At 63.6% G+C, this 277,748-nt stretch overlaps 3 protein-coding genes, 3 long non-coding RNA genes, 1 other non-coding gene and 1 pseudogene across 23 annotated transcripts; 2 read left to right on the forward strand and 6 right to left on the reverse strand.

The window, feature by feature from the left end:
* Positions 1–2,527: 2,527 nt before the first annotated feature.
* SEPTIN9 (septin 9) lies at positions 2,528–133,755 on the reverse strand. Of its 12 annotated transcripts, XM_070059972.2 has the most exons (12): positions 133,623–133,755; positions 118,211–118,267; positions 59,642–60,277; positions 11,532–11,723; positions 9,616–9,744; positions 9,374–9,455; positions 9,011–9,148; positions 7,742–7,859; positions 7,137–7,232; positions 6,933–7,029; positions 4,743–4,794; positions 2,528–4,128 (listed from the first exon to the last, which is right to left on the reverse strand). In XM_070059972.2, the coding sequence occupies exons 1-12, from the start codon at positions 133,639–133,641 to the stop codon at positions 3,993–3,995; spliced, it is 1,752 nt and encodes a 583-aa protein (XP_069916073.2). In that variant the 5' UTR covers positions 133,642–133,755; the 3' UTR covers positions 2,528–3,992. The 12 variants fall into 12 exon arrangements, with proteins under 12 accessions (XP_069916073.2, XP_069916074.2, XP_069916072.2 ...); XM_070059973.2 differs by lacking the exons at positions 118,211–118,267; positions 133,623–133,755 and adding an exon at positions 108,742–109,202; XM_070059971.2 differs by lacking the exons at positions 118,211–118,267; positions 133,623–133,755 and adding an exon at positions 78,750–79,355.
* On the forward strand, positions 32,549–34,657 carry LOC149121072 (uncharacterized). The gene is made up of 2 exons (XM_089317859.1): positions 32,549–34,043; positions 34,132–34,657. The coding sequence occupies exons 1-2, from the start codon at positions 33,035–33,037 to the stop codon at positions 34,176–34,178; spliced, it is 1,056 nt and encodes a 351-aa protein (XP_089173985.1). The 5' UTR covers positions 32,549–33,034; the 3' UTR covers positions 34,179–34,657.
* Positions 99,309–99,474, reverse strand: LOC127486203 (U2 spliceosomal RNA; annotated as a pseudogene).
* A 28,676-nt stretch (positions 133,756–162,431) lies between the features above and the next one.
* Positions 162,432–224,020, reverse strand: SEC14L1 (SEC14 like lipid binding 1). Of its 6 annotated transcripts, none has more exons than XM_051827997.3 (17): positions 223,808–224,020; positions 222,243–222,335; positions 188,637–188,786; positions 188,385–188,516; positions 185,613–185,741; positions 183,708–183,936; positions 182,224–182,333; positions 179,285–179,474; positions 176,503–176,591; positions 175,276–175,346; positions 174,102–174,273; positions 172,835–172,969; positions 170,135–170,269; positions 166,655–166,906; positions 165,244–165,422; positions 164,408–164,509; positions 162,432–162,855 (listed from the first exon to the last, which is right to left on the reverse strand). In XM_051827997.3, exons 2-17 carry the CDS (start codon positions 222,303–222,305, stop codon positions 162,840–162,842), a joined length of 2,154 nt encoding a protein of 717 aa, XP_051683957.3. In that variant the 5' UTR covers positions 222,306–222,335; positions 223,808–224,020; the 3' UTR covers positions 162,432–162,839. The 6 variants fall into 6 exon arrangements, with proteins under 6 accessions (XP_051683957.3, XP_069916346.2, XP_089173851.1 ...); XM_070060245.2 differs by having other exon boundaries at positions 188,385–188,483; positions 223,808–223,988; XM_089317725.1 differs by lacking the exon at positions 223,808–224,020 and adding an exon at positions 223,412–223,487.
* An 11,927-nt stretch (positions 224,021–235,947) lies between these two features.
* LOC149121073 (uncharacterized) lies at positions 235,948–248,470 on the reverse strand. Its single transcript, XR_016223998.1, has 2 exons — positions 245,633–248,470; positions 235,948–236,178 (listed from the first exon to the last, which is right to left on the reverse strand). It is a non-coding gene; the product is annotated as an uncharacterized LOC149121073 (long non-coding RNA).
* LOC149121074 (uncharacterized) lies at positions 236,189–242,164 on the forward strand. Its single transcript, XR_016223999.1, has 2 exons — positions 236,189–240,363; positions 240,884–242,164. It is a non-coding gene; the product is annotated as an uncharacterized LOC149121074 (long non-coding RNA).
* A 2,549-nt stretch (positions 248,471–251,019) lies between the features above and the next one.
* Positions 251,020–253,043, reverse strand: LOC138845927 (uncharacterized). Its single transcript, XR_011383262.2, has 3 exons — positions 252,817–253,043; positions 252,644–252,696; positions 251,020–251,483 (listed from the first exon to the last, which is right to left on the reverse strand). It is a non-coding gene; the product is annotated as an uncharacterized LOC138845927 (long non-coding RNA).
* Positions 252,452–252,614, reverse strand: LOC138846357 (small Cajal body-specific RNA 16). Its single transcript, XR_011383839.1, has one exon.
* Positions 253,044–277,748: the final 24,705 nt, after the last annotated feature.

A 277,748-nucleotide genomic window follows, 5' to 3' on the forward strand; every position in this document is an offset into this window, starting at 1 on the left:
TCGGCTCCGGACCGCTCCTCCTGCCCCACCCAGCAGTGGCCCCCGGCCGGGCCCAGCTGGTGCCCTGACCCACGGCCTGTGAGGATGACTCCGGGGCCTTCCTCGTGGACCCACCCGGAGCTGCAGCGCCGACCCCTCGGGAAAACGCTCAGAGAGGAGCATTTCTGGAATGGGGAGGACTCCTGGGGCCCTACCCTGGCGTGGAAGACTGGGGGGGGCGTGTGCAAGGGCCCCACGCCCAGCCAGGAAGCCGCGACGAGGGCCTTGTGGGCGAGGAGGCGGGGGCAGCAGCTCTTGGGCCTCCCCTTCCCAACCAGCCTAGCGGAGTCCCTCTCTGTGAGCCTCGGCCAACCCCGCCTTCTGAGACAGTGGGCGGAGCGGCCAGCGCCTCGCCCCAAACGAGGGCACAAGTTCGCGTCCCAGCTGCTCCATCTGTGATCCGGCTCCCTGACAGTGCACCTGGGAAGGCAGAAGATGGTCCAGGTGCTCGGGCCCCTGCACCTGCGTGCGAGACCTGGAGTTCAGGGCTCCTGGCTGCGGCCTGGCCCAGCCCCAGCCCTTGCAGCTATTTGGGGAGAGAAACAGCAGATGAAAAATCTCTGTCTCTGACTTTCTGTCACTCTGCCTTTCAAACAAAAAATAATAATAAATATTAAAAAAAAAAAAGGGGGTGGGGAGTGGTACTGTGGCACAGCAGGCTAAAGCCGCCGCCTGCAGTGCCGGCTTCCCATATAGGCGCCGGTTCATGTCCTCGCTGCTCCATTTCCCATCCAGCTCCCTGCTAATGCGCCTGGGAAAGCAGTGGAAGATGGCCCAAGTGCTTGGGCCCCTGCACCCATGTGGGAGACCCAGAAGAAGCTCCTGGCTTCAGATCAGCGCAGCTCCGGCTGTTGTGGCCATTTGGGGACTGAATGAGTGGCGGGAAGGCCTTTCTCTTTGTGTGTGTCTCTACCTCTAACTCTTTCAAATAAATACATTAAAAAAATTCTAAAACAAATGCCCAAAAGGAAAGGGTCTCAGTAAGGACCAGCAGGAGCCCGAGCCCACCTCGTCCCGGCTGCATCCCATGCAGACACCTGCCGAGTCCACCCTGGGCCCCACCGCTGGGTCTGGAGAAGCCCTCGGCGCCTGTTGGTTTTGTTTCTGGCTTTGCCTCCTGCAGCTTGAACAGGGGAAGGAGGCAGGAAGACGCCTGCTGTGCACAGCCCCCCACCCCGGGACCCCACATTTCCCACCAGAGCCCAGAGCCAGCCCCAGCCCGGGGAACAGCCCGCCTGGACCACGTGGCCCCTGCAGAAACTCGGGTGGGCGAGGCAGCCCCTGGAGGCAGCTGTGGGGCCCTACCTGGGGTGGCCACCTCACTCACCCCACCCAGGGCCCTCTGAAAGTCCCATGTCCTTGGAACCCCTCACCCGGGGGCAAACTGAACTGAGGGTGGCCCTGATCCTGCGGCACAGGGGAGGCCGTGGCCCCTGTGACAAGGTTGGGAGGAGGGGCAGGTGGGCCATCCGGGAGCTGGCGGACGTGGCTGGGGGCAGCAGGACCCTGGGGGAGCCACGTGGGTCCACACACGGAGGAGCTAGACAGAGGCCAGGGCTGCCTGTGCACGTGGTGGGGCAAGAACAGGCTTCAGCCCGCGGGAGGAACTGGAGATGCAGACAGGGACGCCGCACAGCCACGAGGCCAGAAGGGCCGCGGTGGGCAGGCCCAGGCCCCTCACAGCGGGGACACACGGGTCCCCATCGATTCGTTTGGGGAGGAAATCACTTTTCCTCTTTCAGAACTTGGAGCAGCCGGGTGGCCCAGAGAGGTTGGGACGACGCAGAGGTCACCGGGCCCGTCGGGGACAGAGTGCAGGTGGACATGGGAGCGCCCAGCCCACGCCAAGGCTTTCCTGCACCCCCTGCTGCTGTGCCGGAGACCCCGAGACGGCCGGGAGGGGGTGTGGCGGCCTGAACGATGGCAGCCCCTGCCCAGGTTCACATCCACTCGGAACCTCCAGGGGAAGTCGGGTGGGGAAAGGGGGTCTTCGCGGGTGACCTGTGGAAGCAGGGATCTCAGTAGGACCCCTCAAGGCGGGCACCGAATCCGGGAGGAGACAGGGAGACAGGGAGAAGGGAGCCGGCCACCAGAGCCAGCTTCCTCTGCAGGGTGTGTGGCCCCGACTGCACCTCCAGCAGGTGTTGGTCACTTTAAGGCCCTATGCTGTGGTCACACAGGCCGGTCCCCCCAGTGGCTCTGCAGAGAACTCGCTCAGCCGCGCCTCCCAGAACCAGCTCAACAGCCGCTAAATTACCGACAAGTGCCGGGCATCCTGGCAGATTCGAGTCCCAAGAGGCAGAGAGCGAAGTCTGAGCACCCAGTGACCAGGAGCTCACAGCGCCCTCCTGTGGCGCCCAGCAGCCATCTCGCGTCACCAGGCTTGCAGCTGCTGCTTCTGCATTAACTGGCCTTTGAGTCCAAGATCCCAGCAGCTGCCGGGCTGTGCCCCTGGAGGCAGGCAGGAGAGAGACTCCCCCTCGGAGCCTTTGCATTTGAAACATTTATTTCAGGAAATACAATTTCAACACTTTGTTATTTATACAAAAAGAGACGGATTTCTCAGGAGGCACAGAGCGGAAGGCCACCGTGGGACAGAGCCTGACGGACGCAATTTCTCAAAATCTGGTTACAGGGCAGGAAAGCGAAGCCATCCCGGGCCCCGGGTGCCGCGGACCCCGGGGCCACACCGACGCCGGGGCTGCACGTGGCCTGCAGGATCTTGGTTTTGGCAAAGTCTTGGCAAGTCGGCAAGTAAACTGCTCCGCTGGGGGGCTTGGCGAGGGGGTCCTTCCCCAAGCTGCTCAGGGCAATGAGCTCCCCACACAGGCGCACCTGCCCCTGCCGCGTCTGGCCGCCGCCCGGCCCTCTCGCCGGCGCTAAGATGCCGGTGCGGCGGCCGGGGACAGATGCACCTGGGTCAGACCCCATCGGACCCTCCCTCCATGCCAGGCGCGAGACAGGAACAGGTGGCGGGGACGGGGCAGCTTTGGTCGGCTGTGCAAGGGAAGGACGGGCCCTGCTGGCCTCCTGGCAGGGACAGAGGTGGAGGGGGCCCTTGCCCCCAGCCCAGGTCTGCACCCGGGCCCTCCTGCCTCTCTCTGGGGTGTGGGGGGTCTCTGATGGGCTCTGGGGTGCAGGGGCCCAGGCAGAACAAACAGGGCCGTGGGGGATGAGAAGTGGGGTGGCCAACCGGGCATTAATGTGACCCGAACACCTTGGGCCAAACCAAGAACAGACAAGATGGACACAGGCAGGTCCCCGGGTGCCCGGGGCCCCTCTAACCACCCCGAGCCACACCTGCCCCCCCTTTCCCCAGGCACCTGCTGGGCTCCGCCCCTCTGCTACCCCACCATATTCACTTGCTAAAAATCAGGCATGGGCAGCATCTCCCCCTCTCTTTTGTCCTCCATTAGGTCCAGGTGCACCGGCTACCCCCGCAGCCCATGGGAGGCAGGACACAGGGTGGGGAGCGGGGAGAGGAAGCCGCCACCTCCCTCTCGCCGGCTGCTGGGGTTCCTGGGAGGTGGGGACGGCTGTGGTCAAGGCACTTTCTGCTTCAGGACGGACTCGCGTGTCTGCGCCGCCGGCAGCTACGCTGTGCGGGCAGGGAGGGGCGGGAGGGGCTCCATCCTCCCCTGGGCACAGCCCCGACCTGCCCCTGAGGCTGGGGCACGAGGCCCCGCGGGCACCTGTGCAGGAAAGGGCCCGAAGCCCACACACGGAGGCTGCCCCTGGACGGGTAGGCTCGGCGAGGGCAGGTGCTGCCCCCCGGGGGCTGGGCCTGAGGGGATCTGGGCCCGCCCACACCCGAAGTCTGCGAGCACACACAGGAGGGCGCCCTCTTGTGGCGCGGGCGGGCAGCACATAGGGAAGAGTGGAGAAAATGATATAAAATAAAGTGGGCCGGGTGGGGGGCGACGCGGGGCGAGGGTCCGGGGCAGGGCAGGCGTCTACATCTCCTGGGCTTCCGGCTCCTTCTCCTCCACGCCGTTGGCCACGGCGCCATGGCTTTCGCTGAGCCGCCTCACGCGGTAGGCCTCGAAGTGGATGCTGCTTGTGATGTCTTTGATGTTCTGCATGTGTGTCCTGGGGGTGGGGGCAGCGGTCAGCCGGGCCCTCCCCGCCCCCACCCTGCCTGCCTGGGGTCCACCCCCGGGAACCCCGGCTAGCGGACACACTGCTCCAACGCACGCCTCTCCCCTTGTGGCCATCGGGGCCAGCCAGGGTCAGGCAGGGCTGCAGTGTCCCGCGTCCCAGAAGGAGCTGGGTGGGGGCAGGGCGGAGGCAGCAGGTGACCGACCCCTGGCTCAGGGGCTGTGGCCAGAGACAGATGATGGACAGGCGTGGAGACTGAGCCCACACTGCTCAAACCAGGCTCAGGAGGGGGAATCTGGAGGTGGGGGGGTCACCCCAACCTGGATGCCCCGCCCCCTTCTGACACCACTCCCAGGGCCCACCCTCCCACTCACCTGGCCCCGCCCCCAGCTTCACCTGCTTGTGCCGTTCCGTGGCTGGGGAAGCCTCAGCCAGGTCCCAGGGGCTGGGGTCAGAACTCAGCCCACCCCTCCCAGGGGCCCCGCACCCATCCGCAAGTTCACACCTGGCAGCTCCCATTCCCCAGAGGAGGGACGGGCCAGATGTGCGGCAGCCACCAGGGCCCGGCGCCCACCCCCGCCCACAGCGGCGCCACCGCCCCTCACCTGATGAGGAGGTCCCGCAGGTAGGCAAACTCGCAGTGTGTGGTGTTTTCCACTGCGGGAGACAGAAGGGCTTTAACGTCAGGGAGGGAGCCCCCCGCCCTGCACGCCTCCCCCAGCCCCAGGGGCTGATGTGCAGGTGAGTCGCCTGCCTGACAGGTGCACCCGACACCGGGAAGGCGCCCGGCGCTGCTCAGGCGGAGCGACAGGAGACTCGGCTCCTGCCCCGTTAGCTTCCGGTCCAGCGGGAAGACGGGACCCTGCCCCGCTGCGTGACCAGCCTCGTGGGCGGCTGAGGAGGAGCGGGGGCTGCCGTGCTGGGAACAGGACCTGGGGGCGTCCGAGGGGGATCCCACAGCAAACCTGGGGCCCACTGGGAGCCTCCCCACACGTGCGTGCTTGGGGCACGCACACAGGGACACACGCACACACACGTGATCGCGCCCCACGGGCCACCACTGACACCTAACTCAGGAGCCAGCGAGACGACACACTGCCCTCCACGGTGCACAGGAGCCTGAGGGCAGGCCACGGGCACCCCAGGGGCCACAGTCACAGCACGCTCGGCTTACACACTGCCGGGGCGTCCGACTTCCGCGTGAGAGGGCTGGGGGGGGGGGTCCCTGCGAAGCAGCGCCAGGGTACCACCTGCCCTGGCCAGGGTCCTGCAGGCCGCGCTCTTGCAGTCTCAGCAAAGCAGGGCGTTAGGAGGCAGGAGAAGGGTCCCCCGGGCTGCAGCAGGTTTGGGACCCGGCCACGCCGCCCAGGCCACCCCGTCACTCCCAGCCAGGCTCCTAGGGCCGGCCTGGCAGGCCACTCTGGACCTCCGTGTCCTCGTTTGTAAAATGGGCACAGCAGGGCCCACCTGCCCTCCTTGGACACGGCGTGAGGGGTGTCACACCCTGGCCGCTGGCCCACCGTGCCCCCAGCAGTGCCCGGGGAGACGCCTCCTGAGGGTGCACAGCAGATACGACCAGCGTAAGGCCAACTCACTTTGCTTCCTGCTAGCCAGGCCTCTGGCCTGATGTAAAAACCTGCCTGTGTCCTGGGCCAGCCTCGGCTCCCCTGGCAGCCACCACAGGGTTTCTCTGCAGGGCGCCCAATGGCCTCCTCTCTTTCCCCTTTCCCGGCCACCTGCAGTGCCCACAGCTGGCCACCAGGGGGCAGCAGCGGCGAGCCATGAACAGGTCGGCCCCACTCCCCCAGGGACCCTCCCCAACAAGCGTCTCACAGAGAGAACATGGAAGAGGAGGCGTCCGCCAGCTCCTGGCCAGGAGAGGGGGGAAGACACTGGAAAACCCAGCATGGGGGGAGGGGGGTTTGAAGGGGGGCGGGTGACAGACCAGGGAAGGGCCCACGCCCACCCATGTCCCCCCCAGGCTGTGCCCCCAGCTGCAGGCAGCCCAGCGGGGTTGGGGGGAGATGGAGCCGCCTCCTCCCATTTCGGGACCCCTCCCCCATTGGCTCTCAGCCCCCGCATCTCCTCCAGCACAGGAGGGGACAGCACCAGGGCCCCCCCGCCCCCGGACTCACAGGGTGGGGTCTGGGATGCTTGCTTGAGGCAGCTCCAACTCCTAACACTGTGCCCATTTCACAGACAGTGGGCCGAGGCCTCGTCCAAACAGCCTGACCCCCGACCCCCGACCCCAAGTAGGTGGGCCCAGCCCCAGCTCTCCGTCCTGGTCACAGGACGTCTGCAGTGGAATTCAGCCCCGGCTCTCCCGATGGCCTGGGACACAGGACAGTGTCCTGAGGCAGCCATGACACCCACCCAGGGAAAGCGGCCACGTGACAGCAGAGCAGGCGTCGGGGGGTGTGTCCACAGGCCAAGGACTGCGGGGAGCCACCAGGAGGCCCAGCCTGGCTCTGGGCCTCTGACCGCCAGCTGGGCGAGCGGGTCCCTGTGTCCCAGGCCGTGCTGACTGGCTGCAGCCACAGGACACTGAGGGTGACATGGCCAGGGGCACACGGGGGTGAGCACCGGCGCCCCCCCCCGGCTCTTGCCTCCCCGGGGTACTTCCCTGGCCCGATGCACATCAGCTGCTGGCCACGGGCCAGTGGGAACCAGGAGACGGAGCCGTGGAAGAGCATGGTCCCGGAGGTCCACTCGGGCCAGGCCCCCGCTGGGCCCACAGCAGGGACTGAGCGCCCCGCCCCCGGCCGGCGGGCCTGCCTGGCAGCACCCGCGCGTACCTTCGATGGTGCCCCACTTGGTCTTCCTCCCGAGGATCCTCTTGCCGTTGACCTGGTACTCGTGGTCACTGCCCACCACGGCAAACGGGATCATCTCCTGGGGGGGCGGGGGGAGGCAGCGCTGGTCACACCACTGCCCCAGCACCCCCTCCAGGGGGCAGGAAGCCGGGTCCCCGGGGAGGGCGCCAGGGCCGACCCTCTCACCCGGAACTTCTCGTTCACCAGCCGGTCCTCCGCGTCCTCATCGAACTCCTTTTGGGGGTACACGTCAATGCCGTTGGACAGCAGGTCCGCGGTGATCTGGGGGTGCGGGACAGAGGTGTGGGCGCCACCTGGGATCTGCCCGACGCGGGGCCCCCAGGCTGTGAGCTGCCCAGGCGCGGGGCGGGGGCAAGTGCACAACAGCCTGCCCTGGGGGTGCTCCTCGCCCCAGAGACCCATCCTTCCCTAAGCATGCTGGGAAAATCCTTCACACCCGGCCCCGCGATGCAGGCCAAGGGGGACACATGGAGCTTGCAGAACTGGATTTGGGGCCCCTGCTCACGGCCGCCCGTGCGACCTGCTTGAGCCCTACTTGGGGACTTTGCTCAAGAACACGCCCCCAAGGAGGAGCTGCTTCTGGGAGATGGGGGAGGGGAGGGGGAGGGCGGTCCCAGGGAGGGACCGCCCCCCAAGGCCAGCCCCTGGCTGTGAATGGTGACCACGGTCCTCCTGGACACAGAGCCCTGTGCTTATCCAGGCCAACTCCCAAGGACGGTGAGCTGGGCAGGGACAGGGGGCCGGGGGCCAGGCGGGGGCAGGGGCCCTACCCGCTGCTTGAAGTAGACCCTCTCCTCCAGGGTCAGCGTGTCGGCCTTGGCGATGACGGGGACGATGTTGACCACCTTGCTCAGGCGCTTCATGAACTCGATGTCCAGCGGCCTGAGACTGAAGCAAAGCTGCGTTCACGAGACCCGGCTGGGGGCACGGAGGGGCGGGGGTGGGGGCCCCGCCGGGAGCTGGGACACGGATCCCGGGGTACTGATGAGGACAAGGCCCCGAGCGGGACGCCAGCCAGGCAGTGAGGGCAGCACAGGGACAAGGGACAGGGCCTGACCCAGGCGCGAGGGCACCGTGGCAGGAGCAGGAGGAGGGGCCGAGCCAGCTCCCCCGCGTCCACGCACTTCCTGGTCCCAACCGTCCCAGACACGTCCATGCAGACAGGGGCTGAGTCGGAGCCATCGTGTGGGGCTCCTGTCCATGCTGGCCGCCCCCAGGGAAAGCCTGGCCCCTTGCCCGTCCCCCAGGGGACACCTGCTCCCAGCGGGTGGGGGTGCACGGCCCTGGACGCCGTCCGGGGACAGCTGGGCTGCAGGCAGAGGTGTCAGCAGACACGGCCGAGTCCCACCCCGGGGACTGGGCATCGGCGAGGGACCCGCCCAGAGGGTCACTGCTCAGGGGGCAGGGGCGGGGGCGGGGGCGGGACCTGGGCTCGCCCTGGCGGTGTCACATATGGACCTGGGTCTCCCGCCATTGCTCTCAGCCCAGACGAAGCTTGGCACAACCGGACCAGAAGCTGCAGGACCCCAGATAGGCCGCGCTAGCCCAGGGGGGCAGGCATCGGGTCGCACTTGGCCTTACCAAGCCTCTGCTGGGAACGGACTCTTGTCGGCCCACAGGGGGCAACTGGAGAGGTGGCTCAGGGCTGGGGCCAGAGCTGTCCACCAGGACCCGAGCAGAGCGAACCTGCTGCCCTCCGGCTTCCTACACTGGGGATAGCCAGAGACTCCTCACCGGCCTCCGGGTGTAACCTCGGGGTGCCTAAGACTGGCCAGAAAGGGCCCTGGCGAGGCAGCCTTGGGCGCAGCAGCCCTGTCCAGCCGCTTCCCATCTGAGACGGCAGCGAACCCTCCCAGGGACGCGGGAGGCAGGGACCCCTAAGGAGCAGAACTGGGTCATCTCCGCCCAGGCGGGTGTGTGGGGTACACGGGGTGCCCGGGCCTCAGCTCAAAACCGAGAGGACAGGAACTGCCAGGTGCAGAAGTCACAGGGCCAACAGACACACGTGCCCGCGCTGGCCACGGCCCACCGGGACGTACGAGTGGCCGGTGGCGGGGATGAAGTAGAGGCAGCAGTGCACACGCGTGTCCGGGATGCGCTTCTTCCGGTTGATGTTCACCTCCTCCTGCAGGTACTTCTCGTACTGGTCGTTAATGAACTTCATGATGGGCTGCCAGCTGCGTGGGGAACAGACAGCCTGTACACGGGCCGAGCCGCTCACCCCCAGGGCGCCCTCCCGACACCCGGCTCCCACCCCTGGCCCATCCCGCAAGCAGAGAGGCTACGGTTCTACCTCTGAGCCCCCAGACCCGCAGCCCCTGGCCCCAGGGGCCGGAGCGTGGAGGGCAACACCCCCCGCGCGACCCTGCTCTGGCTCAGAATTCCCGGGGGTGGCCCCTCACCAGTTCTCATTGTTGATGTGGTCCCCAAAGCCTGGCGTGTCAATCACCGTCAGCTTCATCCGGACGCCCTTCTCCTCGATATCTGCGCAGAGCGGTGCGGCAGCTCAAGGGCAGACCCCTGCCCCGCCCCCGGCACCCCCCCGCCCCTGGCCCAGGACGAGGCCCGTCCACTGAGCCAGCAGAGGCGGCCCACACAAACTCCAGGAAGCCCCTGGCCTGCCCCCGGCCACCGCGGCACCGACCGTGAGTGATGGACTTGATCTCCACCGTCTTGGGGATGCGCTCCTCCACGGCCGGCTGCACCGACTTCCGGCTGATCTTGGACTTGAAGAGCGTGTTGATTAAGGTGGACTTGCCCAAGCCACTCTGCCCTGGAGGGGTTGGGGTACAAGTTTAGGGGCGTCAGCGCAGTCAGGGGAGTGGGTGCTGGGCTGTGGGCATGAGTATGGGGTCGGGGACATGGGTGTTGGATGGGTGCATGGGTATTGGGTTGGGTACCTGGGTGTGGGGTCAGGGGTGTGGGTGCCAGGTGGGGGGTGTGGGTTGCTGGGTGGGTGCATGGGTGGTGGGTGGGTATATGGGTACAGGGTTGAGGGCATGGGTGCAAGGTGGGGGGCATGGGTGTGTGTGGGGGGTGTGGGTTCTGGGCTGGGGGTGCCATGCAGCCAGGCCTGGGCCACAGCAGCCTACTGCAGCCCCCGCCAGACTCGGCCAGGTCCTGTCCTGAGGGGTGACTGCCGGGCACTGCGGGCCAGGTGGTAGTCAGAGCGCCCTGCGCCCCGGGTGCTGTCCCGGAAGGGGTCTCCTGACGTGGGACACTGGGTGCTGGGCCCCTCACGGCCCAGCTGTGGCTCTGGGCGAGTCCTCCAGCCTCCCCGTGCCTCGGTCTCCCCCGGCGAGGCGGGACCCGCCCTGTCTGTGCCGGGCAGCGGGTGGAGCACCAGGCCGCTCAGGCACAGACTCTGCAGCCCCACGCGGTGCTCAGTGCCGGGCCAGGGCCACGCCGCCGCCCTGGGGGGCAGAGGTCACACACACACACACACACACACCCCACCCGCCCACTCCTCACACAATACACACACACACACCTCACAACGCACACACCTCATACACACACCTCACATACACACCAACTCACACACACAACTCACAACTCCCATATGCACACGCCCCATACACATGCCTTCTACGCAACACACACCTCACACCTCCCATATCACAACCCACCCGCACACGCCTCACATACACACGCCTCACACACAACACACACAACACACACACACCTCACACATGCACTGCACAGATCTCACAACTCATACGTTTCCCACCTCACACACACCCAACTCCGTCTCGCGCACACACATGCACACCCTGGATCGGGAGCCCCAGGTTTCCCCCTGCACAGGACTGCCCGGGCTGTGCTCACATGCATGTCCACATAGCATGTGTGAGTACACAACACACGTGTGTACACACAACGCACATGGCTGCATAACATACGTGTCCACACACATGTGCACCATAACGTGTGTGGGCAGTGCGTGTCTGCATAACATGTGTGCGTATACAACACACAACCCCACGGTCCCCACTCTGCGAATCCCTCTCAAGGCCAGAGTGGGCTCTCGGAGGACCGGGCACTCGGCCCCGCCCCCGCCCACCTGGTGTGTGTCCTGGCCATGCTCAGGCCAGCGGCCGAGTCCAGGGTCCTGGCTGGGACGCCCTGGATGGGCAGTGCCAGCTGGGTCACTGTGAAGTTCACCCCGCGTTGCTATTCCGTCATCGTCATCACTGTCACCTTCACATCATCGTCCCGCCCCTGCTGCTGGGACTCTGCCGGGCCCAGCCCCGCCCTCTGAGGTCAGGGTCAGGAAACCAATAAGCAAGCACGCCACACCGCACTGGGACAAGGCTGGGGTCCTGCAGGTCTGCAGACCCCCAGACGGGTGCCTCCCCCCACAGCACAGTCTGTGGGTGGAGGAAGGCGCGGAGCCGGCACCGCACCCCAAGGCCACCGCTCCCGGCTTCCCCGTGACGCCCGGCCCCACAAGGCCCTCCACAGCGTCGCCGCGACCCCCCCTCCTGCTGGCTGCTGCCCCATCTTACAGAAGGGAAGACTGAGCCCCACGGCAGGGGCGGGGCTGGGCCCGGGACTCACCGACAACCATGATGTTGAACTCGAAGCCCTGCCTCATGGCCTTTCTGCGCATCTGCTCCAGGATGGAGTCGATGCCCACGTAGCCGAAGTCCACGGGGGCCTTCTCGCTCCGCGGTGCGGGCGCCTGCTTGAACCCGGCATCTCTGGGGGTGTCGGCCATGTCGCCAGTGCAGCCGGGAGCCGCCTCGGTGGCTGGAGGGGGAGAGAGAGAGCGGAGGTTGGGGTGGCGAGGTCTGCCGAGCAGGACCACGACCACGCAGCTCTGACCAAGGTGACAGGTGACCGCTAACAGGCCACTCCCCCAAGCTCTCCACCACCGGGGCTGCCCTGGGCCCTTCCCTGGGCCGGGGGGTGGGGGTGGGGGGGCAGAACCTGGACGCCTGGCTGTGCATTCTGCTGGCCTTTGCCTGTCTGTGCTCAGAGGAGCCCCTCGTGGTTCCGCGGCCCAGGACACAGGGCGGGCACAGCCTCTGCCTCCCGCACAGAGCACGGGGAGCCCGGCACCTGTGCCCGCCCACTGGTCCCAGGGGAGGCGAGCCGAGTTCCTGTGACCCGGGCATCCACCAGGCGCTGCCCCTGTGGCTCTCACCCACAGGCAGGCCCCAGGTCTGCCTCTGGGTGGACAGGGCGGAACTTCCCAAAATAACTGAAGCTTCTTCCGCCTGCGGGTCACAGGGCAAGCGTCTTCCCCTCTACTCCCAGCCCCCCCGCGCTGGCTGCCCCGGAAGTCCCCACACCGCCGTTAGAGCCTGGGGGACCACTGGTGTCAGCACCCCAGGGGAGCACTGGTTCCTGCCAGGGCCCGGCTGCAGCCCAGACACACGGCTGTCACGGGGCCAAGGCGCCAACCCCCAGCCCAGAGGCAGACACTGGGGTCCCCTCTGCTCCAGGCCTCGCCCACCCCTGCTGGGGGCCTCTGGGAATGCAGCCTCCAGGGTCTTTCATCCTGGCCCGCGCTGAGACTCCAGGGACCCCCCCCATGATGCTCTCAACGCCTCCTCCCTGCACGGACCCCTGGAGCAGCAGAGGTGGGGCCTGGAGTGGCTCCTCCACCTCTGGGCTTAACCCCAGGTCAAGTCCCTGGAGCCCCAGGTGGCCGGAGCCCCAGCAGCCCTGTGTGGCCAAGGCGGCAGGGCTGTGGGAGAGGAGCAGCCCCACAGGGCAGGCGTTTCTCTCCCCACTTTCCTCTGACCGGTACGAGCGGTAAGGAAGGGACACGAGGACACGAGGACGCGGCAGCACCAGACAGGCAGACCTGGGGCCCTGCCGCTGAGCCACAGAGCCGCCGGGAACGCAGCGCCTCTACCCACGGAACCTGCGGCATGGTGGGAGGCGGGGGGGGGCGGGGACGGGCTCCCCGCGTGACAGAAAATCTCCCCCAGCCGCCCACCCCACCCCCACAGCTCCCTCCCACGCAGCCCGGGGTTGGGGGGGGCACGGCTGTCCCCCGACCGTCCCGCACCGTGGCGGGAATCCGCCGCCTCCTCTGAGACTAAGAACGCGTCCTGCACCTGCGTGATCCCGTACCGCGGCTCTAGGTTTTATTGTATTTTTTCTTCTTTTTTTTTTTTTAAATAAAATTCACCAATGAAGCCTCCGGTTCAGAGCGACCCACCCCTAGGGCAGCTGAGCTCCGGGCCCCTCCCCCACCCCAGCAAGCCCCGCCCCGTCCTCGCTCGGCACCGGGCACCAGGACCCACCCATGGATGCACCTGGCTCTCAGAGTGCCAGCTCGGCCCCTTGGCAGAACGCCCCAGGGTGCGCCCACTGGGCCCACAGAATTCCTCTCCCCGTCCAGGCTGCTGGGCGTCGCTCCACTCGTGGGCAATCAAGCGCCCCTAGTGGGAAGGGCCCCTCGGTGGTGAGCGCTGAGACCGGCTGCGGATTCCCCGACAACTCATCTCACCCAGAGCCAGGGAAGGAATTCTCCCAGGAGAATCCCGCAGGGCCTCAGGGCCGCGCGCACGTCCGTGTTCAGCTGTGCAACTGCTGCGCCGTCTGCCGGCTCCCACTTTCAAAGACGAATTTATTTACTGAGAGTGACAGAGACAGAGAGAACCTTCCACTCCCCACACGGCCACGAAGGCTGGGGCTGGGCCAGGACGGAGCCGGGAGCCCGGAGCTGCATCCGGGTCCCGCGCAGGTGGCAGGCGGCCAAGCCCCTGGGCCGTCTCTGCCTTCGCAGCTGCTTCGGCAGGAAGCGGCGTCGGAAGCAGAGCAGCGGGGACTCCAATCAGCACTCCCGGGTGAGGGCAGGTGTCCACGCGACCGGGAGCCCTGGACACCGAGCCAGGCCCGCCGAGACGGGGAGGCCTTGGTTTCACTTTTCATCAATTTCCATTTAACCAGCCGCACGTGGCTCATTGAACTGCCCCAGGGGACAGCGCAAAATCCCAGCCACAGAGGGGAGACTCAGGCCACCTGCATCGCAGCTGGGGGCAGCCAGGCCAACGCGGGACCTTCGCTGAACTGAGTCTGTGACGTCCATGGCCTGGCCACCCACCCGGGAAGGACGCCCCCACGGCAATGTGAGCTCCTGGGCCTGGCTGTGTCTCCCTCAGGGCCTCCCAGCCCCAAATACACCTGCAACACCCAGCCACAGGAAGGAGCATGGCCTCGCCCCTACAGCGCGCAGGGCAGCGAGGGAGGGTTGGGCGCCGATGGCCCAGTCCCTTGACGTGAAATTCCCAGAGACAGAGCGAGGCTCGCCGAGTGCCAGGGCCTGGGGGATCGGGGGCGGGGCGGTGACGGCTTAATGAGCATGGGTTCTCCCTCTGGGGTGAAGAGAATGTTCTAGAACCAGAGAGGGGTCAGACCCTGGTAAGAAAAAGCACCATGGACCCATCAAGTCTGAGTGGTATGGGAGGGGGAGTGGACAGAAACCAGGGGTGCCCTTGGTGCCCCAGCTGGCTGAATGGCCGTCATCTCCCAGCAAGGCTGTTTCTGGGGGGTCCCTGCAGGGGTCACGTTTCCCTCTCTCCTGCCACCTGCTGCTCCCTGCAGGGACAGCCCTGGCCCCCACGGGTTGGGGGCAGCTGCTCCCCTCCCCCGCCAGGCCCGCGGGGCTGCTGTCTGAAGTGGGGAGGAGAGGGACTGTAACCCATGCAGCCCTGGCCAGCGCCAGCACTTGAGAGGATTTCCGCAGCCGGGGCCTGCCAAGGATGACCGCATGGGATTGCCACTTGCTGCGTCGGGGGCTGTGGGATCACCCTGGCTGGGAGCCGGCCCTGGAGGCGGCAGGAGGCTCGGTGGGGCTTAGGGGCGGGATGGCGTCTGCTCTGCCTCAGAGCTGCGGGCCGCCCCTGGCTGGCTGGGCTCACGGAGGGCCGGCTTGCAAAGCAGTACCCGGGGCTCCGTGCGCCTGCCCCACACCCACATCCCAGCGATGCCACACAATCCTGCTCGTGCCGAGCACCTGCCTCGCCAGCCACAGGCAGAGACCGCGCATGGGGGCAGCACCCCTGCACCCCTATGGGACTGGACTCCCAGCTCCAGGGTGCAGCAGGTGGCACCCACGCAGCTGGGCCTGCACCACCTGGATCGGGCTGCCAGGAGCCAAGTCCGTGCCATGCCCTTTATCTCACCCCAGCCCAGCCCTGCTCAGCTCTCAAAGCCTGGCAGGATGAGGCCACCGTCTCCACCCCGCACGGTGCCTGCACCTCCGAGGCATATGCAGGGAGTGGGGGCTCCCAGTCACCGGGCACTCCCTCGTCCCACCTGCCAGTCTCAAGAAACCAGTGGGCATCTCCAGCCTGGGATGCCCGCCTTCTTTCCGCCCACCCCCACCCCAGGGTGGTCCCCCGGTGGGACAGTGCACAAGGAGGGGGCCCGCTGGCCGCTGTCCACTCCAGATTCCGGAATCCAAGCCCTGGACCACCTGCACTGCAGGCCGTGGGAACATCACCCCTGCCTGGTGCAGGGCTGCCCCTCCCCTCCGCACACCTGCAGCCCATGGCTGGATGGGGACCCCTCCCCCTCCAAATACCTGGTGCTCTCTGCAGCCTGTTTGCACAGGTGCGTGAGCCTCACTGCAGGTAACACCAGGGACGGAGTCAACTCCTGCCCCCCCACCACTTCCCTGGCTGCCTGCGGGGTCCCCGGGGCCTGGGAAGCCCTGGGGGAGTCCTGCCCGGCCCCCTGAAGCTCTCTCACCCACACTTCCTGTGAGCAGGCCTCCCCCGCGGAAGCCAGACACCTCATCCATCCCGCTCACCCGCACACTGTGGCGTGCACAGCTGTGGCTGGCACAGTGCCGGTCCTGCCGAATGAACGAGCGAACAAAAGGAGGCGTGTGCCGCGCGTCACAAGCCCACCTTTCCCGGGCGCCCCACGTGCCGGGTGCTAGACGTTTTGAGATTGAATTTATTTATTTCAAAGGCAGAATTACAGAGCGAGAGGGAGAGACAGAGAGAAAGAAATCTGCCATCCGTTCTTTCACTCCGCCAAATGGCCACAAAGTCTGGGACTGGGCCAGACCAGAGCCGGCGCCAGGAGCCAGGAGCTTTCTCTGGGTCTCCCATGCGGGTGCAGGGGCCCTGGCACTCGGGCATCCTCCACTGCTTTCCCAGGCTCATCAGCAGGGGGCTGGATGGGAAGGGAGCAGCCGGGACTCGAACCAGCCCTGGGAACAGCATGTGGGCCTCCCGCGTCACAGGCTGTGCCACAGCTCTGACCCTATCAGCTGCTTTGTCACTCAGGGCAGTCAGGATGTGAACCCAGGCCGGCGACAATGCCAGCCGGGCGCGGGCACTGTGGGAAGGCTGAGTGGCAGCCAGGACCCAGGAGGTGCCAGACACAGGCACAGAGCTCACTGCTGAGGCCTCAGAGCCAAGCCCCTCCCTGGAGCCGAGCCCCTCCCTGGCTGCTCTGCCGCGGGGAGCAGGAGACCCCGCCCCACTGTGGGACAGGCTACAGGGCTCTGCCCAGCGTTTTCACTCCCATAAGGGCTGTGCTGGCGCGGGGGCCTCTCGGAGCTGCCTGCAGCTCCCCCAAGATGCACTGCTGATGCAAGCAAGCCCCAGTGCACCAGGGCCCACTCCCCAACCCAGAGGCACAGCAGCCCCAGGGCCCCTGCTGAAGCCTCCAGACCCATCCACAGCCCAGGGCCGGCACCGCAGCGTCCAGTCTGCATCTCCTGCGGGAGTGGGGTTCACCCTTGATGCCAGCTTCCTGCCAGTGCACCCTGGGAGGCAGCAGACGATGGCCAAGTACCTGGGTCCCTGCCACCCAAGTGGGAGACCCAGAGAGAGTTCCAGGCTCCAGCCTGGCCAGGCCTGACTGTTGTATCCATTTGGGGAGTGAACGGAGATGAAGATCTCTCTGTCTTGATGCCTTTCAAATAAATAACAGCTTTTAAAATTTCCATCTTCATCTGAAAACCCCACCTCCAGGAAGCCACTCCAGATTGAACTGAAAATCCACGGGGGCTTCAAAAATGACTCCTGCTTCTGGTATGATGGAGTGGGTGGAGGGAGAAGCTGATGTTCCCCGGCTCAAGAACCGTGGGTGAGGGAGAGAAGGCAGGCTGGAAACCAGACACGGGGCAGAAGCAGGCGCACCCTGGAGAAGGCACTGCTCTGAGCGAGACCCCGAAGGCGTGGCCACAAGCAGCCGCGGCAGCAAAGGATCCCAGGGTCCTCGTGGACCGGGACCACAGCACGGATCATTCGACAAAGGTTCACTGAGCATCCGCTACCAAGTCATAAACCAAAGGACGATGGCACAGGCTGGAGACGGGTGTGAAACAGAACGGAGTCCACACGCACACGCACAGAACCCTGGGACAAAGCACGAGAGCTGGGGACCACGCACGAGGCCCGAGACCCAGATCCAAAACCCAGGCACCACGCACGAGAACTGGGGACCACGCACGAGGCCCAGAGACCATGTATGAGGCCCAGGAACCACGCACGAGAACTGGGGACCACGCACAAGAGCCAGGGACCACGCACGAGAACTGGGGACCCTACCTCATTAAGCCCAGTCTTCCTGGGGGCTCCGCAGCGGTCCCTTCCTCACAAGGACCACGGGCTGATAAAGGGGCCCAGGGCTTCTGTGTCTTAGAAGCTGATGACAGTACACGTCCTAAGGCAGTGCACAGGAACACGCGCACATGCACACACACCCACACACACACATATGGTCTCTGGAGGCACCAACAAGGAACCCCTCTGTAGAGCCCCACTCAGAGGCACAGCTTGGTCTAAGGAGCGCTTGAATTGAATCGAATTCTCTCTGCATTCCCCACCTCCTACCAACACAGCCGCCCTGGGTCCCACGGCTGCGCAGCGAGGCCAGGGCAAGGCTGTGGCCAGCTGGTCTCCCTGGCTGCGCCTCCCAAGTGAGAACAAGGGGCCGTTGAGCAGCGGCCAGGCGGGGTGGGGGGTGGATGGGCTCCCCATCTGCTCCCCCCTCCACCTGCCCCAGCGCCACACCCCCCATGCGCTGCAGGAGGGACTTCCTGTTCCCATCTAAAGATGGAAACGTTGAATATGAATGACTGGATTTACACACTGGGCAGGCAGGGACCAGGGACCCCCCCATGTCCAGCACACGCGGTCCCCCTGGGCAACCCGCGCCGCCCCACACCTCCTCCTGCCGTGGGGCAGGGGGCCACCTCCGTCCGTGCCTGGTGAGGCGCGGGGACGTCCTCCCAGAGGAAACTGGAGCCCGCACGACCGCTCGGCCCGGCCCGGGCTTTGTAAGCACAGCTGCTGCTCGTTCGTCCGCTTCCAGGACGGGGGTCACGTTCCCGCGCACAGCGTGTTCCCCGCCACAGGGCCACAGGGCACAGCTGCATCTGAGTCCCCGAGCCCTGCCCTTTACCTGGGAGGGACAGGCCCCACCCGGTCTCCTCTTCTCATTGGCTCAGGGACCCGGGACACCCTAAGGCCAGGGAGGGGGCAGGGGTCTCCTTTCCCAGCCTCTGCCCCGGCCAGACCAGCAAAGCGAGCTCTAGGCTGCTGTGGGGGCCACAGGAGGCCGACAGTTCCCGCCCACCCCCACCCCCCAGTTGGGGGAGGCAAACCTGGAGCAAGCCCCCGCCGCTGCCCCCTCCCTCCCAGGGAGGGCCTTTCGCTCCCGCTCCGCAGCTCACACACCGACTCCGACCTGCAGGGTGGGTTACTCACTTCCGCAGAGGCCGCACAGAGCCCTCCGCTCGTACTTCCGCCGCCCCCGGGGCCACTGCAGAGGCAGGAGCAGGAAATGTGCCCCCTGCCTCCTCCCTCCCCCAGGGAGCCCCACTCCCAGGAACCTCCCAGCCCCCGCCCCGTCCAAAGTGGCTGAGAGACCCCTCCGTTCCGGCAAGCCTCTGCCAAGTTCCTCCCCGTGGGTGGGTGGGATGTCCTCTCAGGGGGCGGGGCTGGCCTCCCCTCCCCCCATTCCCCACCCCCACCCCCGCCCCCGCCCGCTCCGCTGACACACACCAGAGCTGGGGGGTGGGTCTTGAACGTGGGAGCGGACCAGGGGCTGCAGGGTGCAGCAGGACACCCCCTTCTCTCCTCTGCCAGAAGCTGAGCAGAGAGAGCCAGCACCCTGGCCCCGTGCAGATGTGTGCAGGCCGCCTGAGGCCTCCGGCCGGCTCCGGCGGGAGCTGGAGCCTGGCCACGCCCCTCTGGAGGGAGGATTCTGTACAGCAGCCCTGGAAGGGGGAGGGGAGGACTCACCAGCCCCTGGCCCCGGGAATGGCCACACCTGCAGCACCGGCCCCCAGCTGCCCGAGCTGGGACAGCCCCGGTTTCTCTCCCAGGTCCTGGCCCTGCCCCAGCCCCAGCTAGGGAGAATCTCCTGCTCTGCGGGGGAGGGGGAGTCCTGGAAGCTGCAGGGTCCCTCTCATGGCTCCCCAGGCCACCCCCACCCCGCTCCCCTCGAGGGCCGATTCCCCAGACCCTCTCCAGGGAAAAGCGGGACGCGTGGACAGCTGCCCAGCACCCCTCGGGGCAGATCCTGGCATCCGAGCCCAGGGGCGCCGACACCAGCAGATGCCACCTGCCCACGCCACAGCAGGTTCGCCAGCTTCTCTACTGGAGGCTCTGAGCAGACAGAGCTGCAGTCCAGGGGTCACCGCTGCCCCCCCAGCCTTGCCTTTCCGGGAGTCCCCTCTTGGCCCCTCCTCTGCCTCTGGGGCCCCGCCTCCTCCTGCAGGGTCAGGCTGGGGTCCGGCGTGGCTGGACAGAAGTGTCTCAAGGCCTCTGCTGGCTGTCAGCTATCTGTGGCCACTGTCCTGAGAGGCACCCGGAACTGAACACGCCCCTGAGTTAGCCCTGCCCCCATCAGACCGTCTCCTGGGCAGGTACATGGCACATGGCACCTGCAGCTGTCCAGTGAGAAGCCCAGAGGCCCCTCCTCCCCCAAACCCATCGCCCATGCCCAAGTCCTACCAGTCCCAGCCAGGCCAGCTCCGCAGACCCTGACCGCCCCTCACTGTCCCAGCCCAGGCTCCTCAGAGCACTGGGAAAGACAAGACAGAATCCTGAGGTCCGGAATCCTACCTGGGGACTCCGGCTGCACCCTGGCACACTGTGTGACCCTGAGCAGGAACCGAACCTCGGGAAAGCAGGTGGAGCCCCTGCCCGGTTCCCCAGTTTCTACCCAGGCACAACCTCCCTGGCCCAGAACATTCTCTGCTGGGCTCTCGGGGACAGCTGACCTGCATGGGGGAGCGAGCTCACACCGATCCTGCCTGCCACCTCCCCCAGCCAGGTGAGAAGCTGCGAACAGGCAAATGGATGCCGTTAGCTTGCAGCCGGCTCCTCCCACCCCAGAGCAGCCACTGCTCCCTCCCTGGCCCGCCGCGCTGCCGTGTCCTCTGCTTGGTTTCCCCGAGTGGCAGCAGGCGAGGCCACGCAAGGCCACGGCGGCTTGGGGGGGGGCCCAGGCAGGGAAGCAGGGGTGCCGAGGCTGGGCAGCCTGGCCGGCCGGAGGGGCAGGTACAGGAGGCAGGAGGCTGCAAATCAGAACAGCTGGGCCTACACCGGGCTCCTTCCCCACTCTGCAACTGTGGCCAAGCCACCCCAAGGACAGGGTCCCCTTCCAGGGTACAGCCGGGCCAGCCGGACCTGGGAGCCAGCGCCCTAGGAAGGACCGGGAAGTAAATGCACTCACCCCTCCCCCACCACGGAGCGCAGCACCAGAGGCAGGAGGCCAGGCTGGGCAGGGGTCTGCAAAGCGCCCGTCCCCAGGCTACCCCGGTGGCCTGAGTCCGCCGCGGCCCTGACCTGTGCCTTCTGAACTCAGGCCAACATCGGGAGACCCCAGGTCCCTCCGCACGCGGCGACGGAGGACAGCTAAGCGGGGGAGCCCGGGGGTCCCCTCTGCCCTCGCAGCCGGGGCCGACCTACCGCGGGGCTGGGCAGTGACCTCCAGCCTCGGGGGTGCTGGGCCTCTCCCACTCGCCGCGGCCGGGGCTCGTCGGACCCTGGAGGCCCAGGCGGGTGGGAGGCCCCCTTGCTCCCACGCCCCCGCCCCCGCCCCAGCCGAGGCTCCTCCGGGAAGGAGCCGCATTCACATGCTAATTTCTCCCAGGGCCAAGAGCCTGGAGAGGGTGGGGGGAGGGGCTGGCCCGGGCACCTTCCTGAGCCCGCGTGCGGTGCCAAGTGGGCTCCGGGGCTGCACCCCCGAGGAGCGGCCGCTGCGGGTGATGGGGCGAGCCGGGGCAGTGGTGCCGGGTGGGCAGCGTAGCCGCGGCTGGGGCTGGGCTTACGGGCCATGCAACAGCTTAAACAATGGCAGCTTGCTCCAGACCCAAGTTTGCCTTTTCTGTGCCTGTAAGGTGAGCTGCCCACCCCAGCCCCAGCTGGGGACCCCGCACTCCCCACACTCCCACCGCCCCCTCCCAGGCCTGGCCGTTCCGGCGCTGAGGACCACCCTGTAAGAAAGGAAAGTCCCTCCTGGACCCCAGTCCCCTGCAGGGGTGGGGTCTCCAAACTCACTTCCTCTTCCTCTCACTCTGGGACCAGCGCCATCCCCGCCCCCACACCTATCCCCTCACTTCCCCTTTCTGAGGGGTTCTGCTAAGGGAACTGGAAAGGGGCGGCGGCAGGTGGACCAGCTACTCCCCACCCCCACCCTGCGCTGACTCAGCACTGACTCAGCATATTCCTCAGAGCTGGCAGAACCTGCCCCAGGCCCAGCTCTGATACTAACAGGCCCAGCTGGCCCAGCACAACCTCCCACCAAGCCAGGCTGGGCCCCTCCAGGGACAGCCACACAAGGCCCTGGCCGCCCCTGGCCACAGCAGCACCACTCACAACAGCCAAAGGACAGATGCAGCCCCGGAGTCCGGCACCTGACCAGTGGACGCACAGAACAGGGATGGCGCAGTGGCCCGTGGGTCCCGAGACACCAGGCCCGGGAAAGCCGCCGGCACGGAGGCCACAGTGTGTGACCAGGACAGACCAGTTCACAGAGCCCAGGCAGGGCTGGGCCAGGGGCTGCCGGCGGGCACGGGGCTCCTGCAGGACGGCGACAGGTTCCGGAAGTGGTGGTGACAGCTGCGTGGCGTCACCGAGTGGGCTACAAGGGGCCTGGACGCGGAGCCCGACATCATCCTGGTGCAAGTGTTTTTGGGTGGGCCTGGTCCCATCCGCGGGAGAGGACAAAATCTAGATGTTCTCACCTCACGTGCCATGGCACCTGCGATACTTGACGTGAACAGGTGCAGGGAGGACCCCCGCCCCTCCCCCACGCAGCAGCTGGAAGGGATGCCCCCCTATCTGCTCAGCCTGGGGGTGGGGCTGGGTCGTGGTGCCAGGCTCTCTACGCATCACCAAACCCGCCAAGAAAATCCTGGGGCCTCACTCAGCCCATCTCGCCACGCACGACTTCAAGGAACTAAACAGGGCTCGGCTGTGCACCTGCCGGCCAGGTAGGGTGGACAGACAACACTCTCTCTCCCTTCAGAGTGGGGCGCCAGCTTTTTCCTGCCTTCCCTCTCGCACAGGCCGTGGCTCCTCCAGCCCTCGACCCCGGGGACGGAGCCACGCATGTGCCTCTGCCCGTCTACCCTGCCAACTTCTGAGGCAGGTGTAAGGCGTCTGTCTGTCTGTTTCTCTCTCTCCCCCCACACCTGTGCCTTCTGAGGCTTGAGTTACCAGCGGTCACTGTGGAGCAGAGACCCTGAGTATCTCAGAAATAACCAAGGTGTGAGATTTGTAACTCCTACCACAGCGCCTTGTTCCACACTGTGCCTCACTCACAAACTCCGCTTCCTGGCCGGGGACGGGGAAGGGCTGCGTCGGCCCGGCGGGGTTGAGCTGCTGCCCCGTATCTAGCACCTGCTGACGTCCCCGCTGCTCCGCTTCTGATCCGGCTCCCTGCTGATGCACCCAGCAAAGCAGCGGACGGCCCAGGTGCTCGGGCCCCCGCCACCCACACGGGAGACCCAGATGGAGCTCAGGCTGCTGGCTGTTGGGGCCATTTGGGGAGTGAACCAGAGGATGGACAATCTCTCTTCTCTGTTCCTCTGCCTTGCAAATAACCCAAATAAACCTTGAGAAAAACAAAAGCAAAAGCCAAACCTCCGTCATGGAAAGGAGGAGAGGCGGCACGCGCCCTGTGGGCGGGCCCTCGAGGGGGCGTGCACACACATCCTCTTGTTGTGCTGTGGGAGAACCCTGACCCATCGACTGCCAACGCACCAAGCCCACTGAGTCGTGTCCCTTAGAAGACTGGATTTTACAGAACGTACAGGAAATCGCCACGACCCAGAACCAACCAGCACGCACGCTTCCCCCGTGTGTACGCACCGGACCCACCCGGCCCCAGCACGGGCCCAGGGCCATCGGGGGCGCTGCTGCCCGCATCTGGCCTGTGCGCCCCTCCCTTCAGTGGCACGGGGTGGGGGCCCTCATCCTGGTGACCCCTCTTAGCCCCCGCCTGCTCCTGCAGGCCTCACCACTGACCACCAAGGGGCCTGGCATCTGTAGGAACCTTCTCAATTTGAGAGCTCCATGGCTCTCACCCTGAAAGAGCTGGGGTGGGGGCGGCATTCAAACCACAGCCAGGCAGGGCCAGGAGTCCAACCTGTCCCGGGACCCGAGGGCCAGCTATGTACAGCGGCAGCAGCAGAGGGGACAGAGGACCCAGGCCCAGTGTGTCCCCCCAGGTCCCTGGCAGCACCCACTCCAAACCCATGAGTGGCCTAAGCCTTGTCCCTAATTCTACCAACCCCATCCTGACAGGGGCTCAGCCCCACCCTGACAGGGGCTAAGGCCCCCTCAGCCCCTGAGTGCGTGTGCGGGGCGGGCCCTAGATGTGCAAAGTTGAACGACCAGCGCTCAGGTGTCCGGGGCCCCTCAAAGCCCACAGCTCCTCCCCCCAGCAGTGAGGAGCAGGTCAGGCTCAGTGCATCTGCCCACCTCACCAACACCCTCAGGGGACCAGCGTCCCATCCCAGAGCTGGCGGCAGGCAGAGGAGCCCCCTGCTTAGCCGGAAGGAGAAACTGAGGCACACACTTGTGGTCTCCTTCCAGGTCCCCTGGCTGGGGGCAGAGCTCGGGGAGGTGGTGGTTAGGGTTAGGGTTAGGCGGGGTCTTGGTGGTCATGGCCTCCCCAGAAGGCACTGAGAATGAATGAATGAGTGGAGATGTGGACTCCCAGGCACGGTCCCAGCATCTCCGGAGATGGCACCAGGGGTCCAGGCCAACAGGAGCCCTGAGGAACGGCAAGGGGGCAGCTGGGGACTCTGCCAAGAGGCCTTGCTCTTCCCAAGTGAGCAGGAAGCAGGTGCAGGCGAGCTTGTGGGGTGGCACTGACGGCCGCCCCGCCCCCACACTGAACACCAGCACTTCCGCCCCCCCTCCCAGAGGCACATCACAGACACCTGCAGGCCAGGAAGCCGGTGCTGAGCCGTCTCCGCCCCCACCAGGCCTGGACACACCTGGTCCTGGGTGCCTCATCTAAGAGCTGGGTGTGCACTGGATCAGAAGCTTCTAGAAGGCCCATCTTGCTGCCCTTCCCCCCACCCCCATGTGGCTGGGATCTGAGAGCAGCAGCCAGAGCCATACTGAGTCCTCCTGTGGGTCCGAATTCATCGCTGCACCCCACCCCCCGCGCCGTTCCGCTCCACACACCCCAGCCGGCTCCAGCCCCAGTCCCACAGATCCACACACGCGCATGAACCAGGCGGGGGCCCTGTCACCTGGTTAGGGCTGGAGCTGGCACCTGACTCAGGAGAGGGGCCCCCTGCTTCGCAGACCACCTGCCCTAGCCTCTGCCTCCACACACACAGCCGGCCTCGCTCCCCAACACCGGGGGCCCCCGGGGCTCTGCTGAGTGAGCCAAGGGCAGGACAGAGGTCGGCCCTCGTGTGCACGCACAGGCTGCTGCTGTGGCCTTCACACACTCCCGGAGTGCCAGGGATGCTGGCCGGGGCCACCCCGACACCCTTGAGCGCTGGGACCCCCTGCTGGGGCTCGGGGAAGGGTGGTCTGCAGCAGAACAGGCTATTTTATTTATTCTCTAATAAATAAATAATATTCATCTAATAAATGATGTGCATGGCTCAGAGGGCCCGCCCCGCCCTCACAGCTCAGTCCTGCGCATGCCTTGGGAGATGAGAGTGACGGATGCCCCCCCTTCTCACCCAGAACTTGTCCCGGCCGCTGGAGGCCTTGCACCCGGGTCTGTCTGTTTCCAGAACTCCAAGGATGCGCTGGGGAATCTGAGCTCCCCCCACCCCCAGCCCCGCCGCCCAGGCTCCAGGGACCTGGCACCAGCCACTGAGGCCAGGAACCAACATGGCGTTCACACTAGCCATGGGTGTCCGTGTCTGCTTGTGGGGCCTGGCTCTGGCCAAGGGGTGTAGCCCTGGCCCAGCTCTGCAGGGCTCCTGCAAGGCTGCGACAGAGATGGGACTCCCTAAGCACAGCACGTGGTCTGCGACCGGCCGCGGGGGGCCATGGCTCCGCCTGCCTCTCCCCAAAGGGCCGGGAGCAGGTGGGCCCTGCCAACAGGGGATGACACCCACCTGTCCCCAGGAGGCTCCTCCCTCCACGCTCCTTCCCTGCGGGCTCTGCTGTACTCAGTCCCCAGCCACAAACAGCGACTCTGCCTCCACTCCCCCGGCCACTGCCCGCTGGGACGTGGGTCTCAGGGCCACGGCTGACCCCCTGGCAAGGGCAGTCCTGGCCTCAGCTCATGGAGCACAAAAGACCCCTGAATTGTCCTAGAGACACCACCCCTCACAGGGGCCAGCCAGGAGGCAGCTGGCCTAGGGCCCCGCCCCCAGGGAGGACAGGCCCCGCCCCCAGGAGGACAGGCCCCGCTTCCATGGCTCTTTTGAGCTGAACTCTGGGAAACCACAGGATATTTGCACCAAAGTGGCGGCCCCACAGTCACACAATGACCACCTGCCTCTGCAGAGACCCAGATGGATGAAGGACGCCCAGGTCCCCGCCCCCAGGAGGCCTCTGGGCCCAGGCAAAGCTGATCTCTGGGTGGTGGAGACAGGCACTGGAGATAAGATAAGAGATGGGGATCTGGGGGAGGGAGGAGGTCCTGGCACATTCCTCAGGGGACAGCCACAAGGACAAATGCCTTCCATCCAATGCCCGCGTCACCCGCGTTGCACACGTCACTCAGTGCCCCGCACCTGCAGGTGAGGGCAGGGCACTAGCAGGCCCCGGGGAGCCCAGGCCTGGGGAGCTGTGACGAGCCAGCAGCTGGAGCAGAGAGCAGCCCGGGACGGGTCAGTATCGGCGACTCCACTGGCATCGGCCCAAGCCCAGCCCGAGGCCGGGGCTCCAAGTGCAGGCATGCGGAGGTTGGCACACCATGGACGGACCCCCAGGCTCCAGCTCCAAGAGTGATGAGAAATCTGGGGGCGCCTTCGCCCATGATCCCCTGCTGAACCCAAATCAAAGCACCTCCGGATCAGAGAGGCGGACGGGAGGCCGTGAGCCGAGCCCCGGGGCCGGCGGCAGGGGGTGAGGCAACTCCTGCAGCCGATCATTAACTTTGCCCTCACAGACTGGCACCAGCCTGGGGCCCAGGGCAGGGCAGGCGCAGCCGAGGCCCCCGCAGGAAGCCGGGGTCAGACTGATCGATGCCCCCGGCCCCTGGGCGGCTGGAGCCAGCCCCAGCAGGGATGAGCTCCCTGGTGCTGACTGTCCACCCCACCCCGACTCTGTCCACAGAGGAGCCCCCGCCTGCAGACTTCCCATGGCCCCCAGAGCAAGGCGCGGGGGAGGTCTGGAGTGCGCCAGAACTTCCCCTCCTTCCCAGGTAGGACCGAGAGAGCCCCCCCTCCGGCCCGTCATTAGCCCTGCACCTTCCCAGCCCACTCCCCACAGCTCCGCGCACCCCTGGGAAAGCTCGGAGGACAGGCCCCTGCCTGCCCAGCACAAGGGCTGGGCTCCAAGCAATCAAAGCTTCGAGGCAAGAGGCTGGGAATGGAGCCCATCCCAGGGACCTGCTAACTTCTGCTGGAAGCTTCTAGACTAAGGCCCCAGCTGCCCCTGGGGTGGGCACGGAGCACTTGTCCTCGCCCTCGTGCTTAAAAGTTGTGCTTCCCACACACGGGCCGGTGACAGAGAGAGAGAGAGAGAGGGAAGGAGACAGAGAGAAAGACAGAGAGAGGAAGCCATAAACTTCCGGGGCGATGTGGGAAAGCTGCACGAGGCACCGGAGGGAATCAGATAACGGAAGCTGAGCCGGGAGCCGGGGCAGCTGCTGGGGCTCCCCTAGCACAGGACGGCCTCCACCTCCCCCAGCCCCAGGGCCCTGGGGTCTGCACAGAGCAGCTCCGACCAGCCTAGCACTGACACAACAGGAAGCAGGGAGGATGCGCGGTGCTATGGTGGCTGCGGAGGCTGGGAGGGGGCGGGGAGTTCAGTTCACTCTGGGTGCTCAAACAGGACAGGGTGAATGTCCTCACGGCCAAGGGCGGGAGAGCCAGCACTCCAGGGAGGACCCCAGGCCCCAGGAAGGGCCACCCCCCACACCCCTGCTGTGCTTTCTTTCATGGCTCCTCCATCTTGGAAGCCCCCACCACCCCCTCCCTGTGGGCTACAGGCGGGGGCACAGTCCCCATGACAGCCCATAGGGAGCAGGGGCTGGGGGATGGACAGTCACAAGTGCCCCCATAGGGACCGACCAGGGGCAGCAGGGGAACAGGGACAGACCCTAATACAGGAGTCACACACAAGAGACCCAGCAATGTCCCCTTCCCCGGAGGCTCGAGGACGCGGGCTGCAGGGAGCCTCTGTATTCCTCCGGTTTCCTGAAGAGGAGCCCAGGCACCACCTGGGGCGTGAACCAGGGATGGAAGACCCCCTCTGTGCGCCCCCTCCCCCCATCACTCTGCCTTTCAAACAGATAAATAAATCTTAAGAAGAACCCAAAGGGAGCTGGCCAAAATGACACAGCCGTCCACGTCCACACCGCGGACGCCCCAGTGGGCTTCAGGGTGAAGCAGTGATGTTCCCCAGAACGAGGGAGTGCGGTCTCCACCGAGGGTCCCCAGGATGGAGAAGAGACCCCCCCAGAAGCCCCCTCCCCGCTGCTTGGCGGCTGGGGGAAGGGGCAGGCTCCCGCCAGGGGAGGAATTTCAAAGCAGCCCTGTGCCAAAAACACCGGCAGATGGAAGAAATGGCAATGACAGAGACCGAGCGAGCGGGGACGGAAGCTGACTCAGCCGCAGGCGACGGTTGGGCCGTGGCTCTGCCTCCGAGCACCTTGTCACTCACTCCCCGCCTGGGGCAGGGGTCCGCGTGGTGTCAGCCGGGCCGGGCCGGGCCGGGCCGTGAGGCTCTGGTCTCCACTGGGTGGGAGGGGAAACCCCTCTGAAAGCAGGTCCACCAAGGAGCCGCTTGCTCACCGTCCCCGCCCCCTGGACACGGCTCCTAGGAGGGACACTCCACGCTGCACTCCCCAGGCAGCCCCCACCACGCCCCGCAGCCTCCAAAGGCATCGCGGCCACAGAAGTGACTTTGCCGGTCCCCACGGGGCGGTCATCTCCGCGAAGCCACTTAAGGAGAGAAAGCACCGGCCATCCGGAAGTCAGGGAAGCCCCTTGCGAGAGGCAAGTGTGGCTCCAAGAACTCCCAACAGGAGAGGATCGGAGCCTCCCAGCCGAGTTGGCCAAATATTTACAAAGAGATAGCTGTGCCTGCACAAAGCCCCTTTCTTTCATTCCGCAGCCGAAAATCTGGTCCCCGCGTGGAGACTGAGCTCCCCGCCGCCCCTCGCCGGGGGGGCTCGCAGCTATCCTGCGGCCCAGACCCAGGACCCAGGACCCAGGCGGCGCGGCTGCCCGCCCCGGCGCCACCGCGGCCATCAGGAGACCCACCCGGTGCCCGCAGCACCTGGAGGCCCCCGAGCCAGGCCGAGTGGGCTGGGAGGAACAAAGAGCGAAGACTCACCCAGCAGCGGAGAGGAGTCGGCAGTGCTGGCCGCCCAGAGCCGCGGCCCGCCCACCGGGTCACATGGCTCGGAGCCGAGCAGAGGATCAAAGGGGCTTTGTGGCCGGGGAACAAGCAGCCTCCCAGAGCGCGGGCAGAGGTAGGGAGGGAGCGGTAGGGAGGGAGCGACTGAAGGGAGGCTCACAGGGGAGCTGCTGCGGGGAGGGGCGTGTGGGAGACTGCCCGTCAGAGCCACACGGCTGGGTGAGCCCCCCCCCCCCCGCCCAGAGGAAGTGCCCTTGTGCCTAGCGAAGAGCTTGGGGTGCAGCCCCTGGGCCCCGGCTGCCCTTGCCCAGCATGTGACAAAGTCTGTGCCCAACTGCCCGCCAGGGCGCGGGCGCAGGTGCTGCCAGGAAGTCGACACTGGCGGCAGCAACCGGCTCTCCTGTACCCCAAAGGCCACACCCCACTCAGATGGCAGGCGTGATGCCCCCACACCTGGGCTCTGGCACCCGGGCTGAGTCGTGGCCGGGCCAGCGTTCCTGGAACCCTTGGGAGACCCGCAGCCCAGTGCCGCACTCCAGGCCTCTGAGCAGCTGGGGGCAGAGCAGGGGTGTGGGGGGACAGGGGCGGGGAGGGGGCTGGGAGCTCACCCTCTGCTCTTCTTCCCTGGAGTCCCCGACAGATTCTGGCAGCCTCTCTGGCCCCTGGGGGCCTGGGCAGTGAGTCATCCAGCCTCTTCCTCCTCCTCCTCAAGGCGGGGCGGGGGATGGGCAGTGGGGGTCCCCAGAGGAAGGCGCTGACCCCACTGGGGCTGGGCCTGGACGCTGGGATCTGCCAGAGCTGTCCAGTGCCACGGCCTCTGACCCTGAGTGATTCACTCCCAGGCACAGGCGTGGGCAGCAGGGCACCAGGCCAACTCCCACACTGGGCGAGTTCCCAGGGGGCTGGTTCTTTTTTTGGGGGGGGGGGTCTGCTGGGTGGGGAGCCATGAGTTCAAGTGCCAAGGAGCCATGGTGACCCAGGGCCAGGGCCCCCCTCGCTGGGCTCCACACACCCTCACCCTGCCCATCCCCAGATTTCCGTGTTGGCCTGCCCCCGCGCGCCACACCAGGCTCGTCCGCACCTGTGAGAGCCATCGCTCCAACACCATGATCTCCCTTTCTTACAAGAAGGTGATTTTGGGGGGACAGGGACTGGGGCAGGTCTGTCCTCTCCGCCACCCTGTCCGGTCCTGGGCCCTGAAGGGCAGCCCCAGGAACTGGGGACAAAGAATGCTAAGAGGTGGCCTGCACCTGCACCTGCCCAGGTGGGCAGAGGGCTGGCTTCCTGCTGTGCTCCTCACTGGAACTCCTCCCCCTGGGCTCTCTGGGGCCCCAGCTCTCTGGAGCCACCACCCCTTCCCGGGCGCCAGGCCGCTCGGGCACACTCTGCTCCCATGTTCCTCTGGGTTCCTCGGAGGCAGTGGCGGCCTAAGGCCCGCACAGGTGCCGGCCAGAACAGGGGCTGCAGGTGCAGCCTTAGACGTCCCAGCTGCCACGTTACAAACGGAAGCAGAATCAGGGAGCACAGATTCTAACACAGTCGCGCAGCCTCCGCCAGCGTCCTGGTTATCGGTGGACGGCGCACACAACGGTGGGCACCGTGAGAGGAGAAGGGACAGAGAACGCCTCCCGCACCCAACACAGCATCACAGCACAACACCTCGCGTCCGTGTGCCTGGTGTATGGATCTGCACACAGCACTCTGTACTGTCTACATTCACTCCTTCTGCTTATTAAAAAAAAAATGAGGGCATCAAGAGGCCACATCTCAGGGTCGGCCCGCGCCCCCCAGGGCTGTGTCAGTGCCCTCCCGGGCAGCCACCTTATTTTTTTTTTTTTAACAGGCAGAGTGGACAGTGAGAGAGAGAGACAGAGAGAAAGGTCTTCCTTTGCCGTTGGTTCACCCTCCAATGGCCGCTGCGGCCAGCGCACTGCACTGATCCGATGGCAGGAGCCAGGAGCCAGGTGCTTTTCCTGGTCTCCCATGGGGTGCAGGGCCCAAGCACTTGGGCCATCCTCCACTGCACTCCCGGGCCACAGCAGAGAGCTGGCCTGGAAGAGGGGCAACCGGGACAGAATCCGGCGCCCCGACTGGGACTAGAACCCGGTGTGCCGGCGCCGCTAGGCGGAGGATTAGCCTAGTGAGCCGCGGTGCCAGCCTATTTTACAAAGTCTACGGAGCCCGGCTTTAGCCGCACATCGGCGACCAGCACACGCAGGGCGGAGTGCTGTGTGTTCTCGCCTCCTCTTTTCTTTCTGCCCGTGCTCTCTGAGGCCTGGTGGCCGTGCACAGTCCACTTGAGGCCTGGCCTTCGCCCAGCTGGACCGGCCACATTTCAAATGTGCACCAGCCACACGTGGCCTGGACCGTGCGCTCAGGTGGCTTCTAGCACTAGGTCTGCGAGCCCAGGACACAGCCCGGCGACAACCCAGTGACGCTGACAACGCTGCGTCCATGACCTCTTTCTTTTGAAAGTTTATTTATTTATTTAAGACAGAGTAGCAGAAACGGGGATGCTGGTTCAGTCCCCAAATGGCCACAACAGCTCGATCTGGGCCAGACTGAAGCCCGGAGCCAGGAACGCCATCTGGGGCTCCCACGTGGGTGGCAGGGACCCAAGTACTTGAGCCACCATCTGTGCGGTCCCAGGCAGATGCGCAGGATCGGAAGCTGTGCTCCCCGATGGGATGCTGGCACTGCAGGCGAGGCTCACCCGACTGCACCGCACACAGGCCCCGTGATCCCTTTCTGATCAAAAGAGCCGAGTTTTGGGGCAGGCACAATGGCACAGCGGGCTAAGCCACCACCTGCAATGCTGGCTTCCCAAATGGTTCAAGTGCCAGCTGTCTGACTTCCGATCCGGCTCCCTGCTAATGCGCCTGGGAAAGCAGCAGAAGACGCCCTGCACCCATACGGGAGACCTGGATAGTTTTCCTGGCTGTTGCAGGAATTTGGAGAATGAACCAGTGGCTGGTTCTTGTGTCTCTCCCTGTCTCTGTAGCTCTGCCTTTCAGATAAATTAATCTTAAAAAAGAGAGCAGAGCAGAGCTAATAAACACACTGGCTAGCAGTGTGCTCTTCCTACAAAGGAAGCAGGAGCCTGGTGGCTCCGTCCCACGCACAGGTGCGCAGGCCGGGGTGAGCCTGACTCACAGGGCAGCCGGGGGGCTGTGGAGCCAGGGGTTCCCTAGTGGCAGTCGCAGGGGCTGGGTGGGAAGTGTGGGGCCCATCTGCCAAGGGAGAGGAGAGAACGGCGGGGCCCATGGGGTCTATAGGCGGGGACCCCGAGCAAGGCGAGGACAAGGTGGCAGGCACCCAGGAGGCTTCAACTCGGCCTTTCTGGGGCCTGGGTCTTGGGCGCATCACGTCCCCTGCACGGAGCACCCTCCGGCCACTCGCTCGTCCGCGTCTGTCTGTTCCACAGCCACACCGACGGATGCTCCCGAAGAAATTTACAGAGACAGAGAGACGGTGGCTGCCGGGCCGGGGTGGGGCAGGAGACAGGGCTCCCTCACGCGCGGGTGTCGTTCTGGGGTGATGACCGTGCTTTGGGTGTCCCAGCCCAGAGAGGGACACAGCTACAGGACGAGGGCTTTCACGTGTCCGTCCTCCCGCCTGCAGCCCGCTTAGCTGACCTAACGCTTAGGAGCCAAAGGACCCAGTGACGAATCCCGAGTCCCCCGATGGGACCACCAGGGCTGTGAGATGAAGAGATCAGCCAGGCGGGGGCCGACGGCGGTCGCCAGCGAAGCAGAAGACCTGACCACGGGGAAGTCACGTGACGGCGGCGAGCCAAGGACAGCCGAAGCGAATTCAGCCTCGCAGGGAACGCTTTGGGGCCCACGCTCTGCGGGGCTGGGGGTCAGCTCCCTCAAGGCCAGGCACCCAGAGGGCAGGAGGCGCCCCCTCCCAGCCACGGCGAGGCTCTCAGTTGGACGTTCCAGGATGCTCAAAGCCTAGCTGTTCCCCAAGCTGCGGAACACCCGCCCACCTGCCCGTGAGCGGGCCTGGTGCTGGGGGGTGGGCTGCAGTGCAGGCGAGTGTGGGGCCCCGCGGCAGGTCCTGCCTGGGAGGCTGACACCTGCAGGAAGTGCAGGGCGGCCCCCGCCTCTGCACATGGCCAAGCTGCCCCTCTCGCACCCGCACCCACGGGGAAGCCAGGGTGTGGCCACAGCGCCCAGCCCTCCAGTCCACGCTGGGATGGGGCAGAGGCTTCCTGGCCCAGGCCAAGACAAACACCCCTCTTCTCTCCCTCTCCAGGCCCTCTGGGTGGCCACAGCGTGGCTCGGGTGGCCGGTGTCCACGCGGTGCACTCCCCAAGGTCACCCCTGTGCCCAAGGTCACCCACGTGTCCTAGCACGTGACCCTGCTGCCCAGGGATGGGCAGGCTGGCCGCAGCCCCCACCTCAAAAGCAGGACAGCGCTAGGGTGGGGTGGGGGCATCTGTCACACTGGCTGGCAGTTCCTCCTCCTTCCAGGTCTCTCTGGGCCTCGGAGGGGGGAAGCCCAGCCACCCCCTCCCACAGCGGACTCTCTGGCCGCTGCAGGTGGTCCACACCGCGGCTCCTCCACCCACCCCGGACATCTGGCTTCTGCCCGGCTCACTGCCGAAACTGCGCCCTTGAGACGTTCCTCAGGGCCAATGTCCAGTTCCACCCTCTCTCACCGGGGGCAGCCCTTTCCCCTCCCCCACCCAGGGGGTCTCCCTGGGGAGGCCTCCCTCGCCTCGTGAGGGCCACCTACACCTCCGGGGGGGGGGGGTTCAGGCTCCCCACCCCCAACCGCAACTCCCCAGGCTGCTACTTCCTGGTGTCTCCGGTTCCTTCCTGCCCAGTCCTGCTCCCCAGGGCAAGGCACTTCCTGTCTCACCCCTCCTCCCCAGTGCTGTCAGCCCACCCTGCCGCCAGCTCCTCCCACTCCGTCACTCTTCCCCGCTCTTCCCAAGCACTGGAGAACCCTGGGGCCTGGCCTGAATCCCCCTCCTTTGTTCAGAAACCCATCCTCCAGCAAGCCCAGCAGTCACCACCTCCAGGGAGCCCTCCGAGCTCCTCCATCACGGCCACCACATCCTCCGACCACATCCTCCAAGGCTGCACCCGGACTTGGCCCCTCCCCTGTCTCCTAGGTAACGAGGCCTCCTCTGTGGCGCTCAGGGGCAGGATGGCCCCAGCCTCACTTCCGCCTTTCTAAGAAGTACACCCTCCACTTAACAGGCACCCAGAATTCACCTTTGAAAATTATTGTTGATGTTTTCACCTGAGATGTGACCTCAAGTCTGCAGTCACGCACGAGCCCAGCCCAGCCCAGCCCAGCGCAGCCCACCAGCCCAGCCCAGCCCAGCCCAGCCCAGCCCAGCGCAGCCCAGCCCAGTCCAGCCCAGCCTCACCGCCCTCAGCCCTGCTGTGCCCCAGGGCCACAAACACCAGGCTGTGTGTTAGATTTCAAAACAGGAGCAAACCACGGCCGCCTCTTGCCCAGCACTGAAGAGCTGGGGGGGTGGGGCAAGGGCCTGGACGCTGCTAGGGCCTCCCCAGCCTCCCCTCCCTGTAACAGGCACCAAAGCCAAGGCCAGCAGCCAAGAAGGCAGAGAACAGCCAGGCGCTGGGGCAGGTGCTGGGAGGTGGGAGGAGAAAAGGCAGGCACTCCTGGGCCTGCCGGAACCCTGGCTGCAGGGAGCATCTAACTACGGGCGAGGCCGGCCTTGGCTGCCGCCTAAGCCACGGCCTGGGACGCGGGCATCCCTTACAGGAGCGCCGACTCCAGTCCCAGCAGCTCTGCTTCTGAGCCAGCTCCCAGCTCCCAAGCACTTGGGCCCTGCACCCACGTGGGAGACCCGGAAGAAGCTCCTGGCTTCAGCTCAGCTCGGCCCTGGCATTGCAGCCACCTGGGGAGTGACCCAGCAGAAGGAAGACCTCTCTCTCCCTCTGTAACTCTTTCAAGTAAATAAATAAACCTTAAATTAAATGAGCAATCCCAGTTGGATTTTAAATGGGATTTTAAACAATCCCAATTTAAATAATCCCAATCCCAGGTGCACACACCTGGGAAGCCAGGATCCTGATACAGGGACACAGCCTGGGGGGAGTGGGGCCAGCCTTCTCCCCTCTGACCTGGCCACCAGGGTCGGAGCTGGGGGCCACGGTGGCGCCGCACACCGCCCCCTGCCGGGATGAGGACAGGACGGTTTCGCCCAAGGGGTCCAGAATGTCTGACGCAAAGCATGCTGGGCAGAAGACGCAGAGCCCACGGCACCCCTGCTGTCCCTGGGAGCAGCGACTTCTCACCACAGGAGACGTGAAGTCTCCACACCACACGGGGACGGACACGGTCCCCAAGTCAGCTCCCAGCTCTTCTCCAGAGACCCCCCCGCCCCGCCCTGCAAGTCACTGGTTTTCCCGCGTGTGTTCCACAGAGTCCCTGTTTCCATCAGCTCCCTGACATACGGGATGAAATCGGTCAGTTTCATTCACGGCCTCCCAGCACTGAACCTGGAAGTCAGAGAAAAGCTCTTTGTCCTCATCACCTACAAAAACCCCTCCCTCTACCGCCCCCACCCACACCAGCAACTCAGGCCTCGAGCCTCAGGCGCCATCTGATGCCTCCAAGGCAAGAGTTTCCCCAAATCAGAGTGGCACCTGCTACCCCCACAGCGCTCCTTCCTGGAGTTACAAATCAACACAGTATTACACATGTATCCAATTCTGCAGGGTGCATTTCCAAAGCCAAAAATGGGTTTAGTCTCTTAAATGTTCTGTTCTCCTAACGTGACCGGGGAACCCCGCTGCCCCAACGGAACCCAGTTTGGGACACACAGCTCCGGTGTCAGGGACCCACGGTCCGCTGGCGGAGACAGCCCGGCCCCTGGCACGGCCTCAGGCCTGGAAGGCAGCCCGGGTCCTCCTTCGAGTGGGGAAAGGGGTTTGAAGCCCTGGTCCCTGTAACAAGGACACCCAGGAGTTCATTTGTGTAGAACCCAAGCCGGCCCAGCCCCAGCCTCCCAGCTGATCTGGGCAACTGGCTGGGTGGCTGGGAGGCCGCAAGGGCAGGGTTCAAATCCCCCGAGTGACCGTGGGGAAGTGTTGTCCTCCCCCCCCCCCCCCCCCCCGCAGTGCCCACAGCCACCGGCTGCTCCTCCCTCCTCCTGCAGGAGAGCTCCCTGGGAGGCAGCTGTCCGGCCTCAGCTCCAGGCAGAGTGTGCGCCCCCAGGCAGTTCTTTTAAAAACACAGAAAAGTGGGGCTGTCCCTGCTGCCCCGCCTCCACTCCAGCTCCCAGCTAATGCGCCTGGGAAAGCAGCGGACGATGGCCCAAGAGCGTGGGCCCCTGCACTCATGTGGGAGACCCGCCTGAAGCTCCTGGCTTTGGCCTGGCTCAGCCCCGGCTGTTGCAGCCATCAGGGGAGTGAACCAGCGAATGGAAGATCTCTCTTTCTGTAACTTAGCCTTTCAAATAAGTAAATATTTTTTTATAAAAAAGGAAGGAAATGACCATCTCACGGCCAAGGACAGGTGCCAGCTCTGGCTAGGTGCTGGCCACAGGCTCCTGAGGCCAAGAGTGCTCAACCAACCAGGCTGCAGGGCCCTCTGCCCTCCCCTGGGCCATGTGCTGCCAGCCAGGGTGCCCGCAGGTCCCCAGCGAGAGGCCGCGCAGGGCAGGGGTCACCGGGCTTCCTGTGGCTTCCCTGGCCGTGCCCCTCCCCCGGCCCTGCTGCGTGCTCCCTTGGCCTTTAGCACTCTTGTTCAACTTTTATTTCTTTTCATTTCTTTAAAAGGCACAGAGACAGAGACAGACAGACGGACAGACAAGAGCACAAAGAGAGCTACCTGCTGGTTCATTCCTCAAATGCCCGAAACCACTGAGGCTGAGCCGGGCGGAAGCCAGGAGCTCCATTCGGGTCTCCACCTCGGATGGCAGGCACCCAAGCCCCTGCACCATCACCTGCTGCCTTCCAGGGTCTGCTTCAGCAGGAAGCTAGACCGGAAGCGGAGCAGGGACTTGAACCTGGGCCCTCTGACTTGGGCCCTGCCGCCTCCGGCCTCTGGGCCTCCTGCCTCGAGCCCAGGTCCTGGCTTCGGGCTCGGGTAGGGCTCGGGTTCAGCCCCGGCTCCACCACTTAGGAGCCGGAACGCGCGGAGGCACACCCTGTGGCTGTCACACGTGTGTGGGGAGGGCAGGCAGTGTGCACACAGCACGTGGCGCAGTGCCCGGCTGGTGACTGCTCCCTCACCATGGAATTCGGGAAGAACCCACCTCGTCCCAGCAGCCCCTCAACACCACTCCTTCTGGCCAAGGAAGCCTTCCAGGGTCCCCCGTCACACCCCACATAGGACGCTGTGCTGTGAGCCCCTCCTCCGTGCTCGGAAAGGCCGGACGGTGCCCTCGGCGCTCAGACGGCTCAGGACAAGCAGCCACGGATGCCAGCACAAGCCAGGGTCCCCAGTGCCTCCTCCGACCCAGGGCAGGGCCTGGAGAAGCTTCCGGAGCACCTGAAGGGGGATGGGCAACAACAAACCTCCTGCCTGGGTCCTGCCGGGCACCCCTGGGGTCACCCCAGAAGGGAACCCCTTTCTCCGGGCCGCCCCAGGTCTGGGGGCGGGGTCAGAGCATGGCTGAGGCCTCTTCTGTGGCCCGGCTCCCCCGGGCAGGGCAGCCAGCTCCCAGGTGAAGCCTTGGTGCCCGGGCACAGCACCACGTGGCAGGCGCCCAGGGGACAGGTGCCCACGGACCTGGGAGCTGGCGCCCAGGCCCTGGCCTGCCTGGGCTGTGTGGCCTTGAGGAAGTCACTCTGCCTCTCTGGACATGTTTCTCCCTCTGTAAACTGAGGGGCGGGGACCACGTCCCCTGCATGAACCCCGATCATGGTCAAGGCACACGGCTGGCACCACCCCCAGCTCTGCCGAGCTTCCAAGCCCAGAGGTGCCTCCTGCCTCAGAGCCAAGGAGGGTGGCCTTGATGCCCTGCCCCGCACGGTGCCGCCCCAGCCCCGCCCTGCCATCTGCTGGGGGCTGCACCCGCAGCAGCTCTGGGCTCCCAGGACTAGCACCTCCTCCCACCTCCGGCCTAGCGCAGCTCAACAGGTTCCAGGCTGAGGGTCTGGGGTAAAGGGCTGGTTGCAGGCAAAAGGAAGCGGGACCCCTCCCCGCTCATCCAGTGGGAAGGGGCCCCTGCCTGAGAACCCCTCCCCCCATAGCCCCACCCTGCCCCTGGCTGCAGCCCAGGCCTCCTCCTCCTCCTCCTCCAGGAGGCCCAGCCCCCATCCCATCTCCCAGGAGAAAGTGAGGCTCCTTGCTTTGCCAAATTCCAGTAATGAATCCCACACTCGCTCCAGTTCCGCCGGCAGGCTCCAGCCCCGCCCCCACCTCCTGTGAACAGCTGGGCTGCAGACAGTGGAGTCCCAGGGCCCGGCCTGGCCCGCACGAAGAGCTCCCCGCACCCCCCACCCCCTCCTCCGGAGATAAGGCCACAGTGTTCCTGCCCTCAGCCTGGGCGGGAAGCAGGATCCGCGGTTAACCCCTTCGTGCCCGGCAGCCACCAAGCAGACACTCCAGCCCCACGTAGCTGAGCGTGGGGGGTCCCAACAGCCCAAAAACGCGCGCCCCACGAAGACCCCGCAGATCACGGACCACGTGGACGGCGCTCGGAAGCAGGCGTGTTCGCAGGCCCGTGGGGTGGCCTTGGCAAGCCGGTGCTGCCAGGATCAACAGGCACAGCACAACCAGGCTGACCAAGGCCAGGCACTGACGGTCAACCACGCGGTCAACCACGCACTGACGTCCCTCAGAGGCCACAGGACGCAGGGCAGAGGCCACACCAGGGGGCGTCCATCCTGCCCGGCCCCGCCCCTTCTGAGGGCGGGCATTCAACAGACTGGGTCCGAGTGGCCGGGTTCACCTCCCAGCTCTGCTCTCCTGGGATGGCTTCCTGGGATGCAAACCTGGAAAGCAGCAGAGGACAGTTCCAGTGATGGAGTTCCTGCCCCCCCCCCCACCAGGAGACCTGGACTGAGCGTTGGCCCTGCCCCCGCCCCGCCATCATGGGCACTTGGTTACCGGTAAACCAGCAGATGGGGCCAATGCGCTATATCCCCCTCCTCCCTCCACTCTGCCCTTTCAAATAAATCATTAAATCTTTTATTTACTGTTTTTCTGTACAATTTATTTTTATTAATTTCAAAGGCAGAGCTACAGAGAGGGAGAGGAGAGAGAGAAAGATGGAGAGATTGGAGGTGGCGCCACGGTACAGTAGGTTAATCCTCCACCTGCGGTGCCAGCATCCCATGTGGGTGCCAGTTAGAGTCCCGGCTGCTCCTCTTCTGATCCAGCTCTCTGCTGTGGCCTGGGAATGCAGTAGAAGATGGGCCAAGTGCTTGGGCCCCCGCACCCCCGTGGGAGACCCGGAAAAAGCACCTGGATCCTGGCTTCGGATCAGTGCAGCTCCTGTCATTGTGGCCATTTGGGGAGTGAACCAGCAGGTGGAAGACCTCTCTCTCTCTCTCTCTCTTTCTCTCACTGTCTGTAACTCTACCTCTCAAATAAATATAAAATCTTAAAAAAAAAAAAAAAAAAAAGATGGCGAGATCAAGATCCTGCATCCACTGGTTCACTTCCCAGATGGCGGCGATGGCTGGGGCCGGGCCAGGCCAGGCTGGAGCCAGGAGCCAGGAGCTTCTGGAAGGTTCTCCCAAATGAGTGGCAAAGCCCAAGCACTTGGGCCATCTTCCACTGCTTTCAGGAGCAGTAGCAGGGAGCTGCATTGGAAGTGGAACAGCTGAGGCTTGAACCAGCACCCATATGGGATACTGGCATCACAGGCGGTGGCTTCACCCGCTACGCCATAACACCAGCCCCCAAAATTAAATCCTAAAAAAAGGCAGAACTCTGTCTCCACCCCCCAGTCTTCACTGCCTGCTCCACACAAGCCTGCCCACCTGCAACAGCAAACATCACCCCAAGTCAGGACGCTGTCAGGCCCGTCGGAACAAAGGGGCCGCATCCCAGGCCCTGCGGGGGCACCCTACAAATGGTCGCCCGAACCCATGGAGCGTCCCTGCTCAGTCAGGTGCAGGGCCTGCTGTCGGAACAACGTGGGTCTGTGGGCAGTGGACAGAGCCTGCGACACGAGTGAGGCAGTGGAGACCCGACATCGGCACCCCGTGTGACTGCTCCCGGCACGCTGCCCGGTACCCCAGAACACACAGCTACCGGGCACCAGAGCCGAGCCGGGAGCCTGAGCCAGCCTCGCCACCAGGCTGCACGGCCATATCCCAGGGAGCCTTCCGTGGAAAGCAGACCCCGTGCGTGGTCCTGGTCCCCAAGGGCGTGGGTGCTGGGGACGGCAGGACGGTCATCCTCCCAGCACCCGAGCTGCCTGGCTTCCGCTCTGTCTCTCTGGGCTACACGGAGGCCTCAGGGCTCACGCAGCTTGGAGTTGGGTTTTTTGTACCTTGTGCAGCAGCTGCAGGCCGGCGGCCAAGGCAGCAGGGCGGGGACCCTTGTGCGTAGGGCAGGGGTTTCCTCCTGGAGCGAGCCGCGCCTGTACAGGCCTCCAGACCCCGCCCCCAGCCCCCCACGGCCCCCTTGTTGGAGCAGAGGGGGACAGACGCTTCTGGAGTGGGAACCCCAGGGGCTGCGGTTTGGGCCATCAGCAAGCCAGGGACAGCATTCCACACACAGCGCCAGCGTCCTGAGATCCAAGACAAGCCTCGGTGACGACCGAAGCCGGCCCCGAGCTGTCCCCGGGGTCCTCACGAAATCCCGCAGTCCTGCCCGCGGCGCTGCTCCCCACGGGGGCTGAGCAGCCCCCGGCCCCGCAGCCAGACCACCGCTGCCTCCCCCGCAGAGCGGATGGCCCAGTCCCCAGGAACCTCACCTCCCTCCCAGGGCCCCTCCCCAACTGAATCAATGAATGAACAAATGAATGGTGGCAGAGGAAGTCAACAAGGATGAGGGTGACAGGGAGCTGCGACCGGCCGCCCCATGCACCTTGCCCGGACAAGCCCGCTGGCCCTCGGCGCGGTCTCTGAGCCGGGACCTCCGAGAGCCCACTGCACAGAGGGGGCCTCAGCCCCATTTCCAGGGGCGAGGCTCCGGCTCACTCACGCCACCCACAGGTAGGCCTGGGAAGTGCTGCAGGAGGCCACTCCCTGCTGGAAACTCCCCCACCCACTTCCAAGCCCACGGCCTTGGGCAAGACTGGGAGAAACAGCCTGAGCCAGGGCCAGCGGCACCGTGGTGTCCAACCTCATCTCTTTTTTTTGAAGGTTTGATAATTTATTTGAAAGGCAGTGTAGAGAGAGACAGAGGCCTTCCACCACTGGCTCACTCCCTAATGGTCACAACAGCCAGGGCTGGGCCAGGCCTGAAGCCGGAGCCTGGAGCTCCACGGGGTCGCCCACGTGGGTGCAGGGGCCCAAGCACTCGGGCTGCTTCCGGGGAGCTGGATCGCAAGAGGAGCAGCCGGGACTCGAACATGTGCTCCAACGCCAGTGTAGCTGGCTGCGGCTTTTCTTATTTTTCAAGTCACTTGTACTGAGTATAGACGAGTCCACAAAACAGCTGATCTCATTTAGTTTTTTAAAAGAAATCACCTGCATTAAGAAGAAAGAACCAGAAGACCCCAAAGCTCGAACAGGGCTTATCCGCGCAAGACGCACCCACGACGGGTCGGCTTCCTTCCTCTTCCTAGTCACGTCTGTTCTGTCACGAGCAGAAGGCTCAGGTTTGGCGGCAGCTCCACCCACGCCTGCTGGCACACGGTTCCAAGGAGCCATCGGCCGGTTCTCCTCCACAGCCAGGGCTGGGCCCAGGAGCCAGGGCAGGACATGTGCTGGGTGCCCCAGGACCCCCTACAACCAGGTCACTTCCCCCGGCCTCGGCACCACCGCTGGGTGCAGGGAGCGAGCGGGTTCAGCCAGGGTTTGTGTCAACACGGCTCCACGTCAGCCACCGCCCGGCGGGCATCGGGACAACCCGGACAAATGTCATGGCCGGGGGTGGGGCTGCTGGTGTGGGCGGGAGAGGCCTTCCAGGGACAGAGCTGGAAACACCACCTGCCAAGTCCTCGCCCAGAAAGGAGACCGCTGCTGCCCCCTACTGACCAGCCCCGACTGGTGGGGGGAGGGCGGCCGGAGGTGTGCTGGGGGGATGGGGACTGAGAAGGCGGCCTCGCTGGGGCCAGTTCCTGTCCCTACAGTCACTGTCACCTTCCTCTGGCCCCTGCTCCACAGGTGAGGCTGGACATCAACTCCCTCTGCCTGGGGCGATCCAGGGTCACTTCCACCAGAAACAGCCCCCGCGGCCCCTCGCGAGCCCCCCACCCACCCGTGGATCCAGAGACATGGGGCCCACCATCTACCTGTCCCCACGGCAATTCGGCAAAGGAGCTGGTGAGCTTGAGCGTGCTGGGTTCCCTCTGCAGCATGGCCAGCTCTTGGCCCCGCCCTAGCGCCCTCCCCACTCCGGCTGGGGCGGGGCCGCCTGGGTGAGCCTTCTCCACAGGGCTCTTCCGGAACACCTGTCCCCCAGCATTCAAGCCCATGGGCCGCCTCCCCTCTCCCAGTCAGCTCCGGCCGGCCTCCTGGGAGCCCTGGGCAGCACCCTGGGGCAGACCCCGGAGTGGACAGCCACCAGCCGCTGCAGGGGGCCCCAGCACAGTCCTGGCCTGACAACCACAGGGCCCCCTCGCACTGACACCACACAGCGGGGCCTGCGGGCGAGTGGTCCTGGCTGGGCACTGCAGAGGAGGTGCCGCGGCCCGGGATGCAGTGCGGATCAGAAGCCTGGTGCCCACCTCCCCAGGGCTGCCCTGCGTGGCTCTGAGCACCCCTGCCCGGTGCTCCTGGACCCTAATGGCCCCTGCATCCCTGGTACAGGGGGCGAACCCGGGCACCAAACCCTGCAGGAAGGCCTCGCCAGCTCTAGTACCTGGTGCCCATCAGCCCCTGAACCCCACCCCCGCCTGACGTCCCCATGGCGCCTTTACCCTCTCCCAACCCGGGCTCCAGGAAGGAGACCGTTCCCCAACAGACCCCAGACCACGGCCCTGAGAACTGAAATCCAACTTCCCGGTCTGGCCTGACGCCCCCACCTCAGATCAGCCCCCGCCAATCGGCAAGCAATCTGCCGCCCAGGCGTTCAGTCACTTCCACATCTCGACGCCTGTAAGAGCCAGCACACGGATGTACCAGGCAGCCCACGGGAGCCAGCCGGTGGTGAGGGCTGAAGGCCCAAGTGCTGATGGCGCTGGTGCTGGTGCTGGCACGGCCGGCCAGCCCTGCCCTGTGGCCAGCCCTCCCCGCCGAGAGCCAGCTTCGGCCCTGGGGGTTTTTGGGGCTCACAGATCAGAGACTCAAATGCATGTGAACAGGCTCGCCCACACCCAGGTGCAAGGGGGGCCCCCTCCTCTGTGGACACCGCCAGTGCAGCCCAGTCGTCCCCCTGAGCTGACCGGGGTCAGCTCCAAGACCCCTCGTGGCTGCTGCAGCCACAGATGGTAGTGACCCCTAAATGTTCTTTGCCCGCCCTATGCATACACCCCTGCTAATGGTTAACAAACACAGTAGCTCACAAGGCACACTTAGGAACCTCGCGGCAGCCATGAACACAACACAACAACTGTGACAAGTCCCTGTAACAGAAGTCCCTGCAGCCTGGTCTCCCTTCAAAGAGCCAGGACCAACGCTACTATTTCCAGCCTGCAGCCGAGCGCAGGAACGGAAACCACAGAAATCAGAGCCACGGAGAAGGGGGAGGGGGCGAGGGTGCTCACGCCCGTGGGCCGAGTGGGCTTCTTGCATCACAGCTGGGGCTAATGCGCCCGCCCGGAGCCCACACGGGTGCTGGGCACAGAGCAGGTGCCGAGGGGCTGGCGCTGTGGCGCGGCGGCTAAGTCACCGCCTGCGACGCCAGCATCCCGTAGCAGCGCTGGTTCAAGTCCCAGCTGCTCCGCTCCTGATCTAGCTCCCTGCTAATGCACCTGTGAAAGCAACAGAGGGCGCCCCATGCGCCTGGGCCCCTGCATCCACGCGGGAGATTAGGAGCTCCTGGCTGCCAGTGTCAGCCTGGCTCGGCCCCGGCCATTGTGGCCATTTGGGGAGTGAACCAGGGGATGCAAGATCTGTCTCTCCCTCTCTGTCACTCTGCCCTTCAAATAAATAACATAAGGTGCTGCTCACGCGCTCACAAACGGCTCTGACCAGTGGGGAACCCCCACCCCCGCTGGCCTCCGCGGCCCCCGAAACCCACGCAGCCTCAGGCCCCCAGCACCCTCTCGCTGTGTGGCCCGAGAAGCACTCTGGCTTCGGTCACCAGTTCATCTGGCACCGGGCCAACAGGGCTGCCTGCTTCCTTGCTGGTGTCCTGTCCCAGGCCCTGCGAGGCCCCGGGGTCAGAGGCCGGCCTGAGCCGGAGCACTGCCCGGCACCTGCCGTGTGACGGCAGCCCAGCGACTCAGCCTCCTGTGGCTCAGGACAGGCGTGGGCAGCGCCGAGCTGGCCGCTCCCTGCTGGGCACTGACGTGGAGCAGGGAACCATGAGTCACACCAGTAAGGCCAGCGGGGCCCCAGGAGGGGGCGCTGACAAACACCCCAAGCCGGCCCGGACGACCCCCTGCGGCCCGGACGACCCCCTGCGGCCCAGACGACCCCCTGCGGCACACCCGCATGCCCAGGCCTCCCCCGCCTGCTCCTGGCCCTGCGCCTGGGGGAGCTGCAGGTTCCCTATCGCGACCCCGCAGGCAGCGCACAGTGGGGACAGCAGGTGCAACACCCCGGTGCTGCCGTCTTTCCCACGCCCGGGGGGAGTCGCCCTGCACCCCCGGGCCTCAGGATCATTCTCAACACAGTGCTTCAGGCAGCCACACAGCACTCAGGGCGCCCGGCGGCAGCTGCAGCCGCACCAGGCTGTGGGAGGCGAGCGGGCATCCCCACAGCAAAGGGGAAACCCACCCCGGCCCTCCGTTCGGGGGAACACAGGCTGCCCCAGCTCGGCCCCAGGGTGGGCGGTCTGCGAGGCCCCTTCCCGGGCCGTGTGGACCACTGCCCCACAGACACCCCCGCCCATCGTTCCCTGTGCTAATGGAGTGACCACGGCCTACCTGCCTCTGGTCTTTGCTCAGGCTGAGCCAGGGGATCGCCTGCCGGTGACTCCCCCTTAGCACCAACTGTGGGCAGGTCCACTTAGCAGCAAAGTCTGGCCTACGCCCCTCTGTTCGCCTAACCCTAACATCTGCATAGAGATAAAGCTCCCACCAGCCAAGGCCTTCAGGCACCACCTCCTCCATGAAGCCCTCCCTGATGGCTGCAGCTGGAAGCAGTCTTCCTCCTGTGCACTCCCTTAGTGTTCATCAGATCTGCACCAGGCGGCACCCAGGACAGGACAGGCACTCACGACACAGCCCACCGTTCCCTGTCCCCGCGGAGGCATGTGAACCCGCAAACGGCAGGAGTCTGGGAACCACGCACACCTCACAGCCACCCCGGGCACGGCACAGCAGGGCCGCCTTGGCTGGCCAGGGAGCAGAGTGAGGCAGCCCTAAGAGCCAGGGAGGGACCTCCCATAGCAGAAGGAACCACGTGTGCAGCCGGCGGTGGGGACGAGGCTTTGTGCTCTGGGAGCAGCCAGGGCAGGGGGCTGCACACCAGAGGCCGGATGGGAGGAGCAGCACCTGCTGTAGGACCCTAAGAGCCGCCTCACCAGCAGGTGCCCAGGACACGGTGCAGCTGGGTGTGACCTGAACCGATTCTTTGTTGGGAAGCTGCCCGGCAGGGCTGGCTTTGCACGTTCCACCTCCACTTCCGATCCAGCTCCCTGCTGACGCACCTGGGAGAGCAGTGGGAGGTGCTGCACCCACCCAGGAGACCCAGACGGAGTTCCAGACTCCCGGCTTCCGCCTGGCCCAGGGCCAGCTGTTGTGGGCATTTGGGGAGCGCACCAGCAGGTGGCAGTGTGCTCCCCCGATGGCCTGCCCGCTCGCGCTCTAATAAAAAAGCATTAATTCATTGTAAAAGATGCCTGGGCTCCCAGGCCCCCCTGCGCCTTCACATGGCCACGGACAGTGTTCCTGGGCTGGTGCCAGCTCTGCAGACAACGGCCCATGCAGAGGGACAGAGTGTGGGACCCAGGACCCGATGTGGAAACAGCGTCTGCAGGCTCCCGAGTGTGTGTGAACGGGGCGCTCCTGGGGCCCAGGCAGCGGGGTGGGTGCAGCTCCTGCGGTGGTGAGGCCGGGGGCCCACATGGCACTGTCTGGGAAGGCATCCCTGCCCCCACGCCGGGTGCTCCTGGGACCAGCACCCTCTGCCCACCCAGACTCACAGCTGGGTCACACCAGCCTGGCTCCTCGGCCATGCACACGTCCCAGCCCTGGTCTCCTGAGCCTCACGCCCATTTCCCAGAGCCCAGCTCTGTCCAGGGCCAGGCGGCCAGCGTCGGACACGGCCGGGCCACGTGGCGCCCAGCTCCAGCCTCACGTGGCTTTGCTCCATGAAGGTAAATGTCTGTGGATGAGGCAGGGGGCTTCCTCTTCGGAGCCCCCCATGCACGTGCAGAGCCCTGAGGTGGGGGCAGGAAGGCTGTGCCTTTCCAGGGTGGCCGAGTCAGAGGCAGTGGCTGGGACTCGGGCTGAGCCTCCCGCTCACCAGTGCAGACACAGCTGACTGGGGCCAGCCGAGGCCCCCCAGTGTGGGGTGCGTGGGGCCAGCCGAGGCCCCCACGGATGTGCAGTGTGCCCCCACGGGGCCAGCCGAGGCCCCCCATGGATGCGCAGTGCGCCCCCAGCTGGCAGCCACCGCAGCCACATCCGCCCTGGGACTCGGGAGCTGCAGGCAGGAGAGGCCTCCCAGCAAGGCTCAGAAGCTTCCGGGGGCCACCGCCCCGGCTTCCTGCGCCCCTGGGAGGCCGCCGCGTGCTGCACGCCCGACCTCCCACAGCTGGGCCCATCTTCCCAGGCCCGGCTCACTGGTGCAGGGCAGGGTGCCAGGAACAGCCCGGGGGTACGGGTCGGAGCGAGCGCTCACCCTGGTGGCGTGGCCGCTTTGCAGTGGCGGGAGCTGGACGTCCGCTGGGGTCCCTCATTGTCACCCAGCTCTGGGCAGGCCCTCGCTACCCCGGCCAGAGTCCACGTGAGCAGCGGTCTGGGTCCCCAGGGCTCCCAGGTCCAGAGGCCGAGTGCGCACGAGCCGGGGTGCTCAGTGCCGGGGCTCCCGGGCAACGCTTCTCATCACACGCCCCCCAAAACCTCTTACGTGAGGACGACGCGCTTCAGCCCATTTGACAGACAAAGCAACTGAGTCACAGAGACAGAGCGAGCTGGACTCTCCCCTGTGCTCCTGGAGCCCCTCCCCCTACCGCCCAGCTGGCACCGACACCAAACAGCTCCCGGCTCCCAGGCTGGCCGGCCCCTTCCAGCTGTGCGGCCCAGGTCCAGTCCCCGCACCTCTCTGTGCCTGGGCCCCTTCTTCTCTGCGGTGTCCACAGCAACGGGTGCCTAAGTTTTCGAGCCGCATCCTAAGCTCACTGGTGAGTGAAGCGCTCAGAGGGGCCGGGAGTGGCCACGCCCACTCGGCTCTCAGAGTCGGGGAGAGGGAGCCAAGGGCAGGCGCCCAGGCCCGGGGCCTCCAGATGACCTCACGGCTGGCACCTGCTCGGCCAGCACACGCTTGGAGTTTCCGGTTCTTTCCTCCCCTCCCCCTGACCTCCCCGGCCGCCTTCTTACTCACTCTCTCCTTCCATTCCCCCTCAAAAACAAATTGAGTCCAAATGTGTCAGCGGGCTCCCTGGACGCTCCCCCTGCAGCGGGGACGCGAGGGGGCGGGCAGGCTGCCGGGAAGGCTTGGGCGCGCTCGGCGCATGCCACGTGGTCTCAGCGCCGACGGGCAACGGGCAGCCCCTGCTCCCACCCCCCAAAGGGGACACCGCCTCCATCATTTAGGGGCGACATTTCCAGTGACAAATCCCCTCTGAAGGTCAGAGAGCAGGGGTGGGGTCGCCACCAGATTCCAAACACTATGCATGGCTCAGTGTCACGGGGCACCGCGTGTGTCTGTCTCCCACCGACAGCTGGCGCAGGGTGGTCCCAGGCACGCTCACAGGGGTGCATGGTCCTGACCAGGCTCCCGGGAGACAGGGGGGAGCTGGGGGCAGCGGGCAGCTCACTACCCGGCTTCCGGGGCTGCCTTTGGTGGCGCTGGAGGCTGCTGGCCTCGGGCTGTCCAAGACCTGGCTCCAGAACGCTGGCCGCAGGGACCCAGTCCCTATCCAGGGTGACCACCGGCCTGGCTCCCTGAGCAAGCGGAGGCCCTGGGCTTAGGAAAGCAGGTCCCCAGGGTCCCCCGGCCCCTCTCTCTCTCTCCCCAGCCTCAACTCCTCGGGCCTGGCCCCCAGAGACTGGAAATGGGCAGCGCTGACCGCCGCCCTCCCTAGAAGCCACGCCCCTCCATCACTCCCAGCCTGGCTGAGCTGCCTGGCTCCAAGGCAGGGGGAGGACCCCAACTGCACCCGAGGCTCCTGCTGATGTCCACAGCGACAGGCCACGGCCACGGGCCCAGGACACAGCCCGAGGTCTCCACTGAGATGTGAGCATGGAGCCGCCCACCCCTGAGGGCAGGGGGCTCACCTGTGCTGGGCTGCACCTGGAAAGCGTGGGCGAGCTGGGGCCACCCCTCCCCCACCGCGTAGCACCCAGACAGGCCCCCTGCCTCATCCACAGGCGGCGCGTAGCACCCAAACAGCCCTGTGCGCCTGGCTCGGTAGGAACAGCCGACAGAACCGCAGTGGTCCAGGCACCCTGGCCTCGTTCCAGCAACTCCGCAGGCTAGGGCAGTGCGGCCCGACTTCCCACGCAGGCAGGGGAGCCCCCAGCCCGAGACCCCTCCCCCACACACTCACAGCGCGGTCTGGGACGCGCAGTTCCCTCTTCCAAAGCAGAGAGGCAGGCAACAGTCGGGGTCTCCAGTCTACATCCCCTTCCCACCAAGACCCCACCCCCAGTCCAAACACTTCCTGTCTCTTGGGGGGGAGGGGGAAGGCAGGAGAGGAGGAGGAAGGCAGGGAAGGATGAGACAGAGGGGCTGGGCTGCTCCCACCGCCCCCACCACCAGCAGCTGGGGGGGAGGGGCCTCTCCTTTCTAACCTCTGCTTTGTCTCGGGAGCCCTGCAAACAAAGAACCAAAGGGACCATCCTGCACACTCCCAGAGGCTCTGGGAGGGGCCCAGCAGGGGGCCGTGCTGTCACCCACTACCACCGAGGGCAGCCCAGGAGCCAGACTCCCCCTGGGTTCCCATCCAGACACAGCTGGGGGGCCTCAGGGGTGTGGCTGGGGGCCTTGATTTCCTAGTCTGGAAAATGGGCAGGCAGGAGGCAAGGGGGAGGCTGGTGTTGTCCTCAAGGGGGTGTGGCTGACAGGGGTGGGGGGGGTATACCTGCAAGGACCAGGAAGGAAGGGGAGGTGCCTGTGGCAGGAGGTGGCTGCAGGCATGTGGGGGGGTGCCAGGCAAGGCCTCGGGAGGGGGAGGGCAGGCCACAGGGACGTCCACTCACGGGAGGACGTGGCCCCTGGCACTGAGGCTCAGTCTCCCCGGAGTCACCCAGCGCTGGCGTCACCTGTCCCAAGGCTGGAAGGCACGGGGGTGGGGGCTGTTTCCCATCGGGGGACCCGTGGAGAGCAGTGGCAACAAGAACGAGGAAGCGAGGACTGGGCCCCAGAGCCTGGCCCTCCCGTGCTCCGTCCAGAGTGCCCAGCCAGGGGCAGCCCCGCCCCGGGCAAAGCCAGGGCCCACCGTGCAGCTGGACCGACGGCCTGGCCCTCCCTGAGACACAGGGCTGCTGTGAGGGGCCAGGCGGGAACGCTGGGCTGCTCTGTGGCCCAGGACCAGGTGGGCTCCAAGGAAGCATCCCCCCCACGGACACCACACACACCTCCCTCCCTCCCTCCCTCTCTCTCTCTCTCACACACACACACACACACACACACACACACAGGCCTGGGGGAGGGGCCGAGGACACAGCCGGCACCAAGGACCCCCTCCCTCCTCCCCTCCCCGGCCCTGGCTCCTCCCTCACTGCATCCTCCCCCAGCCCGGCCCACACCGGAAACCCAGGCTCCCAGCGCCAGTGTGGTGTCTCACCTCCTGGACGCTCAGCCTGCCGCCTGGAGTGCAGGTGGGCAGCGGCGCGGTGGCTCCTGGGCCTGGCCTCAGCCCCTGTAACCCGAGCCGAGCGGTGACAGGGCCCTGCTGCCTCACCATCCCTTCCCAGCAGGCCCCAGGGCAGCATTAGTCAGCGGCTTGGTGGGCAGGGCGCCAGACGGAAGGGCTGGGGTGGGGGGGCTCTTCCGGAGAGACCCCTTCTCTTCTTCCTTCCTGGGGGGTGTGGGCAGGGGTCTGTACGAGGTCGCCGGCCCCTGCTGCTGACCGTGAGCAGGAAGCTGGGTCTGCATGGGCAGCCCCCCCAGGGGGGAGGGGCACAGGAAAACCCGGCCCAGCCCAAGCCCCTCTGTTCAAACAGCAGCCCCTCTGTGCTCCCCAGGGACCCCCAGGGTCTCCTGACCCTGCCTGCCAGGAACGAGACGGGCAGATGACAGGAAGTGGGCCTGGGGATGGTGATGGGGCGGGGGGGGGGGGCAGCAGCTCCCGGGCCGGGCCTCCCAGCTGTGGCCTCCATGGTCAGCTTTCCACAGGCCTCGCCGAGCCCAGACTCGCCCCACGCACCGGCTCTCTCGGGCCGGCCCAGAAGCAGAGGCTCAAGTGATCACGGGCAGTGACCCCAAGAAGGGTCTTTTCCACGCTCTGGCGTGGCCTCTGGGGACCTCAGAGGGGCCCGAGGGAAGGGGGAAGCCTGCGGCCCCCTCGGCGGTCCATCAAAGCCAAGCTGGAGGCCAGCGGCTCCACGGCCGGGTCAGGAGGCCACGCGGGCAGGCAGGGGACGGGCCAGGGCCGGCCCCGGCTCAGAGCCGCAGGAGGCCGAAGTGCAACCAGACGCCACAGGCGGCACGGGAAGCCGCCTCTCCCGCCTGCCGAGGGGCCCCGCCGCCCCGGGCCAGGGTCTGGCCCTGCTCCCGCCCCCTCCCGCCCGCCCGCACCAAGGGCTCCCGGCCTTGAGGCCCATGGCACAGAAGTCCACAGTAGCAAACCTGGCAGCTGTTAAACAGCCCCCGTGCGCCTGGCTCGGTAGGAACAGCCGACAGAACCACAGTGGTCCAGGCACCCTGGCCTCGTTCCAGCAACTCCACAGGCTAGGGCAGTGCGGCCCGACTTCCCACGCAGGCAGGGGAGCCCCCAGCCCACCTCCACACCAGTGCCGGCTCGTAACCCCCAAGGCGAGGGCCGGCGCGGTCTCTGTTGCACAGTTGAGCAAACTGAGACATCACACACCCACGGCGCGTGTGGCCGAAGCTGGCCCCCGCGGTGCACCTGGGCACCCACGGCTGGGGTCCCCCGTCTTAGCCTGGTCTTAGGGGCAGGGCAGGACTGGAAGCGACTTCCACTAGGACTCCCACAGGGAGACAGGAACCCAAGTGGAAGGCCTGCCACCTGGCCAGCAGGGGGCGCTCTTGGGGCTGCTCTCCACCCACTGGGGAGCCGCAAGGTTGGGTGGGGCTGCCCTGGAGCCACGAGCCCACTCCTTGTGCTTTAAGGGGAGCAGAATTGGAGGGTCTCGCTGTCCCCAGCCCGCCACGACTGGCTTGGCTCCCAGCGCCTCCGCCCTGCCCACAGCTGGCACTGCCATGGCCACCACACTGCTGCTCAGAGGGGACCTTGGAGCCCCCTTCACTCCTCCTGCTCCCTGTGGATTCCCGGTGTCCGGTGCCGTGCCCTCCCCGTCACACGCCACTCGGACGGGCGGTGCCCTGACGCAGTGCCAAACGTGAGCAGCAGATTCCCGGGCCGCACGGGGCACCTGCTGCCTCCTCCTGCAGGTGCAGCCCACCCCACCTCTTGGGGCCTGAACACGCAGCAGGTTTGGACCCTGAAACCAGAGGCAGCACCAGGGCCAGGCAGGTGCAGGGCTGGGGCCAGTCTCTTATCCACATGCAGACGTTTGCTCACCGTCCTGGCCAGAACTCGTGCTGCTGGAACAGGGCCTGGCACAGCTCTCAACACGTCTTGAATAAACACCCCTGGCACGGAGGCCTTTCCAGAAAACCCTGAGCCGAGGCTCTGCTCACACAGGGCTGCTGGCTCCGCCCAGCAGCAACCAAAGCCCGGCCTCTGCCCACCTGGGGCCCAGCCACGTCCAGCCCACGTGCCAAGCCGGCCAGCCTCACACGGCAGGTCATGGCGACTGGAATGGGGGATGACCAGTGCCTTCTGGTTTGTGTTTAAATCAAACTTAAATTTTTAAAAAAGATTTACTTATTCATCTGAAAGTCAGAGTTACAGAGAAAGAGAGAGACAGACAGAGGTCTTCCATCTGCTGGGTCACTCCTCCGATGGTCGCAACGGAAGCCGGAACAGACGTCAGCCCACACCACAGGCATGAGATTCCAGACAGCACACCCAACCCCAACACCGCCACACCCCCACCACTGCCGCAGCACCCCCCACGAATCACCACGCCCCATACCACCACACCCAGGCATCATCTCACACACACACACACACACACACACACACACCTCTGCATAGCCACACCCCCTCCACCAGGCCAGTGCATGGCCACGCCCCACCCACCCCACCCCCACAAGGCCACGCCCCCATGCTGTCATACCCAGGCATTGCCACGCCCCCATACCACCACACCCAGACATCGTCTCTCTCTCTCACACACACACACACACACACACACACCACTGTCATGGCCCCCCCATCATGAATCACCACTCTCCCATACCACCACGCCCAGGCATTGTCTCATACACACACACACCCCCACCACTGCTATAACCCACCCCCACATGGCCACGCCCCCATGCTGTCATGCCCGGCATCGCCACGCCCCCACAATGCCACACCCCAGACACCACGCGGCACATGCGCACTCACCCTGCACACACAGTCACCCCGCAGCCCCGGCCACGCCCACTCGTGGCTGTCTGCACAGACTCCGGATCCCAGCTCATGGAAACCGATCGCACAGGCGGCGGCTGGGCGGGCAGAGCTCTGCCTCACCCGGGGCACAGGCTGAGAACCGGACGATGCCAGCGCCAACGCTCCCTCCAGAACAGCACACCTGGATGAAGCCCAGGGCGCACTCCTGCGAGAGGATGCAGGCACCAGCCGGCACACAGATGTGGGCGTTCGGCACCGCGCCTGGGACACTGCTTGGAGCCCAGCACCTCCTCCCAGAGCCCCTGGCCTCAGGCCCCAGTTCCTGCGGACCTGCACCCAGGGGCCAGGAGGTGACGGCTCCAATGCGTGGGTCCCCAAGTCCTGCCTGCAACATGGCCCAGGCCCAGCTGTTGCAGGGCCCATCCCACGGCCGCGATGTTCACCACGCCTCTTGCATCACCCACCCTCGTGAGCAAGTACTCCAGAGTGGCAGGGCCAATGCCCGCCCTGACCCAGCTTCGAGACAGACGTGCTGGACACACGGCACGGTGCAGGTGGCTTAACCCTCCCCCCCCCCCCCCCCGCCAGGGGCAGATCACAGAGTTTTCGTTGTTGCAGAATATTTGCACAGACTTTACCCACTGAGCATCCCTCGTCCGAAAATCCATCAGATTTCAGATTTCACACCAGGGACGCTCAACCTGGACACAGGAAAAATGAAAAGCCAGCTGCAGAAACCCGGACTCTTCAGCACAGACCCTAAATGACGACACAAGCAAAACACCCCCGGCTGTCCACACTCCGTGGGGGAGTGGGAGTGACAGGCCAGCTTCTCCAGTGTCACGTGGTCTTCACCTTCTGTGGTCTCACGGTGACCAGTGGCTCCTGGCTTCTACCTGGCCCAGCCCCACAAGTTGCGCCCATTTCGGGAGTAACCTGGCTGATGGGATATCCCTGCACTCTGTCTGTCTGTCCCCCTCTCTGTAACTCTGCCTTTCAAATAAATAAATGTTTTTTAAAAATTGACTGAGGGCCGGTGCTGTGGCGTAGAGGGTAAGGCTGCCGCCTGCAGTGCCTGCATCCCATATGGGCGCCGGTTCGAGTCCTAGCTGCTCCTCTTCCTGCCTGGGAAGGCAGTAGAAGATGGCCCAAGTGCTTGGGCCCCAGGACCAGAGTGGGAGACCCGGAAGAAGCTCCTGGCTCCTGGCTCCGGATTGGTGGCAGCTTTGAACGTTGCAACCATCTGGGGAGTGAACCAGTGGATGGAAGACCTCTCTCTCTGCCTCTGTCTCTCTGTGACTCTGACTTTCAAATAAATAAATACATCATTTCTGTAAATTGAGACACACAATTTTTAAAAAATGACCGGACATTGTCCCAGCATCCTCTGCCTTTTCCGTGGAACCTCTGTGGCCACTTGGCAGCAGGGGGATGGAACGGGGTCTTCAAGGCCCCTTCTGGTTCCAAGTTGTGGGCTGGGCCAGCCAGAAGGAGGAGGGTCTTCCCCAAGCTTGACCCGGGCGTGGTGTAAGTGGCCATGTGACCTTGGACAAGTCACCTCCCCTCTCTGGCCTGCACTGGACGAGACCAGGGAGCACCACGCTGTGGTCCTCAGAGCCCTGGGGTCCAGGAGGTGCTCCCAGCAGCAGCAGTGGGCAGGGGCGGGGGTGGCCAAGGTGGGGGCTCAGCTGTGCTCCTCCACCAGAGCAACTCTTAAAAAAAAAGTCACTCATTTTCAAAGTCGCTCAGAGAGATAGAGAGAGAGGAGATCTTCCATCCACGGTTCACTCCCCAGAGGGCTGTAACACCCAGCAGCAGGCCAGGCCAAAGCCAGGCACCTGGAGCTTCCTCTGGGTCTCCCACGCGAGTACAGGGGCCCAAGCACTTGGGCCATCCTCTGCTGCTTTCCCAGGCACATTAGCAGCAAGCTGGATTGCAAGTGGAGCAGCCGGGACTCGAACCAGCGCCCAGGGTTGCCAGCGTCACAGGTGGCTTTAACCACTAAGCCACAGTGCCGGCCCCCAGAGCAACTCAGCTTTCATCCACAGCTCTGTTCGGGGTTCAAAGTGAACTGGGACCTGGGGGGCTGCCTGCCAGGCTCACCACAAGCCCAAAGCTCTCAGCTGTGCAGCCACAGGGGGCACATGGCATCCTGAGGGCCGCCTGCCTCCATGCTCCTGCAGAGCTGAGCGTGCCCTCTGTCCAGCGGCCTGGCCACACCCCCCGGCAGTGGACACACAGACCATTGCTCCGTCAGCCCCGTCTGCCTCACCCAGTGCCGTGTGTCCTGGCCTGGCCCACAAAGCCACGGTGGGTGGAGCCACGTCCAGCCTTGGGCAGCTGCAGCCCCGCGGCTCTATTTAAGGTAGTCCGCAGCTGCTCCCGCATTCCGGCCATCCTCCCTCCCTCGCTGGTCTTGGCAGACAGCTGGGCTGCTGGTGGCCCGGGGAGAAGCTCTTTGTCCTGGGCCCAAAACACTGGTCTCGCTGCCCTCCACCCTGGAGGATCCCACATGGTCTGGCCACCCCTCCTGGAGGTCCTCCTGTTCCCCCCCACACACCCTGGTGCCGGCGGGGGGGGACCTCCTGCCGTGGACTTGGGCAGCTCCAGGGAGGCTCAGAGGAGGAGCGTGTCTGATCTCAGATTGGGAGACAGGCCTGATTCCAACGTAAGAGCAGGATCGGGCGGTGGAGGCAGTGGGAGGGGCCCAGGGAGGCGCCGCCCGGGGGGGGGGCAGCCAGTGGGAGGCCCCCCACAGAAGAGAACCCTGCGAGGGAAGGGCCTGGAGCAGCACCTGGGGCTGTCCTCTTCTCCCTCATCAGACACCAGCCTGGTCCCGCCGGCGCCCGCCCTGTGCCAGGGATGACCGGGTGGATGAGGGGCAAACCCCACTGGGAGTGGCCCCCACAGTGTGGACGTCCTGTACATCAGGATGGGGGCCTCCACCATGGGGCCTTCCCCCTCAATGCACGGCAGCCCCTCCTCCTCCATTCCACTCCCATCCCCACCCAGAGCTTCTGGAACAATCCTTCCCGCCAGTGTGGGCCTGGCACGTCCCCTCCATGGGCCCAGCTCCCCAGGACCCCTCCCCCTGCCTCTGCCTGGGTCCCCAGGGAGCCACCAACGTGGACTAACACCACCCCCTTGCACCTGCGGCCCCTCCCGTCCCCAGCCCTGGACCCGGGGCCTGGCACAGACCTCCCGGGCAAGAGCCACACCACCCACCAGGGCTTGGGGCCCGACCCCCTCAGCCTCCACCTGCATCCGAGAGTACTTCCAGAACATTCTCAGGCAGCGGAAACGCTGCCGAGCCCCTCACTGAGTCTGCCCACTGTGCCGCAGGGAGGAACTGACACCCCCCTGCAGGGCCCAGACCCCAGAGCGCCGACCACTCCCCCCTCAGCTCCCTGGGAGACTGAGCCGGGAGGGGCCGGGGGCTGGCTCAGAGCAGGGGCTGGGACCCAGCCCAGAACTCGGCCGGGCTCCAGGGAGCACCCAGTGTGGCTCGTGCCCGCCTTATAAGGCAGCCTCGGGGAAACTTGGACGGTGGTGCCGTGCAGCTGGAGGAGGTGGCTCCCGGAGACCTGAGCCAGCAGCCCGCCTCGCAGGCTGGCTTCTGGGTGCTCCAGCCCAGCCCCTCTCCAAGTCACCCACGTAGGAGGCAAAGGCAAGAAAAGAACACAGGGAGAGGAGGCGAGGCTCCCCTCCCGGGAATCCGAGAGGACCAGGGAGGACCCCAAGGACCCTTCCAGGAGAAGACTGGCGAGGGCGCTGAGCCCAGGAACCCAGCACAGGGCTCTGGGTCCCCATTCTTCCCAAAATGCTGACAGCTTGCCAGGCACTCTGCATAAGCAACCTGGCCCACACGCGGACGACAGGGTGACGACATCAACCTGTGGTTCAGACACCTGGTGCCTCTGGGGTGAAGGTGCCCGGGGAAGCACCGGCTCGGTCGCTGGGGGCGTGCCGGCGGAGCCACCAAAGACCCAGCTCCACCTCCTCCGCAAGGCCTTCTGTGACATTCTCCCAGGTCACTGGCTGGCTGTGTGAGGGGATTCCTCACAGGGCGGACAGCAGCCCCGCCCTCCGGAGCCCAGAGTGAGGTGGCGGGGGAGGGGTATGAGCAGTCTCTGAAGAATGCAACTATGTAGCAAAATGTTGCTCCGTGTCTAATTGCGGCCCTTCTGCAACTTAAGGGATCTGTATCCTTGTAACCTGAAAAAGCCTAGTAGAGCAAATAAGGTTCCGGCTGCACAGATAATTTAAGCCAGCCAAACAGGAGGTGGCTCACAGGAGGATGCAACACCTCCCGGGAGTCAGGGGATGCTGGGCTTCCAGGAAGGCACTAAGCAATGCTGTGAAGATGGCCAGGGCGGGGGCAGGAGGTCAGGGCAGAGGGGCTGTGGGGAAAGATGCCGGCGATCAAGAGAACACAGAGCAAGGGCAGAGGGGTGTGGGGCTGGGCGGGGCTGTGACCTCAGCAGGGCTGGGCTCTAGGGGGTCAGCCCAGGAGCAGCAGCTCAGCTGGGGCCCCGGGAGAGCCTGCGTGGCACCCACAGCCCTGCGGTAGAGACAAGCCACAGCCCACACACCCTCTGGGAGGGAGAAGCGCAGGGGCTGGGCGGCGGAGCCGAGGGCGGTGTGATCTGACCCCAGGGGGACCTCAGAAGAGTCGAGGTGACCACAGAGAGAGATGCTCCTGCGTGTCCCCTGGCACTGCCTCCCTGAGCGGAAGTCCCATGCCCATCCCCTAGGGCCAGGGCCACCTCCAGTGACCCCCGGCCCCTGGATTCAGCCGAGTGTGAACACCGTGTCCCACGGAGGTCCTGGACCCACAGAAGAGCAAACCGCTCTGCAAACTGCCCACACCTGCGTCCTGATGCCATCGTGGTACCAGACCCCCGACCTGCTGAGGCAGACATGAGCGGGAGGGGACGTAGGCACCACATCCAGCAAATAAGGGGAGCGATGCTCTCCACGCCCCACCCCCTCCAGTCCCCAGCCCCCGATTCCGCTGACCACTGGAAACTCTCAGCCACAAAGGAAGAGAGAAGTGCACCGCATGCTATTCACGAAAGCCAGAGGGTGGAGCAGCCCAAGCGTCCGTCCGTCAACGAGGAGTGGACTGACAACGAGTCTTCTCTCCCCGGAACGGAGGAAGGGGATCCCGGCACCTGCCGCGACACGGCCAGACTTGAGCACCCTGCATTTGCTCAGCGCCAGGAGCTAATCAGACAAGGACGCACGCCGCGGGATTCCACTTAAACCAAGTCCCCAGAGGGGCCCAGCTCACGGAGACAGAAAGTGGGGGCAGGCTGTGGGGCGAGGAGGGAGAGGGAAGTGGGAACCGTGGGGCCAGAGCTTCAGGGCGGGTGGGAGAGTTTCGGAGACGGATGCTGGTGATGGTTGCACAACCACGTGAATGTTTGTAATACCACTCAGCTGCACACTTAAAAATTCCTAAAAAGGGAAGTGGGGCTTTAGCCCAGCGCCTACGATGCCTGCAGCCCACGGTGCCTTCATTCAACGGCTGCCTCCGGCCGCTGCCAGCGCGCACCCCGGGAGGCAGCAGGTGACGGCTCGAGCGACTGGGCCCCTCCACGTGGGAGACCTGGATGGAGGCTCAGACCTCATGGGTGTTCAGAGAATGAACCAGCGGATGGGAGCTCGCTCTCTGTCTCTGCCTCTCAAAATGTTATTAAATGGCCAAAATGGTCTATTTTATGGTAGGTATATTTCATCACAACTAAAAAAAATAAAACAGTAAATAACAACTCTGATTGTGATGCTGCCATCTCATATGAGACTGCTGGTTCGAGTCCCGGCACCTCCACTTCCTATCCCGCTCCCTGCTATGGCCTGGGAAAGCAGTGGAAGATGGCCCAAGCGCCTGGGCCCCTGCACCCATGTGGGAGACCCAGCTGGAGTTCCTGGCTCCTGGCTCCACTGTGGCTATTTGGGGAGTGAACCAGCGGCTGGAAGATTTCTCTCTTTCTCTCCCCCTCTCTCTGTCCCTCTGCCTTCCAAATCAATACATACATCATCTTAAAAAAAAAAAAAAAAAAAGGATGTTCTTATTTGTTCAACTCAGAAAGTACTTCTAAGTCCCCTGCCCATAATTGAGACCCAGTTTTCGGGGGGCCCAGGCTGGACCTTAGGGCCCACGGAGCAGCACCCCTGCTCGGTGGAGGGAGGGAGGCCGGCTCTGCAGGCTGCAGCGTCCCACGGGGATGACCCGGGCCCCTTGGCGGGTGCTCCCGGTGAGAATCCTAGTGCTCCTGCTCTGGTCCCAGCCTCCCCTCCAGGGTGGTGGTGACGGGGGGGGGGGGGGGGGAGGAGGAAGAGGAAGAGGAGGAGCCTCCATGAAACAACTCAGGAGTGGCATAGGCCCCTCCCAGGCAGCCCCCAGCATGGGCAAGCCGGTCTGCCCAAGGCCTCTCCCCACCCCCTACAAGCCGGCCGGGTTCTTGTACCACTCCTGGTTCCCCGAGCCAGGCCCTCGACATCCCACACCGAAGAGGTCCTGCCGGAGCCACGCTGACCAGCAAAGGGGCCCCTGCACCCCAAGATCCTTTGCCAAGGCTCCCTCAAGTCCCCTTTGGTGTCACCAGGGGACAGAGGCCCCACCGTCCCTGGCCCTGTATGCCAGCCGCTCCCCCACCCATGTGTGGCGTTTCCCCTGGAAACCCCGCAGCCAAGCCCCCCAACAACACGGGGAGGACCCCGCCCTCTGCCACTCACCTTCCTGGTTCCGGGGCGGGGCCTCAGCCGCCAGCTGGGGCTTGGGCTCCAGCCTGCTCTGCAGTGGGGCCCCGGGGGCGGGCTCTGAATTCTCCAGCATCTGGGGCGGGACGGGGGACGCGGGCGCCTCAGCCGGCTTGGGCACCTGGATCTCCACCCTCCTGGGGGCTGCGTCGGTAGTGGGCACCTCGGGGACCTTGGAGGCAGGGGGCTCCATCCTGCGGTGAGCGGCCTCCTGGGGCTTCCCGATGGTGATCTCCGTTCTCCGCGGGGCGGGCTCCGGCGTCTTGTGGCCCAGCGCTTCGGCCCGCTTGAGCCCGAACCGGGCCGGCCCGGCGGCGGCGCTGGAGTTCTCCACCTGCTTGGACGAGATGTCGATGGAGAGCTCCGTGCGCCGGGACACGGGCTCGGCGGCCTTGGGCCCCGACAGCTCCACCCTGCGCAGGGACGCCTTGGGCGAGCGCTGGCTCAGGGAGTCTCCATGGCGGGCTCCGGGCTCCGAGTTCCTCACGCCCAGGTCCTGGAATTTCTGGGTGGAGCTGGCCACGGTGGCCCGGAGCAGGGGAGTCTGGACCCTCCGGGGCGGAGTGGAATTGGGCGTCTCGACCTCCTCGACCTCAAAAGATCTTTTCAAGGCTGAAAAACAAAGAGGCCGTGGTGAGTGGACAGCCAGCGGGCACTCGGGGGTGCTGCCTACCCGCAGAACGACGGCTGGGGCGCACAGCCGGGGCCCCGGGGGACTTGCAGTCCTAAGGCACCATCCTGAGGCTGGCGGCAAGGACGCCGCCTCCCCCATCCTGTCACCACCGCGGCGTGAGGGTGATGGCACGGCTCCATCCGCACGAGGCTCTGGCTCCCAGGGAACCTCTGATTCCCCCTTGCTGTGGCTTCCTTATCCCTCACCTCCACCCCCGGCACACAGGCGGCGAGATGACCATGATCCCCGCCCCCCAACCAGAATCACAACCACATGGCAACAGCAAATCAACCCGAACACCAACAGCTGACGCTGGGTGCCTGCTGTGCCCAGCCACACCTGCCCCCCCCCCCCCCCCCGCAACGATCCGGTGACTTAAAGAACATGATTACGCCCCCGGTTACACGTGGGAAACTGAGGCGGGCTGGGGGAGGGGGTTACTGAGGCTGAGAGTTAAAGAGGCAGAGCCAGACGGAGGCAGCCAGGCTCCACCAGCTGACCGCCCAGGGCCCCGGCTCAGGCCGCACTCACAGGCCCCAGCCTGGTCTGAGCTCCGGGACCTCCGCCCCCCACACCCACCCTGGAGCCCGGCGTTTCCAGCCGGCCACGCTGCCATCTCGGCCGGGATCACTCCCTCCGAGGCAGTGCCATGCCCACAATCCCAGCAACCACACGCCAACGAGAACCAGCTGCTCGGGCCCCGCGGCCCACGTGGCAGACCTTCCCCGGCCCTCTCCCAAGTGTCCCCCACCGTGCACAGGGACAAGCGCCAGCAGCTGCACCCCAGCGCCCAGCCACAGCTTTCCAGCAGCCCCTCCTTCCAGGGTTCTCTCCTCCGAAGGCAAACACAGCCCTCGTCCTGCCCACGGCCAGAGACTCCCTGAAGAGACCAGAGGCCGGGGGTGGCCAAGAGGCAGGTGGCCGGGGCGTGTGCCTCAGGAGCTGGGAAGGGCGGAGGGGAAGAGGGCCACATCCCTGATACCTGGGCCCCAGGACTTGGGGGACCCGCTCTGAACCCTGGGCGGTGCTCCTTGGTGGGCAGGGGAAGGGATAAAACCCTGGGTCATCAAAGCTCAACTGCCCCCCAGGCCACAGAAAGGGAGTCACCGCGTGCCCTGTTCAGGGCACCTGCTGCTCAGTGCCCCGCAGGAACACAGGTCACCGTGGCCAGAGCTGACGTCACAGGAGTCGGGAAACCCGACTTGCATGCGGCAGCTCCTGATCTGTAGCTGTGGGCACGAGGCCAAATGAGCCCCTCTTGAGCCCCACAGTCCCCAAAATCGCACCCCTGGGCTGCGCTGCCTGCAGGTGCAGCCTGTGACGATGCTGGGTGATGCACACCGGCTGGGGGTGCGGTATCCTGAGCCTGGGTACCAGAGAGGTGCCAACCCCCCTGCCCCCCAAGGGGCAGTCAACAGAGCTGCACCCTCGGGCAAGGTCAGAGCTGCTGGCCCTGCCCACAGCCCAACACTCGGTGCCCACACTGCGTCCTTGTGTGGCTCCCTCTGGGGGGGTGATCGGGTGCACCCCTGCCTCCAGCCCACTGCTGGAACCGCCAAGTGCTGCCTCTCTGTCCTGAGACCCCCCCCAAGTTGGGGGGCTTCTCCCTGCCCACCTTCGGCACAGGTCCTCATGGCTGAGTTGGAGAACAGAGCCCAGACCGGTGAACGCCTTTCCCAGGTTTGACCAGGCCACGCAGGAGACCCCACCCTGGGAGTCTCACCTGGCAGCGCCCCCACCGGTGACCCCACACTGAGGCAAAGGCCCCGCTGGTTCGTGCTCCTGGTGGTGGCTACAGGTCACATGCAGTGAGCAGCTCCAACCAGACCCACACACGTGTGCACACACACACGGAGCATTCTAGAACAAAGGGGCCCTCTCCCTGGCTGGGGCCTCTCTTCCTCCAGACCTCTGCGTGGCCCACTCCCCTCACCTTGGCCTCACACAACACACACGCGTGTGGACACACATGCGCGCTCTCCCCAGCCACCCTGTGCTTTCACAGCACACCCGCCTCTCAGGCCACTGTCCTCACCGCCTGGCGCCGTCATCTGGACAAGCTTGCTGTCCAGCACCACCCCACCCCCACTGGGACGACCTCAGAGGACTGGTCCCCCAAGGGAGCCCTGCCCACGGGGGCGGCCACTGCTCGGTCCTGGGGGCATCCGCCTTCCCAGACATGAGTCGCAGCTGGGTGAAGAGGCCCCCGCTTGCGCCCGCCCCGTCAAACACCACACCCCGACCCACCAGGCTCCCTCCAGCCTCTTCCCAGAGCTGTCCTGGCCCCCGCAGCCCCCAGGGCTCCTCCAGCATCTCCTGACCACCTGATGAGCTGTGGAGAGCGTCTGGGCCCTAGGGAACTGAGCAGGACCCCAGGGCCCTGAGCCCACTCTCCAGCCCTCCCTTGGGGCTTCCAGAAAATTCTCCAAAGCCAGGAGTGGGTTTTTCACTGCAGGCGACCCAGGGATGGGCCCCGCCCCCCAGCCTCACCCCTGGCCTCTGCCCAGCGGCCGAGGGTGGAGGGGGAGGCCCTCCCCCGACCCAGGTCACCCTGCTCCCCACCCAGTCCCACCCCCCATTCCTTCTTGGAATCACCCAGACCCCCAGATGGTGGGAGCAGCCGTCCAGGGAGTAATGTGGCAGAGTCCCATGGGAACACTTGGCAGTGGTGAGATGGCGTCCCAGGCAGGCTTCGCGAGGGGAGCTCTGGGTACGGCTGCCGCCCCTAGAGCGCCTGGCTGGAAACCATTAGGCCTCAGCCTCTCCCCCACAATCCACCAGGTTCCCCAGCGCCTGCACTCACAGCTGGCCCCTTGCCGGGGTGGACGCCTCCAGAGATGCCCCTCCCCCACCCCACGGGGACAGGTGTTTTCCACTTGACTCATCTCCCTTCCCTGCAGGGGAGCAGCAGCCAAGGGGGTCTGTGGGCGGCCACGGAAGCCAGCAGTCCTGAGTGTGCCACGAGTGGATGTGAGATGCGCATCGGGTTGGGGGACCAGCTGGCGGTTACTGGCCGATGGGCCCTTCACCCGCGCAGCGGGGCAAGCACTGGGCAGCTTCCTCCCCTGTCCACAGGAAGTCAACACAACCAAAGGGCACCCAGAGGGGACTTCTGTGCCTGAGCAACACAGGGCTGGAGTATGGAGACGGTCTGCACTGGCCCTGGGAGGGGGAGACACAGCCAACCCCACCGGGCAGCCCACGGCCCCCTGCTCTGTGAAGTCAAACCCATAAAGCCTGGATCAGACCCTGCCTGCTGCCCGAAGCCGTCCCTGGCCCCTGGGACTCACTCCCAAGAATTTGATCAGAAGCAGAGAGATGGATGAGCAGGCTAGAACCACGGCCATAGCCATGGCCACGGCCACCAGCTGGGTTTCTGCCGAAGTCCTGCATGGTCGTCAGAACCACACATCGGAGGATGAGAAATGCCCAAATACGAAGTAAAAACAGCAGGACACAGGATGCATGCGAAGATCCGAACCCCACGTCCCACACACATGTGCAGCCTGCACACGGGCACACGCAGGCACACGCCCGCGCCGAGGGGAGATGACCCTCGGCTGGGACCATGGTGGGTGTTCCTGCCGCCAGCACTGCACGCGGCCTGCTTGAGACGTTCAGGGGATAAAACACTCAGCGCTGTTTGTGCAAAGCGCACCTTGCTGCGAACAAGCTGGGGGGTGGGGTGGGTAACTCGGCACGATGGGAAATACCGCCCGGTCCCCTGCTGCCCCCAAGGTCCAGGCCGGGGGCCCCTAACCAGCACCCCCCCCCCGCAGTGCAGAGCTTCCCGCGGTGCCCACCGGGGCTGAGCAGCCGCGGCCTGGGTCTGGGCCTGTTTAGGGAGGAATGTGTGGCCGCACAAGGGACCATTGTTAAGGCTCGGCTCTGACCGCAGGCTGCTGCAAAACTCTCCCGGCCCTGAAACCGGATCGAGCACTTCCTGGTGCAACCTTAGGCCTCAAAGCCCAGGACAAATGTCTTGCGGAGAAATGCGAGACCAAGGTCAAAACAAAGCCATGTGGGGCTCCCGCAGGAGGGGCCCCGCAGCTGCGGCCCGCACGGGGTCAAGCTCCGGCTCCGGCTCCAGGAATGCCGGCCCTGGTCAGGCCAGTCTCCTCCAGTGCAGCGAGGCTCAGCCTGTCCCTGAACAAACAGGGCTGCCCCAGGGCCGGGTCAGGGGCCAGGGAACCCAGAGAGACGGCGCCAGGGAGGCCGGGCCCTGTTCCCTGCTCTGAGGGCTCAGGGAAGCCCCACCCCCAGCGGCCCATGGGCTCCGGGGGAGCAGCTGACCTCCCCACACCCCTTTCAGGACCAGGAGCGGTCAGGCAGCCGGGCAGGGCGCCAGTCTGGCCAGGGGGACCTCCCATCTGAGGCGGTGGCAGTGCCGTCCACTGGAGCAAGGGAGACAGAAGAGTCGGCCAGTGGTCCCCATGGCTGCCACAAAGGCAGGACCAGGTCTGGGGACGTAGGACACCCAGGGTGCAGAAGACAATTCCAGGAGCTAAAGGGCGGCCCCTGGGCTGGGGAGCCCCTCCAGGCGGGCGGGGACAGCAGCGCGTGCCACGCCCACAGCACACTTCTCTGAGTGTCGGCGGCGTCATCTCCCAGCGTCACCCACAGGAGCCAAGGCGACAACAAGGTAGCACCAGGCACAGGCACGGTGTGCGGCAGGCTGGGCGTGCCCCTGAGGGTGGGTGTGGCCAGCCCACCTTGGGCCCTACCCCTGTCAGTCCCACCTCCCTGACCTCAGCTGTCTGCCCTGGTGCCCCAGCCGGGCAGGCAGGAAGGAGTTAACACGGCGGCCTCAGCCAAGGGCTGGAGTCTCATGCCCCCCCCCCCAGCGGGCACCCAGGGGCGTGGTCTGTGGTCTCCCTGGTGAAGAGAGACTCTGGGGCCAGGTAGAGGGAGGCAGACTCAAGACCCGGAGGAGGACGTAGCCAGTGACGGGGCGGGCAGTGTTTGCAGGAAGCAAAACAGCCCAAAAGGAAGGCCTTAAAAATAGATGGCGTGCGGCCGCCAGGGAAGTCGGTACGCGGGTCCAGGAGAACATGGACGGGGCAGCAGGCGACGTCCACATAGACAGAGAAAGCTCTCCCTCCTTGGAGGGCCACAGGCGGACGTCTCAGGCAGGGGAGGGTTTGGGAAGACAGCGCAAGGGCACTGCTCCCACAGCACCCCCCACCCCGATTCTGCCCCCTCCCCGCTCCTGGGCAGCAGCAGCCGATGAACCCCCCTGGGCTGGCCCGAGGCTGGGGCTGGGGGCCCCACCCACACAGTCCCTGCTCCCCGGGCAAGGAGGAACCGCTGCCCCCGACCCACGTGTGCAGGCGCAGGGCGAGCCAACGGCGTCTCTGCCCTCGCCGGGGTCTCTGCAGCCAGGGAGGAGCCGGAGGAGGCCGGTCAGCCCCTGGCAGGGCCCAGGCCACCCGCCCGTCCAGTCTGATGATGGTCCTGGCTTGGCTGCTTTCTCTTGGCCACAGCTGCCCCTGACCTGGCGGATGCCAGCACCCCAGGGTTCCTGCCACCACAGCCCCCACCCAGGAGGCCCCGCCCACTCTGGAATGGGAGGTGGCCCAGACCCTGCCCTGGGGCTGGATTTCCCAGATGCGGCCAAGGAAAGGAAACAAGCCCCCTCCCTCCCTCCCTCGGCAAGCGGCCAGAGGGGCCCCTGGAGGGGACCCCAGCCCAGCCTCGGGCACGGCAGCCGGCAGCATCAGACACAAGCAGGAGGGCGGCCGGTGGCAGCTGTGGTCCACAGCTGGCCCTCGGGACCCCAGGCCTCCTCGCCCAGCATCACCGTGCTGCTGTCCCCCGCTGGACAAAGCCCCCGGGCAACCTGGCAGTGCGGACACAGCCTGACCCCCTGCCTCTGCCCCTGCCTTGAGCCACGACAGAAAAGGGGCCGGTGGGGTCTCTGTAGCCACGCAGAGTCTGCTCCGCGCCTGCACAGGACCAGCGACGGGCTTGCCGAATGTGCAACAGGCTCTCCCGAAATGCTGCATCTAAGTTCCAGCTCCTGGGCCAGGCCTTTGGCGCCCCCGGGGACGCCCCGCCCCCACCCCGTAGGGGAGGGCCTGGATTTGAGTCCCAGCTCCTCTCCCACTCCAGCTCCCTGCTAACACACATCCTGGGAGGCAGCAGATGATGGCTCAAGGACTGGGGTCCCTGCCACCCATGTGGGAGGCCCGGATGGAGTTCCCGGCTCCTGGCTCTGGCCCGGCCCAGCCCTCACTGTTATAGGAACTTGGGGAGTGAACCACTGGATGGAAAATCTCTCTCTGCCTTTCAAATAAGTAAACAAGTAAATACATAAATGCTAACCCTCAGAACCTGTAAACATGGCACGACTCGGCACAGGGATTTTGCAGGACAGTTTGGGGTCTGGACACGAGCCTCCTGGATTCAGATGAGCCCTAAATCCATGACGAGGCCACCGTGCGAGATGGAACAGGAGGCAGCCACCCGGGGATGGGGGAGAAGGGCATGGCCTGATGGAGGTGCCAGCAACAGGTCTCCCGCGAAGCAGCAGGCTGTCCCCCAGAGCCCGGCTCCACGGGGACCCCCACTCCTTGGTTTTGTGCGCCTGGCCTGCATCCAGAGCTGTGAGAGGAGGCCATCCTACTGCCCCCAGCTCGGCTGTCCCAGGAGACAGACGCACCAACAGACCCTGGGGAGGAACGGGGCGGGGGAGGGGGAGGCCGGGAGCCTGCAGCGTCAGCCCCTTCAGTTCTGCAGTGCCCTGCGGCTTCCGAAGCCACTTCCTGCAGATGATTCACTGGTTCTGAGAAGGCTGCCCTAGAGGGGGGCTGCGGCAGGCCTGGCCAGGCCGCGGGGCTGCCCCCAACGTCCACGCCCGTGGGTCAAGGCACCCAGCACCCTGCCTTCCGGGACGGCCCCTGCCACCCCAGGCGCCCCACGCCAGTCACTCCCCACGTCCTCTCCCCTCCAAGTGTTCACAGGGGGCTGGGTTATGCGGCTGCCCTGGCTGTGGCCAGTGCTGTCCCACCAGGGTCAGGAGCCCCCTCGAGGCCCCCGAAGGCACAGCCGCCCGGCGCTTCCACTCCAGGCCGGAGTCTCAGTCAGTGCTCCAAGGGCAGCCCCGCTCCAGGCCAGGCCTCCCCAGGGGACAGAACTGCCGTGGCTCGCTCCTGCCATCACCTTGTGCCCCTGGGGCCATCCCAGAGGGACTTTAAAAATGGCTCTAAGCGGGGGCCAGCGCTGTGGCACAGTGGGCTAAGCCTCTGCCAGCAGTGCCGGCATCCCATACGAGTCCCGGCTGCTCCACTTCCGACCCAGCTCTCTGCTGTGGCCTGGGAAAGCAGCAGAAGATGCCCAAGTCCTTGGGCCCCTGCACCCGTGTGGGAGCCCTGGAAGAAGCTCCTGGCGCCTGGCTTTGGACAGGCCCAGCTCTGGCCGTTGCGGCCATCTGGGGAGTGAACCAGCGGATGGAAGACCTCTCTCTCTGTCTTTCCCTCTCTCTGTAGCTCTGCCTCTCAAATAAGTAAATACAAAATCTTAAAAAAAAAAAAAAAGTGGCTCTAAGATGCTGGGCTTCCCTGATTGTTCACAGAAAGCGACAGGCATGGGAGGGGGCAGGGGAGGAAGGAGCCTCAGCCACGAGTGAGGGGACGCTGGGCACAGAAGGGGCATCCCGCGGCTCAGGCTGGGGCCACCAGCGCAGCCCCGAGAGAAGCGGCTCCTCCCCCGAAGGCTACACGGACGGGGGCGGGTCTGGGTCTGGGAAGGGAATGACGGGGGCTCAGGGGAGCCCCCAAGGCTGCACAGACCCCAGGGCTGCAGCTCTCCTGGGCTCCCACAGCCTTTGGGGAGCCGCAGACGACCCCGTCCCGTCACCGCTGACTTCCTGTCTGCGGAGTGAGAACCCAGGGTCTGGCTCCAGGTCACAGCACAGCCGCTCCACCCCACGCCACAGCAGAGCCCCCGCCGCCTGGCGACCCACCCCTTGCTCCTCGTCCCCATGCCCAGGCTCCCAACCCCTACCCCATGACTTTATGCTCCCCCAAATTCCACCTCCGGTGTGCTCTCTGCCATCTGCAGAGGCCCCCTCAGGGCTCCCGGGACACAGCTGCCCGGGGACTCCTGGTCTGGCCCTGCCCACGGGGTAGTCATCCCACGAGGGACCAGGACCGGTCAGGATCTGCTCCGTGGCATGGGAGGGGTCAGCATGTGGGTCCAGTTCCCTGGTCCAGTGCCTGAGGAAGCGGCCATTCCTGGGGTGCCCAGCCAGAGGCGGGCCCCCTGCCTCCCCCGCCCCTCCCCTGTTGGGGGAAGTGATAAAAGCACTTTAAAAATGCAAAACACCCACCCAGCACCAGGGGCCACCTGGCCCAGGTGGAGGCATCCATTAATCACGATGGCAGAGAGGGGCCTCTGAGGGCTCCGTGCGTGGCCTGGGGGCCCAGGCCAACCCAGCCTCACCCTAATTACAGGGGGCGGTGACCCCGGGAGCAGAGTTCAGGCTCCGGTCAGCCAGCACCCAGGGGCCAGCTGCTGCCCAGGCCTCCTGGCCAGGGAGGGGTCGGGGGTCCGTGCTGCCGCATGTGGGGGTGAGGACAGGGACCTCACAGCTCTGCACAGACCTAAGCCACTTGCCTGCTCTGGTGTCTGCTGACCCTAAGGCTGGGCGGGGTGGGGGGGGGGCTTGGTTTCCATCCTCCAGGACAAGAGGAGCCACAGGGTGGGGCCTGCCATGCAGGGGAGGCCACAGCAGGACGCCACGCAGACTGGGGAGAGGGACGGGCCCATCTGTCTGGGCTCTCACGGGGACATGAGACCCCCGGGGAAAACCCCAAGCTCATCAAGCTCCAGAAGCTCCTTGGGAACCCAAGTCAGCAGGGGTGCGGCCGGAGCAGGTGGAATCCTAGGCTTCCCCAGGGAGCCGCCCGCTGGGGTCTCTACAGGGGAGGTGGGGGTGGGGCCCAAAGAGGAGAGGGGCTGAGACTGGGGAAGGGGAGACAGATGTCGGGGCGGTTCTGCCTCCTGGGAATGGGGGCTGGGGGAGGGGCTGGACCTCCTGCCTGGCCTCTGACCCCAGAATGACCAGCGCTGGACGCTGGTCCCCAGGACGGGCAGCAGGCACCAGTACCTCGGCTCTACCCACGCTGAAGAGGGGAGCCGAGTGGGTGTGCAGGGGAAGAGTGTTGGTCCCCTCCCAAGACACAGCCAGTGGGGGCCCTGCTGCCATGTGCCATGGCACACACGGAACCACAGGCCACTCGGAGCCACCCAGCCTGGGACATCAGGACTGGTCCCGCCCTCCCCAACGTTCATCCCACTCACCCAAGCCTTGAACATTCTGTTCCCACAAGGGTCGGCCACCGCAGCCACTGAACAGGCCCAGAAGCAGAGGGTCCATGCAGCTGTCCTCAGCCACCTGCAGGAGCGGCTACCCGGGGTCTACGTTCTAGACCCAGTGGCCAGTGCCTTACAAGGGGACGCCAGACACAGAGAGAGACGGATCGGCCAAGGACGGCGAGCCGGGAGGAAGCGGCCGCAGCCAGCGAGCCGGGAGGAAGCGGCCGCAGCCAGCCCTGCCCACACCTGCGTCTCCCAACAGGTGCTCCCCATGGCTGGGGCCTTCCCTGCAGGATGGCGCCGGGTGCCCAGGCCCTCCCTGGTCACGTGCACTGGCTGTGCCCACCCCCACCCCTCCGCCAAGCTTCCAGACGGCAAATGTTCGCTCTCTGCCCTGCTCGTGCCCACATCTGGAGCCGCCACGTCCCCATCGGGTCTCGCACTCAAGGCTTCACGGAAAGTCCCTCCCAAGGGGGCGCCGGCCCCCTGTACAGCCTGCACTTTCTTCCCAGGAGGGGCAGCCCAGACACGGTCTTGGACAGGCAACATGGGACCCTGCGGTCGACGACCTGCTTGGCTGTGGTGGACGGGTAACCCCCTCAGGACCACCCCCACCCCACACACAGAAGACCCTACTGCTGTGCCGCAGGCTGGGGGCAGGGGGCAGGGAGGGAAAGACAAGGAATTGTTTACAACAAACGCTAAACCCTGGGTGCAGAGAGCTCCCTGGCCGACCCAGGTACCCCTCCTGCAGCCAGCTGTCCCATGACCTCTGACCTGCCTGCCAATCACCACTCCACCTTGTGAAGCCCCAGGCAGCAGGGCCCTGCCCACCAGCAGCTGCAAGGGACATCAGGTGAGAAAAGGGCCAAGGGGTCGGCGCTGTGGTGCAGCAGGTAAAGGCAGCGCTGGCATCCCCTGTGGGCACTGGTTCGAGTCCCGGCTGCTCCACTTCCAATCCAGCTCCCTGCTGTGGCCTGGGAAAGCAGTAGAGGAGGGCCCCAGTGCTTGGGCCCCTGCACCCACGTGGGAGACCCGGAAGAAGCTCCTGGCTTCAGCCTGGCCCAGCCTCTGCCATTGCAGCCATCTAGTGAACCAGTGGACGGAAAATCCATCTCTCTCTCTCTCTCTCTCTGTCTCTCCTTCTCTCTCTAACTCTGCCTTTCAAATAAATACAACTTGAGGAAGAACAAGAGGAAGAAGAGGGCCAAGCCCACAGGTGTCTAGAAATGAGCAGCAGGGACCCGAGCCACCAGCCAGAGGCCCGTGAGAGGCGCGGGGGGCAGGGCACGGGGAGAGCCTGTCGCCCACAGGACTGCAGGCGGAGCCTCCTCCTCTTCTTAACCAGAGAGGAAAAGCTTCAGCGCTCCAGTGGCCGGGGGCAAGCGCACGCCATCTGCGCCCCACCCCAGGCAGCGAGATGACCCCTCCGGCCTCAGTTTCCTGGGGAGGAACAGGAAGGGCTGGACTGGGAGGTCCCTTCCAGTCCGGACACAGCACCCCCACAAGGGCCGTTTCAAGGTCTGCTGCGGGCTCCCAGGGACACTCACTCCGGAGCCAACTTGGCCCAGCAGGTGCCAAGCCCAGCTCAGCGGATGGGGCCTGGCCAGCCGTGGACAGGGCAGCCAGCCCGCCTTGCCCTCCTGGGTGGAGGGAAGGACAGCAGTGGCCCTGGCCCACTTTCCCCACGGCTGCAGGCGAGCTGGGCAGAGCCAGCCAGGGCCTGGGGACCCCCAGCGCCTCTCAAGCCTGGAGGGAGGGCGGCTGGGGGAGTTGCCTTTCTTTCTCAGAATAAACTTTTCAAAATAATCCCTTTTCTCCCTCACCACTCAAGCAATTAAGTCCTGCACAGAACACTTGCAAAACTCAGAAAAACACAAGAGGAACAAAACCTATGACCTGCCCCCGGGGGGACCTCCAGGCCCTCCTGGGAGTCCCACCAGAAGGAAGCCCCCAAGACAGCCCTGGTGAGACCGCGGAGCTGCCCCCACTTCCGGGCAGTCAGCCAAGGACAATGACCAGCGTCAGCCACCACAGCTCCTGTGTGACAAGGGGGCGTGGCCATCAAAGTCCCCAAACCTTCCCAGGGGCTGGCTTCGGGCACCTGCTACAGGAAGCAGGCAGGAGGCTCCCGCCGGGGGTCACAGTCGCCGCTGCCTGCCGCCCCCCCCTCCAGGGCCTCACATCCTGCCTGGCACGCGGAAGTCTGAGAAGGGTTTGCTGCGCCCAACCCGTGGCCGTCCGCACTTCCTGAGCTCATCCCGTCACCGCCTGAGACGGTGAACGACTCTCGTCCCCATTTGACGGATGGGGAACCGAGGCCCGGAGGGGCAGACTCACTCAGCATCGCAGTGAGGCAGGAGGGAGACGGATGGACGGGAGCCAGAGGCTCCACCCCCTGTGCTCAGCTCCCCTCTGGGGGCGACACCCCCTGCCACATCCCCACCGCCTCCACCCCCGCCCCAGTGTTCCGGCCACCCTGCTGGTTCCCCACGCTGGCTCAGAACCCCGCTGTCCCCACGGGGCTGCATCGCACCCAAGCAGGGGTCAGCCTGCCAGGGAGACGCGAGGACAGGCCCCTGGAAGGTGGCACCAGGCAGGGGGCCAGGGAGCGGGGCCTGGCAGCAGGGAGTGGTGCTCAGTACAGGGGTGAGGCCGGACGCCCTGGGTCTGTAGCCGGCACCTCAGCCTCGGCCACCCAGCCAGGCTCCCGGGGGATTAAGACACCTCGCACACGCAGCACGCGGCCACGGGGGCAGGGTGGCAGGCTGGGTGCTCCTTATTGAAAGGACAAGCTCTGTCAGGGGCGGGGCCGTGGGGCGCGGAGGAGGGGGATGGGAGGGGGAACAGCTGGAAGGCTGGGATTTGGGTCAGACAAAGAATGCATGAGGGAGGGAGGGGAAGCGGGGAGGGAGGCCAGGGCAGTGACAGCTGGCTCCTCCAGGGCCCCTCTCCCCCGCTGAATACCTGAGCGCCCCCAGCCCCAGTCCCTCACCACTGTCCCCACCCCCAGCTGCAGGGACTCCAGGCTCCCCACCCCCACCCCGGCCCAGCCCCTGAGGTTTCTTTTGTAGTTTGGAAAAAGAAAAAGAAAAAAGCTGTCACTTCCACCCAGCCGCCCTCCTAAGTTTACACTCAGCGGCCCTCTGGGCTCTGCAGGCCTCCTGCCAGGATCCCGCACTCCGCTGGGCAGATGACCGCTTGGTACCCGCCCCCGCCCCCGCATGGGGCTGGGTCCTGAAACCACCCTCTCCTGAAGTCCCCCCCCCCCAGGTCACCACCCACGCCGCAGAAACAGCCCTTCACCCCCTGCCCAGGGCACCTGCGCCAGGTGGGGGCACACAGGGGCGCCCACACAGAGGACCAAAAGCAGCTGGCCGGGGTTGAATGCCTGGCAAATTCCTACTCCGGTCTCTGGTTAGGTGGCCCTTCCTCCAGGAAGCCCTCCTGAGTCCCACCCCCTCTCCTGGACACACGCCTGGGCCCTCAGTGACTAGCACAGAACTGGCACTCAGCTGTCACCCACAGCCAGCTGCGAAGAAAACAGATGGAAGAGCCTCCCCCCACCGACGCCCTCCTGGCCCGTGGAGCAGACCCTCGTCTCCACTGCCCACAAGGACCCCCACCCCCACCCGGGCACGGGTGGTGGGCAGGGGGCTCCCAGCACTTCGCTTTGAACTAAAGGAAAAAACCAAGCCCGACTCGTTTCCACCACGTGCTGCCGCCCGACCTTCCGAGGGGGACAAGGGGCAGGGGCCAGCGGAGGCCAGCAGGGAACTCGGCCCTTCCAGGCCTGGTCTGGAGCCAGGAAAACTCATCCTGTGTTTCTGTAGATATCAGTCCCCAGGGGACGCAGAGCAGGGCCGGCCTGCCCCTCACAGGGAAACTGCCCACCCACGTGGAACGTCGGACCCAACACCCCTGCAAGGGAGGGGGGGGCACGTTTTCTTTGGGGGAAGGGGAGTCCTGCCTGGGAAACACGGAATAGACCAGAAACTCTCTCTCTCTGACAAGGGCGGCTCTCTGGGGAGGCCCCCCACGAGCCTGCAGGGGTAATTCAGGCACCCAGGGAAGAACCCCGGGAAGAGGCGGTGTGGGGTCTCACTCCCGGCCATTCCGGGCGCCCCGGGAGTCGCTGTGGCCTCTGCGTTTATGTTCCCACTGGTCTTCCTCTGAGCCTCAGGGCGCTGGCAGCACTTTTGAAAGTGACCACACACTGGAAGCTTCTAGACCGTCTGCTGGTGCCGTCTGGACGGGGTCTCCAGGCTCCGTCCCGGGGGGAGCAAAACAGCCGGAGCCCAGAAATGCCCCCGGCGCCGGGGGGTGCCTGCAGGCCAAGGGGGGGCTCTCTGGCTGGAGGGAGAGCCCCAGCACGCAGCCGCACAGCAGCTCCGAGGACCTCCAAATTTGGGAGAAACCAAGAGGGTGCTGGAGCGAGCTGCGGTGTGGCCACTTTCCCCCGGGGCTTGCACAGGAGCCCAGCGCCCCGCTGGCCTTTGGGGACGGGCACAACAAAAATGACGCCGCCTGGACGTCCCCCAGCCTGCACACGCAGCCCAAGGCTCCAGCCACTGACAGGGGGCAGAGGCACAGCCCTGCCCTGGGAGAGGCCAGGCGGGAAGGTGGGGCTATCCCGGGCTTGGGGTCAACATAGATCCCTGGAACCTGGTCCCCAGGCCCTCCCTGCTGCCTCTGTGTGCCTGCCATACCCAGCGAGAACCTGAGACTGTCGGTGGTGGCAAGCCAGCCCCACCCCCTGCACTGCACAGTGACAGAGGGGCGCTGTAGCTATGCACAAAGCAAAGGCGGGGGGGGGGGGTCACTGTGAGACAAGCTCCGGCTCTGGGCACCCAGGAAACAGCAGGTGGAGAAAGCAGGAGGGGCCCAGGGACAGGCCTGCACTTCCCCTGGCGACCGTCCTGCTGTCCCCAGGGGCACCAGCCCCAGGCGACCGGCTTCCCCAGCACCCAGTCCCCTTCGCTTGCCCACTGGCCCCACAGGAGACAGCTGCAGCTCTGTGCTGTGCCTAGCAAGATCATGCAAGGGCAAAGGGCTCCCAGGCTAGCAGGCGCCCCTCCCTGCCCCATACCCCGTGGACGGTGGCTGCCGGGCCCCGCTGCTGTCTTCACGGTCCAGCCACCCGGCACGTGCCTCTGTCACTGTCAGCACTTGACCCCGCGGCGGGCACGTGGCCCACCCATCTGTGACGCTCAGAGGCAGGGGTGGGGGCAGTGAGGCCCCCAGGGCAGAGTGTGAGGTGGGGGAGGGGCAGGGGGGGTTCTCCAGGCTCTGGTGCTTACGCTGGTTTGCGGCGACGGCATGGGGCCAGCTCGCCTGTGATCTTCAGCCACCCTGTGCATCTCACAGCATCCCCCAACGGGGCGGGGGGAAACTGAGGCTGGGGCTCACGGCTTCCAGACGCCGGCCCAGCCACACGGTCCAGCCTCCCTGAGGCCTCTCCCTGGACACAGACACGGCTGAGCAGACTCTCAGAAGCCTCCTGGGAGTCCCGTGCTACGGAAAGCCCTTCTAGGCTGAGGCCCCCCACTCAGGGAGGGTCACGGGCCCCCCACCCGCCTCTCCCCAGATCCCTGGTCCATCAGCGAAGCTGACTGGCGGGCACTTGCCTGCTCCCTTCTCCCTGACAGGAACGGCCTGGGGCCTGCGCTGGACACGGAGCACCAGGGCAGCCGTGCCGGCAGCCATGGGAACCGCACGTGAGGCCCGGCCCCTCCAGGCTGCAGGCCACACCCCACAAGCCTCCGCGCCTCCTCCCAGAGGTGCCAGGTGCAGGTGCGGGGTGATGGGCTCCACAGGAGGTCTCGGCTTACCAGCAGGCAGGTCTGCACCCAGCACCACCTCGTGGGAGGGGAGGAAGGCGACACTGGGACCCAGGAGGCACCAGTGCCCTTTTCCTGGAGGTGCCTCTGTGGTCTGGTCCCCCCAGGGAGTCCCCCCCCCAAAACCCTGCTATCCCATAGGAAGCCTCCAGGGCACAGCTACGAGGGTCTCCGAAGGGCAGGTGTCGGCCCCCAGCTCGGGCTCAGAGAGCCTGGTGCCGACCTGTAGCTTTCCTCCTGGGCCTGCAACCCAGCCACGGCCAACAGCTGAAGCAGCAGCCCTGCGCTGGCACGGGGGCGGCTTTTGTTACTCACGGAGCCGAGCTGTAATCGTGTTAGCGATAACAGACTTGGCCGAGTTCACGAAAGAACAAGAGGCCGACGGCCCCTGCCTGGCCGCCGACGGCGAGAGGAAGGGCCGCCCTCCTTGCCACCCCATCGTGGGGCTGGGACGGCCACCTCCGTCCTCTCCAGGGGCATCTGTGCCCCCGCGGGGAGGGCGGGGGACGAGACTCTGAAACCCACAGCAGTGAAACACAGGCCCGGCTGCTTGTCCCAACGTCGGGGTCTCCCTCTGAGGGGCGAGGCTGCACCCTCTCCGAGCCCGGGGCACCCCACGGGCACAGCCTGGACAGGGACGGGCTGAAGGCAGGGAGTACAGATGAAGAAAAAAAGAAGCCCCCAGGAGGGGTGATGCCCTCCCGACGGGCAAGGGGCAGCGGCAAGAATCCTACCCGCACCCCCGTTCCACACACCACGCACAGACACCCACAGGTGTGCGCCTCTGGCCTGCGCACCCCGACCCCCAGCCCCGGGCCCCTTCCCTCTGCCCCACAGTGTGTTCCCTGGCCTGGATACTGCCGCCAGCTCCAACCCCCCCAGAAACCCCCCGTGGGGCCTTCGGGTTGGGGGACGGCTGCCCGGGTGTGCCCCGCACTCGCCCACCGGCCTCTGGCCTTCCCACCTACCTTGCCAGAGCCGAGACAGCAGGGGGACACCCGGGGCAGAGACCGCTCCCCAGGGCGCTGCACCGCTCCCGGCCGGGCCGACGCGCCTGCCCCTCTGCCTCCAGCCAACTGCCTCTCCTCACGCCCCAGCCCCTCCGCAGGCCAGCTCCCTCGGGCCACCCTGGCTGCCGCCCGTGCCCCTGACCTCAGTACCCTCCTCCTCCCCCCTGCAATCCTGGCCCAGCTTCCCTCAAGGTCTGCCTGCTCCGTGGCGGATTCTCCCCGTCGGCCAGCAGTGACCTTTCCCTGCCCTGATTTGGAAACCGCCGGTGACGTGCCGGCTCTCCTCCCCCCCCCCCCAGTCCCCACGTCCCACCAACCTTCCACCGGCAAAGCTGCCCACCTCCCACCCCCCCACAAGTCCACGCACGGCAGGCTCACAGGCCACCAGGCAGGGCCACCTTTCTGCCCCCACCACTCACAGCCATGCATGCACACGCGTGTCCTGCGTGCACACGCGCGCACACACTTGCGCTTGGGAAGCCCGGGGTGGGGGGCTTTAAGGCATGGCTCCCCAGCCGGGCTTTGCAGGGCAGGCCATGGGGAGAATGACGCACGCGGGGGACCCAGAAGGTCCGTGGCCCTGCTCCCCGCTTAGGAATCTCTTCCCCAGGAGGCAGGAGGCTGCCAACCGCTGAACCAGGATGGTCTCAATGAGGCCATTGTCTGGGCTGTACCACAGGGTCAAGAAGCCGGCCTGGGAGGCGGCCCAGAGGCCCTCCCAGACAGGCGCACGGACATCCCGCCAGCTCCGCCTCCTCGGGCCACAGAGCTCCCACGGGGACCCCTGCGCTTGTCCCCAGAAAGCATATGGCCCACACAATGCCCCTGGCCCAGCCGCAGAGACCTCCACTCCCGCCAGTCCCCGCGGAGCTGCACGGAGCACCTGAAGGGGGCAGCCGTCTCTCCTCTCCAGCACAGAGCAGGCAGGGATCACACAGACCCGGCCCTGCCCCTGGACACTTGGGTAGACAGATGGCCCCCAGACGAGCGTGGAGGAGCCTTCAGCCTCTGAACAAAGCAAAGCAGGGAGACCCCTAGGAAAAACCCCGACATGGCCAGACCAGCAGGCAGGGCTGAGCCGGCACCGCTCCGCCCACCAGGACTCCTCGTTCCGGATGGGAAGAGCCGAGCAGACAAAGTCCGGGGGAACTTGGGCCCACTCCTCAGAGCCACAGCCAAGGCGCTGGTCCCCACCAGGCACCACCCCCACCCAGCAGATGGAGCTGCGCCCTGGCGACCCTGTGGGCAGCAGGCTCTGGATCCCAGCCCTGGCCCTGGCCCTGGCCCCGGAAGGTGGGAGACTCGGAATGGTCACTTCTGCCTTGGCGGGGCACCTGGAACTCCTTCCAGCCCGGCCGCTCCCCCTCCCCGCCCACCGCGGGGCCTGGCCCGAGGCTGCCTGGGAGTCCCTCCAAGGGGCGGGGGCTCCAGGTCCAGGCAGCCGCAGGCCCGCCCCTCGGTAACCCTGCCCGAGAAGCGCTGGAGACCATTGTGTGCGCTTCCCCAGCGAGCGCGTTATTTACTTCCCGGGCGCAGGACGCGAAGCCCTGGCCGCGGCGGTGGCCGCAGTCACGAGCACGCGCGTGCGCGCGCGCAAGTAGACCGGGACAGGATGCCAGCCCCACGCCGCGGGCGAGACGGCCCCGCGTCTCTCCACGCCGGGCAAACACTTTAAGAGGAGGGCGCCGAGCTGCTGTCCCTGACCGCACACGCGCAAGCCCGGCTCCGGGAGGCGGATGAGGATGTCCCCCAACCCGGATCGGGGCCACAGGTCGCCCCCACGCCGGACCCTGCCGCAGCCTGGGCCTCGTCCGCTCGGGTGCGCCCGGCCCGCCCCAGCGCCGAAGCTGGCGTGGGGGAGGGGAGCGCTGGCCACCCGGGCAGGACGCGGCAGCCCACTGGGTCCGGGGCCTGGAACTCTCTCCCCGTCCAGCCTGAGGCCCCGGCAGCCGCGGTGGAGCGCGGGAGGAGCGAGCCCATGGGCGCCGAGAGTGAAACTGCGCGCCCGGAGGCGGCTGTGCCCCGGCAAACACAAACAACAATGCAAGGAAGGAAGCCCCCGCGGCAGCTTGGGGTCCCCAGACCCGGGTCCTCCACGTAGGCGACGCCCAGGCGCAGAGCCGCGGGCGCGCGTGACTCTCGGCGGGAGGGCGCCCCCTCGGGGGTCCCGCGCCAGGCCCGCCCGAAGGGTCCTCCCCGGCGTGCGCTCGCGGGCGCAGCGCCGCCGCCGTCCCGGCACCCACCTTCGAAGTCCGAAATAATCCCGTCCAGCTGCGCGTTGACCGCCGGGTCGGACATGGTGGCTTGTGGGCGGCGGGGAGGAAGCGCCCCCGGCCGGCCCAGGCCCTGCGCGCTGGCTGGGGCGCCGCGCCCGCGCTCCCGCCGCCTAGAGCTCGCCACCGGAGCCTCGCGGCCCCCAAGATCGGCTGAATGAATGGGGGAGGAAGGCCCGCGCCGGCCCCTCCCCGCGCGGCCGCCCCCGCCCCCGCCCCGCCCCCGCCGCCCCGGCGGATCAGGTTCCCGCACCCGGGGCCCGGCCTCCCCGGCGCGCACTGGCTGCTGAGCCCGCCCGTCAAGGCCGAGCCTGGGGGCTGGGGCTGGGGTCGCCGCGCAGGGACAGGCCGGTCCCGGGCACTCGGACCCACCGCCCCCTCCTCCGTGCCCCGAGGAAGGCGACCGACGCGGCTGGGCCCCTCGCCTCTCCCCCCCTCCGACGCCCTGCTGCGGCCAGATGTGGGCGGATGTGGAGGCCGGGCCGCGGGCGCCGAGGGCCGGGAGCCCTCCCCTCCCGGGGCGCGGGTTCCTCCTGCGGGAGGTTTTATTGACGCAGCCAAACAAAGTTTGCTGCTGCCGCCGCCGCCGCCTCCACCGCCGCTGCCTGCTTCGCGCGCGCAGCGCCCGCGGGGGATGCGCGGCCGCCGGGCTCGGGGCGCGCGCAAGACCGCGGCCTGCAGGTTACAGCGCACCCCCAGGCAATGCCTCGGCCAGGGGAGGGGGCCAGTGCTGGGCACCTCCCCTCCCCCCCCCCCCCCCCCCGGGCCCACCCGGTAGGAGGGCTGGGGATGTGGCCGCCTCTACACCAAGGGCTTCCCGGAAGCCGAGCGCCCAGCTGGGCCGGCCCCTCCTAAGGAGAAGGGGAGCGGCTGACCCTGCCCGGCCCACACCTGAGGCTGGGCCTTTCCTCCCAGGCCAGGGATGAGCGGGACCTCGGGCAGACCTCGGGCAGACCGGTCCCCAGGGCTGGGACACAATAAGGTCGAATGCCCTCCAGGTGTGGCACCTACAACCCAGGGACCTCCCTCCACTCACCCCGCAGGGCCAGCCAGCCCCCTCCTCCTGCCTCTACCCCAGGCCACCGCCCACAGCCTGGGTGGGCACCTTGCAACCTGTGTGGCACGGGGTAGCCTGTGAGGGCTCCTTCTGGGTCTGCACCGGTCACTGCCACTCCCCTCTGCTTCTGGAAGGTCCCAAGGGGCAGGGGCTGCTGGGCCCCGAGGCCGAGCTGGTCTCCTGCCCAGAAAGCACTAGGTGTGGTGGACTCTGGGAGGGGCGGGAACCAAGCGCTTCTTTCAGACGATCCCTGCTCCCTCCCTCCCTCATGCTTTGGATGTTTTGAACTATTTTCAACCCAGTGAGTTTGTGGCCCCAGAAACTGCAAAACCACAGACATCTCAGATGTGCGCACGCCCTCGTCTGCTCCGAGAGAGCACGGCCACACCAGTAATGGCACCGCGACGGCCTCCACGCCGAGCGCTGGCCTGGACACCAGCACCGCGGCCGGCCCCACGGGCCAGCCCCTACGTGGCGGGGTCCACTCAGCCCTGGGCAAGTGCCAGGTGTGCAGGCTGGCGCCCAGGCCAGGCCACGGTGCATTGTCCGCTGCCTTTATAAAGAGCACCCGGCGAGGGCGGGCACCGCCGCGCGATTGTTCCCTCTGCCGCGGCGCCTCCAGGCCGGCCCAGGCTCCAATCATTGTGCATTCTTTCTTTCCACGCACAGCAGGGCCAAACCACTTGAGTCTGCTTCCTTGGGGAGCCCGGCCAGGGTGCCCGCCTCGCCAAAACGCTCCCCGTGGGAACCAGAGGACAGTGGCAGAGGAGACAGCGTCCCGCGCCTGCGTGGCGTCCCCAGCGCCTGCGCCCTCCCCTTGAGCTGTGAGGCCGGGATGCCTCCAGGTAAGAAGATTCCCCCGCTTCCCTCAGGAAACCCATCCTGGACTTGGCCTCGCTCCCAGCCAGGAAGCCCACCCATGTATCTAACCAACTGCTCCAACTGGACATCACTCATTTCCTCTGGGAAACAGCTGGGCAGCTCCCTTCACGCCCAGGTACCTTGTCCAAGCCCGGGGACGGCCCAGTGTTGCTGTCTCCTCCTCCCCGCCGACACCGCCCCTCCCCAGCCCTGCAGCCAGGTCCCCTCCACCACGCTCCTCTCCCACGGGCCCGGGGCAGGCAGGCCAGCAGCAGCCACTAAGGAAGGGAGCTCAAATTTGCCAAAGGACGCTCGCACTCGGTGCACACACACACGGTCCTCCGAGGCCTCACAGGTGCACCACAGGACCCAGAAACAGACGTGCCCGCTGGAACCTCAGAAGGCGGCCTGACTTCATGGAAAGGGTCTCGAGTGAGGCCATCCTGGACTAGGAGCCTTCTGAGAGACACACGGAAGGCACAGAGACCCAGAGAAAGAAGCCCCGGGAAGACGGAGCCTGGGACCAGAGGAACGCAGCTACGGCCAAGGGACGCATGCAGCCCCCAGATGCTGGCCCAGGCCAGGGAGGCCCCTCCGGAGCTCGGCGCCAAGGACACCTTGACTTCGGGCTGCCACCCTCCCGAGCAGGGAGGCAACACGTGTGTGTCGTTGACCAAGCTGGCGGTCACCTCTCACGGCTGCCCCCGGGAAAGTCCTGGACACCTTCTGCTCTCCCCCCCCCCGGCCTCTTTCTTTGGCTCAAAGCTCCAGGTGGCAGAGGTGCCCGAGAAGTCACCAAACCCGGTGTAGGGAGTGACGCGGCCTGCACGTGGCTGCCCTGCAGGGACAGCGAGTTCTCAGGACGGGCAGGGCCAGGCACGAGAGGCCCCGCTCTGAACTGGAACCTCCCAGAGCATGGGAAAGCAGGCCGGAGGAAGCGGGCGGGCGGAAACAGCCGGGAACCCTGGGCTCCCAGGTACAGCCCCGGGGCAGCGGAGTGGGCGGGAGAGCACAGAGGGGCCGTGGCGCTCTGCCAGCCAAGCTGAGCCTCTTCCGCGCACACCCCACTGAGCGACCAGACCTGGGTCCTGGCACGAGGCCGCTTCTCAAAGGCAGCAGCTGTGGGGGCTCCGCTCTGCACGGGGCTGGCACACGGTGGGGCCTCACTGGGCTCCACGCCTTCAATCCAGCGGCTGCTGGGCCTGCCACAGGCCCCTGGGGCTCCACAGCCCCCGTCTCAGCAAAGTGCACCACACCCACCCTGTCTCTCACCCCCATCAGCCCCTTTCTACTGGGAGGTACCTGCAGGCCGACCCCTCCCCCCACTGTGGGCTGGCTCACGTCTCACCCTCTGGGGTGAGGGAAACGGAACACAACACCTGATCCGGAGCCTTGGTCTGCTCCCTGGTGCCTGTTTCAAGTTCCCATGGTGACATCACTGTGTGTGTGTGTGTGTGTGTGTGTGTGATGAGCTGCCGCTAATACAGTGTTTGCAAATGTAGCCAAAACCCTAGCCCTGAGCTGTTTGTCTCTGTATTACTTTTGTTTCAAATACAATCACTTGAAAGAAGTTTGTATTACATAAATGGAACAGGTATTTTATTTCTAGGAAAGCAACGCACTTTCACTGGGGTGAAATGTAGATAACAGGGCAGGGGCTTGGCTCCGGGGGCTCAGACAGCACTTGAGACGCCCCCTACGGGAGCTCCTGGGTTGGATCCCCACTCTGCTTCCAATCCAGCTTCCTGCCTACGCACACGCTTGGAGGCAGCAGGTGCAGTGTGTGAAGCTGCTATCAGGGTGGCGGACGCTCCTGTTGGAGCGCCTGGGCCCAATCCCAGCTCCACCTGCAACCCAGCCCCCTGCTGGTGCACAGCCTGGGAAGGCAGCAGGTGAGGTGCACAAACTCCCCCTGCCCTCCGTGGGGCGCCCTCCGTGGAGTTCCGGGTTCCCGGCTTGGGTCTGGGCGTTTGGAGAGTGAACCAGCGAACAGGAGACCTTTTCATATCTATTTCTCTCTCTCTTTCTCTGCAATTCTGCCCTCCCAATAAATAAAAATAAACTTTAAAAAAAGCTAGCTGAATAGCAAACTCGACCATTTTAGGTGTGTTTAGACGATGTCAAGGTCAGTGGCATTAGAGGTGGTCACCTTTGCCCATCACCACCGGCCATCTGCAGAGCTTTCTCTTCCTCCCAGCTGAAACTGTCCCTGTGAGACAAGGACTCCCAGTCCTGCCCCGCCAGCCCTGCCAGCCCCGCCAGCCCTGTCTGTCCTGCCCCCCCAGCCCTGGGCAGCCCTGTCTGTCCTGCCCCCCCAGCCCCAGGCAGCCCTGTCTGTCCTGCCCTCCCCCCCCAGGCCCGGCAGCCCCGTCCGTCCGTCCTGCCCCCCCAGCCCCGGCACCCCCAACTGTCCTGCCCCCCCAGCCCCAGCAGCCCTGTCTGTCCTCCGTCCGTCCTGCCCCCCCATCCCTGGGCAGCCCCATCTGTCCTGCCCCCCCAAGCCCCAGGCACCCCCGTCTGTCCTGCCCCCCCAGCCCCGGGCAGCCCCGTCCATCCTGCCCCACCCCAGCCCCGGGCAGCCCTGTCTGTCCTCCGTCCGTCCTGCCCCGGCACCCCCATCTGTCCTGCCCCCCCAGCCCCAGCAGCCTCGTCCGTCCGTCCTGCCCCCCCCAGTCCCCGGCAGCCCCATCTGTCCTGCCCCCCCCTAGCCCCGGCACCCCCATCCGTCCTGCCCCCCCAGCCCCAGCACCCCCATCTGTCCTGCCCCCCCTGGCCCCAGCAGCCCCGTCCGTCCATCCTGCCCCACCCCAGCCCCGGGCAGCCCTGTCTGTCCTGCCCCCCCCAGCCCCGGCACCCCCATCTGTCCTGCCCCCCCAGCCCCGGCAGCTCCGTCTGTCCTGCCCCCCCCCAGCCCCGGGCAGCCCCATCTGTCCTGCCCCCCCAGCTCAGGCAGCCCCGTCTGTCCTGCCCCCCCAGCTCAGGCAGCCCCGTCTGTCCTGCCCCCCCCCCAGCCCCGGCAGCCCTGGTCCACTTTCTGTTTCTATTCGTTGGACTCTCCAGGAAGCTCATCAAAGCGGAATCACACAGCGTGGGTCCTTCGCTGGCTCACTTCACGGGGCAGGAGTGTGTTCAGGTTCCCCGGGTGTAGCATGTGTCAGGAAGTCCTTCCTTTAAAGGCTGAATGGCACGGGGTCTGTCCCTCCGGCCCTGTGGACACTGAGTTGCTCCCCACTTTGGCTGTCGTGAACGGCACAGCCGTGACCACATATCTGTCTGAGTCCCTGCCTTTAATTCCCTGGGGTCTGTAACCGGAAGTGGAGCTGCTACAGAATACGGTAATTTTATATCATTTAGTTTTTCTAGAGATTTATTTATGTGAAAGTCAGTGTCACACAGAGAAAGGGAGAGAGAGAGAGAGCTTCCCTCTGCTGACTCAGTCCCTAAATGGCTGCAATGGCAGGGGCTGGGCCAGGAGCCTGCAGCCTGCAGCCTGGAGCTTCTTCTGGGGGGTGGCCAGGGCCCAAGCACCTGGGCCTCCTCCGCTGCCTTCCCGGGCCACAGCAGAGAGCTGGCCTGGAAGTGGAGCAGCCGGGACTCAAACTGGCGCCCATATGGGATGCCGGCATTGCAGGCGGTGGCTTAACCCACTAGGCCACAATGCCAGCCCCTATCATTTACTTTTAAGTGATAATTCATATATAATTCATTCCTAATTTTATATATTTTATAAAACATGAAATTCAATGTAATTAAGATGCATGATTATACATGAAATAGAAAGCTTACATGTGATTTACGAGATTTACAAAACATACCCGTGGCGACAGGTGGAGGATTTGATCTCTGTACTGCCTCTGCTCTGTCACCAGCACCACACCCCCGACCCCTCCCACACGGCCTCACTGGCCCCAGGCTCCTCCCTCCTGCGGGCTGCGGTCCCCTAACCCCGAGGTCGCCTCCCCTGGCCTGGCACTCAGACCAAAATGCAAACTCCAAGTCTGACACACCCTGGCCCCTGTCCTGGCATCCCTGCTGGCCTCCCTCCTGCCCCACACCTGCACCAGCTGTCGCTCTCTGCTCCCCCGCTCCCCAGCTCCCTGTCTGCCCCAGACTGCCCCCGGGTTCCTCTGAGACCCCTGCAGCAGCAGCTTCTTTGCCTGTGGGCACACAGCACAGACCATCCCCCGTCCCTGCTCAGCGCTGGGTGGTGCCTTTGCCTTTGTCACAGTGACCCCCGACAGGGAAGGAGAACGCTCAGACCTCACAGGGACCCTATGCACGCCTGCCAGCCCCAGTGCAGACCAGCGCCAGCCCCTACACATCCAGAGTCCTGAGCCGGACACCAAGACCCCAGGACCATCCCTGCCTCCACGTCACACGTGCCGTGCCGGGGACAGCCCCTGGGATCAGGCCCACTCTGTCTCTTTGGGGCCAGCCAATGACACCCGCCAGGTCTGTAGGCCCCAAAGCCCCTTCCCACCATGAGCTCAGCTTGGAGCCCGGGAAGGACCTGCCCGCCACGCCCCCAGCCCTGCCCCACCAGCTCCTGGGGAAGACCTACAGCCAGAGCACAGTGGCCAGCGCTTATCTCCAGGCTGGCCCGGGGCTTTCTAAACAGAGTACGTGCTTCTGAGTCATGGAGGAGGCTCTGCTCCGTCCCAAGGCCCTCCCCCACCCCACCCCACCCCCAGCTCCAGGGGCCACGCTGCGTGGGGCTGAATCAGCCTGCAGCTCCCCAGCCTTCCTGGCTCGGAGCAGGACCCGCCCAGCTCTCCTGTTTTCAGTTTCCTCCATAAACGTTCCTGCCTGCAGTGATCTTGAACCCAGGGGACGCTGGGCTGGGGGCTGGGGGCTGGGGGCTGCTCGCAGAGGGCTGAAGCCATGAGTGGGAGCTGCGGCTGCTCCAGCAGACCCCCGGATCACCCCCCTGGCCTCGAGCCTTTATCTGCACGACCATGAGCACTGATGGGTCGGTCCAGGGTCTGGGATGCCCCCACCGGCTTCTGTGAGCTCTAACCCAGGGACAGTGGGGGAACAGAAGAACTTGTCTGGGGGCTCAGCTGACTTCCCCATCACTGCCGCCTCACACAGCCCCACCCCCACCCCAGACGCGGCTTCCAACCCTCCCAGGCTGGAGCTGCAGAGAGGTGGCTGGTCACTGGGGGACACAGCCTCTGCCCTTCCAGTGGCTCTGCAATGGCAACACCAGCCCGGGACCGACTCCATCACCAAGCAGCCAGCAACGGAGGCCTCGGCTGGCATCGCCGGCTGTGCCAGCTGCAGACACCTCACCCCGGGGGCAGCCCTGGGCCCTGGCTGAGCCATGAGTCTGCCTGGGCGGCACAGGCTGTTCCCAGGGACCTGCAGTGTCCTGGCCGACCCCCCTCGCTCTCTAGCAGGCATCCCGCTGCTCGGGGCCCAGGGCTGGCGGCACCGTGCCACCGCCGCAGTGTGGGCACCAGGGCTGAGTCACCGGCCTGCCCTAGCTCCACGTCAGCAGGGACAATGGGGGCCCAAGCAGAGAAGAAAGCGCTGCGTTCTCAAGTCACCACGGTGACCGGCGTGGCCCCGGGGGGGCGGGGCCTCCCTGTGTACCCTCTATGGGCCACTAACCAGCCCCCCACCCCTACCCTGCCCCCACCCCGAGCTCCAGCAGTGGAAGCAAGGAGCCTGCAAGCAGACAAGGCAGCCGGGGACGGCAGGAGCAGGGGCCTCCTCCCCACAGGGGCCCCTCGGAAGGGCCTGCAAGGGTTACCTTGCCACCCACAGCCCCACTGGAGTCCTCATGTAGACCCTGCCCCCACACGCCTGTCCACCCTGCTCCTGCATACCTCCAGTGATGGGGAGCTCAGTATCTCTCAACCCCATTCCAGCTTTGTTTCAAAAAGAGGTAAAGTGAGCAGGGTAAGAGAGACGGAGGGAGATGAAGGAGATGACAGAGACGGAGACAGAGATGAGCACACAATTCGGAGACAGGACACCCACCTGGGGGACACGTGTCCCTTTTGCTTGCCCGGGGCAGAGGGGAAAAGCGTGGGACGTGGGTCACTGGCTGAGCTTCCCAGGAGCCCCTGTGCTGAGATGGAGACTAAAGGCCACAGAGGTGCACGGAGGGGCTGGGGACGTCACCTCCTCCACACCCCGACAGAGACGTGCGGCCGGGCTGTGGGCTTGCCCTGCCCAGGGAGAGACCCGCTGTCCAGCAGTGGTCACAAGCAGGAGCACTGGGAAGCGCCTGGCCTGCACCGATGCAGACTGCTCCCGACGCCTGAGGCTAGGGCGCCCACCTCCCAGCCCCCGGCTCTGCCCCAACTCAGCCAGCGGCCCCGAGGCCTCTGGCTGCCCTGAACCGTCCCCAGCAGGCAAATCCAGGATCCATGGGAGACGGGGGTGACGCCTGGGCACTCTGTCCCAGGTTCCAATGACGTCAGCAGAAAGGCCCCGGTGTTTAGGGGCAGGATCCTGCACTGGCAGCTCTAGGGCCAGCCTCTTCCTGTCGCCGCGCCTGGCTGCCACCAGCCAGCTCTGCCTGTCAGCCCTCCTGGCTGCCACCAGCCAGCTCTGCCTGGTGGGCACCACCACAGGAGGATGGAGGGGAAGGAGGAGGAGGAGGGGGAGAAGGAGAAGGGGGGAGGAGGGGGAGGGAGAGGAGGAGGGGAGGGGGAGGGAGATAGGAAAGAAGAAGAGGAGGGAGGAACGAGGAATGGGAAGGAGGAGGAGGGAGGAGGGGGGAAGTGAAAGGAGGAGGAGGGGAGGGAGGAGGAGGAGGGAGGAGGGGAGGGAGGAGGAGGAGGGAGGAGGGGAGGGGGAGAAGAAGGAGGGAGGAGGGGGAAGGAGAAGGAGGGAGGAGGAGGAGGGGAGGAGAAGGAGGGAGGGGAAGGGGGGAGGAGAAGGAGGAGGACTGGGAGGAGGGGGAGGGGAGGGGGGGAGGGAAGAGCAGCTGAGCTCTGTCCAGGCCAGGTCCTCAGAAGACAGGGGTGGTGCAGCCAAATCAGGAGGGGGCCTTCCCGGGAGCTGGAGTTTGCCACCCCATCGGGAGAGAGGTTTGTGCCCCCAGATGCACCCAGGCCGCAGTGACCCCCACCCCTGCACCTGAGAGGCAGCCGGGGCTTGGCCTGCAGCCTGAACAGAACGCTCCGGGGCGGGGGGGGGCTGGGCCCCTCCAGACGATCTGGAGATGGGAAATGAAAGCCTCCCGACCCGAGCGGCGCTGGAAGACGGCCAGCGGCCAGATGCGTCCCAGTGAGCGAGGGGACCCCGGCCCTGGCTGTCCCCCCCACAGCCACCCTGGCCAAGCTGTGTGAGGGGAGAGGGGCAGGCACAGGGGACAGAGGCTGCCGGGCCCCTGAGGCGAGGGCCAGGCCTCTGCAGGCTGCCCCTGGCTTCCAGGGACCTGAGCGGCCACACCCCACCCGTGGACAGGGCAAACACGGGTGGCGTGGGAACGCAGCAGGCCCAGGGCCCGAGGGGCCAGCACCCCTTCCCACCTGCAGCAGCCACATCTCTGGGACCACACCAAGCTGGGGAGAGGCTATGGGGTCCTGCTGTCTACTTTGGCCCCCTGAGCTCGGGCCCCCGGGCTGCCTCCCTCCCAACCCAGGATCCTTCCCAGCCCAGATGCCACACGGTCAGTGCCACGGCCCGAGTGACGTGCAGAAGTGACCCCAGCCCGCTGGCCTTCCATCCCCAGAGCGAGGGCCCAGCAGGTGGCCAGGCCCTCTGACCTCCTGTCCCCGCCCTCGGGTCCCTCTCGCAGCCCCGCTCCTCTGGGCCTGTCTTGTTCTGTCCTCTGCCAGGCTGGCTCACCGCAACCATCCAGGCCTCAGCACAAAAGCTCCACTTCCTCCCAGAAGCCTTCCTGGAGCCCCCGGATGGTGGGATTCTCCTCTGGGGCCCCGCCTCGGTTTCCACGGGCAGCCTCCACCTCAGGCCTCATGCCCACGTGGCACCCAGACCCTGCACAGTGTGTGACCCACTGAGCGGGGTGGGACGCGAGGGCTCTGCACACACCTGGCAGCCACATCAGCCTCTCCCCTGGAGGCCTCGTCCCGCCCCCACCTTCCTGCCTGGACCCTGGGATCAGGAGCCCCAAGCAGCAAGGGGGGAGCCGCGGGCGCAATCTCCATCTCGCGCTGGAGAGCCCGCCCGCCCGCCAAGGCAGGAAGCCCTGAGCGGCCTGCGAGCCATATGGGCCAGCCTGCACACAGCTGTTCTCCAGCAGAGAGAAATTTCTCACCTTCAAGAACAGGGTGGGGACATTCCCAGACAGGGCCACGGGCCCCAGCTCTGGCTCGTCCCGTGGGGCCGGCCACAGACCCAGTGACCTGGGTGAGCACAGCCAGGGCGCCGGGTGGGGCAGGGCGTCTGCCCCCTCGCCCAAGCCTCCCGCAGGAGCACGCGCCTGCTCACGTACCCAGGTAGCGCCTCTCCCATGGGGAGGAAGCGTGCACGTCGGAGGCCATTGCCTCTCGGCCCATCCCGACACTGACCGAGCCGCGTGGTGCGTGGGGTTATCTGGGCCGGCCATAGAGAGACTTGACCACGCAATCACGAATAACCTAGAACATTCAGGAAAACCCAGCTGTGTGCAATGGGGGCTGCACATCCCCAGCACATCCGTCCCCCACTGCGGAAGCGGCCACACTCCTGACCCCCCGGCTCCCACCCGCCTGCTGTCACCCCGGCACAAGATGACATTGACCGCGGTCAGCCCTACAGGCTCTGTCCTCCCTCCTGAGCAGGAGGGGCTGCTTCCCGATCTAATCCCGAGACAGCAGGGCTCGCCAAAGAGGGCGGGCTCAGCTCACGCCCGCTAAACAGAAACTGCTGCGCCAGTCTCCCGGGGAGATTTAAGGAAAGGAGAAAAGGGGCGGGCACTGGGCACAGAGGGTGAGATATAGGCCACACCCACACCAGAGTGCCTGGGTTCCAGTGCCAGCTCTGCTTCCAATCCAGCTTCCTGCTAACGCGCACCTGGGAGGCAGGCGATGGCTCAGGTACTCGGCCCCTGCCACCCACCTGGAGACCTGGATGGAGCTCCTGGCTCCTGGCTTCAGCCTGGTCCAGAGCTGGCTGTTGTCCGCATTTGGGGTTGAACCAGCAGGGGGAAGATCTCTCTTTCTCTCTCTCTGTCTCTGTCTGTCTCTCTGTCTTTCAAATACATTTTAAGAAATCAAGAAAATTTAGAAAGAAAAGATGGGGGCTGGCGCTGTAACAGAGCAGATTAAACCACCTGCAGTGCCGGCATCCCATATGGCTGCTGGTTCGAGTCCCGGCTGCTCCACCTCTGAGCCAGCTCTCTGCTGTGGCCTGGGAAAGCAGTAGAAGATGGCCCGAGTCCTCGGGTCCCTGCACCCACGTGGGAGACCTGGATAAAGCTCTGACTTCAGTTTGGCCCAGCCATTTGGGGAGTGAACCGGAGGATGGAAAACCTCTCCCCCTCTCTCTCTAACTCTGCTTTTCAAATAAATAAATAAATAAATAAATCTATCTTTAACTAAAAAAAGGTTGAAATTCATGCCTCGGTTTTCCACAACACGTCTTTTCCACAAACTTTTTGAAGACTCATATGCGTGGATTTCAAACTGTTTGCACCAAAATAAACGTCCCCGCTAATTCCACCCCCACCCCCCCACACACGCTTTTTGCGAAGCTCTCCTCTCTCTCACACGCCTGTTTAACCGCTGTGTCACGGGCGTGAGAGCTGGACCTGTGGCGGCGCGAGGCGTGACCGGGGGCTGCACGTCCATGACAGAGCGGGCCGCCCAGAAGCCGTCCTGGATGAACATGAGGCGTGGGTAACTGGGGAGGCAGCGCTACACGTGAGATCCGGCAGTCCGTCCGGAAGTCGTCGGTGACTGCGCATTACTGAAAATGCACCACAAGCAAAATGAGGTGGACCTGGGGCCAGCGTTGTGCCACAGTGGGTTAAGCTGCCGGCATCCCATTTGGGCGCTGGTTCGAGTCCCAGCCTCTCCGCTTCTGATCCAGCTCTCTGCTATGGCCTTGGAAAGCAGTAGAAGATGGTCCAAGTGCTTGGGTCCCTACACCCATGTGGGAGACCTGGAAGAAGCTCCTGGCTCCTGCCTGGCCCATTCCTGGTCATTGTGGCCACTTGGAGAGTGAATTCACAGATGGAAGACCGATCTCTCCCTCCCTCCCTCCCTCCCTCCCTCTCTCTCCAACTCTGCCTTTCAAATAAAGAAATAAATCTCTGAAGCCGGCACCGCAGCTCACTAGGCTAATCCTCCACCTTCCGGCGCCGGCACACCAGGTTCTAGTCCCAGTCGGGGCACTGGATTCTGTCCCGGTTGCCCCTCTTCCAGGCCAGCTCTCTGCTGTGGCCAGGGAGTGCAGTGGAGGATGGCCCAGGTGCTTGGGCCCTGCACCCCATGGGAGACCAGGAGAAGCACCTGGCTCCTGCCTTCGGATCAGCACAGTGTGCCGGCCGCGGCGGCCATTGGAGGGTGAACCAACGGCAAAGGAAGACCTTTCTCTCTGTCTCTCTCTCTCACTGTCCACTCTGCCTGTAAAAAAAAAAAAAAAAAAAAAAAAAAAAAGAAGAAGAAAGAAAGAAAGAAATCTTTGAAAGAGAGAGAGAGAGAGAGAGAGACCCCAGGCAGACGGGAAGGTGGACGGACCCCCGGGAGGTGACAAGGCAGGGTGGCCTGGTGCTCGAGGGAGAAGCCAGACGACGGGGACTCAGACGTTCCCTGCAGCCTGCTTTCCACCTGCTGCACGATGGGAAATTCTCACAGCAGAACGCAGAGCACTCTGGGTGCTGGAGCAGGGGTGGACCCCCAAACTGAGCGCCCAAACTGCAGCCCAGCCCCTTCCTAAGATCCCAGGACTCGGGTGGAGCCTAGGTGCCGCGCAGGTTGAAGCCCCTGCTCTCAGCACCTGGGCCTGGAAGGGTCTCCAGGTGGCGGGGGCCAGTCTGGGCACAGCATGTGACACGCCCAGTGAACACCAGCCCCTGCCCCACACCTCGCCCACCTGCACAGAGGAGTCCCCGGCAGCCACAGTGCCTGCAGCTGCGCTCTGAGACCTCGCAATCGTCCTGGCCACGTGGCTGCTCAGACCCCACTGGGCCCCTCATGGGGAAGGCCAGGGTCTCTGCCCCCAGGATGCTGCAGCTCCGCCCAGGACCCCAGCGAGCGCGCGGAGCATCCGCGCGGAGCATCTGCGTGCCCCGACCACGGCGGTGCCCAGCCACTCCTGATGCCGTCCGCATGGAGAGAGACACTGCTGTCTGGGAGGCCACACGCACCAAAGAGGCCGCTGGACACGCTCAGGACGGAGACGCAAAGCCACGCCCTCCGGCCAGGACATTCACTCAGCTCCGCGGAACATCGGGCTCCTCCCGGGCCGGACATGCGGGAAGCACCCTGCTTCCCAAGGCTGCTGGACGGAGGCCCTGGCTTGGCCCCTGCACGCCTGCCCTGTAGAGCGCCCAGCCTGGGCACAGGTGTGGGACAAGCAGAGGTCAGCCTGGAGCTGCCCCCCGGGAGGGAGGGGCAGCAGGGAGCCTCAGGCCCCCAGCTGCTCCAGCCTCAGCTCCGCGAGGCTGCACTCCCAGCCCCCACCTTCCCGGACAGCTGCTCGGAGCCTCACCTGCAGCCCCAGGCAGGCCTGCAGCGCCCCCGCGAGAGGAGGGGCTGCTCAGCCTGGCTTTGAACCTGCCCAGTGACCTCTGGGGAAGGAGGGCCCTTCTGCCCTCCCTCTGGCGAGGGGGCTCCAGGCCAGGCCGAAGCACCGCAGGGAAGCTTCCAGAACTTTCCTTGGTGCTCACAGCAAAACCAGCCCACGCAAGGCCCAGCCCCCGACCGGGGCAAGACCTGCTCCACGCAAGGAGGGAAGAGAGGCGGAGTCCGGGCCGCCGCCTCCCGAGGTGCTGAGACAGTGCCTTGGGCAGCACGAGAGCTGCAGGAGTGGAAGACACGACAGGCGTGTAACACACATGATGAAAGCCATGTAACACACGTGATGACAGCCGTGTAACACACGTGGCCCAGTGGGATCGATCTCACAGCTCTCACTGCCTTCAAACACCAGTGACAGGACCGCGTGCATGTGTACATGCGTGTGCAGGCACACACCTCGGGTATGTGTGTGCTCACGCACGTGTGACCGACAGCCTGCTTGGCTCGAGGCTCAGACCAGGGGTCACCAGGTGAGGCTCTGTTCCCATAGTGACCGAGAAGGCGGGGCATCGGGCAGTAGGATCGCACCTGCCCTGTTAGACAAGGCACAGTGGGGAGGCCTGGCGGGGGGGGGGGGATGCTTGTCCCGGGCGTTCCCCCGGCAACACGACGCTTGGACATCAACAGCTTCCTGGTGTGGGTGGGACCCTCCGGGGGCCCCTCCACGCATCCCCGAACAACTTCCCACTCGCAGCTCCCAGGCACGGGGATCCCACGCCTGCTCTGTGGCCACGGTGTGACAAGCACCTCAGTGGGCCGCGGCTGTGGCCCCCCAGGTCTCACTTAGAAAGGACGCAGAGTCAGCGGGCACCGTCTCCCCTGCCCCTCGGCATTTGGCGGCTGCGGCTCCTCCGGCACGGGCAGGCCTCCCAGCTCCGCCCCTAGCACGGCTCCTCCCTGCACCTGCTGTAGCCTGCTCACCACACGCACCTGCCCCGCTCAGGACCAGGCCCTGGGGAGGCCCCTCTGCCGAGGGGATCTGCACTGAGTGGAACTGGGTGCCCCCAAAAAGACAACCAAGTCCTCACCCCCTACCCACGACAGGGCCATGGGGACGGAGTCAGGGGACATGGAGGGCGGGCCCTAAGCCCAGTGACTGGCATCACTCTGTGAGGAATGCCAGGCCATCCGGACTCAGAACAGAGAGGGGACCCGGCGGGAAGAAGCCGCATGAAGCCAGAGCAGAGACAGGCACGACACAGCCGGCGGCCCCCGAGGCTGGCAGAGGGGCCGAGGACTCCCGCAGACCCCACAGCGGGGACAGGCCCGACGGCGGCCTCCAGCTCCCCGAGAGAGGAAGCCTCCCTGCTCCAAGTCCCCAGGACCTCACCGTGGCCCCTCCCCCACAGCCGTGCCCATCCTGCCCCCTTGCCGGGGACACGGGGAAGGGCCCTGGCCGGCCCTGACCGCGGCTCAGGGGGAGCAGGGTCCAACCCCAAGTGTGGTGGCACCTGACCTTGGGAGACCCCCCAGGGCCACACGGCGTCTCTGAGCCAGAGGGACAGGCGCAGCCCCTCCCCTGCCCCCACGCATGCTCCTCTGGCCACCCACCGCCACCCGCCGCCCGCCTCCACCCCACTTTCTGCGCCCTTCAATGGGCAGCAACAAAAACAGGGCGTTGTGCCAAAGGCGGGGCCTGCCGTTCCCAGAGCTGCACTTCCTGCCAGGAGGTGCGCCCCCCGGGGCGCTGGTCCCGACCCCTGAGTGTGTGTGTGTGTGTGTGTGTGTGTGACTGTGTATCTCTGAGTGTGTCAGGAGGTGCACCCCCCGGGGCACTGGTCCCGACCCCTGTGTGTGTTCAGTGTGTGTGTGTGTGTGTGACTGTGTATCTCTGAGTGTGTGTGTCTCTGAGTGTGTCAGGAGGTGCGACCCATGGGGGCACTTGTCCTGACCCCTGTGTGTGTCTGAGTGTGTGTCTATGTGTCTGCATGTCTCTGAATGTGTGTGTCAGGAGGTGCCACATACAGGTGTGTATCTGTATCTCTGTGTCATGTGTCTGTGTGTGTATCTGTGTCTCTGTGTCATGTGTCTGTGTGTGTATCTGTGTATCTGTGTCTCTGTAACTGTGTCTCTGTTACGTGTCTATGTACATATCTGTGTATATGTGTGTGTGTGTGTTTGTGTGTGTATCATGGGTCTGTGTGCATATCTCTGTGTTTCTGTGTCTGTGCGTGTGTATCTCTGTGTGTCTCTCTGTCATGTGTCTGTGCACATATCTGTGTGTGTCTGTGTGCGTATCTGTGTGTGTCTCTGTCACATGTCTGTGCATATCTGTGTGTGTATCTGTGTGTGTGTCATGTGTCTGTGTGAGTATCTGTGTATCTGTGTCTGTGTATCTGTGTGTCTCTGTGTCACGTGTCTGTGTGCATATCTGTGTCTGTGTGTGTCTTTGTGTGTGTCACGTGTCTGTGTACGTATCTGTGTATCTGTGTCTGTGTGTGTATCTGTGTGTCTATGTCACATGTATGTGTGCGTATCTGTATCTATGTGTGTGCGTGCACACACCTGTGCTTGCTCACGTGTGCATGGCCCTATGGGCAGCCCGGGGAAGGGGGGAGGCCACCACGGAAATTCTCTCTGGTAGCCAGGAAAACATAAAAATGGAAATGGAAGCGGCACACAGTACATGCCTCACACATGTACACCCGTGAGCACATGCATGCAGGTGCGCACACTACATGCACGCATGTGCACATACGCCCTACAGGAGAAATCCTTCCCGCTCTTCCCCCCAAAAGATCCCAGGTCTTGGTGAAACAACACTGAGCCTCTGTGCCAGCAGCTCCGGGGGTGGGGCCGAGCGTGGCCCCGCCCACTTCCTTCCCTCGGCGTCGCCGCCAACCTTCCTGCTGCCTGCTCTGCTCCAACCTCGGCACTCGGGTGTGAATCACTTCCTCTGCAGAAGGGAGTGTGCGTGCACACGGCCACACGCATGCACCCGCGCACGCACACCTGTGAGCACACACGCAGTGCACACACAGTTCTGGGGAGGAGAAGAGGAGGCGGGGCTTCCTCCGGACCGGCAGCTGCCCACTCCACTTCCCTTCCAGCCAGCAGTGGGCTCCCTGCCCACACAGGACAGGGCGGAGGCTGTGTTGCAGGGCCCCGGCTGACACGCACCCCCACCCACCCCACCCCCACTAACCCCCTGCAAGCGCCCGTCCCTGTGCCTCCGCCCAGGACCACTCCCCTCTGTGCCTGGGAAGCATCAGGCCAGGCAAGAGGAAGGGCTATGTTTTTGGGGTCCCTCTCTGCACCCCTCTGGAGCCAACCCCAGGGCCCTCCTCGGCGTGTGCACAGGGAGTGGGGGATGGAGCCCTGCCCCTGGGATGGAGCTGAGCGGCCCCATGAGCAGAAGGCGCTGGGTCAGATCCCACACTGGGCAGTGCGAGCCAGAGACCGGACCCTCGGCCCTGCAGCAGCAGTGGGAAGCCCCAGCTTCTACGGGCCCAGTCCAGGGGTGCCGGGCCGCAGCTCCAACACAGACGCCAGCGGGCGGTCACTGCCCCGGTCTAGCCAGAGACCAAGGACACTGTGGTCACCCCTGCCAGGAAAAGGCCCTGGTGACAGCCCCTGCTGTCCGGCGGCCAGGGGCAGGGGCCCTGTGCTCTCACCACAAGTAAGGAAGAGCTGGGTTCCTGGAATGCAGGGTCCCTGCTCCCTGGCCAGTCTCCCCGCAGGGCCCCTGCTCCCTGCCCAGTCTCCCCGCAGGGCCCCTGCTCCCTGCCCAGTCTCCCCGCAGGGTCCCTGCTCCCTGGCCAGTCTCCCCGCAGGGCCCCTGCTCCCTGCCCAGTCTCCCCGCAGACGACACTGCAACTCTGGACACCGTACTCCAGAACACGTGGGGCTGGCACGGCGGTGCAGTGGGTTAGGTGCTGCCTGCAGCGCCAGCATCCCAGACCTGAGCGCGGGTTTGAGTCCCAGCTGCTCCACTTCCCATCCGGCTCCCTGCTAATGGCCTGGGAAAGCAGGCGACCCAAGTGCTTGGGCCCCTGCAGCCACGTGGGAGACCCAGAAGGAGCTCCTGGCTTCAGATCAGCCCAGCTCTGGCTGTTGCAGCCATTTGTGGAGTGAACCAGTGGATGGAAGACCTCTCTCTCTCTCTCTCTCTCTCTCTCTCTCTCTCTCTCTCGGCATCTGGACAGAAATAGCAGAAAACATGAAGGATGCCACAAACCTCCCTGACCCAGCCCACAACGAAAAAACCCCGCCCACGAGGCCGAGAACGCGTGTGCCCTCGCGTGACCACGGCGCTCTCGGGGCCACACGCCTCACATTCTAGCAGACTGAAATCACATCGAGTACACGCTGTGGCCACGTACAAGTCAACAGCCCTGAGAAGGTTCTAGAAGAGCCACGGACGACACGCTTCCGAACAGTCCACGAGGCCGAGCAGAAAGGCTCACAGGGAATTGCACAGAATTTCAAGTCCAGTGAACACGAGACTCGGTCAGGGGAGGCGGAAACCAGGCTGGGGCTGACCCGTGAGTGCCGGGCTCGGCGCAGGAGAGAAACCGAAATGAACAACCCACGGCTCCACCTGAGCAGCTGGCAGACGCCCGGCGCCCCGCGCACAGCACCCAGCCCCAGGCCCCTGCGCTCTGACCTCACTCTCTCCCCGGCCCGCCCCGGGGAGCCAGGCTCTGTCCGCGGGCAGCCCTGGAGGGCTCCGCAGGGCTCAGAGAGCAAGCCGCCCCTCTTCCTGGCCCCAGGCCGCCTCCTGCTGCGGCACAGCTGCCCCGGGAGCCTGGGAGCCCACCGGGAGCCTGCAGGCAGCTCAGCCTGCTCACACCCCGGCTGAGTTTGTCAGGCACCCGCTAAGCCGCTCCAACAGACGGGCTCGCTCCACACCTTCACCACGGGAGGCCGCGGGCCTCTGGGGCAGCCGCACGGCCCCCCGCAGGGCCTGACGCCAAGGGGAGGACACCCAAGTCCTTAGCCTTCTCCTTCACCATTGCCCACAGCCCCGCAGGCCAAGGCTGCTTCTCTGCATGGCGTGTGCGTGCGTGTGCTGTGTATGGAAGTCTATGTGTGCACTGTGTTTGCAGGTGTGTACATGTGTGTGTGTACACATGTGGAGATGTGTGTGTATGTGTATAGAAGTGTACTGTGGGGGTGGTGCTGTAGCGTAGCCACCGCCTGCAGGGCCGGCATCCCACATGGGCGCCAGTTCGAGTCCCGGCTGCTCCACCTCCGATCCAGCTCTCTGCTGTGGCCTGGGAGAGCAGTGGGAGATGGCCCAAGTCCTTGGGGCCCTGCACCCGCGTGGGAGACCCGGAAGAAGCTCCTGGCTGCTGGCTTTGGATCAACTTAGCTCTGGGGAGTGAACCAGCCGATGGAAGACCCCCCCCATACACCGCGCCTCTCTGTAATTCTGCCTTTCAAATAAATAAATTTTAAAAAAGATTTTTTTAAAGTATACTGTGTACTGTGCGCATATGTATGTGTGTGTGTCTCTTGTATATGTGCTGTGTATGTGTGTAGATGTGCGTGCATGTGTGTAGATGTGTGTGCATGCGTGTAGATGTGTGTACACGTGTAGATATGTGTGCATGCGTGTAGATGTGTGTGCATGCGTGTAGATGTGTGTGCATGTGTGTAGATGTGTGTGCATGCGTGTAGATGTGTGTATCTGTGTGTGTCCGTGTCTCTGTGAGTCCATGCGTCTCTGGGCGTCTCTGGGTGTGCCCATGTGTGTGCCTGTGTGTGCCCGTGTGTGCCCAGTACCTAAGCCCCACCAGTCTCGCCATCGCTAAGAGCAGCTCAGGGCAGGACGCACACTCCCGTGGCTCCAGCTGCCCCGGCATCCCACGGCCACAGACTGCACCCCTCCCCTGCCTGTGCCCCGGCAGCCTGCGCCCTACCAGCTCCTGTCTCGGGGAGTCCGCCCGCTCCAGGATGCGCTTCAGCAGCCCTCGACGCCGACACCAGCAGCACGCGGGCCTGGTCACCCACAGCTCCGATGCCGGCAGCACGCGGCCCCAGTCACCCTCGACGCCGACACCAGCAGCACATGGGCCCCGGTCACCCACAGCTCCGATGCCGGCAGCACGCGGGCCTGGTCACCCTCGACGCCGACACCAGCAGCACGTGGGTCTGGTCACCCACAGCTCCGATGCCGACAGCACGCGGCCCCGGTCACCCACAGCTCCGATGCCGGCAGCACGCGGCCCTGGTCACCCGCGACACCGACGCCAGCAGTACACAGCCCCGGTCACCCACGATCTCTGTCCCCAGAAGCACACCGGCCTCAGTCACCCACGATCTCTGTCCCCAGCAGCACACGGCCCCGGTCACCCACTACTCCGACGCCAGCACCACGTGGCCTCGGTCACCCACGACTCCGACGCCAGCAGCACGTGGCCCCGGTCACCCTCAACTCTGTCCCACTTGGCTGCAAGTCGGAGGATCTCATAACCCCTTTTCAAGTTCTTGCTAGCGTGGCTCTCAGATTCCAGGAAATCAGTTTATTTGCTATTACTGACTAATTACAAATTATATTATGCTTTATGGTAACATTTTTTTTAAAATCTACTTTATTTATCAGACAGAAAGAGACCCTCCTTCCACTGGTTCACTCCCCAAATGCCTGCAAGAGCTGGGGTTGGACCAGGCGGCAGCCAGGAGCCAGGAGCTTCTTCCAGGTCTCCCACACGGGTGCAGGGGCCCAGGCACCCAGACCATCTTCTACCACTTTCCCAGGCCACAGCAGAGAGCCGGATCGGAAGTGGAGCAGCCGGGATCTGAATCGCGCCCATATGGATGCCGGCACTGCAGGCGGTGGCTTTACCCGCTATGCCACAGCACCAGCCCCTCGAGTTAATTTTAGTAAGTTGTACTTTGAAAGGATTTGTTCATTTTATCTAAGTTATTCACAATAGTCCCCTGGTCTCATCTTTTTCTGGGGGTGGAAGGTGCACTGTCCCTAGAGGTACTGCACCACCAGGTCGATGCACGGAGTGGACGGAGCAAGCTCCTATTCCAAGTCCCCGCTCCAAAACCCACTTAATATATCGTCCTTGATCAGATATTAAACTGAGAACAACCGCTCTTGGCCAGAAGGAGGAGGAGGGACCTGGCCTCAGGAGCTGGCGGTCGCGCCCCGCCCCGCCCCGGCTCTGCCTCACGCCCGCCCCGCCCCGGCTCTGCCCCGCCCCGCCCCGGCTCTGCCCTCTCTCCTCTCCATCAGCTGCAGCTTTATCAGGCTGCGGATCACCGCATGGACGCAACTTTCGCCCTTGTTCTTTTCCGTCCCCTTGGCTGCTGCCCTTATCCGTCCTGGCTTCCTCCCTCCCACTCCCGCAGGAAGCCGCGGAAGCAGAAACCACACCTGGAATTTAAACAGCAGCTCAGGGAACAGAGGCTGCGAGCTGGCCCGAGGCAGTACCCAAGGCGGTACCGGAGGCGTTATCGCTGGGATACCGTAAGAAAGGGGGGGGGGGCTGCCCCTCCCCCTCCCCAGCTCCTAAAACCCAGGGCATTCCCGAAACTGGCTGCTGGGATGACTGGGGGGGGGGGGTGCTGTTCAGGGGCACCAGCCCTGTGAATAAAGTGGAGCTGCCAGCCGGCCCCTCCCAGTCCAGGGAGAGGAGAGAGGCTGGAGACTGAGTAGGTCACCAGGGGCCTGTGCACGCGGAAAACCCAAAAGGACCTTGCTCAGGGGCTCCCAGGAGGACGACCGAGAGCAGCCGGGGGCCGGGAGGTGGCAGGTGCACCCAGCTGCACCGGGATGGAAGATAAAACAGAGAGGGAAGGGCAGGGAGCCGAGCACCACCTTCAGGGCCTGAACGCGGCACGATGTTAACTCTCCAAGCTCACTCCAGGTTCTCACAGACCAGACGGAAGCCCCGGGCCTTGCTCACAACAACTGGGGTTCCCAAAGGGGCGTGGAATTGCAGAGGCTTGGGAACAGCCACAGCGATTCTGAGAAGAACAGGAGGCATCTCACTCCCCCTGTGTGGGTAGCTGGACACTCGGCCCCCAAGCAAGCGTCCGGAGCAGGGGCCCGGAAGAGGGGACGGGTCCTAAGGGCCTCAGGTGTCCTGTTACAGTCTACACTGCCAGATCCAGGGGCTTCCACCAACCCACGGTAAGCCACAGCGTGGTTCTCGCAGGGCGGGACTTCCAGAGAGACCCACACTGCAGCACCCAGCATGCTCCGACAAACAGGTGGAACAACTGGGCTTACAGGGAAAACATCAAAGTGAACCTTGACCCCACCTCACGCCATCCGCAGACGGCAGCCGTAACCACAGAACCTTCTGGAGGAAAACGTCGACGCCGCCTTTGCCACTTGGGGCAGGCAAAATGTTCTTACGGAGAACACAGAACGTGACGGCCGCCAAGACCTCAGTTAGCAAAATGCCCACGGCGCACCTCCGCCCATTAGAAAACACCATTAAGAAAATGAGCAGGCCAGCCACAGTCCAGAACGAAATATCTGCGAAACACTTCGGTGACAAGAGGCCAGCACCCAGGGCCAGCAAGACAAGCTCAAGCCATCTGCAGACGGGCGCCAGCTCTGTGCACGGGAAAACCATCCGAGCGGCTGACAAGCACACGGAAATGTGCGGGAAGCGTCACTCGTCCAGCAGATGCAGAGCAAAGCCCTGACGAGACACGGGGCACACCCACCCCAAGAGTGACGGCACCAGGTGGGAGCGTGGGAACGGCGGCCCCTGTGGGGCAAGAGCCGGCATCCCCTTTCCTTGTCTTTTATTCAAGATTTATTCACTTAACCGAAAGGCAGAGTTACAGACAGAGAGAGGCATAGCAGAGAGACTGTCCTGATTCACCCCGCAATGGCCAGGGCTGAGCCAAGCCAACGCCAGGGGCCTGGAGCGCCGTCTGGGTCTCCCAGGTGGGTGCAGGGCCCGAGCACTTGGGCCATCGCTGCTGCCTTCCCAGGCGCATTTGCAGGGAGCTGGATGGGAAGTGGAGCAGCCGGGACGGCAACCAAACCAAGCCTGCGCCCGCGTGGGATGCCCGCGTCACGGAGGAGGCCGAGGCCCCGCGCAGTTTCTCCCTGCACAGTTCTACCGCCGGTGTCTACCCGGGAAACGCAAGGCTCAGCAAGGCGTGGACAGCAGCACCTGTCACTCAACTTTATCCCCAGGAGCCCCCGGGGCACCAGCCACAGGCCCATCCACAGAACCAACACAGCCAGCAAACCCACTCACCAGATGGAAAAATCTAGAACTTCAGGGGTGGGGAAGGGGCGGGAGGGCCCTTCCTGGGGGGGCTGGGGCACACGGCAGCCTGGGGTAGAATTCAGGTATCAGCACCTGGACCAGATCATGAGAAAAAGAGCCGTAAACAGACTCCAGTGGGACTTGAGCCAGTGGGACTTGAGCTACGTCTGCCGCTCAAGGTGGGGTCATGGATGGTGGGGGTGGGGTCCAAGGCCCAGCCTCGCCCGCGGCCCTCCCAGCCAGGGCCAGGGAGGCGTCTGTTCCAGTTCTCTCCGTTTCCCGCCAAGGCAGGGAAAATGCCCCCTTGGGAAACCAGGCTCACCTGGGCCTGCACCGCCACCTGCTGGGAGAGCCGCTCCCTGCGCCTGAGCCCCTCCCCACCCCGCGGCCGCTGGCCCCTCCTGCCTCCACGGAAGCAGCCCCTCCTCCCAATGCCCTAGGCCACCTCCTCCAGGTGGAGCCCAGACCCGGCCCCCTCCCCTCTCCCTGGACCCAGTGACTCCGGGATGGGAGCAGGGTGGGGGCAGGCTGCTGCCAAGCTCTGTGACAGCACCCACAGCAGTGCCCAGGGAGGGGACGCTGGGGCTCGGGCAGGCGGGGACTAGGGGGTGAGGGGCTGCCGGTGGGAGGCAGGGATGGAGAGGGACGGGCCGGCAGCCGGGAAGACCCTGGTGCCGCCCCCAGGTCAGCCCCCAGGCCTGCTCTCTGAGAAGCTCTGGCGTGGGGTTCTGGGGCTTTACCAAAACAGCTGCCATGCAGAGAGGGGAGCAGACGCCCTGACGGGGCAGAGGAGCCCCCCGAGCCCCCTCCCGGCCCTCTCCAGGTGAGGCGAGACTGCGGGGAAAGGCTGCACGGAGAGCAGGAGCCGCACCCAGAGCCGCCCCCCAGGAGGCGGTGCCTGGCCCCCAGCATGAGCTCCTCACGAGGGGTCCCCGCACCCTGGGGTCCCAGCGGCACTCACTCCCCCATCAGCCCCTGCCTTCCACACCAGCTCCGGGATGCCGCGTGCCCGGTGGGACGCAGGTCCCCCCGCTAACCCCAGCCCCAAGGGCCACCAGCATGACCTGGATTTTTACGCCCAGAGTCAGGGGCCTGAGGCTGGAGGGAAGAGAAAGCCAGCCTCGGCCCCTCCCTCTGTGAAGGCAGCAACCACTACCGCCCCCTCCTGGCCGCTCCCCGCCTCTGCAGCCAGCCACGGAGGCCTCCCCAGGTCCCATGGCCACACTGCAGCCCCACCATTGCACCTGCTGCTCCCTTTGCCGCACGCTCCTCCCCCAGACTCTGGCCTGGCCAGCTCCTGTCCTTCAGTTCAGCATGCTGTCATCTCCCAGGGGGGCCTTTCTTCAACTCTGCCCCCCACCCTCCCACCCACACCCACTCCGTCACATCTCCTGCTCCCAGGGGCCTCAAGCCAGCGATGGATTTGCTGATTTACTCACTGCCTGTTAACCCTAAGTGGCCAGGGGCTGTGGCTCTCCCACTCCTCCTTGTAGGCTAAGAACGTCAGAGACTGCCTGCACCCAGTAGGGCCCCAATAAACGGCCTCCAAGGAGCTGGACTGACCCCTGTCTAGTGGGGACAGAGGACACAAAGCCAGGACGCGGAGGGCACTGGATTGTCACCCCTGCAGCCACCCTCGACTCCTGCGACCCGGAGGAGCGGCCCGGCCCGGCTGCGCTCCGGCACAGTTCCAAGGGGGCACTGCTGCCACTGCGCACGCTCAGCTCTGCTCCGGTCAAGGCGCCCCCCGTTGTATGAAAAAGAGAGGAAGCCAGGGCCAGGGAGGGGAGGTGCAGAGGGGTCCCGAGTCTGCCCACAGGGCCTCCAGGAGCTCTGTGCCGGTGCTGGTGGGGGCTGGAGGCCCCCAAAACTCCAGACTCAGGTCCCACACAGAAGGACACCACATCCATGCCCAGCTACCAGCTCCAGGGTGCCCCAACCTGTCCTGGGCCTCGGGACCCCCTCAGGGGACCCTCAGGCTTCCGTGGCTTGAGCCAGGGCAGCCCCAGGACCAACACCAATGCCCCCTGCTGGTGGGAGACCCCCGGGGAGCATCTGGGTGAAACTGAACAGGTGTGAGGGCAGCAGGTGGCCTGCACACGGGGGCCACACAGAGGATGGGGTCTGGGCTCCATGCAGGGGTGGGGGCGGGAGAGCTAAAGCTGCACACAGCACCTCCGTCTGGGACGCGGTGACCCTGAGACGGAACAGACCTCCCGGTGGAGATGGGAAAGGGGGCTGGGTCCTGGGGCGGGGACAGGGCGAGTCCAAGGCCTGAGCCCCGAGAGTGGGGGAGACCAGCGGGGGCCACACAGCTGAGTGCAGAGACGGCAGGAAGACCAGGTCCCAGGACGCCCTCTGTGCACCAGCCCTGAGCATGCCCCGCCGGGGGGGGGGGGGGGGCGGGGACGGGCAGCAGTCCTCTGTAGGAAGCTGTAGACTGCTGGGTCTCAGCCCCTCACACCCTAGACCCCGGGCACAGGCGGCCGACTGCTGGCCGCGCTCTCCCACGCAGGCCTGGCTTGCGCTGGCTCACGGCTCGCCTTTCAGAGCTCAGCCCAAGGCCTCTCCCCAGTGGCAGCCCCCCCGCCGCGACCTGGGCTCCCACCCCCCAGGCTCCCTTTGCCACTCCTGTGGCTGCGGGCTTCACGTTTGTGACATGGCTCAGAGGACAAGTCGGGGTCTGGCTCTGCTCTCCGTGGACAGCGCCAGGTATGCAGGGAATGAATGAATGAATGAATGAATGAATGACAAGCAAGGGCAGCAAAGGCTGCCACAGGCAAGGGGTGGGCAGGGCAGGGGGAGGGATTGGGGTGCTGCACAAGGAAGGCAGGCATTTCCGGGGGGACGAGGCCCCGGCGGCAGCAGCAGGCAGGTGCGGGCTGAGGACCCCCTGCCCAGCCCACCCAGGGCGGCCAGCAAGGCCTCTGGGCGAGGGCAACTCCACGCCCACGGGAGGAGAAGGAAGTGCAGGGGGCTCAGTCAGCCACTGCGTCATCAGCAGGGCCCTGAGGGTGGGAGGGGGCACGGGGGCCCGGCTGGCAGCCTCAGGACGAGACTCGTGTCCAGGTTGGGGCAGGCACCAGGGACGGCCCCCTCTGGGCAGGAAGCAGACAGAGGCACGGTGGGGGCGGGTGGTGGACGCTGAGCCCTGCGCCCTGACTCGAGGATGGCGGGCGTTCACGGGGGCCGGCAGCCAGGAGCCAGACCCCGGACACAAGGGCCACAACTGCAGGCGGGACCTCCGGGGCCCCGGGTGCCCTCTGCCCCCAGCCCTGGGGGGCGCAGCGCCCACAGCCAGCCACGGCCCCACAGAGAGAAGAAAGCGGAGAATCAAGACCCCACCGGGAATCACAGCGCTCGACACGGCAGCTAAAACGGCGCCGCGCTCGGAGGGCTACAGGGAGCAAAAGCTTCGCGAGGCTGGCTCGGGGGCGCGGTCGTGACCATGACCCCAGAAGGGCAGCCACCAAGGGGGAGGATGCGTGAACCGGCTTCATCACAGTGAACCGCTCTGAGCGAGGACATCTGCGCGCACGTGGGCCAAAGGACCGCCACCCGCAGCCCCGCGATCCCAGGAGCCGTCAGACAGAGAACCGCCGCCATCAAGTGGCTACGAGAAAGAAGAAACATCCGGAACACACGAGGACGCTTGGCGGCCCCGCAGAACGCCAGCCCAGGGGCCGCGGACTCGAAGGGACGCTTCTGCACGGCACGCACACAGGTGGCCCCTGAGCAAAGACGCTCAATGCCACAAACCAAGCCGGTGCCCAGCCACGGCCGCATCGCCGGCAGGACGGCTGCTCCAGACAGGGAGGAGGCGAGCGAGGACGTGGACGTGGAAAAGGCGCAACTCCAGGTGTTGCTGGTGTGAACACGGCACAGCCACTGTGGCAACCCCGGCGGCCAGTGAAGCCACCGCCTGCAGTGCCAGCATCCCATGTGGGCACAGGTTCGAGTCCCGGCTGCTCCACTTCCCATCCAGCTCCCAGCTAATGGCCTGGGAAAGCAGCAGAAGATGGCCCAAGTGTAGGCTGGACTAAAAATTCCCCTGGGGCCAGCACTGTGGCATAGCAGGTAAAGACCCCGCCTGCAGTGCCAAAATCCCATACGGGCGTTGGTTCGAGTCCCAGCTGCTCCACTTCCGATCCCGCTCTCTGCTGTGGCCTGGGAAAGCAGTGGAAGATGGCCCAAGTGCTTGGGCCCCTGCACCCACGTGGGAGACCCAGAGGAAGCTCCAGGCTCCTGGCTTTGGATTGGTCCAGATCCAGCCATTGTGGCCATCTGGGGAGTGAACCAGCAGATGGAAGACCTCTCTCTCTCTCTCTCTCTCCCTGCCTCTGCCTCCCTGTAACTCTGCCTTTCAAATAAATAAATAAATCTTAAGAAAAAAAGAAAGAAAGAATCCCCCAGCAGGTTCAGACGTTGACGAGAGGCGGCAGAGCAAGGGGACCCAGGGACCTCCAGCTCCACGCCGGACACTGGGAAAGCGCAGCCCAGACTCTCGCAGGCCCTCCCCGGCCTGGCCTCCAGCTCACCCACTCCTCACCCACTCAGCCGCCCTACCCTCCCCGGCCCGGCCTCCGGCTCACCCACTCCTCACCCCCTCGGCCGCCCCACCCTCCCCGGCCCACCCAGCCTCCGGCTCACCCACTCCTCACCCACCTGGCCGCCCCACCCTCCCCGGCCCACCCAGCCTCCCCACTCACCCACTCCTCACCCCCTCGGCCGCCCCACCCTCCCCAAGGCCCCCCTGGGCTGAGTAACAGTCCCGGGTGGAAAGTTTTCTTGTAGATTCTGCTGCCTGCTGCAGCCACGCAAGATAAAACCACTCCATCTGCAAAAGCCACAAAGCCAGGCCAGGCCAGAAAACCCGACCCTGCCCGGAGGAGTGGCCTGTGACTCACGGCCCAGCTGACAAGCCCCCAGGCATCTTCCCAGGCTGGGCTGGGGGAGGGCAGCCTTGGCACGGGCTGCAGAAAACCCCAGGACCCAGCCCACACCCCAGACAGCAGGAGAGAGCGGGTCTGAGGACCCCCGAGGCTGCTGGCACCTGCCCAGAGCCCCCTTCCCCAAGCCATGAGAACCACGTGGCCTCCAAGGCAGGACCACACCTCTCCCACCAAGCCCTCCAGGAGAGCAGCTCAGCCGGGTGGACACGCCTCACCCACCAGCCCAGGGGGCAGGAAGCGCATCACAGCCGCGTCTGGAACCCAGCGGGTGGGGCGTCTGGCCAGGCAGACCTCTGTCCACACAGGCACACAGACACAGCGGCCTCTCACCCACCACCAGCGGGCGTGGGTGGGGACTGGAGCAGCTACCCCACTGCCGGCTGTGGGGCCGGGGGGCCCAGGCCAGTGAGTGCCGCCAGCAGGAGGGAGCCCCCCACCACCCAGGGCCTGCTCAGCAGCCCACTTGAGGGGAGGGAACGTCGCCTCGGGGCCCTGCTGGCCCAACTCCTGCCCTTTGCAGATAGGGAAACTGAGGCACAGGGCTGCTCCAGGTCTCCCCGGGGCTGGCGGCGGGCTGGCCAGCGTGAGGAACACATCAGGAAATAGCGCGGGCATATTCTGCTCTCATCCCTCGGCCGGCCGGTTTACAGCTGAGCTGGGAAGAGAACACGCAGAATTCCAATGGGTATCCACTGGGAGCCCAGGCACGCCCCGGGGGAAGGGCCCGGCTCCGCCGCTGCTGAGCCGTCCTGGCTGGGGGCACCAGCGGGCAGAGCAGCCGAGAGGCACACTTGGCCCGTGTCAAGACACCCTGCTCAGTTTGTGAAAAGTTCCTGTAATCCGGCCAGCCTGGGAGGCCGCACACGTGGTCACTGCTTCCGGTTCCCTGGGGCTGGACCTGAGGCTCCCTAGGCCCCTGCAAGCCAGGCCAGCGGCAGACCAGTCCGACTGGGGCAGCTGGCTCCGCACACGCTCCGCACACGCTCCGCCGCCCGGGCCCAGCAAGGGTCTCTTAGCAGCCCCGCACCTGCAACCTGAGAACACAGGGAACCCCGGCTCTGCAGCCGCCCATCCCCCACTGAGCCCCCTGCCCAGCTCAACACAGACAAGTGGGGCTTTCAGCCATCTCTGTCGCTGCCCCGCCTCCTGGGGTCTGGCTGCTGTGCTCAGCTATGCACACACGTAGACACATGTGCAGACACAAGTACACACGCATACACACATGCATACACACACACCCCCACTGTCAGCAGGACCCCAGGCATCCCCTCCCTCCGGGGGCCGCCACCCCAGTCCTGACGTCACTTCAGGAGTCCAAGCAGCCCCAGGAGCATGGTGGGGGGGCTGTCTTTCAGATGAGTAGCAGAGGTGGACTTCCGCCCCCTGGCCCCTTGGGGACACCCCCAGCACACACAAGTGGCAGCCGACAGGCAGGGTGGCTGGTGCTTGTGGGGTGACACTCAGCCCCGCATGGCCCACAGGTCACCCCAGATCACGGGAAGCCAGAGTGGGGCTCATGCCCTTAGGATGCCCCCACGGTATGCACCCCTGCACTGGCCCGGGGGGTGCCGTGAGCGACAGGCGCCGTCCTCAGTGGGAAATGCTGATGCTGATGCAGGAGGCTCGGGCTGGGACACGTTTCCACCTTGTCGGTTTGGGCCCCTCCCCTCTGGTCCTGTGCCGGCTCCCGCCCGGACTGTGGACAAGAGCGCCCACACGTGCACACACACGCACACGCACACACACACGCCTCCTCTGAGCGCCCGGAGCTCCCGCCTATGTAATCACCGGCCAGGGAGGCCCAGAAACGCTACTGGAGGAAGGAGACCGGCGTCCTTGGAAGCAGACTCTGGCTGGCAGCAAAGCGCAGACCAGAGGGTGGACGCCGGCCGCAGGGCCCCTGCCCCGCCCCGGGTCTCGTCTCAGCAGCTCGGCCTCGGCGTGTACGGCGCCCGTGGGGGGCCTGAGTGGCACGGGAGAAAGTGCCGGAGCGGCAGTGGCCAGGGCAGGGGGCCGGGTTTCCGGCTTTGGGAACGGCGTTGCGTCCCCTGAACCGAGATCAGTCAAGAAGAAAAATTTCCATGAAAGTGACCCTCGGGTGCTTATTTCCCGAGCCCGAGGAAAGCTCCGAGCTCAGGGCAGTGGGCGCAGGGCAGGGGCGGGGGAGCCCGCTGGGGCAGGGGCGCGTCGTCTGCCTACCTGTGATCCGGTCCCTGTCCATGCCTGCGGAGCCGCTGGGCAGCAGCGCGGGAGTCCCGGCGTCGCCTGCTCGCAGGAGTCCTCCGCCCCGTCCGTCCTCAGCCCCGTCGCCCTCCCTCTCTCTGCCTCCTCCTCCTCCTCCTCCTCTTCCTCCTCCTCCTCCTCCTCCTCCTCCTCCAGAGACACTCTTTGTCTGGTCTAATTCCTTCAATCTGTTGCAATCACAAATGCATCCAAATTACCACAATTCCATGTGCTGCTCATGTGTAGCGCCATCAAGTAGCACTGTGTGCCTTCGAAACGGGAGGAGAGAGGAGGCGGCAGGGAGACCGAGCCGGAGCTGGGCCTCGGGGACAGCCGGCAGCCCCCAGGGTCCCCACCACGCGCGGGGACCGCCGCCTGGCGCTGCCTGCGCTGGCTGCCGAGTCCGGCGTGCAGCTTCCGGCGCGCGCGGCCGCCTCTCTCCACCCCCTCCAGCCCCCGCCGCCCCGTTTTAATATCCACTTGGAGATGCTTAACTTAGCTGCTCGGAAACCAACTCGCAGAGTCAAATTCCTGGCGACTTCCAAAGTCTTTCATTTTCCCCGGCCCAGGGTCTGAGCGTTTAAAAAGCCTGGCTCCCGCCCGCCCGCCCGCCTGCCTCCCTCCTGCACCCCGATCTGGGCGGACCGAGAGAAGCTCCTGGCGCGCGGACCCAGGACGAACCCTGGGCAGCCAGCCCTGCCCCGACAGCCTGCGGTGACACAGGGAGCTGCTGTCCCCACCCCGGCCATGGGGACTTCCTGGAAGATTCCTGCCACACAGGCATGAGTCAGTGCAGCCTGGGCTGTCCCCTGGGAGGGGCAGGTCCTCCTGCTGCACACTCCCCACGCTCCAAGCCGCTCTGGGAACACAGGGCCGGGCTGGGGGCGGGGGTCGCGGGGGCTGCTGACCTGGCCGGCGGGGTGGTGCCCACCAGCACCTGGCCAGGCTAAGGGGGCTCAGCAGAGTAGGCGGGAGAGCTGCGGGGCAGGGCCTCTGGGCGGGGTGGGGGAGGGCCCAGCTCCCTGCTGCGAGGGCTCATTCAGCGCCGGAGCCAGGCGGCTTGTGGACGGCCGAGCCTATTTAAAGAACGTGTGTGTTTGTGCCAACACCAAAACGCCGCGATTCCCTGCGAAGTCCAGATTTTCAGCCTCCCGTGGAAAGGGGAAGCTGCCCGCCGGCCCCGCCGCCCCGTGCGCAGGCCCACTGCCTGCCTGCCCTGGGAGCGGGGGCTGGGGGCCTCTGCAGGACAGTCCCTGCCCCATAGGCCGGGCCAGGCACCTGAGGCCAGGCCTGGTCCACACACAGCTCTCAGCCAGATGACACAAAGGCCTCGCAATGCCACACACTTCAGGCCCTGTCCCACCCCTGCCAGGGACAGGACCCCCAGCGCAGTGTGGGCAAGACATCCTCTTAGGGGACAGTCCCTTCCCCGGGAGGCTGCAGCACAGCAGCGAGAGGCTGGGGGGAGGGGCTGGTGTCCGTAGTGGGCTGATAACGGCCCCCAGAGACATCAGGCCCCAACTGTGCACCTGCAAACACAACCTGATTTGCAGAAAGGGGCTTTGCACCTGTGTTAAGGGAAGACCTTGAGCTGGGAACAGAATCCTGGGCTCTCTGCAGAGGGTCCCTAACCGCCCTCCCGTGAGAGCCGGGGGGAGCCCAGAAAAGGCGGAGCAGAGAGAGCCCGGAGGTGGACAGATGGGACCACAAGCCAAGGAGTGCCTGGAGCTACCAGAAGCCGGAAGAGGAAGACAACGGATTCTTCCCAGGGGCCCCCCAGGGAGCATGGCCCGGACTTGCGGCCTCCAGGAGCAGGCCCTCGAGGGCACGAGGGTGTTGTTCTAACCCACCCCAGTTCATGGGAACCCGTGGCCTCAGCCAGAGGGCTCGGGCGCGGGGGCCCGGCCAGACGCGGCCGGCCCTGTTGCTTTCTTTCTGAAGCGCTGTGCGGAACCAACCACTAACCATCGCTGACTCAGAGTGGGGGAAATCACAGAGGGGTTGGGGTTTGTTTACTCAATCTCTTTTCTGACTTTGAAAAAAATAGTCCTTCTTGGTTTTTCTGATTATAAATGCAATCATCTGTATTAAGTTTAGAAACGGCACAACACATAGGAAGGGAAACCTGGGCCGTCCCAGCACCAGCTCCCGCCGCGGCAGGCAAGGCCCCCGGGGGCCTCAGAGCCGGCCGGCCGGGGTGGGCACCGCATGGCCAGGGGCAGGCGTGCAGGCTCCAGCCTTCTCAGTGTGGTTGGTGCAGCTGCTGGCGGCCTGATCTCTGGTGTTCACGGCATAGTTTGGCTCAAGGTCCACTTCGCCGCCGTGCCGAAAAATCCAAGCATTCTGGCCCAAGCAGGGGATAATTCGAAACCGAAAACCTGGCAGTGCTGAGTGGCTCCGACACGGCCTGTGCAGTCACGAGCCAGCGCAGAGGCAGGGTGCGGGCTGGGGCGAGGCCCGGCGGTGAGGACGAGGGGGAGCTGCCCTTGCTGCCCGTGGGGTTGCAGCCTCAGTGTCGGCGCTAAGGGGGCAACAGGCAGGCCAGACCCGGGGCGCGGAAGTGGGACCCTCCCCCAGGGCACAGGCGAGGGCTCCACGGCTGTGTAAGACTTCAACCCCGACTCAGACCGCGAGGCCCGTGGGCACTTTAAACACAGTGAGTGGTTCTGCCCACGGGGCCTGGCCTAGCTTAACCCAGCTCCTCCCAAACTGGACCCAGGCCTGCTGCCCAGGGGGCTGGGCCCTCAGGGCCACAGCTCCGGAATCCTCTGGGTGATCCAGCCTGCACAGACCTGCACCCGTGACCCGCACACCCTGGCCACCTGCTTTGTGACGTCACCGTGGCCAGCTGGGAGCTGCCCCGGGTGGGAATGAGGGCTTGCCAGGCACAGACCCCACGTGCAGAAGCAGCCGGGACACCAGGCAGGGAGAGGAGGAGGAGAGAGGTCACCCCACAGGGGCGCTGCACAGGCAAAGCTGGACTGCCCAGCTCCACTCCCCACCTGGGCCTGGGACGCGGCTCCCTCCCAAGACCCAGCCAAAGGCCACCTCTGCCAGGAAGCCTTCCCTGGCTGCCCGCTCCTCCCTCCCGCTCTCCCCCAGACACAGCCTGGCCCTGGTGGACAATCCCACCACAGCAGCCTCCTGGTAAGAATCCCCCCCTCAGTGGGGACTCATGCCCCAGGCGGAAAACGCTGGCAGACAGAGCCCCACGCCCAGGCAAAGGGGGGAGGCTCTTCCCCCACCCACAGCTCGCGGCGCTGGGCACTGTCGAGCGAACCCAACGGCCAAACACCAGCCAGGAGGGGACAAAATCGTGCCAGGCGGGGCGGGGGGGGGGGGGCAGCGTTTGGCTCAGCAGTGAAAACCCAGCCTGGAACACCCACAGCCCCTATCAGAGCGACTGGTTCAAGTCCCAGCTCTGCTTCTGGCTGATGGCTCAAGTACTTGGGCCCCATGTGGGGGACCCAGATTGGGATGCAGGCTCCAAGTTTCAGCCTGGTCCTGCCCTGGCTGTTGTGAGCGTTTGGGGAGTGAACCCGGGAGCCCGATTCTGCCCTTTAGAGGCCGGCGCGGCTGCCTGTGACGCTGGTACCCAACATGGGCTCCAGTTTGAGTCCCGGCTGCTCCACTTCCGGTTCAGCTCCCTGCTATGGCCTGGGAAAGCAGCCGAGGATGGCCCAAGAGCTTGGGCCCCTGCGTCCAGCTGGGAGACCTGCTAGGGGCTCTGGCTCCTGGCTTCGGACCGGCTCAGCTCTCGCTCTCTGTCTCTCCCTCTCCCTCTCTCTAACTCTGCCTTTCAAATAGATAAATCTTTTTTAAAAAAGAAAAAAGCGAAAAATTAACCCAAAAAATGTGCCCAGTGTCCCCAGGGTGGCCTGAACTCCCAACACCAGCCGGACGCCGCTGGCGTAGCAGACTGGGCGAGAGAGCAGGCACGCCTGCAGGTGACTGTGACTGGGCAGCAGGGGCCCCAGGGCAGGCCCAGCGAGGAGGGGGAGGGGCACTGTGAGCTCTGGGCTCTGACCTCCCCCCAACCCTCCGCGCTCCTCCCCGGATACAGGGCTCCGTGCGTCCCCACAAGCGACCTACGCAAAGGCCGCGACCTCTCGCTCTAAAAAAACGCAGTTTCTCTGTTCATTTCCTGTTCCTGCCCAGACTCCACCGCGCACGTCTGCTTCCCTGGATGAAACACAAAAGGCGCGCAGCCCCCAGCCCTCCCGCTGACCCAGCCGCGGCCACGGCTACCGTACCTGCCAGCAGGGCGGGCAGCGGGCCGAGACCCCCGGGAGCCGGGGGCCGCCTGCATTCCTCTCCGAGTGCTCTCTCCACTGCCTGTGCCGTGAGGTCCGGCTGCTCCTACAGAAACACGACGCTGCCGCTCTGTGCCTGGGGGCCGCCGTGGGGCTCACTGCTGCCTTGGCCAGCCTGCTGCCCCGGGAGCCCTTCCAGCTCCGTGTGCAAGGAAGCCGAGACAATGGGGAGAAGCGGCCCAGACGGGGCCGGATTCCACCGCGTGCTCACGACCCTCATGCTCGGCCACCCGAGCCACGCATCGCAGGCCGCAGCCCTCCCGGGGCCAGAGCTGGCACGTCGGCCTAGGTGGGGGCCACGATCTGTTCGGCCAGAGAAACGGGGGCCGGGGGGCAGACACGGGGCCTTGTGGAGCTGGCCCAGGGCGCCAGAGCCTCCCCGAGAGCTGGCGTCTCTGACTTCCCCCGGAGCCCGGCCTCTGTCCTGCTCAGTGCTGGATGCACAAGGAGGCTGAGGATCCAACGCGAAGGCGACCGAGAACTGTGCGCTGCGAGATCAGTGTCACGTGTCTGCTGGGTTCCAGACACGCTTTGCACGTCCGCTGATGATGTACACGCCAATGGCACACGTGCTGGGTTCCACACACCCTTTCCATCTCTGTCCCTGGTTCACACGCAATGGCACACACGCCTGGGGCTGCCTCTCCCTCCCCCAGAGGGCAAACAGGCGGAAGGAAGCCGAGCCTCCTTTAAACCTCTCAGGGCCCCCAGGCTTCTCCTCGCCATAGTGACCGCCTGGGGGTGCCAGCCCGCTGCAGGGGCCAGCTGCCCAGCAGGATGACAGGTGGGGCCAGCCTTATCCTGGAGTCCGGGGGGAGCGGAGCGGGGGTGGGGGAGGCGGGGGTGTGAGTGCACCTGCAGCACAGGGAGCCGCAGGGTTGATCCTCGCCCGCCCGGGGAAGCCGGGAAGGAGGGGGCAGGGCCAGGCTGGGAGGCAGCAGCCAATGGTCACCGACTAGGGACTCAGGGCTTGGAGTTTGTTTGGAAATGGGGGGGGGGGGGTTCTGGAGTCAGTGATTGGGTGTCCTCTGTCACCAACTTGGTGACAGCCCCCCGAATGTTGGCCGTGGAGGAATCTGCAGTGGGGGGATGAGTGGGGAAGGGAGCAGCCAGGGGTCCCAGGAGGGACAGCAGGGGCCTGACCAGGACTCGGCCAAGGTCACAGGCGGCCCAAGGCGCACTGGGGTGGGGGTGAGTTGATGAGATCTTGGCCGCCTGAGGGTTCTGGGGAGGCGGAGACCCTGCTTGGGCACTTGGGAAGCAGGACTAGTGGGGCTCGGTGGGTGGGGCAGAAGTCAGGAGCGAGGCCCCATGGGGCCCCAGGGCAAGATCTTAGGGTGGCAAAGATCCAGGGCTTTGCCCAACAGCGGGCACAGGGCACCTGGTGTTACTGAACGCCCTGCCGTGCACAGGCAGTGAGGCCCAGTGCAGGGCAGTGCCCTGGGGAAGCAGTGGGGGTGAGGGATGGCCCCGCCCCTCCGCACCTGCTGTCCACTGGAGACGCAGCAGCAGTACTGGGCTGAGGGCTCACGGGGCGAGGAGGAGGAGGTGGGCGGGGGCGGGGGAGCAGGTTTTGTACCCCCTCGTGTCTGCGTGCCCCCAAGCACAGAGACAGCAGCATCAGGCAAGGCCTCTGGGGGATCGGACGCCACTGTCCACGGCAGGGGGCTGGGGAGGTAGGGGGGTGCCGGGGACCTTGAAACTACAGAACTTGCCTCTCCCCCAGTCCGGGGGCCTGCGGCCAAGATCAAGGGGTCGGCACAGCCAGTCTCCTCCCGCAGGCCCGGGGGGGGGTTCCCCGCCCTGACTCCTCCCAGGCACACTCGGGTGTCCCAGGGCCCTGTCCTCTCTCTGCCCGTACCGCTTCTCGCGAGGACCCCAGTGGCGGGGCTGAGGGCCACCCTCATCCAGGGCGACCTCATCCACCTCCAGGCCTATTTCCAAGCCAGCCCACCAGCTGAGGTTCTGGATGGACAGGAACGGGGGTGGGGGGAGCAGGATTCAGTGTGGGGAGAGATAAGGGGCAGGGCAGGCCGAGGACCAGCGGGGCTGGCAGCACACCGGATGCCGGAGCAGACGGACAAGGCTCCAGGGTTCAGCTCAGGCACAGCCCAGGGGACGCCGTGTGCACCGTGGGAACCGGGGCAAGGGTCAGCCGGAGACCGAGCAAGGCAGACAGTGGGCGAGTGCGGGAGCAGAAACCAGAAAGCTGCCACGGGCGCTATGGCAACATTTAGGAGGTGGGCGTCCCTACTGCCCAGCCGAGCCACTGGGGGAAACATACATGCATGGGACATGCATGTGCACGGAACACACGTGTGCATGGGACACACTTGCGAGAATGTCCCAGGAGCGTCTATGACAAGGAAACCCCTATTGCGGTCCATCCACTGGCCAGAGGGTAGACAGACTCCGCCTCTCCCACGATCACAGGTGCCTGAAATGAATGAACCGAGCCGCATGGGTCGACAGGGATGGATCACAAAGCCCCCCGCGTGTGAGCAGCCGCTGACGCAGGGAGGGCGGCCCTGGCGCGACACTGGTGACATGTGTGATGAGACAGGCGCATTCCAGGTCCCGGCTCGGCAGGAGGGGAGGGGTGGAGAGGGACCCCTGGGGCTCTGCCACCCCTGTTCTGTCTCCCCTGTTCTGTCTCCCCACGGGGGTCTTATTTCACGCATGGCATTTTTAACGGATCTAACAACTCCAGCTTTCGGTAAGGGACAGAAAGGAGTGAGCTCAGCGCGGGGTTGACCGGCGGTGCCCTCTGAGGGACCGTGGCTCGCGCCAGAGCGGCCACCCCGGCCAGGTCCCAAGCTCAGCCCCGGAGACTCAGCAGAGGAAGCACGAGGGGTCCTTCACCAGCCTGGAGAAGAGAGGGGGTCAGCCTGGGCAGGGGGCCGAGGTCTGGCCGCGAAGAAGCCAGGAGGGTGAGGAGAGAGCGGCTCAGGTGGCGCACACGGAGGCACCGCGTGTGCCAGCAGATCCCCGGCAGGCAGCACTGGGCGCAGCAAATTGTGCCTGGGTTTCCAGGCCGGGCCGAGGGGGCGCTGCCAAGTGCTGACAGCACAGAACCGGCCGGGCGGGCACAGGGGAGCGACAGGACTGTGTCCCCACAGCCCGGGGTGCCAGCCCCCCGACACCTCACAGCCCTACAGCCCTGGGAGGTCCCCCCCACACCCCCCTCCACAGCAGGCCAGCCGGCAGAGACGCAGAGGGCAGAGGGAGCGGGGCCCCGGACTCCGGGTCTCAGACACACACAGCAGCGGGCGGCGCAGTGGTTGGCGGCCCCTCGTGGCTGAGGTGGGCGGGGCGCTCCGGAACCACAGGCAGCCACTGAATCATTCGCCACCCCCACAGCCCTCCCCTTCCCATACCCAGACCCGCCCTGTACCACAAGGGGCCTCCCACACGCTCATGTGGACGTCCCAGCTTGCACATCTGCAGGCTGCCCCTCCCCCGCCCTGTAACCTACATGCCACCAGGCACCACCCAAGCCACCTCCACTGCCACCCCGCTGTCTAGAGAGCAGAGCCGCCCCCAGCCACTCCGCGGGCCCCGGCATCAGCCCACCCCCAGGGGAAGGAGCCAAGGAGCCTCAGAAACATTTGGGGAGCAGAATCCTAGGGTCCCAGGTGGCCATCTCACCGCCACCTGTCAATACTCACTGTCAATTAGCTGAAAACCAATTTAATAATTCTATGCAAATGAATGTCTAAAGGGAGCTTAAATTTCGCATTTCTGGGAGTGAAGACACCCACGGCCCACAGTCAGGAGCCAGAAACTCCACATCTGGTCTCCTATGTGAGTGGCAGGGCCCCAGCACTTGGGCCGCCCTCCGCGGCCTTCCCAGGCGCCTTAGCAGGGAGCTGGATCGGAAGCGGAGCAGCCGGGACTCGAACCGGCACTGGGACATCGCGAGCTGCTCTGCCACAACGCCAGCCCCTCGAGCCCATCTGCACACGCACTCTGCACATGGGCGCTGACTCCCGCGGCTAGTGGCTCCCTTCCTGCTGTGGGCCCGGCACAGCCACCAGACAGGGCAGGGCAGGTGGCCTGGGCGGGCCAGCAGCGGCCCTGACCCACAGAGGAGCCAGCTGCACGGTTGTCCCTCCATGCCTTTGTCTAACTCTTGCCCACAGTCTGCTCCCTGAGGGCCCGGCCCCTGCCTGGTCCATACCACACCTGCCCCTCCCCGGAGCCCAGCACCTGGACACAGCGTGGGCTCCCTCGAGGTCTGCTCTCTCCTAGGGCAGGCGAGTGCCCGACAGAGCAGGGGCCACCAGAGGGCACACGTCCCAGGCCCGGTCACTGGGGAGACAGCCAAGAAGCACAAGACGAGCTCTGGGACAGAAGAGCCTGCAGTGGCCACCCGGGCCAGGTCTGGGGGCCCTGGGACGCTGGGGGAGAAGGTGCACCAAGCCCAGGCGGCCGTCAGGGAGGGAGAAGACCATGTCCGGGAGGGCCCACCATGGCCGGTGGAGCCCCTGAGCCTGTGACGGCTCTGCCTGGGCAGGGGTGGAGGAGGGTCACCTTCGGCCCCCTCCCGCTGGCTATCGGGGAAAAGCTTCCAACACACTAAAAAGGCAGAGCGACCAGCACAGTGACCGGTCCAAGAGGCCACTCTGTGTGCCCGGATAACGCGGCCAGATTTGCTCCCCCGCCAGGAGCAGCCTCGGTCCTACAGGGCCGCCTGGTGCCGGCCACCCTTACTCAGTGCACCTGCTCCCCCGGCGCCCACTCCCACTGTGTCCATACCCGCTTCTGCTGCGTCTAGACCCGCTCCCCTGGTGCCCACTCCCACGGCGTCCACACCAGCTCCTGCTGTGTCCACGCCCACTCCCACCGTGTCCACACCCGCTTCCGCTGTGTCCAGACCCGCTCCCGCTGTGTCCACCCCACTCCCGCTGTGTCCGGCACACCCAGGCCCTCTGCCCCACCGGGTAGCTGCCGCAGAGGTGGGCCGCTCCCACCCACATGGGGACAGTGCTGGCGGTGGTGGGCCTGGGAACCCTTGCATCCATGATCACCATTGCTGGCGCCTTCCTGGGTGTTGGACAAGTGGCCCCACTCCCCAGGAGGCCAGCTGGGGACTCCGGTCCTAACAGGCTGAGACAAACCATGCTGCTTACCTGGGCCTGAGGGGTCGCCAAGCCTCCGGAGCCGGCCGCTGGGGGTCCGAGTGACTCCTGGAGACAGAGACAAAGGGCAGAGGTCACGCCGGGCCCCTGGGGTGCTCTCTCCGGGTGGATGGGGGTGTCCTCACCTCTGAACCTGCCAGGGGGGGTCCTTCTGGGGTGAGAGGCTTGCCGCTTCCCAGGTACCCCTGAGGCAGCAGACACCTGTAGCCCAGAGTGACCCCAGCCACCCACCTGGAGGCAGGCACCAAGCCAAAGCCTCCATACCCCCTGGCTGCCGAGTTCTGCACGTGAGGGCGCTGAGTGCCAGCGGGCTCGAGTCACCAGCCGAGTCCCATGAGCCCGAGTCCATCCAGTTCTAAAGTCTGATGACACCAGGACCATGGCGGGGTGGAGACGGGGGCTGGGGTGCAGCCAGAGCCCCTGCGACCCAAGGCTGCCTGTTGATGAGCGGGCGCTGCCTTGCACCGGGGTGTAGAACAGGAGGCAGCCCGGGGTCAGGTGGGGCCAGGCCGGGTTGGGGGGGTGAGGGAGGAGCTGGTCCGCCCTCCCCCACCCCGCGCCAGCAGGGGAGCAGAACCGTGGCCCGGATTAAGGCAGCCTCGTGCTGCACGCGCTCCCTCTGCCCGCTCATGCCCCACGGCGGGCAAGTCATAACTGGAGGAGATTTGCCGAGGTGTTGAGCTGGGGGAACGGCCGGCGCCACCACTGCCAGGGCATGGCACCAGGCTGCTGGCCACACTCCAAGGAGCAGCAGGAAAGCAGAGAGGCCTCCAGGAGGCAGCCGGGACCCCGCCGAGCCTGGACGGAGCAGCAGGCGGGCACCGCGGTGCCCCCACCACCCCCACCTGCCAGGGCTCTGTGACTTCCTGTTCATGCCCTTCATGGAGCCAGCACCCGGGAAGGCACACGCTGCTGCCCCCATTTCACAGACAAGAAAAGGGAGGTCCAGGGAGCTGAGCAAACTGCCAAAGGTCACGCAGCCGCTGATCCTCCCACAGAGCCCCCTGGCCAGCCAGACCCAGCCTCAACGGTGACCCCTTGTGGCCAGGCCAGGAGCGCCCTGGCCCAGAGCTCACTGGCTCCAATCTGATGGGGGACTGCTGGGTGACAGGGAGCCCACCAGGAGACCCGGGACGCCAGCTCAGGGCTGCCGGACAGAGAGGCCGAAGGGCAGGCACCTGGCGCCCACGGCTAGAAGGGGCGGCCCCGCCCCGAAGCTGAGAGCAGCAGCCACAGCTGTGACCCCCCCCACACCTGACCACACAGAGTGACCAGGGGCAGCACGGCCACCCGTCCTACCCCCACGCACGCCCCCAGTGAATGACGGAGCTCAGCTGTGTGGGGCGGGGCAGCTGTGGCCCGAATCAGTGCTCCCGAAATGGAAACGCGATGCGGTGCGCGCCGGCCAGCCCATCCCAGGAGCAGGGCCTGGGCATGCCGGTGCACTGAGTCACTTCCCACCAGGAAGACCTCTCTGTGGGGGGTGCCAGGGACGCAGGCTGCCCTGTCCTCCCCCAGGGCACTGGACACCCAGCCCTGCCCGGAGGCCCCCGGACGCAGAGGAAAACATCGCAGTGCGTGTCTCGGGTTTCTGGGGTGGGGATCTTGCTTCAGTGACACTATTTTATTTTTCCGATTTCCCAAAACGGGGGCCTGGTGCCAGGCAGCTCCTGGCACAGGGAGGCTGCACAGCACGCTTGGTCTACACAAGTGGGGGACCGGAGCCGCCTCCTCGTCCAAGCCGGGCTCTGAGTCCAGCAAGGAGGTAGCTGGGAGCGACTCGGAGGCATCCGACGACTCAGCGGTTCCGGCGGAGTCGAGCTATTTTTATGGCATTTTAAAATAAAACACATGGGGAAGAGGGGTGACGTGAAACCGAGCCGCCTGGAGCCGTCCCAGAGCAAATCACCATCCCAGGGGTCCAGGAGGCAGCCGAGTCCAGAGCCCAACGATCCAGGTTCGAATCCAGACGGCCCCCTCCGCGCCCGGCAGGGAACCGACTTCCACATTCCACGTCTCAGCTCACCACCGGCCAGTGGGGTCGGAAGGGGTGTGTCCTCGCGCGGTTATTAGATCAAATGAACACTTAGTGCGGTGCCCGGCACAAAATAAACACTCCATCAAAGATAACGCTCTCGCATCACTACAATCATCACGCCAGCCACGTACGCAGCCTGGCTCAGGGCTCTGTAATTAGGAATTCACAAAGCTGGGCCGACAGGTTGTTACAAACCTGGAGCTGCTGCCCCGGCCCTGAGCCCCCTCCCCGCCCTCCAGGGCAGGGGCTCACTGGAGGAAGAGGGGGCAGCTCCCTGGATCCAGGGGGTTCCCAGGACCACCCCCGCTGGTGCCTGGTCACCTGGGCCATGGCGAAGGCCTCCTGGTCAGGGTTCAGCGACCCCAGGCCGGCGACAAACATCAGTGGGATTTGCTGTGCGCAGGCTCTGAGGTCAACACACCGGGCTGTGACCCGCCCGACCCGCCCACCCCGTGAGCGCAAATAAACTGCCCTCCCGTGGCTTGTCCTAGGCACTGCGCTAAAACAACACAGGGCAGTAACCCAGCCCGGCCCCGACTGGCATCTAGACACACGGCAAGGAGCTGGGCTTGCTGCGGTTTTAGCCGGATTTGGCTCCCGAACGCGTGCAGGTGCTGAATCCCCAGTCAGAAATTAATGGTAGTGGGGCCGGCGCTGTGGTGTGTGGGGTAAAGCCACCGCCTGCAGTGCCAGCATCCCATACGGGTGCCGGTTCAAGTCCCAGCTGCTCCACTTCCTATCCAGCTCTCTGCTGTGGCCTGGGAAAGCAGGAGAAGATGGCCCAAGTCCTTGGGCCCCTGCACCCGTGTGGGAGACCTGGAAGAAGCTCCTGGCTCCTGGCTTCAGCCTGGCTCAGCCCTGGCCGTTGTGGCTGCTTGAGGAGTGAACCAGAGGACGGGAACTCTCTCTCCGGCTCTTCCTCTAACTCTTTCATATAAAATAAATCTATTTCTTTTTCAGTGGAGATAAACCCAAATTCAATGTCCCGGAGGTGGGTTGTAAAAGCTTCTTCCGCCTCCTGGCTTCCTCCGCGCCAGCCCCGCCCCTGCCAGCACCTGTGAGCCAGCCGCCGCCTCTCCCTTCCCCAGCAGAGTGACCGAGCTGACCGACACAGAGGGCTGGAGGTCCCAGGGAGGGGGCAGAGTGGCCACGGGCAGGGGAGGAGCCTGGGAGGGCGCAGGAGGGGGGACCTGCAGGACCAGCACTCCGGGCGCAGACCCCCGACTGCGGACCCCCACGTCCAAGCCCCCAAAGCCAGGAAAAGGCCAGAGCCCTCATGGCGGCTCCACCCAAGCCCACCAAACACAGCCCCCACCGGGCACGGCAGCCCTGACCGACGGACGACCTGGGGAGCAGAGAGGGCACACAACGGCGTCAAAGTCTCTCTCTCCTGCCAAGGTTGAGAGCAGAGCCTGCTGGCTCCCGGGGCTGAGACAACGGCCCGGGCTCCGAGGGCGTCCGTCGACGCCCTCCTGTGCTCCAGCGCCGGCACTGCAGACCCCGCCCGTCTCCTCCCGGGGTCTCACTCAGCCTGGACCCCGAGCCCCTGGGCGTGGCCAGGGCAGGAGCAGGCATTACCACATCCCGGTTCTGCTCCCACGCCCACGACGCACAGGCCAGGGCGGCGCTCCCGCTGTTTCCTCAAAGAGTGATTTTGCAGGAAAAGACGGAACAACTCGCCACATACAAACATCCGTCGTCAATCTGGACAAAACTTGACCCCTAGTTTCTTCAGACTCATGAGCGAGCCCATCCCCCCACCCAGGCAAAGGGCGGGGGGGGGGGGCAGCCCTGCCTCCTGGAGGGGTGGAGGGCCTGAGACAGGGCTCTGGGCACACAGCAGTTGCCCCCCACCCCTCCCACCCCCCAGCCCGGCCTTGTTTGCTCACGGAAGCCGTGCGGGGCTGGATCAAAGTCAGGCTGTCCTGTGGGTGCAAGGACTCGAATTCCAGCCTTATCTCCCACAGCCTCCCTCTTCCGGTGGCCTCTGCTGTCACGGAGGTGCACGCTGGAGGGTGGAGAGGAGAGTCCCCGGGCCCCAGGACCACCTTCCCCACCTCAAGGCCCACACTCGGGGCTGTGGGCAAAACCAGGGAGCGAGGGGTCTTGGCCTTGGCCGGGCCTCTGCTCCGCCAGCCCCTCCTCCAGGGAGAAGCCAGCCGTGCCCCCAGTCGGGAAAAACCAACCAAAAGGATGCTCCACATTGGTGCGCGTGCAGCACCCTCTGCCTCTTGAGTCTGGGGTCGTGCTAGGGTCCAGCTGCAGGGTGGGAGCCGGGGAGACCCTGGAGGTGTCACGGGCCACAGCGCCGTGCCTGGAGTAACAGAGCTCTGGGTGCGAATTCTCCAGCTCTCACTGTCTACTTGGGACGAGTTTTGTCTCTGGGAGCCTCGGTTTCCGCGCCTACAAAATGGCTCACGCAACCTCTTCCCAACCATCTCCATGCACCAGGCACTGACTGAGGGACTGCAGATTCGGCCCAGCGCCCCCTCGGTAGTGAGCGCACAGTCAGGGAGGGCAGGTGGAGCTCCTGTGTGAGGGCACGCTCTGCCTGCACTGGACAGCGGCAGCTACACACCCACTGGCTAAGAACACTGCCAATCAAGGGCCACAAAGCCCTCCCCCAGGAGGGTCAGCGGGGAGCGCCAGGGTTTTGGGTCCTCTCAACGGGGTCACCCTAGAAAATACAGGACTTTTTTTTATAAACCTGAGTTTCAGACAAATCACATAATTTTTAAGGCATACGTATATTTCAAAATGTTTTGCTGGCCACACACTAGAAATGAATCCTCATTGATCTAAAATTCAAATGTCATTCATCCTCCGTGGAGCTGTGGGGGTGTGGATTGGCTGAAAGCCGACCAGCTCACCAGAAGCGGGCCCTCAGTGCCCTCAGCTCTCAGGGACGCCCTGAGGCTGGAAGTGACCGGAAGAGGAAGGTCTGAGTGCTGACAGCGAGCATCGCGGGGCAGCCCTGCCCCCAGCCCCCGCTTCGCCGCGGTACGGGTCAACCACGGCTGCGACGGTCAGGAGCCGGAGGCTGGGAGCCCGTTCCGGAGAGAGGCGAGGGGTCGGCACCTCCAGGACCCTTGGAGCCAGTCCAGTGTGGAGTCCACAGCTTCCCAAAGCTCAGACTGAGAGCCTGGGAAGCAATGAGTTGTAGAAACGGTTAAGTGAGGCATGGCGGGGGTGACCACCGTTAGACCGGACAACCGAAGTCAGGAGTGAAGCCAGCCCTCGCCAGTGACCGGAATCTCTCTCTCTCTCACACACACACACACACACACACACACCGGGACACCCAGGCCCCTGAGGCCCACAAACACCCCTGGGTGAGACTGCATACACACGCACATGTGCACACACACATGCACACGCACACACACATGCACACACACGCACACCGGGACACCCAGGCCCCCGAGGCCCACTCACAACCCTGGGTGAGACTCTGCTCACACACATACACGCATGCACGCACCCCAGGACACCCAGGCCTCCCGAGGTCCACTCACACCCCTGGGTGAGACTCTGCACATGCACACACATGCATGCACACTCACACCCTGGGTGAGACTCTGCACACACACACATGCACACGCATGCACACACACGCACACACACGCGCACACTCACACCCCTGGGTGAGACTGCACACACACACACGCGCACACATGCACACTCACACCCCTGGGTGAGACTCTGCTCGGGGACGGCCACCTGAGTTGGGTGGGGGAGCGGTGGGGGTGGTGGCGAGAGAACCAACAGAAGCCGCCCATCTCCCACCACCACGGGCCAAGCGCCTCCGAGCCCTCCCAGGCCGAGGTGGAGGCGGCCCCCGGGGGGTCTGAGCTACCTGCGCACCAGGAGGACCTGGGACCCCGCCCCAAACCCTTCTCTGCCGCTGCCTCGCTCCCCCAAGCAGATGCTCCGGGACGGGTGGGCCCTGGGCCGCGGACGAGTGTCCAGCCTGTGGGCAGCCTCAGCTCCCGCTGCACTGACCTCCTGATCCCCAGCAGACGTGAACACAACAGTGCCTCGTGCAATTAGCAAAATTCACGCAGCCACAGGCAAATTTACAAAGTAGAAAGAAGACACCCAAAGTGCAACAGCGACCCCCGTTCCTGGGACGTACCCTGTCCCCCCCAACAGCACTGCCTACGGCCTGCTGAGGGCCAAGGACATGCCACACGCCGTGCTGGGCACTTGTGACCTTCAGAGGGGACCCGCATGCCCCCTTTTGCGGGTGAAGGACCTGGATGTGGCCCCAGCCTCCTGCCTGGCCTGCACCTCCCCCCACCCCCACCCCACCCCCAGGCAGCCTCCCTGCCCCCCCCCCCCCCCGTGGAATCCACCGTGCGCATCCGGTCTGCACGGCTGGCTCCGCCCCGCCTTCCCCATCACCTTCCGCTGTCACCTCTGAGATCCCTCACACCCGATCCAGAGCAGCATTGCCCAGGCCAGGCGTGACTGCGCAGGTTCAAGCCCCGGCCACTCCACTTAGGCACCGGCTCCCAGAAGATGCCCCTGAGAAAGCGGCAGAAGACGCTCGAGTGCTTGGGCCACATGGAAGACCCGGCTGGGGCTCCTGACCCCCACTGCCGCCCTTTGAGGAGCGAACCAGCGGCCGAGGATCCCTCCCTGTCTGTCCCTGTAGCCGCCTTTCAGGTAAACAAGCAAACCTCAAAGCAGCCACTGCTCACGGTGGCTCCCCTTCTCTTAACCCTCCACCTAGCACTTCGCACACTCGGCCATTTCCCCAGACAAACAGATGGACAGACGGGTGCACAGCTTCCTCCAACAGGACGGGAGCGCCAAGGAGGAGAGAGCCGTGTCCCGGCAACAGCCACAGTACCGGGCATACAGCAGGCGCTCAATAAAGTCTGCGAGGACCAGAGTTTGTCTCAGTGAGACCCACAGCCCAGGGCAGCAGCGCACTCAGGCCTGGGGGCCGGGACCACGGCACCCGGTGCTCACGCAGTCCTGGCCAGGACCACAGCACTCGGTGCTCACGCCGTCCTGCCGGGACCACGGCACTCGGTGCTCACGCCGTCCTGGAGACCAAGGAGCCATCAGGGTGGCCTCCTTTCCTGGCTCCCACCTCGTGGGGGTCCCGGGGCACCGAGCCCCGCCTGACGCCCTCATCTAACCCTGATCCCCTGGCTGGATCGGGGGCACACGGCAGGCGGGGAACCCCGAGCACGGCTGAACCCCCTGGAAGACGGCAGCCGTGGGTGCCGCCACTGGTGGGAGCAGGGGCCGGGGAGGAGCGGGGCCCTGGAGGGGAGTGGGCCGCCAAGCGCAAGGGCCTCCCTCCCTCCTGACCACAGCGAGCCTCAGTGAGACGTGGCTGTGGTGTCCTGTGGGCAGGGAGGCCCCGGGCTCCGGATGGCACTGGCCCTGCCCGGTCCCTGGCCACTCCTCACCCCTCCCATGGCCCCCTCTGCAAGCTGAGGCATCCAGGCCCCCAGACCTGTGCGCTTTGGGCTGGGTGCAGCCAGTGAGAGGCTCGGGAGGAGCCCGAAAGGTGGGGTCAAGAACAGGTCAGGGTCACTTTGCCCCACGCGCCTGCGAAGGTTTCTCCAGTTCTGTTTGCTGCCACGACTCCACGCATCCTGTGACCGAGGGGCAGCAGCCCAGGCAGGGGCTCCAGTCCAGGAGGGGGCTCCCTGCTGCTGGTCTGGAGGTCATGCACCCCCGGCCTGGAGCACCCCTCCCTGGGGTGCGCCCGTCTCCAGCCCCCGGGAAGGCCCCGGTGTCGTGTCCGGCTGCTCTGACGTTTTTGCAAAGCTTGCACAGCCGAAGAGCCCTGAGCTACAAGCAGTCACATCGCCGTTGATTCGTGCCAACTTCCTGCCCATCTCCCTTTGTCCTGGGTGGGGCGGCCGGGAAGGGTCGCTGGCACGCGGGGACAGCGCCGAGCCAGAGCTGAGCAGGAAGGTGTCCAGTCTGGCGGAGTCGGCTCCCGGCGCGGCACAGCCGCAGCGCCGGTCCCGGGGTGCAAACAGGTTCCAGGAGCGCTCCGTCCGCCTACCGTGCACATTCCAAAGTCACCAGACGTGACCGCGTCCTGCCGTGCTTGGCGCAGGGGAAGCGCCCAGAGCCAGGGCAAGTCGGGAAGGAAGCCACGCGCCAGAGGTGCGGTTTCAGTGTCGGCGCCACGGAGCAGCTGCCCGGTCAGGGACCAGGGCACCCCCGGCCGCTCCGGAAAACGGAATCCAGAGCGGCCGATGTGGGGGGAGGACGGGGCATCCAGGCGCTTCCTGCACAGCCTACGTCGTTCCCCACGACGTCTCCCACGGACCTGCCGAGTCCCTGGTGCGTGTGAGGATGCTTCAGCGACTCCCAACGCCCGTGCCCGTCTCGCTCCTTCTTGACCGACGTCACGTAAAACAGAACTTAGCAAAACCCTGGACAGAACACTGGCGGTGTCGCAGATGCTGGGTTAACCTCCACTCTCGGACGTATCCCAGCCACCAAAAGCCAAAAATAAAGTTTGATCGACCAGGACGATGGACCAATGCGCTACGTTTTCAACAGAAAATGATCCAACGAGGTCATCACGGAGAGAAGAAATCCCAGAAGACCTGAGGGAAGAGTCACTTCGGGGCCGACAAAAGCCCAAGTCGCTTCTCTGGATTCTGGGACTCAAGGGTGTAATTTTGTAAATGCATCATTTATTTTATTTTTTTAAAGATTTATTTGGGAGGCAGAGTTACAGACAGAGAAGTGAAGAGAGAGAGAGAGGTCTTCCATCCTCTGGTTCACTCCCCAGATGGCCACAACAGCTGGAGCTGGGCCAATCTGAAGCCAGGAGCCAGGAGCTTCTTCCGGGTCTCCCATGCAGATGCAGGGGCCCAGGGACTTGGGCCATCTTCTACTGCTTTCCCAGGTCATAGCAGAGAGCTGGACCGGAAGTGGAGCAGCTGGGACTTGAGCCGGCGCCCATGTGGAGTGCGGGCACTGCAGGAGGCAGCTTTACCCGCTAAGCCACAGCGCCGCCCACCCCATGCGCCGCCCACCCCATGCGTTTATTTTGAGAGGCAGAGGAAGAGACCCCCCACCCGCTGGTCCATCCCACAAATGCCCCAGAGCCAGGAGCCCCGCCTGAATCCCGGTGGGCGGCAGGAGCCCAGCGACCTGAGCTGTCACTGCTGCCTCCAGGCTGTGCAGCAGCGGGAGCCGAGTCACAGGTGGAGCCTGGACCTCAATCCAGGCCTCCGAACAGGACACAGGTGTCCAGGGGGCACCTTAACCGCTGCCCCCTACACTTCACACTTTGCTATTATTTATTCAAAGCGCTGCGGGATGACCAGGAGGAGGAAGCGGTCACCTGGGGCTTCAACCCCCCCAACACCTCCCTCCCCGCCCCCCACAAGACACCTGCTGGGGCACAGAGGCACCTGCAGGGGGTGAGGACTGGACGCGGCATCACAGAGAGGGACTCAGACCACAGCACCAGGAGTGACTTCTTCCGACGACTGACACACAGGCCTGTGACGCTCATTAAACCACAGACAGACACACAAGGTGCGAACTCCCGTGGCAGGGAAGGCGGGCAAAGGGACTTGCCGTGGGCCGGGCCTTGGTGGAGTCATTACCTGGAGGTGCCTGCGTGCCGAAATGCAAGTACACCTGCCACCTAAGGGCGAGGGCCCCAGAGAGCAAACAGACGTGAGAATTATTGAAACACGCACGTGCCAGGGTTAAAGCCAGCGTCCAGGCAGCCCACGCCTGCAGCCTTGCGGCACAGCCAGAGGCAGGAGAACGGGTAGATAGATCCCGGGACATCTAAGGGGCGACCACGGACCCCAGGCCTGCAGCCCGACCTCGAGAACAGAAAGCAGCAGAGTCACGGGGAGCGCAGAACCCTGAGCCGCGGGAGGCGAGGAGCCCTGTGGCGCACATGGCCGCCAGCACCGCGGGGCTGCACCGGGCTGGCTGGCTCTCTCCCGGCAGTGCCTCAGTCACGTGGTCTGGTGATAACTGAGAACACAGCAGAAGAGAGGAACGGAGGCAGTCCCTGGAAAACTGCCCTTAAAAAAAAAATCACGGAGCCGGAGCTGTGGCGCAGCAGGTAAAAGCCCCAGCCTGCCGCGCTGGCATCCATATGGGCGCCGGTTTGAGTCCCAGCAGCTCCACTTCCAATCCAGCTCCCTGCTATGGCCTGGGAAAGCAATGGAGGATGCCCAGGTCCTTGGGCCCCTGCACCCACGTGGGAGACCTGGAAGGAGCTCCTGGCTTCTGGCTTAAGATCGGCCCAGCTCTGGCCGTTGTGGCCATCTGGGGAGTGAACCAGTGGATGGAAGACCTCTCTCTCTCTCTCTCTCTCTCTCTGCCTCTGCCTCTGCCTCTCTGTAACTCTAACTTTCAAATAAATAAATCTTTAGAAAAAAAATCCCACGGAGACCCCGCAGGTAAAGCATTAGCCCCCAGCGACCTGGACCTCTGCTATGCAGAATGACTCACCCCACGGCTGGCTGTGCCACACCTTGGGGCCTGCAGCCCACAGGCAGCACGATGCCAGCGCTGGCAAAAAAGGCACCTCCCCCTCCCCAGGCGCAGTGTGCACTTGGCCCTTGTCCCATCGGCCAGAGACCCCATGGCGCCTGCACTCCCCACATGCATCTTGGACCCCGTGGCCCCGAGCCGGTGCGTCCTGCAAGAGACCCCCCAGTTCCGTCTGCATGAGTCAGCCAGGGCCTCGAGAGGCTGGCAGATGGCAGGGGCGGGGCCTAACCCACTTCCAGGCACTTGGGTTACAGAGCGTTACCCCGCTGGATCTGGTCCTGGACGGGAACCTGAGCCGTGATTTACGGGAAGGCTGAGAAAGGGGGCCCCGGATGCGGACGGGATCCACCCGCAGCACGAGGCCCGGGCAGCAGCCTGCGGGCTTTGCCAGGGCCCCGCCCTTCCTGGGAACCAGGCTCACACCGGGGCCGGCGGGCGAGCCGTTGCCCCTGCTCCTGTGTCGGCCGCTGCCCCGGCACGCCCAGCCTGGCGAGGACCGGGTGCCTGGCACGGCACTGGGGACTTCCTCCACTGCCGTGGCTGCCCCCTGGCTCCCAGGTGCAAAGTCGGGGTCACCACAGGGCCTGGACACGTCCCTTGAGTGGCCTGGGAGGAGCAAGGACATCTCAGGAGCCAGGTGGAGACCCAAGTGAGGACCACCATCCAGGAGGCAAGGCGGGGTGGGAGCGAGCCAGCAAGCCGCGGGGCCCTCCTCGTCCCCTCGCCCAGCTCCTCCGGGGTCCCGCGGGAGGTCAGAGGGTGACAGTGGACTTGGGTGCCAGCCAGGGAGGGCCGGCAGCCCGAGCCCAAGTCCCGCCCCGCAACCTGCGCCAGGATCGGGTTACCCGCCCCCGGCCACTCCCGTTTCCTGTCCTGGAGCTCCCCAGGCTGCCACCAGTCACGCTTCGCAGAACCAGGTCAGCCCAGGCCCGGAACAAAGCTCAGTTGTCGAAGGGTTGCAGGCTGCCAAGAGGCCAGGGACCCGCAGGACGCCCAGGAGCGGCTCAATGTCCCCCTTCAATGTCCCCCTTCACCGGGTTGCAAATGGCCCCCGGGCCCAGCCTGAGGTCAGGGAGATAAGAGCCAGAAACCAGGCTGGAAGCAGAGGGCCCCACTGCACCCTGGGGACGGGACGGAGCCGGGCACTGGGTGGTGTCCAGCTGCCACTTCTGGAATGAGCGATGGAAGCCACACGGGGACTGGGGGCAGGCCAGGGACCCCGGGGAGCTCAGCAGGGCTCGTGGCAGAGTCAGGGGCCGGGCACCGCTGTTGGTCATGGAGTCGGTGCCACAGGCCTGGCTGCCCCCAGCACCCCCATGCCAGTGCCCAGACCCCCGGGGATAGTAACCGTGTGCTCTGTGCAGGCGCCAGAGGAGCCCCAGGGGACTTCACCCTTCACCGACACCCCTAGACTTGGGATGTTTCCAAGGCAACAGCTCAACAAACAGAGGCAGAGGAACCTGGCCTGTGGCTCCTCCCCACCCAGTGCTCCCAGCCCTGAGGGCCCCTCCCCCTGCACACACCCAGGGAACAGGGCCCAGGGGCTGGGGCTGTGTGCTGAACCTTCCTTATCAGGTTCATCTGCAGCGAGCCACGGGCCCACCTGCACTGCCCACACGCGGGCCCCACCCACGCGGGCAGGAGTCACAGAAGGCAGGCCTGGGCTCAGCAGAGAGTAGCAAGCCCCTCCTCTCTCAGAGACGCCCACCTGGGGCCTGGGAGCACCGGACCAGGACTGCAGACCACTGCCCCGCAGGGGTGACCCCCTGTCCTGCCCAGAGCTGGGACTACGGGGAGAAGGTGGCTGGGACACTCAGCGTGTGGCCAGCTGCACGGCACCCGGCTCTTAGAGCCCCTCCGGGCGGGCTGGGGGCTGCGGGCAGCCAGGTGACTGTGGTCCGGGCGAGTCGATGGCTCTGCCCGAGTGTGCCCCTGCCTCCACCCCAGGCTGGGAGGACGGGGCCGGCCAGCCCGGCCAGCTCTCTCACACGTTGGGGGGGTGGACAGAGACACCGACGAAGTGCACACGGTGGCTCTTTCTCTGCAGCCCAGGTCCCCTGAGCGTGCCAGGACAAACAAGCTGGGACGTGAGGCAGCAAGAGGCCGGGTGAGCAAGCGTGCAGAGGGAGAACCCTGTGCCCCACCCTCCCTGAGCCCCTGCCACCCCGAAAGCCGACCGCTTCAGTTCTGGGGCGCAGCAGGACTGTCCCAGGCTGCGTCCTGCCTGGCACCCCTGCCAGAACCTCCTGGAAGCTGTGCAGGACCCCGAGTGACCCCCAAGTGCACAGAGACACCCTCATGCCTATTCCGTGGCCCACAGGCCTCAGGGAAGTCCCCCCCCCCCCGGGTCCCCTGCCACCGAGTATGCCCCAGGAAGCCAAGGTCACAGACTGGAAGCTCCGGGAGCCCCCAGCACGGAGAAGACGGAGGCTCAGAACCCCAGAGGACAAGAGGGGGCAGCCAGGCCCTGGCCTCCAACAGAGGCAAGGGAGGGCGGCGGGAGCCCCTGGGCCCCCTGGTGCTGCAGGGCCTCCCTCCATCCGTGACAACAGAGGCCACGACCACCACAGCAGCTGACGAGCCACGGCAGGCGCTCCCACGTGCGGCTGCTGGGTACGCGGGAGCCCATTCGGCCGCCACAGCGAGGCAGCATGGCCCCCGTTCCACAGAGGGCAACTGCGACAGGGAGCCTTGTCCCCACCGTGAGAGGCCGCAGCCGGGGAGTCAACCCCAGCGGCCCGGTGGCTGCACACCCACTGGCCTAACCACAGGGCCACACAGCATACTGCCTGCAGCCTGCCATCAGCTCCGCCCCGCTGGAGGACGGGGAAGGTGCAGCCAGGACAGGCCCGGAACAGACGGGAGCAGCCAGACGGGAGCAGCCAGACGGAGCTTGCCCCCGCCCCCACCCCCACCCCATCCTACAACAGCCCCCCCCACCTCTGCTTTGTCCCTCACCTGGAAGGACCCTTTGTATTCCTCGTGCTCAAGACTTCTGGCCCCTCAAGGCCCACCTCCTCGCCGTCCAACCGCCCAGCTCTGCCCCTGGGCCTTCCGGCAGCGCTGGGAGGCTGGGGGTCCCACCTGCACCCGCCTGCCCGCCCGTGGAAACGCAGGGAGCCCACACCTGGTTGCCACTCGTGGGGCCTCCCGCCCGCAGTGTGTGTTCATCCCAAGGTCCTGGGTGACCCCAAACAAAAGTCCAGAGCCCCCGCCTCCTGGCGCTCGTGAGGCCTGAGCGGCTCCCCGGGAACAATCCTGTAACCACGCCAGGCGCCTGTTCCCAAGCCCACATCCAGCTCCACAGGCGACCATCGCTGTCAGGCCAGGGCACACAGGAAAACCTGCCCGGTGGTCCTGGGGTTTCCAGACCCCAGAGGGTTTGTAGCATCTTCCGCTGCTTCCCTCCCTCTCAGGGCCACGACATCCTCCAGGGACACCGGCAAGGGGCCCCTGGCGGCGGCAGGACACCAGCCCCTCCAGCCCGACCCCGCGGGGCTGCAGCAGAGTGCCCAGTCCCCGCTGGACCACTGCCAGCAGCGGGAACCACGCGGAAATAGCCGGAACCCTCCGGCTCCCCATCCTGAAAGGGGCCCCGCCCCTGTGAGCAAACACTGGGAGCCTGGGAGGCCTGCTCTTGAACTTGGCTTCCACCGCCGGCACCAGCTGGGTCGCCTGAGCCTTTGCACTGGGCTCACACGGAGCCCGGGCTCAGGACCTCAACCTGCAGTAGAGGCCTCAGGGGTGCGGCGGCCAAGGCCAAGGCCCAAGGACTGGTCACGCCCACTGTGCGGACACAGCCAGGATCAGGAACCCAGGCCACAGCAGACGGCTGGAGACCCCGGGACAGGACTGCGCCCCCGCAGGTGCCCACAACCATCCCAAGTATTTGGAGCATGTTGGGGAGGGAGGAAGGCCACGCGCCAAACCCCGGCTCTGCCACCTAGAAGCCCCCGCCCCCCAGCACCACACATCCAGGCACCGGTTCCTGAAACCTGAAGCCACTCAGCCAGCAGGGCACCTGAGGGGAGGCCGGAAGGTCCCTGGGGACAAAGCTTCAGGCTCGTTGGGGCTGCAGAGTGTGGGAAGCAGGAAGAGGTGAGAAGGCCCGAGGGGAGGAGGATGGCCGCTTCAGATGACCTCCCGGTCCCGTGATCCCGTGGTCTTATCAGTGAAAGTTCACTCACAGGCCCCGGCAGACTCCCGGTCCAAATAGGCTGAGGGGAGGGACAGAAGCCTGGTGGCCCCAGGAGGACAAAGCATCCTGCCTGGGTGGCCCGGGGGCAGGGCAGGGGAGACCACCAGGAAAAGCAGAGCAGGGTTCACCAGCCTGTTTGCTCATCTGTGAGATGGAACTTCCCCTCCATCCAGGAGCCTCCTATCCAAGCCCTCTGGGTGCATCCCGAGTGCCCCGGCCTCCTCCCCCGGGGACGGGCGGCGCCTGCCTGCCGGAGTGGACTTGGGACAGCTGCACGCGCTGACCCCTGCCTCCCGCAGACCCAAAAGAGGGACCCGAGCTGTGCTGGGACGGTCTGGTGTGTGTGTTGGGGGGGACTTCCCGGGCCTCACTGGTGGCGGAGAGATGGCGCCGCCGCCGCCGGACCCCCGAGGGGCCGCTCCACGCAGACGCACCGACCCTACCGAGCCAGCGATTCCGGCGAGGACCAAGGGGCGAGGGGTAGGGGGCGTCCTCCGAACCGGCCTCCCTGACTTCAGAGCGCGCAGGAGCCTCGGCCAAGGTCAGAGCGGCGCGCGGGGGCACGGGGGCAGCCAGGGGGTCAGTGCCCTCGGCGTCGCCCGCGCCGCGCCAACACCCGTCCTTTGCGCGGGCCGACCCGCTCGGCGCGCACCCACCTGAGTACGACTTCTTCATGGCGCCGCCGAGCCCCGCTCCCAGGAGAGTGTGGCGGCGAGGCCGCGGGCCGCGGGCTCCCACGTCGCTGATCCCGCGCCCGAGCGGCGGGCGGAGGGCGGGGAGCGGCGGGCGGCCCCGCCCCGCCCCGCCCAGGTGCGCACCGAGTCCCGCCCGCCCCGTGCCGGCGCCGCGCTGCACCTGCGGAACCGGCCCGGGAGGGCGCGCGCCCTGCGCCGGCCCCGCGCGCGCGCTGCTCCGCGCCCCGACCCAGGGTGTCCGAGGGTGCGGGCCGCCCGCTGCGTCCCGGGCGTCCCCGCCACTTCCTCGTTCGGAGTGCGGCCGGGATGTGGCCCGCCAGGTAGACGCGGCGAACGGGGAGTGCCCGGCGTGGCAGGGCCGGGTGGGACACCCAGGGGCCCGAGGCCGCCCGTGGAGCCGCGCACCTCTGTGAAACGGCTCATTCGGTGTGTGCGGGGTTCGGTGCCAGCTCGCCGGCCCGGTAATGTGTGCGGTGACTGTGGAAGAATTCGCTGTACTTTTGTGTCCTTAAGGTAAATGTCTGCGCTTAGAGAGTTAATTCATGGAGCGAGGGAGCGAGGGAGCGAGGCAGCCAGCTCCATCCACCGGTTCACGCCCCAGATGCCCGCAGGGGCCCTGGCTGGGCTGCAGCCGGGCGCTGGGGACTCCATCTGTGTCTCCCAGTGGGTGGTAGGGGTCCCTCACCTGCTGCCCCCCCCGGGGGGGTCTGCGTGAGCCAGGGAAGCTGGAGTGGGACTTGAACCCAGGCCCTCCCACATGGGACCGCGGCGTCTTAACCTACGTCTGACTGCTAAGCTAAAGCCCAGCCCTAAATCGTCTTGGTTTCAGTTATTTATTTCTGCTTAAAAACAAAACGTGCAGCGGAGAAAGTGATTAAGCGGTGCAGAAAGAGACTGAGCGAGGAGGGATCTGCCAGGTAGCCTGGGTGACCGAGGCGGCTGTTCCCGGCAGGGCGGGGCGTGGCCGGGCCTTGGTGCCAGAGACACTGGCAGGCCCGCCCTCTTGATGAAGACAGGGGGGAGGCGCACTGGTGCCACCCTTGAGAGCTCAGAGAACCTGTGACTGACAGCCCCAGAGCCCGCCCCCTCCCCCCCAACCAGGGTCCTGCCTAAGCCAGGGAGACCGGTGCCCAGGAGAACGGAGGGCCTGCATCCCCGTGGCTTTGCCCGTGCCCCCTGCCCCCGCTCAGGTCCAGACACAGGCCCTCCTGCCCCGGGGGGAGCTGACCGGACCACTCTGCCTGCCGGAGCCCGCTGCCTGGTCTGGGGGCAGGAGGGGAAGGGGTGTGAGGCAGGGAGCCCGCGAGGCCTGGGCAGTGCAGGGCCCTCGTGAGCAGCTGTCCGGGGATCTGGCCGCTCCGAGATGCGTCACATAGGGGCCAGCGCTGGGCTTAGGCCACTGCCTGTGATGCTGTGACTGCCGTCTAGGAGCGCCGGTCCAGTCCTGCCAGCCCCACTCCCATCCGCTCACCCTGCTGATGCACCTGCCACCCGTGTGGGAGACTGGGACGGACTCCTGGCTTCTGGCTCTGAGCAGTGAATGGAAGATTCTCTCTCTCTCTCTCTCTCTCTCTCTCAACTCTGCCTTTAGCAGAAATAAAACAAATATTTTTTAAAAATTTGGGAGTTTCCTATGTCAACTTAAAATCTATTCCACCAGACAAAAACCACGGCACTTCTTTTTTTAAAAAAAATGAATACAGTATTTTGGGGCAGCAGGAAAGTCCTTCAAAGAACACAGAGAATTCCAAGTTCTCCATCCCCCACCCCCACCGTCTCCCCTCTCACCAGCGCCTTGCATCAGGGCGGAGCTTGTTCCGGGCTGACCAGTGCCCTGCGTGGCTGTTAACTGAGGGCCAAAGTCCACCTGAGTCGCTCTCGGTGTGGCACCTTCTGGCAGTTTTGACAAATGAGAATCCTCCACCCACTGGCTCACTCCCCAAATGGCTGCAATGGCTGGGGCTGGGCCCGACCAAAGCCAGGAACTCCACCCGGGTCTCCCATGAGGGTGCAGGGGCCCAAGCACTTGGCCATCCTCTGCTGCTCTCCCAGGTGCGTTAGCAGGGAGCTGGATCGGAAGTGGAGCAATGGGGACTTGAACCTGAGTTCCTATGTGAAGCCGGGACACAGGGGCCTCCCCCAAGTCTTTTAGGGCATGAGGTTGTTGCCCTAAGGGAGGAGGACAGGAGGAATGAGAGGCTGCCCAGCCTTGCAGAGGCAGCAGGGAGGGGTGACTGGAAGACAGAGCCACGAGGCAGGAAGACAACCCCAGGGCAGGACTCGGAGACCCACCCCCCCCCAGCTCCCCCTGCAGGAGCCTTGGTGGACTCAAGCCGATGCAGTCCCAGTCCCCGACTTTCAGAGTCTGCGTGCCCTCTGCGGTGGGAGGGGCGCTGCCCCCCCCAAGAGCGAGGGAAGGGCAGAGCTGGCCACAGGGAGACCCCCAGCCCACGGGCTCTCCACCCTGTGCTCTTCAAGGTTCCCTTTGAATCGGGCCAGGCCATTGCTAAATTGTCACCAATGGTGCAGGCAGAAGTGACGCCCGGGGCTGGGCCAGGGGAGTGGATGCAGGTCACGTGGCTCCTGCAGAATCCGGGCCCTCGAAGGCCTCGGATCCTTGGATCGCAGTGGCTACAGCGGAGTTCCTCGCCCGCGGACTCCCCACACAGCGAGGAAAGAGGCGTGCGTGCAGGACAGCCCCGGGGCTGACTGTCCCGCCGGTCTGTGAGGCTCTCCCCCGGACACCTTATAAGGAAAACAGGCCTCCCTGGCCCGGATCCTGGCGGCTGCAGGTCTGCCCAGCTCGGTGCCAGGTCTGACTGGGCCACAGTGGGGCCGCAGCAGGTGCGTGGGGAAGGAGCATGTGGCTTGGGCGGAAGCAGGACGGCCGGCTGAGTCAGCCAAACCCACTTTGCAGGACCCACTCCTGCGGGGGTTGGCCAGCCCCCGGGACCCGACCCACGCCCTCTACCAGGACATAAGGCGGCGGCACCCCCAGGACCTCACGGCCTCTGGCCGGCCCCACCACCTCTCGCCCTGACCCCTGCACGGGCACCAGGCCCCCAGCACTTGAACCTTCGGGGATGCCCGACAGCCAAGGCCTGGCCCTGGCTTTGAGACCAATGCCGGGACAGGCCCCTCGCAGCTCTGTCTCGGGCTCGGCCCGGCCGCCGTCCTCGCCTGCTTGACTCAGCGTCTGCTCCCGGTGTGCGTGCGCTCCGTGTCTATCCCAGGGCCTTGAACTTGGGCGATGATTGAGGCTTTGCCGCAGGTGTGAGGTTCACAGTACAGGTGTGGCTACCCAGCCCCTCCCCTGTCTTGTGGGCACACACCCTGCCCCTAGCCGTCCCAAGAGCTTCTGGAAATATCCACTAAGATCTTTAAAATACCCCTAGGCTTTGCCGAGAAATTGATTTTTTTATTCACTGATACGTGTCTTGAATATTTCCGTATATTACCCTGTATGGGCCCTGGGAGTCCAGTGCTTCTGTTTTAAATGACAACTGAAATCAAGGCCAGGCGGGTGCAGTGAGAACACAGGGGCCCTCGCTGGGTCTGGGGGCCGAGGAGGGCTTCCCCGAAGTCAGGAGGCTGGGCAGTGACCAGCCAGGAAAAACAGGATCACAGGCTGCAGGCAGGGGACCACCCGTGCAAAGGCCCTGTGGTCAGTCTACCCGAGAACCCGGAGGACGGCTGCAGAGGCTGCGCCCAGAAGAGCTGGAGAGCTGGTACAGGCCTTGCACGTTAAGGACTCGGGGTTTTATCCCAAGAACGGAAGGCGTGGGAATGCTGAGAAGGGAGGGGGAGGGCTGAGTAAAATGTGGGGAGACAGGAGGGCCGAGTCCAGCTGGAGCCCCGGCAGTGCTGGGGCAGAGGAAGCGCTGGCGTGGGGGGTGCAGCGCTGTGAACGTTTCCGGGAGAAATTCCAGAGATAGAATCCACGGAGCCTGGGAACGCTCGCTGCAGCTGGGGGCGGAGGGGGCGAGGTGTCGGGGTGACTCAGGCTTCCGGCCCCGTGGCAGGTGGTCCCCTCGGCACCGGGTGGGCTGGTGTTCGGGGAGCTTCCGGGGTGGCGGTGGGGCCCTCGGGTCGGCGCTGGGTGTGGTCTGGCGGGCGGAGGCGGGGTCTCGGCTGGAAGTCCAGCTCCCTGTGTCTCGCTGGTAGAGTGGGAACTGAGGCCGACGGGGTCGGGACGCCCAGGGCCCGGGGGGCCGGGCGAGCACGTGGACGCCGCAGCAGCCCTGCCCTGAGCCCCGCGCTTGCAGAGAGCCAGGGCTGCCCAGCGGCCTGGGCCTGAGGAAAACAGAGCTCTGGTTGGTGGCCGCGGGCACGCGTGGTGAGGACCAGCACAGAGGGGGTGCGTCACGGTGAGGGCGCGAACGCCGGGCCGCTTGCACCCAGCCGATGGCCCAGGTGCCACCCGCGTGGGAGACCCCGGATGGAGCTCCCGGCTCCTGGCCCAGCCCCGGCTGTCGCGGGCATTTGGAGAGGGACCCTGCGGATGGAGCTGTCTCCTCGCTCTCGCTCCCCGCCCACCAGCCTGTTACCCCAACATTCAAGCTGAAGACAACAAACACACACACATTTTTGGAAAAGGCCTTTATGTTTTGTGAATTTCAGTTCAATAAATTATTTTTTGAAAACGAAGGCTAAAAGGCTAAAGGCACGTAAAATTCTACATAGAAAACAGACGCATAAAATGTACAATAAACTTAAAGATGGAAACGGCGGGAAGCCAGCAGTCTAGCAAGCGCTCCCTGGGCGGGCGGGGGGGGGTCTCCCAATGACTGGGGGGGGAGTGACTTGCTCCCTTCATTGCATTTTCCTGTGGTTTCCATACAAGCTGAGTTTGTTTTTCTAGCCTGAAAAGAATTAGGCGTGCGTGCTGCACGCATCAGCAGAGTGGAAACTGACAGACGCGCACGCCTGGCGTGCAGGGGGGCAGGGCGCATGCAGGTGACAGGTGCATGTAGGGGGGCAGGGCGCTGCCTCCCACCTCGGGGTGCATGCAGGTGACAGGTGCATGTAGGGGGACAGGGCGCATGCAGGTGACAGGTGCACTGGTGTCAGAGGTGCACTTTTCAGGAAAGACGGCAGCAGGAGGCACATGTGACACGCCCCCCCCCTCCGCTCCACGCATATGGTGAAGTCCCCTCCCTGGGGAGCAGGCCCCAGGCCTAGCGTTAAGAGAGGCCCCGGAGACCCTGAGATCCTGCAAAGACCACACAGGCCCGGGCTGCTGGGGGACCTGGGACTCAGCGTGCACCTGCCCTGAGCAGTGGCTGAGCCCACCCCCGCATTCCTGCCCCGCACTCCTGCCCAGCACTTCTGCTAGAGGGTGCGCCCCTCCCCCAGCGGCAGCCCAGGTGGGGGCGGGTCTTCTGGAAGATTGACAGGGCACCCCTTCTTTGGGGCTTCTTTGGGGCTCCTTGTGGTGGGGCCGCCAGGAGCAGCCAGGATCTTTACGCATCCCAGGTTCCTTGTCCTGCAGCAGAGGGCGGGGGTCAGGAAGTCGGGCACCGGGAAGCCCCTGTAAGGGGTGCTCTCCGCCGCGGGCCTTCTCAGAGCCTTTAATCTGCCGCCCGGTACTGCATCTGACGCCAGAACCTTGCAGGCTGCCCGGTCGGCCAGGTGTCGGGCAGCCACCCCAGGGGTCTGCCCGGCGCCCGCAGCCGCCTCCTGCCCGCACCCTGCCCCGCTCGGTCACTTCCCGCTGCCCCGTCCTCCGTCCTCCTCCTCCAGCCCGCTGGGGCTCCTCTCACCCGGAGGAGGCACCGGGAGGAGCTGGCAGAATGGACAGCTGCCCTCCAGGGCCCCAGAAAGGAGAGGCCCGCACCTGGCCGCCACCTCAGCAGCGCCTCCTGCTGGACAGCAAGCAAACTGGAGGCGGCACCTGCGCCCTGAACCGGTGCGGTTCACTCGCCTCCCAGCCTTCGAGCCGGCTGGGCCCGGTCTCCCAGCATTCCCTGTGCATTCTGCCCCCCTCGGGGTCTTCTCCCCTCCCCTGCTGCCCCCTCCCAACAGCCCCGCACCTCCCTCTCAGATTTTCCCTGGAGCCTTTAAGTAACCCCCCCAAGCCTGGGACCCACCCGCTACGTTAGGAACAGTCCCCGAGTGTGGAAAACTGTCTCTGGGCTCAGGACCGTGGTTCCGGGGGCGGTGGGGGCCGAAATCCCGAGTCTGCCCTGGGTCAGACCCGCCCCTTGGCCTCGCCGAGGCCCCCAGTTTCCTCCTGAGCTGGGGACACGCTGCCCCCAGCCTGCACTGATGGTCGGCGTGTGCTTCTGTCAACGGCGATTTAGGGCAGGGAGCCCGGCTGGGGTCACGTCACGGACCCTGCCGGCCGGCCGGCCTCAGTGCCGTGTGCAGGCGCTGGATGAAGACTGGGAACCAGCCCGCTGGGGCCCAGCCCTACACAGCCCACGTGGCCGGGCCCCGGCAGGGCCTCCAGGTGGGCGCCTCTCACATCTCCAGGGGTAGCAAATGTTAATTCGCTGTCTTTGAAAACGTGGGAGCCCCCGGGGGTGCAGCTGCAGGTGCCCTTGGCCGATCCAGGGGCTGCATGCTCGGGGGCGGGGCCGTGCAGCTCCCCCCCACCCCCGCAACCATGGGCGTCACCTCTGGGCGTCCTTAGCAGCTCTGCTCTGTCCTCCTCGGGCTCCCAAAGTGCCCCTGGTGTGGCCCCAACATCATATTTGGGACGTCCTTATACTAGAAAAAAAAATTGTTGACCTGAAATCCACATTTACCTGGTGTGTTCTGGAAGCCCCAAGGCCGGGAGGACTGGGCAGGCGGGGGACGGGCCTCACTGTGCAGGGCAGAGGCAGTGCCGAGGGTCTGGGTAAAGCGGAAGACACACAGGGGCCCGGTCTTCCCCCTGCCAGGTCTTCCTTCCGCTGTGCGCACGCGGATGTGTGAGGCCATCCTTAAAAATAAACTGGTGGTGACAGCAAGGAGTGCGTGACTTTTTAAAAAATATTCATTACTGTTGTTTGTTTTAAAGTTTTATTTATTTACTTGAGAGGCATAGTTAAGAGAGAGAGAGAGGGAGAGACACAGAGAGAGGTCCTCCATCCGCTGGTTCACTCCCCAAATGGCTGCAACGGCCAGAGCTGAGCCAGCAGGAGCCAGGGGCTTCCTCCGGGTCTCCCGCTGGGTGCAGGGGCCCCGGTACTTGCTCCATCCTCTGCTGCTTTCCCAAGCACATTAGCAGAGAGCTGGATCGGAAGTGGAGCAGCCGGGACTCAAATGGCACCCACATGGGATTCCACCACTGCAGGTGGCGGCTTTACCCACTAGGCTGCAGCGCCGGCCCCGGAGTGCATCTCTTTTAAAAGATGTATTTCTGGGCCGGCGCCGTGGCTCACTAGGCTAATCCTCCACCTTGCGGCGCCGGCACACCAGGTTCTAGTCCCGGTCGGGGCGCCGGATTCTGTCCCGGTTGCCCCTCTTCCAGGCCAGCTCTCTGCTGTGCCCCGGGAGTGCAGTGGAGGATGGCCCAAGTCCTTGGGCCCTGCACCCCATGGGAGACCAGGAGAAGTACCTGGCGCCTGGCATCGGATCAGCGCGGTGCGCTGGCCGCAGCGCGCCAGCCACGGCAGCCACTGGAGGGTGAACCAACGGCAAAAGGAAGACCTTTCTCTCTGTCTCTCTCTCACTGTCCACTCTGCCTGTCAAAAAATTTAAAAAAATTTTTTTAAATAAAAAAAAGATGTATTTCTGGGGGCTGGCGCCATGGCTCACTTGATTAATCCTCTGCCTTCAGTGCCGGCATCCCATATGGGCACCAGGTTCTAGTCCCGGGTTCTAGTCCCGGTTGCTCCTCTTCCAGGCCAGCTCTCTGCTGTGGCCCGGGAGTGCAGTGGAGGATGGCCCAAGTGCTTGGGCCCTGCACCGCATGGGAGACCAGGAAGAAGCACCTGGCTCCTGGCTTTGGATCGGTGCAGCTCTGGCCGTAGCAGCCATTTGGGGGGGGGGGGGTGTGAGCCAACAGAAGGAAGACCTCTCTCTCTCTCTCTCTCTCTCTGTCTCTCTCTCTCTCTCTCATTGTCTAACTCTATCTGTCAAAGAAAAAAAAAAAAGATGTATTTCCGGCAAAATAAGAACCTCGGAAGCCTGTCTGGAGGCCTCCAGTTTTGTTTTAAAATATTTACTTATTTATTTGAAAGACGGAGCTACAGAGAGAGATCTTCTATCCCTGGTTCACTCCCCAAATGCCCACAACAGCTGGAGCTGGACCAGACCAAAGCCAGGAGCCTGGAATCCATCCGGGTCTCCCACGTGGGTGCCGGGGCCATCTTTTGTTGCTTTCCCAGACACGACAGCAGAGCTGGATCGGAAGTGGAGCAGCAGGGACTCGATTCAACGCCCACATGGGGCGCCGGCACTGCAGGTGGTGGCTTAATCCAGTGCACCACAGCGCCAGCCCCCAGCATCCAGTTAAAAAGAAAAAAAAAAAATCCTGGGCTGTGAAACCCGCCAGACTGGGGAGGTAACGTGGGTGCCCCAGCCCCACCCACAGCAGGCCAGGCCTGCCCAGGGCTCCCCAGGCCTGCCCAGGGCTCCCCAGCCCCACAGCCAGCGGGCCAGGCCTGCCCAGGGCTCCCCAGGCCTGCCCAGGGCTCCCCCACCCGCAGCCTCCTCCTGGCTTGCTGACTTTGCGGCAGTTTCTCGTGTCCAGGTGGCACCTGCTCTGTCCAGTCCCCCTCCCCAGCTGCGTCAAGTGCTCAGGGCCATTCCCGGCCTGGGACCCTGCCAGCTGGGCCCCCGGGAGCTGTCACTTACCCTCTCTGATCTTTCATTCTCCGAGTCATGACATGCACAGTTGCCACGGTGCACAGGTGAGCCCACGTGTGCAGGCTGGTCAGTCGCACCCTTACACGCGTGCATTTTTCTGCCAATGCTATGATTCAGTAAAAGGGTTTATCAAAAATTCGCAGTAATTTCAACTAGCCAAGAGGGTTCCGGGAGAGGGAACCCGGCGCAGTGCATCTCGCAAGGCAAGGACCTCTTATCACCTCCCACTCTGCCGAGGGAACAGGGACTTGTTCTTTGTGGGTCGTCTGCAGCTGGCAGCGCCCACCCCAGGGTGGGGGCGGGGGCCTTCGGCTGAGCTCACATTTGGGTCAGTTTGATGAGGTTTTATTTTTTTTTAAAATTAACCTTCAAACCCATTGCATTCCAGGAAGCTGAAAAGTGACACTGGTTTTCTATTTTTAATGTTCTCCCAATAAAAGAAAATATTTAAAGCATTAAAAGAAGCCATCTTCAAGTCACCCCACACAGCAAACACAGATACACTTTAAACAAAGAAAATGAAAAGATATAGCCACAATAAGAAGAAGAAGAAGAAGGAGGAGGAGGAGGAGGAGACGAACCCTAAGATAACGGTCTCCATGTGACAGGCACGAGACACGAGGCCTGGAGCCGGCCCAGCTCTGCGAGGGGCAGGGCGGGGTCTCAGCTGTGCACCTGCAGTGGCGGGGGAAGAGGGGGCCGCAGCTTCTGACGCCGTAACGCCCGGGGAGCCCCAGTACCCTCCAGGAGCTGGGAGCACTGGCTGCTCCGGGGGAGGGAGGCGGGAGGGGAGACACCAGCAGAGGCCGCTCTGGGAGAGGAGATGAGGAGGGAAGAGACGGAGAGACGGAGAGACGGAGCGAGGGGGGGGGGAGAGTCTACTCCAACCTGACCCCAACACACACACACACGAGGGGGGAGAGAGAGTCTACTCCAACCTGACCCCAACACACACACGAGGGGGGGAGAGAATCTACTCCAACCTGACCCCAACACACACACACACGAGGGGGGAGAGAGAGTCTACTCCAACCTGACCCCAACACACACACGAGGGGGGAGAGAATCTACTCCAACCTGACCCCAACACACACACACACACACACACGAGGGGGGAGAGAGTCTACTCCAACCTGACCCCCACACACACACGAGGGCAAGGACGTCAGGGAGAGGGAAGAGGGGAGAGGGAGAGGGGAGGGGGGAGGGGAGAAGGGAGGGGGAGGGGGGAGAGGGGAGAGGGGAAGGGGAGAGGGAGAGGGGAGGGGGGAGGAGAGGGGGGAGGGGAGAGGAGAGAGGGGAGGGGGAGGAGGGAGAGGGGAGGGGGAGGAGGGAGGGGGAGGGGGAGGGGAGGGGGAGGGGGAGGGGGGAGAGGGGAGGGGGAGGAGGGAGAGGGGAGGGGGAGGAGGGAGGGGGAGGGGGAGGAGGGAGGGGGAGGGGGAGGGGAGGGGGAGAGAGGGGGAGGGGAGGGGAGGGGACAGGGGAGGGGAGAGGAGAGAGGGAGGGGGAGGGGAGAGGGAGGGGGAGGGGAGAGGGAGGGGGAGGGGAGAGGGAGGGGGAGGGAGGGGAGAGGGAGGGGGAGGGGAGAGGGAGGGGGAGGGGGGAGAGGAGAGAGAGGTCTTCCACCTGCTGGTTCACTCCCCAGATGCCCGCAACAGCGGGGCCTGAGCCAGGAGCCTGGAGCCCCGAGCTCCCTGCAGGTCTCCCGGGGGGTGGCAGGGACCCAGCTCCTCGAGCCATCACTGCTGCCTCCCAGGGTGCGTGGCAGGAAGCTGGAGACAGAAGTGGTGCCGGGACTCGAACCCGGGCTCTCTGATCCGGGACGTGGGTGTTTTAAGAGGTCTTAAAATCCGGACGCAACGCCCGCCCCTGAAGGTATGGTGCCTGCACTTGAACTCAGTGACAGCGTGTACGGACTGGGCCTGGGGAGCAGGGAGGGCCGCGTGGGCAGATGCGCCTGGGAGTGGCGCTCGGATGGAGCGGACGAACGGCCAGAGTGAGGAGTGACGGGGGCAGCGAGGACAGATGGAGGCGTCCAGGTGGGAACGAGGGACTGAGGCAAGGCCAATGTCAGCGCAACAGTGGCTGAGACTTTTCTAAGATTTATTCATTTATTTGAAAGTCAGAGCTAGAGAGAGAGAGAGAGAGAGAGAGAGAGAGAGAGAGAGAGACGCTTCCATCCGCTGGTCCACTCCCAAGATGGCGGCAATAGCCAGGGCTGAGCCAGGCTGAAGCCAGGAGCCAGGAGCTGCTTCTGGGTCTCCCATGTGTGTGCAGGGGCTCAAGCACTCGGGCTACTTCTGCGGCTTTCCCAGGCCATAGCAGGGAGCTGGGTCGGAAGTGGAGCGGCCGGGTCTCGAACTGGCGCCCCTATGGGATGGCGGTGTTGGGGGCTGAGATTTTTCAAAACCAAAAAGAGAACTGGGTCTTCAGCCAGAGGACAAGCAAGCATCTGTGCATGGAGACTTTGTAGCAAAGCCGCAGCCCAGGGTAGAGAGAATCAGAGGCTGCCAGAGATAGAGACAGACAGACAGGAGAGGCAGAAATGGCCCACACAGACACCCGAGTGGAGTCTGGAATGTCCACATCAAAACCTCAACCTGGAAGCTGACGCCGAGCTGCAGGGGGCAGGGGTGGGTCCGCCCTTCCCCTCCTGGCCCCTCCCCTCCCAGCCTCTCCCCTCCCTCCCTCCCTCCATGGAGCTCCCCCCCCCCCATCCAGCTGCACCTGCGGCTTCCCTGTTGCCTGGGGAACAAGCCCTCCTAGGCGCCTCCCACCTGCCTCTCCCCCAGTCTCCTCCACACCTGACGCCCTCTGCCCTGGGAGACGCTGGCGGAGCAGCATGAGTGCCACACACCCCGCCCTCGCCCTGGCAGCACCAGCCAGGCTTCTGCCCTGTACCACGGCAGAGCACAGGCCAAGCCCACCCAAGAGCCCTGTGCTCCCTTCTGCCAACGCAGGCCGGGCCCCGAGGCTCAGCGAGCGCCCAGGAGAGGACCCGGGCCCTGGCCCGGCCCGAGCTGCTGTCTTGGGATGCCCGCTCTGGGCTTGGGCAGGGAAGCACCGGCCCAGGGTACCCCCCGCGAGGGCCTGGCACACCCTGGAGCTCACCGCACGTGCACTCGCGCACGCCTCATCCCATCGCAGATTGGGGGCCGGAAGCCTGGGAGCGGCCAGCAGCTGGGCCGCGCTCCTGTGGCCTCCCTTCCCCGCCCCCCTCCTGCTTATCTGCACCCAGTGCTTGTCCTGAATGTCTGCTTCCAGCTGCACCCTAAATCCCAGGCCCCCGGGAGCCCCTGTGGGCAGGGCAAGGGGGGCCCCGCCCTGTGCACCCACAGACTTCCACACGGCCACGGCCTCCTGGGAAGAGGTCCCCAGGCTCCTCCTCGCCAGGCGGGGACCCAGGGGCTCAGGGGGTGTCCACCAGTGACTCCATCCCTGGGAAATCACAGGTTGGTGGAGAAGGTGGGCGCCTGGTGACCCACGAGGAGCCTAAATACCCACTGGGAAGGGACGGGCCCCAGACGGCGATGCCAGGGGCCTGGGAGCAGGCTGGCCACCGACGCCCTAGCAGGAAAGAGGGTGGGCAAGGGGTAGCGGCTGGGCCCTGGCAGCTGAGAGAGGCCTCCTCTTCCCCGGCCTGCCCCCCCCCACGCTGTGCCCCGGCCGGAAGCCCACGCAGGGAGAGACAGGCCCCGCGCACATCCCAGCTTTGGAAACCTTCCAGGGTTCATGTTCCTGGGCCAGGCTGAGCTGGGATGAGGGTGTGTGGGCTGGCCAGCAGCAGGACGGGGCTGATCCACCTGTGTGCTCCCTCCCCGGGGCCCTGCCCCCGCCCCCACCAGGGCTGGGTCCACCAAGATGCCCCTTGTGGATGGGAGAAGACAGCAGGAGGGAGAGAACTGGACGCCGGGTCAGGGGCGTGGGCGGCAGGCCCTGGACCAAAGGCTGTGGCCGACCTGGCCCCCGGCCTGGGATCCACCCCAAGACCCCCAGGTCCCCCTCCAGGCTTTGGACTGGGCAGGCTCAGCCCCTGAGCACAGAGCGGGGTTGGGGTCTCAGGGGCCCATGGGGCTGGCTCCCAGCTCTCACCCTCCCAGCTGGTCCTCATCCTTGCTGGGGCCACCGTGGGGGGCCAGAGGCCTCACTGTGGGGTCTGGCCTCCAGGGGTCCCTGCCAAGGGGGTTTCTCCCCTCTCTGTCTCTCTCCAGCTTCTTGGTGGGGGCAGGGGGCCTGTGAGTGGGGTCCAGCCGCCTCCCACAGGATGTGCCATGGGAGAGTGAACGTGGCCCAGGATCCCACAGCACCCATGGTGCCCCGTCGAGAAGGCTCGAGCCCTGCAGGCTGTGCGCTGGCTGAGACCCGGGGCCAGACCCGTGCGACCAGGCCCTCGGCTCCACACAGGAAAAGCTTCCGGGCCCCAGGGCCTTTGTCCCTTCGAAGTGTTTGAAGACTGCTCCCCCCAGGGCCCCAGGCTCAGGCACCCAGGTCTGATACTCAAGATTATGATACTTATTGTCGAAAAAGATGTGATGATGTGGAAGACAGATGACAGACGGGAGGTCTCTCACTGGCTGCTTCCCTCCCCAAAGGCCCACAACAGCCAGGCTGGGCCAGGTCAAAGCCAGGAGCCAGGAACTCCACTGGGGTCTCCCATGTGGGTGCAAGGGCTCAGCTGCCTGAGCCGCCACCTGCTGCCTTCCAGGTGCACCTGCAGGAAGCCAGGTCTGAAGAGGAGTGGCCAGGACTTGAGCCAGGCACTCTGAGACACAGGCATCCCCGCTATACCACAGGGCCGGCCCTGGTACTGGCATTTAAAAGGGAAGAAGTTGGCCGGCACCGCGGCTCACTAGGCTAATCCTCCGCCTGCGGCGCCAGCACACCGGGTTCTAGTCCCGGTCGGGGCGCCGGATTCTGTCCCGGTTGCCCCTCTTCCAGGCCAGCCCTCTGCTGTGGCCTGGGAGTGCAGTGGAGGATGGCCCAAGTGCTTGGGCCCTGCACCCCATGGGAGACCAGGAGAAGCACCTGGCTCCTGCCATCGGATCAGCGCGGTGCACCGGCCGCAGCGCGCTGGCCGCGGCGGCCATTGGAGGGTGAACCAACGGCAAAAGGAAGACCTTTCTCTCTGTCTCTCTCTCTCACTGTCCACTCTGCCTGTCAAAAATAAAATAAATTTAAAAAATTAAAAATAAGGGAAGAAGTAACGCAGGGTGACGGGGTCACTTAAAGTGCAGAAACACCGGTGGCAGCAGACGTGGGAAACCTGTGCGAGCCCAGAGCAGCCGCTGAGAAGGCCACGCAGCACACACTCAAAGGCTCTAAGTAAGCCAAGACGGAATCCTAAAAATACGCCGCAGGAACGGAAGACGGGAGAAACAGGAAATAAACAGAAAAAAAAAATAGTAAAATGGGAGTCAGCCTTGCAGGCCGGTGCTCTGCACAGACCAGGGAACAGTCAGACTGCAGAGTGGGCTGCAAGAGGAGCCATCTGTGCACCAGGTACAAGAAACTCACTCGCGGCCCGCGCTGTGGCGGAGCGGGTAAAGCCGCTGTCTGCAGTGCCGGCATCCCATGTGGGCACTGGTTCGAGTCCCGGCTGCTGCACTTCCGATCCAGCTCTCTGCTGTGGCCTGGGAAAGCAGTGGAAGATGGCCCAACTCCTTGGTCCCCTGCACCCACGTGGGAGACCGGGAGGAAGCTCCTGGCTCCTGGCTTCGACCTGGCCCAGAGCCGCAGCCATCAGCCCTGTGCGTGGACACGGGAGCTCCAGCAGGTGGCGCCATCACCTCTGGAATGAATCCGGTGGCTCCAGCGCACAGATCCTGTCCCCAGCAGGCGCCCACCCGGGCGTCACCTCCTTCTAGGTGTAGGGGGCACTGCTCGTGTCAGACCACCCCCACCCTCCCCTTCCCACACACCCGGGTTTCGGAGCAGCGCACACACTTGGCCTCAGGCAGCCGTGCTGTGTGTTCAAGTCCCTGCCGTGGCTCCGGGCCCCTCGGGTCTCCCCTGAAGGATCGCTGGCCCCAGGGCTGCTTAGAGGGGCAGCGGGAGAGGAACCGGGCTCAGTCGGGGCCCTGGTTAGGAACTATGTCCAAGCCCTGTGCTGGCTGTGCTGAGTGACTGGCGGGCCGGGGACCCCGTCATTCCCTGCTCCAAGGAAGAGACAAAGGGACAGCAGGACAGGTCACCAGAAAGAGGTGGAGAGCAGTGACTTCCCGGAGTTACCGGCACACGTGCACACACATGCACACACATGCAGCACACATGCCAACACCCACACGCAGACACGGACATACACGCACAGCCACGTAGACATGTACACAAATACACGAATGTGTGCACACACCCACGCACACACAGATGCATGCACAAGGCAATGCTTACCGTATACACACATGTACACATAGGCAGGCACATATATGCACACAGGATGCACACACAATGCATGTACACACACACCCCAGGTCTCCGGTGCCCCTGGGCTGCGGGCGACCCCAGCTCAGGGCCAGCCACCTTGTGGGATGCTCCCTGTAAGGGCAGGGCCATACCGGTGCTGCCCGTGGCCTTCAGGCCGTCCCCTGACCGGCACTGAGCCAGGTGGTCAGAAGGCTGTGACGCGGACAGCAGCAGCGCGCAGTGCACCACCCAAGCAGCTGAGCTCTCCTGCCACGGCCAGCCTGGGCCAGCCTGGGCCAGCCTGGGCTTGCCGGGTCGCCGGGACCCCTAGTGTGCGCCAGGGCCCTGCTACCACTGTGGGCGACCCACGGCCTCCACCTTGGAGCAGGGGGTGACAGGGTCCCCGGGCCACCGGTCACTCAGCACAACGGGCACAGGGCTGACAGACACAGCTCCTAACCAGGGCCCCGCGGAGCCCCTGGTCCTCTCCCCACCCACCCAGGCCTCGCCGGTGAAACCCCCGCCCGGGTCGGCTGCTCCCTCGCTCCCCTCCCCACCCTGGCCCCTGTTCTAGCTCTGAGCTCTCTGCCCCCAGACTACTTGGCTGAGGCCCCGCCCATCTGCGCAGCCGCCCCCCTGCACACTGCTCCCAAGGGTCTCAGGGAGCTGGCTGGAGTCTGGGGTCCGGGGCAGAGCTTCGCCCCCAACCCTTGTACTCCCAAACCCACCACCTTCCCGCAGAGGCTCCAAAACAAATTCTCACGCCGGAAGGACAGGGCTGGCTCTTCAGGGGCCAGGTGAGGTCCTTGGGCTGCGCCCTGCACACCCTGAGCTGGGGACGTCAGGACCTGGGGCGCCCTGTCTGCCCCACCCCCTCCGGCTCCCTCCGGCAGCAGCCACAGGGAGCTGGCAGGCAGTGGAGGCACCAGGCCTGTGCCTGCTGAGGTGGGGTGGGGGTGGGGTGAGGATCTCCCAGGGGAAAACACCGCTCCCACAGGCCCCCCGGGGCCCTGAGCATGATGGGAAGGCCTTGAGTCCTCAGGGTCTTCGTCACCGGCACAGCCAAGTCGTCGCCGCATCGCTGTGTCAGCGCCAGCTCTCAGGCTAAGGCCTCCCCGTGGCAGCCTCCTCTGTCCACCCTTGGAGGGGCCTGGGGACTTCCAAGGCCGTGCGCCTGGCCCTGGGCAGGGCTGACGGCTGGAGCCCCACCGGCCTGCACTGGCCCGCGCCGGCCCGCGCAAAGGAAGCATGCACAGAAAGGTTGTGGCCATCAGCCCCGCTCACGGTAACCAGCTGTCCAGAGGCAGGACCGGGCCTGGACGCGAGGCTGCAGGGTGGAGCTGGGGGTGGGGGAGGCGGGGGAACAGGGGCTGCCCGCTGCCCGGCGCTCCCTGAGGTCCGCACATCGTGCGTGTGGCGCTGACTCTAGGGTCATAAAATGGGATGCATCCACACACGGGTCACACAGCGTGTCCCAGGAGAGGCACACTCAGCCCTCAGGGTACCTGTGGCCAGGTGCCCACACGCACATGCACACGCATGCGCACACACACACTCTTCTCCCCAACTCCCAAATCAACGTGTCTGGGCTCTAAGAAAAGTCCCCCCGTGCGCAATCCAGAGAACACCCAGAAGCAATCACGGGAGATCTGGCGCTCGTTCCCAAGGGCTCTGCCCAGAGCACGCGGATACGCGGTGCACCCGGGCGCGGGGCTTCAGCATTTGCTGGTGACAATGACGGTGATGACGGTGCCGAGCGGCCACGCGCCAGGCGCTTGTGCGAACACCGGCTTTACTGGGAGGTGAGCCCTCTGCCACGTGGCCCGCATGGCCCGCGGGGCCTGGAGCCTGATGTGCAGCCCTGGGCGGGGACGGCCCCCTGGGAGAAGCCGCTGAGCCCACAGCCATTGCGTGCAGAGCTGGGCTGGGGAGAGGCGAGGCCGGACGCGCCACAGGATACAGCTTCTGCCCAGGCCAGGGTGCGCGCACACCAGGCTCTGCACAGCCAAGGAAACTGACATCGGCCTGGTCTGAGCAGTCACGGTTTCAGGGGCGTCGAGGGGACAGCAAAACCTTGGAGGAGTCCCGGGGGCACCTTCCACGAGCGCCACGCGCATCACAGCTCCCGGCCACGGGCTCCCCGTGTGGCTCTGGGCCCCGGGCCCTCCCCCAAGGCACGCAGCCCTGCGTCACATCAGCGATCCCCAACTCAGAGGATGTGGGGCAGCTGCCGACAGCGTCTCGCAGGGAGACCGGAGCTGCAGTGTGCAGGACGGCCCTGCCCCACCTGTCAGCGGCGCCCCGGCTGGGAGGCCAGCGCTGGACAAGCCCGCGGCCATCCCCGGCTGACGGGTGCACGGACGTGGGCGTGGTGCGGCCGCAGCGACGCTGGCCCTGGCCTGGAATCCTCTCCCACGGGGGCTTGGGCGCCAAGTATTGCCACAGACAGAAACCAGCGTTCTTTGTGCCTCTTTCCAAGCTGTAGTGGGGAGGGGACCCTGCGCTGGCCCCCCAGGCCCAGAGACAGCCCCAGCCCAGAGGGCCGAGCCAGTGTCCTGGAGGGAAATCCCCACGGGGCCGCCCCCACTCCGCTCCAGCGCACAATCTCCCCACAAGACTCTGAAACCACACGGCTCCCAGAGAGGAGTTTAAAAATGCGGAGATACGGCCGGCGCCGTGGCTCACTAGGCTAATCCTCCGCCTTGCGGCGCCAGCACACCGGGTTCTAGTCCCGGTCGGGGCACCGGATTCTGTCCCGGTTGCCCTCTTCCAGGCCAGCTCTCTGCTGTGGCCCGGGAGTGCAGTGGAGGATGGCCCAAGTGCTTGGGCCCTGCACCCCATGGGAGACCAGGAGAAGTACCTGGCTCCTGCCATCGGATCAGCGCGGTGCACCAGCCGCGGCGGCCATTGGAGGGTGAACCAATGGCAAAAGGAAGACCTTTCTCTCTGTCTCTCTCTCTCACTGTCCACTCTGCCTGTCAAAAAATAAAAATAAAAAAATAAACAAAAAAAAACAAACAAAAAAAACCGAGGAAATAAAGGTGAATCGCTCGTCATTCGGCTGTGGACTGAAGGCGGGAGCAGGGGCGTCCCAAGGCCGGCTACCCAGCCACAAGAGGGCGCTCTGCCCACTGGGGTCAGGGAAGCTGTGGGCGCCGCTGTGCCTGCTGCCCCCACTTCAGGTGGCCTGCGGGACCCAGCGTGCGTCCCCAGAGGCCTTCTCCAGGGGCTCCGGCACTGCCCATCCCCACCTCACTCCTCACACAAGGCTGCACACCTGCTGCACCCGGGCTTCAAATGCAGAGCAAACCATGGGAGGCCCAGGGGAAAACGCGGGAGAACTGAGCAGGGGGGAAGCAAGCGGGGTAGAAAACCTGGCCAGATGCCGGGACCACAAACATTTCCGGGGGTGGGGGTGAGGGCGGGGCCAAACGGCAAACACAGCTGCTCCCCGTCTCCTGGGGTCCCTGCCGACCCGGCCACCTCCTGCCCCTCCCCCACGACCTCTGACCTCTCTGGATGTGTCAGGATGAGCCCCTTCTGCAGTGGTGACAAAATAACCCGACCTCTCCAGGCGTGACACGGCACGGGTCTCCTCCCTCACCTAGCCCAGTGGGAGGGGCCGGCCTCGTGGCGAAGGTTAAGCCGGCGTCGCCAGCATCCCGTATCGGAGCGTCAATTCGAGTCCTGGCTGCTCCACTTCTGATCCAGCTCCCCGTTAGTGGCCTGGGAAAGCAGCAGATGGTGGTCCAAGAACCTGAGACCCTGCCATTCATGTGGGAGATTCCTGGCTCCAGCCTGGACCGACCGGTCCTGCCCATTGCAGCTGCCTGGGGAGTGAAGAGCAGAGAGATCTCTCCCTCTGTATCACTGTGCTCTTCAAAAACACAAATCGAAAGGAAGAGAAGGAAGGAAGGAAGGAAGGAAGGAAGGAAGGAAGGGAGGGAGGGAGGGAGGGAGGGAGGGAGGGAGGGAGGGAGGGAGGGAGGGAGGGAGGGAGGGAGGAGGAGCTGGTGTTGTGGCACAGTAGGTTAATCCTCCATCAGCAGCGTCAGCATCCCATGTGGGTGCCGGTTCAAGACCCCGCTGCTCCATTTCTGATCCAGCTCTGCTGTGGCCTGGGAAGGCAGTGGAGGATGGCCCAAGTGCTTGGGCTCCTGCACCTGCGTGGGAGACCGAAAAGAAGCTCCTGGCTTTGGATTGGCACAGCTCTGACCATACGGCCATCTGGGGAGTGAACCAGTGGATGGAAGACCTCTCCTCCCCCCCCTTTCACTGTAACTCTATCTCTCAAATAAATAAATAAAATCTTAAAAAAAAAAAAAAGAAAAAGAAAACGAGCAAAATATAGGAATAAACGTGTCACCAGCAAGGACCCAGAGCTGACGAGGACGCGGACAGTGAGCCGGTGGGGACAGACGGGTGACAGCCACATGGAGCCCCACCACACACCCGCCCAAGGGTGGAGATAACAAACCCCAGCCCCACAAACACGCAGAGCCCCTAGGCACCGGCAGGGCATAACTGGCTAGCGGCAGCGCCAAGTGCAGGCGAGGAGGCTCACGCGTCGCTGCTGGGGGACCCGGGTGCAGCCACGTGGAAAGCAGACGCTGCCGGCGGGTAAAGCTGGCCTCGGAACCTTCTAGAAAGCACTCAGCGACCGTGAGACCCAGCACTGCTGTCCCGGGCGCTCAGCCCCAGCGAAGCAGGAGTCTGAGTGCACAGAAAAACCTGCACGCAGATGTCCACAGATTTATGTGAAATGAAAACTGCAAACAACCCGCTGCCCTCCTGTGGACAAACGACCAAACGAGCCGGGCCGGCAGGCACCGTGCTGCCGGGAGAGCCGCCGCCGGGGACCCTGGCATCTCTGAGAGCCGGGCAGGTCCTGCTGCCAGTGATGCACCCGGGAAGGCAGCAGACGGGGGCCCAGGCTGGCCCCTGCAGCCACGGGGTGACCCGGACAGTCCCCTCCCCCTCCCCTCCCCCCACCCCTCCCCATCCCCCTCTCTCCCTTGCTTTCTGGCGCTCTACCTTTCACATAAACGCATATATAAATAAACAGACCTTAGAAGAAAAATCCAACTGTGGTCGGCCCACCCCGCAGGACCCACCGGGCACTGACAGGGAGCGGAGCCCTGGGTCACGCGGCCACACGGGCGCCTCTCCAGGGAGTCACGTGTGAGAGGTGGAGCCTGTGCCTGGGCTCCGGGCTGTGGGAGTCGGGGCCGTGCAGAGAACAGGCCCACTGGGACGCACAGGGCTGCTCTCACGAGGTCACGGGGACCATGGAGACGCAGTGGTACAGGCCGGGACGCACAGGGCTGCTCTCACGAGGTCACGGGGACCACGGAGACACAGTGGTGCAGGCCGGGACACACAGGGCTGCTCTCACGAGGTCACGGGGACCATGGAGACACAGTGGTGCAGGCCGGGACGCACAGGGCTGCTCTCACGAGGTCACGGGGACCATGGAGACACAGTGGTGCAGGCCGGGGCCCGAGCTCCAGGGGAGCTGCTGGGGTCACGCCGTGCTGAGCCCCAAGGCCAAAAGCCAGAGCCCTGGTGTCCAGGGCAGGAGGAGGGGTCTCGGCCCCTCCAGGAGGGCAAGGTCGCCCTCCTCCACCTCTTGTGCTCAGGCCCTCGATGGGTGGGCTGCTGCCCCCTGCACCTGGAGGGACGGGGGGCGTGGACTTCTCCCCTTGTTCTATGGCTTCAAAGCCCATTCCTGGGACCTGCACTTGGGTCATCCTCCACTCATTTTCCCAGGCCATTAGCTGGGAGCTGGATCAGAAGTGGAGCAGTGGGGACATGAATTGGGACCCATATGAGATGCACGGTGGGTAAGGCCGCTGCCTGCAGTGCCAGAATCCCGTATGGGCGCTGGTTCGAGTCCCGGCTGCTCCTCTTCTGATCCAGCTCCCTGCTGATGTGCCTGGGAAAGCAGTGGAGGATGGCCCACGTGCTTGAGCCCCTGCACCGACGTGGGAGACCCGGATGAACCAGCAGGTGGAAGATCTGTCTGTCTCTCTCTGTCTCTCCCCCACTCTCTCTAACTCTGCCTTTCAAATAAGTATACAAATCTTAAAAAAAAAAAAAAAAAACTCCTGAAAACACCCTCCCAAACTCAGAGAGGAAGTCTCACCAGCGGCCTGGTGTGGCGCCCAGAGGTTCCCGTGTTGGACACCTGGTACCCAGCGGGGGTGGGGGGCTGAGCTGGCTGGAGTCATGAGGGCTGAGAGGGCGCCCCCTCGGCAGGGGTTGGCACCACTCCTGCCAGTGAGTTCCATGAGGCTGGGCCCCCCGCCGGCCGGCCCGCCCTCTCTCTCCCCGTCACGGCTGCGCTTGTGGCACGTGAGCCAGTACTGTCCTGTGAGCCCCAGCCCCAGGGACCTCGTCACCGCGACAGGACACAGGCAGGACACGAGCTGTGTGATGCCGTTCACAAAATGAAACAAAGCCCCAGGCATGGGGGTCAGTGGGAGGGAGGGAGGGAGGGAGGGGCCCTGTGGTGGCCGCACCTGGACAAGGAAGCAGCCGGGAGGTCAAGCTCAAGTTCAGCCGGGGTGGGCTGTGTCCCTGATGGTGGCTGGGCTGGTCCCCACTCTGTACCGGCCCTGAGGGGCACAGGAGACCGGCCGAAGCCCCCGAGGTCTTGGGGAAGAGCTTCTGGGCTCCCTTTTGGGGGTGCTGGGGGCATTCTGGGCAGAAGGAACTGTAGGGGCCAGGGCCGCCCGGCAGGGGCGAGGGCAGCAGCGACCCTTGGGGCCTGGCCCTGGGCCACGCTCCCGGCCAGCGGAGGCTCAGCCACTCTGATCCTTTGACAAACAGCGGGCGCTTTTAGGAACGAGACTGCCCGGACTCCACCAGGAGCCGGCGGCTTTCAGTGCACAGTTCTCCTCCCGGGAACACACACCTACCAGGCCGACCCTGGGGGGTGACTGATGCTGTGCGTGCCCTGCAGGAGCTGGGGGAGGGAGGCCCCCGCCCTGACCCCACCCTCAGGCAGCTGTGGCCTCTCTGGCCGGGGGCTGGGGTTCTGCACTGCACGCAGACTGGAGACACGGAGGGGCTGGGCAGAGGGAGCCAAGGGCTCAGGGGCGGCGCCTCTCCCACACCCTCACAGGCACTGCCCTCGTCAGCGCCTCCCCCAGGGCAGGGAGCAGGGCAGCCCCCCCCAGGTATTCCAAGGTGGGCCTTGTAAGGGTGGAGCTGGACTCAGGGCCTGCTCCCCCACCTGGCCTCAGAACCTTCTGGAAACAGTTCTCCCAGGCTGATTGGCTTGGATGTGCTCCTACCTGCAGGGAGCAGCCTGAGGACCAAGGGGTGGGCGGGAGCCCCCCAGGCCCGGAGCCTCCCAAACCCAGCAGTGGGGGAAGGGCCCTCCTGCCGCCCCCCTCCCCTCCAGCTCCCCAGAGCGCTAGGGACACAGCTCCCTCGGGCGCTGGGCCGTAACCATCCAGTGGGCACAAAGTGGGCACCCATGCAGACCCCCAGGCCTGAGCCCATGGAGGGGGGAGGCGGCGCCACCCCCCATGCACAGCTTGAGTCCCCCCACCCGTGGGTGGGCAGTGGGCAGAGCCGGGTCAGCCGTGCTCCCGAGGGAGCTCCAGGGCATCAGGGCAGGGCTGCAGGGTCACCTGCTGTCCAGCTCTGCCTCTGTCCGGAAGCGGGGGGGCGGGCCCTGAGCCCCCCGACCCCACCTGCACCACAGCCTGCATTCTTCTAGGGGCCACAGAACATTTCAACTTTAGTTTTTTTTTTTGTTGTTTTTAAAAAATACTTTTTATTTACTTGAACAGAGCAAAAGGTAGATGAGCGAGCGACCCTCCACCCTCTGGTTCACTCCTCCAATGTCCCCAACAGCGGAGCCGCGCCAGGCTGCAGCCGGGAGCCGGGAGCCCCAGCCAGGTCTCCCAGGTGGGTGCAGGGCCCCCAGGCACTTGGGCTTCACCTGCCGCCTCCCAGGGTGCAAGATCAGGGAGCTGGATCGGACGTGGGGCCGGGACACAACCCCAGCCGTCCCAAGCAGAGGCTTAACCTACCGGCCACAATCCCGTCCCCACATTCTCTCTTTTTATTTTTTGACAGGCAGAGTGGACAGTGAGAGAGAGAGACAGAGAGAAAGGTCTTCCTTTGCCGTTGGTTCACCCTCCAATGGCCGCCGCGGTTGGCGTGCTACGGCAGGCGCACCGCGCTGATCCGAAGGCAGGAGCCAGGTGCTTCTCCTGGTCTCCCATGGGGTGCAGGGCCCAAGCACTTGGGCCGTCCTCCACTGCACTCCCGGGCCACAGCAGAGAGCTGGCCTGGAAGAGGGGCAACCGGGACAGAATCCAGCGCCCCGACCGGGGCTAGAACCCGGGGTGCCGGCGCTGCAGGTGGAGGATTAGCCTAGTGAGCCGCGGCACCGGCCCCCACATTCTCTTTCAAAATGCAAAGGAAATGCGTCCCCCAGGCTGAGCCATCAGAACCCAGACTACAGTGTGTCTGTGTCTTCCTCCTTCACTTGGAAGGCACAAGGTGACAGAGACAGAATTCTCATCAGCTGGGTCACGCCCCAGAGGCCCACTGTGGCTGGAGCTGAAGACTTCGTCCAGGTCTCCCGAGGGGGTGGCAGGAACCTGACCACTTGTGGTCTCCCACCGCCTCCCAGGGTCTACACCAGCAAGAGCTGGAGCCAGAAATCAGGCCCAGGTACCGCAGCACGGGGCGCAGGCATCGTGCCGGGTACTTAACTGGGCTGTATCAGCCTTTTAAAGATTCATTTAATTATTTGAAAGAGTTACACAGAGAGAAAGAGAGAGAGAGGTCTTCCATCCGCTGGTTCACTCCCGAATGGCGGCAACGGCCAAAGCTGAATGGATCCGAAGTCAGGAGCCAGGAGCTTCTTATGGGTCTCCCACGTGGGTGCAGGGCCCCAAGCACTTGGGCCATCTTCCACTGCTTTCCCAGGCCACAGCAGAGAGCTGGATCGGAGGTGGAGCCGCTGGGACTCCAACTGGCGCCCATATGGGATGCCGGCATTGCAGGTGGCACAGCGCCGGCCTGCAGTCTTGAAGGGACGGGCCAGGACCTGCGGGGATCCTGTCAGTCCAGATTCCACGCGGCTCCGTGTCTCTGCTGGACAGCCATGGGGCCAAGCGCAGAGCAAACGCCCCAGCCTCGCAGGCCCACAGAAGGTGGGGGTGCGGCTCACCCAGCAAACAGCCGGAGCTGACACTCACCCGCACGGCACCTGGGCCGAGGGGCCGTCGCTGGGGGCACTTCATTCCCTCCCCGCCGGCCCCCGTCACCCGCATGTCACCCGCATGCCACGGCTTCACCGTCTTTGGTCTGACCGCCAGGCGTCTCTGCCGCATCCCTCCCCTCCCCAGGGGTTGTCTTCCGCCGATCCCGTGCACCCGGGGGTCCCACAGGCTCCGCAGCCTCCTTTCCCGGGACAGCACTCCCTGCAGCAGCCGCGGCGGCTGGGCCGGCCCTCCGGGGTGCCAAGCCCCTCCCACTGCAGAGCCGCAGTGCCCACAGCTCCCCTGGGCGGTCCACTTCCTCCCATGTGGGGGGTCAGCGCGGGGACAGAGATGGGGACACATCTCAGGACTCGGCCTCCCCAGCGCTGGGACGAGAGGCCGGGCCTGGGAAGGCCACTGCCCAGGTCCCCTGCCCGGCTGTGCCCACGGCCCTGCTCAGGGCACCGTGCCCCCTGCACCCCTGCCCCCCTGCCCCCATGGCTGTGGCCTTGACCTTCCCCAAGCCGGAGGAGCCGGTGTGAGTGGCTGTGGCTGGTTTTATTCCAGTGGCAAGGATGAGCCTGCTGATGGGAGGAAAGCCACACAAACTCGCGCACACCCCAGGGCCTGGCAGACAGACTTCCAGAGCATTGAACTCACTTCCTCTAAGCACACCTGCTGCCCAGGCCCCGGCTCTCCTGACAAACAACCAGCAGGACGCACGGTGCTGCGGAGGGCGGGGAGGGGTCTGTCGTGAGGAGTTGGCGCCTGCGGTCTTGGAGCCCAAGGGCCGGAGACAGCAGGGCTCGGCCTGGACGCGGTCAGCGGGGGATCCCCTTACTCTGGGGGAGCTCGGCCTCTCTGGTTCTCCCTCCCAGCGGTGCGGGTGGGCACTCTGCCGATTCAGGCACATGCCCGTCCCAACAGCAGGGGCACCCGTGCCACCACTCCCCCTCTTAGGTAAGTCCCCCAGGGCTCCGGCTCTGTGGGCAGAGCTAAAAGGGACAAAGACCCGGTGGCCGCCCCGGTTCCGAGAGCTGCAGGCCGGGGTGGCAGGGGCGGCCTCCAGGGCTCCCCACGGCTGTCGCTTGGTTTCAGGTCCTTGCTGGAGCCCGGGCACCGTCAGGCCTTGGGTGTAGACTGGTCTGCCAAGAGGAAGGGGCAGGGCTTAGCTACAACTTCGGGTCCTGGACTGCACGTGGGCTTGGTGGCGCCTCCAGGGACGGAGCTGCCTCCTGCTCTCCCTATGGCCTCTCAGGGAGCAGAGCCAGGTCCCCCGTGTGCCCTGCCGTGGACACGCGGTGGTCAGGCCAGCGCCGAGGATCCGAGAGGACTCGCGACCATTCTGCCGAAGCTGGGTCCTGGTGACAGGCTGGCAGGCCCATGGGCAAAGTTGGAGCCATGGGAGGACAGGACGGGTCACAGCGTCTCAACGTGGGGCCCCTCAGACCCTGTCCGACAATCCTCCCGTCTGATTTATAAACCATCTTCTGCCACAGTCGCCGATTCCGACACGCCGCCTCCGTTCACTGCTAACCCTTCCTGGACTCATTTCTCTGGGTCTGCCCGAGCGGTTAACCCGCTCCTGCCTCTTGGCTGTGTCCGGGGAGACTTTGTTCTCTCTCTGCCCCCATTCTCCGGGGAGGACGGAAACCCTGAGCACACGGTGGCCGTGCCAGGGCAGCAGCTCCCACCCTGCCCGTGGGCCCAGGATGGTGCTGGCCGACGGCCCACTGTAGCCCGTGGGCCCAGGACGGCGCTGGCTGACCCCCCACTGTAGCCCGTGGGCCCAGGACAGCGCTGGCCGACGCCCTCCTGCGACCCATGGGCCCAGGACAGCGCTGGCTGACGCCCTCCTGCGACCCATGGGCCCAGGATGGCACTGGCCGACGGCCCACTGTGGCCCGTGGGCTCAGGACCGTGCTGGCCAATGCCCTCCTGCAACCCGTGGGCTCAGGACCGCGCTGGCCGACGCCCCCTGTGGCCTGTGCGACCGCTCCTGGAAGGCAGCCCCGGGCAGGTGTCTGGGGCAAGCGTCTCCCCTGGCTCAGCCCTCCTCGTGCTGGCCTCTGACCCGGCCTGCTGTGGGGCCCACGGGTGAGCCCAGCCCCATCTGGGTCTCTGCTGAGTTTCCCCAGGGGCCACAGCAGCAGCGGGGGGAGGGGGGGCGCTACGGCTCTCGTGTCCACAGTCACGGCCTTCGGCCCACACACCACCAACCTGCAGGTCACGTGGATCCTGCGGTTACTGGTTTATACCCATACCCCGCTGTCTGGGGGTTTCTAGGGATACCTCAGCACCTCACTGTGTTGTATGGGACGTCCACGGGGTTAATTACAGCGGAATACATAACAGAGCCACCAGGGGCAGGCCCTGCGGGGCGACCCTGGCTCCCGTGTGAGCACCAGCCAGCAGGTCCAGCTCCCTGCTGACGCGCCTGGGCCCTGCACCCACGTGGAGACCCGGAGGCTTCAGCCTGGCCCAGATGTTGGGGACATCCGGGGAGTGAACCAGCAGATGGAAAACATCTCTCCATCTCCGTCTCTATGTAACTCTAGCTTTCAAATAAATGAAAACAATTTTTAAGTGAATTCAGTGGCCCACAGGCTCTGCGATTTGTGAGCTGGTCGTTTTGGTGTGGGGAGGCCACTGCCACCTTCCCAGAATCCTCTGCCTCCCAAAGCCCTGGGTTTTGCTGTGCTCGGCCAGAGTTCCAGAGAGACCTCATCCGGCCAGGAACACGGGGTGGCCAAGGACAGACGCGGCCCAACAGAAGCAGGCGATGACCACGGTCTGGAACCTCCCATCTCAGGGCGGTGCTTCCTGGGACAGGGGAGAGGCAGCCGGCAGGGAGAGGATGCTCACAACTCCGCTCACTTTCCACATCGCCCGCAGCTTCCGCGGGAAGCCAAAGGCCTGGAGGAAGCAGGTCTGGGCTGACCACAGCAGCGGCACTGGGGCAGGCCAGGGAGTCGCACGCAGGCCGTGCAGGTGTGAGTGTGAGAGACAGACACTGGGGCAGGCCAGGGAGTCGCGCGCAGGCCGTGCAGGTGTGAGTGTGAGACAGACACTGGGGCAGGCCAGGGAGTCGCACGCAGGCCGTGCAGGTGTGAGTGTGAGAGACAGACACTGGGGCAGGCCAGGGAGTCGCGCGCAGGCCGTGCAGGTGTGAGTGTGAGACAGACACTGGGGCAGGCCAGGGAGTCGCGCGCAGGCCCAGTCTCCTCTCCACCAGCAGCAGGCTGGGAGGTGTGTGAGTGTGCACGTGTGTGAATGTGAGTGTGCACGCGAGTGTGTGAGTGAGAGACAGGGACACTGGGCGCAGTGGTTAAGACACTGTTCAAGACACCCCTACCCCACGTTGGGGTGTCTGGGTTCCACCCGACTCCTGCTCCCTGCTGACGCACCTGGGAGACAGCAGGGGATGGCTCATGTACTTGGGCCCTGCCCCGCATGCGGGAGACCCGGATGGAGTTCTGAGCTCCTGGCTTCAGCGGCCGACCCTGGCAGCTGAGGGCATCTGAGGAGTGTAAGAGTGTGTGTGTGGGGGGTCTGTCTTGCGACCAAAATGCAAAGTTCACTGTAAGACGGTGACCTTGGTTAGGACGTCACCCGTGTCGGAGGCAGGTGTCCCCGGCTGGCTCCTACCCCATGTCCCACCGAGGACAGGCCTGGCCAGGAAGCAGCGGCCCCTGCTCGGCTCCAGCAGGCCTCCGTCCAGCCAGCCCTGGGCTCCGCCGAGGCAGTGACCCGCGTGGCTGTGCTAGGCTATGGCAACGCGGGCAGGCTGCGCCACGCTGAACTTTCTGAGGCACCTGGACACAGCCGTCTGTTCTACTACAGAAGCACTGCCGCCGGGATCACGTGTGATGGTCAGGGAGACCTCGCAGTTTAGGAAGGCGTGGGGGGAGGGGCTGGGGGGCGCGTTGCTCCACGGCCGCCCGGGACGCTGGCACCCCCACCCCGCCCCATGCTTCCAGTCCAGCTTCTTGCTAATGTACCTGGACACAGCAAGTGACGGCCTCTGCACTGCCACCCGCAGGGGAGACCCGCGTGGAGCACCCGGCTCCTGGCTTTGTCCTGACCCCGTCCCAGCTGCTGCAGGCATGGGGGAGTGAGCCACGGGCTGCTTCTAAATCAAAGCTTAGGAAATAAATGAATAAATACATAGCCCCGCAGCAGGTCCTGTGTAGAACGGCGGGGATTCTGAGCGCGGGTCCCCGGCCAATCCACCTGCGCGGCACGGCCGACCCCACGGCCCCACCAGCTCAGCGTCCCCTCCATCAGGTCCCCTGGGAGCCTCAGGTCTCCGGGTGGCCGCCCACTCACAACGAGAAGACAGACATCCTTTTCTTTAAACAGCGTCACATTTATTATCGGTAACAATAAAAAATCTTTTAAAGACTATCAATCAGTATTGTATTACCAAGAGTGAGGTAACAGAGTTTACAAAACATTTACAGAATTTGATATGCAAATCATGAACCTGGGAGGGAAACCCCGAAACTCGTTAGTACTGGGAGGGGTCGCCCGCGGGGGCGGCCAGCTGCTCTGAGCCCCTACAGGCACCTGGGCCTCTCTGGGGCAAGCTGTGCACGCGGACCCACTGACAAGGTCAGGTCTCCAGCCAGGGGGCCCGGCTACAACGCCTGGGCACGTGAGGACCGCCGGGTGTGGGGCCCGGCTACAACGCCTGGGCACATGAGGACCACCTGGGCACGTGAGGACCGCCGGGTAGAGCGCTTCCTTGCAGCTGTCAGCAAAATCGCCATCTGAGACATGGGGGGGGGGGGAGAGGGAGGGGGAGGGGAGAGGGAGGGAGGGGAGACAGGGAGGAGGAGAGAGAGGGAGGAGGAGAGAGAGGGGAGACAGGGAGGAGGAGAGAGAGGGAGGGGGAGGGGGAGAGAGAGGGAGAGGAGGGAGAGAGAGGGAGAAGGGACCCTCTTCAGGTCCTTACAGTTGGAGACAGGAAGCACGGACCAGAGCCACACAGGGCCCTAACTGCCCCTACAGCGTTGGACATGGCAGCACACAGCGGGGGCCGGGCCGGCCACCCCAGCAGCCCACGATGGCTTCGGGGCGCCCCCAGGCCCTCCCCACCCTGCCCCGCAGGGTGCGCACGGCCTGCACACAGCTCTCCAGCCACATGTGCCCACCTAACGCCTTCAGAGGGGGGGCCGCCACGCCCCGCACGGCCACACACACACACACACACACACCAGTGTCTATCAGAGGCTAACGCTACATGGCGTCTGCACAGACCCACAAACATGCTTCTCCCATAGAAAGCCAAAAGCAGGAGCCTGACGAGACGGGGCAGGCCGCGGCTCCTGCTGGAAAGGAACGCACAGGCAAACCGACGTGCTCCTGTGCAGAACCCTCCGCTCGCCCCACGCCGTGAGCACCACACAGCCGTGCACATGCACATACGTGCACGCACCCCCCCCCGGCCCACGTTCCAGGCACAAACAAGCAGGGCCCAGCAGCCCCGGGCCGTCTGCAGCGGCACCACGGGCCTGCGGCGGGCTCCCAAGCGGCCGCCGTGAACTCCTGGGCACCCGGCACAGCCTGCCCACGAGGGGAAGAGCGGCCTGGGCCCGGGGGATGCGCTCTCCACAGACGGAGCCCCCCCCACCCCCCCGCACCGCAGGGGGAGGATGCCCCGCCCACGTGCAGGCTCTGAACAAAACGCCAGAGAGCGCGGCGAGAGGAACGAGCAAGTGGCGTTTAATGACCGCGCTGCTTTCCGGGCGCCCTGGGGAGTGTCCGGGGCCCCGCCCGAGCCACCTGCGCCCGCTCCGGCGCGCCACCCGGCGCACTCCGGCAGGCTGCCCGGGGCCCGGGAGGAGAGGGCCCCTCCAGGGCTGTGCCGGCATCCACGGAGACGCGAGGAGCACGCCGCGGTGTGGGGGCCCGAGCTGGCGGCCGGCGCTCCGCGGGAGGAGGAGGGCGCGTCTCTGAAGGGGTCAGAGGAATTCGTGCACTGATGGAGGAGGTGGAGCTGGCTAGAAAATTTTTTGCATCAACATCTGAGACAAAGGCAGCCCCTTAACTGGTATAAAAACTACTTTTCTTTCGAGACAGCCCTTGTGCGCTGCCTGGGCTTTGTGCGCACGGCACACAGAATCTATGGCTATGGAGTTAGTAGGGTCAGGAACCACTCCCCGTGTCTCGAGTCTTGGGATCACACGACTACGTTTACCGCCTGCAGAGCTATGGCCTATCTAGAGGGTGCCAGGAGTCTGCGCCACGGCGCCGCCGGCTGGCTGTTCGCGGAGACGCGGCGTCCCCTCCGCACGCTAGGCACCGGCGCCGCAGCACTACCTGGAAATCAGGGAGCTGGAGTGCGACTGGCTGGAGGAGGTGGTGGTGGCGCTCAGCTGCGAGAAGCCGCTGTGACTGGACTCCAGGCTGGTCATGGAGCCTCTGCAAGGGCACAGCGGGGCGGTGAGGGCCCGCCCCAGCCCCGCTCCCGAGCCCCGGCCCTGGGTCCCCGCCCCCCCGCCCTGAGCCCCGGCCCGAAGCCCCGCCCCCGAGCCCTGCCCCGAGCCCTCCGCCCCAGGCCCCGCCCCTGAGCCCCGCCCCAGGCCCCCGCCCCGGGTCCCCGCCCCCCGCCCTGAGCCCCCTCCCGAAGCCCCGCCCTGAGCCCTCTGCCCCGGGCCCCGCCCCCAAGCCCCGCCCCGAGCCCTCCGCCCCAGGCCCCGCCCCGATCCCCACCCCTGAGCCCCCGCCCCAAGCCCTCTGCCCCCGAGCCCCGCCCGAGCCCCGCCCCCAGCCCCCCCCCCGCCCTGAGCCCTGCCCCGAGCCCCGCCGGAGCCCCGCCCCGAGCCCCGCCCCGAGCCCCCCACCCGAGCCCCTGCCCTGGGTCCCCGCCCCTGAGCCCCTGCCCTGACTCCAGGCTGGTCATGGAGCCTCTGCAAGGGCACAGCGGGGTGGTGAGGGCCCCCCCGAGCCCCGCCCCAGGCCCCGCCCCCAAGCCCCGCCCCACCCCACCCCGCCCCCAGCCCCCGCCCCCGAGCCCCGCCCCGGGCCCCCCACCCTCTCCCTGCTTCTCAGTGGGGCGGCTTGTCCCCAGCAGGTCAGCCCCCCCACCTGCCACCGTCGGCTCCGCCCCATCCCCGAGCTCCTCCCCCAGCAGCCCCCCCACGCACAGCCCGCACCTGAAGTCCTCGGAGCCGATCACTTCCGTGTAGTACATGACCTTGCACTTGTGGGAGGACACCTGCAGGGAGGCCAGCACGTCGTCCACGCGGGGCAGGCTGGTGGTGGCGCAGGCCGGCATGCTGTGGAACTTCCACTGCAGGATGTAGAAGCCCGGCCAGCGGGTCACATGTGAACCCTGCGACAGGGAGCCGGCGTCAGCTGGGGGCACCTGCTCCCAGGGCCGCGGGCGGCTGGGCCTGTCTCACGGGCTCGCTCTCAGCAGCGACTTCGCAGGAACGAAGACCTGCTGCTCGGTGCACTATCAGCAAGTGGCTCAGCCCCGCTCCTCCCTCTGCCGAGCGGCCACCCCGTGCCGAGGCCTCTGTGGGGTACCGGAGGGGCCACAGCCATAGGCACCACGTCTCCCCCGTGGAGAGGCGGCCACGTGTAAACAGGTGCCTGGTGGGATCGGCAAAGGTCCCCGGGCTGGGCCAGACGTCACCGCCTGTGCTAGGCCACCATGTGTGGCTCTAAAGCCCGTCCTTTAGTCTCTATGGAACCAGAGGCCGTGACGGCTCTCAAATGTGCGTCACTTTAGAAATGGGATAGGAGGCCGGCGCTGTGGTGTTGTGGGTAAAGCCGCCACCTGCAGTGCAAGCATCCCCTATGGGCTCCGGTTCAAGTCCCGGCTGCTCCACTTCTGATCCAGCTCCCTGCTGTGGCCTGGGAAGCAGGGAAGATGGCCCAAGTGCTTGGGCCCTGCACCTGCGTAGGAGACCGGGAAGAAGCTCCCGGCTCCTGGCTTCAGATCAGCGCAGCTCCAGCCATTGCGCCCAATTGGGGAGCGAACCAGCAGATGGAGGACCTCTCTCTGTGCCTCTCTGTGTAACTCTGACTTTCAAATAAAATAAATCAATCTCTAAAAAAGAGGAAATGGGATAGAAACATTCAGTCTGCATCTAGGACCACGAAGCACTCCCAGGCTCACCCTCAGAAACTGTATCAGCAGCAACACCAGCCGTATGCCCTCAGAGAACCACGCGCCTGAGTGTCAGCCGCGGGCTGCCACGCCCCCCAGCTCGGCACGCGTGAGCCCAAGCGCTCGCTCCCCTCGCGCCTCCTCAGGCTGATCTTCCTGTGGGGAGCGCGGCCCCTCGCGCCCCGATGACGCCGCGGGGAGTCTCTGAGCCCGGCCGCGAGCACCTGCAGCGCCTGCTCTCCCTGCCACTTGCTGAACACACGGCTCAGGAAAACGCACGCGCAGGGCGTCAGGCGCGGGTCTGTCCGGACCCTGCCCAGGCTGAGACCTTCCCTTCTCGGCTCTTCTGGCATCCTGGCTCGTCTGCCCTGGGCCAGCTGCACAGACAGGCGGCCCGGGGCGGAGGCAGGGGCCCTGCCTTCCCGGGCGGGGCTGCCAGCGGACGGTACCTGCACGCTCTCTCCTTCTCTGCACACCAGGGGTGACTCCACCATGCTGTAGTCCCGGCCCAGCTGCCACACCCTGTCTATGAGCTGCACGTTGTTGCCGCCTGGCCCAGTGATGCTGTGGGCCCCCAGGGAGTCCTTCTTGGGGGGCTGCGGTGACCTCTTGGAGTGATAGATGTTGAAGACGACGTCCCCTTTGCACACGTCGAAGTCCCACGTGATCACGGAAGAGGCGTCCACGATCTGGATGAGGATCTGCGAGAAGCAGCCGCGTCAGCCGGCAGACGCGTGAGCACGGCCCCCGGGAGGCGACAGCTGGTTCTGCTGAGGACCGGGGGGGCCGGGACACGGGGGGCGGGCTGCTGGCTGAGGACCGGCCTCAGCGGCGGGCGTGGTACGGGCTGGGCGGCAGGGTGGACGTCGACGCCCCGGGTGCTGAGCTCACACCTGAACTTGACCCTGCACCGGGAAGCAGCTTCCTGCAGGGGACCCGCGGCAGGTTCACAGGCACCGTGAGGAGGCAAGGCGGCTGCACAGCTCTGGCGGCAGACTCCGCCCAAGGAGGCAGCAGAGGCCGAGCCGTGCCACCCTCCCCGGGACCTGCCTACAAAGCCCTGCCCAGCGGCTGGTGTTGGGCGCAGTGGGTCAAGTGCCTGGGCCACCACTGTCCCATATCAGCGCACCAGCTCCAGTCCCCATGGCTCTGTTTCCGGTCCAGCACCCGGCTAACGGGCCTGGGAAACCCTGCCACCTAGGGGGAGACCCAGATGGCTCGGCTGCCACCATTCAGGGAGATAACCAGAGGACACAGGATCTTCTCTCTCCGACATTCCGCTTTCAAATGCAAGAAAGAGAAAACCGTCAGCGCTGGGGGGGCGGGGGGGGGGGCTGCTGCTGCACTGTGGCACAGCGGTTAAGCCGCAGCTCCCAGCGCGCCAGCTGCAGTCCTACTAACGTCCTGGAAGCAGCAAAGAACGACTCAAGCATCTAGGCCCCCGCCATCATGCGGGAGACCAGGATGGAGTTACAGGCGCCTGGCTTCAGTCTGGCCCAGATCCAGCTGCTGTGGTCATCTGGGGAATGAACCCGCGGATGGAAGATCACGCTAACTTCTTAGGTGAATGAATACATGTTATACATGTTTAAAAAAACGAACAACCCTCACCCTGACCCACTGTGCTCTGCAGGCCACTCTCCTTCAAGTCCACCACAGCCACCGTCACCACTAAGTCCCTCAACCGCGGACTCCATGAACACAGAAGGCCCAGCCGAGGGCCAGCACTGTGGCACAGAGGGCTGAGCCACTGCTGTGACCCAGGGTAGGGGTGCTGCTCCCTGCTGACGGCCTGGGAAAGCGGAGCAGATGACCCAAGTCCTTGGGCAAGACCCAGTGAGGCGCCTGGCTTTGGCCTGGCCCAGCCCTGGCCGTTGCAGCCATCTGGGGAGTGAACCAGGGGATGGAAGATAACTCTGCCTTTCAAACAAATAAACCAATCTTTAAACAAAACACAGCAGTCCCACCCAAGGGCAGCAGGCGGCACCCAGGAGCATATCGGTCCCGGAGAGAGCCACCTCCTTCCTGCCCTCCCCACACGACGTTCCATTCAGCCTTCCTTGTAGGTGCGCAGTAGACTCCCCTGGTCTGTCCCAAGCCCCCCGGCGGATGCCCACACCGGAGCCAGACACGCTGCACCCGTGCTTCTCCTGTGCACACGCACCTGGGATAACTCTACGCGTAAATGGACACAGAGCACCCAGAACAGACCCATGCATCAGCCAAAGACATGAGGGTGCGATCTCGCTCCTAAAATACCCAAGTGCGCTGTGCCACAGGAACAAACCACAGAAAGGGAAACCGGGGGAGGGGGCGGGTCTTCCGCTTGGGCTTGACTCAATCCCAAAGCACAGGCGCCGTTCTCTGTTCTGTTTACAGACGCCCTGTGACTCAGAGGAAACAAGTGCGCCATGGACAGGAGCCACGGCCACCACTCCGCCTCCTCCCTCCCGCCCTCCAAGAGGTCAGCACGAAGATCCTCACGACAGCCAGGACCTGGGACTGCCCCTACGCTGCCCCTATGCTGCCCCCACGCTGCCCCTATGCTGCCCCTGTGCTGTCCCTACGCTGCCCCCACGCTGCCCCCACGCTGGCCCTATGCTGCCCCCACGCTGGCCCTACGCTGCCCCCACGCTGCCCCCACCTGGCCCTACGCTGCCCCCACACTGCCCCCATACTGCCCCCACCTGGCCCTACGCTGCCCCCACGCTGCCCCCATGCTGCCCCCATGCTGCCCCCACGCGGGCCCTACGCTGCCCCCATGCTGCCCCTATGCTGCCCCTATGCTGTCCCTACGTTGCCCCTATGCTGCCCCCACGAGCCATGCACACAGAGAACCAAGTTCACCTCTGCTCGCTCAAGCCACAGCAACGGCGCTCTTACCTGCCTGCCCACAAACGTCAGGCGCGTGGGAGGTGTGCCCGCAGCCGTGACAGGCAGATAGCAGGGCCAGGTGGCAGCCATGGCAGGAAGCAGGGAGGGGTCAGCTCCTGGCCTCTGCATGGACTTGGGCCAGCACCACACGCTCACAGAACACCTGCTCTGTACCCAGCACCACCGTCCTCTGACAACACTGAGCCGCGAACCTCAGCTGGAGCGGGGGATGGGGCGACTCAGCCCTGGGGCCCTCCCGTGTTCCAGCGCAGACAGGGCATGGGCAGCACACAGGGCGGCCACAGCAGCAGCAAACAGAGCTGCACTCGTTTCTCTGTGTCCCTTTAAACTACAGAATCCAACAAATACCTTAAAAATATAAATAATCAGACCCAGTCTTGAGAAGCAATCACAAACAAAAGCTGTTCCGTATGACCACCACGCAGACTAAGTTCAGGACGACCACCACGCAGACTAAGTTCAGTCGACCACCACGCAGACTAAGTTCAGGACGACCACCACGCAGACTAAGTTCAGGGGCTGCCTTGCGGCACGGAGGGTTCAGCTGCCCCCCGAGGCGCTGGCATCCCACACAGGAGGCGCCAGGGCGAGTCCTGGCTGCTCCACTTCTGCTCCAGCTCCTGCCTACGCGCCTGGTGCTTGGACCCTGCACCCACGCAGGGGACCCGGGGGACTTCCTGGCTCCTGGCTTCAGCCTGGCAGTTGTGGCCATTTGGGGAGTGAACCAGAGGACAGAAGACCTGTCTCTCAAACAAATAAATCTTTGAAGGTGAGAGGGAGGAACTAAATTTGGGAGTTAAAACCCCTCCCAGAAGGGAAGGTGGGCTGCCGCCACCTGCGTCAGGGCCCGGCCCCGCCCTGCTCCCTCCTACCCTGGGGGAGACCTGCTGTCCCCATGCTTCCAGTTACCCAGCCTGAACAACAGGTGTCGGCAGCCCTAGCCACGGAGCAGGAACGCAGGAACGGCGGGCGGCCAGAGCCCGGCTGTGGGCCTGTGGGGCGGGGGTGGGGGAGGGGGAGGGCAGCGGCGGCACCTCGTGCGGGGCGCCCTTGAAGACGCTCGCGGACTGGTAGATGGTCTCGGTCCACAGCTTCAGGTCCTCGTTCTCCAGCTCCTCCGCTGTCCGGTACAGAGACTTGGGGACCAGTCCGCCCTCCGGCACCTCACACTGCAACGAAAACACAGCAGTGAGCACTGGGCACGCACACCCAGCCTTGGGGGCCCCAAACAGGCCGCGCCGCCCAGCGCTGACGAGGGGCCGCCGAGGGGCCGCCGACAGGGGCCGCAGCAGGGCCCCGACGCAGCTGGCCCTGCTCGGCAGAGCAGCTTCGACCAGGGCGTCCACGTGTTGTGCTGAACTTCGCAGACGAGACCGAGTTAAAGCCGCTTTGCCAAGATCTCGGGCGAGAGCACTGGACTCGCTCTCTACAGCCGCTTCGCGAGGGTTGAGTCCCATCCAGCTCCCTGTGACGCACCTGGGAAGGCGCTGGAAGATGATCCACGCGCCGGGCTCCTGCCACTTACGTGGGGACCAGGATGGAGTTCCCGGCCCCTGGCTTTGGCCGGGCTCAGACCTGGTCGTTACAGCCGTGAGCCAGCGGATGAGAGCACGCTCTGCTGCTCTCCCTTGCAAGTGTGTGTGTGTGTGTGTGCACGCATATATACTTGTGTGTGTGTGTATGTACTCGTGTTTATGTGTGTGCACTGGTATGTGTACATATTGTGTGCATTCGTACTATGTGCACGTGTATGTATTTGTACATGCATGTATGTGTGTGCATGTATCTGTGTGTACACACACATATATGTACTTGTATGTGTGTATGTATATATTTGCATGTATGGTACATACATATTTGCATGTATATGTATGTGTATACATGTATTTGTGTGTATGTGCATGTATTTGCATGTGCATGTATTTGTATATGCAGTATATGTATATGTGTGTATTTGTATGTATGTATGTGTATATATGTGTATGTATATGCATGTATGTGTGTGTATGTACTCGTGTTTATGTGTGTGCACTGGTATGTGTACATATTGTGTGCATTCGTACTATGTGCACGTGTATGTATTTGTACATGCATGTATGTGTGTGCATGTATCTGTGTGTACACACACATATATGTACTTGTATGTGTGTATGTATATATTTGCATGTATGGTACATACATATTTGCATGTATATGTATGTGTATACATGTATTTGTGTGTATGTGCATGTATTTGCATGTGCATGTATTTGTATATGCAGTATATGTATATGTGTGTATTTGTATGTATGTATGTGTATATATGTGTATGTATATGCATGTATGTGTGTGTATGTACTCGTGTTTATGTGCACTGGTATGTGTACATATTGTGTGCATTCGTACTATGTGCACGTGTGTGTATTTGTACATGCATGTATGTGTGTATATACGTGCATGTATCTGTGTGTACACATGTATATATGTACTTGTATGTATGTGTGTATGCATGTATTTGCGTGTATGGGTACATACGTATTTGCATGCATATATGTATGTGTATGCATGTATTTGTATGTGTGTATGTGCATGTATGTATTTGCATGTGCGTATATTTGTATATGCAGTACATGTATGTGTATTTGTGTGTATGTATGTGCATATGTGTGTATGTATATGCATGTGTGTGTGTGTGTGTGTGTGTGTAGATATGAAAGAATCAGTGAACGCAGCTGCGTGTGTGAGAACCAAGTCCAATGACTGGTCTACAGCACTAGCCAGAAACACACACACACTTATTTTGATTTTGCTTGAAACAGGCCACACGGAATCAGAACCTGAACACATCACCGTGTCCTCACTGACCTCGCTGTGAGGACTTCACGTTCCAGCTCCTAAGACCCAGTCCTGGGCAGCACAGCGCAAATGCAAGGACAGAGCAGGCCAGGGCAGGGTCGGGAACCCCGCAGGCTCAGAGAGGCGGGGTGGCCTCCACGCCGGCCGGCCCCAGCCACAACACGGGAGGGAAGGCCACCACGCAAGGCTGACGCTCGGACAGCTCAACTCTCGTCCAAAATTCTTCGCGCTCCAAGTGCGTCTCAGCGGTCAGCACATGCCGAGCGCAGGCCTGGCTTCCCTGTCCAGGCTCCTCTGGCTCCTCCGCTCAATCCCAGGCAGTCAGAAGCTGCGCTTCCCTGGGTCCCCACGTGGCTCACGGGTCTCTCTGAGCCTGGCCCGGCACCTGGGAAGCCGCGGAGCTGTCATCACTCGCTCACTGCACCGCACTCTGACTGCGCCTGCAGTGTCTCCAGCAAAGCTGGCGACCGACGCCTAAGCTCCAGCATCTTCTAAATTCTCCGAGCGTTCAGGAAGACGCCCTGCTGGCTTCCGCCGCCTCGTCATGTGGACGTCCAGTCTGGGTCTCCTCAACGCTCGCGCCGGGTGACGGCACGTGGGGGCCGCGGCCAGGTTCTGAGGGCGACTCTCCCACCAGAGGCCTCGCTGTCCACCCCCCGACAGACGCAGGGAGAAGCAGGGCACCTCCGGACGCCCAGCTCCGCTACGCAGTCACGAAGCCCGCCCACAGGGAGCTGTGTGACAATTCCACTAGATTCTGCGTGCACTGCAACGGTTCTGTTGCGTTTACGCTAGGATCAGGGAGATGCCAGCCAACAAACCGAGAACAAATGAGGCCACAGACACGCTCTGCGGGCCCGGGCCAGCCCGCCCCCCCCCCCCCCCGGGCAGCTGCGCACCATGCACTCGCCGCTCAGGAAGTCGGGGATGATCTCCTGGTCGATGTAGTCCGGGAGGCCTCCGGGGCCCTGGTAGTCGTTCCCTGCGTAAATGAGGAACTTCCTCCTGGTGTTGTCATCGATAAACGGACTGACCTGCGAGTGAACAGAGAACGGCCCGTAACTGCGTCTGCTGCGCTGGCCGTCACAGCGAGACCACCAGGTGGGGCGGGCGCCTGGCGCAGAGGCTGCGATGCGGCCTGGAGCCCACACCCCCTCCGGGAGTGCCTGCTTCCAGTGCTAACTCGCGGGCTCTGACCCGGCTCTGACCCGGCTCGGATCCAGCGCCCGCTGGCTTGCACCCTGGGGGGCAGCAGTGATGGCTCAAAGGCGTGGGTCCCTGCACCCACACGGGAGGCCTGGGATGGGTCCTGGGCTCCTGGCGTGGCCTGGGCTAGACCTGGCTGTTGCTGCCATCTGGGGAGTAAGCCAGCAGACGGAGCACCCCCCTCCCCACCGTGTGCATTTCAGACAAAATGAAAATTAACAAAACAACAACAATGCGGTATTACGAGTGGGAGGCTGACGGAAGAAAATTCCATCTGCGCAGCGTTAGGGACACGGAAGCTTCGCTTCTGTTTCTTTGAGACAAACATTGTGTCTCTGAGTTAGTGAAGAACTAAGATCACGTGAGGCCCAGTGTCGGAACGCAGGCTGCACGCTTTCCCAGCGGCTGACAGCAGGAGACCCACCAGCGTCCAGAGGACAGGGAAGACCCGGCTGACAGCGTGGTGACCCACCAGCGTCCAGAGGACAGGGAAGACCCTGGCTGACAGCGTGGTGACCCACCAGCGTCCAGAGGACAGGGAAGACCCTGGCTGACAGCGTGGTGACCCACCAGCGTCCAGAGGACAGGGAAGACCCTGGCTGACAGCGTGGTGACCCACCAGCGTCCAGAGGACAGGGAAGACCCTGGCTGACAGCGTGGTGACCCACCAGCGTCCAGAGGACAGGGAAGACCCTGGCTGACAGCGTGGTGACCCACCAGCGTCCAGAGGACAGGGAAGACCCGGCTGACAGCGTGGTGACCCACCAGCGTCCAGAGGACAGGGAAGACCCTGGCTGACAGCAGGAGACCCACCAGCGTCCAGAGGACAGGGAAGACCCCGGCTGACAGCGTGGTGACCCACCAGCGTCCAGAGGACAGGGAAGACCCCGGCTGACAGCGTGGTGACCCACCAGCGTCCAGAGGACAGGGAAGACCCTGGCTGACAGCGTGGTGACCCACCAGCGTCCAGAGGACAGGGAAGACCCTGGGTGCGCGGAGAATGAGCAGCCGGCCCAGCGTCTCGGGGTAGTTGGCCTCCACCACCTCGATGATCCGCAGCAGGGCCTTGACCCCCGGCCTCCACAGGTGGCGCATGTTCAGCCCTTCCAGGTCCACCAGGCAGGTCCAGGAGCTGCAGGGCGGGTGGAGAGGGGCTCAGCTCTCGCTCTGCACCGTGCATCAGGCAGCACTGGGCGCCAGGGCTGTGCACTCGTGCTCTGCCTCCTCGGGTGGAACACAGAGTCTCTGCAGCGCTCAGGCAGGCGCTGGCTCCCTGACGGCCCCCGGAAGCCCCATCTGGACGGGCCAGCCAGGCCACGGGCGCTGTCCCTGGCAGGCTGAGCCGCCGCCCCGACCTGCCGGCAGCAGGGCACGCACCTGGCATTTTGACACACTCTTCAGCAAATATTTACTGAGTGAGGCCCAGGCGCTGAGCACGGCTGTGAACAGAAAAGCAGCCAGAGTCCCCGCCCCGGGGAGCTGTCCCGTCTGACGTCCTCTCGGCGCTAGCCTGGGACGCCGTGCAATCTGAGGACAGTCCACCACACTACAAGGGTGGCTGACGAACGGAGTAACTGCAGTTGGTGGGCCCGAAACAAACACGCAAACAAGCTGCAAGCTGGGGCTCCAAGAGCCGTGCAGGCTGACCTGAGAGGCCAACACTCAGTGACCAAACTCCCACATCCAGGGCTGGCGCTGGGACTGAGTTTCTGCTTGTGATGCCCAGCCCATGCCAGCACAGGTTCGAGTCCCAGCTGCTCCACTTCCAATCCAGCTCCCTGCTAACGCGCCTGGGAAGGCAGTGGAGGTCGGCCCAGGAGTTTAGGCCCCTGCACCCAGCTGGGAGACCTGGAAGAAACTCCTGGCTTCAGTCTGACCCAGCCCTGGCCTTAGGGGCCATTCAGGGAGTGAACCAGCAATGGAAGACCTCTCTCTCTCCCTATTACTCTGCCTTTCAAATAAATAAATGTTTAAAAAAAAAAAAAAAAAAAAAAACTAAGCCCAGTGACTCTCGCTCCACGATGCCGTATTACTCTACCTTCTCGGAGGTCTTGCAATGCACAAACTGCCAGATCTGGCCTCTGAAAGCCCGCGAGAGCTTAGCCAGCTGGGGGGAAGCCAACCCCACACGCACCTGATCGGCCGGCCAAAGACCTTGGTGTTCTCCTCACAGCGCCTCAGCCCCTCCTCGTTGATGGAGAGCACCTGCGCACAGAAGGGGGGGGGCTGGCGTGAGTGCGCGGGACAGCGGCGCTGCTCCACGCCGTGGAGGGGTCCGTCACAGGGCATGCCGTCCCTGCCAACCAGACACTGGCCACGGAAGCTTCCCGTGGCGTCCACGTAGACACTGTCGTTCTCCCCGGAGAAAGAACCGGCGCCGTCCTAGGGCAAGGGCAAGGGCAGCAGCCAGCCCCTCAGAGGAGCCGCCGGACGAGCGGGGGACACGAGCTGGCGCTGGCCTCAGAACCAGGCACCGGGAGCAGCAGGAGATAAGCGCCAAGTGTGGGAGCTCCCGAAGGGGCCGCCTCAGAGCAGGCTCCGCACGCGGCCCAGGAGAGGCCCCAACTCCCCCACTGGAGAAGCCCCCCAGACCTCCACGTGCACCTGAGAGACGGCCTCGGGCCAACAGCACACCCCACAAAATGCCCGCGACGGGGGCTTCCAAGACAAAGGCATGGGTTACAGAGGAGCCCTCTAAAGCTCGCGTTTTTGTTTAAACTCAAGGACCACGTCCCTCTGCGGAGGGCGGGGCAGCTGCCAGCGCCGGGGCTGCCGTGGGCGAAGGGGCAGCGCAGAGCGGGCCTGCAGCGCGGGAGCGGACGGCAGCCGCTAGCCCAGTGCGAGCGCGGGAGCGGGAGGATCAGGGAGAGGTCTCAGAGGCGGGAGGGAGGGCGGGGAGAGGTCTCAGAGCCGGGGAGGGAGGGAGGGCGGGGAGAGGTCTCAGAGCCGGGGAGGGAGGGAGGGCGGGGAGAGGTCTCAGAGCCGGGGAGGGAGGGCAGGGAGAGGTCTCAGAGCCGGGGAGGGAGGGAGGGCGGGGAGAGGTCTCAGAGCCGGGGAGGGAGGGAGGGCGGGGAGAGGTCTCAGAGCCGGGGAGGGAGGGCGGGGAGAGGTCTCAGAGCGAGTGGGGCGGCGGGTGCAGGACCAGGCCCCAGGGAGGCGCCCGAGCACAGTCGGTGCTGTTCTGAGGCTGTCACGGCGAGAAACACTTGCACAACTTGCGCGTCCTCCCTGAGATCTTAGTTTCTCCTCTAGTAACACAGGCGACCCGTCAGGACAGGTCGGTGGCAACACGCCAGTGCCACCAGCAGAGAGAGCAGCGTGAGGCTGGCACGGGGCCCGGCAACCCGCAGTGGACACTCACGTATCTCAGCAGGGCCTCCTCTCCGAGGGCTCTCACCAGCCCTTTGGTGTCCATCTGGCCCAGCCTGAGCACGTACAGCGGCCGCCCGTCTGCAGAAAGGGAAGAAAAGACAGCGTCGGCACTCGTGGGAGACCTGGATGGGGGGAGCCGGGGGAGCCGGGGGAGCTGGGGGAGCGGCTCGCAGAGCCCCCACAAGGCAGCGTGGCCCACGCTCCACCCTCAGAGCCCCCACAAGGCAGCGTGGCCCACGCTCCACCCTCAGAGCCCCGACAAGCCAGTGTGGCCCACGCTCCACCCTCAGAGCCCCGACAAGGCAGCGTGGCCCACGCTCCACACTCAGCCCCGACAAGGCAGCGTGGCCCACGCTCTACCCTCAGAGCCCCGACAAGCCAGTGTGGCCCACGCTCCACTCGCAGAGTCCCGACAAGGCAGCGTGGCCCACGCTCCACACCCTCAGAGCCCTGACAAGGCAGCGTGGCCCGCGCTCCACCCTCAGAGCCCCGACAAGGCAGCGTGGCCCACGCTCCACCCTCAGAGCCCCGACAAGGCAGCGTGGCCCACGCTCCACACTCAGCCCCGACAAGGCAGCGTGGCCCACGCTCCACCCTCAGAGCCCCGACAAGGCAGCGTGGCCCACGCTCCACACTCAGCCCCGACAAGGCAGCGTGGCCCACGCTCTACCCTCAGAGCCCCGACAAGCCAGTGTGGCCCACGCTCCACTCGCAGAGTCCCGACAAGGCAGCGTGGCCCACGCTCCACACCCTCAGAGCCCTGACAAGGCAGCGTGGCCCGCGCTCCACCCTCAGAGCCCCGACAAGGCAGCGTGGCCCGCGCTCCACACTCAGAGCCCCGACAAGGCAGTGTGGCCCACGCTCCACCCTCAGAGCCCCGACAAGCCAGCGTGGCCCACGCTCCACCCTCAGAGCCCCGACAAGCCAGCGTGGCCCACGCTCCACCCTCAGAGCCCCGACAAGCCAGCGTGGCCCACGCTCCACCCTCAGAGCCCCGACAAGGCAGCGTGGCCCGCGCTCCACCCTCAGAGCCCCGACAAGCCAGCGTGGCCCGCGCTCCACACAAGCCGCAGTTCGCTCCTCACGGAAGCACCACCTAGTGTGGAGGGGAGGTAGCCCACGTCTTCCCAAGAAAACTCCAAGGAAGGGACCTGCGTTGTGGCATAACAAGCCCCTGCCTGCACTGCCGGCTTCCCACATGGGCTGCCAGTTCACATCCTGGCTGCTCCACTTCCAATCCAGTTCCCTTATGCTAATGTGTCTGGGAAAACAGTGGAAGATGGCCCAAGTGCTTGGGCCCCTGCACCCACATGGGAGACCCGGAAGAAGCTCCTGGCTCCCAGCTTTGGCCTGACCCAGCCCTGGCTGTTGCGACCATCTCGGGAGTGAATCAGTAGATGGAAGATTTCTCTCTCACTCTCACTTCTCAGGAGCCAAGAACTCCACCCAGGTCTCCCACGTGGGTAGCAGGGGCCCAAGCACTTGGGCCATCACTGGCTGCCTCCCCAGTACATTAGCAGGGAGCTGGTTTGGAAGTGGAGCAGCTGGGACTCAAATGTCACTCCAACACAGGACGCTGGTGTCACAGGCAGCTTAAACCGCTGAGCCACAGCGCTGACGCCCACAGGTATTTTTTCTACAAATGCAGAATACTTTCAAAACCTCCTTTCTTAAAAAAGAATTTTTTTTCATTTATAGGTTCCTAAAAAGTTAATTTCAACATTTTTAAAAAGCCAGCTTCCTTCAGTCCCCACCCTAAGGACCAAGGTAAACAAGAACAGTCTGGAAATCCTCAAATCCAAACTGACTGGCACATATCAGCCCTGCTTCTCTGCAGCCCTCACGGGCGGAGCTCCAGAGGGTCCGGCTCACACCCCACTAACGCCATCACCTGGGCCAGCCACCCAGAGGCAGCCCGAGTCGGCACCACCTAGGCTCCTGCCACTCAGTGCCAAGGGGATCATGGGAAAGAAAAGGACTGGATGGCTCTCCAGAGAAGGCACTGACCCTGCACCGTGTGCACGGAGGCCAGGGCGGGGATGACCAGGAACCATTTCTCACTACCAAGCTCTGTAGCCCCGAAGGCTGGGCACAAGAGGACTGAACACCAGGACTATGGGCTCCAGAGTCACGCTGCATTAGCTGGGAGAAACAGGCGATAAGTCGGGAACACACACACAGGGGAGCCCCTCGGCTTGGAAAGGACACGGCCAGAGCAGGGGCGGGAGCCCACTTCCTGGCAGCCCCGGGGCCTCTGTCCAGCGCCTGCACCCAAGCCGTGCAAATCCGGATCGGGCGTCAGTGCCATCGCTGGCGCTGCAGGGTCTGCACCTGCGCAGAGGGCGGCGGCTACGGCAGGTGCACAGCTGTCCCGGACCTGTGCTTGGGGTGAGGCTCTGTGCTGACGGAGCTGCATCAGAGGCCAACGCCACCGCTAAGACCTTTATCACCACAGCTCTGTGCTCCCGGAAAACCGCCCCAGACATCCCCACTTCATTCTTCATGAGTCAAAACCAGGTGCATGCACTAGGAAGGACGTGAAGTCCCCGCCCCAGGGGCTACGCGTCCAGGTGCTGTGTGGCGAGAGGCGGAGATGCCAGGCTGGCCCTGGAGAGAGCTGTGCCTGGGGCGGAAGGCAGCCCTCTCTCTGCACCAGGGACGGGCTCCCATCCCCCATGTGAGCAGGCCCCTCCTGCTCCGTGCACAACCCAGTGTCTCCGGTGACACGGCGAGAGAGCAGGACAGAAACAGACGCTGTGCGTCTGCACTACCTTTGTCGTGGTGATGCCAGCCTCCTGCGTAGTAGTCCTGAAGGACCTGCGGCGGGGTCCAAGTGTCCAGGATGTAGTCCACCTGGTGCTGCTTCCGCCACGTCAAAGACTGGCAGAGGATCTCTCTGGCTTTGTCAATATTAAAATCCCGAGCTCGCAGGAACCGGAGAATGTGCTCATCTTTCGGGATCTATTCAGAGAGAAAGAGGTTTCTAAGCAATGTTAAAAGTTGCTAAGGGACTAAGATTCATAAAACTCCCACTTCCCATCAACAGGGAGCTGATTATTACATTGTTCAAAATTAGCTATTTCCAAAAAATTCTTCGACACTTAGAAGACCAGCATCAGTCTGAATAATGCGCATGGTGCGGCTCACACCAGGGCACACAGCACTCCCTGAACCTGCCAGCACTGGCCTGTGCATTACCATCTGTGCACCGTCATGTGCGTGGGACAGACTCCCCACAGACACAGCAGGGGGACAGACTCCCCAGAGACACAGCAGGGGGACAGACTCCCCACAGACAGCAGGGGGACAGACTCCCCACAGACACAGCAGGGGGACAGACTCCCCACACCAGACACAGCAGGGGGACAGACTCCCCACACCAGACACAGCAGGGGGACAGACTCCCCACGCCAGACACAGCAGGGGGACAGACTCCCCACACCAGACACAGCAGGGGGACAGACTCCCCACAGACACAGCAGGGGGACAGACTTCCCACAGACACAGCAGGGGGACAGACTCCCCACAGACACAGCAGGGGGACAGACTCCCCACGCCAGACACAGCAGGGGGACAGACTCCCCACAGACACAGCAGGGGGACAGACTCCCCACAGACACGGCAGGGGGACAGACTCCCCACAGACACGGCAGGGGGACAGACTCCCCACAGACACGGCAGGGGGACAGACTCCCCACAGACACAGCAGGGGGACAGACTCCCCACAGACACAGCAGGGGGACAGACTCCCCACGCCAGACACAGCAGGGGGACAGACTCCCCACAGACGCAGCAGGCACTGGCAGGGCGGGTTAAGCTGCCGCCTGGATCCCCACACCCCGTGTCTGAGTGCGGGCCACGTGCCGGCTGCTCTGCTTCCAGTGCAGCTTCCTGTGCTGACGCACCTGGGGGACAGGGGCGGATGGCCCGGGCACTGGGGGACAGGGGAGGATGGCCCGGGCACTGGGGGACAGGGGAGGATGGCCCGGGCACTGGGGGACAGGGGAGGATGGCCCGGGCACGGGGGGACAGGGGCGGATGGCCTGGGCACTGGGGCCCTGCCGGCCATGGTGGAGGCCCTCAGGGAACCCCCGGCTCCCGGCTCCTGCCTGGCCCAGCCCTGGATACTGAAGGCATCTGGGCACTGAAGCAGTGATGGAAGATCCCTCTGTCCCTCTGCCTTTCAAGTAAATAAATAAATCTTAAAAAAAACCAACAGATTACAAGATGGTGCTGGCTTCGGTGGTGGTGGCGTTGCTGACACACAAGAACCTTCTCTAGACGCCACTGCCAATCGGTGAGCTTCTTCCTCAGCAGAGAGCAAGGCACGGGAGTCCCCCAGTGCCACACCCTGGCTCGTGTGGGCGGTCCTCGGGGACGAAGAGTGAGTGGGAGGGAACCTGAGCTGGCTCCCAGCCCCGCGCCGGGCACACAACGCAAAGCCCACAGCCTCACCTTCACCAGGTGGGACCAGCTGTACGCAAGTGGTTCAGAAGGTGGCTTTTGGGGCCGGCGCCGCGGCTCACTAGGCTAATCCTCCACCTAGCGGCGCCGGCACACCGGGTTCTAGTCCCGGTCGGGGCGCCAGATTCTGTCCCGGTTGCCCCTCTTCCAGGCCAGCTCTCTGCTGTGGCCAGGGAGTGCAGTGGAGGATGGCCCAAGTGCTTGGGCCCTGCGCCCGCATGGGAGACCAGGAGAAGCACCTGGCTCCTGGCTTCGGATCAGCGCGGTGCGTCGGCTGCAGTGCGCTGGCCGCGGTGGCCATTGGAGGGTGAACCAACGGCAAAGGAAGACCTTTCTCTCTCTCTCTCTCTATCCACTCTGCTTATCAAAAAAAAAAAAAAAAAAAAAAAAAAAAAAAAAAAAAAAAGAGAAGGTGGCTTTTGGAACCTAACAGCCTGGGTTCAAATCCTGACGCCACCGCTCGCTAGCTGTAGGAGGTGGGCCTGCTTCCTCCCACTCGAGCAGAGGTGCTAGTAACAGACCTGCCCCACGGGGCTGCTGGGGGATGTAGAAAGGGCTGACGCGGTGGCCAGCACGCGGCCAGCACACGACAACGGCAGCCAGGAGCAGCAAACAGTCCTGAGTCGCCGTCTCTGGTGAGCGGCTTCCCTGAATTAAGCCCTGGGCACGGCGGTGAGACACAGACCCGCCTCGGCCTACCACCTAAGACGGCCGACCCGAGTCCTCACGAGGCCAAGATTCTGCCAAAATCCTTACGTCTCTAATTGTGAACTCTCAATTCCTTCCAAACGTTCTGAAAATTAAAATGCGTGAGCACTCAGAACACAAGTCTGCTTTGTAACTCGACATTTAACTGTTCTCAAGTCACACTGCTCTGCTGAAAGTCTAGGAGACAACAGCCGACCCCACACGGAGGGGCACCGCAACGTGCCGCCGCGGACTCCAACGCCCCCAGTCAGCGCCCTTCAGCCGGGCGCGGGGGGCGCTCCCACCCACGGCAGCCAGCGCGCTACCTGCTTTCACACCACGGCAGCCAGCGCCCCTTCACACCACGGCAGCCAGCGCCCCTTCACACCACGGCAGCCAGTCCCCCCTTCACACCACGGCAGCCAGCCCCCCCTTCACACCACGGCAGCCAGCGCCCCCTTCACACCACGGCAGCCAGCATGCCCCCTTTCACACCACGGCAGCCAGCGCCCCCTTCACACCACGGCAGCCAGCCCCCCTTCACAGCGGCGCCACTCACTTTGCCCTTGTGTGTTTCCTGGAGCCACTGGCGGAGCCGGATGAGGCAGCTCTCCTGGAGCGGGGTCAGGTCACCCAGGTACCTCTTGATGTAGTCTGCGTCCAGCTTGTCTGCAACACAGGGCATGTGGCAGGGCTCACGCAGGGACACCGGCACTGGGGCCTCCAGGTCCACCTCGGTGACGGCAGCGCGGGGGCCTGGGCCGAGCCTGCAGCGACGGCGGCGTCCGCGGGAGATGCAGGCTGGCAGCCACCTGCCCTGACGGGCACCCAGTGCGGATGCGGCAACGCGGCCCTGCGCCCAGTGCTGGGCAAGCACTGCATGTCCGTCAAAAATCGTAAAGCAGCGATTAAAAAATAAGTCAATAACGCAAGAGAACTCAGGAGCCGGCTACCGCAGAGACGCCGTGGTCTGTGAGGTCAAACTGCAGACCAAGCCGCAGGCTGGTGTCCTGGCTCCGGCCTTCCCTGGACCCTTCCGGGTACCTCTGCTTGAGAAACCTCAGGTCTCCAAACAAGAAAGTGCATCTAAATCAAGTCTGAATAAAGAGGGGCCGGCGCTGTGGCATAGCGGGTAAAGCTGCCGCCTGCAACGTCGGCATCCCATATGGACGCCGGTTCGAATCCCGGCTGCTCCACTTCCGATCCAGCTCTCTGCTATGGCCTGGGAAAGGAGTAGAAGATGGCCCAAGTCCTTGGGCCCCTGCACCCACATGGGAGACCTGGAAGAAGCTCCTGGCTCCAGATCGACACAGCGCCGGCCATTGTGGTCATTTGGGGAGTGAACCAGCAGACAGAAGACCTCTCTCTCTCTGCCTCTGCCACTCTCTAACTCTGCCTTTCAAATAAATTAATTAATCTTAGAAAAAAAAAAGAAGAAGAAGATGACCCAAGAGCTTGGGTCCCTGCCACCCATGTGGGAGACCAGGATGGTGTTCCTGGCTCCTGGCTTCAGCTCAGCCCAGCCCCAGATGTTGCAGCCATTTGGGAAGTGAACCAGTGGATGGAAGGTCTCTCTCTGTCTCTTTTTTTCAAATAAATTGTTTTTAATTTTCCAGTGGGGGGCTTTCCTTGTGTTTCCAGCGTTTCAGACTCTACCATGGGCATTACCTCTGCGGGCGTGTCACTCAAGGCCTCGGCGCCTCCTTACCCTGTGACCGGGGGTCCTAAGCCCTTCCTAAGCACAGGGAACCGGCACTAGGAGGAGGGGCTCGGAGGAGGCTGCCGGGGCCACAGGGCGGGGACAGTGCTCTCGGGGCCTCTACTGAGGCAGAGGAAACGCCTCTGGTCTCCACAAGAGCGGTGGCTGCGACCTTCCCAGTGAAATCGAAGACGGACACAAGACCGTGCTTACATAAGGCAGAGGACGGCGCCAAAACCAAGAGCGGATTTCCCTTCCCGAGATGGCCGACGGCAGGCAGGTGGCGTGCGGCAGGGCCCACAGCGCCCAGCCCTGCTCTAGGAAGGCAGCAGCCTAAGACTCACCGTCCGGGGTCCCCGCGGCGGGCTCCGGCACGCCGCCCGGGGTGCTGCAGGCCTCGCTGCACAGCCCCTCCCGGAGGGCGGCGTCTGGGGTGGCAGCCGCGGCCGCTGCCTGCTTCCCGCTCGCCGTGGTCTCCGTGCAGGGCGCGAGGGAAGGCGGGGTCCAGCGGGGCACGAAGGTGATGCCTTCCTCCTCCAGCTGCCGCAGGTAGTACTCAATGATCTCCTTGCCCTTGAAGGAACACAGCCCGCGTCCGGTCACTCATCCCACCACACGGCAGTGCCACATTCATCCCCACCACACGGCAGTGCCACGACTCATCCCCACCGCACGGCAGTGCCACGACTCATCCCCACCACACGGCAGTGCCACATTCATCCCCACCACACGGCAGTGCCACATTCATCCCCACCACATGGCAGTGCCACATTCATCCCCACCACACGGCAGTGCCACGACTCATCCCCACCACACGGCAGTGCCACGACTCATCCCCACCACACGGCAGTGCCACATTCATCCCCACCGCACGGCAGTGCCACATTCATCCCCACCACACGGCAGTGCCACGACTCATCCCCACCGCACGGCAGTGCCACATTCATCCCCACCACACGGCAGTGCCACGACTCATCCCCACCGCACGGCAGTGCCACATTCATCCCCACCACACGGCAGTGCCACATTCATCCCCACCGCACGGCAGTGCCACGACTCATCCCCACCACACGGCAGTGCCACATTCATCCCCACCACACGGCAGTGCCACATTCATCCCCACCACACGGCAGTGCCACATTCATCCCCACCACACGGCAGTGCCACGACTCATCCCCACCACACGGCAGTGCCACATTCATCCCCACCACACGGCAGTGCCACATTCATCCCCACCACACGGCAGTGCCACATTCATCCCCACCACACGGCAGTGCCACGACTCATCCCCACCACACGGCAGTGCCACGACTCATCCCCACCACACGGCAGTGCCACATTCATCCCCACCACACGGCAGTGCCACGACTCATCCCCACCACACGGCAGTGCCACGACTCATCCCCACCACACGGCAGTGCCACGACTCATCCCCACCACACGGCAGTGCCACATTCATTCCCACCACACGGCAGTGCCACAGGAGACGTGATTCACCCTCACGAGTTGGCAAATGCTACTGAAAACCACTGTACAGACCAAGGGGGAAAGACAAAGGACTCTGTTTTTCACTTTTTCCTAATTTTTCTTCTTCCTCCTCTCTGAAGGGTTACTCAACATTCTCAACACACGCCTATGCCAACCCGGCCGCCTGACTGCCAGCAGCCTTCAGACAGTGCCCACAACCCCGCTGGTGTAGTTCAACGACAGGCAGCAGGAAGTGAGAAGGTCTCGCAGGGAAGACGAACCCGACAATCCAGGGCGGGGGTGCCCAGGAGCCCATGGGTGAGTCTCACCACGTGGCAGAGGCGAGCCTGGGGGTGCTGTGAGCCCCAGGCCGCTGCCCGCCCCAGCGTCCACCCTTCCCGGCAGAGAACGCAATGGCCAGGAGCATCCTGTACCCCCTCACCTCTGTCAGCACCACCCCCATCTGAACCCTGACCTCTGAGGATAAGGCAGGGGCCAGGCCTCAAAGAGTTTCCTCTTCAAGAAGGGGCCTGCAATCCCTAACCCATCCCCCACCTCCCCAACCCTAATCCCTAACCCATCCCCCACCTCCCCAACCCTCCCTCCCTAAGCCATCCCCCACCTCCCCAACCCTCCCTCCCTAACCCATCCCCCACCTCCCCAACCCTCCCTCCCTAACCCATCCCCCATCTCCAACCCTCCTCCCTAACCCACCCCCCACCTCCCCAGCCCATCCCCCACCTCCCGCCCACACCTTCCACAGAGCCCCAATAGCAACTCACTTTTTTAATGTTGCTGGTATACTGTTTCATGGCAATTTTTTCGACAGTACTTTCAAACCCAAAGAAAGACTTGATATCTAAACTCGCAGACTGTTCAAAGCAAGTCCAGTCTTCATTTTCAGGGTGAACCTGCGGGCGGAGAGAAAGCACACTCACTGACCGGGCCGCACTGAGACGTGTCCGTGTGCTCCTCAGACACGCGTGACGAGAAACACGCGCTTCCCCAACCAGCTGACTGAACGCACACAGCGGCTGGAAACCACAGTGGCTCGAAGTCATGAAAAGGTCAAATAACAACTTTTCCAGGATATCAAAAATGGGTAGGAAAGGAGAGCTCCACTTCTCCTGCTCCGTCCCCCACTCGGCACCCTCGGAGCATCCCCTGCCTCGTCTGTGCTGCCCACGGTCCAGCAGGGGACAAGGACGACTGGCGCAGATCTAACAGGCAGAGAACCACACAGCCATTGGAAAGAGAACTAGGGGCAGGGCTTAAAGGATCAGAGGTCGGCGTCAGCACTGTGGTGCAGCCGGTTAAGACCCCGCCTGCAGTGCTGGCATTCCATATGGGAGCCAGTTTGAGTCCTGGCTGCGCCACTTCTGATCCAGCTCCCTGCTGGTGCACCTGGGAACGCAGCAGAAGATGGCCAAGTGCTTGGGCCCTGCACCCACATGCCAGACCCAGATAAGTTCCTAGCTCCTAGCTTCAGCCGGGCCCAGCCCACGGTGTTGCAGCTATCTGGGGAGTGAACCAACAGCTGGAAGAACTGTCTCTCCCTCTGACTTTCAAATCAATCAATAAATAAATCTTTATTAAAGAAAAAGGAAGATCGGGGTCCGGCTGCAGAATTACTCAGGGTCAGGGCAGCTTTGAGCAGCAGAGGCTGGAGGGGGAGGGAGGGGGCAGGAGACGGGGCACAGCAAGGCTGGAAGAGCCAGCACTTGCAGCAGAAGCCGCAGGAAGCAGCCTCACGCCAGGCAGGAGCCACGAAGGAGGGACGGCAGAGTGCTCAGGAGAGACAGGGCCTCGTGCGCCACGCAGGGGCTCGGGGCTCGACTGGGGGGCGTAGAGGCTGCCAGGCTTTGAGCTGAGAAGTGACACGAGCTGATCTGCTGCAAAGCCTCAGGAGGGGCCACTCGGGCCCCGGCGTGGAGGAGGCGTCGTGAGAGGGTGAACCTCACCAGGGACCACTCGGGCCCCGGCGTGGAGGAGGCATCGTGGGAGGGTGAACCTCACCAGGGACCACTCGGGCCCCGGCGTGGAGGAGGCGTCATGGGAGGGTGAACCTCACCAGGGACCACTCGGGCCCCGGCGTGGAGGAGGCGTCGTGGGAGGGTGAATCTCACCAGGGACCACTCGGGCCCCAGCGTGGAGGAGGCGTCGTGGGAGGGTGAACCCCACCAGGGGCCACTCGGGCCCCGGCGTGGAGGAGGCATCGTGGGAGGGTGAACCTCACCAGGGACCACTCGGGCCCCGGCGTGGAGGAGGCGTCATGGGAGGGTGAACCTCACCAGGGACCACTCGGGCCCTGGCGTGGAGGAGGCGTCGTGGGAGGGTGAACCTCACCAGGGACCACTCGGGCCCCGGCGTGGAGGAGGCATCGTGGGAGGGTGAATCTCACCAGGGACCACTCGGGCCCCGGCGTGGAGGAGGCGTCGTGGGAGGGTGACCCTCACCAGGGACCACTCGGGCCCCGGCGTGGAGGAGGCGTCGTGGGAGGGTGAACCTCACCAGGGGCCACTCGGGCCCCGGCGTGGAGGAGGCGTCGTGGGAGGGTGAACCTCACTAGGGACCACTTGGGCCTCGGCGTGGAGGAGGCGTCGTGGGAGGGTGACCCTCACCAGGGACCACTCGGGCCCCGGCGTGGAAGAGGCGTCGTGGGAGGGTGAACCTCACTAGGGACCACTCGGGCCCCAGCATGGAGGAGGCATCGTGGGAGGGTGACCCTCACTAGGGACCACTCGGGCCCCGGCGTGGAGGAGGTGTCGTGGGAGGGTAAAGGCTCACTAGGGACCACTCGGGCCCCGGTGTGGAGAAGGCGTCGTGGGAGGGTGACCCTCACTAAGGACCAGTCTTGCTGGGCTCGGCGTGGAGGAGGCGTCGTGGGAGGGTGACCCTCACTAGGGACCACTCGGGCCCTGGCGTGGAGGAGGCGTCGTGGGAGGGTAAAGGCTCACTAGGGACCAGTCTTGCTGGGCTCGGCGTGGAGGAGGCATCGTGGGAGGGTGACCCTCACTAGGGACCACTCGGGCCCCGGCATGGTGGAGGCATCGTGGGAGGGTGAACCTCACCAGGGACCACTCGGGCCTCGGGCCCTGGCGTGGAGGAGGCATCGTGGGAGGGTGACCCTCACTAGGGACCACTCGGGCCCCGGCATGGTGGAGGCATCGTGGGAGGGTGACCCTTACTAGGGACCAGTCTTGCCGGGCTCGGCGTGGAGGAGGCGTCGTGGGAGGGTAAAGGCTCACTAGGGACCAGTCTTGCTGGGCTCGGCGTGGAGGAGGCGCCATGGGAGGGTAAAGGCGAGCTGGGGGAGGTTATGTGAAGGATCAGCCAAGAGCTGTTCTGGGAAACAGTGTGCAAACAGTGAAGTGGGAAGACGAGAGAGACGCACTCGGCGCTCGGTCCTTCTGAAATGCCACGGGGGGACAGGAAAGCAGTGGCACGGCGAGGGTGTTTAGAAACAGCCCCCACGTCACCCACTCTGCAGTGCCACGGGCCAGAGCCAGGCAGAAGGCCCGCGCGCCGCCCTGCAGGCGGCCCCGGGGACTCACGGTGTAGCAGCAGTGTTCGTTAATGATGACGCGATTCGAGAACGTTTCGTTGTGGGCCTCAATGTGCAAAGTGCGTTCCCGAGCGTTCAGTGAGTTTTTCTGGACAAAATAAACATAATCAACTCCTGCAATCTTCAAAACAGAAACAGAGAATGAGGTTTATTAAGGACACCAGTCGGCACATGAGCCGGCAGCAGCAGCGCGCGCGGTCCTCGGGCGGGCGGGCGCCACCTCCCGCACACCCCGCAGTACCTTCTTCAACAGCCTGGGGGCGTCGATGTCCAGCTTGCAGCGTCTCTCAATGACATGAATGGCTCCGTCTTCGCTCTTAAATTCATTCACAGTGTCGCTGTCCACGAACATTGGGATCAAGGGACAGGTAGGGAACCTCCTCTCATAGGCCTGTGGGTAGAAACGCAAAACAAACGGGAGAGGGTGAGCCAAGACTCAGCCCGACAGCCTGTGGGTGACGTCCTCCCTGAAACAGTGTCCTAAACACAGGGCGACACGCACCGCCCGCCGTCTCCATGGCTGCAGCTCCCACGAGAAAGCAGAGGGCTGGGGCCGGCGCCTGGCCGAGGAGTCAAGACGCCGCACCCTGTGTCCTGCACCTGCCCTGATGCCCAGTTCCGGCCACCTCTACCGCCGACCCTGGGAGGCAGCAGGTGACGGCTCAGAGCAGCTGGGTCCCTGTCACTCACAGTGGAGACCTGGACTAAGTCACAGCTCCCGGCTACAGACTGGCCCAGCCCTAGCTGTTACAGGTATTTGGGGAGTGAACCGGAGGATGATGGCTCTCTCTGCTCGTCTGTATGTCTCTCAAACAAACAAAATTTAAAAAGAAAAGAACGAGGGATTTGATGTTCACAGACTCGGAGACTCAACCCAGGAAAGATGTCAGTTCTTCCCCATGGATATACAAGTTTAACAGAATCTCAACCAAAGCTTCAGCAAATGCTTGGCCTTTTTTTTTTTTTTTTTGTAGCTCTGGATAAGATTACTTTAAAATGCATATGGAAAGGCAAAGGGACTAGAATAGCCAAACGATTCTGAGAAGGAACAAGCTGGGGGGACTCGTTCAGCCTGGCATTAGGGCTTTCTGTCCAGCTACCGCAATCAAGACTGCACGGCACTGGACAGACACAGTCAAGGGACAGAACCAAGGAGTACACCCAAACAAATAGGTTCAACCGGTTTGTTTTAAAATTTATTTATTTATTTGAAAGAGTTACAGAGCCAGAGAGAGAGAGATTGATCTTCCATCCACTGGCTTACTCTCCAAAGGGCCGCACGGCTGGAGTTGGGCCAATCCGAAGCAAGGAGCCTGGAGCTTCCTCCAGGTCCCCTACACAGGTGCAGGGGCCCAGGGACTTGGGCCATCCCCTGCTGCCTTCCCAGGCCACAGCAGAGAGCTGGAAGTGGAGCAGCTGGGATCAACACAGCTCCAGCCGTTGCAGCCATCTGGGGAGTGAACCAGCAGATGGAAGACTTCTCTCTCTCTCTTGCTCTTTCTTTCTGTGCCTCTGTGTAACTCTGCCTTTCAAATAAAGAAATACATCTTTTTTTTTTTTTTTTTTACAGGCAGAGTGGACAGTGAGAGAGAGAGAGAGACAGGTCTTCCTTTGCCGTTGGTTCACCCTCCAATGGTCACTGCGGCCGGCGCGCTGCGCTGATCCGATGGCAGGAGCCAGGTGCTTCTCCTGGTCTCCCATGGGGTGCAGGGCCCAAGCACCTGGGCCATCCTCCACTGCACTCCCGGGCCACAGCAGAGAGCTGGCCTGGAAGAGGGGCAACCGGGACAGAATCCGGCACCCCGACCGGGACTAGAACCCGGTGTGCCGGCGCCGCAAGGCGGAGGATTAGCCTAGTGAGCCGTGGCGCCAGCTAGAAATACATCTTTAAAAAAAATGAATTGATCTAAATCAAGATGAAGCACACATTTACATAAAAAATTAGAATAGGAAAAATAAAAGATTTCAGGAGCTAGGCCTAGGGCGAGCTCTCAGAGATGAGACCAAAATTACGACTCATACAAGGAGAAACAGGTGGGACAGCGGGCGTCAGACGCGTGTAGGATGGCGGGCGCCACTGACATGTGTGGGACAATGGGCACCACTGACGCGTGTGGGACGGCGGGCGCCACTGACACGTGTGGGACGGCGGGCGCCACTGACGCGTGTGGGACGGCGGGCGCCACTGACGCGTGTGGGACGGCGGGCGCCACTGATGCGTGTGGGACGGCGGGCGTCACTGACGCGTGTGGGACAGAGGGTGTCACTGACGCGTGTGGGACAGCGGGCGCCACTGACACGTGTGGGACGGCGGGCGTCACTGACGCGTGTGCCGACGAGCGGACAGCAACTCCAGGACAGAGAAGCCGGCAGGGCGGAAGGGAGGGACATCGTGGGAGGGAGGCCTGCGACTCTCCCAGCACGTCCTTCTGCGCGCTGGGCACTGCGGGCCGACGGCCCTGCCAGCCTCCTCTCAGGGAGTGGACGTGCAGGGAGCACCGTGTGCGGACAGTCTGGAAGGGGCAAGCCCCACCTGGGGGACCCGTTACGTCTGCCTTTTAGACGCTGTTACTCGGGAGATGAAAACACTCCCTACACATAACCAGCCGCCCTCCCCAGGGCCTGTTCTGAACCGCGTGACTGCTAGGCTCACCGGTCCACGCCCGTCACCACCAACAGCACCGCGAAGCTTCCCGACCCTGCTCAGGTCACACCACAGCTAAGCTCACTCGAGGCACACTGGGGCGGGTGCGGGGGGCAGCAGCCGAGTCGCCCCCTTGGGACACCCGCGTGCCACCCTGGAGTGCTCAGCCCCAGTCCGGGCTACTCTGCTTGTCTCATCCAGCTCCCTGCCGCGCACCTGGGAGGCAGCAAATCATGGCCCACGTAACTAGGTTCCCGGCACCCACCGGAGACCCAGGAGGAGTTCTTGCTCCTGGCTTCGGCCTGGCCCAGGCCTGGCTGTGCGGCCCTTAGGGGAGTGAAGCAGCAGATGAAGCTATTTCTCGCTCTGTCACTCAGCCTTTCAAATAAATAAATCTTTTTTGAAAGAAGCACTGAACCCATGAACAATTCCAGAAAAAAAAAAGGCAAAAACCGCTACCACTCATTCCATACTGACACTGAAGGCCAAACGACCTGTAAGCTGCACTACATCAGAAACACAAGAACCAAGGAGTACACCCTGGTGGACCACGGGCTGAGCCGACAAGAGAGGACCGAAGCCAGACCCCCTACTCGAACACCCGAAGGGGACCGCTCTCCAAGTGCCCACAGCGTCACAGCAGAGTGGCAGAGCCACACTCACCACACAGCCCTGCCTGGCGTCCAAGCCACACTAAAAACCTGCCACGCCCCACGACATCGCCCGTCCACGTGCACTCCCAGGGGCAGACGTTCACACTCGGGCACTGGCGGTGCCCGAGCCAGGAGTGGCTGCCCAGGCACCGGGCCTCGTCTCCAAAGCCGGGGCACATCCTCCACGCTCTCTCCCAGCTCCTGTCACTCTGCCACCACACGTGCCACTCGGCTACGGGACAGAGAGCAGCTCCCACTTCTCTTTATCCCCACAAGAATCAGACCCAAGAGCCTAAAGGAGTCACTGTTCAATGAGCATGTTAAAATTATGAAATAAAAGCTCAGGAGATGGGCTACCCCTGGCTTGCTGAGGTCAGTGGATTCTGCAGACTGGGTAGCACTCCAGGCTCCTGGAGGATCATGGGAAAGTCAACTGCAGGAAGAGGACAGCAGGGCTGGGGTCTGCAGAAAGCAAGTCTGGCACCCGGATTGTGGTTCACTCCCTGCTGAAAGGACCCAGAGCTTCCCCGGAGAAATGGCCAAAGCCAGGCAGGGTCCAGGTGAGCCTGCGACATCCTCACCACAGAGCGTGCTCAGCGGCGATGGGACCACGCCCACAGGGCCCAGCAACCAGCACAGGGCTCCACTGGAGACGGGGCCACGCCCACAGGACCCAGGAACCCCCTCAGGGGCTCCACTGGAGACAGGGCCACGCCCACAGGACCCAGCAACCAGCCTGCAGGGCTCCACTGGAGACGGGGCCACACCCACAGGGCCCAGGAACCAGCCTGCAGAGCTCCACTGGAGACGGGGCCACGCCCACAGGATCCAGGAACCCCCTCAGGGGCTCCACTGGAGACGGGGCCACGCCCACAGGACCCAGGAACCCCCTCAGGGGCTCCACTGGAGACGGGGCCACGCCCACAGGATCCAGGAACCCCCTCAGGGGCTCCACTGGAGACGGGGCCACGCCCACAGGACCCAGGAACCCCCTCAGGGGCTCCACTGGAGACGGGGCCACGCCCACAGGACCCAGGAACCACCCTGCAGAGCTCCACTGGAGACGGAGCCACGCCCACAGGACCCAGGAACCACCCTGCAGGGCCCCACTGGAGACCGGGCCACGCCCACAGGACCCAGGAACCACCCTGCAGGGCTCCACTGGAGACGGGGTCACGTCCACGGGACCCAGGAACCCCCTCAGGGGCTCCACTGGAGACGGGGCCACGCCCACAGGACACAGGAACCCCCTCAGGGGCTCCACTGGAGATGGGGCCACGCCCTCAGGACACAGGAACCCCCTCAGGGCTCCACTGGAGATGGGGCCACGCCCACAGGACACAGGAACCCCCTCAGGGGCTCCACTGGAGATGGGGCCACGCCCACAGGACCCAGGAACCACCCTGCAGAGCTCCACTGGAGACGGAGCCATGCCCACAGGACACAGGAACCCCCTCAGGGGCTCCACTGGAGACAGGACCATGCCCACAGGACACAGGAACCCCCTCAGGGGCTCCACTGGAGACGGGGCCACGCCCACAGGACACAGGAACCCCCTCAGGGGCTCCACCAGCAGTTCTGGGGTAATCTGAACAGCAGAAGAATAAAGATGGCAAAGAATGAAAAGCTGCACAGTGATACAAGAAAAATGAGCAGAGGAAGAAAATTTACTTTAAAAAAGAGTCATTTGGGGCCGGCGCTGTAACATAGTAGATAAAGCCGCCGCCTGCAGTGCCGGCACCCCATGTGGGTGCTGGTTCAAGTCCCGACTGCTCCTCTTCTGATCCGGCTCTCTGCTATGGCCTGGGAGAGCAGTGAAAGATGGCCCAAGTGCTTGGGCCCCTGCACCCTTGTAGGAGACCCGGCGGAGGCTCCTGGGTCCTGGCTTCGGATCGGCACAGCTCTGGCCGTTGCGGCCAACTGGGGAGTGAACCGTGGATGGAAGACGCCCCCTATCTGCCTCTTCTTGTCTAAGTAACTCAAATAAATAAATAAATCTTATTAAAAAAAAAAAGTCATTCAATAAATACCGAAGGAATGACAGGCTCAGGAAGTCACTGCTTTGCAACTCGCCGTGTGCAATGACCGATTCAGCTGGGGTCATGGGTGGAGACTATTCAACAGGTCAGCAGAGCCAGGCCACAGAAGGTCACCAGTGAGTGCATGCAGGGCCAGAGACAGGGCAGCCAGACCACCGGGAGCGAGGCCACGGAGTGGGCACCCTACCCTGCCACCGGCATCTTCCGTGGCTCACCGTGAGATCACAGTGAAACCCAACTGAGAACAGTCTACAAACAAGGCCTGGGCTTTGAACAGCTTGAGATGAGCCCACCAATCAGGCACCTGCACAGAAGAGCACCTCGAGACAGAAGGGCACACTGGACACACGGCAGCTCCAGCCTTGCTCTGGGGTGACCAGCTGCACACAGCTGCGAGGACGCGTGCAGGACGTGTGGGGGAGCAGGGCCACGCCCTACCTTGGCCGGCTGGGCCCCCAGGTGTGAGCACCGAGTCAGGAGGGCGGCCATTCCTAGGCGTGTGCTCCAGCGCTCCAGGGCAGAGTCCTGATTCATACAACTCAGAAAACAACAGAAAGTGTGCATGTGTCCACGTGTGTCAGAGACAAAGTGTGCATGTGTCCACGTGTGTCAGAGACAAAGTGTGCCTGTTTGTGAGACAAAGTGTGCACATGCCCATGTGTATCAAAGACAAAGTGTGCGGCCGGCGCCGCGGCTCAATAGGCTAATCTTCCACCTTGTGGCGCCGGCACACCGGTTCTAGTCCCGGTTGCCCCTCTTCCAGGCCAGCTCTCTGCTGTGGCCCGGGAGTGCAGTGGAGGATGGCCCAAGTGCTTGGGCCCTGCACCCCATGGGAGACCGGGAGAAGCACCTGGCTCCTGCCATCAGATCAGCGCCGTGCGCCGGCCGCAGCGCGCCAGCCGCGGTGGCCATTGGAGGGTGAATCAACGGCAAAAAGGAAGACCTTTCTCTCTGTCTCTCTCTCTCACTGTCTAAATCTGCCTGTCAAAAAAAAAAAAAAAAGACAAAGTGTGCACATGCCCATGTGTGTGCATCAGAGAGACAAAGTGTGTTGCTGATACAGGTGAACGTACACAGGTGCTGGCTGTCCTCTTTTACCTACGGTTTTCCTTCTAAAGATTTACTTTACTTATTTGAGTGACAGTTACAGAGAGGTAGAGACAGAGAGAGAAGTCTTCCATCCACTGGTTCACTCCCCCAAATGGCTGCAATAGCTGGAGCTGAGCCGAATCGAAGCCAGGAGCCAGGAGCTTCTTCTGGGTCTCCCACGTGGGTGCAGGGGCCCAAGAACTTGGGCATCTTCCACTGCTTTCCCAGGCCACAGCAGAGAGCTGGATCAGAAGTGGAGCATTGAACTGGTGCCCCTATGGGATGCCGGAGCAGCAGGCCATGGCTTGAACCCACCATGCCACAGTGCAAGCCCCCACCTACTTTTTTTTTTTTTTTTTTTTTTTTTTTTTTTTTTTTGGACAGGCAGAGTTAGACAGTGAGAGAGACAGAGAGAAAGGTCTTCCTTCCATTGGTTCACCCTCCAAATGGCCGCTACAGCCGGTGCGCTGTGCTGATCCGAAGGCGGGAGCCAGGTGCTTCTCCCGGTCTCCCATGGGGTGCAGGGCCCAAGCACTTGGGCCATCCTCCACTGCACTCCCGGGCCACAGCAGAGAGCTGGCCTGAAAGAGGAGCAACCGGGACAGAATCCGGCGCCCCAACCGGGACTAGAACCCGGTGTGCCGGCGCCGCTAGGTAGAGGATTAGCCTAGTGAGCCGTGGTGCCGGCCTCCACCTACATTTTTTTAAAATGGAATTTCTCCAAACACAAAATTGGGTAAAAACATAGAGAAAATGGCAGCTTTAGTGGGGCAAAAGTCCACATGTAAAATAAGAAGTGCTTCCACTGCACCAAGCCAGAGCCTACCGTGGTTGGTACAAGTAAGAAACTAAGCCACAGCTTTTACAGTCTTTTGCATTTCACTGCCACGTTTGATAAAGCAAACTTTATACAAAGTATAGGTCGAGCCCAAGTGCTGGCCCAAGGTGGGGGCGGGCCAGGCTCCCCAGGCGCCTGCAGGGGGCACCCAAGAGCACCCAGTGTGCACCAGGAGCCAGCGGCCGGGTTTTGAGACAGGCCTGCGGCTCTGGCCCCTGCCGCAGAGCTCGGCTCTGGCCCAAAGCCCTGTCAGGTCTGCACGCCCCGGGCGTGTACCTCCCCCACATCCCAATCCTGGCCAACACTCGCCAAACACAGGAACCAAGACGGGCTGAACAAAGCCAACTCTCCAGAAGTCATTTCTTAGAGAGAGAGAGACAGTCTTGGACATCTCCTTTTTAAAGGAGAAAAATCACTCTTGAAGAGAAAGAACAACTGTACCCTTTGCTCTCTCCTTTGTTTGACACAGCAATTGTTCCAACAATGGGAACTACACCAGGGCCCCATCCACGTGCTGAAGAGAGCCGCCCGCTCCAGCCTCCTACCCCACGGCTCCTCTCTCAAGCCTTCCTGCTCCCACGGCTCCCCTTCGGAAGGGATTCTGAGCCGCAGCACTTCCCGTTCCTAACCCCTGGCATGCGACTGCAGTATGCTACGGCCAGCGCTGCGCCCAGAAGGGGACTTTGGCACAGGCGTCGGCTGCAGGAGCAGCGCGCGGGGCCCCGTCCACTGCCCAGAAACGGTCCTTGCAGGAGCCGCTTCACACTGCGCCTGCGCACGGCCTCCGAGCCCGCAGACCACGCCGGCTGCTCCCAGACGCAACCCCCAGGCATGTACAGATCGGACTTGATTCTGCAAACGAAGGAACTAAGAGATTTAAGTCTTGTGTGCTGCCGGTGACGAAGAAACAAACACTCGGCGTCAACCTGACCAAAGTCCCTCAGAGTTCAGTTCTCCAATTCACTATCACTGAGCAGCAGATAAGGGGGCCAGCACTGTGCTCGGCAGGTCAGCCTGCAACTCCGGCACCAGCATCAGAACGCTGAGTCCCGGCGGCTCTGCCCCTGATCCAGGCCCTGCTCCTGCGCCTGGGAGAGCGGCGGAGGGTGGCCCAAGTACCCGCACCCTGCCGACCACACGGGAGATTCAGTCGGAGTTCCTGGCTTCAGCCTGGCCCAGCCCAGCTAACGTAGCCGCTGGGGAGTGAGCTAGCAAATGAAGCTCTCTCTCTCTGTGTGTGTGTGTGTGTGTGTGTGAGTGTGTGTGTGTGTGACAGTGCCTTTTGATAAATAAATCTTAAAACATACACTATACACTATACACACCTCATCCCCATACATAATATATAGGGGCAGGGAGGCACCTCCCACGTGCAGGCCCCACACCAAGGAATCCAGAGAACGCAGAAGTGGGAGACCCAGGAACTCGGCTCAGTTAGGGACACAGACGTAGTCTCTAACTACACAGAGAAAGGAAGGGCAGGAGGAGGTGACCAACAGCAGAGAAGCCCCCGCGAGGACCCCCTGGGACAGAAACCACGTGGGCCTGGAAGGCCGGGGGCTTCAGGGAGGCGGCCCCTGCAGAGGGCCCTGGAGGGCAGCACCTGCTGGGTGCCATTTATATCACCGTGTTCCTATTAATAAATCCCCAATATTACTAAGCCCGTGTGGTTCTTGCCCAATATCCAGAGAATTCTGAATACTGACACAAATGAACGAGGCAGCGTGATGAGTTTTTAGGCTTTTATTCAGTGAGAAGTGCACAGGAGAGTGAGGGCCCTGTCCAAGGGAGGGAAGTCTGGATTCACACCGAGCACCAGGAGCCAGCCACGGCCAGGAAGCGTGGAGTGGGTGGCCCGAGGGCACGGGGCAGCAAGGGACCCAGGGCAAAAGGGAAACAGGCCAGACAAGGGCCGCCCGCCGTGACCCAGGCCTTTATCCCACTCCCAAAGGGAGCGCTGACCAACCTCAACGGCCGGGCACAGCGTGAGGTCGCACAGGAGCGAGGGAAGGGCTGGGCTGCCAGCTCACAAACCTAATGCCTGCCTGCAACACGCAGGAACACCTGCCACAGGAATTCCGAGAAAAACTTCTTAAAAGAAGAAAGGGAATCGTAAGAAAGAAAAACAAAACCAAAGCAACAAAAAACCCAGAAAAGCCAAAGAGAGCAAAGCACAGCCGAACTCGAGGGAGGGCGCCAGGACGCCAGCTCTCCCGGAAGCTGGACCGGAGCTCAGACCAGGAGCTCGGTCCGTGCGTGGCTTCGTGCGTGGCTTCGTGCGTGGCTCCGTGCGTGGCTTCGAGCGCGCTCTGCTGCTGGGAGGCCTGGGCGGGCTCCCTCTCCCACCGCTGCGCAGGGGAACGCACACTGCTCACACCCACACACACGCGCCCTTTCAAAGAAACGGGATGGCCCGGCCCGCTGCGGCCCCCAGCACTCACTCAAATCCTACTGAGCGCCCCATCGGAGTGGCCACTTCAACCAGGCTGGCACACGGCCCGCACGGCCACAGGTGAGCGCCGCTCCCGGCCGAGGTCCCCTCCTCAGCACCGGTCTTCAGGGAGACAAACACGCATCACCAAGCAGACCGGAGACAGAAACAGAAACACACGGACTGCACACACGGACTCTGTGGGAACCCGCTCCCCCGAGCCCCCTCCCCGAGGTCGAACACGACGCGGTTCAACTGCAACCTTCACCTCAGAAAACCGCGAATCCCGTGACCCGAAACGCACTTCTTCCAGCAATGTTTCACCTGGACAAGCCGTGCATTCAACCAACGTGCCACAGTGCAAACAAAGGCCAGGCACCGCCACAGCTGCCGAAGTGCCCGGGAAAGAGGGCCGGGCCTCTCCTGCGACCTGCACCGCGGCAGGACACGGAGCACCAGGGAGCAGGCGGGGCCGCGGCCACACGCCCGCCATCCTCTCGCCCACGCACCTCTCAGCTCACCAACGTGATGTGAGCCAGTCCTGCTCCACACGAGGACCGTGCGATGCAGAGAAGGGCAGACACTGGAAATGAATTCTCTAGCAAAAATCATGGTTCCTTTCTTTGTTCCAAGAGTTTCACATGACCTATTTTTGTGAAAGGATAAGAGAAGTTTAGATTTCTTTCTTTCTTTTTTTTTTTTTTGACAGGCAGAGTGGATAGTGAGAGAGAGAGACAGAGAGAAAGGTCTTCCTTTGCCGTTGGTTCACCCTCCAATGGCCGCCGCTGCAGCCGGCGCGCTGCGGCCGGCGCACCGCGCTGATCCGATGGCAGGAGCCAGGTACTTATCCTGGTCTCCCATGGGGGGCAGGGCCCAAGTACTTGGGCCATCCTCCACTGCACTCCCGGGCCACAGCAGAGAGCTGGCCTGGAAGAGGGGCAACCGGGACAGACTCCAGCACCCCGACCAGGACTAGAACCCGGTGTGCCGGTGCCTCAAGGTGGAGGATTAGCCTAGTGAGCCGCGGTGCCGGCCTAGATTTTCTTCTAAAACCCTATATTTTCTCTTAGGAAACGGCCCATCAAGTAGGGAGCGGTACCTGTGGGGCGTGCACCAAGCTAACGACTCCCGCACTTGACCTGCACGGGCCTCCACCACCTTCCCTGGAACACCCCCCCACCCCCAACTCTCCGCAGGCACAGGGAACATGACTCTACAGGGTCACAGATTTTTTTTTTTTTTTGGGGGGGACAGGCAGAGTTAGACAGTGAGAGATACAGAGAGAAAGGTCTTCCTTCCGTTGGTTCACCCCCCCAAATGGCCGCCACGGCTGGTGCTGCGCCAATCCGAAGCCAGGAGCCAGGTGCTTCCTCCTGGTCTCCCATGTGGGCGCAGGGCCCAAGGACCTGGGCTATCCTCCACTGCCTTCCTGGGCCACAGCAGAGAGCTGGCCTGGAAGAGGAGCAACCGGGACTAGAACCCGGCGCCCATATGGGATGCCAGCGCCGCAGGCAGAGGATTAACCAAGTGAGCCACAGCGCCGGCCCCAGGGTCACAGAATTAAGACATCCCATGTAGGAAGCGCTACAACCTGCCCGTGTTGTAGGTGGTGTCCAAGACAACACCAGGAACACAAGGCATCGCAGGGTCGTCGTCTGCCTTCTTAAAGTAATTCAGGCCTGGCCGGGTGTTTAGCACAGCGGTTAAGACGTCGCCGGGGAAGTGCCTGGCTTCAGTACCCGGCTCCACTTCTCACTCCAGCTTTCTGCTAACCCACGCCTTGCGAGGAAGGAAGAATGGGGCAGTGGCTGGGTCCCTGCTACCCTCACGGGGAACAAGACTGGACCCCAGCTCCTGGCTTGGCCTGGCCCGCCCTGGCTGCTGTGGGCATTAGAGAAGTGAACCAGAAGACCTCCCTCTCTGTCTGCCTACAAATAAGTCTTAAAATAATATGATATATATATATATATTTAATTTGAAAGGCAGAGTTACAAGATAAAGGGGGAGGGAGAGACCAATCCTCCATCTGCTGTTTCAGTTCCCCACGGCTGCAACAACCAGAGCTGGGCCAGGCTGAAGTCAGGAGCCAGGAGCTCCATCCAGGTCTCCCCGCGGGCGGCAGGCACCCAGGGACTTGGGCTGTCACTTATCCGCTGCTGTTCCAGGCACGGCAGCAGGGAGCTGGACTGAGGCAGAGCAGCCGGGACCGGAACTGGTGCTCAGAAGGGACACTGGGGTCGCAGGTGGTGTCTCAACCCAAGGCGCCACACGCGGGCCCCCTGGGTGATTAATTCAGGCTGGGGGTATCCACGCTACGCCTCTGCAGCCCCGACTGGCAGTGGGACGGACGGGCCCCGCACCGGGACTGCCGCGCGAGAGGACTCCGCACGAAACACACTTCCCGTCGCTTTCAGGTTTTCTGCCAGCAGAGTGTGCTACTTCTTTGGGTCCCAGAAACCCCCCTGGTGACACGAGCCCCAACCAGTGAGGAAAGGAACAGGGCGAGGACGGGACCTCAGCTCCGCGCCGCCCCGCACGCACCCAGGACGCCAACTCCCGGCCACGCCTTATTCTGCGGGCAGGCAGCCACGGGGCCTGTCAGAGCCGTCCCTGACCCAAGACAAGGAGCAACCACGCCTGAGGTGATCGGCCAATGGCTGATGGGACCGCAGGTTCTCACACATCAAAATGCTACCCTGCACTCCATGAATGGACACGATTACTGTGTGTCGATTAAAATAAAAACGCACGTACATGTAAGAAAACGCAGGGGCCAGTGTTGTGGCGCCGCAGGTTAAGCCGCTGCCTGAGTCCCATGTTGGAGCGCCAGGCTGCTCCGCTTCTGGTCCAGCTTCCGGCTAATGCGTCTGGGAAAGCTTTGGAAGACGGCCCAAGTACAGGGGCCCCCGCCACCCATGTGGGAGGCCTGGATGGAGTTCCTGGCTCCGGGCTTCAGCCTGGCCCAGCTCTGGCCGCTGCAGCCGTTTGGGGAGTGAACGGGCGATGGAAGACCCCTCTGCCTCTCCCTCATTCTGTCGCTCTGAAGCATTACCGGAAGTACAACGCGAGCGTGAGAGCTACAGAATTATGCGCAAAAGAAAAGCAATCGTCTGCATCTGCTGAAGTCAGGCTTGCTGACGCGGCCAAAGCAAGACAGCGCCAGCCCTCGCCGCGCGTGCCGGGGACCCCGGGGGCCGGCGAGCACCTGTCCGCCCTCCTTGCCGCAGGGGAGCCCTGCTTCCGCAAGGTCCTGGGGCCTGACCTCCAAACACCCCAAACCTTCCTCTTCCGGAGCCTCCGGGACAGCCCCCAGGGAGCTCGTTAGCACCGCTCAGCGGACGGCGACTGTACTTAGACCACTCCACGTACAATCCACAGGCCCGACTGCAGCATCTACACGGAGTGTGAATTAGAAAAATGACGTCCACCGTGCCCAGCTGTCTGCTGTCTTTCTGAACCAGCTCAGGGTTGACCGGTGTCTCGGACAGCGCCGGGAGTCCCCGTGCCTTAGGTTGGTGTCCTGTCCCAAGACAATCACTTGACACACTGCTGACTGCTTATCTGCCTTCTGTCCTTCAGCACTGTCCCGGAAGTGACCTATGTCACAGCTCCACCGCGGGCCTGGGGGCTGGCCATTCAGTAGGTTATCCAGGCTACACAACCTAGAAAGCGCCTGCGAGAACCAGCAAGGTGGCACAGCGGTTATGCAGCCACTGGAACGCCAGGGCATCCCGGCTGCTCCCCTTCTGATCCAGCTCCCTGCTAGAGTACCTGGGAGGGCAGCGGAGGGTGGCTCAAGTGCCTGGGCCCCTGCACCACGTGGGACACCAGGACTGAGTTCCCGGCTCCTGGCTTCAGCCTGGCCCAGCCTGCAGCCAGAATCTGGGAAGTAAAGCAGCAGATGGAACATTCTCTCTGTCTTTCTCTCTCTCTCTCTCTCCCCAACCCCTCAGCCCATGGCTCTGCTTTTCAAATAAATAAATCTTCAAAAAAAGTGTTTGTAACCATTTGAAAAACAGCACACTGAAGCAGAAGGAAAAAATCCTTTCTGTCGTTCTTAAAGAGGCAGGATTATTTACAAGGACGTGGAAGGCGGCTGTGGAACAAGACGCACTCAAGACTGACGGACGCGCAGCAGGTGGGAGGAGCCAGAGCTCAACCGCGGGTTTTGGCCAAAAACCAGGTCATCAACGGCAGTTCAGGGAGCACCAATAGAACCGCACGAGACGCCAGCAACGCGGAGGGAAAGGCAGGGCTGGAGGCGACTGCGTGATTTGCTCAATTTTCTGTCAATCCCAAACTGCGCTAACACAGTCAAGTCTATGGAAAACCTGAAAAGCGTCAAGAGGCCCCTCGGCTGAAGGCAGGGATCTACTCAGCTGAGACCTCACACCGCGCATCCGACAGGCAGCCCTGCCTCACAGCACGAGGACGCGGGCACAGGACGCGCCACCACCCGTCCTCTCCGCGGACCCAGACACGTCCTGGGTGGCGACACCAGCACCTCCTTATGAGGGCCTCGGGTGTGCGCCGGAGCAGAGGTGCAGGATGGATGCGTTCAACCCAGCCTTCTCCGAGGTCCCAGGATGCGGCACCACGTCTGCCCCTGCGGCACCGGGTCTCAGAGCTGGGCTTCTGGCGGGGAAGAGTCGGCTTCACCCCCAGAGCCCGTGACAGACAAAGGCGGCTCCGGACGCTGACTGCGGCTCGAGTCCCACCCCGCAGCTTTGCTGAGAGGCCAGGAGCCCGTCCCGGGCCCGCCCAGTCCACGCACAGCCACACACCGCGACTCGGGAGCCCGTCCCGGGCCTGCCCAGTCCACGCACAGCCACACACCGCGACTCGGGAGGCAGGGAGGGCCCGCCACCAAGCACACACGCTGTCTGTGCCACAGGCCGGGTCCCAGAAGGAGCAGGGACCCTTTCTCACGCAAACAGCTAAAAACGAACATCTTCCACTTGACCTTTCTCTTTCCTGCAGTACTTTGGAAACGCACCAAGGGCCAGCGCTGTGGTGCGGGCATCCCCTGTGGGCACCAGTTCCAGTCCCAGCTGCTCCACTTCCCATCCAGCTCTCTGTATGGTCTGGGAAAGCAGCGGATGTCGGCCCAAGTGCCTGGGCCCCTGCACCCCATGGGAGACCTGGAAGAAGCTCCTGGCTCCTGCCTGGCACAGCCCCAGGCATTGCAGCCATGTGGGGACAGAGGACCTCTCTGTCTCTCCCTCTCTCTGTGTAACTCCACCTTTCAAATAAACAAAGAAGAAAAGATCAAGGTTCAAAAATTCAAAAAAAGAAAGTGTACCCAAAAAAGCCCATGTGTGCACCAAATAATTCTCTCACATGACCCTAAAAACATCAGACGTCAATGTCAAGGCTTCGCTGGAAGCCAGCTACTTTAAGCTGATAACTAACCAACCAAATAAGGACCAGGCAGGCCTCCTTCCTCCCCTCAGGCCAAGGAAAAGCCAGAAGAAGGTACAGATGGGGCAAGAGCACAGGAAGCCCGCCGCTTCGCTCAGCCGCTCGCCCGCTGACCGCTGCTGTCGCTGGGAGCCTCGCTGGGAGCCACGCTGCGGCCCTGGAGAGCACATGACTCAAGCCGGGACAAGAATGTTCACAAATAAACAGACGAGGCGGCGCTGGGCAGACTTCTCTGAAAAGGCTTCCGGTCACAGCGGCCCGCCCCAGGCTTCCTGCTAAGGGCACACATTTTCCAAAGGAAGAACCGAGTCTACTTGCAAGACAGAGAACTCGCCTAGCCCGCGGCGGCCTGAATGAGTGGACACGTTAGCCTGCGGTTCCCGGCCTGCTCTCGGGACAAGAGCCTCCTGGATGATGCGGCACGACGACGCACACCCGAGATCCGTGCCAGCACACGGCTCACGCTGGCTGCATTAAATTCCGTGCTCCTAGAGACTGCCCACCCCCAACGACGACCACTGCCGCCCCCATCTGCCAGCGGTGAACTGGCCAGCCACGGACTCCAGCACTGTCACCCCGGAGCAGGGCACAAACCAGGGAGGCAGGCAGAGCAGCTGGCATCCCAGCTGTGCCGTGGGAGAAACAGCTCCCTGGCTGAAGGAAACAGAGACCGCAAGACACTGGGGTTCTGCAGCCCAGCAGGGGCGGGATCAGAGCAGACAGATCACAGCGGGCCGGAGGCTGGCGGAAGCAAAGGCTGAACGGCCCCTTTCAGAACGGGAGAGCCGCCAGCAGCCCAGAGGTGAGCTGGGTGTCCTGCTCCAGCGTGTGGGGCCTGCTGGCTCGTGGCCTCCGGTCAGTCCACGCTGGGTCAGCAGCTTAAACCCACTTCCTGGTTTATACACTGGGACAAAGAAAGGACGGAGAAGCAGAGGGAGAGGCTGGCGGAGAGGCTGGCACAGAGGCGCCCCGGGCGCCGGCTGCTGCCCTGGACCTCTGGAGGGTGCAGTGCTGCGGAAGCGCGACACACCTGCCAACAGGCACCGCTGTCCTGGCCCTCGTCGGGACACTCACCGAGCGCTGGGCAGGAGGGCAGACCCAAGCCTACGTGTGTGACAGGGGCTGAAGAACAGACGGGAAGCTCCTGGCACGCCCTGGAAGCAGCCCAGCACAGACACGTCAGAAGTCTCACCCGCGGGACTCGTGTTGCGGCACGGCTGGTTAAGCCACCACCATAGAGGCGTCAGTTCGAGTCCTGGCTGCTCCACTTGCAATTCAGTTCTCTGCTAATGGCCTGGGAGAGCAGAGGAAGATGGTGCAGGTCCCTGGGCCCCTGCACCCACCTGGGAGACACAGATGGAGCTCCTGGCTCCTGGCTTCAGCCTGGCCCAGCCCTAGCTGTGTGGCCATTAAGGGAGTGAACCAGCGGATGAAGATCCATCCCTATCTCTCCCTCTACCTGTTTGTTGCTAATTATTTTTGTTTTAAAGATCTATTTGTTTACTTATCTGAAAGGCAGACAGAAATAAAGAGAGGTCTTCCATCCGCTGGTTCACTCCCCAGATGGCCACACAGCCAGAGCTGGGCCAATCTGAAGTCAGGAGCCAGGAGCTTCATCCAGGTCTCCCACGTGGGTGCAGGGGCCCAAGCACTTGGGCCATCGTCCACTGCTTTCCCAAGCCACAGCAGAGAGCTGGATCGCAAGTAGAGCAGCCAGGATTCAAAGTGGCACCCATGTGGGATGTCAGCCCCGCAGGCTGTGGCTTTACCCCTAAGTCACAGCGCCGGCCCTTCTCTGTTTCAAATAAATAAAAAAAAAAAAGTCCCAGGGCCAGCGCTGTGGAGCAGGTAAAGCTGCCATCTGCAGTGCCAGCATATCCATTTCCGATCCAGCTCTCTGCTGTGGCCTGGGAAGGCAGTGGAAGATGGCCCAAGTGCTTGGGCCCCTGCACCCACGTGGGAGACCTGGAGGAAGCTCCTGGCCCCTGGCTTCAGATCAGCTCAGCTCTGGCTGTTGCAGCCATCCGAGGAGTGAATCAGCAGATGGAAGATCTCTCTCTCTCTTTCTCTGCCTCTCCATAATTTTTTTTAAAGATTTACTTATTTATTTGAAGGGCCGAGTTATAGAGAGGCAAGCAGAGAGAAAGAAAGATTTTCCAATCGCTGGTTCACTCCCCAGATGGCTGCAACGGCCAGAGCTGTGTCAATCTGAAGCCAAGAGCCTCTTCCAGGTCTCCCACATGGGTGCAGGGGCCCAAGCACGTGGGCCATCGTCCACTGCTTTCCCAGGCCACAGCAGAGAGCTGGATTGGAAGTGGAGCAGCTGGGACTCGAACCAGCACCCATATGGGATGCTGGCACTGCCGGCAGCAGCTTTACCCACTATGTCACAGCGCCGGCCCCCTCTCTGTAACTCTTTCAAGTAAATAAATAAATATTTAAAAAATGAACAAAGAATCACAGAGATATGATATATAAATTTAAAAAAATGCAGATTCAAGCCTTTATAGGATCTGGTGACAATGCAGCCAAGACGCACGCTGCACTGATCTCCATCCAGAGGCAGGAGACACTGGAGCGCTGCTCTCCACTCTGCCCGCCCGGCCACCGCCGACCTCCATCACGTCCCCCGATGCCCGGCCACCACCAACCTCCATCACATCCCCCGATGCCTGGCCACCACCAACCTCGATCACGTCCCCTGATGCCCGGCCACCACCAACCTCGATCACGTCCCCCTGATGCCTGGCCACCACCGACCTCAATCACATCCCCCCCATGCCCAGCCACCGCTGACCTCTATCACGTCCCCCGATGCCCGGCCACCACCAACCTCGATCATGTCCCCTGATGCCCGGCCACCGCCGACCTCGATCACATCCCCCCGATGCCCAGCCACAGCCAACCTCCATCACATCCCCCCGATGCCCGGCCACCGCTGACCTCCATCACGTCCCCCGATGCCCGGCCACCGCCGACCTCCATCACATCCCCCGATGCCCGGCCACCGCCGACCTCCATCACGTCCCCGCCGACACATGGAGCAGGGTGCTGCCGGCCCGGGAAGCCACCGCGGGAGCTCGGAGAGCACTGCAGGCGTGCTCACCCCCACTCCTCCCAACCGCTGGGTGGGTTTCAAACAGCACTGGAGCTGAAGAACCTGGCTGGCTGGACTCGGAACCACTCCTCAAACGTGGGCAACGAGGGCTTCCTCAGACCCCCGGTGCTGTCCAGTTACTCACGTCACGTTACTTAAGTAGGCACAAATGTACTAGTGTGTTTGTTGTTTTTAAAGCCTCCTCCAGTTACAAAATCCAAAGTAGCAGCATACGCATGACAGGGAAATGACAAACTCCCCTCCAACAAGAAGGGGGACCTGGCAGGCGTGGCTGCCGTGGGACTGCGTGGCAGGCGTGGCTGCCGTGGGACCTGGCAGGCCCCCTGCGCGGGAGCCCTGCTGACTGCCTGTGTCCAGCACTCATATCTGTGTTTATTTCTGCTGTTCCCCATCCGGCCGTGAAGTGACGTGGGCTGTATTTGGCTCAAACACATCACGTAGATGTTAATTCCACCTCTTGCTTTTAGCTGTGACAGAAGCATTAAAGCAGACACACGGCGTCCGCCAGTGCTCGGCTGTAACTGGAGGACATCCAGACGATGGAGACGTGTGTGTCACGTTCAGTCACTGTGTCCAGGTACATTAACCAAACCCCATGAGAGAATCACAAGACACCGGCAAGCAAAAACACAGTCTTCGTTCTTAAGATACCTTGTCTCTACCAATAAACCTTGAACATCAAACGTTCCACATGCTATAAAAACATAAGCCCTAGGCAAACAAAAACATCTGCAGTGCTATGAAAGGTTCTTCTACTCCGGTTTCTCAGGTGTTTAATTTGGTATTTAAAGTGATTACAATGGTGCTTGGGATGCCGGCATCCTGTATCGGGGTGCCTGGGAGGAAGTCAGCTTCCCGCTGACCCACACCCGAGGGCAGCAGTGATGACCAGAATCCCTGGGCCCCTACCACTCACATGGGAGACCCGGAACGAGCTCCCGGCTCCCGGCTCTCCAGCCTGCCCAGCCCCGACTGCTGCGGGCATCCGGGGAGTGAGGTCAGTGGACAGAAGCTCTCTCTCACTGTCTGTCTCTGACTTCCAAATGAAAAAACAGCATTTCTTTTGCATTAAAAAAGGACAGTCACTGGATGCTGAATGGATCCATCAGAATCCAAAACCTGCCAAGAATTTCAAATCCATTTCCAACCCAGAAAAATGCTGGTCTGATAACTAGCGAACGGTACACATGTATCTCCGGCAACCAAGTCGGGCTTTGCGGATTCCTCCTCCAGTCGAGCTGGCTTGGCGCGGCAGGCAGACTCGGGACTTCAGGAGGCACGTGGTGCCCCGGGAACTGCGGCTTCAGCTTCTGAAGAAGCCACGCGTCTGCCCACATCAAAGCACGCAACGAGCCAGGGAGACATCATCTGGCCTCAAGAGGCAGGACAAAAGCCCTGTGGAGTCAGCAGGCTGACAGCGGGAACTGGTTTAATCCACCAGGAAAATGAGCTGGCGTGTATGACGTATTTAGTTATGCACTGGAGAGGCTGAGACGGTGTGACGTCCTCTGTCCACTCCCCAAGCCGGCAGCAGCCAGCACGGGCCAGGCCTGGAGCAGGCTTGAGCATCCGAGAGAACCAGCAGACGGGGGCTCTCAGTCTCTCAAATAAAACTAAAAAATTGAAAAGCATACAGTATAGACACTGGACAAAAAGGAAGCAACCCAAGTGTCCCTCAACAAATATTACAACGGAATAGCATCCAGCCGTGAAGAGGAAACTCTAACACGTGCTCCAGGACAGACGTCACGTCAAGTGCAAAAGGCAAACATCGGGGCTGGACTGCTGTGTAGCGGGTAAAGTCACCCTGAGAGGCCGGCACCCCAACTGGGCGCCAGTTCTAGTCCCGGCTGCTCCACTTCCGATCCAGCTCCCTGCTCACGCACCAGAAGCGGCAGATGGCCCAGACCTGGGAGAAGCTCCTGGCTCCTGGCTTCAGTCTGGCACAGCCCTGCCCACTGCAGCCACCTGGGGAGTGAACCGGCAGATGGGAGGCCTCTGTCTCTCCCGCCCTCTCTCACTCTGCCTTCCAATAAGTAAAATGTCACGTGAGTCCTCTTATCTGAGGACCCTGGAGCAGTGATTCACGGAGTGGTAGCACCACAGAAAGCAGGGGCAGGCGTGCGGCACAGGCTAAGATGCCGCTCGGGACGCCGGCATCCTATATCGGGGCGCTCGGCGTGAGTCCCGGCCCTGCTCCCGAGCCAGCTTCCGGCTAGAGCACCCCTGGGAAGGCCACAGACAGAGGCTTGGTGCGTGGGTCCCTGTCACCTGTGGGGGAGACTGGATTGAGCTGCGGGCTCCTGCCTGTGGCACAGTGCAGCCCTGGTGTTGTGGGCATTTGGGGAGTGGACAGCGGATGGATGATCTCTGTCTCTGTCTCCCACTGCCTTTCGAAAATGAAAAGGGGAAAGAGGTAGAATGGGAGTAGCCAGAAGCCGGGGGGAGGGGCAGCCAACGCTTATTGGGACTGAGCTTCCCTATGGGATGGTGGAAACTTCCGGACACACACGGTGCCGGGGCCACAGCAGTGGGGGGGGGCGTACTTGACACCCCACACGACTTGGAAGCGGTGAACACAGCAGCTTTTACGTCAGGTACACGGTACCACAACCAAGGAGACCTTTAATGTGCAAAGCTACTCTACCTGACAACTCGTCGAGAAAGTCAAACCGATTCCAAGAAGCTGAAGGAAGGACCCTGGTCAGCAGCTCTGCGATCCCTAAGCCTCAGCCCCCGCTCTGCAGAGGTGCACCCCCGGGACGCCGCCCCCAGGACGCCGCCCATGCCCCAGGGAAGCACGACACTCACAGTCCGTTACGCAGCCCGCCAAGAACACACACCTTCGAAAGACTGTTTGAATTTTGATTTCTCTATTTGATTTATTTGAAAGGCAGAGAGAGGCAGAGCTCCTGAGCACTGGTCCGCTCCCCAGGTGTCGGCTCAACAGCCAGAACTCACTCCTGGGTCCCCGCGATGGCAGCCACAGCTGAGGCCTCGCAGGGTGCGCGCTCGCAGGAAGCTGGAACCTGAACCCGCGCACTGTGACACAGGCGTCCCGGCCGTCAGGACCCCTAGGCCTAACACTGGCCCACCTTCCTTCAAAGTTTTTTAAATTAAAGCCGTGGGTGAGCATTAATCCAGCCAGAAGTGCTGGGTCCGATTCCCAGTTCCAGCTCCTGACCCGTTTCCCGCATGTGGAGGCAGCGACGATGGCCCGCGTCACTGCCTTCCTGCTGCCCGTGGGGAGCCTGGACTGCGCACCTGGCACTGGCTCAGCCCAAGCCCAGCCACCGTGGGCACTTGTGGAGGGAACCAGCAGGTACAGGACCTCTCTCCCTCTCTCTTTGTCCCTCTGCCTCTCAAATAAATTCTTAAATTTTTAAAAAATTACAGTCCAATTTTAACTAAAACCATCCTCCTTTCTTTCTTTTCTACTCACTGCAAATTCAAAGCAGGGGTCCAAGCCAGCACTCTTGCCTGAGCACCAGCATCACCCGGAGCGGGTGGAGCCGCCGGCCACTGGGCCCCTCCTTCAAGAATGGAACCGGGACCAGCGCTGTGGTGCAGCGGGTAAAGCCACCATCTGCAGGGCCGGCATCCCATGTGGGCACGGGTTCGAGACCCGGCTGCTCCCCTGCTCATCCAGCTCTCTGCTGTGGCCTGGGAAAGCAGCAGAAGACGACCCAAGTCCTTGGCCCCTGCGCCCGCCTGGGGACCCATAAGAAGCTCCTGACTTCAGATCAGCCCAGCTCCAGCCGTTGTGGCCATCTGGGGAGTGAACCAGAGGATGGAAGACCTCTCTCTCTCTCTCCCCCTCTGCCTCTGCCTCTCTGGAACTCTGCCTTTCAAACAAATATTTTAAAAAATCAGAATTTACAATTCTTAGAATTCGCATTCTAAACCAACTTGGTGTTCAGAAATCCTACAACACACCAAAGACAACTTAAATCAGTTTATTTCTTGGGATATGTACCTTGTAGCTTTTAGTGCTAGCCTTGGTCTTTAATACATACACAGGCATAAAACTAGGAAAAAGAAAAGAAACACATTTTGTGATTATGACTACACCTAATATTACAGAATAATTTAGAAAAAAATCAGAAAATCACCAGCAGCTGAGAATTTTAAATTCTGAGAAATCTTACAAGAGAAACACAGATTACCACTCTAGGAGAGCCAAGAATTCACTTAAATTCTGTGTCCTGCAGGAGAACACAAGAGTGAATCTCCCAGTCTGCGTCCACCCACGGGAGGAGAGCCACTCAAGTACCAGGGCCCGCAGAGCGGCACTCACTCCCAGCAGCTGCCGACGCGAGCTTCCGGTCACGGAGCACAAGCTCCCCGACTCTCACAGCACGCTCGCGGCAGTCCTCCGCGGCACGATGCGCGGCGTAACAGCCAACCAAAATAATACGTTTCTGTGAGCTTTTGCCAAAATTTTCATTACAAGAAGAAGCAATACAGGAAACACAAGGATACACTCCAAGAATCACTTTCTCTCTCTCCCTCTCTTTTTTCAAAGATTTTTTTATTTATTTGAAAGGCAGAGTTACAGAGAGGGAAAGAGAGAGAGATTTTTCATCTGTCAGTTTACTCTCCCAATAGCCAAAATGGTTGGGCTGGGCCAGGCCAAAACCAGGAGCCAGGAGCTTCTTCCGGGTCTCCCACGTGGGTGCAGGGGCCCAGGGACTTGGGCCATCTTCTACTGCTTTTCCCAGGCCACAGCAGAGAGCTGGATGGGAAGTGGAGCAGCCAGGACTTGAACCAGCGCCCATACGGGATGCCGGTGCTGCAGGCAGCAGCTTAACCCACTGCACCACAGTGCCGGCCCCAAGAATCTCTCTTGAGACAAACCTAGTTTTGAGGGCTTAGCACACACTCGGGATACAAAGCTGTAAGACACTCACACCGGAGGGACACGCGCCCAGGGCAGCAGCGTGCCGGGAGGGGCCCAGGGCCCCACGGTGCAGTCAGAGCAGGAGGGCTCCCCAACCAGGAGCGAGTGCGTCTGCCCAGCTGGGGCAGCAGGTGGGAGAGAAGGGAAAGGTATTCCAGCAGGAAGTGTGAAGGCCCCAAAACAAGGAAAAAATGCTGTCCCTGGAAAAGCACGAGCAACGCACCAGGACGAGGCTGAGGAGTGTGTAGGAGCCCCACTGCAGAGAAACGGGGGGCTCTGCAGGCCGGCGCTGGCCACAGCAACCCCAGCATCCCACACGGGCGCCAGTTCAAGTCCGGCTGCCCCACTTCCGATCCAGTTCCCTGCTAATGTGCATGGGAAAGCAGTGGGGGATGGCCCCAAGTCCTTGGGTCCTTGTCCCTCACGGCAGACCCAAATGTAGTTCCAGCCTCCTGGCTTCAGCCTGGCCTGTTGCAGCCATCTGGAGAGTAAACCAGCAGATGGAAAATCTCTCTGTCTCTCCCTCTCTAACTCTGCCTTTCAAATAAATGAATTTATATTTTTAAGAGACTCTCGGATACCAAGCAGACAAGGTGTAGCCACTTCAGAATTTGAACCAGCCAGCGGTGTGCTCAGACTGACAGCTGAGAGACCCATCTGGCAGCAGCCCTGAAGATGACCAGCTGCAGGGACTGGGAGTTGAACTTGGAGTCCAGAGGCTGTGGGGCGAGGGTTGGCCTGGGGCTGAGCCATGCACGCACCTAGGAACATCTCTGCCAGGCCCCAGTCTGGCGTCAAGGCGACGGCATCAAGGAGGGGAAGCTGCGGGGGACACCAGGGAGACCGGGCGAAGTTCCCGGCTCTTGCCAGGAAGCCATGTGGGAAAGAGAGGGGGAACCACTAACCAAAACACTCAGGGTGGCAGGAAACAGGAGCTACACAGCCAGGGAACAACGAGAGGAGGAACCGTCCGGAGCCATGAAGGCAAGGAAGTGGGCAGACAAAGAAAAGCCCGAAAGACTGCAGGGGAAGAGGGCCAAGCGCGGCCAGCTAAGCAGACAGGACGCCGGGCGAGGGCCCAGGCCCTCTGGTGTAACCGCACGGCAGTACAGGGCTGCGAAACACAGGGGCACACAGCTCAGCAGGAAATGGGCTCTGCACACACAGACGCATAGGGTACGAGGGGCTTCAAGAGCTTATGCAAAACGCACGCCGCCTTGTAACTCCTTTTGCTAGAAACTTCCTGAAGCCTGCTCAGAGAGCAACTATGATACACATTTACATAAAGAGAATTTTTTATACAAAAGGCCAGTCCTAACATCAAACTGAGCCCTTCAGTGCAGGTATACGCTTTCTGTTACGACACGTAAAATAACTCTGCTAGAAACAGAAGAAACGTTTCGTTCACTCTTGCACAGGGACAGTAGGAAAATCCAGGATTTCATTCAGCCTCGGGGCATCGTCCAGCTCCCCACTCCCACAGACCTCCATGCAGGTGCTGAGACCCCCCAGAGGAAGACGGATGGATTTCTAACACCTGCCAACTCAAATCTCCCCTACGGCGAGTTTCTGTGGGAGCATCCCCAAACGGCACAACACCCTCACGCAGGCTCCAGGGACAGAGCACGGCCGAGGGTGAGGGGGACACACAGGGGCAGGCTCCAGGGACAGAGCACGGCCGAGGGTGAGGGGGACACACAGGGGCAGGCTCCAGGGACAGAGCACGGCCGAGGGTGAGGGGGACACACAGGGGCGGGCTCCAGGGACAGAGCACGGCCGAGGGTGAGGGGGACACACAGGGGCGGGCTCCAGGGACAGAGCACGGCCGAGGGTGAGGGGGACACACAGGGGCGGGCTCCAGGGACAGAGCACGGCCGAGGGTGAGGGGGACACAGGGGCGGGCTCCAGGGACAGAGCACGGCCGAGGGTGAGGGGGACACACAGGGGAGGGGGACACACAGGGGAGGGCTCCAGGGACAGAGCACGGCCGAGGGTGAGGGGGACACACAGGGGAGGGCTCCAGGGACAGAACACGGCCGAGGGTGAGGGGGACACACAGGGGCGGGCTCCAGGGACAGAGCACGGCCGAGGGTGAGGGGGACACACAGGGGCGGGCTCCAGGGACAGAACACGGCCGAGGGTGAGGGGGACACACAGGGGCAGGGCTCCAGGGACAGAGCACGGCCGAGGGTGAGGGGGACACACAGGGGCGGGCTCCAGGGACAGAGCACGGCCGAGGGTGAGGGGGACACAGGGGCGGGCTCCAGGGACAGAGCACGGCCGAGGGTGAGGGGGACACACAGGGGAGGGGGACACACAGGGGAGGGCTCCAGGGACAGAGCACGGCCGAGGGTGAGGGGGACACACAGGGGAGGGCTCCAGGGACAGAGCACGGCCGAGGGTGAGGGGGACACACAGGGGCAGGGCTCCAGGGACAGAGCACGGCCGAGGGTGAGGGGGACACACAGGGGCAGGGCTCCAGGGACAGAGCACGGCCGAGGGTGAGGGGGACACACAGGGGCAGGCTCCAGGGACAGAGCATGGCCGAGGGTGAGGGGGACACACAGGGGGACACTCAGGCCACCGCCTGCTTTTTCTCAGCGGCCCGGGACAGGAGCACCACCGAGAGACCCTGCCCATAAATTAATTCCTCTCGCTGCTCTAAGCACAAAGTATGAGGACCAATTCTGTGGGTTCAAAGGTAGCTATAAATAGAATGGCCTAGTTTGATTTAGGAAAAAATATTCCGCATCTCATTTGCAACTCACAAGTACCTAGAATAATCCTGGGACACAGAGTGTTTTAACCACTGCTTCCCAGCCCTGCCGCAAACAAAGCTGGGAGCAACGGCTGGAATTCAGGATTCAGGCCGGCGCCCTCTCCAGCCCATCTGCCGTAATGAACAATTAGACCAGCGAGAGGCTAAGGTGACCGAACAGGACAAATGACCCAGTTTCCCTAACAAATCAGTGGCACGAAAGGAGACAAAGGGGGAGGGAGGAAGTTAGAGAACAAAGAGGACTTAAGAAACAATAAGCAAACGCAGGTCATCTCGGCGGAGACACAGACAACGGTGGGCGGCGGGCAAGGTCTGAACGTGGACTCCGCACAAGACATCGAAAATCAGGAGTAGCTGTGCTGGGGTGAGAACAGTGGCTACACCCGAAGAAGAAAAAGGCTCTCCACCGTTACAAACACGTGCGGAAGGCTGTGCCAGTGAGTGAGCCAGCTAAGTCTGCTTGAACACACGGGGGAGTGGGGAGGACAGATGGAAAAGTACTGCAAGTGTGGGTCCAATCGCAGCTCAGCACGGCGTTACTGTGCTATTCCGCTTGGGTACGCCTGAAACTTTCCATAATACAAAACTCTCACACAAGTCTCTGGGTTTTGTAAATCAGAGGGGCTGGTGCTGTGGTGCTCCCAGCGGGCATCCGTATTGGAGTGCGACGACTGTGTGCGTCCACGCTCAACATCAGCCCAGTCTGACCCACTTCACCCCAGCTTTTACTGAACGCACAGGACTCACACGATGGCACTCAGCAACAATCCCCCACTAAGAGTTGACCAGGAGGGGCAAGCACTGTGGTGTAGCGGGCTATGCCTCTGCCTGCAGCGCCAGCATCCCCTACGGGAACGGGTTCGAGTCCCGGCTGCTCCTCTTCCGATCCAGCTCTCTGCTGTGGCCTGGGAAAGCAGTAGAAGATGGCCCAACCCCTAGGCCCCTGCACCACGTGGGAGACCCGGATGAAGCTCCTGGCTTCTGGCTTAGTTCAGTCCAGCTCTGGCTGTTGTGGCCATCTGGGGAGTGAAGCAGCAGATGGAAGACCTTTCTCTCTCTCTCTCTCTCTCTCTCTCTCTCTGTCTGTCTATAACTCTGCCTCTCAAATAAAATAAATAAATCTTAAAAAAGAAAAGAAAAGAAAATTTGGCCAGGACCCTGAATCAGAGAAACTGGAACACTCTCCTTCACTTCCAGACTTTAAAAAAACTGGGTTTTTCTGTTTGTTTTATTAAATATTTATTTGTTTGTTTATTTGAAAGGCAGAGTTAAAGAGAGAGAAACAGATGGGTCTTCTATACTGGCTCACCCCTCTAACAGCCACAACAGCTGGGGGTGGGCCAGGTGGAAGCCACACCCACTGACTCCCAGGTGCACTTGGGGGGGGGGGGGCTGGAAGTGATGCAGCCAGGACTCACACTGGCACTCTGCAGTGGGGACAGATGACAGTGTTCCAAGCGCCAGCTTAACCCGCTGTGTCACAGGCCAGCCCCAAAGTTGGGCTTCAAGTCACTACCCCAGAAACAGAGGCTAATTTGAGTAAACGTGGACTCTACTGCACACCTGCTACCTGAAGCTCTGACAGCTCCACTAACGAAAGCACACATCTCATCCCCACACGAGCCATCAGAAGCCCGGAAACCAGAATCAGACAAGGAGGCGGCCCAGGACGCGACCCAGGATGCACTGAGCAGAGGGAAGACAGAGGAAAATGTTCTATAATTACCGAAGCAGAGCCGGAACCTGGTCTGGGACTTGAACCAAAGACAAACAGAAAAGGGGAGAGGTGGCCCGTGCTTCTCCGGCCAAGGGAGACCTCCAGGGACGGCCCCAGCAGCCAGGCCACTGCCCGCGGACCGAGGGGGCAAAGCTGGGCCCCGGCAGACGCTCCCCCGCCCCAGCCAGCCGGGAGCATCCGGAAGAGCTGCACCCGGGCAGCTGCTGCTCCCAGAACACCTCCTGGGAAGCAGCAGGCCCTCAGGTCCCTGCCAGCCCACCTGGCTCCACAACGCCCACTCGGCTGCTGACGAAGCGCGGGCTCTCCCCTGTTGGGAGACACGAGTCTGTGTGCGACCCCCGTGTCTGCCCCTAGCTATTTCATATACGAAGCTGGAATGGATGAAATCAGGCACAAATAAAAATGCCCATCTGACCTCAACGGCAGAGTCACTGATTTCCACACAAACTGATCATCGCACCTGCACCTGAAGCTGAGCGGGGTGGGGGGTATCGGGAAGGGGCGGAGGGCCTGGCCATCCCGGAGCTGCTCTGCCGTGTCGCGCCTGCCGCCTGTTCCTCCCAACACCCCCCACGGCCGTCACCAGCCTCGTCACCAGGCCACAAGGCAGGCGTGTGGCAGGCTGGACCTGCACGCGGCCTTGCACCTCCTCGTCCGTGGGAGGCCAGGAGGCGCCTGAGTGGAAAGGAGGCGAGCCTAAAATGCAGACGCTAGAAGGAGCCAGCAAAACAAAGCGAGGAGGTGAGGAGGGCAAACCCGAATTTTGCTGGAACGAGGCGTTCGATCCCAGCCAAACGCTGGCAGGCGGCTCCTGTTCTCCCACCGGGAAGCACACGGGGTACACGCCTGTTGCAGCGTCTGCCAGCAGGATGTTGCGTGATGTACGAAGACACAAAAAACAAAATAAATCAGCCAACTTCTCCACAAGAGGGCTGTGCTCCAAGGGAGGCGTGGCTTAACTGAAAGGTCCTAACACGCTACTTCCTTCCAAGGAGGAAACACGAAGTCCTGTCTGAAATCAGGACGGGAACCACACGCAGATCCAAGCCCCCCACACCCAGCGGCACACGTCTGTGGTGTGCACTCGCCCACCACACACACGCGCGCACACACGCGTGCCTCCCACACCCAGCAGCCAGCTTCTGCGCGGAGAGCAGCACTCGGGAAGGACTCCGAGCAGAAGCCCCCGCGCCCAGCGCGGACACCTGACGCAGGCGCCCAAGGGAAGCAGAGGGACACGCAGGGCACCTCCAGGCACAGGCAGGGCAGCGAAAGGCCAACGGCTGGGCCGGGAGGAAGACACGGCGAGGTGGGAAGGCTCCGCGTGCAGGTTCGCCCGCAGGGCCAAGGAGAGCTTCCAGGGCGTGTGGGGGCCTCGCGGGACTTCCGGGCCGAGGCTGGCAGGGAAGCAGGACACGGGCAGAGAGGACCCTGAAGAAAGCGCCGGGACACGAGAGGCGGCTGCCAGCTGCCAGAGCCCCTGAACAGAGACACAGGACGCTCAGGAGGACGCAGGGGGCCTGCAGGGACACAAGACCCAAGCAGGAAGGAGCAGGCGTCTCGGGTCGCTCCCTCCTGACACAGGGCTCGGGCGGACCGGAGGCCGCGTGGCTGGGCGGCACCGCAGGCTGCAGCTGCCACAGCAGGGAGACAGCAAAGGCCCTGGGAGAGCCGCGCCAGCAGGAACAGGCGAAGGCAGCGCCATCACCCTGCCAGCCAGGGAACAGGGACGGCCCCAGGGCGTGCGATCTGGAGCAGCCCCTAGGGTGACAGCTGTCCTCACAGAGCCGAGGCCAAGCTCCGCCTCAGGTCCGCTCGCGGGGTCTGGCGCAGAAGCAGCCTCCCCCACAGGTCCCAGCCAGGGCGCCCACACCTTGGCTCTGTATCCTTTAGGAAGGGCTGCACTTGACTTTGTTTGGAAACATGTTTTCAGTTACAAACCTCAAGATGAAACACTCTAACCTAAGCACCCCAGAGCTGCATTCCGCCCTGCCTTACACCGACCTCAGTGCTCTCCCGAACCCCTTCTCCTTCTCCCTCTCCTTCTCCCGCCAGCAGCCACAGGCAAGTCGCCCTAGGAGATGCTGTGGGCTGAGACTCCCGGGCGAGGACCTCCATGCAGTGTTTCATGTGGCCTGATAAAAGGAACACGCAACTCGAGAATCAGAAGTTCTCTGGGGGCCGGCGCGGTGGCGTAGCGAGTAAAGCCGCCACCTGCAGTGCCTGCATCCCATATGGGCACCAGTTCAAGTCCCAGCAGCTCCACTTCTGATCCAGCTCTCTGCTGTGGCCTGGGAAAGCAGTGGAAGATGGCCCAAGTCCTTGGGCTCCTGCACCCACATGGGAGACCTGGAAGAAGCTCCTGGCTCCTGGCTTCAGGTCAGTGCAGCTCCAGATGTGGCAGCCAATCAGGGAGTAACCCAGCAGACAGACCTCTCTCTCTCTGCCTCTCTGTAACTCTGCCTTTAAATAAATAAATGAATGTTTAAAAAAGAAGTTCTCTGCCCCTGGCGAGAAAGCCCTCCTGTCTCAGTGTGCGGGTCACGCAGGCAGCTGGGCCGGGGGCACTGATGTGTGCTGAATGCTCCATCTCGGGTCTAAGAGCAAACCAAAGGGCCCCACTCGACCCACGAGCACCTGCTGGGAGCCCCCTCCCATCTTGCCTGGTTAAATCCCCTTCTTTAGTCCAGATAAGTGAGCGGAACTCTGAACATGACTTTTTTAATGCTATCGCCCCAGATGGTAACTCTCATTAAATCAAATGAAATGCAATGAACATATTTAACATAAAATGCAACGACTCCCTCAATGATGTGTGTCCTAAAACAGTCTGTAGACATCAGGCACTTGCTACCTACAATTTTCTGGCAATACTAAACTATAATGAAACTTTTTTAAAGAGATGTGTTTATTTATCTAGTCGAACAGCAGAGTGATTAAGAGAGAGAGAAATACCTCCATCCGCTGGTTCACTCCCCGAATGCCAAGAGCCAAGTGGGCTGGGCCGGGCCGAGGCCAGAAGCCGGCCACTCCACCTGGCTCTCCCACCATCGCCTGCTGCCTCCCAGGCACCTCAGCAGGAAGCTGGATTGGAGGTAGAGATGGGCCTTGATCCCAGGCCCTCCTACGAGATACAGGCATCCCGTGTGGCAGTGCAGCCCGCTGTGCCACACGCCTGCCCCTGCAACAACACTCCTGGTTAAAACACTCAGGCAGGGACTTCTCCTCACAGGACCCACAGGGCAGCCCAGCACCTGCCAGGTCCGCCTCATGCCATCTACGTGGGCTTCTACGGACGCACATCTGCTGCCTGGGGGTCTCCCGAACATTCCACGGAACCCACCGTTCTCCCCTGAACTGATACCTCACTGCTCACTCAGAACGATGGACTTCCAGCATAACCCCGCACTGTGCTTTTCCCTCAATGAGAAAAATGACGCAGCACACGCTGAGGCCAGCACACTGGGCAGCCAGGCACCCCGCACAGACACCAGCAACATTCCAGCTCCACTGGGAAAACACTGCATCTTCAGACCAAAAAATATCTCGCAGCAGTCGCGAGAAAAGGAGGCACTGCCTCAAAGCCAAGGCAGTTAAAGGCTGGATGCCGGGAGACCGTGGGTGGCACAAGATCGGCAAGGGAGGCGTCACCACTTTGGAAATACGAGGGCACTTCAAAAGTTCATGGATGGGGCCAGCACTGTGGCACAGTGAGTTAAAGCCCCAGCCCGCAGTGCCAGCATCCCATGTGGTTGCGGGTTTGAGTCCCGGCTGCTCCACTTCCGATCCAGCTCTCTGCTATGGCCTGGGAAAGCAGTGGAAGATGCCCAAGTGCTTGGGCCCCTGCACCCGTGTGGGAGACCCAGAGGAAGCTCCTGGCTCCTGGCTTTGGATTGGCCCAGCTCTAGCCATTATGGCCATCTGGGGAGTGAACCAACGGATGGAAGACCTCTCTCTGACTCTACCTCTCTCTGTAACTTTCTTTCAAATAAAATAAATAAATCTTTTTTTAAAAAAAAGTTCATGGAAAATGAAACTAAAAGATAAGTTTATTCGGGTACCAAAATTCTTGAGATCCATAGGCTTTTTTTTTTTTTTTTTTAAGATTTACCTATTTGTTTGAAAGGTAGAGTTTGAAAGACAGAGACAGAGATAGAGAAAGATCTCCATCTCTGGTTCACTCCCCAAATGGCTGCAATGGCTGGAGCTGAGCCAATCCAAAGCCAGGAGCCAGGAGCTTCTTCTAAGTCTCCCACGCGGGTGCAGGGGTCCAAGGACCTGGGCCATCCTCTGCTGCTTTCCCAGGCCACAGCAGAGAGCTGGATCGGAAGTGGAGCAGCTGGGACTCGAACCGGTGCCCATATGGGATGCTGGCACTGCAGGTGGCGGCTTCACCCGCTGCGCCACAGCACCGGCCCCATGGCTTTTTATAACATACATTTTCATGAACCTTTGTAGAATTCCTCTAATAAACAATTTCAAAGTTTTCCACACCAAAATGACCCTATCTTTTCACCCCGTTTTTCCATGGGTTTCTCAAGCGCTCTCGCGTGAGGGAACCCAGGCAGCCGCCAGACAGCCACAGCCTCCCCCACGGAACCCAGCACCTGGGAGGAGACCATCCTCCAACTCTGGGTCCTGGGAAACGGGAACCGGGGCCCCCGGGGCCCCCCGCCCCTGCCCCCAGGACCTTCCCACACTGCTCTTCTGCCTCCAGCGTCCCCACATCTCTGTCCCCAAGCCCACCCGTCCTGCTAGGTGAACAAGGCTCAGGCAGCCCAGCCGCAGACAGCCCACAGGAACCAGACCACGTCCCTCTCAAGAATGTGACCAGGACCGGCCACTTGGAGACTGCAGGAATGCAACAGGAATGCCAGGAGGGTTTCAGCCAGCTGAGAGCAGTGGGCTGGCCGCGGGGGAGGGGCCGGCATGCCGGTGCCGGGAGGAGGGCGCCGCCCCCGGAGCCAGGCAGAGTCCTCTGGGGTGAGGTTCCGGGGACAACTGCTGCGAGGCCCAGAGTGCCAGGAACCACCCTCCACCACCAGGCTCTTGGAGCCCAGCCCAGCGCAGCTTGAATTCCTGAACGCGTGTGCGGTTCCTATCACGCCACATGCATCCCGCGAACAAAACTCCTTTTCAAGCCGGCAGGAGTGGTCTTTGTTCCATAGGAGGAGCAGAAGCCGAGCCAGGGCACACAGCGCGCCAAGCGGAAACCCCTCAGGCACAGGAACACGGCAGGGCTGGCTTAGCGCACTGGGGCCGGCAGCACCTTCTCAGGAACACGCGCACACACACACACAGCGGGGCGCACGGGGGCCCCAGGGAAACGTTCCGTGTCGTGACAACTGACCACACCACACACCCAACATGTGACATCTGCTGCATACAAATCAGACCGCAATTAAAAAAAAAAAATCCAAGTTGTCCCCTTGAAGGGGATGCGTTTTTGTCACCCTCTGATCCGGCGCAGTCCCACACGGAGCAGGGGCAGCCGGAAGCAAGGGCACCTGCGTTCCTATTTATACAAAGAGAAACAGCTACCAGCCGGGCTGGACCGGGGCTGACTTTAGAGGGCGGAGGGCAGGATGGGGGAGACGCCCCGGCCTCATCACACTCCAGTGCCACAGCCGCGTGGCACTGTGTGACAAATCTTCATCAGGCTGCGTGGCGCTGACAGAGGCATTTTCCAGCACGGATCAGATGTCCTGGGTAGGGAGCAGGCAAGGAGCACCCCCGGGAATCTAAAAACGCTCGGCGAAGCCTTGTTTTACATCCAGTAAAACACCGCTTTTCAGCCACACTCAAACGATAACAGACCTTGTGGAATTCCCTTGACACGGATTAGGTATCAGGGGAAAAACTCATTCATGGACAGCGTGAGCGAATCTTTCCCGGGGTGCCCGGTCCTACGGCGACCCGGGGCGAATTCACCCGCACATAGACACAGGTCAGGAAGACGCCGCGCGTTCCACATCCCTTTTCTACTGTAACAACCAAGAGAAGAAAAGAGCAACACCAACAGGAAGTACGCACTCGGAGCCCCACTTCTGCATTTCAGAGGCTTCACCCGGAGGCACGGTTTTCAAAAACAGACAAAACGCAGATCCTGGATTTTTAAACATCGCGGACTCCAGACAGCGCTGGAGCACGAGTCAGTAAGAGAAGCAGTGGAGACAGAGCACACTCCGTAGACTTACAGCCATAATCAGCTCAAAGGGCTGTTTGTACACCCGCACCGGGGACTGGTATTTCTGCACCATGATTGTAACGCGACAGCAATCTTCTCACACCTGCAAGACATAAACGGGCGGCAAACAGTCAGAGAACCAGGTCGGCGCCAGCACATGCTACCCACGCGGGGAGCCACGCCGGTCATCGTTCTACCGACCCAAAATCGAAAGGCGACACCCACGTCCGCAGGGCCGGAGGCAGGAGGAGCGGAGAGGGCCGTCCCCGGGGCCGGGACCCCTGAATTATCCTCACGCCCCCGGGGTTCGCACTCGGATCACGTTCTCTCAGCCACTTCCAGGAGGGGCTCCGGGAAACACAGAAATGAAACGGGGCAGAGCGGTGCGGGGCCTTCCCGGAGCGCACCCCTCGGAGGACACTCGGCGCTTCCTGTTTGCTGCCTGCGCACACAGTCTCGGAGACCCGGTCTCCCGGCAGGGACCCGGCCCGCTGGAAAGCGGGGCTCCCCGAAGCCCCCAGCCTCGCTCGGCCGCGACAGCTGCCGGCGCGGGATTACACGCTGAGGCCAGCTCACCGCCCGGGGTTCTCCCGCACAGCTCCGGGTCGGCCAGGAGTTTGCTGAAAACACAGCGCATCTGCAGGCCTGGGACTGCTAACGCCCCCCGGTTAAAAGTTAGGAAGAAAACAAACCCAACCAGGACGACCATCAGGAATCAACCCGGCTGGGCGCACACTCAGAAGCAGCAGGAGCCCAGATCTCGCTGCAGAAACCCCAAGTCGCACCAATTTTGCTGAAAAATTAATTCCTGTAGCGTTCGGGTCCCTCGGACCCGACCTGGAACTTTCCCTCTCAGAAGCGGCCGGGGCGGAAAACTCGGGCCCCTGCAACAGGCCACGGACGCCCAGCACCGGCTGCCCTCCGCCACGGCCTTCCAGACTCCCGGCCCTAAAATCCCGGGGCCCCGGCGCGCCGGGACCACGTTCCATGCCGTTTCTGCAACCCGCGCGCAGCCGGTGCACAATGGGAACCCAGTGATTCTCCCGCATTCAACCGGGACAGCGAACTCCAGGGCACGTCCCGGAAAACGGGGAGCCGCAACCGGGGACAAAGAGGAGTCGGGGTGCGTGCGACAGGGCCACCCCCAGGATGCCAAAGCGACCACGCCGAAGAACCTGCCAATTCACGCGCTCGGAAGCCCGGCCAGCTCCGGCGGCGGCGCCCGGGTGCAGCTAACGCCCTCCGCGGGCCTCCGGAGTGACCGCGGCCAGGTGGCGTCCGCGGCCCGGCCGCCTCTGTTGCATGACAATCGGCGTTCGGGGATTAGCCAATGGCCGGACCCAGCGCATCCCCGCCGGGCGGGCTCCGGGGGCGGCCGCAGGACCCGGCGCGCGCCCCCGGCCCCCAAACCCCAGCGCCGCTGCCCGCGCACGGGGGCGCTCGGGCCCGCGGAGGGGGCGGCGGCGGGGGGCGCCCCTCAGCACCGCGCGCGGCCCGCAGGCGGCCGGGGGTCCCCGCGGGGCCCGGCGCGGGGCGGGGGCCGCACCGGGGCCCGCCGCGGCTCCGCGCGCCTACCTCTTGTCAGAAAGGCTGGGCCCGGGGCGCGGGGCGGCAGGGGTCGCTCATGCCGGCGGCTCCGCGCGGCCGTCTGCGCTCCACTGCTCGGTTCCGGGGAGGGGGCTGAGGGCGAGCGCGAGGAGGGGCGCGGCGCGGGCACGAGTGGTTGTTACGGGTGACGGCGAGGGCGGGGCCGCGCGCCGGGCGGGGCGCGCATGCGCGGGCGCGGCCGAGGGGGCGGAGGCGGCCGCCGGCGACGGTTGCTAGGGAGGGGGAGGGGGAGACGGCCGGGCTGGGTCGGCACTGCGCAGGCGCCCTGTCCAGAGCCACAGGGCGTAGGAGGAGCTCCGGGAAGACGCGGGCCGCGGCAAACCGCGGGCATCCGCCGACGCCCTGTGGCTCCTCCCACTTCTCGTGCGTCACGGGGCGGGGCGAGGGCGGAGCCGCGAGCGGGGGCGGGGTGGGGCGGGCGGAGGTGCGCGCGTGGCGGCGGCCGGTTCCGCCGAGGTGGAGCCGGGCGCCCTGTGGGCCGTCGGGGAGTCGTGGGGCCGCTGCGCCCGCTTCCGGCCGGCCCTGCCGGTCCCCCCGGGCTCCCCATCGTCGTGTGGCGTCCCTGCCGTGGGCTGGCCGAGCCACGGCCACGCGGTGTGGCAGCCGGCGGCGTCCGGTGGCGTCGGGCTGGGGCTCGGCCCAGGATGCGGGATGACCGGTCCGGGGGCCGCGCGGTGCGGCTCGAGCCCCGGGACCTGCGCCCCGCACCGGAGGGCCGGCTCGCGGCAGAGCTGGTGGTGGCCCCGGCGGTGTCCCTGGTGCCGCCCGCCCGACGCGGGAGTCCGCGGCCGATGACCCGGTCACACCTTGTTTTCCCGCCTGAACTCCGCGTGGCTCGCGGTCAGCCTGCGAGGTCACATGGCCGCGTTCCGAGCCGCCTGGACCCGGCAGGACAAACCTTCCAAGGAGACCGATCGGAAATTCATTGAGCCACGCGTGTAGGGATTTTTATGGTAGACATCAGTTAAAATTTTTCAAAAGGAAACTTGAACTGCATTGACTTGAACGAAATAAGAAAGAAGATTTAGATGGAAATGTAAGCTATTTAAACCAGCGATGTTAGGAAAGTTCATTTTTAAGGCGAGGTGGTGATGGGATGGTGGCTAACGGAGGCGGAGACGGCTGGAGTTGTGCAAGGGGTTAAACCGCCGGCATCCCAGATGCGGCTCAGGCTCGGGTCCCCAGCTTCCGGCTGTCCCCGGGGAGCAGCAGAGCCCAGTGCTTGGGTCCCTGCACCCGAGGGAGCCCCTGACCTCAGCCTGGCCCAGCCCAGCCTTGTGGCCATTTAGGGACTGAACCAGGCGATCGATCTCCCTCCTCCCCCCCAGTAACTTTGCCTTTCAAATAAACGTCTTTCACGGCCATCTGTCCACAGGGAGGGGTGGGGGCCTGACTTGGTCCGAGTTACACTGTCCTGCCCACTTTTGCTTCTGCTTCGAATTCTCTCAGATACAGGAACAAGGTCCCCGGGGTTCCGCAGGAAGCTTCCCACACCGGAGCCCGGAGCCGGTGCTGTGTGGCAGACACAAGACCACCATGTTGGGGGGGGAGTGGCCGGGATCCAACGCCTAAAGTCACGGCGTTGCCGAGACAGAAGTCCGGGGCTGGTCCACCCTGGCTGCCCGGAGACTCCCACAGTGACCGGCCAGCGCCCCGAGGCCGAGCTCACGAAGCCGGCAGGCAGGGGAGAGCCCCGCTTCAGCCAGAGCCGTCCGGAAGGCACTCCCGCGCAGGCAGGAGGGGGAAGTCAGGTGTCTGTGTGGGTGTGGGGGTCTTGCCTCAAATTTCATTTATTTAAAAGAGTTCGAGGGAGGGAGAGACAGGCAGAGCAAGGTCTTTATCCACTCCTGGCTCTTGGCTTCGGCTAGGCGCAGCTCCAGCCATTGCGACCAATTGGGGAGTGAACCAGCAGATGGAAGACTCTCTCTCTCTCTCTCTCTCTCTCTCTCTCTCTCTCTCTCTCTCTTTCTGCTTCCCTCTCTGTGTAACTCTGACTTTAAAATAAATAAATAAATCGATCATTGAAAAAAGAAAAAGTGCCGTGCTGGTTCGGGCCTGGTGTGCACGCGCGGGGCCCACGTGTGGGTGCGTGGAGCTGCTGGCCCGGGGGTTGGGCAGTCGTCCTGGGAGCGGCTCGGTGCCCAGAGCAGCAGTGTTTCCTGAGAACGGGTTTTCTGTGAACGTCCTGAGGGAACACGAGGCTGGCTACCAGCGCACCGCGTCCTCCCGAGCAGGAGCTTCCTGGGTCAGACGGGCAGGGCTGCCGCGGCTTGTGCTTTGCCAGGTCACGGTGCGCTTCCTGCTCGCACGGCCAGCTGGCACCGGGGAGGGTAGTGGGGAACCGAGCCTCCTGTCCTCAGAGGTCACATGCAGGCACACGCATCCTCTCACCGGCCGTTGGCCAGCACTCGGTCACGTGGTCACGCCCAGTCGCAAGGCGGGCGGGGAACGAGGCCTGTGTTGCAGGTGCCCCGTGCCCAGCTGCGAATGGGGGCTCTCTTACTAAGACAGCAGGCTTGTCTTCGGCGCCGAGTGCCCGTCTTGCCGAGTTTCAGCGGCAAATGGGGAGGAACACGCAGAAGCCACGGTGCTGCCCTGAGTCTCGGAGCGAGTGCTCGTGGGAGCCGGCGACAGGCGTAGGGGAGGCCTCACCGCCCGCAGGGCTGCTTCGAGTGGGAGATCCGTCACCGAGGGGATCATCATGGCACTCCGGCGTGTATGCATGCCTGCGCACACACACAAAACCCGGGGCAGACATCTGAGGACCCCCAGAAAGTGAGGGTGTGGGCAAGAGAGAGGGAGGGTGCTGATGACAGGTAGGGGAGAGGCAGGAGGGGGCGCGACGTCCCAGGTGCCAGTCATGTGGGGTCAACACAGTCAACGGCCAAGGACGTTGGCCAGGATGTGAAAGAAGGGCGGTCCCAGAGGAGCAGGGTCGCTGGTGTCCCACCCTGGGAGGGAGGGTGGACAGCGGTGGGTTGAGGACAGAATGGAGACCAGGAAGGACAGTGTCCACTCTCAGGTCAGTGGTGCCACCCAGCCCTTGTCTTCCACAGAGAGGACACGTTGGTCAGTCGTCCAGAGACCTCTGCCTGGTGGCACTGCTCTCCAGGCCGGTCATGTCACCCACAGGCTGCAGCAGTGCGGGGGGCTCACGGCCCTCCCTCCCCCTCCCTGTAGAGCACTCAGACCAGAGCGTTCCGGAGCCCCTGAGTGTGTCCCTCGCGTCACGAGCGTTCACTTACTGATTTGTGTATTGCGAAGGCAGCGTGAAAGAGAGACAGAGCTCCATCCACTGGTTCATTCCATAAGTGCCCGCAACAGCCAGGGCTGGGCCAGGCTGAAGTCAGCAGCCAAGCACCCCATCCAGGTCTCTCAGGGTCCCAAGCACCTGGGCCATCATCGGCTGCCTTCCCAGGCGCACCAGCAAGAAGCTGGATCCAGAGCCGGTGCCGCGGCTCACTAGGCTAATCCTCCGCCTAGCGGCGCCGGCACACCGGGTTCTAGTCCCGGTCGGGGTGCCGGATTCTGTCCCGGTTGCCCCTCTTCCAGGCCAGCTCTCTGCTGTGGCCAGGGAGTGCAGTGGAGGATGGCCCAGGTGCTTGGGCCCTGCACCTCATGGGAGACCAGGAAAAGCACCAGGCTCCTGGCTCCTGCCATCGGATCAGCGCGGTGCGCCGGCCATTGGAGGGTGAACCAACGGCAAGGGAAGACCTTTCTCTCTGTCTCTCTCTCTCTCACTGTCCACTCTGCCTGTCCAAAAAAAAAAAAAAAAAAAGAAGCTGGATCCAAACAGAACAGCCGGGACTTAAACCAGCACTCGGGGCTGGGACGCCGGCATCGCGCATGGTGGCTCCACGTGGGCCACCACGCCAGCCCCGTGATGAGCGTTTCATTAGTGAACTCCTCATCTGTCCATGTCACCTCTCCCGTGGCGGAGACACTGTGTAAGGGCCACACGTATCGGTGCCCCTGGCCTAGAGCCCCAGCGTCGCAGGTCCTGGCATCCACGGCAGAGCACTGGCTCAGCCAAGTCCCATTACCAGCCCGAGGCTACAATTGCTCCCATCAGTGGCCTCTGGTGACATCAGGACGGCGTGTCGGCAGTCTCTTCTCACTGCCTGGGCACCAGCCGCGACGCACGGGAAACAGCTTTGCAGCGTCCCTTCCCCCTTCCTGAGGCGGGGACGATGGGAGCGGGCCCTCGCACCCTGGCTTCGCCATCGCAGTGGGCACGCATCAGGGGTCACCTCGGGGAAAGCCGGGGAAGTTAGCGACATCACAGGTTTGGGGGCAAGGGAACTGGGGGGTGGACAGGAGAGACCCTGGCGCGCAGAACAGTCTCCAGAGCCCAGCCTCGTCGCCGTACGGCAAAGGAAGGAAGAACTGAGTCCGAACATGAGCCACGTGGAGAGCCGCCGGCAAGCCCTGGTGCTCGCCGTGCTGCGAGGCACGGGGGCGCTGCTGGCCCTGGCCAGGCCCTGGCGTTCCTGCTCCCACGTCGCTCACTCCCGGGACGCCACGCCTGCTTCTGGAGCAGTCGGCTTTCGCATTTGGACCTAAAAGAGTTAAAGGCAGAGTCTCCTGACATGAACCATCTGGCCGCTGGCGGCCTGGAAAAGTACAGAAAATGTAGGTTACCCTACAGGCACAATTTCCTAATTGAGCGCTGGCGGTGACCCAGGGGCCTTGAGCTAACACATTGCTTCAGTCTCCGCCCGGGGAGACTCGGGGCCAAGGAGCCAGCGCGAGGGTAACCGGGCAGCCTCCTGCATTTGCAAAAGTCTTCGTTCCAGGCTGGAGAGGCGCAGCTCCCTACAGCTCAGCGGCTTCCTGACCTGGGAGATCTGCCGCTCTCCGGGTGCCTGGCACACGGCACGCAGGATTCTCTCTGAGAAACACGAACAAGCTCACTGCCTGGCTCCAGAACCCCGCCGACCACAGACTTAACCGTGAGCTCTGAAGCCTGGCCTCGCGGGTCCTCTGCGGATGGCCGGCCCCGCCTGCCTTTTCCCAGAGCGATTGTTTTGTGGTCCCCGCTCCGCCTCTGCGTGCATTCATTCGCGCCCTTGTGAGCCCAGCACTGACCCGGCACCTTACTTTACTCAGACACCACGGGGAGCCCCGGAGCGGGGAGACACCCGCGGGGAAGCCGTGTCTGAGCCCAGAGGCGCCAGCAGGGAAGGCGGCCCGTTCAGTTCCACGGCAGCCCCGTGTCACCCGTGTGGACCCCGGAGCCTTCTCCCTGCGCCTCCTTCTGCGGGTCCCCGTGCTTTGTTCTTCCACTAGAAGGCAGTGTTCTGGGCCCGGCATCCCCTCTAAGTGCCGGTTCGAGTCCCCGCTGCTCCACTTCCAACTCAGCTCCCTGCTAGTGCACCTGGGAAAGCAGTGGAGAATGACCCAGGAACACAGGCCCCTGCACTCACGTGGGAGACTCGGAGGAAGCTCCTGGATCCTGGCTTCTGCCTGGCCCAGTCCCGGCTGATGCAGCCATTTAGGGAGTGAACCAGCGATGAAAGATCTCTCTCTCTCTCATCCTTTCTTTCTCTCTCTCTCTCTCTCTCTCTCTCTCTCTCTCTCTCTTCCTTTCTCTCTGTCACTTTGCCTTTCAAATAAATAAATAAATCTTAAAATAGAGGGCAATGTTGGCTTCCATCGGGTTGACTGTAAATAACTGTGTCTGTCTCTCCCATTGAATTGTAAGTTGCTTTGCCACCAAGGCTGTGGCCGTTCATGTTCTTCTACTTCTCAGTGTACTTTTTTAAATAAAGATTTATTTATTTATTTGAAAGGCAGAGTTACATACAAAGAGAGAGAGACACCTACAGAGAGAAATTTTCCATCCATTGGTTCACTCCCCACATGGTCACAACAGCCAGGGCTGGGCCAGGCCAAAGACAGGAGCCAGGAACTCCATCCACGTCTCCCATGTGGGGGCAGAAGCCCAAGCACTTGGGCCATCGTCTGCTGCTTTTGCATTAGCAGGGAGCTGGATTGGAAGTGGAGCAGCTGGGACTCGAACTGGTGCCCACGCGGGATGCCAGCATCACAGACCGCGACTGTGGCCAGCCCCTCCTCTTAACCCCGGTCGGGTTGCACTGCTGAGACCCTTACTCCGCACTAGCAGGCCTCGCCAGCAGGAGGGCAGAGCAGAAGCATCTTGGGGGCTGCACTCTGTCCCCTCTCCCACGTCTTTGGCCAGCTCCTCTCTGCCTCCTGCCACCCAGCAGGCCCAGGGAAGCCACGCGGGCACCTCTGCAGTGAGGGCCACAGTGGGCATCTGATGGATCCAGGACAAACAAGCGTGACCTGAGCCCGTGAGCTTCCTGCTCAGAGGGACGAAGCAGCCGACTGCATCCTGGTTCTCTTTGGTTGGCTGGTTTCATGCTTCACCTGCCGTGTGGCACCCTCGCTCCATGCCAAGTCGGACCCTAGCTTAGCCGGGGTCCAGCAAGCAGGCCCAGGGCTGTGCTGGCTCCAGTCCCACGGCTGGAGGTAGGGGTGGACTTGCTGCTTGTGACTGGACCGTGACAAAACAAGGGGCCGGGTGAGTAGTGGAAAGCAGAGCATCCTGGGGCCAGTATCGCAGCAGGAGGGTTAATTGACTGCTTGCCACACCGGCATCCCACGTGAGCGCAGGTTCAAGTCCCCGCCACTCCACTTCTGATCCAGTTCCCTACTAATGTGCCTGGGAAAGCAGCAGAGGATGTCCCAAGTGATTGGGCCCCTGCCAGCCTCATGGGAGACCCGGATGAATTCCTGGCTCCTGGCTGTTGGGGCCATTTGGGAACTGTACCAGGAGACGGAAGGTCTCTCTCCGCTAGCTCTGTCACTCTGCCTTCCAAATACGTAAATAAGTTAGAAAAAAAAAAAAAAAAAAAAAAAAAAAACAGCAGAGCACCCTAAGCCTGATGAGTGGAAGCAGTTTGCCCAAGGCTAACAAAGGACAGGAAAGTCCTCCTCCACTTCCCTCTCTGACCAGAGACCCGGCGAGGCTCAGCAGAGGCTGGGCTCCTCCCACTTCCTCTTTGACCCCTCAGACTGCGTTCCACTTCCTTGTTTGGGGTGCGTCCACCTACCAGGCCTCCTGCAGCCTCAGCCCGGTGAGTTCTGGGCACGCAGTGTGGGCTCCGGCTGATGGGAGTTACCCATGGCCTCATTTCTTCCTTTCTTTTTCTTTTTTAGATTTTATTTATTTACTTGAGAGGTAGAGTTACAGAAAGAAGGAGACACTGAGAGAAAGGTCTTCCCTCCTCTGGTTTACTCCCCAAATGGCTGCAACAAACCGGAGCTGCGCCAATCCGAAGCCAGGAGCTTCCTCTGAGTTTCCCACGTGGGTGCAGGGGCCCGAGGACGTGGGCCATCTTCCACTGCTTTCCCAGGTCACAGCAGAGAGCTGGATCGGAAGTGGAGCAGCTGGGACTCGAACTGGCGTCTATATGGGATGCTGGCCCTGCAGGCAGAGGATTAACCCACTATGCCGCAGTGCCGGCCCCTCCTGTCCTCGTTTTACCCCGGTCCGACACTCCCTCTCTCCTCCCTTCCCACCCAGGCAGGGCCCGGGAGCCTGAATGAGCCATCTTGGGAGCCCAAAGCAACTTTTAGGGTTTTTCTCCTCCAAAGGGAAAAAACCGTGTTTTCAAAAAGTGGGTGTTGGTGGAATTCCGGTCAGAAGATGCATCGCCCAGGCTGCTGAGCCCCGTGAGAAAACGCTGATGGACACTTGGAAAGGGTTGGGCTGTCCCCAACTGCTTCCCCGGGGCTCTGCCGCTGTGTGGTTAGCATCGTCTTCCTGCCTGCCCCTCGGGGGTAACCAGCATCATCCTGCCGTTGGTTCACCCTCCAATGGCCACCGCGGCCGGCGCGCTGTGGCCTGCGCATCGCGCTGATCTGAAGCCAGGAGCCAGGTGCTTCTCCTGCTCTCCCATGGGGTGCAGGGCCCAAGCACCTGGGCCATCCTCCACTGCACTCCCGGGCCACAGCAGAGGGCTGGCCTGGAAGAGGGGCAACCGGGACAGAATCCGGCGCCCCTACCGGGACTAGAACCCGGTGTGCCGGCGCCGCAGGCGGAGGATTAGCCTAGTGAGCCGCGGCACCGGCCTATCCTGTAATTTACACGAACCCTGCCCCATCTTAAATTTCCCCAGACAGAAAAAACAATAAGGAACTCGCTCACAAGACCGGTAGGCAAAAGTGATTCAAAGACCAGCTCTGGTGAGCTGAGCTCCGGGTACAAACAGGCTACGGAGACACAGCGGTGGTTCCTGGGAGCCCACCTGCCACCTGGGCGCCAAGGGCTCGGGGGACACACCAGGAGCTCACCTTGCCTAGCTGGGCACAGCAGTCTCTATGTCCCAAGTTCAGGAAGTTCTCCTGACTTAATTACTTTTTTCACTCGACTTTAAAATGCTCAAGTGCGAATGCATAACTTGTCCTAAAAGGGACGGTGCCTCCCTCGGCGGCTTCTGGTCAGGTGCCCTGTGCGTGCCGGGGCCAGGGCCCCAGCTGCCTGCGGGACACCGCGGGAGGTCTGCCATGCTGACGCCAAACCCGGAGCCTGCGTGACTTTCCTCTCTCCCCGGGGGGCACAGGTGCAGCTCTGACCTTCCCACGCAGGGCACAGGCGCCTTCCCGCCACCCGCAAGGCTCAGGACGTGGGTGCTGGGCTCCCTGGGGCTGCGCTGGCAAGTCCTCCCCAGCTGGGTGGCCTTGGGCAGCAGAAACACATGGAGGTGAAACCAGGGCGTGGCAGGACTGTGCCCTGTCCTGAGGCTCCAGGCAAGGACCCTTCCTGGCCCGTTCAATGCCGATGGCCCCAGCTGTCCCTTGCCTGGTGGCCCTGCAACCGCCTTCTCCCCTGCATGTTCTCGGGTGCCACATCTCCCTCCTTTCTCTTCTAAGGCCAGCAGTCACTGGGTTGAGGGCCCACTCCAAATCCACAACGTGTTCAAGGTTCTTAGCTACATCTGCAAAGACTTTTTTCCAAATAAGGCCCCCCCACTGGCCCCCACTGGCATTAGGGTCTGGACTCATCTTTCTGGGGTCCCATTCAACTGCCTACATTGAGGGAGCACGCGTCTGCTCGCTGTCGCCTTTGCAAGCAGGAGGGGCAGCCGTCCTGTGTTGTAGGGGGTTCATTCCAGGTCCCCCCTCTGCGAAGCCAGCAGCCGTGGAGGCGCTGAAACACAGCAGTCTTGGCATGCAGACTGCACACACCCTCCCAGACACGTTACATCATCCCCAGGTGACTTGGAACTCCTAACACGATGTGCGTGCCAGGTAAGCTGAGTGACTCAGTGTGGCGCAGGGTACAGTGATGCACCCAGGTCAGGTACAGCTTCTCCCCCGCTGTATTTGCAACCTGTGCCTGGTGGAGCTGGCAGGTGCACAGAGAAGGTGTCGGGGGTTGCCCAGGCTCTACCTCCAGGACCCCCCCGGCACTCGCTCCTGGCCCGGAGCAGCCTGGACTGTGGGCTCTGAAACAGCCTGGAAGCGAGGCTGCTGCTGTCTTTGGCAGCCAAGGTGGGGCTGTGGTCAGGGGCTCCCGTGCGCCCCGGGGACAAGGGACGAGCTGGACCCACGTAGCACGCTGCCACACAAAGGGGTCCTCTGGGGAGTAGCACCTTAGGGGTGCATTCGGAAACCCTTTTGATATGCTGCTGGCGACCTGCACCTACGCCACACCCAGGGGACCGGAGGCACAGGCAGCTGTGGGGTTGCTCAGAGCCTTGGAGACAGCTGGCAGGCCCTCTCTCCTATGGTGCCTGAGCACGGGACAGTTTAGTGAGCCACAGCCCAGGATCAGCTCCCTCCAAGAACAAACATCGGGCCAGTGCTGCGGCTCACTAGGCTAATCCTCCGCCTCGTGGCGCTGGCACACCGGGTTCTAGTCCCGGTCGGGGTGCTGGATTCTGTCCCGGTTGCCCCTCTTCCAGGCCAGCTCTCTGCTGTGGCCCGGGAGTGCAGTGAAGGATGGCCCAAGTGCTTGGGCCCTGCACCCCATGGGAGACCAGGAGAAGTACCGGGCTCCTGCCATTGGATCAGCGCGGTGCCACGGCGGCCATTGGAGGGTGAACCAACGGCAAAAGGAAGACCTTTCTCTCTGTCTCTCTCTCTCTCACTGTCCACTCTGCCTGTCAGAAAAAAAAAAAAAAAAAAAAAGAAAGAAAGAAAGAACAAACAGCGGCAGTTAGAGACCCACAGCACGACCCCTGCGGTCAGCTCCTCCTGCAGGTACAGTCAGGGCAGGCAGCTCCAGAGCAGAGACTCGGGGCCTCAGTCGCTGACGCCACACTGCAGGGCTGTGTCTTCTGCGTTCGCGCCTCTCTGTCCACTCGGTTTTTCTGCTCTTTGCTTTTGTCCCAGCTCACCGCTTGTGTGTGGCCCTCGGACCCCGGGCGGGCGGGCGGGCAGGCGAGCTCATCGTGGGCCATGAACTCTTTCTCCGTCCTGAGCAGCCCTGGGGCTGACTTGACTCATGCATTCTCTAAATAAGTGCACCAGGGCCCTTGAGTTCCATTTATTCCTCGTCATCTGGTTGTGCTCCGAGTGCCTGCGGCATGACGTCACAGGGCGGGAAGGAAAACCCTGCCACTATGGAATCTGCGGATCAGGGTCTAGTTTGCAGGCGCCGAGTGAAATCCAGGCCACTTTAACTTGGTGAAAATAATGGGAAGCTTTTTATTTTTTTTTTCGTTTATTTTCTTTAAATTCTCTCTTTTTTCTCATTGTCCCAGTACACTTTGCTGCTTGAACTGTTTGGATCCCAGTACAAAGTAAACCTTGTTCCCTGGCAGACGATATCAAATCCACCGTTTGGATTCCAGCACTCTGGGCTCAGCGTAGGAGAAGCCGAAGGGCATGATGGGTCCCAGCTTGGTGAGGGGGAGGCCGAGGGGCTGCATGAATTCAGTAAAACCTGGGCTACGCCCGTGCTGGGTGCAGGTCACCTCCGAGGCCGTTCCCTTCACCTTGGCCAAGCCCTCCTGTGTTTACCAGGTAAAGTCTGCACCAGGTCCTGTCTGATAAACGAGGCTCCGTGCTTTTCCCAGCTAAGGACCACAGTGAATTCTGCGCTCCACTGAGGCAAGGGACGTCATTATGAGCCACGTCCCAGTTCCGCGGCCGCCGGCACTGACCCCGGTGCCAGGCGGGACCCTGGTGCTCCCAGGGCAGAAACGGGCAGGGCTTTGTTTCCGTTCCGGTCATGACTGCTTTCCATGGGAGCAGAGAGTTTCATAAGAGAGGAAGCCATTAACACGGCAGCGAGTCCCCAAGGGCAATTATAATCACAGCACGGGTAGTTTTTAAATGATTTTTTCTTTTTTAAGATTTATTTATTTACTTGGAAGTCACAGTTACGCAGAGAGAAGGGGAGGCAGAGAGAAAGAGAGAGAGAGAGAGAGAGTCTTCCATCCACTGGTTCACTCCCCAATTGGCCACAATGGCTGGGGCTGCGCCAATCTGAAGCCAGGAGCTTCTTCCAGGTCTCCCATGCGGGTGCAGGGGCCCAAGCACTTGGGCCATCTTCCACTGCTTTCCCAGGTGCTGATGGGAAGTGGAGCATCAGGACGCAAACCAGTGCCCCTGTGGAGTGCAGGCGGTGGCTTAACCTGCTACACCCCAGCTGCGCATTTTTAAGAAGGTGCTCTAATCTCCGGAGGACATGGCGGGGGGGGGGGGGGTGAGCTGGAGGGGGGGGGGGTGTGAGCTGGAATGTGCCCTGCAGTAAGGAAAATGCACACAGACGGGGGTCGGGCGAGGTCAGGCTCCTGCAGTCGTCCCTGGAGTTCCAAGAGCCAGGCCACGGGAAGCCTCTAATTGTGCTCGAGTCACAGCCTGTGCCGGGCGGGTGGAGCTGGTGGGTGGAAGCACAGGCCGTTTATGTAAGCCGGGCCTGGACTGCCGGCGCGGGAGGGCCCCACGAGACAAGCCAGCAGCCGCCCTCCTCTTCCGAGGACGGGATTAGTTACCCACAATTACGGAAGGTGGTTTGCATTCACCTCGCGTCAAGTGTTTCATCAAACGCATGCCCTTTATCCTGGGGGTGGATAGAGAAATGTTGCTGCTTGCCTTGCTAAAGAGCTGAAATCCATTTTTATAAAAGATTTATTTGTTTATTTGAAAGAGTTGGAGGAAGGGGAGGAGGGGAGGGGGGGAGAGAGAGAGAGAGAGAGAGATCTTGCATCCGCGGGTTCACTCTCCAAATGACCACAATGGCCAGGGCTGTGCCAGACTGAAGCCAGGAGCCAGGAGCTTCTTCTGGGTCTCCCACGTGGGTGCAGGGGCCCAAGCACTTGGCCATCTTCTGCTGCTTTCCCAGGTGCATTAGCAGGGAGCTGGATTGGAAGTGGAGCAGCCGGGACTTGAATCGGCGCCCATATGGGATGCCGGCACTGCAGGTGGCAGCTTTACCTGCTATGCCACAGCACCAGCCCCTGAAATCCATTCTTTTTATAGATTTATTTATTTATTTGAAAGGTGGGGTGTTGGGGGGGGCGAGAGAGAGTATCATCCTTCTGCTGGGCCAGGCTGAAGCCAGGAGCCGGGAGCCCCACCGGGGCCTCTCCCATGGGAGCCCGGACCCAAGGCCTTGGGCCATCCTCGGCTGCCTTCCCCGACACATCAGCAAGGAGCTGGGGGAGCTGGAACTCGAGGTGGGATGCGCCAGCTGCTCTTGCCCAGGCCACAGCTGGTGACATCACGGGTGGGGGAGTTTCGGGGGCGGCCCCTGCTTCCCGCTCTCTGAGCCTCTGCCGCCCGTGCAGGCCGCAGCGCTTCTCCCAGGCGGGCAGAGACCCTGCTCTGTCCCAGCCCTAGGACCCTCGGTCCCAGAGAGGGCCGCGCCCCAGCCCCAGGGGGAGCCCAGAAGATGCTGAGCAGGTGGGCTCCCCGTCCACAGGCACCGGGTCTGCGTTTTGACACAGTCATCCACGCGTACCCAGTGGAACGTCCGCGAACCCCTGCCAAGTACGGGGTCTGGGGAGGTGCCCCGGGGGAGGGGGCACACGGAAGCTCTGCCCCCCCACGCTGTGCCCTCTGCTGCCGGCAGTCTTGGTTAACGCCCTTTACAACAACCCCTCACCATGCTTTGGGGAAGTGGAGCCCAAGGAGGGGGTCGTGGGACCCTCAATTTGGGTCACAGGTCCTGGGGGAGAGGCAGAGGGGTGCTCTTGTAGGGGACTGAGCACTTGTGGGCTCTGACTGCCCCCAGGCAGATGGCGCAGAGGGGCCTCTGCTGTGCCCGCTGCTGGCCGTCAGAAGCCCCGCTGTGGGGGGACAGAGGGAAGCGGTTATCCCCCCGACCTGCTATCATCGGGCAGCTCCTCTCCGATTTCTGCCTTTTTAACCGAAGGCCGATGCCGACCGGGGCGATCTGACCCTCATGGTTCCTGCCCATCAGGGAGGGATGGCGGTGGCGTGGAAAGATGGGGGAGGGGCCTGGGCGCCCCCCGGGGGGGCTGTGCTCCCATCCACGCTCGCTCCACGCACAGGGTACGTTTTCCTGGGTGCTGCGCTGGCTCCGGGACCGCGCTGAGGGCACGGTGGGTGGTGGATGCCACCGGAAGGTGCTGGCTCTTCCTCTCCTATAACAAACCCCCGCGATCACCTGCCCGTCAAACCTGTGCCCCCGGCATGAGAACACGGGAACGTAGCACAGAGGCGGCGCAAAAAGCAGCTAAAAATACCCGGGTTCCTGGTGCACCGCCTGCGTGCGCCCGCACAGGCGTTAGAACAATTACGGGAAGGCGGCTTCCGGGAGGCGTAATCACCACCTTGACACAGGGAAGCGAGATCTTCTGGGGCCCGGCTCCCCCGGCCAGCGGCGGGAGACGCTCTGGGCGTCTGTGACCTTTGCACTTGGTGGCCCGGGGAGCGGATTATGTAATAGGAAAGTGTGTGCTGCGAGGAAGCCCCGTGCTGGGTGGAGACCCAGAGGCCTGGGCAGTGAGTCACCCTGCTTCCCTCTCTGGCCCGAGAACTCGGGGTGACAGACGACCCGGCGGCGGCCCGAGACCGGCTCGGTTTATGACGTCTGCCTGAAGGTGCCGATTAGTAACGCCCACTTTCACTCTCCGGAGTGTGAACTCAGGATGACGGATTTACAATCCTCAAGCAGAACCGGAAGACGCCGGCCGCTCCTGACCCCCCGGCCCCACGCGGGAGACCAGCCGGGCAGGACGGCTTGAGGGTGGGAAGAACACGGCTTAGGCTGCCTGCTGCCCCTCTCTCCACGGCTTCCCGCTGTAGCGAAGGCCCTGGCACGACCAGTGAAAGCCGCAGGGGCCCAGGGCAGGGGATCACAGCCCCCCCCCACACATCCTGTTGACCCTGACCTTGATCTCGGGAGAGGGAGATGCACCCTCACGCCAGCGCCCCTCGGGCCTTTTCAATGTCTGGCTCCTCCCACACATGGGCTCCTTCGAGGCCCGTGTATCCTATAATCCCACAAGACTCCCCGTAAAATCCGAGATGAGAGGGAAGGACTCGGGGGTAGTCGGGGAGGGGGGCAGGGCCCAGAGACCCCGAGCTACACCCACTGCCCCAGCCACACTGCGTGGAAGGGCGGTCCTCTCCCCCACCCCTACCCCGCGTCTCTTCCTGCAGGGAAGCGGCCTGGGCCGGCAGCAGGCCGTGCCCTCTGGAGCCAGTCTTGCTCAGCTCTGTGGGGGATCTCCTAGGGGCTTGGTCTGTGAGGTTGTTCACTAGCGGTCAGCTCTGCATGGAAGCAGGGGGGTGGGGTGGGGCGCGTCCGTCAGCAGTCGGGGTCAGGGCACTCGTCCCCCAGGGAAGAGCACAGATGCCCAGGGGGGCGGCCCCCAGGCCCCCACACAAAGGAGCTCCCCTGACCTCCCGGGAAAGATGGAATTGAAAGATACATTTAGGGGCAGGCTCTGTGGTGGAGTAGGTTAATCCTTTGCCTGCAGTGCCAGCATCCATATGGGCACCGGTTCGAGTCCTGGCTGCTCCTCTTCCAATCCAGCTCTCTGCTGTGGCCTGGGAAAGCAGTGGAGGATGGCCCAAGGCCTTGGGGCCCTGCATCCGCATGGGAGACCCAGAAGAAGCTCCTGGCTCCTGGCTTTGGATAGGCTCAACTCTGGCTGTTTCAGCCACTTGGAGAGTGAACCAGGGGATGGAAGACCTTCCTCTGTCTCCTCTCCCTCTCACTGTCTGTAACTCTACCTCTCCAACAAAGAACCTGAAAGAAAGATAAATCGAGGTGCAAAGAAGTTTTGAAACCCATGCCTGTTTTTCTCAGAGCACGCGTTTTCTGTGGCCTCTTTGGGGACCCCACGCACAGCGGAGAACAGGAACGGCTCCCCAAGGGGCCTCAAACGCAGGCGGCAGTGGGAAAACACCTTCCCCAGGCTCAGCCGCCAAAGGGGGGCTGGAAGCTCACGGGGTTGAGACAGCCGCGCCCGCTGGCTGGGCCGGCTTCTCCACACCTGGGAGCTGAGCAGGTGCGGGAGGGGGCAGCTTTCTGGAGTGACTGAGACACAGTGAGAAAATGGCAGGAGCCGAGGAGGGGGCAGGGTTCTCACGTGGCTCTGGTGTGAGCCGCGGGGAGGGGGCCTGGACCTGGCCGCCTCTGAATCCGGGGAGGTGGGGCCGGAGGGGTCCTTGGATCATCGCCACGCACCCGCCCTGCATCTCCTTCCCTCCCAGGGTGCCCTCCCCGCCCGTAACTGGCACCTGCACTGAACAGCCGGTCTCTCTCCAGGTAGGGGTGGGGTGGCGAGAGCCTGGGGAGGGGGACCAGAGGCCGTGCTGGCAGCCCAGTCCGGGAAGCAGCAGCCACTGTATCCCATTTGCCCCTGGCACACTCCCTGGGATGCGGCAGACCCAAGATCTTCACGTATTTTTTCTTCCTTTTTTTTTTTCTGAATATTTATTGTATTTATTTGAAAGGCAGAGAGAGAAAAAGAATTTCCCTCTGCTGGTTTACTCCCCCAAATGGCCACGACAGCTGCGGCTGGGCCGGCCAAAGCCAGGAGCTCCATCCGAGTCTCCCGCAAGGCTGCAGGCGCCCAAGCACTGGGGCCGGCTTCGGCTGCTTTTCCAGCTGGATCAGAGCGTGGGGCAGCCGGGACTCGAATCGGAGCTCCGAGGTGGGGTGCCGGTGTCCCAGGTGCCGGCCCCCGGTCTTCGCTGTTGACCCCAACGTTTGTCCCAAAGACAAGGACAAGCTCAGCTGTTGGGGGTGGGTAGCTGGGGGATGAGTTTCCCTGGCTGGGGTTTCTCCGGTCTGTTCTTCAGTGCGTGCCCCAGAGAGGAGGGCTGGCTGGGAGGCGGAGCGTGGCTTTCCGGACTGGAGGTGCTCTGCACTGCTGGGCAGGGCAGCCCGTGGGGGCCTGCTCGGGCTCAGAGGCTCTCACGCAGTCACCACGCAGCCCCAGGACTGTGCAGGGCTGTCCTGGAGGGCAGAGCGACTACCTCCCAAAGACAGCAACGGACAAGGTCACTGCGACTTTGTTGCAAAAGCAGCGCTAGGATTGCAGGCTCAGAACTTCTGGGAGACACAGGTTAGGGAGGAGGGGGGGTGGGGGGGAAGGCGGGACACTGCCCCTGAGTAAGGGGGGTGGGGGGAAGGTGGGACACTGCCCCTGAGAAATTACCGTCCTCAGCTTCCTACTGTGTCCTGTGGTTGGCACAACTGTGGCCCCTGTCAAGGGACAAACTGGACAGCAAGTTCAAGATCTCCATGGGGGGTGGGCGCTGTGACGTACTGAGTAAAGCCACCGCCTGCGGTGCCAGCATCCTATATGGCCGCTGGTTCGAGTCCCGGCTGCTCCGCTTCCCATCCAGCTCTCTGCTGTGGCCTGGGAAAGCAGCAGAAGATGGCCCAAGTCCTTGGGACCCTGCACCCACGTGGGAGACCTGGATGAAGCTCCTGGCTTCTGCCTAGCTCAGCCCAGACCATTACAGCCATTTGAACAGTGGATAAAGATCTCCCCTCTCTTTCTCTCCTTCTCTGCAACTCAGCCTTTTAAATACCCCCTCTTTTTTTCTTTTTTTATCTTAATGGGCTTTTTTCTATTCTAGAAGTGGGCAACACTTCATTTCACAAACAGAACGAGTATTCTGACGAGCTGAGCAGATGTCGGCTTTACAGACAGAAAAAGGCCGAGGGAAGAGTGGGGAGCGGGGTGGCCATCCCCACGCTGACGCCCCTGTAGGGCGAGGCAGAGCCGGAGACAAATCGGCGGCGGCTGACACCAGGTTCGGATGGAAGCAGGGGACAGTGCTGGTCATGCTGGCTGCCCCCTCTCCTGGCTTCACCGAAGGTTCGGTGACTTGAGCGTGGGCGACTCGTTCTGATTTTCCTGTTGTGGCCCGGGGCGGGAGCCCGTCCAAAGCAATGCCTCTTGCAATTCTTACTGCACACCCTTCCTAAGTCCTCATCCTGTGCCTTGGAGCCCCCGGCAGGGTGGGGTCGAGGCTGCTCCCCGGCCTGGCTCCCAGGGACCCCGTACTGAGCCGCCCGCACAGGCTGCCCCTGCTGACTCTGGACATTGCGTAAGTGGAACGGCACGGCGGCGCGTCATTTCCTTAACTGGTTTCCCGTTTGTGTCTCTGGGCGCCACCAGCCGGGGGCTGCAACGACACAGCCAAGATGCACCGGGCTCTGGGACTCAGAGGCAGGTGCTGAGTGGGAAAAATCCATGGCACAGCCTGGGGCTGGCTCCTCGCACTTCCTGGTCATCACCCAGAGGAGGACAAGGCTCTGGGAACGATGTTTCCTCCCAGGGCTCCCCGCAGCCTGGCAACCCCGAGGTGTTTTTTCGGTGGCTCAGGGCTCAGTGGCAGGGGAGCCGCCCTCCCTCGGGGCTTTGTGCTCTGTGACAGGAAGCCCTCCTAGCGTTCCGTGGAAGACAAAGAATGTTCCTAAGGAAAGGCAAGTACACGGCCCACGCCCCAGTGCTGGGGAGCGGAGCAGCTGGCCTGCTATTGTGCCGTCAGCACAGGGAGTACGGAGAGCAGCAGGCCGGGGAGCGCCGTCTTCCCAGGAGCTGTTTGTGAGCCTACACGTTCTGCCGAGTTCTGCCGACACAGCCAGAACACGGGCGCGTCCTTAGCAGCGAGCGCCGGAACCTCGGGCTGCAGGTGCCTCTGAGGCTCGTGGGGTCCGTTCCCGCCAGGGTCTGCGACGCCGCGTGCGCTTCCAAGGCCAGGCGTGGAAAGCAAAAACTACAGAAAGCAGAGATGTCGCCTTTGAACAAGGACTTCTGTCCACTGGCGTCCAGCGCGGGCATTTAACACAGGACTTCATGTCCTTTAACACCAAGCAGACCCTCTCAACTAGATTCATTTATTAGACAGAAAGAGAGAGAGAGAGAGAGAGAGAGAGAGAGAGAGAGAGAGAGAGAGAGGTCTTCCCTCCACTGCCTCACTCCCACGAGGCCATGACGGCTGGGGCTGGACCAGGTCAAAGTGAGGAGCCGCACGTCCACTGGGGTCTCCCCTCCCACCGTCCTCTGCTGCTTTCCTGGTCCGTCAGCAGGGAGCTGGATCTGAAGCAGAGCAGCTGCTGGCGTCACAGCCGCAGCTCGGCCCCGCCCCCGGGACTCCGCCTGGGGACAGCCCGTTTTACGGGGACGGAGATGAGTCACTTGGAATACGAGCATCTGGACAAGCAATCATGACCGACCGGGGCCACCGCTGGCCCGCAGACCCCTTTCCTGCGGGAAGCACGCGGAGTATATGAGAACTTCTCACTGACCCAGGGCTCCCCGCTGTCCAGCCTGGGCTGTGACCACCGTGGCCTTTAACGAGAAACCCGGGTCACTACCGCAGGACGACGCCAGGGCGCAGACGCTGCCACGGGGCGCACTCGCTCACCGGACCAGAGCTGCTTACATGGGGATGCAAGTCCAGGGGAGTGTGCATGCGTGTGCATACATGTGCCTGTGGGGGGGGGCGGGGCCAACAGCGACTCAAATGCCAACCCCAAAGGGTCGCCCGAGTCCCTTCCTCCAGGGACGCTCAGCTGTGGCCGACAGTCGGCCAGCCCCAGGCAAGCCTGAAAATCCCTCCTCTCCTAAGACCTTTAGGTTCCACTGTGACCTGAGCCACTGGGCTGTTGGCAGCAAAGCCAGGGCGGCGCCTTTAGGCCGCCCAAGAGGGCCTGGCGCTGTGGCACAGGGAGTGATCTGCTGCCCCACAACACCGGCATGCCTCATCAGGATGCCGGTTCAAGTCCCGGCTGCTCCACTTCAGATCCAGCTCCCAGCTGTGGCCTGGGAAGGCAGCAGTGATGGCCCGAGTGCTCGGGCCCCTGCACCCTTGTGGGAGACCCAGATGGAGTCCAGGCTCCTGGCTCTTGCCTGGCCCAGCCCCGGCCATTGTGGCCATTTGAGGATTGAACCAGCAGATGGAAGACCCCTGCCCGGGAGCCTGGGTGTGTGGGGGCCTCTGAGGCGGCCTGTAGGTCTGTCACAACCCCCCAGCCCCTCTCCACCCGCCCTCGCTGTCCCCATTAACAGGGTACGGCACAGAACGAAGCTATTTTATAATACTTTGTCCTTAGAAATCTTTCCGTATGCTTTTATCATTGAGTTTGAAACCACATGAATGAGACTCTCTCGACCAGGCGCTGCCCATGGTCGAGCCCAGCACTCAGGAGTGGACATCCGGTCTCGGGTTAGGACGCTGGCTGTGATGCCGGCCTCCCGTCCTGGAGTAAGTGGCCCCCAGTCTGGCTTCCTGCCACCCACGCGGGAGGCCTGGATGGAGTTCCTGGCTCCTGACTTTGGCCTGGCGTGGTCTCTGATATTGTGGTCATTTGGGGTGGGGGTGGGGGTGAACCAATGGGTGGGAGCTCTGCCGAAGGCTAAATCACCAACAAAGACTCAGCGCTGGTGCCGTGTTGGAGCAGGTTCAGCCGCAGCCGGTGGCAATGCCGGCAGCCCACGTGGGTGCCGGTTGGGGTCTCAGCTGCTCCACTTCCAACCCAGCTCCCTGTGATACCCTTGGGATGGCAGTGGAGGGTGACCCAAGTGCCTGGACCCTGCACCCACGTGGCAGATCCGGGTGGAGTTCCTGACTTTGGGATCTGGCTTGGCCATTTGGTGAGTGAACCAATGGACAGAAGCTATTTCATATAAAATAAACAAATCTTAAAAAAGAAAAATCACCCTGGCCGCCGGGAGCTGTGCGCCTTGGCAGGGACGGCACCGGGAAGGAGGCTCCCGGCCCCCGTGGTCGGCTGGGAGGACGAGGGAGAAGCCGGTCAAGCCGGCGGGAGCTGTGTGTGCCCAGCGGTCCCTGGGCAGGAGCTGTTTCTCACACGTGGCGCTCTGTTCCGCCCGTGCTCTGCCCGTGCTCTCCGGGGGCTGGCAGAGTCCCGGGGCTCTCACCCCCGCCCCTCTCACCCCTGCCCCTCGCCTGCAGCCACCGCCACTCTGCGGGTCAGCTCCCCCTGCAGTACACGGTGGCCCCTTGGCAGTGAGATGCAGGCCCTGGGGACCATGAGGGGGGAGAAGGCGTAGGGTTGGGCTGCAGCCTGGGCCCGCCCCACTCTGGAGCAGATCCCGGTCCTGTCGACTTCCCTTCCCCAGGGCACAGGGAAGTCAGGGGCGGGTTTCCTGATTCTTAGCAGGTCAGGGGCATCAGATAAGGGGCGATTTTTCCCCCTAGTTCTCCCAATCTGCCCAGAAGCAGAGCCCCCCTCCCCCTCCACACTGCGCTCACGGGGTGGATGCCACAGGAACCAATGCTTTCCACCCACTGCCCCCCCAGGACGGCAGCTGAGCCCCGGCTTTTTTCATTTGAAAACTTAGGCGTGCGAGATCTGCCGTCTGCTGGTTCACTCCCCAAAGCCACAGTGGCTGAGGCTGGGCCAGGAGGAAGCCGGGTGCAGGGAGCTCAGCCCAGGTCCCCCAGGTGGGTGGCAGGGTACATCAGCAGGGAGCCGGAATCAGAAGAGAAACCAGAACCAGAAACTGGGATAGGGGCGCCCCCAGCGGCGTCCCAGCCTGAGCTAACGGCTTACCTCCCCCTGCCCGGCTCTCAACTCTTCATCTGACCTGGGGGAGTGGGCTCAGTGAGGTGTGGGGGCCTGTGCCGGAATCCCTGGCCTCTGTGCCAGGGATAGGGGCAGCCAGGACCCCCTGGGGCTTCCTAGCCGCCGCACGAAAAGATGCCTTCGGACAAGGTGCCCGCTCTGATGGCCACGGACAGTGACGAGGGGTCTCAGGTTCAACAGTTCCCAGGCGGCAGTGATTTCGGCTGAGCCTCCGCGCACCCCCACCTTTCCCCAGGAGTTAGGCTGAGGCTCCGCCGCACCCAGTGGGGACCCCGTGACCGAGACACTGTGTTCTGTGAAAACAGACAGTGAGATAACAGCCAAATCTCCAGACCGGCTCTAGCCGGCGTGATAAGGAAGTCCCTCTGCTTTGACCTTGGGGAGGAAAGCCCAGCTCTGCTCCAAGCTCTGCTCCCGCGGGCTCGCTCTTGGCTCCAGTAAACTCCGCTAACCTGACCTTGACGCTCTCCTGTGACCGCCGCTTTAGCTGGAGAGGGGCAGTGGAGGGAAGCCCTGGGGGTGCCTGGGCTGAGGGCTGGTGGGGGCGGCCGGGGCCACGGCCAGTGCCCTGAGCGGCTCCCGGGTCTTTACCAGGACTCCTCTCAATTTCAAGGCTTTCAGAGCGCCTGACATTTTCCAAAGTGGCTGCAGCCCAGGGCGAGATGCGATCCCACCCCCGGGGGCTGCCCCAGACCCTGCAGGCAGGGAAGGCCTCCACCCCAGGGGGGGAGGGGCATACGGCAACATGCTGCCCAGCGTGAACCCACCTGGTGTGACATGAGCACATCCCTTTCACACGTTCATTTCTCCGCCGTTGGATCCCAGCTCTGCAAACGACTTCCCGCGGCGTCCTCAGCGGGCGGATGAAGGCCAAGCAACAGGACACCCCCAGTGTCCTGGCCCCGTGGGCCCGTCCCCCAGCGTGCTGTCTTCCTGTTAGATGCTGAGGCCCCTGCGTCCCTGTTGCCCCAGGAGAGCTGCGCTGTTTTGCTCCCAAATAAAATGCAATCCAGACATGACACCTCGGTGACGAGGACTATTGCAAGGGGGCGGAAGGTGCCGGAGGGAGGGGCCCACTGTCCACTCGAAGGCTGCAAGCACCTGTGTGTTGGGCAGAATTTCTCTGGGGGCCGTCTGATCCCTGAGCGCCCGAGCCCAGAGAGGGAGGAAAGGCTGCAGTCCCTCCCCCGGTCAGTGCGGACTGGGAGTCTAGTGAACCACTGGTGAGACCGGGGACGGGCATCTGGGGTCTCTGATGGCCCCTCTGGAACTGTCCCCGGGGGTAGGCGCTGGCTGAGCGGTGAAGGTGCCTGTATCCCACACTCCAGGCTCCAGCTTCCCTGGTGACGTGGGTGAGGCAGGGAGTCGCGAAGGGACAAGGCACGAAGGACCGGCAGCACCCAAGCTGTGTGCGCCATCTGGAGCCATCACCTCCAGGCCCCATGCTGGGCACACCCACTCCTCACCCTGCAGCTGAGCCTCGCTCTCCACCCGCCCCAGGCTGGGTGAGGGGATGCAGTGTGCCTCTGCGGCTCCCGGCTGTCTTCTCACACAGGGAGACAGGAACCTGGACCGGGCCCAGCCAGGGCTTTTGATCCAAACAGCGTGACGTCGGAGTCCCCGGCACCACCACGACTCCGTAGTCGGGGCCCTGGATGGAGTTCCTGGCTCCCGGCCTCGGCACCGGCTCAGCCTGGGTTACGGTGGGGTGGACTAGAGGATGAGATCTGTGTTTGTTTCAAAAACTGCTTCCAGAGAAAGACCCAGGGCGTGCACCTCGGCTACCGCCCACCCCTGAGCCATTCAGACATCTCCCGAGGGGTGACCCGGGTGCCAAGAAGCCGCCAAAGCCCGACTCGGCCCAGGCAGGAGGCCGACAGCCGCGTCCTCAGCTGGACCCTGGCGTCACTCGGGTCTCACCGGAGCAGGGCTGCCGGGACAGCAGAGCAGGCACATTCTCGAGTTCAGGGCTGTGTTTTTGGTACAGGCAGCGCCTCCGGATTTCTAAGGCTGACTGTCAAGGGCACGACTACAGCCCTTTATTTTGAATTCCAGAATGTGTCCCCTAAAACACACCCCGGCGTCCGGTGAGCCGAGCTGCAGAGGCTGGCTGCACTGACGGCACGGGGCTGGGGGAAACAGAGACACACAGTGGAGTGGCCGTTTGGGAGCTGCTCCCTGGGGCGTAGCAGGTAAAGCCGCCACCTGCCGTGCTGGCATCCCATATGGGTGGGCACCGGTTTGAGTCCTGGCTGCTCCACTTCCGATCCAGCTCCCTGCTGATGCGCCTGGGAAAGCTGCGGAAGATGGCCCAAGTCCCTGGGGCACGGCACCTGCGTTGGAGACCTGGAAGAAGCTGCTGGCTCCTGATTGGCCCAGCTCTGGCTGTAGTGGCCATTTGGGGGCGTGAACCAGTGGATGGAAGAGCCATCGATCTCTCTCTCTGCCTGTTATTCTACCTTTCAAATAAAATAAAATAAATCTTTTCAAAAAAAGGCCAATGGGGTGGAGTGGGTTGTGCCGGACAAGGGACTTCTTTCTCAACTCATTCTCACAGGCTATCGACTGTGCACGGCGGACCACGGCGGACCACGGCGCCCGCGGTGACCGGTGGGACTGGGCCTGTCCCGCACTGCTGCTGGGTGACACGTGACACAGCTGGCACTCACACGGCAGCTCCCGCACGGGCTCAGGAGCCAATGTTCCCCTTCCTACGGGACAGAATCGGCTCCACCTAACCTATAATCTTGTCTACGCCAGGAGCCACGCTTGCCGGGGGCGGGGACTTCCCGTGACAAAGCACGGGGCCAGCCGCACAGGCAGGCCAGGCACAGCACGTAGGTTTGGGACGGTGAACAGGGAGGCGGCCCCCCCGCAGCAGGAGAAACTTGGGGGTGGGGGGGCACAACTTAAATGCTTTTGGTTTACAATCTCAGATGCCAGTGACGAAAGGCACTAAAAAATAAACTCCGGGGGCTGGCACTGTGGCACAGCAGAGGAAGCTACCGCCTGCGATGCCGGCATCCGGCATCAGACCCGATTCCCGGCAACGCACCTGGAGAGCAGCAGCCGACGACCAAGTGCCTGAGCCCTGCACCACGGGAGACCCTGGGGGAGGCGCCTGGCTCCTGGCTCAGGCCTGGCTGTGGTGGCCATCTGGGGAGTGCATCGGCAGGAGGAAGACTTCTGTCTCTCCCTCTCTGCCTTTCAAGTAAATAAAAATACATCTTAAAAAAATAAACGCGCTCCAGGGGCCAGGCACCTCGGCCGTGGCTGAGATGGCCGCGTCGTGTCCCACTGGGGTACTGGGCTCGAGTCCTGCGACTGGGACCTCCGGGCTTTGGTCTCCCTGGTCCTGGCTATTCAGAGAGCTTAGGACTGAAAGCTCTCTGGAGTAAATACAGTGTAGGGCAATACCATTGATCCGAATCTTTCAACTCGCCTTGGCTGTCAGTAACCACCACGCGTGACAGGCAAACGCAAATTAGAAGTGAAATCTTCCAGCTGGAGGGAGGAGGGGCCAGCGCTGACTCAGCTCCTTAAGCTGCTGCCTGCGATGCCCGCGCCCCCATGAGGGCTGGTTTGAGTCCTGGCTGCTCCATTTCAAGGTGGCTCCCTGCCAATGTGCTCGGGAACGCGGAGGGGGACGGGCCAAGCTGGAGCCTCTGCCACCACAGGGGAGACCCAGACGGAGCTCCTGGGCCACTGTGGCCGTCTGGGGAGTGAACCAGCAGATGGAAGACCAATCTGTCCTTCCTTCTCTGTAACTTTGCCTTTCAAAAAAGTAGTTTTAAGGCTTATTTGAAAGGCGGTTAGGGGCACTGTGGCTCAGTAGGTTGATCCTCTGCATCCCACATGGGCACCAGTTTTGAGTCCCGGCTGCTCCACCTCCGATCCAGCTCTCTGCTGTGGCCTGGGAAAGCTGCATCAGAAGTGGAGCTAATGCCCATGTGGGATGCTGGCGTCACAGGCCCCAGCCTTACCCACTACGCACAGCGCTGGTGCCATATGTAAATCTCCTAAAACCAGGAAACAAGGGAAGACAGTCCCCCCAGCCCCTCTCGCGCTCCTCCCCGAGTTTCTCTGTCCTTAGATGTGTGTGAACTCCGAGTGGCCAGCTGCCTCGCCAGTGCCAGCACTCAGCAGTGTGTCCTCAGGACCCGAGCGCCAGGGCCGAGATGCGGCCACTACCAGACCTCTGTGCTTCCCGGGAGCGGAGCCCAGCCCCGGCTGCACCTCGGGCCCCCCGCAGACGGCGCGGCCTCCCCGCGTCCTCGGCAGGACACGGCCACCCCCCGCAAGGTTTTTCTCGCCGTCTTCATCCTGTTCCCCAGCGGGTGACCCCGGTCTTGGAAACCACAGGTTGTCCCTGGATATGAAACGCCGCCGCCGGCTGCAGCCGTGTTTAGGAGACACCAGTGAGCCCGGCTCGCGCACCGGGGATGTGCAGGTGCCGAGACCGTGAGAACCTGTGGAGGCCGGTGTGGTGGCTCTGGGGCCCAGCTGCTGCTCAGACACCTGTTCCCCGTGGCCGAGCCCTGGTCCAGCTCCTCGCTGACCTGCTGGGAGGCTGCGGTGACGGCTCAGGCACTTGGGAGACCCGGATGGAGTTTCCGGCTCTGGGCTTCAGCCTGGCCCAGCCCTGGCTTCTACCATGTAGGAAATGAACCTTTCTCCGTTACTCTTTCAGTAAATAAGTCTTAAAAACAAGGAACTGCGCTGTGTGCACACGGCCCTTCGCCAGGACGTCAGCGAGGGGCTGAGCGCCAAGCGCCCGGTCTCTCCCGGTGTGGGCCCGGAGCAGCACGGCAGGGCCAGGGCTGAGGAACGCAGAGCCCCAGGCCTGCCCACCCCTCCCGAACGCTGCACTCAAGACCCGGGGACGTCTCTGTGCCCCTGGTGGCCCGGGTGACAAATCCCTTCATCTTAGAGTATAAGTGCAACAAGCCGAGCCCTGGACCCGGGCAGTCCTTGTGGACCGGGACGGACGTGTCTACACCCGCTGGGCGGGGGCCCGTTCCTGGTGTAGCTCACAACTCCCTTCCGCGGGGCTGGCGGGAGCCTCTGGGAAAGCAGCCACCGCCTGGCCGCTGTGGGGCCGTGGGCGTAGCTGTGGGGCCGTGGGCGCCGCTGCCCCAACACGCGGCCCACAGGGTCGCAGCTTCAGGCTCAGGCGTGACTTCCTGCACGCTGAAGAACCACGTGACTCCCGAGGAGGCGGGACCACCTGCTGGGCCCTGACCCCCCCCCCCTCGGGAGCTCACACCCACAGGTCCCTGGGAGATGTAGAACCAGCAGTTCAGAGAGGCCAGGAGGGGCCGAGGGGCCGCGGGGCCGGGGACAGGGGGCGCGCGCCAAGGTGGACACTGAACAGAGGGCACCGCGACCCGGCGAGGGCACGGAGGCGGGGGGGGGGGACGCCAGAGCGGAAGTCCACAGGTGAGGGGGCAGCCGCGGCTCCCGCACGGGCTCAGAGACGTCGGGGGCAGAGGGACAGGGGCGCCGGGGGAGGGGATGGGGGCAACTGGGGGGGGCGCTCAGACATCGGAGGAAGAGCTGAGGGGACGGGGGCGCCAGGGGAGGGGACAGGGGGCACCTGGGGGGGGCGCTCAGACGTCGGAGGAAGAGCTGAGGGGATGGGGGCGCCGGGGGAGGGGACAGGGGGCACCTGTGGGGGGCGCTCAGACATCGGAGGAAGAGCTGAGGGGACGGGGGTGCCGGGGGAGGGGACAGGGGGCACCTGGGGGGGCGCTCAGACATCAGAGGAAGAGCTGAGGGGATGGGGGCGCCGGGGGAGGGGGCGGCACAGGGACCCGCGGGGCGGCGCCAAGCCTGCCTGTCCTGGGCGGTGCTGTGGTGCCGCAGGGCGCAGTCGCCTCGGGGACCCCCCACCCCCACCCCCGGGCGCCTGCTCTGTCTCGCGGGCCCAGTCCTGCCGCCCAGCTCCCGCCATGGCCCGGGAGAGCAGCAGAAGACGGCCCAGGTGCTCGGCCCGCACGCGGGGGACCGGATGCAGCTCGGGCTCCTGGCCCAGCTGAGCTGCGCCCACTGGGGACCGAGCAGGTGGGGCTCTCGGCTCTTCCTGTGAGAACCACTGAGCCCGGGACCCCGCAACCCCGCGCCGTCCCGCCGCAGGAAGACGCTCAGGCCGAGAGTTTATTCACTGTTTATTCCCTCCGTGCAGCCTGCCCGTCGGCCCGAGGGAGCCCCAGCTCCGCCTGCACACGGCTGACCCGAGTCTCCCGGGGAGGCGGGGGCGGCGCTGGGGAAGTCCCGGGGGAGCGGCCCACACGGTGACCCCGGGCGCTGCACGGCCGGCTCACACGTGGCACACACGTGCGCTCCCCGCTGGCGCGCTCTGCAGCCTCTACCGACCTGGTCAGCCCAGGCCCCACACGGCGCCCACTCGGCAGCAGGGGGCGCTCTCGGCCACTGCCGACAGGCCTGGGCAGGAGACCGGGAACACACCCCCACGGGCTGAAACCCACGCAGTGCAGGGGCCGCGCCGTCTCCCCTCCATGAGTGCAGGGGCCACGCCGTCTCCCCTCCACGACGGTGGGGGCCTCACCTGTCACCTGTCACCCCAGGCGCCTCCGGCGGTGTCGCTCATCCCAGGACCTGCGGTTCAGACAGAGGCGGGGTGAGCCCCCGGGACGCTGCCCCCCCCCCCCGCACGGCGCCCAGGCCCTCCCGCCCCCCCCCGCCGGAGACGCCCTGCCCAGCACGCAGGGGCTCCTCCCGCCCCCTCTCTTCTCCCACAGCGCCTGTCTCCCAAGACCCCTGCCCGCCGCCCCGCACTGGAATGGCTGTGCGGGCTCAGGAGTCTGCTCTGTCCCGGCGGGGCCCGGCTAAGCGCCCAGGGCAGCTGCGCAGTCTGACGGACAGGGAGCTGCCCGTGGCCGCCGCCCGAGGCCCCTGCCGGGCCGCCCGCCACCAAGCCCAGCCCTGCCTGGGCGCGCGTGCCAGGCGGCAGGCGACGGCCCACGTAGGGGCCTGGATGGAGCTCCGGCTCCCGTCCGGCCCAGCCCTGGCCGCTGGGGCCCTTCGGGGAGTGACCCAGCGAATGGACGAGGCTGGTCTGCCCCTCGCTGCTTCCCCAGCGGATTACGAAGCTTTCAGAGTAAAGCAGCAGGAGCGGAGGCTTCCTGGGGTGGGCACCGCTGAGACCCCCAGGCCCCCACAGGCCCAGCCGGCACGCGCGTCCCAGAGCGCGTGGGAGGTCGGGCGCAGAGGGGACACCCCGCGACCGCAGGGGCTGGGGGTGTTGTCCCGGCTGCCCGCTCGGAGCTCCGGCCACGACCTCCAGCGGGCACTGTGCCGGCTCCTCGCCGGAAGTGACCGCGTGCTCGCCGCCCCGAGGGCAAGGGCCCGGTCGGGGTCAGCCTCTCCACGAGTGGACGACCGCCGCCCCGAGCTGCACCCCAGGGGCCCAGGAGCGGCCGGGCCTGGCGTCGCGCCCTCTGGCGGGCGGAAGGAGAAGCGCACCACCTCCATCGCCCCGTCTCAGGGGTCTTGCCTGGGGGGCCCAGGGCCAACTCTGACGCGGGAAACGACTTCGCGACCACCCTGCGCGGGCCCCGCGCGCGGCCTGTGTGCAGTATCATACATGATCACCAAACTGCTGCTAGGGTGCTCACACCTGTTACTGCAACGTCCGCACCGGGGGGCGGCCCCTGGGCGCTTACTGTAGGTCAGGGTCGGGCTGCCTGGTACGGGGCGCAGCCACACAGGAGCCTTTCCCCAGACCGCGCGGCGCGCCGGGCGCGGGCCTCACGTACCTGGGGCGCCCACGCGCGGGCTGCGCCGCCCGTCTCTCCCACGCCGCGGACGCCTGGGCAGAGCGAGACAGCGCGGATCAGGACCAGGGCCTCCGAGGGCCGGGCCCGCCCCGCCACCCCGCCACCCCGCGACCCCGCCGCCCCGCCGCCCCACGCCAGCCTCCCCCGGTCACCTCCCGCGCGGCCCCGGGGCGCAGGCGGGCGCGGCCCAGGCGGTCCCGGACGCCGCGCCCCGGGAAGGCGGTAGCTCGGGGCGTCCCGCTATCGCCCCGGGGGTGGCCGGGGACGCCGCAGCGCCGAGATCCGGGGGCTGGCGCACGGCAGAGGCCCGGGCACGCTTCTCTCCGAGATCGGACAAAGCGCGTTCCCCTCGGGGCTCGCGGCCGGCGAGGCCGGAAGCGGGCTCCGCGCGCACTTCCGGCCGGAGGCGGGCTCTGCGTGCGTACTTCCGGCCGGAAGCGCCGGCTCACCATCGAGAAGGCGGCTAGAGAGGCGCGCTCGCGGCGTTGGGTCCTCCCAGTCGGCCTTAAAGGGGCCGCACCCGCGGAGCGTCCCATCACGCGAAAACACGGAAAGCGGGGATTTGAGGAAGGCTGTCCGGCCGTGTTCGCCGCAGCGTTATCCGCAGTAGCAGGAGGGCGGACACATCCCCAGTGTGCGCCAGCGGGTCTGGGGAGCGAACCAGCCGACGGAAGATCTCAGTCAGCGCCCCCATGTCTTTAAAATAAAATTTTTTAAAGGCAGAGTTGGTGTGGTATATACTCTGGCCCGCACGAGTGGCCGCTGGGAACGTGCAGTCAACCTGATGGGCCCGCGGGGTGGGTGAGCGGGGCGCTGTGCACCCTGGGTGCGCCAAGCAGGGCTGGGGGAGGCCCCAGGGGGCGGGGGGCGACCACGGAGCCCCCAGCGGTGCACGGCGGGAGTGGGGGGCGAGGGGCCAGGTGCCTCAAGAGTCCTGCTCCTGTGCCCGCGGGCCCAGCTGCTGATTTGTGAGACCCCCCCATCCTGTCGGTCACATGCGGGAGACAAAGGCTCTGTCCCCGTCCCGTCCCCCCCCCCCAGTGGTAAAAGAGGAAAAAGGACAAGTCCAGAAAGTTCTGGAAGGGTGGGGGTGTGGGAGGGAGGGTGACACCACCCATCAGAGCTCCAAGGCCAGGACCCCGAGACCCGATCAGGTCCCCCAGGTGCTGGGGCTGGGGGAGGTGACGGTGACTTCAGTCCTTGACCCCCGGCGAAGAATGGGGACAGGGACAGTGAGCAAAGCGAGATTAAAAAAAAGATTTATTTATTTGAAAGTCAGAGTTACACAGAGAGAGGAGAGGCAGAGAAAGAGAGAGAGAGAGGGAGGGAGAGAGAGAGAGAGGGAGGGAGAGAAGGAGAGAGATCTTCCATCGCAGGTTCACGCCCCACATGGCCGCAACGGCTGGAGCTGCACCAGCCTGAAGCCAGGAGCCGGGAGCTTCCCCCGGTCTCCCACGCGGGTGCCGGGGCCCAAGGACTGGGCCATCTTCTGCTGCTTTCCCAGGCCACAGCAGGGACTCGACCCGGCGCCCGTGTGGGAGGTCACCCCGTGAGCTCCGGCAGCTCCTCCCGGCGCCTCCAACAACCCCCCTGGGGCCGGCGCTGTGGAGCCGCCTGGGAGCCGGGTGTGGACTCAGCTGTGGCTCGCGGGGCACGCGGGGCAAAGGCAGGGACGTGCAGGTGTGGGATGGGCCCGGCTTCACTCTACTGCAGTCACACGGCGGGGGGGCTCGGCCCCCAGACCCCAGCCAACCTGGGCAACATCCCCCCCCCCCGCAACCAAGGCAAATCCAAGGGTCAGGGCTCGGCTGGCCTCTGGCAGAGCGTGGGTGGGGACCCAGGGACTACGTCCGCTTCCGGCCTGGGGCACTCCGAGGGCGGGAACTGCAGGAGGTGCTGATGGCCAGGCAAGGGGGCACTGCATGCAGGTGCCCGGGGCAGAGGACGGGGACCCCCCCATGGCCGTGAGGCCCTTGGAAGGTCCAGTGGGGCTGGCGCTGTGCCGCAGCAGGTAAAGCGGCCCTCGTGGGTGCCGGTTCCAGTGCCAGCTCCTCCGTTTCTGATCCAGCTCCTTGCTAACATGCCTGGGAGGCAGCAGAAGACGGCCCAAGTGCTCGGGCCCTGCACCCACGTGGGAGACCCGGATGGAGCTCCAGGCTTCTGCTACCGCGTGAACCCCGCTTACATCCCTGCCTGCTGCCCAGAGGCTACCGCGTGCACCCCGCTTCTCCCGGCCCGGCTCTGCCTGGGGGCTTCTCCCCATCTCCCCCGGGGCCTCGGGACCGGCTTTGCCAGGGCTCAGAGGACACGGGGACTGTCGAGCCGGGCGGTGAGTGCGGCCTCACAGATGACCTTGGTGGGGGGCACCCGCGCCCCCATGGGAGCCGGCTTCCCTGCATCTGCCACGCCCGCCGGGGACGGTGCTTTCTGCGGGCTGAGAAGGCCCAGAGAGGGGCGCCAGGGGGCCGTTGTGGAAACCTCGCATTTGAGGGTGTTTAACTCCCCGAGGGTCCGCGTTCCGCCATTCCACGCTGCGGCCGTGGGGCGGAGCAACGTGGCTGCCGCTGAGCACCGGGTCTCGCCCTCCACTCAGCCCAGGGCCCCTGACTTCCCGGCCACTGGCGATGTCGCACACGGGGCAAGCCCTCCCCACTCCCCCCAGAGCTCTGCACACGGCCCTCCTGCCTGTCCAAGGTGCCCCACCTGCCTGCCCGCCTGTCCCAGATGCCCGGCTCTGCGCTCGCCCTCCTGGCCGGCTCGCGGGGCCGTTCTGGGTGCCGTGGAGCGACTTGCGTCCCCTGTGGCGTCCACAGGCTGCAGCCCTCACCCCAGCGTCCCTGAGCGGGACCTCACTGGGCAATGGGGTCAAGGCCAAGGTCATCGGGTTAACTCGGGGTCGCTAGTGTGGGCACTTGAAGGCTGGGTCCTCACGAGAACAGGGGCCGCCGGACACAGAGACACAGGGATGCGGGGACGCGGGGACACAGGGACGCGGGGACGCGGGGACACAGGGACACAGAGACGTGGGGACGCGGGGACGTGGGGATGTGGGGACACAAGGACACGGGGACGCGGGGACGTGGGGATGCGGGGACACAAGGACACAGAGACGCGGGGACGCGGGGACGTGGGGACGCGGGGACACAGGGACACAGAGACGTGGGGACGCGGGGACGTGGGGATGTGGGGACACAAGGACACAGAGACGCGGGGACGCGGGGACGCGGGGACGCTGGGACGCGGGGACGCAGGGACCCAGGGACTGGCCCAGAGGGCGAGCGAGGGGGCTGAGCCAGGGAGAAGACGCAGAGCCGAGGGCAGAGGCCGCAGGAAACCAGCCCCGTGGCCACCTGGAGCCGGGCTTTCGGCCTCCGGAGCCGGGGGGCACCAAGGGCCTCTGTGTCTCACCCCAGGCCGCGGTGCCCGGGACGGCGGTTCCTGGAGAAGTTCCTGCCTCCTCCAGGCAGGAGGCGGCCTCAGTTTCCCCAGTACAGCTGAGTGTGCACGGGTTTGGGAGAGGCGAGGTTGACACAAGTCGGCCCTCCCTGGCTGCGTTTTTGCGTGCCCCCCGCTGACTCCCGGGGGGGGGGCGCAGCAGCCCAGGAGAGAGGGTGGGGGGATCTGCTCTCCAGGGAGCACTCGGGGGGCTCTGAGCACTGCTCCCCAGAGGTGGGCCCAGGGCCTGGGCCGTGGCTCCCCTGCCACACCCCTGCACAGGAAGCAACCTCAGATGCCCCGCGTCTGTGACACCCTCGTCTCTCCCCCACATCCCTCCCTCCTGACAACACCACCTGTGCCCACTCCCTGTGGCCTCCGTCCAGTGGGAGGGCGCCCATGCCTGGCCACCTGCTGCCCGGCTCAGCCCCACTGCCTCCCCTAGGGACAGCAGGTCTGGGGCTGGGCCAGGCGCTGACCGTGGGACAGGAGGGGCTCATGGGAACTTTGCTGTGAGGTGGTGAAGTTCAAGTCCATCGGGCCCAGCCACACCACCTTCCTGGGGTGCCGACGCCCCCTGCACGCTGGGCCAATGCTGGTGAACACGTGTGTCTCCCACCGAGCCGACGCTCTGTCCGGGGGCCGAGGCTGTGGCTTCCAGGCCGGCGCTGGCCGAGCGTGTGCGTGAGTGCCTGTATGTGAAACACAGCACGCGGGACACTGGGACGGCTGGACGCCCCCCCCCCCCCGGCCCTCCCAGCACACGGCTCCTCCACAGGGATGAGCCTGAGACCACGACTCTCCCTGAGTGAATCCAGAACAGGACCTGTGGCCGAGAGGCCGGGAGGAGCAGGCCGGGAATGGATGCCCAGCGGACACAGCGTGCGTCCAGGGCCCTGTGTGCCGGCCGCCGCAAGTGGGCAAGCGGGGGCTCCGAACTGCACCAAGGCGACACCGTGACCCTGCACCCCGGCCCCCCGGGGCTTCTCCAAAAGCTGCCTCCCACCCTCACGGTGGCTGTGGGCGACTGCTCCGCTTCCAGGTGAGAGGTGACCCGGTTCAGAGCTCAGAGATGCCTGCTTTGGGTTCCGGAACTCTCTCCACGCAAGGAGTCTCTGCGCCACTAGGTGGCGGTAAAGACCGTGGCTCCCGGGTCGAACCGCGAGGCTGCGCTGGGTCGGGTGTGAGGTCAGGGTTCTAGCTGTCAGGTTTCTTCCCCAGGCTGGAGCCCAGGAGAGGATGACGGTTCCCAGTCCGGGTGATCACAGAACCCTCCCCGCCACCCCCGTCTGCTGGGTCCTGGGCCCCCAGGACACACTCTGGGAATTGCACAGCTTTGGAATCCGGAAGACCGGCTCCTGCCATGTGTTCCCAGCACAGTCACGCGGTGTGCGGAGAGAGGTTAGCCCTTTTCTTTTCTTTCTTTCTTTCTTTCTTTTTTTTTTTTTTTTTTTTTTGACAGGCAGAGTGGACAGTGAGAGAGAGAGACAGAGAGAAAGGTCCTCCTTTGCCGTTGGTTCACCCTCCAATGGCCGCCGCGGCCGGCGCACCACGCTGATCCGAAGCCAGGAGCCAGGTGCTTCTCCTGGTCTCCCATGGGGTGCAGGGCCCAAGCACTTGGGCCATCCTCCACTGCACTCCTGGGCTACAGCAGAGAGCTGGCCTGGAAGAGGGGCAACCGGGACAGAATCCGGCGCCCCGACCGGGACTAGAACCCGGTGTGCCGGCACCTCAGGTGGACGATTAGCCTAGTGAGCCGTGGCGGCGCCGGCCCTAGCCCTTTTCATTTTATATGTATTTATTTACATATTTTATTTGAAAGGCAGAGAGAGGGAGAGTGAGTGCTTCCTTCTGCTGGCTCGATCCCTAAACCCTGCAGTGGCTCGGCGTGGGCCAGCGCGGGGCCAGCATCCCCGCCTCCCACGTGGGCGCAGGAACCATGGGCACCATGCTGCCTCCCTGGGAGCGTTCGTAGGAAGCCGGATCGGCCATGGAGCGGGCGAGCCTGGATGCTGGCGACGCAGGTGGCAACCTGACCCGCAGCACCGCAGCCCCTGACCTTGATTCTGACCTTGTGAATCCTGAGCCCCCCGACTTCCGACCTGTCGCTCGCACTTGTGTTGTCGAAACTGGGAGGGTCGTGGTTTCTTGTGACAGCACTGGGGGCAATCACCACACTTGCCCAAGGTCAGGGGTCAAAGTTCAGAGGTTCTCTCGCTGTTCTTTGTATCGCAAAGGGCTTTTGAAACGCCAGGAGGAAAGCCAGAGGTTTGCTTGGCTATTTTAAATTCCGACATAAAGGTCCAATCTAGAATCTTCTGCACAGACTTCATGAAAAATTAAGGAAGGGCCTGGCTTTCCGCTGAGTTAAAGCAGCCAGGCCCCGTGTCCGCGAGCGACCGTCCTGGTGGGGACCCCGGGCGCCTGGGGGCGAGGCATGACCGAGGGGGTGGGAGTTAGCCAGGCCCCGTGTCCGCGAGGGTCTGTCCTGGTGGGACCCTGGGCGCCTGGGGGCGAGGCATGGCCGAGGGGGTGGGAGTTAGCCAGGCCCCGGGCGCCGGGGGGCGAGGCATGGCCGAGGGGGTGGGAGGGAAGCTTCTGGAATGGGGGGGCGTTCTCTACGGCTGTGGGGGTGTGGGAGACATTGGGACCGCATTCGTCAAAACTCGCCGACTGTGCACCTAGGATAGGAGCGTTTCAACGTAACAAACTGTGTCAATGGTGAATTAGAAAAAATAGCGGGGTGCTGCGAGCCGTCGCCCGTTTCACCCTCCCCCAGCAGCAGGGCTGGCTTGGGCTTCAGGAGGGAACCACAGGGCTGCCGCTGACTCTGGGCCACCGAGAGCCTGGGGGCGGCTGGGGTCCGGCGGGGCGGGGCTGGGGCCCGGCGTGGGCGGGGCTGGGGTCTGGAGGGGCGGGGCTAGGATCGGGCGGAGGAGGGGCTGGGGTTCGGTGGGGGAGGGGCTGGTGTCCGGCGGGGCGGGGCTGGGGTCCGGCGGGGCGGGGCTGGACCCGGCAGGGGCGGGGCTGGGGTCTGGCGGGGGCGGGGTTGGACCCGGCGGGGGCGGGGCGGCGGAGGGGCTGGGGTCTGGCGGGGAGGGGCTGGGGTTCGGTAGGGGAGGGGCAGGGATTCGGCGGGGCGGGGCTAGGATCGGGCGGAGGAGGGGCTGGGATTCGGCGGAGGAGGGGCTGGGGTCCGGCGGGGCGGGGCTGGGATCTGGCGGGGCGGGGCTGGGATCGGGCGGAGGAGGGGCTGGGGTTCGGTGGGGGAGGGGCTGGGGTCCGGCGGGGTCGGGTCTTCTCAGGGCAGGGTGCTGGGTCACAGCACCTTTGCCTCGCGTGTTGGGGGTCGTCGTGGCGCTCCGAGCGCAGGCGGTCCCTGGGCCGTGGACAGCAGCCCTGTGCAGTGTGGAGCGTCCACCGAGGGCTGAGAAGACCCCTCCGCGGGGCCCAGCCTTTCCCCGGGGTGCGCGGTCCCTGTGCTGTCTGCTGGGATTTGCAGGTCAGCGCTGGCACAGCTCGGGACCCCCACCCCCCACCCCGCCACGCTCAGGGGAGCTGAGAGCGGCCGAGTCTCTGCCTGCAGGTCCATAGGGGTCGGGGGTGGGGACTCTGCGGGACCTCCCGGGACAGCGGGGCAGGGGCAGTGTGGGGGCTGGAGAAGGGAGTGTGGCTCCTGGAGGCCCGCGGGGCACCGGGGCCCCGGGGACACCCAGCATCAGTGCTGAGGGCTCTGCTAGGGACCCTGTGTCTGGAGCCAGGGCAGGTGGAAGCCGAGGCTGGGGAGTCCTGACCCACGGGACCCTGGAGGGGAGCCCCAGCAAGAGGAACGGGGCTGGGTGCAGGCTCCCCGTTCCCGCAGAACCCAGGGCCAAGGCGGGGTCTTCTCACCGTCACCGTCAGCGGTGGCTCACAAACCAAACCAGTGTGACTGATGGCAGTCACCCATTTCCACGGTGTCATTCCTGCCGCATGGCTGACCTCAGGTGACCCGGCTGCCACCCCTGATGGCAGAGCTGTCACTGTGGCTGACCTCGGGTGACCCGGCTGCCACCCCCCCACAGCAGGGCTGTCACCGTGGCTGACCTCGGGTGACCCGGCTGCCACCCCCCCACAGCAGGGCTGTCACTGTGGCTGACCTCGGGTGACCCGGCTGCCACCCCCCACAGCAGGGCTGTCACCGTGGCTGACCTTGGGTGACCTGGCTGCCACCCCTGATGGCAGGCTGTCATCGTGGCTGACCTCGGGTGACCCGGCTGCCACCCGCGACCGACGGCAGGGCTGTCACTGTCAGGAACGCCACAGAAGCAGGGGCCTCGGCGGCACAGGCAGCAGTGACACGCAGCAGATTCATTGTAGAGCGGTGAATTTTGAGTATTTGTTGTCTTTTTAAGTAATGTGTGGGACTGTATGTTTTTAATATTTGCATTTTCAGTTTTTCCTTTTTTTTTTTTGACAGATAGAGTTAGACAGTGAAAGAGACAGAGAGAAAGGTCTTCCTTCCGTTGGTTCACCCCCTAAATGGCCGCTACAGCCGGAGCTACGCCTATCTGAAGCCAGGAGCCAGGTGCTTCTCCTGGTCTCCCATGGGGTGCAGGGCCCAAGCACTTGGGCCACCCTCCACTGCACTCCCGGGCCATAGCAGAGAGCTGGCCTGGAAGAGGGTCAACTTGGACAGAATCCAGCACCCATATGGGATGCTGGTGCCACAGGCGGAGGATTAACCAAGTAGCCACGGCGCTGGCCAGTTTTTCCTTTTTTTTAAGATTTATTTTTATTTATTTAAAGGCAGAGTTACAGAGAGAGAGAGCGAGCGAGAGACGTATTCCATCAGCTGGTTCACTCCCCACATGGCCACAACAGCCAGGGCTGAGCCAGACCAAAGCCAGGAGCCAGGAGCTTCTTCCGGGTCTCCCACGTGGGTGCAGGGGCCCAAGGCCTTGGGCCATCTTCTACTGCTTTCCCAGGCCACAGCAGGGAGCTGGATCGGAAGTGGAGCAGCTGAGACTCGAACTGGCGCCCATGTGGGATGCCGGCACTGTAGGCGGTGGCTTCACCTGCTGCGCCAGAGGCCGGCCCTGGAGTTTGTACTTGCAGAACGGCCCAGGATGACAGTGGCTCGCCCAAGTCCTGGACGTCTAACACTCTACGTGCTGGCGGGAGCCTGCTCTGGAATCCGTCTACACCAAACCCGAGAACAACAGCCGGAGCAGCCGTGAACACGCGGCTCGGGCCACGGCCACTGGGAAGAAGGGGACGATTCTCAGCCGTGCTCTGCCCTGGGACAACTCGGGCCGGGGGCGGCGTGGGCAGCGCGGGCCTCGCCGCGTGGCGGCACAGGGGCAGGCACGGCCCCTCTCGGCCCCGGGCCCGCGGTTCTTGGTGTGAGATTTCTGGACCTGTGTCTCACACCCTGGCTGGTGCCTTCTGTCTGGCCCTCCTGTGCTCCCCTCCGTGTGCGTTTCTGGGTTTGCGTTTTAGCCTGGGCCACACTCTGGTGCTGAACCGGGTGGTAAAGGCTCGGGGGGGGGGGGGTAGGGGGAAGGCTCGGGCCCCGGGTGCTCCCACTGGGAGGTGATGCGGGGGTGGGGTGGATGGGAGGTTCTTAGGTCACTGCCGGGGAGGGGAGGGCGTTGAGGGATTTAGGATCACCTGCTCCTCTGTGTTTTCTCTGCTTTGAGACGTGGCCTTGGTGGCTGTCAGCTCCTACACACGCCCCCTCCACAATGTGCTTCCTTCATCAGGCACTGGGCCAACAAGGTCCCACCCTTGTTGGACTCCAACTTCCAAAGCTGTGGGAGAAATGCAAGTCCTCTGTTACTGAAGTTAGGCCCCCTGGGCGTCTCACAGCCGGCAAGCAAAGCCGAGGGCTATGGCCTGAGGTCCTGGCTCCCCAGGCGGTCAGTTCTGTTTGTCAAACTGTGGCCAAACACAAGATCACACAGGGGGTTTTGAAAAAGTGCGGGGGCTGGCGCTGTGGCGTAGCGGGTTAAGCCACCACCTGCAGTGCCGGCATCCCATATGGGCGCCAGTTCGAGTCTCAGCTGCTCCACTTCCGATCCAGCTCCCTGCAGTGGCCTGGGAAAGCAGCAGAAGACAGTCCCAATGCTTGGGCCTCTGCACCTGCATGGGAGACCTGGAAGAAGCTCCTGGCACCTGGCTTCAGATGGGTCCAGCTCCTGCCATTGGGCAGTGAACCAGCAGATGGAAGACCTCTCTCTCTCTCTCTGCCTCTGCTCCTCTGTAATTCTACCTTTCAGATAAGTAAATAAATCCTGAAAAGAAAAGAAAAGAAGAAGTGCAGAGGCCTGGGCCCCACCCCTGCCCGGATCTGGCACTCATTGCTTCTCCACACAGCCAGCACAGGTAAAGCAGCCCAGCCCGAGCTGTGGCCAGGGCAGCTGGTCAACCCCAGCGTGCATCTCTCCGACACTGACCACATCCGTCTTCTGTGCCAAGTCCTTGACATAACCCGGGCCGGGGAGACGCAGCAAAGAGGCCGCTGTCTCTGCCCTCAAGGAGCAAACATCAAATGGGGCTGCCTCCCACGTGCGCTGGCTGCATCACGTGGCCCAGGGTCCCAACCTTCTGTGACTGGGCAGCTCCTTCCCCAAGCAGGTGGATTCGGCCTGCTTTGGCCAAGAGCAGGTGCAGCAGTGCTGTGTGGAGGAGTTTAGGCAGAGGTCACAGCCAGAGGTCACGGACGCCGCCCGCCTGCCCTCGTTGGCTGCTGGCTGCCAGTTCAGGGGTTGCCCGGGTGACTGCCACAGCGCAGCCCCTCCCCCTGTCTCAGATCCAGCAGCTCTTTGGCGGCTCATGGAGCCCACTGTGCCCTGTTGAGGGCTACAGTGGTTTTAGCACAGAACCAGCTGGGGTCAGCCCTCGCGCGACGGGGCACTGGCTGCCATCCCCTCCTCCTGGCCCCGCCACCCAGGGAAGCTCACTGGAGCCTGTGGTGTGCGGAGACTTTGCTGGGCCCCTCCCAGGTGGCCTGCGTGTGGCTGACCTCGAGCCTGGAACTGACACGCGTGTCCCAAAGCCCCGTCGTTTGTCACGGCGTTGGGCCGCCCAGTGTAGGCAAGCAATGGTGCTCCCCAGGCTGGACTTTGCGGGGGCCCCGGGAGGACCCCCCAGTCACCAGGGTGGCCAAGTGTGTCTTTGCTGGTGCGAATTCTTCATGGCCCAGGAGTCACGTGCCTTCCGGGCCTGGACCTCCAGGGTAGCGTCCATCCGTGCCTTCCCAGAAAGCCCCTGTCACGGCCCCTGAAGATGAGGGACAGCGTGGAGGGAGACGCCCCTGGCCCCAGCACAGCAGCTGAGGGAGTGGGTGAGGCCCCTGAGGTGGGCGGAGCCGCCAAGACCACCCCTGCCCAAGTCCCAGGAGGAGAACCGGAGGGCGGCTGGTTCATGAATTTCACAGCCGGCTCCAGCACACGTGGTTCTAAAATATGAGCTTTTGCCTGGGATACGTTTGTTTTAAAACATTTTTCTGGGGTCAGTGCTGTGGCGTAGCTGGTAAAGCTGCTGCCTGCAGCGCCAGCATCCCATATGGGCGCCGGTTCGAGTCCTGGCTGCTCTACTTCCGATCCAGCTCTCTGCTGTGGCCTGGGAAAGCAGTGGAAGATGGCCCAAGTGCTTGGGCCCCTGCACCTGCATGGGAGACCTGGAAGAAGCTCCTGGCTCCTGGCTTCGGATAGGCCTAACTCCAGCCATTGTGGCCCTATGGGGAGTGAACCAGCAGATGGAAGACCTCCCTCTCTCTCTCTCTCTCTCTCTCTCTCACTCTGACTTTCAAATAAATAAATAAATAACTCTTAAGAACTTAGAACAACAAAAAAACGCACATTGTTTCTTCTCAGAGATCAGAATGCCCCGGGGCACCCGTGCTGGGGGCTGATGGACGAGGCAGCCAGATCACAGAAAACCGCCCTGCAGAGCCCCACACGGCCAGCCCACGGGGTCACCAGCTAAGAAAATCCCTGCTCACTTAAGCCACTCAGTCTTGGGGTGCTTTGTTCCATGACGATGGGTAACGGCTGCAGGGTCCCACATGATTCGCCCAAACCAGGGGTCTCGGGCTAAATCGGGGTGGGGTGGGGGGCTTAGACTGGCCCAGGTGACAAAATTGCTTCTGGGCCCATTAATCGCAGGCTGGAAAACAAACCAACCAGCCACAGATAGCATTTTTCAAGCTCAGCTTCAACAGTTTGCTTTTGTCTGGAACCAGGTGCTTTTCCCACGGGAGCGCCCCGGGGAGCTTTTATTTAGGAAATCACTCTGCATGACCTCGGGCATCTACGTTGGGCCGGTCCTGTGGAGCAGCGGCTGAGCCCCAGTGATTACCCAAATGAAGTGTGTTGTCTGCAGTGCACTGAGCTGGAGTTTCTCATTCTGCGGCTCCCAGGCAGGGTCCGAGAACCTGGATGGCTCGCAAGTTCTCAGCGGGGACAGGTGAGGCTGGCCTGGGGACCTCACGTGCAGAAGCGCCGGTGTGAACCGGTCCAGGATGCTGTCTCCGTGGCCAGGTGTTGGACCGGGCGTGGACGCACGACTGCCAGTAAGAGCTCGCCCCTGCCCCTGCCCCTGCCCCTACTCAGCGGCTCAGCAGCGCCTCCTACTGATAAAACCAAGTCACTTCTGGGGCTGGGCGGCGGAAGTCCCAGTGGAGGCTGTGTGGGAGCTGCTGGGACGCCCGTCTCAGCCTGCAGGGGTGTTGGGGCACAGAGGCTGGTGGGGGAGGAGGGATCCCAGTTTCAAGGTCAGAAGGAGGAGTCCGGGGATCACTTGACTTTCAAAATTCTGGTAACCAGAGCTGGCGATGTAGTGTAGTAGATTAAGCCACCACCTGCAGCGCCGGCATCCCATATGGGCTCCGGTTCGAGTCCCAGCTGCTCCACTTCCAATCCAGCTCTCTCTGCTATGGCCTGGGAAAGCAGCAGAAGATGACCCAAGTCCTTGGGCCCCTGAACCTGCATGGGAGACCCGGAAGAAGCTCCTGGCTCCTGGCTTTGGATCGGCCCAGCTCCGGCTGTTGTGGCCATGTGGGGAGTGAATCAGCGGATGGAAGATTTCTCAGTCTCTGTGTCTCCCTCTCTCTGTAACTCTGTCTCTTGAATAAAATAACTAATTTTTTTAAATTAGGGTAACCAAGCTCAGGTGCCCCTGGAGGAGCCGCAGAGGCACCTCCACAGGTCCCGTCTTCCCAGCCAAGGATGTCCCCAGGTATTAGGAGACTTGGAGGGCAGATGCTTCAAGCTCCCACGGAGGTCGTGCAGGGCTGGAGCTGCTCCCCCGGAACCTCCCGTGGGCAGAGGCAGTCGAGGGGTTTCCTTCGCTGGCTATGACGCAGCAGCCTGCTGCCCCCCCCCCCCGGAGCTAAAACCTGCCCCCCGGGGTCAGCCTTAGAGCCCAGCCCTCTCTCAGGGCCTCGGAGCAGGCGGCAGTCTCAGAACTGGGCCAGCATCCAAACCCTGCCTCGGGCCTTTCTGTTCCTTTTGCACACGGTCTAAAAATAAAACTCAGATCCAAAGCTCTCAGGCCCCACATGGCCAGCAAGTCCTTTCTCTGAGAAACGCAGATCTGGGGGCAGAGTGGGGGAGGAGGGAGGACCACAGCGGCTGGCGGTGAGCCTCGGGTCACGGTCCCGCGAGAGAGCTCACAGCCTCCGGGCGCCTGCTCTGACACGGGCAGTGAAACGCAAGAAGTGACCGAGCACAGAGGACCGCGTGTGCGAAGGCCTGGCTCTGTGCGACTTCCTTCTTTCATGTGTGATTAACTGCACACGGACGCATGCCGGCATGTTTCCTAGAGAGCACATTGTGTGGGGCTTTTAAAGCTCTATTTGTTTATTTGAAGGCAGAGTGATGGGGGGCAGGAGAGAGAGAAACTTCCATCCGCTGGTTCACTCCCCAAATGTTCACAACGGCCAGGGCTGGGCCAGGCCAAAGCCAGGAGCCTGCAACTCCATCTGGGTCCCCATGTGGGCAGCTGGGGCCCAAGCACTTGGGCCATCCTCCGCTGCTTTCCCAGGTGCATTAGCAGGGAGCTGGACCGGAAGCGAAGCAGCCAGGACTTGAACCGGTGCCCATCTGGGATGCTGACGCCACACGTGGCAGCTTTACCTACTGCTCCACCGTGCCAGCCCCTAAAAGACAGAGATGGAGATAGACAGAGATAGAGATGTGTCCATCTACTGGGCTGCGCCAGGCTGAAGCCAGGAGCCAGGAACTCCATCCAGGTCTCCCGTGTAGGAGGCGGGGACCCGAGTACTTGGACCGCCATCAAAACCAGAATCCCCCCCACGCCCTGAGATCCAGTAAATGACAATGCATTGAGAAGGTGGAGTACAATGCGGCCGTGGAGTGTTCAGGTTCCCGTTCACAGATGGAGAGCGGGGCGGGGGTGGGGCTAGGGGAGTATGGGGTCTCCTGCCCCCTGGTTACACGTCTCACCAGTCTTCCGCCCTGGATGATGTGAGGTGGGTGAAGAGAGTGAACCCCGCCAAGACTGTGACAGGTGCAAGGAGTCCAAGGGGAGCGCTGAGGCCGGCTCTGGTCCCCTGGGGAGGGGAGGCACTCTGGCTGTCCACCAGGCTCTGCTCCTCGGTGTAAAACATCCGAATACAGACGTCTGTCCCCTCACTACCCAGGGCTCCTGGAAGAGGAGGGGTCAGCAGGGGACCGCAGAGGGTGGGCTCCGCCCCCCACCTCCCACCACCCTTTGCAAAGCTGGGGAGACCCCTTGGACCGCCGGTGTCTCAGACACGGTGCCTGCGCGACTTTGCCACAAGGGGGCGCTCCGGAAAGCAGCCTGGAAGAGAGAAAAGAGAGAAAATCATTCTTTGGGCGGCGGCGGCGTGCGGAGCGGCGGGTTTGCCGTGGCTGCTCCCTGCCCAGGCGCCTCGCCCGCCGCTCTGCAGGGCAGGGCACGCCTGCTCTCCTGACCCGGCAGGCCCGCAGATGAGGCCGGCCAGGGAGCCGGAGGCAGAGACCTGGGGCGCCCCCGCCCCGCAGCCCAGCTGTCTGGGGTCTCCCTGAGGGCAGTCACAGGCGCGGGAGGGCGGGGGTCAGGCAGGGCGCAGGCAGAGACCTGGGGCGCCCCCGCCCCACAGCCCAGCTGCCTGGGGTCTCCCTGAGGGGCGGTCACAGGGCGCAGGAGGGCCGGGGTCGTGCAGGGCAGGCTCTGGGGATCCCCGCGGGCTCTGGCCCGGGTTGTCTGCTGGGTGCACCCGGGACTGCGTGTGATCCCTGACTGCCCACGTGCCCCAGCGGGGCTGGAGGGTGTTTCTGGCCTGGGCCTTCTGAGGGGAGCTTGGCCTCATTGCTGGTCTCAGACACGGGGTCTACGCCAGAGCAGGTGAGCACACGTGTGCAAAGGCACACAGACACAGCTAAGTGTGCACACACACACAGGGAGGGACATGCAGGGCCCTCCACACAGATGTGAGCACACGTGGATACGCAGACACAGCTAAGTGTGCACACACGCATGCACACACACACAGGGAGGAGCGTGCAGGGCCCTTCACACAGATGTGAGCACATGTGTGCACACAGAGACACAGCTAAATGTGCACACACTCACACACATGTACATACACACAGGGGTGCGTGTGGCCCTTCACGCAGGCGTGCACACACGGATACGGGCGCACACTCCCCTCTGCGGGGTGGAGGTGATGTGACGAGAGGCCCCAGGACTGAGCAAGTCTGCAGGGTGTGCAGGCCCGGCCTGTAGCCCCCTCCCCGACGTGACCGGGCCGCAGAGCCGTGGTCGGCCTGTGGGCAGGGCCCCGTGTCAGTCGCTCCTACAGGGCTGGCCGTGTGTATCTGGTGGCTCAACAAAGGCAGGGAGTGTAGGCAGAGAGGAGAGGGGCAGCCGGGGCCAGGGGAGGCTGCTGGGAATTCCTGTGCAGCCCGGGTGTCCACCAGGGAGGTGGCGGAGGGAGGAGGGCGCTGGTTACCCTCCTCCTGCTGGCCTGCTGGTGGCTCCCTCTCCTGCTCTCCCTGTGGGACCTGACTCCCCCCGGGACCCAGGACAGGGAGGAGGGGGCGTGGGAAGGGAAAGTGAAGAGAGAAGAGCAAAGAGCCAGGGTGTGTGTGCAGGTGGGCGGCTCCCAGGCGGAGGGGAGAGAAAGGTGGCCCCCTGGCCCCCCAGGCCCCCGGGGTCAGGTGCAGGTGCTCCACTTGGGCCTGGGGTCAGCTGGCCTCCTGCAGATCCTCAGCCCCCCCAGGGCTCCCCTACCCCCAGGACACTGTCCAGGGAGAAGAGAGTGATGGCAGGGCCCAGAGTGGACAGAGCCAAGCCCGCCTGAGCAGGACAGGAGGAGGCCCCCCAGCCACCCAGTGGGGAGCGTGGGTCTGCGCATGTGCACCCCAACACCGGCTGGCTCTGGGGCTGACCTCCCAGTGAGGCTGACCCTGTGCTCAGCCCTATGGCCGTGTCCACAGGACTGGCCAGAGTGGAGTTGGGATCTCTGCAACCTGACCCCTGACCCCTGTGATGTGTTGCTGACCACGCCCACAACAGCAGCAGAGGAGGGGGTGCTGCCCTCCGTGGACCCTGCCCCAGGCACCTCCTCTCTGTGCTCCTCTGCTCCTCACACAGCCCCAGATGAAGGGAACTGAATCAGATTTCCAGGGGCGGGGGGCGGCTGCACGCTCTCTCGGCAGACAGACCCCAGCACCAGAAACTGGGCTGAGTATGGGGTCCACGAGATGCGGTGGTCCCTGAGCTCAGGGCACCTCTGGCTCAGAAGCGGCAGGTGCATGACGAGGGTGGTGGGAGGGTGCACCTGCCACCCTTGGGACTGTGGGCATCTCCTGTGAGCCCTGGGGGCCGTCGCAGCAGGGGAGGGACCAGCTGCAGAGGGGACACCGCCTCCCCACACCCCCCTCCCACCCAGCACTCTCATGGCGGGGGTGGGGGAGGAAACTCGTGCTTAAAGGGGCCACGAACTAAGCTCACGGTGTCTCTGCGAGGAACTGTGGTCCATCCCCGCGCTACGAGGGCTGTGAGGGCAGACCTGAAACTGAGACCCAAAGTCACGTGCGCACTGGACGTCCGGCCAAACCGAGAAGGGGAGACCCTCACACGGCCCAGCTGCAAACTCCTTCCGCGGAGGAAGTCCTGAGCCGGACAGCACCCTCCAACACAGGGTGGGAGTGGAGCCTGCGTAACCCCAAGTGGGGCTTTTGTTCCCTGCTCACACAGGGAGTCATCCTCCAAGCCGTCAGCCCGCTGCAGGAACCAGGGCTCCACCACCCATCTGAAGCCACGAGCCGGCCCCGCCCTGCCCCCACCTGTTCTCCTGCTGTTCCCTGAAGCCCCTGTGGCCCCACATGAGCCGGCCCCGCCCTGCCCCCACCTGTTCTCCTGCTGTTCCCTGAAGCCCCTGTGGCCCCACATGAGCCATCCCCGCTCTGCCCCCACCTGTTCTCCTGCTGTTCCCTGAAGCCCCTGTGGCCCCACACGCCATGCATGCTCCTCTGCCCTCAGAGAAGTGCTCACAGCCCTGGCCACCGAGCTGCAGCTTCGTCCCCTCCCACCCATCTGTTCTGTGGCAGGTGCATCCCCTTACAGCCCCATCCCTTTCCAGTTACAACACCCAAAGGGACACTTTAACCGAGAGGCCGGCAGGGCAGAGAGGCAGCCCATGTGCCCCCTCGTGTCAGCGTGGCTGAGACTTCAGTCCAGCTCCTGGGTGTGCGTGGACGTGGTGGAGGCCAGCACCCGGCTTCTGCCGCTGTGGTTGAAGATGCTGAGCCTTGCGGAGAGCTGACATCCGAGCGCGACTGAGGGAGCGCTTGGTTTTCACGGTTTCCCATTCATTTCTTCCTGCTGCTTCCAAATGCTTTGAAGGGGTTTCAAACGCCCCCCAGGCTCTCCGAGCGTGTGGATGTCAGACGGCGGGCAGTGTGGGACAGTGACAGAGCACAGAGCGGAGGCAGGGGGACCGTGCCAGGGTGCCGGGAGCGTCCTTGGTGTGGTCAGGAGATTCAGCCAGGGCCAGAGTTGGGGGTCCGTGCGCCGGGGGTGCTCTTTTGTTTTTAGAACACATTCTCTTTCCCTCTTTTAAAGTGACAGTCAATGTTCATGTGACTATGCTTATAAACAGGAAATAACAGCAAAAAGCCACAGTGACCTCCCTACCCGGGCCGACTCCCAGTCCTGTTCTCCAGGGGCAGCCGCTTCCAGTCCCTCCGCTGTTGGTTCTGGGTTTTGCCTTCTCGGTGAGATGATCTACTTACTCCCTGTGCTGGGAGATGAGGACTTGACTCTTATGATCTCACTACCTCTCCATTCCTTCCCATAGTCCTCTCAATATGATCACATTACATTGGGGGCCAGGTCGTGTTGACATTGTCATGTTTATATAATACTGGCCTTTTCTCTCTTCTATAGCTCTTTGTTTTTCCTGGTGTTGATTGTTGCCTTGGTTTTTCCATTTGCCTGGTTGTCAGGCTACTGCCTGCTAATGTTTTCTCAGATCCTTTGAAAGGTTTCAGATGCCCATCAATATTTTCCAGATGTGTGTGGACGTTAGACAACGTGTCTGTTTCACTCCTTGCTTGGGGAGCTCCCCTTTGACTCACTCTGGAGCCATTGCACCCAGCACCCTTCTGTCCCCATCACACTGGGAGTCGCTCTGGCTGTTCGCCAGTGGCTGTGTCTCCTGTCATTTGGACCCTGTGTTTCCCTCTGATTCGTGTTCTCATTTTTCTGGAGCACATCGTCCGGTAGCTCCCGTAGCAGGACTGGGAGGGAGGAATGTCCTGGTGACCCTGGGTCCTTCCCTGCTCCCTCCTCACGCTGGCCACCTCTGTGACCCAGACACGGACACCCAGATCCAGCAAACTCCTGGCTGCAGCCAGGCAGGAGCTCTCCTGGTGTCCCGAGAGGAGGACCAGCTACAGGTCAGCTGCCCCCAGAGGAGCCTCCTGCACGTGCTAGGGCTCGCCCTAGCTGGGTTTGCTTGAGAGCTGAGTCCCAGTTCGATGGTTTACAAACGGCAGGACCTGCTGGAAGGGGCTCCCACCTGGGGGCCCAGCCTTGGAGAGCCTCATGCACTCCACCCCAGTCCCGGATGTTCCTCTGTGGAAGAGACCCCTCCTCCTGCCCCCTCCCCGGAGCCCTGAGTGTGTCTCAGAAGCAGTTACTATGGAAGGGCCCCGAGCTTGGAGTCCGTACCCCAGATACGAGCTAGCCCTGGTTGCCCTAAGACCCAGCAGCCCTGAGGGAGTCACTGGGCTCCGTTTCACCGATGAGAAGGAGAAGTTCAGAGACCACAAAAGCTTTCCTGTGGCTCTGGGGAGGCTCGAGTGAGGACAAACATGCAATGGTTTGTGCGAGTTTCAATGCCCCCCAGAGCTGGGGACTACCGTGGCTCAGGAAAGGAATGAAGTCATGGGGGCCGACGCTGTGGCATAGTGGGTTAAGCCTCTGCCTGCCATGCCGGCGTCCCATCAGGTGCAGGTTCGAGTCCCAGCTGCTCCACTTTTGATCCAGCTCCCTGCCAATGTGCTTGGGAAGGCAGCGGATAATGGCCTGGCTGTTTGACCGTTTCATGCCGCCCACAGGCCCGGATGGAGCTCCAGGTTCCCGACTCTGGGCTGGCCCAGCCCTGGCTGATGTGGCCGTTTGGAAGTGAACCAGCAGATGGAAGATTCTCTCTCCCTCTCCCTCTCCCTCTCCCTCTCCCTCTCCCTCTCCCTCTCCCTCTCCCTCTCCCTCTCCCTCTCCCTCTCCCTCTCTTTCTCCCTCTCCCTCCTTTCTCTCCCTCTCCCTCTCTTTCTCCCTCTCCCTCCTTTCTCTCCCTCTCCCTCCCTCTCTCTCTCTCTCTCCCTTTCAAATAAATAAATAAATCTTTAAAAACAGAAGAGCCAGAGGAACCCAGGGCTTCCAGGGACTTATTTTTCAGAAAAATCACTAAATAGAAGCATTAGATCTGGCGTTCAACCTTGGCTGGAAGTTACACTCACGGGGAGGCTTTTCACAAATCCTGCGCCCAGGCTGCCCCCCGTCCTTTAGATCAGGGTCTCGGGAGTGGCCCGGGCAGCACCGTGGTCTAAATGTGCAGCCAGGGTTGTGAGGCCCCGGCACTGGAGCGTCCATCGAGGGTAGGGCTCTCACCTCTGCCTGAGCGTTCAGATTCCCCTTGGCCAGGGTGGAGGGGACGTTGACCCCCCCCCCATAGCCTCAGCCCAGAGCGCTGGGTTTGCCTGCTCGGGGCCTACAGCAGCCCCGGCAACGTGCAGGCAGGTGCAGGACCCTGGGCTAAGGCTCTGTTCCCCGTCTCGAGGCCCCGGGGAATTAGCTGTCCTGCGAGTGTGGGCATCCTGGGATCCAAGGGCTTTGCCTGGAGGAGCCCGGGGCGCTGGGGTCCTGACGCTGCCATTTTTTTCCTCTGTCACCAGCCCTGGAAGCTCGGGGCCGAGTGGGAGGGGCCGGGCTGGAAGGAGAGCACCCGCTGTGGGCGCCGCCCAAGAAACTCAGGGCCTTTCCTCTGCCCAGCACTGCCCGGAAGTCAGCCTGGAGCGAGGGGGATGCAGAGGTCAGCACAGAACCCGACCCCCCAGCCCCGGGTACCCTGATGGGGGATGGGCTTCCAGGGCAGAAGACGCCTTCTCCCTGGGGAGCGATGAGGTGTCTGGGCTTGTCCTGCAGGAGAGGGCCTGGCCACTGTCTGGGGTCCCTCCGGGAGGGGGGAGTCTGTCACCAGGGTCACCTCCAGGCCCACAGAGGACCCGGGTGTGCAGCAGAGCAGTGTGGTTCCGTTTTACCTCCTGTCCATCGAGACGACCACATCTGAGGCCGGTCTCCTGCACTGCAGGACGAGCTCACCTGGTCCCTGATGTGGGGCCAGGCCCGGTGCTGCCCTGAGCATCTGCCCCTCGGAGCTGCGGGGCTGCAGCCTGCGCCGGGGGCTCTGACGAGGGGCCGTGGGGCACAGGGTGGCCACATCACCTGCCCACCGGCGACCTCGGGCTTGGAACAGTGGTTTCCTAATCTGTCAGATGCGGAGAGAACCACCCTACCCAAGAGGATTGTGGGGGCTCAGGGATGGTCAAGGGGGCGGACGGTTGTTGGAAACCCTCGCAAGGCTGTGACCACGGGTCTGCACGAGGCCACCGTCCAGTCTCGTGGTGCCAGGATGTGCTGGGCACAGCCCTTGGTCCCCCACGGCATGGAGGATGGCGGGACTCATTGCCTCTGGAAGCCCCATTTGCCATGTGTGCGCCCGGCAGAGGGGAGCAGGGCCTGGCCTCTGCCTTCCTGGCCATCTGCGAGCTTGAAGCACTCAGACCCACCGTTCTCGAGCGGCTTATTCTAGCCCCTGAGAAGCGCCGGTCTCTGCAGAGCCGCACACCACAGGGAGGCGGGCGATGGGCTGATGCAGGGGCTAATGATACACGTCGGACGCTCGCCACCATCTGCTGGGGCCACAGCGAAGTCGGGAAGTCCTCTGTGTGTGTGTTTTCAATAATTACTATTTACTATTTATTTATTTGAAAGTCACAGTTAGAGAGAGAGAGAGGGAGGGAGGGAGGGAGGGAGGGAGAGAGAGAGAAGGAGAGAGAGAGAGGGAGAGATCTTCCATTCGCTGGTTCACTTCTCAGCTGCCTGCAATGGCCAGGGTGGAAGCTAGGACCAGGAGCTTCATCTGGGTCTCCCACACTTGGGCTGCCTTCTGCTGCCTTCCCAGGCGCATTAGCAGGGAGCTGGATTGGAAACGAAGTGGAGACATGTGGGGCATGAACCGGTGCCCATGTGGGATGCCGGCGTTGCAGGCGGTGGCTTTACCTCTGTGCCACAGCGCGGGCCCCCTGTGTGTTTTCTTGGAGCCTTCCGGCACCACCACCCCCTGGGGCTGGGATCTCACAGTTTGTGCCCAGAACCGGAGCCACACCGCCAAAAGAGGCATCCGTTCCGGAACTGATTTCCGTTTGAACACACAAGCTGACGGGATTATTGCAAAATGACTTCGGTTAATTAAAAAAGAGAAAATCTTGGAAGGAATTCAATCATGTTTATGCATTTTGTGCCGCATGCTCTCGGCAGATACGCTGCGTTCTGGGGCTCTGTGGCTGCCCCTCGTCGTGAGGCTGATGGGGGGTGACATCAGCTTTCTCTGGCATCACAGAGTGCCCCTGGCCCCCTCCTCTGTGAACACGGGAAAGGGAAGGGCTGGCTTCCGGGGGGGGGGCAGGTGTCGTGTGCTCATCACGCGTGTCGTGTTCCCTCTCTTCCCAAGTGCAGGCTAAGCCGGTGCTGCCCATTGGTCTTCACAGTCAGATTCAGTTCTGGGGTGGACGGATCAGGGACTCCTTGTTCAGAAAGAAACTGCATGAGAGAGAGAGAGAGAGAGAGAGAGAGAGAGAGAGGGAGAGAGAGAGAGAGGAGCTCGCCACCTCCCTAGGGATTGGCAGGGGTACCCAGAACATCGTAGACACAAGCCCTTTGTCAAGCCCTTGTGTGGCACCCTCCCCTGATCCCTAATGCATAGCCGTCACCTCAGGAGCAAGATGGACAGGCGGGCGTCACAGACCCTGGAGGAGGCTCTGAGAAGGTCATCACCACATCAGACTGAACCCACAGGAAATGGGGGGTGGGGACAGAGGAAGACAATAAGCCACCCCCAGGCTGTAGGACCCAGGCGTGGGGCTCTCTCCGGGACAAATGGTCTTTCTTATCAGCAAATACACAGCAAGGAGAGCTGGAGGAGTGAAAGAAAGTGAGGATCTTACCCCCAGCAGCTGCAGTGTTTGAGACTTGCACGGATCCAGATTCAAATAAACGTGAAACAATTAAAACGTTTAGGGAAACTTGAATGGTGACTGGATATGTTATGTTATGCAAAAATTGAGCAATTTTTTGGGGTGAGCATTGTGGTGCAGTAGACAGCTCCCTGCTGATGGCCTGGGAAAGCAGCAGACGATGGCCCAAGTCCTTGGCTCCCTGCCACCCGTGTGGGAAACCTGGGTGGAGCTCCAGGTTCTTGGCTTTGGCCTGGCCCAGCTCTGGCTGCTGCAGGAATTCGGAGGAAATGAACCAGAGGATGGAAGCTCTTTCTCTCTCTTCCTATCAAATAATAAATAGGTAAATAATAAATTAACTAATTTTTTTTAAAAGCTGGTGATGAGTATGTGAATATTCATTGCAGGATATTCCTATGTGAACATCTGAAATGTTCTACAATAAGGGATTTTAAGTAGTGGTTTGCTTGAAGCCAGGGTCAGCTGAAACACCAGGGTCTTGAGAGCAGCAAGCCCCTCTTCGCCCTGTGGCCCCAGCTCCCTGTGCCCTGACCCTCAGGAGCCAGCGCAGGGGGTCGCCTGCCCTGAGGGCTGCCCTCGCTGAGTGGGGGTGGTGTGGACGCTTCCAGTTGCCTAGCGATGGCTGGCAGCGAATCGATCCTGCTCCATAGCCCCGTGGCCGAGTATTGATTACCCAGGTGATCTGAGGGTCCAGCTCTCCAGGTGAACACATTTTTTCCTGAGCAATTGATCAGGGCCACGGCGGGGGTGGGGGCGGGGGGAAGGGACATTGGAGAGAAGGGCTGGGGTCGGGAGAGGAGGAGAGTGGTCAGGGAGGGGGCAGCAGGCAGCTGACCGATGTGCAGCAGGTCCGGGATGCCCCGAGGACTCAGCCCTTGAGCTGTGCTCCCCAGGGCCTTCCGGAGGCGCCGGCTGTTACTTCAGCACCTGGGCAGGTGGACAGCGCCTGGGAGCCTGGTTCTAAGGCTGGGCCTCCATGTTGCATTTTCTAAGTGTGCAGGAACCGTCCAGGTGACCCGCTGGGTAGCAGCGGATGTCAAGGAGGCCAAGGCCCCAGCCTTGAACCTGGCGCTGACCGACTGCCTCGCAGCTGAGCCAGCTTTGCCCCATCTATGCCATAGGGCTGAATAATAAGGGGTGGCTGTAGGCTGGGGAGTCTGAGCAAGATGAGGGGCGTGGCTCCATGTGTGGGACCCCCAAGTTCTAGCAAAGCTGCTCCCAGTTCATGCTCTTCTTTGGGGTGATTGGTCACATCAATCACTCCAGATTTCACACTCGAAAGACAGCTCGGGAGAATGCGGATCCGTCAGCTCCTCTTGTGACACAATTCCACAACGCAGTGGCTGCAGCCCCACAGTCCTCTCTCGCTCATGGCGGGTCAGGGAGGATTTGGATGGTCATGCCTGGGCTCAGCTGGAGGAGGCGCCACGCGCTGGTGCATCCCACCCTGCCCCGGGGGTTACACCACTGCTGGACTTGGGGGACTCAAGGTACGTCCTACTCACACTGGAAGCCAGGGGGATGTGGGGCAAGCCCGTTCCCACCAGCACATCACCGCCCCTTGCTCATATTGGGCCTGCCAACGTGACATTGGCCAATACAGATCCCCAAGGTCAAGTTCAATATCAGCACAGTGAAAATTTGCTGAGGCATCATTTGAGAGATCACACCCCACTTCTGGAAGTGGCTTTGGTCTGGATGTGTTTTGAGTGCATCCCCCATACTCACACACACACACGTTCAAGTTTTAGGAGCACAAAGCTCAGTGTGGCAGTGCTGGGAGGTAACTTGGAACCTGCGAGAGGTGGGACCTACTGGGAGGTACTGAGGTCATTGAAGAACCCTCAGAAGAAGGTGATGTGGCCCCCAGGGTGCCCTGGGGAGTCCTCACAAGAGGGTGGTTAGAAAAGAATGAATCCACCCCCCCCCCATCCCCGCTGTCTGGGTCCCTGTCTTTTTTTTTTTTGACAGGCAGAGTGGATAGTGAGAGAGAGAGACAGAGAGAAAGGTCTTCCTTTTGCCATTGGTTCACCCTCCAATGGCTGCCGCGGCCGGCGCGCTGTGGCTGGCGCACCGCGCTGATCCAATGGCAGGAGCCAGGAGCCAGGAGCCAGGTGCTTTTCCTGGTCTCCCATGGGGTGCAGGGCCCAAGCACTCGGGCCATCCTCCACTGCACTCCCTGGCCACAGCAGAGAGCTGGCCTGGAAGAGGGGCAACCGGGACAGAATCTGGCGCCCCGACTGGGGCTAGAACCCAGTGTGCTGGCGCCGCTAGGCGGAGGATTAGCCTAGTGAGCCGCGGCGCCGGCCGGGTCCCTGTCTTGATGACTTCTGCCTCTTCTCACTCCCCGGCTGTCCACTAGAGGCCCTGGTAGAGGCCACATAAATGGAGCTGCCCCATCTTGGGCCTCCAGCCTGCAACGGTGTGTACTAAACCCAGCTCTTCCTTAGACATCGCCGGCCTCAGCCATGGGGGATGAACTCCTACGCCTGTCTCTTGAGCAGCCCTGGGTGAAAGATTGATGAGGGGGAGAAAACCAGTGCACACATCCAGTCAGCAGCTGCAGGAGCAGGCTCCAGCTCCGCCCCTCCTGCCTCCATGGGTCCCTGGAGGTGGGGGAAGCAGGGAAGAAATGCAAAGACCCAGCAGCTGCTGGCTGCCCCCCCCCCCGAGCAAGGGCACCCCTAAGGGCTGAGAAAATGCGCCTGTAGCTCTTTCAAGCTGAGCAGTTCTGCAGTACTGAGAGTTTGTGTGTGTGTGTGCGTGTGTGTGCATCTCCCCCTATTTATAGACTCCTGAATGGGCCGGGGCTATCGGGCCTCCATCAGCACCAGGAAAAGCAGGCACAGGGACTGTCAAGTCTGTCAAAGATG

The sequence above is a fragment of the Oryctolagus cuniculus genome, chromosome 17, assembly GCF_051225735.1.
Source record: "Oryctolagus cuniculus isolate XC-2025 breed Fujian yellow rabbit chromosome 17, ASM5122573v1, whole genome shotgun sequence".
Lineage (NCBI taxonomy): Eukaryota > Metazoa > Chordata > Mammalia > Lagomorpha > Leporidae > Oryctolagus > Oryctolagus cuniculus.

Excerpts from the sequence above, each read along its gene's own strand:
- SEPTIN9 (XM_070059972.2), bottom strand. Across the intron at positions 9,456-9,615 it reads GATCAAGTCCATCACTCACG|ATATCGAGGAGAAGGGCGTC; the intron begins GTCGGTGCCGCG and ends CGCTCTGCGCAG. Across the intron at positions 4,795-6,932 it reads CAAGTGGGGCACCATCGAAG|TGGAAAACACCACACACTGC; the intron begins GTACGCGCGGGT and ends TGTCTCCCGCAG.
- LOC149121072 (XM_089317859.1), top strand. The coding sequence starts at position 33,035 with ATGGCCAAGCTGCCCCTCTCGCACCCGCACCCACGGGGAAGCCAGGGT. Across the intron at positions 34,044-34,131 it reads GCCCCTCCCCTGTCTCCTAG|GCACCCAGAATTCACCTTTG; the intron begins GTAACGAGGCCT and ends TCCACTTAACAG.
- SEC14L1 (XM_051827997.3), bottom strand. The coding sequence starts at position 222,305 with ATGGTGCAGAAATACCAGTCCCCGGTGCGGGTGTACAAACAGCCCTTT. Across the intron at positions 188,787-222,242 it reads CCTTTGAGCTGATTATGGCT|GCCTATGAGAGGAGGTTCCC; the intron begins GTAAGTCTACGG and ends TTCTACCCACAG. Across the intron at positions 166,907-170,134 it reads TCAAGGGCGCCCCGCACGAG|ATCCTCATCCAGATCGTGGA; the intron begins GTGCCGCCGCTG and ends TGCTTCTCGCAG.